At 42.1% G+C, this 288,358-nt stretch overlaps 7 protein-coding genes across 12 annotated transcripts; 2 read left to right on the plus strand and 5 right to left on the minus strand.

The window, feature by feature from the left end:
* Positions 1-20,865: 20,865 nt before the first annotated feature.
* On the minus strand, positions 20,866-95,208 carry RTF2 (replication termination factor 2). The gene is made up of 9 exons (XM_083357440.1): positions 95,088-95,208; positions 93,841-93,935; positions 93,644-93,737; positions 92,714-92,853; positions 87,119-87,197; positions 26,991-27,104; positions 24,926-24,980; positions 23,472-23,558; positions 20,866-21,791 (listed from the first exon to the last, which is right to left on the minus strand). The coding sequence occupies exons 1-9, from the start codon at positions 95,154-95,156 to the stop codon at positions 21,607-21,609; spliced, it is 918 nt and encodes a 305-aa protein (XP_083213566.1). The 5' UTR covers positions 95,157-95,208; the 3' UTR covers positions 20,866-21,606.
* Positions 31,888-49,698, plus strand: LOC310638061 (beta-1,3-galactosyl-O-glycosyl-glycoprotein beta-1,6-N-acetylglucosaminyltransferase 7-like). 5 transcript variants are annotated; one of them, XM_083358774.1, is made up of 9 exons: positions 31,888-32,222; positions 32,596-32,709; positions 32,835-32,973; positions 33,076-33,196; positions 41,538-41,702; positions 42,308-42,441; positions 43,354-44,405; positions 48,003-48,098; positions 48,693-49,698. In XM_083358774.1, exons 7-9 carry the CDS (start codon positions 43,436-43,438, stop codon positions 48,887-48,889), a joined length of 1,263 nt encoding a protein of 420 aa, XP_083214900.1. In that variant the 5' UTR covers positions 31,888-32,222; positions 32,596-32,709; positions 32,835-32,973; positions 33,076-33,196; positions 41,538-41,702; positions 42,308-42,441; positions 43,354-43,435; the 3' UTR covers positions 48,890-49,698. The 5 variants fall into 5 exon arrangements, with proteins under 5 accessions (XP_083214900.1, XP_083214901.1, XP_083214904.1 ...); XM_083358775.1 differs by lacking the exons at positions 31,888-32,222; positions 33,076-33,196 and having other exon boundaries at positions 32,532-32,709; positions 32,835-32,969; XM_083358778.1 differs by lacking the exons at positions 31,888-32,222; positions 32,596-32,709; positions 33,076-33,196 and having other exon boundaries at positions 32,958-32,973.
* Positions 95,209-98,560: 3,352 nt separating the features above from the next.
* On the minus strand, positions 98,561-136,315 carry CASS4 (Cas scaffold protein family member 4). The gene is made up of 6 exons (XM_083357453.1): positions 136,074-136,315; positions 112,571-112,996; positions 108,732-108,836; positions 104,629-104,778; positions 102,084-103,400; positions 98,561-99,610 (listed from the first exon to the last, which is right to left on the minus strand). Exons 1-6 carry the CDS (start codon positions 136,083-136,085, stop codon positions 99,197-99,199), a joined length of 2,424 nt encoding a protein of 807 aa, XP_083213579.1. The 5' UTR covers positions 136,086-136,315; the 3' UTR covers positions 98,561-99,196.
* A 9,835-nt stretch (positions 136,316-146,150) lies between these two features.
* On the minus strand, positions 146,151-159,420 carry CSTF1 (cleavage stimulation factor subunit 1). Of its 2 annotated transcripts, none has more exons than XM_083357429.1 (6): positions 158,927-159,420; positions 153,720-153,915; positions 152,339-152,616; positions 151,021-151,218; positions 149,792-150,182; positions 146,151-146,835 (listed from the first exon to the last, which is right to left on the minus strand). In XM_083357429.1, exons 1-6 carry the CDS (start codon positions 159,116-159,118, stop codon positions 146,576-146,578), a joined length of 1,515 nt encoding a protein of 504 aa, XP_083213555.1. In that variant the 5' UTR covers positions 159,119-159,420; the 3' UTR covers positions 146,151-146,575. The 2 variants fall into 2 exon arrangements, with proteins under 2 accessions (XP_083213555.1, XP_083213556.1); XM_083357430.1 differs by lacking the exon at positions 158,927-159,420 and adding an exon at positions 154,254-154,266.
* A 4,377-nt stretch (positions 159,421-163,797) lies between these two features.
* AURKA (aurora kinase A) lies at positions 163,798-174,913 on the plus strand. Its single transcript, XM_083358434.1, has 9 exons — positions 163,798-163,802; positions 165,222-165,274; positions 165,942-166,197; positions 168,591-168,696; positions 169,264-169,455; positions 170,237-170,375; positions 172,047-172,195; positions 173,575-173,749; positions 174,100-174,913. Exons 2-9 carry the CDS (start codon positions 165,224-165,226, stop codon positions 174,283-174,285), a joined length of 1,254 nt encoding a protein of 417 aa, XP_083214560.1. The 5' UTR covers positions 163,798-163,802; positions 165,222-165,223; the 3' UTR covers positions 174,286-174,913.
* Positions 174,914-174,962: 49 nt separating this feature from the next.
* FAM210B (family with sequence similarity 210 member B) lies at positions 174,963-188,461 on the minus strand. The gene is made up of 3 exons (XM_083358435.1): positions 187,976-188,461; positions 179,183-179,355; positions 174,963-177,321 (listed from the first exon to the last, which is right to left on the minus strand). The coding sequence occupies exons 1-3, from the start codon at positions 188,423-188,425 to the stop codon at positions 177,105-177,107; spliced, it is 840 nt and encodes a 279-aa protein (XP_083214561.1). The 5' UTR covers positions 188,426-188,461; the 3' UTR covers positions 174,963-177,104.
* Positions 188,462-254,178: 65,717 nt separating this feature from the next.
* MC3R (melanocortin 3 receptor) lies at positions 254,179-255,192 on the minus strand (the record flags this gene model as incomplete). Its single annotated transcript, XM_083357971.1, has 1 exon — positions 254,179-255,192. The coding sequence occupies exon 1, from the start codon at positions 255,157-255,159 to the stop codon at positions 254,179-254,181; it is 981 nt and encodes a 326-aa protein (XP_083214097.1). The 5' UTR covers positions 255,160-255,192.
* Between the last annotated feature and the right edge of the window lie 33,166 nt (positions 255,193-288,358).

Raw genomic sequence — 288,358 nt, forward strand, 5'->3', positions numbered from 1 at the left:
TGTGCGGGGGAGCCTTTACCTTTACCTTTACCTTTTTAAGCAACCTTGGCTCTTTTATGACTCGTGGACTTCAACTCCCAGAATTCCTGAGCCAGCATGGGAGTTGATGTCCACAAGTCATAAAAGAGCCAAGGTTGCCTACCCCTGGTATATAATGATAATTTCTGATAATTCCTGGCCACTTTTTTTTAATGACATATCTAATAAAACAGGTCAACTATAATAATCTATTCAAAATCTACTATAAATGTAACTGATGGTTGGGAATTCTGCTAATTCTTGATTTATCTGGAAAGAACCACTATGCTGGTGCACAGAAATATCATTAGGAAAAGACTGGGCGGGGGGAAAATCTCCATCCTAATGTATTGAAAGGTAAATTGGGTTGAAAAGTAACAGTAATTCAGACCTGGTAACATTATCCTCACATCAAAAGTCTTTTCCATATTTAACAAACAAATGCTACTGATTGTATTTTTTCTGAATGCGACAGTTAATATTATGAGATGCTCTAATCCTCTTATACAACTAGATCAGGCAGATTAATAACTGAAGATAAAATCATCTTTAATCTACATGCCAGTATCACTGTCGATATTTTTAAATCAACATTTAGCAAAGAAATTGAATGACAACTTGAATATGTCATTCACCTTTGTATAGAGTAAATATCCAAACAAGGAGTAATTTGCTCGTTGTTGTTTTTTTAAAAAAATATTTATTCTTTCTAGAAGATATAAATGTTCAGCTACTGAGGAAGATTTATCTATAGTATGCCAAATGGGACAGAACCCTTAATGATTTATAAAAAGGGGAGAGACAGTCTTTCTTTTACTTTTTCCCCCCACTTTCTGGATTGAAACAGTTGTTCATCAGAAAAGTAATAGTACTTACAAAAAGTATTACACTTGAGGCATTCCAAAGGATCTTTGAAGAAGTGGGAAAGAAAGTTACAGCTACAATGACAGCATTGATAACTGCTTATGGGAATGCATAATTTAAAAGAGATCTGAAAGAAGAAATTTAAAAATGGATGATAAATAACTTGAAGTATCTTCAGGACAACTAAGAGGGGAGGCGAAACAAAATCAAAGTGGAAATTTTGAAAAATGAAATAGAAAATAATAGAGAGGAAATACAAACAATATGATGGATTACTGTTGGGTTTTCAAAAGAAAGAATTCCATTTGCAACTAAGACTACAAATTGGGGAAAATAGTAAGTTGAAAGCTGTTTAAACTTCTTTAAAAATGGGATGGGTGGACTTTTCATTGAAAATGTATAGAAATGAGTTAATGATTTTTGGATTTATTACATGAAAATGTTTGGACAAGGGAAGACGTGATCTGTATAATGCAATTTCAAAGAGGGAGAAATACTAAGTCTGCAATTGCTATAAAAAGATTGGAAATCATTTCTTTTTTCTTTTTTACTGTACATTATACTTTTCTATTTTCTGCATCTTCTTACTTTTTTCTTTTTTTTCTTTTTTGTCTTAATCTTATTTTATCTTACCTTTTTTACTATTGTTAAAATCTTTAATAAAATTATTTTTAGAAAAAGGAAAAATCTCTCCCTAGCTCAAAATAAAATAAAAAAGAGAAGAAGCATATTCCAATTTGTAAGATTCTAGTCCTGTAGATGTTACAATAAAAGCAGTCCTGACCTCTGTATATGGCACTGGTTACTTGGTCTGGTCTACCAGACGACAGTTCTGGAAGCATGACATGATTTTGCCAAAATTTCGATTATTGACAGACTCATCCTATGTCCTGTGAGGACACTCTGAAAGTACTTGGGATGTTCAGTTTGGAGAAAAAACTCTGTCAATGTACATGTCTCCTTCTCTGTGAACAATAGATAAATATAACTACACACTGAAGTAGGACACAACTGGGTCCAAACAATTCAATGAACTTTGGAAGTGAGAGGATCATTGAACTCAGAATCCTGCTTGTTCTACCCACTCTATTCTACCATAGGACAAAACATGTAATTGTAGTACGCACAAATCATTGTCTAGCATATTGTATGAAACCAGGCATAGATTAAATCTCTGTATTTCCAGCCTCATCTTTATCATTTGTACAGTTGACTCACATCACCTGCTGTCAAGTCAACTTTGATCTTGGCTGCTGGAAGCAAATGTTGCCATTCTCGATCAGACTTGCCATTGATGCACTACTCATCCCATAAGACTTTGTATTCTTATCATAAATTGTCATTAAACACTGTTGTGATGTGCTGGAAATGTCCCCTGGGGGCAGAATTTAAAGGTATTATATATCAGAGCGAGTATGGAGCCAATCACCGTCAGCAGGGAACATCCACCATAATTTGTAAATAAATTCAAGCTCCTAAAAAGTTCTCTAAATGAATACTTGATGTTCTGTAATGTCTGCACAAAACTGATGATGATGAAAAAAAGTATAAATCATCTAATCCTATCCAATCTCTTCTGTTGTAGAATCCTGAGGGAGCATCTTACTTTGTGATTAGATGTCTCTTAGCTAGTTTAGCTACTTAATGAAACATAGCAGCTCCCTTCTCACATATTACAAGTAGTCCTCAACTTATTACCACAACTAAGCTCAAAATTTCTGCTGCTGTTAGCTGAGTTTTGCCCCATTTTATGACTTTTCTTACCACAGTGTAAAGTGAATCACTGAATTTGTTAAATTAGTAACCTGGTTGTTAAGTGAATCTGGCTTCCCCATTGCCTTTCTTGTCAGAAGGTCACAAAAGGTGATCATGTGACTTCAGGACATTGCAACTGTCATAAATGTGAGTCAGTTGCCAAGCATCTGAATTTTGATCACTCAGTCATGGGGATGTTGCAACAGTCGTAAGTGTAAGAATTGGACATAAGTCACTTTTTTAGTGCCATTGTAGTTTTGAATGGTCACTAAATGAACTGTTGTAAGTCAAGGACTATTGGTAGTTACATCTGGGCAGAGGATTTAAACATTACAAGGAGACCCAGGGACAAGCCTACATTCCATCACGGAATGCATTAGGTTAAGTCCATGCAAGGCACAATCAATTGGGTTCACACAATACTTGGACTAAAAAGATATAAAGCATGTTATTATGGTTTAACGTAATATATGAAGCAAATTAAAGAATTGTTTCTTGGGAAATAAACCAGTAGGAATTACTATATGTTCCTGAACTTGCCTTGAACTCCTGGAAGGAAAGTGGGTATAAATATAACACAAGGAAGGAAGGAAAACGGGTGGGGGGAATCACCACTGCTAGTTAGCATGGTCAATGATTTGGGATTTATGAAATCTACACATCTGGAGAATTATAATTTATCTCTGAAATTTAGACGCAAAAGATAAGCAAGAAAGCCCCTGCAAAGAGGGAAGGATAATGGACCCAGATTGTTGGGGGCAATTAAGCTGACTTTGTAATAATGCCGCTTGGGGTGTGTGTGAAAGCCCTAATAAGCAGGCATATACATAGAATGAAGGCTACTGCTAAGCTTGTAAGCCGCCCTGAGTCTTCGGAGAAGGGCGGGATATAAATGGAATTAAAATAAAAGAATAAATAAAATAATGGCTGCCCATATTTCATTGCACCATGATGCTTATTGTCCTTGACCAAGCTGGTAATGGAGTCCACAATATCTGAACAACCAAATGTTTGACCTCCTGTCTAATGGCATCTATTATCTGATGTTCAAGAAGAAAACATGGTGTTAGGCAGGTGTTGGCCAGACCCTAAATTGTGTCCTCACCTCAAAATGACTTTTGGAAATGTTGCTTTTGAAAAAGCAACAGAGATATTTGCTGTTAAAAAGACTTAGAAAATACAGTATTTATTATTCTTTCAAAAGGTCTATGGAGATTCTCAGTCATCCAGGTCAGGGTTGTCCCAAAGGTGCCTTTTCAAAAGGCAACTGGATTTTCTTCGTTTTTCCTTAAAGGCATTTGGCTTCTCATTCAAGAAGTGTCTTCAGTTCTGGAGGAAGCTTCTTGGATGAGAAGCAAAAGGTCTTCAAGGAAAAACAAAGAAAGTCCAGTTGCCTTTTGAAAAAAGCACCTTTGGGACTCTTTCAGAATATTCTAGAAAGGCAAGTGAATAGATGAGGCTGGAGAGTGAGTTTTCTATCGCTATTTTATCAACTTACTTTTTTTACTGTGTTGGAGGAAAGTCTCTTTTTCTATAACTAACATAGAAATACAGTAACAAGCATTCATATAGGTCAAGTCATAGTTAGCTTAATCATAATTTGTTGAATGAACCACAAGTAGCTAGGATCACAGAAGATGTTAAGTAAAAAGGAACCAAACTATAAAATGGGTTAATATGATGTGTGAATTAGGTCCTTGTTTCTTTGATAGTTACAGAAAAATGTCTTTGAGTCACTGTGGTTGGTTATGATGGACATTTTAATACAATGTCATTTGAGGAAGTTGACCAAGGTTAAGAGGCATGGTGTGTAATCTACATTGAGGGTCTTTTTAAAAAGCAAAAATCAATAAAATTCTCACAAATGCAGGGTGGTAAGTTTGTCCTAAGTTTGAAAATGGCCAGGTTGTGTATGTAGGTGTTGTGCGTGTGTGTACATGTGCTGCCCTTATTGTATAATCTCTCTAACATTCAGCAACATTCCTGAGTTTCCATACTTCTCTTAAATCACATGGGGAAAAAACACAGAGGGAATTCCTCTCATGAAGCATTTCCACTAGTGGTGTCCCTGTTCATTCCTTGAGAAATATCTGGAGAAGTTCTCTTTTCCTTGGAGAAATTTGAGAAGAGTTCTTCCCCCAACATCGCCACCCGCAAATTCAGAGAAGAATTTGAAGGCATATTGCTAAGCACATTGATTTGTGCTTAGATTGTAAGCCGCCCTGACTCTTCGGAGAAGGGCGGGATATAAACGGGATTAAAATAAATAAAAAAAATAAAATTTGTGTTTAACAGTAACATGTATTCAGTGTTTTTTTTGTAAAAGAAAAAGGTGCCAGAACTCACACATGTCATACAACCCGCCTTGCCTACCCTACAAGGCTCCATCCAAAAAAGGTGCCAGAACTCCGTTCTGAGCATTCTATGAGAAAAAAAGCCCTGCATGTATTAATAATTAAGATATGCACGTAAGAGAGCCCCGGGTAGCTTTAGACACAAACATAGGCATGGAAGAAATTGGAATGCTTCCTTGGGTATCTTCCCAGTATTTTATCCTGAGGAAAAATTAGTTTCACTGCCCCCCTCCCCCACTACTTTTGCTTATGTTTCTTGAAAAGAAGATAGGTAATTACTTTATGCTGATCTCTGAATGGAAAAGCCAATATGAGTGTGAAGTATGATTATCCCATTTTTCCTCAATTTGGTGGCGCCCTTAATGAACATTTAATGAAACTGTGACATTTGAAATTGTCTGAAGCATCCCAGGATGAGCAAGATAACACGGGCAGAGCCAGTTCTGGGATGATTCTCTGTGGTCTTTAATTAGAGCTGGTGTGTGTGTGTGTTTAATTCATTTAATTTGTACTCTCTGTTTAAATAACTCCTTGGCAATAGTTGAAAAGGATCACACTTTTTTTTTAATTTGAAGATTTAGGCAGAACTCAGTGAACACTTGACTCCATCAGACAAGAGTCATGACACAATTTTGCAAGGCACCAGAAGACCAGGTTCAAAAAGGGCAAGGGAAGGGTTGAGGAATTCAGGTCAGAAGAGCTGCTAAGAATAGCCTTCCAGAGCTGGGATGGCACCACCCAGAGTGATCTGCCCTCTGTAAAGCCTCAGATTATAAGTCTGGCATCCATGTTTTAAAGACAGAAAAAGGAGAAGGTTGAGAGAAGGCTATAACCCTTTTCCCTGCACGAGATGCAGATAAGGATGGGGGAAACCAAGGGTTGATTCAGGCATGATGTCCATCAAGGGCGTCAACTTGTGGCATGAGTTTGGGAGATTCAGAAGAGTGACCCCCATGCAAGGTTGGGAAGATGGTTAAATGCCATATCTAACAATGGAAAGGAAAAAGACACAAGAGCCTGGCATACCCAGCAGAAGACTTCTCAGAAACTTTGGCTCCTGGTTGTCTCGGGGCAAAAAGCTACCTAAACATTTCAGATAATTGCTGGGATGTGGTTTTCTTCTAAACCTAATCCATGGTTTGCTTAATTATGGTTTGTTGAATGAGCCACAATGGGCAGAATTCTTACCTTGGGCCAAGACCTAATCTTGGTTTGCAATCAACAGTAGTTGGCTACGTATATTTTATTTATTGAATTTATATGTCACCCATCTCATTGTCAAATGACTCTGGCTGGTTTACAATGTCATAAAAGAATAATATAAAACAGAATGTTAAAAGAACCAAAAGACATTAAGCATAAATTTAATCTTTTTTAAACTTGGTTTTCAACTTTTGTATTTTTGGCTTTTAATTACCCTGTAAACCGCTCTGAGTCCTCCGGGAAAGGGCGGTATATAAATGTAATAAAATAAATAAATTAATTAATTAAAATTAAGACATCAGAATGTGCCATGCCAATTCAAACTAAACCAAACCACTTTATGACTTAGTGCAGTGATTCTCAACCTTAGCTAGTTTAAGAAGTCTGGATTTTAACTCTCAGAATTCTGCAGCCACCATGGCTGGCTGTGTAATTCTGGGAGTTCAAGCCCAGACCTCTTAAAGTGGCTAAAGTTGAGAAACACTGACTTAGTGCATGGACCTGGCTATCATCAGAACTCCTTGCCATGAAGGAAACTAAGTGATGGTACAGCAAAGAATTTCTCCTCTCGGCAATGTTGGATTTTGAGATGAAGCAGAACCTAGCGCAATAAGGTAGCCTTATTCTACCTTCAGCATGCTAATTTATTCCTCATTTTCCAGTGGCCTTGGTTCTCAGTAGCCTCCTCCAGACTTTTTGAATCAGTTCCATGACTCACTGGATGCCTACAGTATACCGCACATGGAATATTATGCTAGTATTCTCAAAATATTACACTTGGAGTCTACATCAAGGAATAAAATAAAGCTTTGAGTAATTCCTGCAACCCCAAAGCCAAACTGTAAGCTCTTCCTGCAGCTTAAGAAGTCTTTTCTAACCTAAGGCCACTCTGGCTAGGAACATGGGCACTCCAAGCAATGAAAATCTGAAGGTTGCTAGGTTGGGAAAGATGTCTGTATCCCGGGGCACCTATGGGGGCAGGGAGCGTACAAAATTTGCAAGATGGCAGAGATGGTTTTTCAAGTGACACAATGGTTGCAAACTGATCAAGGAGAGAAGCAACCTGGAATTAAGGAGAAGCTTCCTGACAGTGAGGACAATCAACCAGTGGAACAGCTTATCCCCAGAAATAGTGGGTGCTCCATCACTGGAGATTTTTAAGAGGAGACTGGACATTCACCTGTCTGAGACGGTATATATAGGCTTTCCTGCTTGAGCAGGGGGCTGGACTAGATGACCTCCAAGGTCCCTTCCAGCTGTATTCTATTCTAACTTTGATCCCAAGGTCAAATGCCTACCATCTTGTAGATTTTTGCCTCATCCCCACTCTGGGATGCCTCTGCTCTTTACACTCAATTCTGATGGAGGTTCAGGGTTTACAGTCCAAACTCCAACTCCTTATTTGCACCCTTTTGCTTCTTGCAGTATCTGGGAGCAACACCTGTAGAAGGTTGGTTCTAGTGACTTGAGAACCAACTTAAGAATTATCCTGCAGTTGGATTGGGGAAAAATGCATTAGGTCTTTGTAAAGCAAGGTTGTTCTATTCTATCACTGCTTCTTTAACAGTTTTTTAATGGAAGAAATCAGTCAGGGAAGGATTTCACAACATGGTGATCATCATTATCACTTGCTAATGTCTGCATGTTCAAGAGCTTCTTTCAAAGGATTTGGATCAAAGTTGGCATCTCTAGTTATACAAGAAGCAATTTGGAAAAAAGAAAGAGTTTTTCAGCTCAGAAACCATCCAGCCTTTTAAGACAATAGGCAGCTGTGGTGAACTTTATTTTTCAACTGTCTGAAGTTTCTCAAATTACAATTACTAAAACTATTAATTTTGGAAACAGTGGCATATGAAAGCATTCAGAATATAATAATTTATAATATAATATTGTGGGAAAATTTGTCCCACCTCCCCTGCAGGACATGAAATACTTATTCCCTTGCAACTATTCACTCTGTAGGACAGCATGATTCCTAGAAAATCAGGCTAAGAGCATAGCTGGATTCAGCATCCTGCTTTCAACAAAGAGGGATCAGCTACTGTTGCAGAAAAGTTGAGAAACAGAGCGTGGAGACAACTCTCTTTTGCTATTCCATTCCTTTTGCCTTTGATATTTAAAGAGACAACTGAGATTCATAAAAATGTAGCCCATTAGCTTCTGCAAAATTCTAGTCAACCATCCTTGTTCTCTCCACTCTGTCCTCATATTTATAGTTTGCTGTTCCTCATCTCATAAGAATCAGTCAGCCTTCCCTCTGTAACCAACTGAGCATCTTTAACCCTAACTGTGTTGCCTCTGGGGTCATCTAGTTTAGCCCATCACAACAGTTTTCTTTATCTAGCTCTGTGCAAGCTTGTTAGGTGGCCTTGTCCTCTTGCATGAGGATGGTGACATTCCTGCAACAGGAGAATTGGCATTCACACTGGGGTGTCAAACATAGGGAATAAATCTGCAATGTATGAATTTTATTGTGGGGTTGGAATAATTATTAATTTTTGATTTTGGTCATTGGAAGATGCTTCTCGATGATTATACCTAAACTTCTTTTTAAATCATCTGAATCAGTTCCAATATCTAATCTGTTCCAAAATACAGTATCTGAAAGTACAATGCCTAAAATCACCATCTTTTTCAAATTACGGTAAGTAAACTTGTTTTAAAGCAGGGGTGTCAAATTGCAGGCCCATGGGCCGGTTGCATCATACAGAGGCCGTGCCCACCCCAGCTCTGGCAATGCAAAAAAAGTCACGATACGTCGTGACACATCAGATAATAATAATAATAATAATAATAATAATAATAATAATAATAATAATAATAATAATAATAATAAAGTTGGAAGGGATTTTGGAGGTCATCTAGTCCAACCCCCTGCTCAACCCTATACCATTTCAGGCAAATGGCTGTCCAGTCTCTTCTTAAAAACTTCCAGTGTTGGAGCATTCACCACTTCTGGAGGCAGGTTGTTCCACTGGTTAATTGTTCTAACTGTCAGGTAGTTTCTCCTTAGTTCTAGGTTGCTTCTCTCCTTGACTAGTTTCCATCCATTGCTTCTTGTCCTGCTTTCAGGTGCTTTGGAGAATAGCTTGACTCCCTCTTCTTTGTGGCAGCACCTGAGATATTGGAACACTGCAATCATGTCACCCCTCACCCTTCTCTTCGTTAAACTAGATATACCCAATTCCAGCAACCGTTCCCAATATGTTTTAGCCTCCAGTCCCCCAATCATCTTTGTTGCTCTTCTCTGTACTCTTTCTAGAGTCTCGACATATTTTTTACATCGTGGTGACCAAAACTGGATGCAATATTCCAGGTGTGGCTTTACCAAGACATTGTAAAGTGGTATTAATACTTCACTTGATCTTGATTCTATCCCTCTGTTACTGCAGCCTAGCACTGTGTTGGCTTTTTTGGCAGCTGCGGCACACTGCTGGCTCATATTGAAGTGATTGTCTACTAGGACTCCGAGATCCCTCTCACAGTTACTACTGCTACTACTATGATGCAGCGAGTTTGACACCTGTGTTTTAAAGCCTGAATACCTTCTTTGGATTTGAAGTCAATGATGATAAAATAAGGAAAGGAAACTTAGTCAGTGGAACAGCTTGCCTCCTGAAGTTCTGGGTGCTCAATAGGTGAAGGTTTTCAAGAAAACATTGGACAATCATTTGTCTGAGATGGAATAAGTGCTCTTGCCTTGGGCAGCGGAATGAACAAGAAGACCACAGGGTCCTTTGCAACCCTATGATTCTGTGGTGAGGGAGGTCTTCAATTTCTGCCACTCTGCAAAGTTGGGAAGGGTTGAGTCCCACCTCCTCTTTCAATCAAGTCTACTCACGTGTTTGCTGTGAGGGCAAGGGAGAGAAAGGAAGAGATAAAGAAAGCTCACACCATAACTTCTCTCTTTCCATCTAAAATGAGGAGTATACATCTACTTATATAAAAAAACATAATTGACCTATAAATATACCACTGTCTATGTAGAAGTCACAGGAAAAGGATTTCACCTGCTTATTATCAATGTGTATACTCGGATCACATTTGCCAGAAATCTCCACCAGGCTAATTACAAATTCTGGATACTAACCCAAAACTATCAGACTGTGAGATATTAATTCTCACATTAGGGTAGTACTTTGGGCAAAAGCTTAGGGTCACAGTAAGTGTAAGAGGTGGGCTACCAAGTACAGGAGCACTGAGTTTAGGAATACCCAAAATCACAGAATGGGAATTAAATAACATATTTAAATCCAGAGCGGGCCCTTCCCTTCTAAGATCATTAAATCCTTATTTCCTGCTTTCTACTGTCACTTTACTCCAGACAGCTCCAGTCTGGAATCCAGAATCTATTGAGTTATTTTATTAATTTTAATTTTCACTCCACTCATGTCACTTCGGAGACTTTTATTTTGACTGATCTCTCCTCACAAAACCCACTTTCAAAAAAAGGCTGTGCTGATATTGCCATCCTATGGGCAAAGCTAATAACTGCAACTCAGCTGTGCTAAAGAGATGCCTACTTTGAAATAAGGAATTCCTGTTTGATTTCCTTGGCTGCTGTCTAGCTTAAAAAGCTAAACTGAATTTGGGGGAAAGGTGTTAGCAGAGTTTGAAATGTGTGCACACGTGTTTTTTCCAAGCCATAAATCAGCATTTGGAGATAGCCCCTCTCCCTCCCCAAGAAACTTTGTACATTCTCGCTTTCAAGCAGTAATTTTGGATGAAAAACATCACTAATTCTGGGAATTGAAGTCCATGAGTCATAAAAGAGCCACGGTTGCCTACCCCTGAATTAGGTGTTGGAGGTGGTGAGTTCATACCAGATCTTGGAAGGAGGGTGGACTTAGTAGATATAGCTGGAGCCTGTTAGGATGTGGTTCCAGAAATGGCAGTATTGCAAACTGAAACCCCCCCTCAAATTTCTTTCTGCCCTGACAGGGGGCTGCAATCCATAGTTTGAGACCCCCTGAGCCAAGCTGGAAGTATTACTAAAAAGAGCATTGAAAGTTAATTTGGAGATAGGCATAGCAAACTTACCAGTTTGAGAATTTTTTTTTGTTTAAAAGAACATTATCAGAAGTGAAGAAGGAGCTTATTAGAATATTCTGTCATTTGTTCAATGTATTTTTTCTACTGCCAATGAAAGAAAATTGTCCCTGGAATTCATTTCAGATGAAATCTTTCGCAACAAAGACTCATGGAAACTGATCAGATTTCAGTTGGCCATGGCAATCTGCCTCAATGATTACAATGGCACTTCTCTAAAGGTAAAGGTTCCCTCGCACATGCGTGCTAGTCGTTTCCAACTCTAGGGGCCGGTGGTCATCTCTGTTTCAAAGCCAAAGAGCCAGCGCTTGTCCGAGGACGTCTCTGTGGTCATGTGGCTGGCCTGACTAGATGCCAAAGGCGCACGGAACGCTGTTACCTTCTCACCGGAGTGGTCCCTATTTTTCTACTTGCATTTTTATGTGCTTTTGAACTGCTAGGTTGGCAGAAGCTGGGACCAGTAACAGGCGCTCACTCTGTTACACGGCACTCGGGATTCGACCTGCCAAACTGCCAACCTTCTGATTGACAAGCTCAGCATCCTAACCCACTGAGCCACCGCGGCACTTCTCTAGAGTGACTTAAAATGAATAATGTCCTAAGCCATTTTTCGAAAAAAGACAACTTTGAAATCAACTGTTAAAAGAATGGCATTACTGAATAATATGAACAGCTCTACAAGTCATACAGATGTTAACTGGATTAAACTATCTTTTGCATATATGGTTCGACAAAATTGCAAGTAAGAGGAACACTACATGTAATCTTACAATGGTTTCCACAGCAACAATGATATCATTAATGCATTGGATTAACCAGTGTGAATTGGTTTGATTTATTGCACTGTGAAGTGCAGCAATTGTGGTTTGCAATCTATATGTAGCACTACATCCGAATAGCATCCATTTTGTTTCTTTAAACAAAATGCGGTTAATATAAGTCAGCTTTAGTATGATGTATGCATCCAAACAAATATCATGAAGTTCATAAACACAAATATTAATGAGGAAAACTGGATCACAAGTTGGGTAAAAATTTCAGGCCTTTGTTGTTGTTTTTTCCTTCTGTGTCACTATTGTCTTTATTAGTAGCACAAAATTAATAAATAAATATTAAATAATTTTGAAAATCTTTTAACACTCACGTGACCCTGTTACTCATGATTTCCCTAAATAGAATACTTTTTTTTACTCTAAATAGGGTGGCGCAGTGGCTGAGCAGTTGAGACACTGGGCTTGTTGGCTGGAAAGCCAGCAGCCCAGGTTCGAGACCTGAGCACCAAGTGATGGGGTGAGCTCCTGTACTCACCCCAGCTCCTGCCAACCTAGCAGTTTGAAAGCATGCAAATACGAGTAGATAAATAGGTACCACTTTGGTGGGTAGGGAACAATGCTATGTGATGTCATGTTGGCCATATGATCATGGAAATGTCTTCAGACAGGACTGGCTCAATAGTGTTTAACTCCAATTTCACACATTTCTTGCAAAACAGAATGACCAGTAAGCAGTTATATAACAAACTCAATAAATTCATAAGATAACTATACTTTATAGAATCATCCCAATTTGGGGCATCTTGTACAATATACTGACCCCTAACTACGTGAGCTAAATTTGCACAATGAGCCAGGCTAAACTGTGGGTGGCTCATTGTTGTGGCTCAGTTTGTCATGCAAGTAAGTAATTATATACAAGTAAGAAAAAGCTGTCAGTATTAGTGAAACTTGCAAGTCAGCAAAAAAAAAAATTCTCGGGTTGGCTTGCCTGCCCTCCCCATCCAACTCTGTGAATGAGCTTGAAGTTTGTTTACACCCACATCATTCTGTCCAAGAGCTCATAACAGAAAAGTGCTTATAAGATTTAAACCTGTGAAAGAATATTAAAAGATAATTATCCCTTTTCTCCCAATTAAACTGAGCTGAGCTGAGCCTCCTAGGATGAAAATGTGACACTGGGAATGGGAGTTAAGCTCCAGCAGGTGTCTGCTCTGTTTCAAGCTTTTTTAAAAAGCACAAGAACATTTGCTCCTGAGACAGTCCAGGCGCACAGCTTTTGCTTAAGGCAAAAATCATATTTCTCACTCCAACTTTCCATACAAAATAATTGCTAACAAGCAAAATCTGCAGTCACAGCACAACTATTCTACATCACTCAGCTATCAAGTTTGATTTCCAGTGGAACCCAGGCTTTCCATTCCCAGTGTGTGTGTGTGTGTGTGTTTAATTCTTAGTTTTAAAGAAGGTGTTACGTCTGCAGTGCAAACCATCTGGGAATTCTTGTTTTTTAAAAAAAGCTGAAACAGCAGTTGTCAACAACCAAACAATGTCCCAAAGGTGTTTTTTTTTCCCAAAAGGCAACTGGACTTTCTTGATTTTATCCTTGAAAAATTTTCACTTCTCATCCAAGAAGCTTCTTCAGTTCTAAACTTCTTGGATGAGAAGCAAAACATTTTCAAGGATAAAATCAAAAAAGTCCAGTTGCCTTTTGGAAAAGCACCTTTGGGACCACCAGGACTGGATGACTGAGAAACTCCATAGCCAGGCAAACATAATACAGCTGAATGATTTTAGACTGGAAGATATTATGTTAAGAGATGTCTCCTTTTTTGTAAATATACAAGTGACCTGAAACAACCTTTCTGTCTTTCTAATGAGTTTCCTCTTATTATTTCTTTCTTTTTTAAAATTTTACTTATTTATCAAATGTAGAAACCGCTGATCTCCCTCACAGAGGGACTCAAACTGCGACAAAGACAATTCCCTTCTCCAATTTTTCCCCATAATAATACTAATAATTGCTGTGTGAGATAGGTTGGATGGAAAGAAAATGATCCACACTCACACAATGAGGTTCCATGGCTGAAACATGGGATTCAACTTGGTTCTCCCATGGCCAAGTTCAATAGTTTAACCACCCACTCCATTGGCCCTCTTGTTCATTTCGCTAAATGGAGTTTTGGACTGATGCCCCTAAATCCTGCTCTGATGAATCATTGGCTGGAATTCTGGAAAAACTCCCAGAGGCCAACGTGAGAAATCTATGTGTATACTCCAACCCAATTCAGTGTGTTTAGTCCAAGGGTCTTCAAACCTGGGCCTTTTATGACTTGTGGACTTCAACTCCCAGAATTCCTCAGCCAGCATGCCTGGCTGAGGAATTCTGGGATTTGAAGTCCACAAGTCATAAAAGGGCCAAGTTTGAAGACCCCTGATTTAGTCTTTGACGTTCTTTGAGCTCTGCTTTTTCCCCAGTATCGTTTGGCAATGCATCAAACTTCCTTGGCTTTCTAAATGATTGGAGCTTACAATTTTGGAAAAGAAATGAGTAGGATCAAATGTCTATGGAGATTCTCGGTCATCCGGATCATGGTTGTCCCAAAGGTGTTTTTTCAAAAGGCAACTGGACTTGTTTTTCCTTGAAGATGTTTCACTTCTCATCCAAGCAGCTCCTTTAATTCTGACTGAAACTGAGTCAGAACTGATGAAGTTTCTTGAATGAGCAGCAAAAATAACTCCAGTTGCCTTTTGAAAAAAGCACCTTTGGGTTTGGATCAAGAAAAAAATATATCTCAATTTTTATCTTTAGCATTTCATTCATAGTTGCATTTATAAGGTTACTAAAATTGAAAGTAGCTGTCTTGCTATAATGCATTTAGGATCTTCTCCTTTATATTAAAATTCAGTTTTGGGTAATACATTTTTATTAATTTAAATTTAATTTTGGGAGACATTGGGTGGATGAACCCAAAGATTTTAGGGTCTACATGCAGCTCTTGGACTCCAGGTAGGATTTCTCTATTGTACATCGTTGTTGCTTTGTTCTGTTTGTGAATTCTGCCCACGCTATTAACTAGCTTTTGGCTCCTCTTTTGTTTTCTTACTAACTTGGATTTATAGAATACAAGCAGCCCCCTTTTAAATTGGTACCTGTCACTGAGCTGACTATGTGGATGAGTATGTTACAGTTCTTCCATCCCAAATTATGCTGACAGGAACTGGCGCCTAAACACTGAAAAATTAAGCCACACCACTTATGAAAGAACTAATGTTGATCCTATAATCCAGCTAGGTACGTGACAATGAAAGGAGAAAAACATTCATCTTGCTACATTGGAGATGCATTTGACCTTGTGGGAATCTCCACCACTCATAGAAACCAGTGAGTTGTACACCCATAAAATTGTCTTAGGCCCCATCTACACATCGTCTAACATTCATTTGAATTTGACTCAGTACCAGTTCTTCAGGGGCACATCTGTATGATCTTTGTTTTTATTCCCAGACAGAGCTGAGGACAGTTAACATAGGGCATTCCTGAACTGCTGTGGAAGGAGTGCTTTCCATCTTTTCCTGACACCACCGCTGCATGATTTGTGTTGCATTGATGGTGACAGAAGTGTGATGAACTAACTGGAATCTATCCAGCTTCTATTGGCTGCTTCTCCTTTCCAGTAGCTGCTAACCTCTTTTCATGACTATTTTGTTCTTCCAGACTGATAGAAGGAACAGCAGGACCACCAATGTCACTGGGGAAAAAAAAGAAGTGGTAGATGGGGACAACGTTGACTTGCCCATGAGATTGAGAGGCAGGTTGTTTAGACAGGTATAATTTTCTTAGCAGTCTTGGTTGCCATAGTCAGGGGTAGCTTAATTTAGATTTCTGAGATGAGTAGGTGATTGGATCTGGTTCTTTAAATGGTTCTTTTTAGTTCTATGATTCAGTGAACACACCACTTTCTTATTTATATAGATGTGTGGGGGTTGTCTCCCTGTTTGTCAGGATCTAAGAATCAAGATCTTAAAAGAGAGAATCTATTCTGGAAACTTTCACTCAGAGGCCCACAAGTCTTGGTTCCTGCTCCCTTATGGAATATTCTTGGCAGTAGTCTTCTTAGTGCCTATTTTATTTTTGGATCTAGGTAAGTTATTTTTATATTCTCGAGCTTTTAGACCAAAGCAGAAGAGAACATATGTATAAACACTTCTACTTCTGTTATATTTTTAGACTTCTTATGATTCATGCTATAAGCTTGATTACTTTCAGTTGGGTGCAGGTTTTGTTGTTCTAAAATTGGGACTTTCACGAGTTTTTACAATTTTGTTATACATCACATTAAGCATAGGAGAAAAACAAACTAGTATGAAATCTGATAAACTAATATAACCCATCAAGGTTGAAAGAATTTTAAAAATGCATGTTAATTTTTAAATAATATCTAGACTAAATTTAGGAAAAGAGGACCCTCAAAAAGTTTATCCAACTCTTTTTTTGAGAAGCAGGTCTCAAAAGCTACCAACTCACTTGATACCAAACAGATCAATTTAGTGAGATTGGCTTGTGTGGCCAGCTATGTTAAACTCTTTTTCTCTTATTCCCCCCAACTGGAAGACTGTGAATTCTAGTCTTGCCTTACCAGGAGTAGGCAACCTTGGATCTTTTATGACTTGTGGACTTGCAACTCCCAGAATTCCTGAGCCAGCCATGCTGAGGGGAAAGGGAGAGGTTTCCAAGCTGAGCCATGCTGGCTCAGGAATTCTGGGAGCTGAAGTCCACGAGTCATAAAAAAGCCAAGGTTGCCTACCCCTGCCTTAGACACAAAGCAAGCTAGATGACCTTGGACCAATCACTCTCTCTCAGTCCTAGGAAGCAGGCAAACCACTTTGGAAAACAAGGAAGCCTGAACAAACTACTTGGATAAGCAGTGAAACATTTCAAACCAAAAAAGAGAAAAAGTCCGGTTGCCATGATTCAACTTCCAGACGCTTTGGAAAATCTTGTCAAAAAACTGCAGGGGTTAATTCAGGCAGTCCACCAGGAACCAATGTTGACTGAAAGGCGCACACGCACACACACACACACACACACACACACACAAAAGGAGGCAGAAACAACTACTGAGGTTTTGCATTGTAACATAAGTATGCTGCATTTTTGTAAGCAGCCTAATATTTCTGACCGAGTATTTAGCATTTTCCAGGTGATAACTGAGCGCTTTTACTGTCCAGTCTTGGAAACCACAATGGAATACTTTTTAAATAGCTCTTAATATAGACTTTTTAGCTTTTCTGGACATCTACTTCTGTGGTTGGGCAAGAGATTATAAGCAAAACTCATCCTTCGTTCCACTCAGTTGTCTTAAAATGTATTTATTATGGATTAACCTAACTCTGAAATTAATACTGCTTAGCAACGCATAGCACGACTTTGTAACAAGGCTTACAGTGAAGTTTTGTTGTTAGGAAACAGACTATTTCTGGCTAAGCTGCGATTTCTATCAGCACTCACTATCGAGATGGGGATGTTGAAAATTATGATGCAACAATAGCTGAACATTTCTATGAACCAGAAGGTAGATAAGCCAGCTATAAACAGACATTTACATTATTTCTCAAAGATTAACCTCCTCTTTGGAGAAAAGCTAAGGAGATACTGTCAAAACATAGATCTACCCTGTGAATCGGACTGTCACATTTTTGCCTTCTATAACGAGAAATTAGCTACTCTGCTTCACAATCAAAAAGAAAAAAAAGGAAGAGAAGAACAAGAGGAAAAGGTCAAGCGCTCATTTATAAATAGAAAAGAGCAGGACGAGAAAGCCTCACAATGTTTTGATCTGGGAGAAAATTCTCAAGGATGTAAAATTGTTTTTTTTTTATGGGTTAATAATTTAGAAAAAGAAAAATATTATGCAAATGATATGACAAATCGAGTGTGACAAAGATGACTAATTAAGTCTATAAAGTGGCAAAAATTATTGCAGCCACTGAAGCTGGTACTTACATAGTAGGAATGTTGCCCAAATAGTAAACACAATTGTCTGATTTTGAACTCAGTTTTATTAATATTAGGGCAGGGGTGTCAAACTCAATTTCATTGAGGGCCGCATCAGCATTGTGGTTGCCCTCAGGGGGCCGGGTGGGTATGGCCAGGGTGGGCGTGGCCTACTGGGTGGGCGTGGCTAGAATGCGTATGGCCTACTGGGTGGGCATGGCCAGCTCTACATTGTTCGCATCAAGGGTGCCTATGGGGGCCTGGGCAGGAGTGGGACAGATCTGAGGGTCTCTGGCAGAAGGAGGGTCTCTGGGTCAGGGCAAAGGCAGTGGGGGCCGTTCCCTCACTTGTTTCCAGGATGGCTTCGCGGGCCACATGAAACCACTTCGCGGGCCAGATCTGGGCCCCGGGCCTTGTGTTTGACATGTCTGTATTAGGGGAAGAAACAAAAAAGCACCTTAAGGGTAATGTCATTATTAGTAACACCTCAAATGTCTATGGAATTTGTCAGTCATCCAGGTCATGGTTGTCCCAAAGGTGCTTTTCAAAAGGCAACTGGACTTCCTTGGATGGAAAGTGTAACATTTTCAAGGAAAAATCCCCCAAGAAAGTCCAGTTGCCTTTTTTTTAAAAAAAAAACACCTTTGAGATAACATCTCAAATGTCTTATAGCTTGTGCATGCTTTTAAGAATCCCAGAACTTGTGACATTTTCCCCGAGTTTTTAACTATACAAAGAATCATTGCTAGGCAGTCAAAATTCCCACTTGTATTAGTCCTGCAAAATTTTTCAAAAGCTCCTTCTGGAAACCAACACAAGGTGGCAGTACTGTTTTCATTTATATTTGTGCTGTCCCTTCTTCAAATGTATAGGAGGAGTACAGCTCTCATCATCCCCAGCTAGCATGGTCATGTTAGTTGGAAGGCATTATGGAAACAGCACACAATGGCCTGCTTTGTCTTTTTGGCAAGAAGAGGCGATGAGTTAATTCATCTGGAAACACACTAATGAGGAATAACTGAAGAAGTACTGCCAAATTAAATAGGATCAGTTTTAGAACAACTCAATTTCAACTGCCCTTCGGTCCTGACAAAAAAATTGAGCAGTGCTAATCCAAGATCAAGATGACCCGGTTATGCTAGAAATCCATAGCTGGATATCTATTACAACTATAACATTAATATTAAAATATTGAAAATAGTTGTCAGGGAGAGGATAAACAAAGGACTGGAATTTTATGCACACTCTCTCACTCTTCCTCTGTATCACAATAATTTATCATTAACAATACTTTTCAAATGGATTGTGTTACTTTTAATATTCATATATTTCTTTACAAGTTTTGTTGTTGCTGTTGTTTTGCATTTTGACTTTTTCTTTCTGATTCACATGAATGTTCTTTCGTATATTCAGTCAGCTACTTATATTGGAAAAGAGGAAAATAACACTCTTTTGATGTTTAGGAGTTTCAACTGCTTTGTCAAACTGATCCCTGGCCTATCCTTTCCAAAAGAAATATGTTTTGCCACTGGTCAGTCTGTTCTATAGATGTCTCTCTCTGATCCTGCTTGACCAATGAGTCCTCAGCTGCGGATACCTCCTGGATTCACAAAGACAGCCCCCCAATAGTGCAAATGCAACTCTAGCAATGTCTTAACAACCAATCAACATCTCCTCCTCCATTGCTGAACAGCACTGTCCTTAGTAGTTTGTCTTAAAAAGGAGATGCTGATTCGGCAGATATCTAGATGTATATGTGACTCTTCCAGGAGCTGGCAAATAGGCAGGGGAGAACTGCTATCTTTTAATCTGGAGATCACTTCATAATTAGAGGATCTCATCATGTTATTGTGGCCCATAGCGAAGCAGAAGTTCTCAAGTTGTCTAGAAGACATCTTGAAAGTTTATACGTTCACTTGTACATTCTTGGTTGGTTCTAATAAAGGCCTTAAAGATCAGTGGTGTGTGTTTACTTCTCACAGAATTACATTGGGTGTTCCAATTTCTAAAATGGAGGGGAAGAGGATGGGACAGTACTCTAAAGGAGAGGTGGGGAACGATGGCCCTTTTATGACTTATGGACGTCAACTCCCAGAATTCCTGAGCAGCATAGCTGGCTCAAGAATTCTGGGAGTTGAAGCCCACAAGTCATAAAAGGGTCATCATTCCCCACCCATGCCCTAGAGCAGGGGTCGGCAACCTCGGCTCTTTTATGACTCGTGCACTTCAACTCCCAGAATTCCTGAGCCAGCATAGCTGGCTCAGGAATTCTGGGAGTTGAAGTCCACGAGTCATAAAAGAGCCGAGGTTGCCGACCCCTGCCCTAGAGACTCTAAGTTCTGGACAATACTCCCTATTGCAGCATTGATGAAATATTGTATCTACTCTACATTGTCTTGGATTTGAACTCCCAATTCCACCTAAAGGACTGTCTTTTCTAGTAGCATTTTGAAGATCTACACGGGAGGTTTCTTTGTGTGCTCACTTGTCAAAGCAATTAGACAAGTGGTGAAAGCAGGGCTTTTTCATTAAGGCCTTGAGGATTCTGGGAAAAATATTTGGAGGAATGTAACAGTAAAATATCTTCATCAGAATGTCTCATCTCTATTCAAGATTGCTTCAATTCTTATCAAGAACTCTGCGTTCAATGAGAGGATATTCTGTCTCATATTTTTCATCTAACGTCCAATAAAGTATGGTCCTACTCTTTGCAGATTCTAGCTTGCAGAAGAGTTCAGAGGTCACAATTTATGTATTCTCCTTCTGCTTGCCATTCTTTTGATCCAAAATCTAAAAAAAAAGTTATGCTGAGCTACATAAATCTGAATCACATACTAGATTGCAGGACAAATTATTCAATTACTGTGTTTTATTTGAATATACAAGGTGTCAGAATGTTACAAACACTGTTTGCTCTTTTTAGAAACTGCAGAATTACGGTTATAATTTAATAATTAACAATATCAGATAGATCAAAAAGAGCTATTATCAAGAAAGATGAACAAGTTAGAATAAAGAAGGTAAATGTGTGATTGTGGCTTATCACCCCACAAAAATTCTTGGACATGTCGTTCTTGCATCTGCTTTAGGACTAAGACCTATTAAGTTAATCTCACATCTGGACCCTAGGATGGGGAAATGTCTCAAGTGACATCTGTAAGAAATCTAGAGAAGAATTAGGGTGATGTAATGCTGGCTTCTATCTTTCCATTCACAATTTTGAAACCTCCCACTAAGGTAAATTGATAGAAAATATTTACAAGATACCAAGTGTGCCTATGCACTCAGGTGCAGCCTAATTGTTCAGATTAAGCAGGACCTAGTTGAAATAAGCACAGTTACCCTCTTTGAAAAGAACATCAAACAGTCATTCTTATGGTGAGCATTTATTCAAAGTAGCTACCCTTTAAAAACTTAAAGCCACGTTCAGCTACCTTTTTTATTATGTCCTGTTCAAAACTATGCTGGCTTGTTTTTGAAGCTGTTTTCTTATTAAAAAGCGCTATTTCCAGTAACAAAAGCTTCTCCTATAAGCAGAAAGCAACAGGTGGCAAAAAAGCAGGACACGCTCAAAATCATACAATTTTCTGTTTCAGAAATAGTATGCGGTGTGTGTAATCCAATTGGAAGACTCTTCCTTAGAGCGTTTGGCCGAGCTGTGAGAAGTAAAAATAGACTTGTAGGCTTCTGATTTCTCACTGGCTACTGAGGGCCTCTTCACAGGCTCTGATGCACCTTGGATGCTTTTTCCAGAGAAAGATGGCGCTTTTTCACTGACTGCCATAGAACAGAGGACAAAGAAAATAGGGAACGTGAATTCTCCATGGATAAAGTAGTATGTATACACAAATAAACAACATATATCCTACTAAATAGTCATACCCCAAATTTTAGGTTAGTTGAAAGTATTAGTTTTCCAAAAAAAAAAAAAACTTTTGTATTTCGATATTGTTTTAAGGACAGAATAGCTTTTTATCCAAAAAGTTTGATAATCATGTAAAGATACATGATCATCATCATCATCTTTATAATTATCTAAATGTAGATAACATATACTTTTCACATAAATACTTACAACCCAAGTGTTTGGTCCTCTGAGGTATGACAAGGAATCTTTTACAACACAGCAGCTCAATTAATCTGCCAAGAACCAAGTTCAAGCAAGCTGCCCAGAAAGTGGAGTTATATACTCCACTTTCAATTTTTACTTAAGGTGGAAGCCTGGTTGGTTTGCGTATGTTTAAAACTCAACCCATAACACCTGATTAAGAACATTAGGGAAAGTACTCTCAGTAAGAAAGGAACTTAATTCTGTAAACTCTGATCTTTCAATTTATGAAAGTGAAGGAAGATGCTTGGTTGCAAGAGCTTCACCTGTAATACTATTGAATGGAGTACCGGCAGTCCTCGAGTTACGACTACAATTGAACCCAAAATTTATGTCACTATGTGAAACATTGGTTAAGTGAGTGTTGCCCCTATTTTACAACCTTGCTTGCCACAGTTGTTAAGTGATTCACTGCAGTTGTTAAGTTAGTAACAAGATTGTTAAATGAATCTGACTTGCCCATTGTCAGAAAGTCACAAAAACTGATCACATAGACCCTGGGACATTGCAACTATCATAAATATGAACCAATGGACAAGCATCTGAATTTTGATCATGTGACCATGGGCCTGCTGCAATGGTCGTGTGAAAAATGGTCAACGCAATGAGGAGGGCACGGTTTCGTCGTGATGCATCTGGCCCGCAAGCCGGCAGTTTGACGTTCCTGATATAGGGTTTCCTACTTCAGTAGAGGGTTGGACTAGAAGACCTCCAAGGTCCCTTCCAACTCTGTTATTCTGTTAGATTCAAGTTACTTTTTTCAGCTCCACTGTTACTTTGAAGGGTCACTAAATGAACTGTTGTAAGTCGAGGACTACCTGCATTTATATATTAGGTTTGGAAATGAAAAAGAGCAACAAAGATGATTGGGGGACTGGAGGCTAAAACATATAAGGAACGGTTGCTGGAATTGGGTATGTCTAGTTTAACGAAGAGAAGGGTGAGGGGTGACATGATAGCAGTGTTCCAATATCTCAGGGGCTGCCACAAAGAAGAGGGAGCCAAGCTATTCTCCAAAGCACCTGAAAGCAGGACAAGAAGCAATGGATGGAAACTAATCAAGGAGAGAAGCAACCTAGAACTAAGGAGAAACTTCCTGACAGTTAGAACAATTAACCAGTGGAACAACCTGCCTCCGGAAGCTGTGAATGCTCCAACACTGAAAGTTTTTAAAGAAGAGACTGGGCAGCCATTTGTCTGAAATGGTATAGGGTTTCCTGCTTGAGCAGGGGGTTGGACTAGATGACCTCCAAGGTCCTTTCCAACTTTACTATTATGATGATTTTTTTATTGAAAAGTTTTAAAATACATTTTTAGAACATATACCCCATCTCTTATGTTACACCAACCTGAACTCTTGCAGAAGGTAATGCTTCTCTTTTCTCCAGTTTGTGTAGCATCCTTTGCAGCATTTACTTGAGATGGACTCAGTGAATCTGTATAATAATAATAATAATAATAAAGGTAAAATGGTGCAAAATGGGTCAGTTTTATTACTGAAACTTTAAATTTCAATTAGATTACTTTGTGACTGACACAGGAAGACAAGTCTTCATCAGGCTAATCTTGAGAAGGAATAACTGGCTGAATTTTAAAAGAAAAAGGAAGGGGCAAAGGAGGAGGCGTGTCAATGTTTGCCTACTTGTTTTTGCAGAATGAGGACATTTGTGTTAGGTTCCAATGGCACAAACCTGGCAGCTACTTTTTTCCAATCTCATAACTAGAGATTCAACTATCACATTTTAACAAGTACAGTATGCTTCCTGTAGCCCTAATAAACCTGAATAGATGGGAAACTAAACATTAAGAAAACCAAGATCATGGCATCCGGCCCTCTCAATTCCTGGAAAATAGATGGGGAAAAAATGGAAGTAGGGACAGATTTTATTTTCCTGGGCTCCAAGATCACTGCAGATGGGGACTGCAGCCAAGAAATTAAAAGACGCTTGCTCCTGGGGAGGAAAGCCATGGGAAACCTAGACAGCACACTAAAAAGCAGAGACGTCACCCTGCCAACAAAAGTGCGTATAGTCAAGGCTATGGTCTTCCCAGTTGCAATGTATGGCTGTGAAAGTTGGACCATAAGAAAGGCTGAGTGCCAAAGAATTGAAGCCTTTGAACTATGGTGCTGGAGAAGACTCCTGCGAGTCCCTTGGACTGCAAGGCGATCAAACCGGTCAGTCCTAGAGGAGATCAACCCTGACTGCTCTTTAGAAGGCCAGATCCTGAAGCTGAAACTCAAATACTTTGGCCACCTAATGAGAAGGAAGGACTCACTGGAGAAGAGCCTAATGCTGGGAAAGGTTGAGTGCAATAGAAGAAGGGGACGACAGAGAATGAGGTGGCTGGATGGAGTCACTGAAGCAGTAGGCGTGAGCCTAAATGGACTCCAGAAGATGGTAGAGGACAGGAAGGCCTGGAGGAACGTTGTCCATAGGGTCGCGATGGGTCGGACACGACTTTGCAACTAACAACAACAACAACAAGATGGGAAAGCTAAAGGCATAAATATTTGTGCAACTTGATAATCTTTGTGGTAATCTTGGTTAAATGTGTTCGACATAGCTATGTGTAAACAACCTTTTGGTTAATTTATGATTCAATGTACTCTGAAGTTAAAAAAAAGTAGTTAATTTAATAAGATTCTGCAGACTCCCTCAATATATGCTCTAGTTTCTATACAACAAAAGAGCTCACAATCGTTGCAAATAATAACAAAAAATATACGTTTTATTTATTTTGATTTATAACATCTTCAATCTCTTTTCCACATTAATAACTGAACCCAATATAAACAATTTACCTTCAGCGGCTTCTGATTTCACAATGGCCTCTGCTACCTTAGGTTTCTTGGATTTCTGAAACAAAAGAAACAAAACAGAAGCGATTTAAGAAGCTCAAAGACTAGCAAAATCCAAAGATTCCTATGATAACTAGGAATACACTTGGCTTAGAGGTGCTTTATGCATTCATTCATCCTTGCTTTTGACTTAGAAAACTACACAATCTACTCAGCTAAAGGCTAGTCTACATATTTCTAAGTCCATTTTTTACTTTACATTTCTTGTAAGGCAAATATATAAGTAGGTATTGGAAAAAAATTATGAGAGAAACATGTCTGACCTAAGAGAAAATCTGTATCCAGATGTATTGCCGATATGCATTCTGGCTCTGCAAGTATTCCAGTAAGGCATTTATAGGTCTAATGAGCAAACCCAGCATGAAAGATATGCAGTCTATTTCACTTTTTGGGCCAAAGAAGGGCAGTTGCTACATTTGAGTTTGAAAATAAAGAGAACTGTCTCTTATAAGTTGTTGGGAGTTTTCAGAAAAGAAGAAAACTACTCAACAAAACCATACTATAGTACATTACTATAGTAATATACCAACAGTATACACAGAAATATGTCAAGCAAATTTAGTTTTGAGAGAAAGATAACCCCATATGCTTGTATCATCTGTCGTCCACTGGGTGGCATGTTACCTTTTCATTCTAGAGAAAGAGTTAACAGCAGATGGCTTTTGATTAAAACCCTTTTCTCACCCCTTAGTAGGTCAATAATTGACCTTAAAAGGTATTGATTGAGGTCAGTGTGATTGCTAAGCACCTTACAGCACCTTGAACCCTTAATAAGATTCTAAACAATTTTGTATTTTGAAATAACACGAAACAATTATTTGTCGGAGTGGGTCAGCTGTAAAATCTTAAGACTAGCCTCACCAGTCTCTTCAAAAATTCAAGATGTATATTTCTTTAAGTTCTGACATTCATATTTTTCTGTTTCCTCCCTTTGATGCAGTCTTCAAAAATGAATAGGAAAAATGAGATATAATACCTATCTAACGACCTACAAGTCGTTAGATAGGTATTGTGCTGAAGTATTTTTTTTAAAAAAATGAAGATGCAAGAGTGAAAAGACCAGTAAAAGAAAGAGAATCAGTATTATATTGAATAAACAATGCCTCCATCAACACTTTTAGGCTTCAAAACCAGGATATTACATACAGATATACATAATCCATATATGGCTAGGATGTTGTGTTTGGTTGCATAATCCAAGACTTTATAAATTATTACAAGACAAGAGATTAATTCAACATTCTTCCACATTTACTATTGTAAATCACAGCAAAACTTGCCCTTCTTTAGACTGGACTGAAAACAACAAAATGGCCTCATAGGGTAAAGTTGGCGTAGGGGACCTTCTGAAAATAATGGAGCTGACTACAGACATGGCTTTAACTCCACCCATATATATATATATATATATATATATATATATATATATATATATATATATATATATATATATATATATATATATATATATATATATATATATATATATATTTCTTTTTCTCCCCACTTTTCATATACCATTTGAACTTATTGCTCATTTTGGGAGAAATCCGGAAGCTGGCAATATACAGCTTACTAAAGGTTCTGTCTCTAAATAGAGGTCAGATTTTTTTTTATGATAATCAACAGCTGCTACATTCTTTATGGACCAAGTTTTGGAGAAAAAGTAGTCAAGGATCTAACAGGCTGTGAACCTGTACTGGCTGAAAGCCAGTGAACCATATTGAGTGTCTTGAACACAGCCCAATGTTTTCAGCATGTATAATTGCTTATTCAACAGCTATTGAAAAGATATTTATATTACAATCTAGTATTCTATTATGAACTCCACTGGGACACAGCAGTGTTATTGGGCAGCAACAATTATTGGAATGACATTTATTATTGTAAAAACTGAATTGTTCCTGGTAACCCCTATTGCTTGAGATCCCAGAACTTTCATGCCAACTTTGTTGTTATTTTATCGCTGTATCTATGCATAACCTCAGAAAATATATTTAGACCTTACCTTCACTAATTTACTTTTCAGCCTTCGCTCCTCCATTCTTTTCTTTAGCACCTCTACGTCCTCTTTACTGCCATTAAGAACAATTACATCGTCATCTTGAAAAGGGATCCCACACTTTAATAAGAAAAAAAATGTTTGTTTAAAAACACTATTTATGATATGGTACAATTCCAAACAGTAGCCCTTGAAAGTAAAAGATATATTATTCATATTGCAAATATTTTACTAATAAAAAGAAACCCTAAACTAAACTAGATTCATCTTTGTTGCTCTTTTCTGTACCCTTTCTAGAGTCTCAACATCTTTTTTACATTGGTCACCACGATGTAAAAAAGATGTTGAGACTCTAGAAAGGGTACAGAGAAGAGCAACAAAGATGATTGGGGGACTGGAGGCTAAAACATATAGGGAACGGTTGCTGGAATTGGGTATGTGTAGTTTAATGAAGAGAAGGGTGAGGGGTGACATGATAGCAGTGTTCCAATATCTCAGGGGCTGCCACAAAGAAGAGGGAGCCAAGCTATTCTCCAAAGCACCTGAAAGCAGGACAAGAAGCAATGGATGGAAACTAGTCAAGGAGAGAAGCAACCTAGAACTAAGGAGAAACTTCCTGACAGTTGGAACAATTAACCAGTGGAACAACCTGCCTCCAGAAGTGGTGAATGCTCCAACACTGGAAGTTTTTAACAAGAGACTGGACAGCCATTTGCCTGAAATGGTATAGGGTTTCCTGCCTGAGCAGGGGATTGGACTAGATGACCTCCAAGGTTCCTTCCAACTTCTTCTTCATTATTATTATTATTATTATTATTATTATTATTATTATTATCATCATCATCATCATCATCATCATCATCATCATCATCATCATTATTATCATTATTATTATTATATTAATGTAGCTTGTACCACAGAACCATAATTAGGTATTTGCTTTCTCTGCCATATACCTTTTTATTCATCTTCATTCATTAAATAAGGATATCAACCATAGACACCTTCAAGTTTCTAGGTTCTATACTATCTCAAGACTTAAAATGGACACCTAACACCAAAAACAACATCAAAAAAGCACAATAACGAGTGTTCTTTCTGCGCCAACTCAAGAGAGCTCAAACTGCCCAAGTAGCTGCTAAAACAGTTCTACAGAGGAATTATTGAGTCTGTCATCTGCACCTCTATAATTGTCTGGTTTGGAATGGCAACCAAGCAAGACAGACACAGACTTCAATGGATAATAGAACTGCAGAAAAAACAATTGCTAGCAACTTGCCTTCCACTGAGGACCTGTATGCTGCAAGAGCCAGAAAGAGCGCTATGAAAATATCTACAGACCCCTCACATCCTGGACATAAACTGTTACAACTTCTACCCTCAAAATGACGCTATAGGGCAGGGGTGTCAAACTGCCGGCCTGCGAGCCGGATATGTCAGCCACGCCCACCCCATTGCCGGCAATGGCGAAAAAGCTCCAATACGTTGGGCGACATTACGTGACGTCGCGAGTTTGACATATCTGCTATAGGGCATTGCATGCCAAAACAACTAGATCCAAGGACAGTTTTTTCCCCCCACACCATCACTCTGCTTAACAACTAATTCCCATAACACTGTCAAATCTATCTAATAAGGCTGTATTACTATTATTCTTCTCATCTTTTCTATTACCTATTTCCTTATCTTCTTATGACTATAATTTTGTTTCTTGTATCTTATGATTTGTATTGTTTTATTTAGTATCCTAGTATGATTTATGTTGATTGCTTATTTAGTATCCTATGACTATCACTAAGTGTTCTATTGATTTATGATGAATGTATTTTTATGACTATAATCATGATTTATGATCATGCATACTTATATGTACGCTGAGAGCTTATGCACTGGAGACAAATTCCTTGTGTGTCCAATCACACTTGGCCAATAAAGAATTCTATTCTATTCTACTATTCTATTCTATTCTATTCTATTCTATTCTATTCTATTCTATTCTATTCTATTCTATTCTATTCTATTCTATTCTATTCTATTCTATTCTATTCTATTCTATTCTATTCTATTCTATTCATCTAATTCTATTCTATTATTTCTATTTCTAATTCCAATTCCAATTCCAATTAATTCTAATTCTAATTCTAATTCTAATTCTAATTCTAATTAATTCTATAAATACTTGTAGGGTTGGACTGATATTCACCCCCCCACCATCTTTATTAAAATTCTACACATAAAATATATATAGCAAACATAATTCACCAAAAAAAGTCACTGGGGAAAGCTGGATCCGCTTAACAACCATGTGATTCATTTCATAATCATGGTGATTTGCTTAATGACCATAACAAAAATGTAGTAAAATTAGGCACAACTCATTTAATGACTGCTTCACTTGATGACAGAACTTCTGGTTCCACTTGTGATCATAAGTCGAAGACTACCCGTAGCATATAAGTGGAACCTAATGAGATGTGTCAATCACAGCCAACATATTTTGTAGATCTAACAAGACTTAAAAACAGTCTGCAGTTTTACATTTTCTGGGTCTCGGCATCCCTCCTACCAAAAAAACACATGAAACTACCTTATAGCAGATCAATATCAAAAAAAGGATTAAAGCATTAACAACATTATTTGGAGGTGAGTGAATTGCATTCCAAGGAGAAATGAGGAAAAAAGGCAGATATCTGAACAGTGAGGAAATTGGCTAAGGAATCGGCATTACCAAATTCATCAACATTGTGTACAGCGAATTCTTGATTGGCAAGTTGCAATCTATAAGTCCTGTTCTGGACAGAGTTTCTCCCCATTCTCTCAAACTATCATGTTGCTGGGAAATTGAGAAATAATAAAGGTGGGGAGCGATAAGAATAGGAGTGCCTGAAACTGTTGGGCATCTATCTTATTACATCCGCGAAGCTTTTTTTTTTTTTGCTAAAACTCAGGAACGTCCTTCAATTTCTCTAATTGCTGAGAGAATCCCATTGTTTGTTTTGTACAGGATCTCCTCTAATAAATTCTTTGCCTCCTTACCAAAGCTGTGCAAAAGTAAGCTTTTTTTAAGGACACTCAGTTGCAGTCATGTGTGAACTATTGATCAAAACAAATTGGAAAGGTTTAAAGAGGAAAGTGAAGGTCTGTAAGTGGAATCCATTAAATGGCCAGCTATATTTATACAACACCTGAATTTTCCCTCTTCTTTTTTAAAATGGCGGGGCCTAGTATTGAAAATAACCTTCTATGTGTAAGCAAATAATACACAAATTTGGGATGACTACCAAGAGGATTACGTTGTCCACAAGCATCAGATACAAATACTCTTCAACATCTTCATAAATGATCTAGATGAGGACATAGAAAGGGAACTCATCAAATTTACAGGATGACACCAAGCTGGCAGGAATAGCTAACCCTTTAGATGATAGACTCAATATTTAGGAGGACCTGAATGTTGGACCCTATCCCACAAAAATTAATTCAGTGGTTGAAAAAAGTAAGGTTCTACACATAAGCAAGAAAAACCAAATGCACAGATATGGAATGGCTCAATAGGTGTCCAAGTAGACTACCACTTAAGTATAAGCCAGCAGTGTGCCACTGCTGCCAAAACAGCTAATGCATCAACAGAGGGATAGTTTCATGATCACATGAAGTGTTAGTATACTGCACAGGTGAGACCAGACTTGGAATATGACATCAAAGTCTGGTCACCATGATACAAAAAAGATGTAATCACCCTAGAAAGAATGCAGAAAACTGACAACGGGTCTGGAGGCTCAACCATATGATGAACGAATGAAGGCAAATATACCAGCCCCAGGATAATGCTGCAGGATCCAATCTGGGTTGGTCACCAGGACCAGAGGTTTAGTCTTCTGAGCTTTCAGACTTGTGCTGGAGCCCATCCTCAGGGAACTTCTCTCTACCAGAATGTGTGTTAGTATTAATTAAATAGCACATTCAGAGCTGTTGATTGTGCCCTTCCCTTACTTGATTTATTGTAGCCTCAAGGTTTTTTTTTTTGTTATAGCAGTCCACTTTGCTATACAATTGTGGTTGTGGTCTATGCGCAGCAAACTTTTACAGTGGATTTAAATTTTTTTATAAGCAGAGTGCTGGAGATACTTTGAAGGACAAAAGTGGTGATGAGTATCTGGTATAATCTTCATTTGAACACAAATGAATCTTCATTTGAAACAAACAAACTGCTTCCATTACCATAACTTCATCAGCTCTAATAGAACTGTCCAATTTTAAAAGTCAAGTCTTGGGGGGAAAAAACCTGGTCTTCTTTTTTGATGAAATATATAGTAGTAAGAATACAAAAGAGATAATGAAATGAGGTACATGCAAACAGCAGCTATGGCTTCGGTCAACAAGAAAACAGAACTCACTTAGTGTCAGACTTGCCTCAGCTTGAGCTCCTAAGAAAGAGCGATCCTCAACTCCATGTATAGTTTACTAGAGGTCAAATGAAATGCAGTAATACAAAGCCAAAACTGAAATTCGTGTCCCAAAATCCCCAAGGGTAACATTCACCCCCTCCTAGGTGCTACCCATCGCTTGCCCCCATTGTCCAATCAAATTCAAAGCTGTTTTTGGAACGGTTACTAGATTTAATATGCAGCCGTGTGCTCTTCACAGCCGTTTGACCTTGAAGCTCTTCTTGCAAAGAGGCAGTTTCATTTCCTTTGAAGCCTCCTCCCTCCCATCTAGTCCCCCTTGAGTTCATGGCAGATGATACTGAATGGTTGCAAAGTGCAAGCGGGAGGTGGAAGCTGACCCTTAGGTTCAATATCTAAATTATATTTGGAATGTTAAAAAAAAAAGTAAGAATCAAAAGGCTTTAACAAAAGATAACCCCATTGAGAAGATAAAAAAAAACCAATTGCTCCTAGATTATTTGCTATTTTCATCTGTTTTATTTCTGCTAGAAACTGATTTCTATTTCATTCATGGTCAACGTTTTGGAAATACTTGAATGCCTGCTGCAGCTGAAAGACTGACCACCAGTGTTCTTCTGTGGAGGAAAAAGGCAATGATGGGGGGAGATCAAATAACTCATCTTTCCGAGCTTACTTTTGCAATATCCTCACTTCTGATTTTCTGAGCAGCGAGTATTTGTTCCAGTATAACGTGGTCTGATGCAACAGGAAGCCAGTGTAAGAGAACTTTGAAGCGCGGCAAGCTTATTTCCTTTTATTGTTAATGAGAGAGAAGTGGAACGGTCCTAGGGTGAGTGTTTCTCGGTGAGATTTCCTAATCAAATTATCTCTATGGTTTTTTTTTATTTTGGAGTAAGCATGCTGCTTCATTTGTTTTATCACAGAGCAATAGAGTTGGGAGGGAGGACAGAGCTCATGCAGAATCCACTTTTATTTGATCTCCGTAAGACGTATTTTTCTGGCCCTGGATGTGGGATATAGTACCCACAGTAGAGTCACAGAACAGGAAGTAGATATACCCCAGATCATTTTAGAGTTGGGAGTTTAGAATAGAGTTTAGAATAGACAAAAACCTGGGGGAAACGTGGATGTAGATGGGTCTTAAGAAATATTTTCTCCCACAAGAATGTATTCAGATTCAGTACACTTGCATATAATTTCAGTTACACAATTTGTTCCGCTTGAGGATTTTGGTGACACGAGGTGCTGAGAACAGAGAAGGATACAGAGACTGAGTTCTTTATACAGATCTGCAGAGCAAAGATAATGGGAATTAGGTAAGCTTGCCAAGTGCTGTGGATTCGCGATTGGAAGTTTATAGGAACAGTTGCATGTTTTTTGGTAGAGGCTGCCAATAGTTACGTATCCTTCGTACATCTTTTTTTTTTTTTACTACTTTCAGGCTCCTAGGCAGAGTATCTTAAAAAGCAGGGAGAACAACAGAAGAGACACCTCTTCAGAATGTGCTTGAAAGCTTTGCCAAATATATCCAACTGGTCATTTTGAAGATCCAGGATTAGATGACCAACCGACCTGAGTAGGTAGGGTTCAAAAATGTCATGTTCAGGACTGAGCTGTAAAGTCATGGTATGTCAAAATGAGAGAGGAAGTGTTCTATTTTTTTTCAACTCTTTCTTTTTCAGATTCTGATTATTTAAAACAGGGGTCTTCAAACTTGGCCCTTTTATGCCTTGTGGACTTCAACTCCCAGAATTCCTCAGCCAGGCACGTCGAAAAAAGGTGCTGGAACTCTGTTCTGTTCTGGTGAGTTCTATGACAAAAAGAGCAATGCCTATAGGTCCTAAATATTATACTATTACAACTGCCAGCGCAAATCACCAGAATGTCAATTAAATGATTTTGCTTTAAAAAGTTTGGGAATCCAGGAGGAGCATATTATCAAAAGTGTACTTCAGAAATTCTACTCAGGTATGTTAATTTATTTTTTCTGGAATGGAAAAAAAATTAACAGCAACTTTATGAATCAGGGTTTTTTTTCCCCTTTTTAATGTTTTAAAGACAGAATTAGAGCTTTAGGATTGTTGGTTCTTCTGGAATAGAACTAAAATAGGTTGTAATAATGCTACACAAATCAAGCTCAGTCTCTTATTACTCTGCCTACAAGAAATGAAACTAAAACAGAATGATTTTAGGTAAGAATTGGCCAAAACCTCATTTGTGCTTTACATAATGGGGGGGGGCACAATGGGAAAATTTACTTTTCTATTTCCTATCGTGAAATATACTGAGTCGACAAAGGTTCATCGTGTTTGCAAGCTGCAAATAATTCCATAGAAAATGCTGCCAAAGTGTCCTTAAATGGAACCTCATCTGTAGTTTGCTGCAATGCAAGTAGTTCTTGACTTACAACTTGTTTTTGAACAATTAAGAGTCGTAGTGGCTCAGTGGTTAGAATGCAGTATTGGAGGCTAATTCTGCTGACTGCCAGCAGTTCGATCCTGACCGGCTCAAGGTTGACTCAGCCTTCCATCCTTCCAAGGATGGTAAAATGAGGACCCAGATTGTTGGGGGCCACATGTTGTCTTGCAAACTGCTTAGAGAAGGCTGTAAAGCACCATGAAGGGGTACATAAGTCTAAATGTCTATCTATTCAAAGGCACAACAGCTTTGGAAAAGCACTTCCGGCTGCCTTAAAATGCCATACTGCCCCCTGCCCTGTGGTGACATGATCACAATCTGGGAGCTTGGCTTCATGGGTTGCCAAGTGCCCCGCAGTTCTGTGATTGTCATTTGCAATCAGCTCTGCTGGCTTCTTCAGAAAGTTAATGGGGAACCTGGCAGGGAAGGTTGCAAGCTGTTGCTGCCTGCCAAAAGGACTCTCTCTCAGCTCTGGCACCTGGCTGAAAGAGAAAAGGGAAACTGAAGTGCTTCCGTGGGGTGTAGAAATGGAGCAGTTTCCTTCCACACACGGAGGGGAGCCAAACTCCTCCAGTGGAGTGCAGAAACAGAGCTCTGATCTCAAAGATACGAGCTCCGATCCTGCAGCCCACCAAAGCAGTTCCCTTCCAGCATTGAGAGGAATTATGCTCGGCAGGCAGCTCTTTAACAACTTGGGAGACTGTTTACCAATGGCAATTGGGACGGCCAGGATTGCAGTTGTTGAGCAAAGCAGTCATGTGGGCATCTCACTTAACAACCACTTCGCTCAATGAGTAAGATTCTGGCCCCAATTGTGGTGATAAGTCGAGGACTACCTGTAAGAAGCAGAATCAGGCAAGAAAGAAGTGATTTGCTGTGTCCAGGACTTCCATTTAGGAATCACCAGAATACGTTCCGGAGTAAATCCGTGGTCAGGGGCAGGATTGGGAACCTGGTTGTCCAGGTTTCAAAATGGGTCTTATCTTTGCCATCAAAGAAAAGTCCAAGAAAAGAGATTTTGGAACTCAAATGTTACCTAATGTGACAGCAAGATGCAGTAGCAATCCAAGAACATCATTCATTGATTTTTCTAAAAAAAAACACAACCAAAAACCAAAAAAACCACACACCACCTTTTTATGCATTGAAACCCAGAGGTTGCCCCTGTCAACAGGCTTGCAAGGAACCGAAATAGGCACAATTTCTTCTTAGCACTGCCAGCGTAAGGCTAGCGGTAAAGCTAGCGCTGGCGGAGCTAAAAAGAAATTGTAGTGGTTTATGCCATCTGGAGAGGAAAGGATTGCAACAAAAGCAAACATGACAGGATTTCTTCTTCTTGTTTATGCCATGTTGACCAGGGAGGAAGTAGCCTTCTCTCACCTGACTTCCTGAGCTCATCAAAAGGTAAGCAAGCTAATGGTGACGAGGAGGTTGGGGTGGGGAGGAGGCCCATAGGGCTTTGGGGAAACCAAGGGGCAGGGGCAGAGCATGGGATATCCTAGCCTAGAGGGTGAGGAAGGCCTCCTGGGAATCCCTGTGCCTGCGCTAGGCCTCCCTTGGCTTCTCCCATCTCTGTGTCACCCCATGCTCTACCTAACGACCCTCTACCTACCTAATGAAACGTACTGGGGAAAGCAGGGACAGGGATGTTGTTTATTTAGGCACTTCATTTAATGTTGTCCTCAATGTCTGACATGAATGGGCAGGCTCCATTACTGTTGTAAGTCGGGGACTTACCTGTGTTATCCGCACACATTGTCTATCCTGAATGATAATTACGGGGAGTCCTTGGTTACAACGAAAATTGGGGCCAGAATTGCCATCCCTAAGTGACACAGGGGTAAAGTATATTACATAACTGTGCCACTGCCAGTTAGCGATGGCAATTCTGGCACTCCAGGCTGCCACTGGTAAACCTCATGGGACTGCAACATCTGTCTTCCTGCCAGCTTCCCCATTGACTTTGCTTGTGGGAAGCTGGCAGGGAATCGTGATCAAGTATCTATGGCTTGCTGTAAGCCAGGTGCTAAGAGCCTGGATTGCCATCATGTGACTGTTGGGCTGCTGCAATGGCCAGAATTCCGAGGACTGGTTAGAACTCACTCACTGCCATTGTGTTCTGTACCAGCCTGCTACTGGCCCTGCAGAAAAGGCAACCCCTTTATAAACGGCAAGAGGCTGGAATGACGTCTGCCAAATTTATTACTACAAAAAACAAACAAGACACGTACCAAGATACAGGAGCTTTGAAACACTATCTGAGCGGTTGCTTTCAGCAAACCAGCCCTCCCCAAACATTCCCTTTATAAAGAGTTCAGGGCTTGGCCTCTCTCTGCCTCCTTCCGAGAAGCCCCACAGCCTTCCTCTGTTTACTCCTACTTGACTGCCTCCTGCGTCCGGCGTGAGTTCCAGCACCTTTTCCTTTTACAAATAAGGCACTGGCTAGGAACCAGGGCAGTTTGCAAAATAGAGGTATAAAGGAATAACATGGGCAAATCAGGAAATGTTTGTAATTATTCTCTTATATGAATCTTTCAGCAGCTAAAAAGTTAGAAGAGAAAAGAAGAATGCAAAATTATTTTTCCCACAATGTCTCTTATTTGCTGCTAAAAGCCTTAAAGGCTGAAATAAGCCTATTTATAATCAACAGCACAGTAATATCTACACATCTTGTTTACCAAAGCCAGTTCACTTCCTTACAAGGTCATCCGAATGACAGTGAAAAAAAGTCAGGTTTTATTTGAATTGTTTGAATTGTTATTTTTGTTAAACGCCTAAACAAGGGACATAAGTGGTTAAGGAAATCCGCCACAAAATACCCACATTTCATGTTAACAATTAACTCCTTTCATGTGACTGAAACCACTTAAAAATGAACAAGCTTAAAGACTGAACTTGCCTGAAGGGCAATGGATCCTAAGAACATTTCCCCTCATTTCTTAAGTTTAGCTTTAAACCATCTGTCTTTCCAATACTGGGTGAGTGTACAATTTCTGAATTTTTAAGAATGAATTGTTTTAAAATTTGAACCAGCTGTAACATTACTAGAAATTTTTTGGTACAGTCATTTACTTTGGCAATAAGTCCCACTGAACTCAGAGGAACTTACCACTGATATATTGCATCCAAAACTGGTATATATTCAGATTCAATCATTCCCCACTTAATTGTAATCCAAAACATTTTGCTGAGTATAAGTGTTTTAAAAGTGTTCCTGGTTAGAAAAAATACATTTTAAATTAAACAGAAGAAATACGGTATGTTTAATGAAATTTTAAGGATTTTTACTGTCTACAATCTACATCCATGAGAAGAACTGTTGGTTTGTAAATTCCTTCCCTTTTAAGCTCTTTTAAATAAGGAACACCCCTAAGTTGATAGATCAAACGCTTTAAATAAACATTTACAATAATTTATATTGAGAGTGATTAAAAGTGTGTGGATCCTTCCTAACAACTAAATGGTTAACCTTCCTAAAGGTCCTGGTACCTAATTTCACTTTTAATTTTAATGAAAGAGGGATATTTTAAATATTAAGCAAAAGTATACTATATAATAATAATAATAATAATAATAATAATAATAATAATAATAATAATAATAATAATGATATTGGTGGTCATCACTTCTGTTGAAGAACTTGGCAATTCTTATATATGTTTTATATCAAATAATTTTCTTTATGCCAATTATTTCTTTTAAAAAATGAAAACACTTTCATTTGCTCTAGAATTCATTAATTCAGATCACCAATTTTAGAACAGTGAAAGTATTGTTGCTTATGATACCCCAACCAAATTCTGTTTGGAAAATTGTTCACTGTTAATCCCAATTTGGACTTTATGCTGAATGATAAATTGTCCCATATTATTTAGAGAACACACAAAGAAGCTCATTGACTCTGAACTGGGCCATCTGTTTGTATGTTCTAAAATATGTGTGATCAAGATTAAATCTCAGTCTACATATTTGATACAAAGTATTATGCATGTATAATGGTAATAATCCAAAACTGATTATGTACCTTATAAGGAAGCTATAAATATATAGTTATGATTTTTCCCCATTAAGTTATTATCAATACATGGACTTTGTCTGTACTGCACTATCAGATTTTTTTTAATTTAATCCAGTGCTGTTTGTCCTGATTAGCAAAAGCTTTCGAAAGTCGTCCTGAAAAATTATGTAACAGTACTGCTTATATGAAACCCTAAAAAGCTGTGAATGCAGTCTGCGATTTTTCGGCATAAATCCATGCTTCACCACTAAATTTTTGAGTTTTTTTTAAACAAAAATATTTATTTCTATCCCGCCTTTATTATTTTTACAAATCACTCAAGGCAGTGAACATATCTAACATATCTTCCATCTCATATTTTCCCCACAACAACCACCCTGTTAAGGTGGGTTGGACTGAGAGACAGTGACTGGCCCAAAGTCACCCAGCTGGCTTTCATGGCCAAGGTGGGACTTTTTCCCCTTTGTAACCATGAATGCAATCACTGAGAGTTCTGAGAGTTAACAGCATAAATAAAAGTTTGCTTCTGTGAGAAATCCCATCCCTTTCAATACTGTCAGCTTTTCGGCTGTGCCTCTTTAGTGCAAAGCACCATGCCAGACAACTTGTGCGAATGAAGCTTTTAAAAATGCTCAGTTCTTCATCCATTATCGGTATATCAATTTATCCATATGAATTGATGCAGGAAACATATCTCATTCTGGCATATTTTGAACATGCCCTAGTTGACATCCTATGTTCTCCTGGGCTTAACTCAACCATCATCGCAGTCCAGGCCACGTTGGCTGTGAATGATGAATATTTAGGCCCATCACAGCTGGAAGACACTAGCTACTCACACATATTTATATGTTCTAGCATATCTTTTGGCAAAAAGTAGGCCTTTTTGTTTTTAAAACATATGTATATGGTGGCCTATATTCTACTGGGCAGTAAAGAGGTTATGAAACTAATAGCAAGTAAGGAAATTCCAGGTTTGACAACTAGCAACAGACAAAACTGATTGGGCTTTCATCAGATCCGAAAAAAGACCCAGCCAAGAGCTCTTCCATTACAGACAAAGAAGAAAATAACAAACGTAGCAACGTTGTCATTCCATATATTGCAGGAATATCTGAAAAGCTCAGAAGGATTTTCAACCAAAACAACATACATGTATACTTTAAACCCAAGAATACATTAAGGCAGAAAGAAGCTTGTCTACCCCAAGGATAAAACACCCAAATTTAGCAATGTGATATATATGTAATACAATGCAGTGAGACATGTGCAGATCTATACATTGGTGAAACAAAACAACCACTTCACAAGAACATGGCACAACATAGGAGATCTAACCCATCAGGACATCTGCTTTGAAAGACAAAGGTCACTTTTTTGAAGATAGCAAAGTCCACATTTTGGACAGAGAGGATTTGAAAGAGGACTAAGAGAATCCATCTATGTTAGAATTGAACTCTCCTCCCTCAGCAGAAGGAGAGGAATAAGACACACCTATCCAGTCTACAAAGAGGGACGCGGTGGCTCAGTGGGTTAGGACGCTGAGCTTGTCGATCAGAAGGTCGGCAGTTTGGCGGTTTGAATCCCGAGTGCCGCGTAACAGAGTGAGCACCTGTTACTCGTCCCAGCTTCTGCCAACCTAGCAGTTCGAAAGCACGTAAAAATGCAAGTAGAAAAATAGGGACCACTACGGTGGGAAGGTAACAGCATTCCGTGCGCCTTTGGCGTCTAGTCATGCCGGCCACATGACCACGGAGACGTCCTCGGACAAGCGCTGGCTCTTCGGCTTTGAAACGGAGATGAGCACCGGCCCCTAGAGTCGGAAACGACTAGCACGCATGTGCAGAGGAACCTTTACCTTTACCTTTATCTTATCCAGTCTACAACAGGCCCTTGTAGCAGATCAAGGAGATTGCACAACCAACTGCAACCTGATTCAGGTGACCTTGAGGGAATAGATAAACCCCCAAGTGGCCTCAATAGCTCAGAGAGAGAGAGCGCGCTAACAACCAGATGACTCCAAAGAAATGCAATCCTTCCATCCACCCCACCATCCTATCACAACCTATCCTTCCATTCCCCCACCATCCAGGATCAACTCTCAGTACCTATCCTTCCATTCCCTCATCTTGGATGAAAAGCGAAATGTTTTCTTCTTCTTCCTCAAGGAAAAAACAACAACAATCCAATTGCCTTTTGGGGGGAAAAAAAGCACCTTTGAGACTATGACCTGGATGACTGAGAATCTCCATCGATATCGATTGGGCAGTTAAGACTGCTGAACTATTGTTATGACAAAAGATACCTAAAAACACAGCTCCATGCTATTGCAGTTTATTATAATTGAACCCCCACTCTTATATTATGGGATACACAAGATGTCCTACGTAGGTATCAAGTTTTCCAATCATTTTCCTCCTTCTGTTTGAATATTGTATAAAAAGGCGAAGGTGACAGGCAGCGAGCGTACTTCTCTATTGCTGCAGTAACAAACAAGTTGGGTTGGATTTCTCTTGCCCTGCGTGTTACTTGGGGGCCCTCATGATGGATCCTTATACTTATACTGGTTTTATGCCAACACATAAAACTTCCAAGAATACAATAATATTCATTTTATTTATTACATTTGTTTGCCGTCTATGTGACCAAGAGGTGGATTCTGCCTTAACATAACATTGTCTTAAGAACTAGGAAAACCTTCTGCAATTTACTTTGGGGGCTATTATTAGTGGACTACTTATAAAGGTGTTTGTGTTTTCATTTCCACTTCTGAAATGGTGAGGAATGTCCAGTATTATTGACTGGCAAAACTCCAGGATGTAATCTTGTCCCACCAAAGTGCGTCTTTAAATGCATTCATTGTTGTCTCTCTCTAAAGTTCCTGCTTTATTTTTCATTTTTAGCTTATGCTGTGCAGGGGAAAAAAAACCTGTTCCCTTTACGGTATCCAACTGATGAAAGGTTGCTAGTCATACAGGGAATTTACAAAGGCATGAGGGGAGGGGAAAGAAAAAAAGATAAGACATGAATTCACACTTCTGAGTTCCACAGATTCCTTAATGGTGAAAGTGCTGAGTACAAACTCAAGAGGCTCCAGGTAGCTTGCAGGATATTCGCTCAGGAGACGCGACAGATCTTAACAATTCAAACTCTATCCCTTTACTTTTTAAAAGGAATGATTTTAAATTGGTTTGAAGCACGCCATTTGCTGCCCTTTCATGCTCTTGTCTCCCCGGTGACATGAAACAACATCGATTGCAGATCTCCTCTTTCTTTTTTTGTTTTAAGTTATTCACTGTCACACAGCCATTTCCGACCGGAGCCAGTAATGCCCCCTCACACACACACACACACTTCCCAGCTCCTAACATTCATTACAGTGTAAGCAATGTCCATTATATTAATCTATTCTTGGCTGTGTTAGTCATTTTGCAGCAGGCAGCATTTCAACAGCGTGATTCTGTTTTCCTCAGAAATGTTTGCATTCACCTTCCAAACGCTGCTTCCTCCCACCTTTTTTTCTCTCCACATCACAGAAAAGGTTGGTATGAGAGCAGAATGTTTGTTGATTCAATGGATACTTACAGCTCGTCTTATTAAGAAGATGCTATGTTGATGTTTACATACTAAGCTTAACTCCTATGAGCCTCCAGGCAAGTACTAGTCTACGGGGAACTGATTTTCCTGATGTTTTTCTTCAACCTGCAGAAGCAGCAACGCCAAAGAGCACTGTGGCTGGGGGGGTGGTGGTGGAAAAAGATCAGGCTGAACAGGAAAATGAATGCATTCTTCATCTAGCCCTCCGCACACAGCGTCGGCACAGCAAACTTGGGAACAGAAGATTTTTCTGACTCGAAAGCCCAGGTCTTAGCGGTAAGGACAATGAACCACATTTTGTATATTATTGTTTTTGTTTTTATATATATATATATAACTGTACGTTTTAAATGGGAGCATGTTGTTCTTAATATGCAGGTTCTCAATTGAGATTTATGGGTGTGTGGGTGAGCATGACCAAAAATCATTAGAGAGGTAGATTATTAAGAGGTTTTTGCTACCATATGTCATATCGTAAGATTAAAAAAAATCATTTGAGTTAAGAAGCTGTGCATGCATATATAACTGTACGTTTTAAATGGGAGCATGTTGTTCTTAATATGCAGGTTAAAAAAAACGTGATTTCAACTCAATTGAGATTTATGGGTGTGTGGGTGAGCATGACCAAAAATCATTAGAGAGGTAGATTATTAAGAGGTTTTTGCTACCATATGTCATATCGTAAGATTAAAAAAAATCATTTGAGTTAAGAAGCTGTGCATGCACATAAAGATATAGACATCATAGGCGAGCATAATCGCTGCCGAACAGGGTTGGTTGAGTGTTTGTTGTGGCAGGAAAAATCAATACAAGATAATTGTTGGTTTGAATCTCAGTATTTCAACAAGCTCTTCCTTTTTCTGCATCTTTTTTCCCCCTAGGGTTGCCTATACTTAGCATCTAAGTATTCAAGGATGAAGTCCTTATTCCTGAGCTGTAAAGAAACATACTACTATACTGAGGCACTTCTAATATTTCAACAAAGCCACACTTGTGGAAAAACATACTCAGAAAGGTAAAAATATGCAACAGTATTTTTTTTGTTCTAAAACTGCTCTGAAAGCCTCTTTAAACAGCAGTGCAAGACGATACAGTGTTGCTAAGGTCACAATTTCTTCCAAGCAGAATAAATATGAACTGCATTCAAGACAGCTTACTTTCTATTTTATACGATGCGTTTGAAAACTAATTCAGGCAATTCAAGCAAAAATAAACAGCTCATGGCTTGGATTTCATTATAACGATGATGGTAAAACTTCGGTCTTTTCTGAAGTTCCCTCATAAAATCAACAGTAAAAAACAGACTAGATCCAATTCTGGTTATGCTTCAAATGTATTTTTGAAATCCACAACAAGGTTTCTATCTAATCCAAAAGATTATCAGCTAGCTGTATGAAAGAACAGTTTATCTCTATTCATGTCAGTGAAAGAGAGATTCCATAATCAAAACCACAAGAGGTAAAAGCAGATTAATTGTTAAAGCAGAGTTAAGCCAGTCTTCAAGAACACCTGCATTTGTAATATGAAACCTTAATAGCAATGAAGTATTTTTTTTCCTTTCAAATTAATAATAATAATAAGTTGGAAGGGACCTTGGAGGTCATCTAGTCCAACCCCCTGCTCAGGCAGGAAACCCTATACCATTTCAGGCAAATAGCTGTTCAGTCTCTTCATAAAAAATTCCAGCGTTGGAGCATTCACAGCTTCTGGAGGCAGGTTGTTCTACTGATTAATTGTTCTAACCATCAGATAATTTCTCCTTAGTTCTAGGTTGCTTCTCTCCTTGACTTGTTTCCATCCATTGCTTCTTGTCCTGCTTTCAGGTGCTTTGGAGAATAGCTTGACTCCCTCTGAACGAAGCATCGACTAAGCTTCATTTAAATTAAATAATTAAAAATCCTCTTTCCCCCCCCCTAACCTTTCCTAGGTAGAACAGTTTCAGAGAACTGTGGCCAGAAGCAAAATCCGGAGAACATTTGGAGCTCCAGAAAACATCTGGAAAGCCAAAGATGAACCTACTTGAGAGAGCAAAATCAGGGTTTCTAGTCTGCATTGTGGTTTGCATTTTCGTCTTTGGTGTTTTCTATCTACGGAATACAATCTTCAAGGAAGACAAGGAAAAAGTCATTTCAAAAGAGTGTGGTTTTTATCCAGATGAACTTTGCTCAGCCCTTTTTGACGGGAAAGGAATTGCTTTTCAAATTGGCCGGCAGTGCCAAGAGGCTTTAGGGGGAAAAGAAATGTCTACTTGCATACAAACACCGTGTAACTGCTCTACACTGCAAAAGAAGCTCCACTTCATTACAAGGCCATTGTCAGAAGAAGAAAGGAACTTTTCCTTGGCGTACATCGTCACCATTCACAAGGAGCTGGATATGTTTATAAAACTACTCAGAGCCATTTACATGCCTCAGAATGTTTACTGTATACATATTGATGAGAAATCATCAGACGGTTTTAAGCAAGCTGTCCAAAACTTGGTCAACTGCTTTGAAAACATTTTTATTGCTTCAAAGACAGAAAAAGTTGTCTATGCAGGATTTTCCAGATTGCAAGCAGATATCAACTGCATGAAGGACCTGATTCATTTAAATCATCAATGGAATTATGTTATTAATCTATGTGGTCAGGATTATCCCATCAAAACTAACAAGGAACTTATACACTACATTAAAAGTAAATGGAATGGTAAAAATATAACTCCGGGAATTGTTCAGCCACCTCATATGAAACACAGAACTAATTTCAGTTACCAAGAATTTGTACGTTCAGGAAAATCATATGTCTATCCAACTAATAATGTGAAAAGTGAACCACCCCACAATTTGACCATATATTTTGGGACTGCATACTATGTACTCACAAGAAAATTTGTAGAGTTCACCCTGACTGATGAACGTGCAAAAGATTTGCTTGAATGGTCAAGAGACACCTACAGTCCAGATGAGCATTACTGGGTCACCCTGAACCACATTCCAGGTAAGCAGAATTATAGAATTTATCTTGTCTACTGTACATTATTCACAAATATTGCATACTAGACAACCCTTGGGTCCTCCCTTCAGAAATATTTCTTTACCAGATTTGCAATGCCTTCAACTTCTAAGGTACTTGCCCTCACTGCAAAACTGGTTACATTCAGACATGCATCTGTTACGAAAATACCCCATGTTGAACTATATAGCACAATTAACATCAGCAGAGAAAATGTTTTATGCCATTTTTGTATTTATTATCTCATAGAGGTTTTAATAGTAATGGGAGTTTCCCGATACTCTCATGTAACACCTCTTCTCCGCGAGCTGCATTGGCTTCCAGTTCCCCTCCGGGTGAGATTCAAGGTGCTGGTGATGACCTATAAAGCCCTAAATGGCATGGGTCCAGATTATCTCAGGGAGCACCTGCTGCCAGCATCAGCTTCCCATCGTCCTGTGCACTCCCACAGGGAGGGCCTCCTTAGGGTTCCGCCAGTTAGGGAATGCCGGCGGGTGATTCCAAGGGGGAGGGCATTCTCTGTGGGCGTGCCTGCCCTATGGAATGAACTGCCGGTGGAACTTCGGACTGCCCCGGACCTTCGCTCGTTTCGCCGGGACCTGAAAACTTGGTTATTTGATCTTTCTGGCCTGGACTGAGGGGGGTTTAATTTAATTTTAAATTTTAAATTGTTTTAATTGTGGGCTAGTCTTAATTTAATTCTATTTTAATTGTATTTATTTGTATTGTTTTAATTCACCCTGTAAACTGCCCTGAGTCCTTCGGGAATAGGGTGGTATATAAAATCAAATAAATAAATAAATAAATAATACTTTTTATGGCGTAAAATGTTTTATAAAATTTTCCAAATTTCAACTCCAGAGGAGTTATGAATCCCAGATTTTGGAAACATTCTATAAGGTACTTTAATTCAAAAATGTTGCCCTATGATGCATTGTTTTGCCCAGTTAAAGATTACAGGAATGAGAGGTTTTAATAATATATTGATAGATATAAACTAAGGAGAATCTATTGGAAACCATTAACCAAATTCCAAAACCTCTTTTCAGTCTGCCTTTCAGATTTATTAGGTAACAAATTCATAATACACCGTGAATTGGAGGGCTTTTCCTTAACTTGGGGGAGGAGGGGATAAAGAAAAGCAACAATAAAACAAAGCAAAATAAAAAAGTGATATTTCACATTGTTTCAATCCCAATACTTTAAATGATATAATTTAAAAAATCAGAAGGGACCAACAAACTTACTTTATTTATTTAGGTATCTATATTTAATACAATTTGTATGGCTACCCATCTTACTGTGGCTATTGTAGATGACTCACAATAAACTAAAATATAACTAAAATGACATTAACGCACCAGAAATGATCCTGTAAGAACAGCAGAGATAAAAAGCCAATAAAGTTTATAATCACATGGGCTCCACCTTATTGCCTGACTGCTAGGCCTAGGGAAGTTTTTCAGTCCTTGAAGGTGAAATACAACCCATTTTGTTATTGATATACTAGCTATCAATTATGCTGTTATATGTTCCAGACTTTTCTTGACAAATATTACATTCCCACCAACAATGAGTTTCGCCCACATTTAGTGGTTTGAGAAACATGCGATCTGTCACCCAAATATCATGTTGACATATCTAAAAGTTGAAGACTGGGACTGGACAGGTTCTGACCAGTTGCGACTCAGAAGCATACAGTAAGCAGTACAATTTCTTTTAGAATGGGAGAACCTGTTCCAGGTGTAGTTCTGTAGCCTGAGTTTAGGGAAAGTGGGTGGGAGATCCTCCCATATCTGTAGTTTCTCAAATTCTCAATGATTTGCTTACTACCCTGACTAAAGAAACCACACAGGTAGCAGTATACTCATCTGCATTGCATCTAGAGCAGGGATGTCAAACTGGCGGGCCTGTGGACCGGATGCGTCACGCCCACCCCAGCTCCGCAAAGGAAAAAAAACATCATGATATGTCATGTGATATGATTGAGTTTGACACCCATGATCTAAAATGTCTTCTTTTTTATTCCAAAAGAACAGCCCCTAGAAAGTACGGTAATTAATTCTTACAATGTAAGGCATTAGCTCTGCCCTGAAGCAGTTTCCCCAAGGGCAGGTATCATCAAATCCTTCTATTTGATGTATTTGTAATGAGAATTTGTATTCTTGTTCTTATCCTTGGTGGAGCAGTGGACTAATGCCTCCTTAAGTAACACCAGCTGCCTGCAATTAGTGCAGGTTCGCATCCCACCAGGCTCAAGGTTGACTCAGCCTTCCATCCTTCCGAGGTAGGTAAAATGAGGACCCAGATTGTTGGGGGCAATTAAGCTGACTTTGTAATAATGCCGCTTGGGGTGTGTATGAAAGCCCTAACAAGCAGGCATATACATAGAATGAAGGCTACTGCTAAGCTTGTAAGCCGCCCTGAGTCTTCGGAGAAGGGCGGGATATAAATGGAATAAAAATAAAAATAAAAAATAAATTTTAAAAAGGAAATGAACTTTTCTTCCAAATAAAAGGCTGTTTTGATTGATGTGCTAAGGATTGTACTCCAAAATGTAGAGGAGACCAGAGCAATTCACATTTCACTGATATCGATAAGAAAAATGCAATTTTGTAGTAACTTTTGATGGGGTTCTGGGAACTTCACCCAAAATTTTCTAGAGGCTTCAAACTCTGCACTTAAAAAAATAGCACTCTCATATTTGCATATTTCATAAAAAGCTTTCTTTTTATGTTGCAACTGTATCCTTTGGTAACCACAACAAAAACTTTATGGGACCCTAAAGACTAGCACATTTATTACTGCCAAAACTTTCATGGCCCGTAGTCTGCCTAAAGATAGCATCTTCATAAGTGGCCTTATTTGCTTCACTGAAGTGAATCAGAATTAATTGTATTTATTAATGGTTTTAAGCCGCCCACTTACAAGATTCACAAAAGAATGAAATAACTAATGGATATTGCCTTAAGATGCAGTATAGTCATATATTTAAAAACAAGAAAAGGCAGATAGGGACGTGGTGGCTCAGTGGGTTAGGACGCTGAGCTTGTCGATCAGATGGTCGGCAGTTTGGCGGGTTGAATCCTGAGTGCCGCGTAACAGTGAGCACCTGTTACTCGTCCCAGCTTCTGCCAACCTAGCAGTTCGAAAGCACATAAAAAATGCAAGTAGAAAAATAGGGACCACTACGGTGGGAAGGTAACAGCGTTCCATGCGCCTTTGGCGTCTAGTCATAACGGCCACATGACCACGGAGACGTCCTCGGACAAGCGCTGGCTCTTCGGGTTTGAAACAAAGATAAGCACCGGCCCCTAGAGTCGGAAACGACTAGCACGCAAGTGCGGGGGAACCTTTACCTTTACCTTTTTAAAGGCAGATATGGCCAAGATGGTGGACATGCAGCAAAGGCTGTAAAGAGCTCCTCCAAAAGTAAAGGCAGATATAATCCGTTACAAGGGGAACTCACTACTAGTCACCTGGGAACAGCAATACTAGAAGAGAGATTCATGCATCCAAAGCATAAATCTGTTTTTGAAAATGTAAAACATGTATAACAAAGCTTTCCAATTGTTTGTATAGATGCTCCTGGTGCTACTCTAAACACAACTTGGCAAGGAAATATACGAGCAATCAAGTGGAAAAATCAAGAAGGACAAGCCCACAATGGCTGCAAAGGTAATTACTGAACATGACACAATCCTAGTTCACGAACAACTGAAAGGTTATCTGCCAGGTGCTCAAATACGCAGCAATGTTCTGGTCATTCTGATGGGAATGGAGGCATAAAGCTCACAAAATCCCACTGAAGCAACGCTAAGAAAACTACTGTGGATGACTCAATAAGCCTCAGTACAGAATAATCCTAAATGTGAATTTAATTACAATGTGAAGCACAAAGAATTTGCACCTAACATACATATCCAACACATATAATTGGCTGAGCTTTATCCAACTAGTAAAATTTTGTGGCTCCTTTCTTTTTTTTAAAAAAAAGCAGCTTTATTCTTCCTAACTTCTTTCAAAAGAAACCAATATATGGATTTGTCCTTCTTATTCCCCCATTTCATGTGTATCCATGTCTTACATAGACATATCTGCGATCAAAACCAAATTAGGGTAAAAAGTAACTAAACTTTTTTTAGATTATTACGTTAAAGGGCCATTTCTTTGTCTTCCCCTTTCCCTAATATCGATCTACAGCATATTTAATTTGCTGAATGGTATCCAGCCTGGGATTGTCAATTCACAGTAAAAATTTCTCTCTTGTAGGGCATTATGTCAGAGACATTTGCATCTATGGACTTGGAGACTTAGAGTGGATTATTAACTCTCCTCATTTATTTGCCAACAAATTTGAGCCAGCAACATACCCACTTGTCATGGAGTGTCTAGAAAGGTATTACAGAACAAAGTTGCTCCAGGAAGCTGAAGTTCCTTTGGAAATACACTGGCATTTGGAAGAATAGATTGCTCTGCACATCTGGACTAACCATAATCACCATGGTGGGCAAAGCAGAACCAAAAACATGATACATTTCAAAATGTATGTTCCAAAGACGGATACTACATCGTAAGTATTTAGCATCTTGGACCTGAGGACAGAAAAGAAGATTCTGAACATGAAGATTCAATATGCACAGTTCTAGTGTCTTTACAAATATTAATTTCGGTGGGCCTGGTTTTTTTCCTTTTTGTCTTACACAACTGCTGTGAAACACATAATTGGTGTATATTGTCTTAGATACTTAGACAATGGTTTCTAGTCGTTGTTTAGCAACTGCTGGCAGTCATGAAGATGATGTAAAAGTAACTCTTACGACCAATCCTTGCATTTACAAGTGCTTGACAGCCTGCTAGCACTTATGATTGGCCGCAGATTGCAAGTTTGTAAAGCAAAGAAAAACTGCAGTAAAATCATAAGCACAATAGAAATTTACTTCATGACTGCTTTACTTAACCGAGTTGTGGTCAGTAAACCAGGACAAAAGAATACCTGTACTCTCTTTCACATAAATCTCTTTCTAATAGAACGCTTGCTTTTTCAAATGAACTATTTAAAAATAGCATCCTGACTTAAGTCTCTGAAGTTAAATGCACCTAAATGAATCATGGCTAACTTGTCCTGTTTTGTCCAATAAGTCTGTTTTAAGCATATCTAAATCCATATCTAAATATAATTCATACATTATTTATCTTTTTTTAACATCATTTTTCCACATGCAACTTTTATGTAAAATTTAACTAATAAATTACTGAATAAAAAGTCATAGAATTAATCAAATTCTTCTATCATTTGGTAGTACTGTTCCTTCCATTCAGTCCAACCTTATAAAGCTATATGTAAAACCAAGTAAAAAACTCTCTCTCCCTTTCTCTATACACACACACACACACACACACACACACACACGTATTTTATTTTTTTGGGCTTGCTAACAAAGAATAAAGGGAGACCGATATGATCACTTCAAACTTATTTGTTCTCATCAGGCAGCCATACCCTTCTGAGATTCGAACCTGGGCCGACTGCGTCTTTAGCAGTTGTTTTAACCCCTAGGCCACGCTCTCTCTCTCTCTCTCTCTCTCTGTCTCTCTCTCTCTCTCTCTCTCTCTCTCTCTCTCTCTGCTAGCTAAGAAGCAAGGAAGATATGTGTTAAATGTTTGTTAAGCATTCAGAATACACTTGCTTAGTCCAGACACGGGACAAATCTTATTTCCTGTTTCAGCCTAGCCCAAGGCCATCAACAGGCAGTAGCCACAGCAGTGGCAGCTCATATTTGTGTAATATTTTTTTTTTGGCTTTCTAACAAAGAATAAAGGGAGACCGATATGATCATTTCAAACTTATTTGTTCTCATCAGTCAGCCATACCCTCCTGAGATTCGAACCTGGGCCGACTGCATCTTAAGCAGTTGTTTTAACCCCTAGGCCACAGGCTCTCTTGTGTATTCTGACTGCTTAACAAACATTTAATGCATATCTTCCTTGCTTCTCAGCTAACACAGAGAGAGAGAGATAGCCTTGGGCTAGGCTGAAACAGGAAATAAGATTTGTCCCATGTCTGGACTAAGCAAGTGTATTCTGAATGCTTAACAAACATTTAAAAACATAGATAGATAGATAGATAGATAGATAGATAGATAGATAGATAGATAGATAGATAGATAAAGATAAATTAGGAAGACAAAAATAAAAGTATATATGGCACTCAACTAAGTCTTTATACATCAACAGTTCAAGATTTCATTTGAATCTATATCTCCTGAACTGAAAGCTTATCCGCAGAACAGTATTAATGAAAATATACTGTATATTATTAATTTACTGGACACATGACCAAAGTTTGGCTGCTTGGCAGCTTGCCAGAATTTATGACTGGCGGCAAAGATGCTACGATTCCTCCCATCTGCCATTCCTCCCCCCCACATCCCCCAATGCCCTTAAATGTCAGGGAAGTTTTCCACAGTGCAGCACAAAGCAGCCAGGTTGCCCAGGACTGAACACTCAGGAAACTGCACCATGGGGCATAAAGCAGCTGCCCCATATGAAGCTCCAAATGCCCAGGAGACTTCAAGGGTGCAAAACAGTCACTCATGCCCACCCAGCCGCTTTCACTGCCCTGCACTCCTAAAGTTGAGTCAGGTCACCTGGTGATCTGCTTCATGCCCACAATGACCAAAATTCCAGGCTCAGCTGTATCCAGAAGTGTGATAGCTACTAGCTTTACCAACAAAAAAACAACATACCACCAGCTCAAGGTTGACTCAGCCTTCCAGTCTTCCGAAGTCGGTAAATTGAGGACCCTGATTGTTCGGGGCAATATGCAAATAATGCACTGCATTGTAAACTAGCCAGAGGAGTGCTGTAAAGTGCCATGGGCCGGTATATAAAGGTAAATCCTATTGCTATACAACTATTTTGATCCAAGTGGTGGTGGTGGTGGGGAGCTGCAGTCTGAAAAAAAATACTCCATATCATGGTTTATATTTGATTCTATGTCAGTACTTTTTACAAATTTAACTTGGATTTTTTAGAAGAGACCCTACTGAATGCCCGTCGGCCAAATAAAACTTACAAAAAAATAATTTAATGAAGGTGTGGCATCTCCCCTGCGAATTACACTTCTAAAGAAAAATTCTTTGCAGATTTCTTAAGCAGATGAGCTGAATCTTTAACGTTCTCCGTCTCTGATTTGTTTAACAAAGATCCAGCCATTTAGATGTACACAGGTTTAGCTAAGTAAGGTGCCACTGGACTGGTGTGTATCTTAACAATGAAGGGCAAAGTATTTCTCTTTCCCCAAGAACACAGAAAGTGTATGTAACTGCTCCAATGTGATTTGGTTACACCAGTAAAATGGGCTCTTGTACCTAAAAAAAGCAATAAATGGGATAGTCAGAGAACAATTTGATTTGCACTTTAAAAACACTGTACTTAGCCAACTGGACTTTCATTAATTTCCAAGCACAATGAAAAGACATAAAGCTCTAATTAATCAAAAGTGCGCAGATAGGACACCTGAAAGTCTACCTCCTCCCATTTGTACTTACTGCAATTTCTGAAATGACAGTTTATTTTAATTCTAGAAAAGCTGGGTTGGGTTCATCTCCACTGAGTTCTTAAAGGGAGGGGGGGGAAATCAATAGTTTCACAATGATTGTAATGGCTTCAGATGGATTTGACCCATATATACACAATGATCTCATTATTCACTTTCAAAATATGGAAAGCACAGGAAAAAAAGGATTAAGAAATGTTTTGCAATGGAAATTAAAGGCACTGACTGGAGAAAGAAAGAAAATCTAACTAATAGTATAACCCAACACTATCCTCCATAGCAATAGCAATGACATATATACCACTTCACAGTGCTTTACAGCCTTCTCTAAGCGATTTTACAGAGTCAGCATATTGCCCCCAACAATCTGGGTCCTCATTTTACCGACCTCGGAAGGCTGGAAAGCTGAGTCAACCTTTGGCAGATCAGGATCAAACTCCTGGCAGCGGGCAGAATTAACCTGCAATACTGCATTCTAATCACCAACACAGCTCCATAACTTTTTTATGTTTGCAAAACCGTTCCATCTTCTATTCTGTCCACACACTACTTCATACATTGCCTTTAAACTTTGAACTGAAGATCTCATTAGCTTCTTACAGTCATGCCTTTCTCAGTTTTCTGTTTTTCCCAAGGGAAAGAATAGAATGAGCCAGCATGATGAAATGGTCTAAGGACTATGACTTTGGGGGGGGGAGGAGAGAGGAGGAGAACCAGGCTCTGGTCTTCTTCTGCTACAGATGCTCACTGGACTAGTTTGCTTACTCCAAACTACCTCAAAGATGTATGGTAAGCAAAAACAAAAAGAACGCTGTGGAACTTCCTTGTGCTTCTGAAGAAAACGAGAGTAAATCCAAGTAGGAAGGAGTATTAGGTATGTGTGTCGCCTTGGGCTGCTATATAACTATATAAATAAATAATAAAACACTTATTTTTATCAATCAACCCTCGTTCATTCTCTCTGCATGAGTAAACACATCAGTACATTTATTTTACATTGGCCATTGATTTTACTAATTCTTGCTTTGCCATGCAACCAATCCCTATTTAACTCATCTTAATTGTTTTTTTTTTTGCCATAGCCAAATCTGTTACACAGGCAAAGAGGCATGACTATATAGAGATTCTCAATCATCCAGGTCACTGTTATCCCAAAGGTGCTTTCCCCTCCACCCCCACCAAAAAAAGGCGATTGAACTTTGAACTGACTTAGAACTGAAGCAGCAAAATGTTTTCAAAGAAAAACACCAGGAATTCCAGTTGCCTTTTTTTTTGGGGGGGGGGAAGCACTTTTGGGACAGGCATGCTCTTGTAAATCAGTTGTTTTCAATTCTTTCCTTTCAATATTCTTTCTTTGCAAATTTCAGCCTAGTTATGTAGACCAAACTATGATGAGCTCTACCATTGAGGATGGTGATTTCAGTTTACACTAGTCCCCAACCTGCAACCGCTCATTTAGCGACCTAAGTTACAACAGCACTGAAAAAGGTGATTTCAATCAGTCCTCACAATTACGACCATCGCAGCATCCCCATGGTCAGGCATTTGGTAACTGGCATGTATTCATGATGGCTACAGTGTCCCGGGGGTCGCATGGCTGTCATTTGCTACCTTCCCAGCAGGCTTAGTCTAACAAGCAAAGTCCAGGGGGGAAGCCAAAATGACGGCAGTGATTTGCCTAACAACCATGGCAAAAAAGGTCATAAAATCAGGCCCAGCTGACTTAACCACTTTACTTAGGAATGGAAATTACGGCCCCCAAGTGTGATCGTAAGTCAAGGACTGCCTGTGTGGATGAATCAAGTCTTGGAAGTAGCAGAAAATAAGCCACTGATGATAATGATGATGATTAGACTGTAGGGCGCCGTTACAGGAGCCAGGAGACCACAATGCGTTTGCAGAGTAGTAGTTTGACTTGCCAAGGTACCAGCCCTGTTATAGGAAACTCATGCGCACTTCCCAAGGTGGGCCACAGAAGGGCAAGCTGGCATTGTACATTGGTGGGGTCCTTCCTGCAGCGTCACCCAAGGCCCCCTTCCCTTCCTGGAGCTTCCTCGCAAGCGGGCAGCGCCACTGGGGAAGTTCAGAGCCGTCGTCAAGAATCCGACTGCCTGCACAGAGCACCAGCTTGTCTCTCCATTGAAGTGGTACCTGTTGTATTGACTGGCACAAAACATGCCTTCGAACTGTAAGGTGGGCTGAAGCTGAGGGGAGGGATGGGAGCTCACTCCGCTACACAGAGCTACGGCTCAAACTGCCAGAGCTGAGACCATCTCCCTCGTCATTAAGCCACTGAGCCAACGTGCCTCTTCACATTGCCCATCCCAGATGTAGACCAACCCTTAATCAAAGCAATACAGACATTAAAGCAGTATCAGCCAGATTAAGAAGGGAAAAATGTGGCCTCTTTTTGCATCCAGGCTGAAATGGATAGCGAGGCATTCAGCTGAATCTAATTGTTCTTTCCTTCCTTTATTTATGTTGAAGGAAGGGTATTATTTTGCAATTCAATAGAAGCTCCTTCTTGCCAAGTATAGAAGAATCGTTCTTCATACTTTCCACACTGTGTTACCGGTAACGAAGCTTACCCTACTTTTATAGCTGGGCACAGCATTGTATCTTTTCAATAGGGTTCATTCACAGCTTGAAAATATCTCATTACAAGAAAGGTGGGGAAGTGCCTTGCCTAGAGTACAGTAAAACAGTTCATCAGCAGTGAAAAGTTGATGCAACCTTCCATTGCCATGATCTCTGGCTTAGTCAAAAGGCCATGAATCATTAAACATTTTCCCACAGCTATGAGTATTTTCTTTAGAAGTTGTGCTTATTTTAAATAATCTCTAACCTTATTATTGGTCATTTGTTCCATTATTTATGTGAGAAACTAAGCCCAAATAAACGACAGTCAGATGTTTCAAAAGGAAAATAGCTACGGTTTTTTAAGCATAAATCATATACTTCCACGCATCCTGGAACTGTAGACATATATTTAGAAGGATTTTCTTCATGAAAAACAATGGATGGCAATGATTTATCCACTGGGTTTATGTTACAAAAACTGGATGAAAGCTGATATTGCAGTGGAGAACTCTTCTGAAGCGTAACAGTAACTTTGAAGTAATGTTCGTATTAATATACCATAAAATGTCAGCAATGCTTTTGATATCACCATGCTTTTCAAGAAAATACCACATGATGCAGGTTTTCTTGAGGTAGATCGTGAAAAAGAATAGATGATGTTTAGTTTTCAAGACCAAGAATTTAGAATAAAGGAAATAAAAGAAACAGAAACATTAGAGGAATAGGGAAATATTAATCAGGATGAGGGGCACTGTTTATTTTCTTCCTCCAAAGCAAATGGTCATGCTTTTAAATTAGCAGTTTGTAATGGTAAAGTGTATTTTAAAAATCATTAGTACTTTTCATTATGCCTACCAACGTCTCTGGGTAAAGTTCAACAATTAGAGATGTTGTTTAGTTACTTTCAAGCTAACAATGTGTTTCCAGGATAAACCCTGATTACCAATTCTCCTCCCAAATTGCCTAATTTGGAGTTCAGCAGCTATATTTATCCTTAATGTACTAGGGGAGAGGAATGGTAGATGATGCAATTAACCCTCAGGATATTTCATATACAATAACAGTTTACTACTATTTTCCCAAATCAAAGTAAGTTCATTGCATAGAGTTCAACCACTATAAGGTAAAGGTAAAGGTAAAGGTTCCCCCGCACATGCGTGTTAGTCATTTCCAACTCTAGGGGAAGATGCTCATCTCTGTTTCAAAGCCAAAGAGGACGTCTCTGCATGACTAGACGCCAAAGGCGCACGGAACGCTGTTACCTTCCCACCGTAGTGGTCCCTATTTTTCTACTTGCATTTTTACGTGCTTTCGAACTGCTAGATTGGCAGAAGCTGGGACGAGTAACAGGCACTCACTCTGTTACGCGGCACTCGGAATACAACCCACCAAACTGCCGACCTTCTGATCGACAAGCTCAGCGTCCTAACCCACTGAGCCACCGCATCCCTTTTTTTTCCAACCACTATATTTGTCCTTAATATACTAAGGGAGAGGAATGGCCAGATGATAGAATTAACCCTCAGGATATATTGCACACAATAACACAGTTTTCTACGATTTTCTCAAATCAAAGTAAGTTGATTTTGGTTAAAAAAATTGTGACAGTTTTCCTCAATGCATAACTCTTAGCTTGCTTTATTTATTTATCAAATTTATATTGTTCCTTTGATAGAAATGAATTTGCAGCAATTAATTATTCATATGTGGTATGTCAACATTACTATTATCTACTAATAGTTTGGGTTTACAAAGGGCACATCGCCCACAATGGACTGACGTTTAATAGAAATTTACCTCCAAAATATACATAGAGCATTGTGTTGCCTAGCAGGCATTTGTTTCTGATTACTGTATATACTTGAGTATAAGCCGACTCCCCCAATTTTACCCCCAAACACTGGAAAAAGTTATTGACTCGAGTATAAGCCGAGGCTGGGAAATGCAGCAGCTGGAGGCTGGATCCCCCGAAAGACGTCTCTGCTGAGATGAGAGAACGGGGTGGCAAGCCGCCGAGAGAATGGGGCGGTGGAGTGTTCCGCCGAGAGAATGGGGCGGCTTGCTGTTCTCTCGGTGCAGCACGGCAGAGGCTGGATCTCGCGAAAGAGGTCTCCGCTGAGCGAGAGAATGAGGCGTCTCAGCGCCCATTTTCTCGGCGAAGACTTCTTTTGGGGGATGCAGCTTCTGCCGCCCCTTTCTCTCAGCTGCCCAGTGGAACAGCTTGCCACCAGAAATCAAGAGTGCTCCATCACTGGAGGTTTTTAAGAAGAGACTGGACATTCACCTGTCTGAGATGGTATCGGTCAGTGGTGGCGAAACTTTTAGAGACCGAGTGCCCAAACCGCAAGCCAAAACCCACTTGTTTATCACAAAGTGCCAAGGCAGCATCGGCATTCTGGTGCCCTCGGGGGAGGGGACAGGGAGGCGCCAATGAGTGCCGCCTCTGGCACAAAAAAAGGGGGAGCAAAAAATGGGCCACTGTACAGCAAGGCACAAAAACGCCAACCGCCGCGCCGCAGGGTGCAGATACAAGGCACCGCACCACGTGAGAACGGGGCTGGGCTAGTGAGTATCACGCAGGCACTAGCCCCGCCCCCTTTGCAGCATGTGCCTGCTCGTGGCCCCGTGCGCGCATGCACGCATGTAAAATGCTTCCCCCTCCCTTTTCTTCCAGTCCACCAACCGACAAGGACCTGCTGCTGGCAGCGGTGGTGGCGCACGTGCCAACAGAGAGGGCTCTGAGTGCCACCTCTGGCAGGCGTGCCATAGGTTCACCACCACTGGTATAGGTCCTCCTGCTTGAGCAAGGGGCTGGACTAGAAGACCTCCAAGGTCCCTTCCAGCTCTATTCTATTCTATTCTATTCTATTCTATTCTATTCTATTCTATTCTATTCACTTTCTATATTTCTATTCTATTCTATTCTATTCCATTCACTTTCTATATTTCTATTCTATTCTATTCTATTCTATTCTATTCACTTTCTATATTTCTATTCTATTCTATTCTATTCTATTCTATTCTATTCTATTCTATTCCATTCACTTTCTATATTTCTATTCTATTCTATTCCATTCACTTTCTATATTTCTATTCTATTCTATTCTATTCTATTCTATTCTATTCTATTCTATTCTATTCTATTCACTTTCTATATTTCTATTCTATTCTATTCTATTCACTTTCTATATTTCTATTCTATTCTATTCTATTCCATTCACTTTCTATATTTCTATTCTATTCTATTCTATTCTATTCTATTCTATTCTATTCACTTTCTATATTTCTATTCTATTCTATTCTATTCTATTCTATTCGATTCGATTCGATTATTACCATTCTCTATTCTATTCTATTCTATTCTATTCTATTCTATTCTATTCTATTCTATTCACTTTCTATATTTCTATTCTATTCTATTCTATTCTATTCTATTCTATTCTATTCTATTCTATTCTATTCTATTCTATTCTTATTACCATTCTCCATTCTATTCTATTCTATTCTATTCACTTTCTATATTTCTATTCTATTCTATTCTATTCTATTCCATTCACTTTCTATATTTCTATTCTATTCTATTCTATTCTATTCTATTCTATTCTATTCTATTCTATTCTATTCTATTCTATTCTATTCTATTCACTTTCTATATTTCTATTCTATTCTATTCTATTCTATTCTATTCTATTCTATTCTATTCTATTCTATTCTGTTCTGTTCTGTTCTACATTCTGTTCCAATCCATTCCATATTTTCTATTCCATTCTGTTCCACTGTCAGAGCCCATCGGAGGCAACCCAGTCAGCCCAAACAGGAGTTACACTAAGGCTACGCAGCCTCTCCTCTCAACCTGAACCCCTCCTTACCTTTCCTTTTATCTGCATCCTATTTTTAACTGCCGGCTCTGCCCTGCCCTATTTTGTCCTTGAGCACTCGTGAGCTCATCAAGAACAGAAGGTAACCGTGGGGGGAAAGGCAGGGCAAGATCTGCAAGATCCCCATTTGCATTTGACTTTGCCATCCCATCTGGTTCGAGATAACACACGAGAGAGAGAGAGAGAGAGAGAGAGAGAGAGAGAGAGAGAGAGAGAGAGAGAGAGAGAGAGAGAGAGAGGGGATGAGGATGAACGAATTTTGCAGCGCGTTTGCTTTCAGCTTTCAACGAAGAAGGGAATGTTCTCCACTTCTCGCCTCAACTTTTTCTTTCCTCAGGAACCAGAGGCAAGGGCTTTCTGTTTGTTTGTTTGTTTTACCACGAGTTGACAGTTGGGCAGAAACCAGAGGGGGGGAAAAAAGAGTTTCGGGCTTCGTGGGAACCGAGGAAGCAAAACAAGATGCAAAGTCTAAAATCTATAGGCTCATAAACCACCCCGGTTTCTTGAAACAAACCGGGATTTCTCTACCCCAACCTTGAAACCATGGATCGAGTGAATCTCTTTACCGAAGAATGTGTGTGTGTGTGGAGGGAGGGAGGGAGGGAGGGAGGGAGGGAGGGAGGGAGAGAGAGAGAGAGAGAGAGAGAGAGAGAGAGAGAGAGAGAGAGAGAGAGAGAGAGGATGAACGAATTTTGCAGCGCGTTTGCTTTCAGCTTTCAACGAAGAAGGGAATGTTCTCCACTTCTCGCCTCAACTTTTTCTTTCCTCAGGAACCAGAGGCAAGGGCTTTCTGTTTGTTTGTTTGTTTGACCACGAGTTGACAGTTGGGCAGAAACCAGAGGGGGGGGAAAGAGTTTCGGGCTTCGTGGGAACCGAGGAAGCAAAACAAGATGCAAAGTCTAAAATCTATAGGCTCATAAACCACCCCGGTTTCTTGAAACAAACCGGGATTTCTCTACCCCAACCTTGAAACCATGGATCGAGTGAATCTCTTTACCGAAGAATGTGTGTGTGTGGAGGAAGGGAGGGAGGGAGGGAGGGAGGGAGGGAGGGAGGGAGGGAGGGAGAGAGAGAGAGAGAGAGAGAGAGAGAGAGAGAGAGAGAGAGACGCACACCTCAGCAAAAAAGAAAGAAAGAAAAAGAAGTAGTAGAAGAGGCAGAGAGCCCCTGTGGGTAGGAGTGAGGATGGGGAGAAACAGCAAGAAGACCGGGTGGGTTGGGGTGGGTTAATCACTAAACCTTCCAGTGTTTAACCAAAGCAGCTTTTGCATTTGTCAAGCTCTGCTAGCAGGGCACTGGACGGGCCTTGCGGAGCTGCTGAAGGTGAACGGGAGAAGGTGAGTCTTCACTGAGAAAATCTCAGCGCCCATTTTCTCGGCGAAGACTTGTTTCGGGGGATGCAGCTTCTGCCGCCCCTTTCTCTCAGCTGCCCAGTTGAGAGAAGGGGGTGACAGAGGCTGGATCCCCTGAAACAAGTCTCCGCTGAGACGAGAGAACAAGGCGTTGGAGCGCTCCGCGAAGTATGGGGCGGGGAAGCTTGCCGCCCATTCTCTCAGCGACGAAGACTTCTTTCGGGGGATCCAGCCTCTGTCGCCCCCTTCTCTCAGCTGCCCAGCTGAGAGAAGGGGGTGACAGAGGCTGGATCCCCCGAAACAAGTCTCCGCTGAGACGAGAGAACAAGGCGTTTCTCTCTCCCCCCCGCTTTTGCCGCTTTTGTGTGTGCGTGTGTGTGTGTGTGTGTGGCCCATCTGCAAAGCTGCCGAGGAAGGAGAAGCGGGATACTGGTTGGGTGGGGGAGCGGCAAAAGCGGGGGGGGCAGAGAGAAACGGCTCCGCCTTTGGTTCCCCCTCCTAAAGCACAGGGGCGCTAGAGAAAGTTTGGAGTTGGGTAAGGAAGCGCAAAATTCAGGAAGGAAAGCGGGGCGGCGGGCGAACGGGAGACCTGCCGACGTTTGGGGAGGTGCGCGCCGGGGAAAAGGCCGGGAGAGGAGGGGGTCCGGGCTGGGGGGGAGGGATGGGGTGGGGGAGAAGGAGGCTTCCCGGGCTGGGGGGGGAAAGCAGAAGCGAGGGATCACGACTCCTCCCGCTTGGCTGCTGCCGCCGCCTCCTCCTCCTCCTCCGTCTCTGCCGGTGCTAAGAAGGCTGCCGGTGCTGCGGCCGCCTCCGCCGCCGCCACTGCCTCCTCCACCCAACCAGTATCCCGCTTCTCCTTCCTCGGCAGCTTTGCAGATGGGACACACACACACACACACACACAAAAGCAGAGAGTTCCCCTTCACCCTTGTACAGGAATGAAAGGCCCCCCGAAGGAAGCCCAGCCTCTTCACCGCACCGATCCGCTGAGGAGGAAAAAAGCTTATTTCTATTGCCACGTGCAAACTAAATTAAAACAACTTGGGAAGCTCGCCCGTGGGCTGCATTTAGAAGGATTTGGGGGCTTTTGTGATTTGCTTCGCCTACAAGTGCCTTAACCACGACTAGCCCATGGCTCCAATTCAACAAAAAACGCTCTCTCGGTGCCTTCCAGATGCGCGAAGGTCACCCTGACTACAACCAACCTGGGATTTGGAAAGGCTTCCCAGGTTATTGGGACAGACTGGCTTGAATACTTGGGGTAACATTTTTCAGGAGGAGGATCCTTATGTCCACCCCGATAGGGCATCTTCCCCTCACAAATCTTCCCTTCCCTTCCCTTCCAAGCGGGAGCCCCGCAGCAAATGACCAGCGTTTGGACAGCGTGTGAATGGGCGAGCGTCGCCGTCCCCAAACAACGCAATTCCTTGCAGCGATGCGGACAAGAGGGAAAGGAAGCCCAGCGGCCAGACTACGCTACCGCCCTGCCTCCCCAAGGGCTCACGCGCGTCCTAATGGCTTGCGCGCGGCCTCTCGCGAGGTTGCTGCCCCTCGTGAGCCCGCTGGCTGACGCTGGCTCAGTCTCTCTCTCTCTCTTCCTCCCTCCCTCCCTCGGTCTCCCCCTCCCCCTTTTCCAGCTCAGCCCCACGTCACCAGGAGACCAAAACGGGGACATCATGGCAGAGCGGAGGAGACACAGGAAGCGGATCCAGGTACCGGGCTGGCTTATCTCCTCCCTCTTTTCGCAACCGCTCTGCAGGATGAGTTTCCCTTTTCTTTCTGGCTCACCCCCCCTCCCCCGCCCGGTCACCCTTCCCTCCCTCCTCCCCCTCCTCCGAGGCCGCCGCCAGTCAGCATCTCTCCTACCGTTTTTGCGGCTTTTCCGTCGCCCCTGCTGCCGCTCCCCCTTCCCCACGGAGCCGGCCGCATCCAGCGCCTTCTTCCTCTGGAGGGAAGCACCGAAGCCTCGGCCGCGCGCAAGTCCTCTTTTTTTTTGTTCACTGGAGTATAAGCCAAAGTGGATTTTTTCAGCCCAAAAAGTGGGCTGAAAAATTCGGCTTATACTCAAGTATATACGGTAAATAGAGACCAGTCGTGTTTACAGAACATATTGCTGACATAAATAGAATATTTAGAACATTACTGTTTGTATTCTCCGCACAAGGAAGATTGCACAGAAATTCTACTTTCAAAGCAAAGCAGATTTAGGTCTTCTTGTCCTCAGTAAACCCAGCTGGACAGACTACAATTTTGCCTTTGCTAAGCAAGCACCCAGTTCATATGAAGAAGTAAAATTCAGAACAAAGATTGTGTAATATTTGAAAACTGCACACTATTCTGCACGGGAGTCTAGAGGTGAAAATATTTGCTGCTTATAATAAAAGGTAAAGGTTCCCCCGCACATGCGTGCTAGTCGTTTCCAACTCTAGGGGCCGGTGCTCATCTCCGTTTCAAAGCCGAAGAGCCAGCCCTTGTCCGAGGACGTCTCCGTGATCATGTGGCCGGCATGACTAGACGCCAAAGGCGCACGGAATGCTGTTACCTTCCCACCATAGTGGTCCCTATTTTTCTACTTGCATTTTTACGTGCTTTCGAATGGCTAGGTTGGCAGAAGCTGGGACGAGTAACAGGCGCTAACTCTGTTACGGGGCACTCGGGATTTGACCCGCCAAACTGCCGACCATCTGATCGACAAGCTCAGCATCCTAACCCACTGAGCCACCGCATCCCTGCTACTTATAATACACAATTATCAACCTGTCATTCTATCATTAAAAGTGCCATGCCACAGTCACCATGCCTGAAATTTTTCACATGTCAACACTCCTCATTTACAGTGTGATAAAGATTCTTTTTTGTTCTATTGGGAGGGTTGTGGAATACCATCTCAAATACTTTTTGATAAAATGTTTTATATATAACACAGAATGAACAGAGGCAGTACACAAGAAGAGGAAGTAAGGAACAGACTCTATAATTATGGAGAGATATTATTTGTAAATGTTTATGAGCAGACAGCTCATTTATTTACTAAAGGCATTTCTATATTCCTTTCCCTAAGTTATAAGATGAGACCGGACAGTCATTTGCCTGAAAAGGTATAGGCTCTCCTGTTTGAGAAGGGGGTTGAAATTAAACAACCTCCAAGGTCCCTTCTGTTATTCTATTAAGGAAATTCAATGCAAACAGCCACAAAATTAATACTCCACAATTCATTAGAACCTCTCTGAACCAGGCAGTTTGACAATGAGATAAACAGTTTACTAGATATTTTAATCTAGATTATTTTTTAAAGGTTAATAATAAGGTTAATAATAAAACTGAAAGCTGGCACAGTTGCTTCAGAAGGTATATTAAAAAATGCAGTTGCTCAGCAACCTGGCTGTTGCATTTTGCATCCAAAGCGTGAACGGAAAGACGGCTCCAAACACCGCATGAAACACTCAACATAAATATCGTAAAATGAAAAGTATAAAAGTATAAAAACAAGATAGCGTCAAATATAAACTTAAAGGCCTCTGAAATAATACAGTGCTTAATATTTTCTGGAAAGCCAGCAAAAAAAAAAGGGTGGGGGGAGGAATGTGATCTCTGCCAGGAGTTTGGTCCAAAACATCGGCTCTCTCATATAAAAGCTGCACCTTCTCACTTCAGGGCCCCCAAACCTCTTGCAATGTGGGACAATTAGTTGTCTCCTCCTCGGCTGTTCTAATAGGTCAGGAGTCCTCAATCTTGGCAACTTTAAGACTTGGGGACTTCAACTCACAGAATTGAGCTGGCTGAGGAATTCTGGGAGTTGAAGTCCCCAAGTCTTAAAGTTACCAAGGTTGAGGACCCCTGTAATGGGTCAGGCTGATGCTGACTGACGGGAGCAGGCGGTCCCGAAGATATCCAGGCACCCCACCATAAAGAAATCTATAAGTCAAAACAAGCATCTTCTATTTGTAGAGAATTAATTATCTACTTGTTTATTAAACAGATTTGTATAGCTGCCCAACTCATACGTGGGTGATTCCATGGGGCTTACAAAATTTTTAAAAGCCCACCATGTAATAAAACCCGTTTAAAAAAAAAAGCACACACCCATGGCAGCAACAACGCAATCAAATCAACCACTTGATCAGCTCCACCTCCATTCGTGGTCCCCGGCCTCCTGACAAAACCGCATTTTTAGGGCCTTTGGGAAAAGGAACAGGCTGAGAGCCAGCCATAATTCAGAGGGAATGAGGTTCCATAAAGAAGGGGCCACCACCAAGAAGCCCCCCCTTTTTAATGATCCCACTAGATGGCTATCCCTGACTGATGGCACCTGTAGCATATCCTGCCTTCGCAACCTGGTGGGCTGAGTAAATGAAACAGGGGAGAGGCAGTCCTTTAAATAACCTGACTTGTACCCAGCAGCAGATTGGCAGCCAGCGCGGCTCCCACAGAAGAGGTGACACACGCACAAGTCTAAGCTTGCACAAAACTGTTCTGGCTGCTGCATTCTGAACTAACTGAAGCTGAGAAATCATGAGGAATCAGTGAAAGAATCGTGGAGAAGATAAGCAGAGGAAGTTAGCAGAAATGTGATTTAAGCCTGGGACAGAAAGAACATTTTAGGAACTGTCTCTGCCTTAACTCAGTTCGGTATTTATTTTTATGTATTTATTTTAATTCCATTTATATCCCGCCCTTCTCCGAAGACTCAGGGCGGCTTACAAGCTTAGCAGTAGCCTTCATTCTATGTATATGCCTGCTTGTTAGGGCTTTCACACACACACCCAAGCGGCATTATTACAAAGTCAGCTTATTGCCCCAAACAATCTGGGCCCTCATTTTACCTACCTCGGAAGGATGGAAGGCTGAGTCAACCTTGAGCCTGGTGGGATGCGAACCTGCACTAATTGCAGGCAGCTGGTGTTACTTAAGGAGGCATCAGCCCACTGCTCCACCAAGGTATAACGGGGAAGAGGGAAGATGCTATCACGTTTTCAAGATTCTGTTACAACAGCACCAAAAAAACCCCCCTCCCTTTTAACAACCGACCGTGTAATGCCTTAGTTTGGAATAGAGGAAGGATGACTGGATGGAGCTGAATGTTTACTAGCCCTGACGCCCTTCCTGACAACACAGAACTGCAGGAAATCTTGTAAAGTCTGTTTCTTGCATAGAGAAGCCAATGGGTAGCCAGTGGAAGGCCTGAAAAATCAGTGTTGTATGTTCACTGCAGCAGGAGCCAGGAAACACACAGGCTGTGTGGTGGCAGAATTTAATCATAACTTATTAGCCTTCATCTAACTCAGACATGTCAAACACAAGGCCCGGGGGCCGGATCAGGCCTGCAAAGTGGTTTCTTGTGGCCAGCGAAGCCACCCTGGAAACAGTGAGGGAACGGCCCCCGCTGTCTTGGCCCCGGGCCCAGGCTGGCCAGGAGCTAGTGTACAATTTCATGGTGGTCATCTATGCTGAAATACATTGAGGCTTAGCTCCACAAGGCCATCTGGAAACAGCAAGGGACTGGTCTCTGCCACGTCGGCACTGCCCCCTGGGTACACCCTGGGGAGGTATCACCCTTTGTGCGGAATGAAGAAATGCACCGTCTGGAAGTGGCCAGCACATGGCCCTGCCTAGTTTGGGCAGGCTAGGGGCTGGGCAGCGTTGCGCTTCTCTTCAGATTCGTGCCACCCGGCTCAGCCTCTCGGCACTGTGAGGACAGCGCCCCACTGCCTGCCAAAACCAGGCAGACTGGGGGCTGGGCAGCATTGCCCAGATAACATCAACTCTCACGCTGCTCATGGCATCTCCTTCCCCAGAGCTCACCAAGCCGGATATGTGAAGTAGGCAAGCGCCATGTGCTGGCCACTTCCAGGTGATGGTGCATTTCTTCATTCCTCACAAAGGATGACACTTCCCCAGCTGCGTTTCTTGCCTGTTTTATTCCCTCCCTCATCTCAAATTATTTTCCCACCACTCTGTTCTAAGGAAGGAAGGAAGGAAGGAGAGGGAGGGTCTGAGGGAAGTCCTGCCTTAGTCCTGCCCTAATGCCCTTTCACCATCCCCTTGCCCCTTGCCTATCCTGGGAGGGTCTCCCATCCTATTGCTAAGGAAGCTTTGGATACAAAGCCAGGTCTCCTCACATGGAGAGGGAGTGAGCCTCCTTCTTGACTTTGCCCTCGTACCCATCATGAGCAACCTCGCTAAGGAGAACAAGCACAGCAGCACCAGCCTCGAAGAGGAGGTAAGTGCCTTGGTGGAGGCAGTGGGCTAATGCCTCCTTAAGTAACACCAGCTGCCTGCAATTAGTGCAGGTTCGCATCCCACCAGGCTCAAGGTTGACTCAGCCTTCCATCCTTCCGAGGTAGGTAAAATGAGGACCCAGATTGTTGGGGGCAATAAGCTGACTTTGTAATAATGCCGCTTGGGGTGTGTGTGTGTGAAAGCCCTAATAAGCAGGCATATACATAGAATGAAGGCTATTGCTAAGCACATTGTGTTTTAGATTGTAAGCCGCCCTGAGTCTTCGGAGAAGGGCAGGATATAAATGGGATTTTTTAAAAAAAAGTGCAGCTGGGTGCCCCCTTGGGGAAGTGGGGCTGGGCTTGGTGCCGTGGGCGCTTGAGGGCTGGGCTGGGAATCTGTGCCACCATCCAGCCCTCTGCCCCACGCATAGCCTGAGAGGAATAATGAGGCTCCTCCAGTGGACCATGCCTTGGCACTTGTCCCGGTCCCACTTCCTTTTGCCAGAGACCCTCAGATCTGTCCCACTCCTGCCCAGGCCCCCATAGGCACCCTTGACGCGAACGATGTAGAGCTGGCCATGCCCACCCAGTAGGCCACATGCATTCCAGCCACACCCACCCAGTAGGCCACGCCCACCCGGCCCCCGAGGGCAACCGCAATGCTGATGCAGCCCTCAATGAAATTGAGTTTGACACCCCTGATCTAACTAATCATTGCACCCAGTTAATACAGTAGTTCAGTGCATGGGCACTGCATGGATAGCTTCAAACGATTCAGATTTTATGGCAAATTAGAGTTGGATGCCCTCAGCATAATGAAGACCAACCCCAGCTGCTTCACACAAACATTAAAGAGCATTAAATAGCACATTGTGGCAGGATGAAGAGACACAATAATCTGAAATTATCTTTGTAATTAGGAGTCAAATCAAAGTGGGGCAGCACCTCCAACCTCCACCTCATGGAGACAACTCAGAGGGATTGTGTAGTTGATGGTACCAAAGGTCCTAAAATATCTCGCAGGATCAACAAAATTGCAATTTGTTGTTTTTTGGGTTTCTTTGGTGGGATAACAGCCATGAAGCAATCAAGACTGATTTATTTCCCCAAATCACCAGTCTGGAAAAATCAAAAGTCCTGATTGAAGCCTCAGTTGGTATCAATTAAGCAACATTTGCACGGTTAAGCGGGGGGGGGCACATGGAACAATGATATGATTCAGATTCACAGATATGATGATAAAAAAAAATACAATGGGGATCCAAGGCAAACAACACAAGCTGAGTGAAACAACTTAATATGAATGTGTCAGAACAGTGCTAAACTGAGTGAACACAATGATCTTCCTCCACATCCTCATCAGTGTAGACAGAGGTGATAAATGTTATGTTATGTTAATTATGTTATGTTAATTTAATTTATATACCGCCCTTCTCCCTGGGGACTCAGGGCGGTTCACAGGGCATATAAATAAAAATACAATACTATACAAAAGTTAAAACAAAGATTAAATCAGTGCCCAATTAAAAAAACAATAATACAATCTAAAATGACAATTTAAAACCCAGCTCCCCCATCAGGCCAGACCGGCCAATTCAAACAAATGGGTCTTCAGACCACGACGGAAAGTTCGGAGGTCCGATGCCGTCCGGAGCTCCACCGGCAGTTGGTTCCACAAAGCCGGGGCACCCACAGAGAAGGCTCTCCCCCTGGGGGCCGCCAGTCGGCATTCCCTGACCGGAGGCACCCTGAGGAGGCCCTCTCTGTGGGAACGCACAGGGCGGAGGGGAGTTGAAGCCGGCAGCAGGTGGTCCCCGAGGTACCCCGGACCCATGCCATGTAGGGACTTAAAGATCATAACCAAGACCTTGAACCTCACCCGGAAGACAACTGGTAACCAATGCAGCTCGCGGAGCAAAGGTGTAACATGGGAGTACCGGGAAACTCCCAAGACAACTCTCGCGGCCGCATTCTGTACCAGTTGGAGCCTCCGAGTGGTCTTCAAGGGAAGCCCCATGTAGAGAGCATTACAGTAGTCAAGGCGAGAGGTCACGAGCGCATGAGTGACCGTGCACAGGGCATCCCGGTCCAGATAGGGCCGCAACTGGCGCACCAGGCGAACCTGGGCAAAAGCCCCCCTAGTCACGGCCACTACATGATCTTCTAGGGTAAGCCGTGAATCTAGGAGGACTCCCAAGTTGCGAGCCCTATCCACGGGGGGTAAAAGCTCACCACCCATACAAAGAGATGGAACATTTTGAATGTCCCGGGATGCCGGAATGCACAGCCACTCAGTCTTGTCAGGGTTGAGCTGAAGTCTGTTCCTCCCCATCCAGACCCGAACCGCCTCCAGGCAACGGGACATCACAGCGAGGGCATCACTGGGGTGGTTTGGGGTCGAAAAGAAAAGTTGGGTATCATCGGCATATTGATGATACCCAACTCCAAAACCACGAATGATCTCACCCAGCGGTTTCATGTAGATGTTGAACAGGAGAGGCGAGAGAACCGACCCCTGAGGAACTCCACAAACGAGAGACCTAGGGGCCGATCTCTGCCCCCCTGCCAACACCGACTGCGAACGTCCCAGGAGATAGGAGGAGAACCACCGAAGAACCGTGCCTCCCACTCCCAATCCCCTGAGACGCCGCAGCAAGATACCATGGTCGATGGTATCGAAAGCCGCCGAGAGGTCTAATAGGACTAGGACAGAGGAATATCCCCTGTCCCGAGCCCTCCAGAGATCATTCACCAGAGCGACCAATGCCGTCTCCGTGCTGTACCCGGGCCTGAAACCCGATTGGTACGGGTCCAGATAATCCGCTTCATCCAGGACCAGAGGGAGCTGATGCGCCACCACACTCTCAACAACCTTCGCAAGAAAGCGAAGGTTGGAGACTGGACGAAAGTTGTTCAATATAGCTGGGTCCAAGGCAGGCTTCTTGAGGAGAGGTCTCACCACCGCCTCCTTCAAGACGGTGGGGAAATAACCCTCACTCAAAGAAGCAGATATAACCGCCTGGAGCCAGCCTCGTGTCCTCTCCCTAGCTGCATAAACCAGCCAGGAAGGGCACGGATCCAACAAACATGTGGAGGAGCTCAGCCTCCCCATAATCCTGTCCACTTCATCAGGGGTCACAGAATCAAACTCTTCCCAGATAACATTGACAAGACCGTCCGTGTCCTGATCGCCTGACTCTGCCCAGCTGGAGTCCAAACCGGTCCGAATCCGAGCGATTTTATCCGACAGATGTTGACTAAATTCCTCAGCACGACCCTGCAAGGGATCCTCCCTCACCTCCTGATTAAGGAGCGAGCGAGTCACCCTAAACAGGGCGGCCGGGCGATTATCTGCGGACGCAATGAGGGTAGAGAAGTAATTACACCTCGCCACCCTCATCGCTGCGAGATAAGACCTAATATAGGTTCTTAACTGCAACCGGTCGGGTTCGGATCGGCTCGACCTCCAACAGCTCTCTAGGCCCCGTTTCCGACGCTTCATCTCCCGGAGCTCCGCGGAGAACCATGGAGCTCGCTGGGATCTGCGCCGGGTCAGGGGCCGCAAGGGTACCACCCGGTCAAGTGCCTCAGTGGCTGCCCTTTCCCAGGTTTCCACTAAGGCATCCGCCGAGCTGTGAGCAATGGAGGCAGGTGGGGACCCCAGCGCCGCTTGGAATCTATCAGGATCCATTAAGCGTCTGGGGCGGTACCATCTAATTGGTTCCGTATCCCCACGGCGGGGGGTGGCAAAACGGAAGACCATCCGCAGGAGATGATGATCGGTCCATGACAGGGGCATAATAAATGGAGAGCCCCCACCAAGATCATCCAACCACCGTCTAGATAAAAAAATCAGGTCAAGAGTGTGGCCTCCCTCATGAGTTGGTTCAGAAATTACTTGCGTCAGGTCCATGGCCGTCATGGAAGCCATGAACTCCCGAGCTAGCTCAGATGAGCCTCCCAGGGATGGTAGATTGAAGTCTCCCAAAACTATAAGTTTGGGAAACTCAACCACCAACCCTGAGAGGATATCAAGCAGCTCGGGCAGGGCTGCCGCTGTACGACTAGGCGAAATGTACGTCAGCAGCAAACCCAACTGCGCCCCCGAACCAAATCTCACAAAGAGAGACTCACACCCGACTATCTGAGAAACGGTGGTCTCCCGCGGACATAAGGTCTCCCTAATAATAACCGCCACTCCCCCACCCCTACCTTGAGCTCTTGGCCGGTGCAGCACCCGGAAGCCTGGTGGGCAGAGGTCAACCAAAGGGACCCCACCCTCTGGGCCCAACCAAGTCTCCGTGATGCAAGCCAGGTCCGCCTGCTCACCCTCAACTAAATCCCTAACGAGGGGAGCTTTATTAACCACGGACCTGGCATTCAGGTACACCAGCCGGAGCTCAGGAGGCTGCACATCCTCGCTCCCGGAACCTCGGGGAAGAAGCAGAGGGTCGGAGCGCCTCACCGCTTGCAAATAGCGGGGACGGCCCTCCCGGTAACGATACGGCCCCCTGTCTATCCGCCTGCTGCCTTTCCCCGTCGTGGGAATTGATAATCCCACGACCCGCTCATGAGCCCCGGCGACAACGCCACCCCGTTCTCCCCCCGTGCCATCAGACCCAAGGCTGGTCTGAACCATGGTAGATCGGCCACCCCCCATAGCCAAACCACCGCTATCTCCCACCCCGCTCCCTAACCTTATAAAAAATTTGGATAAAAAAATAATCAGAGGCTTTCTAGAATTACATGGATAGCCCCTGCCCCTGCCCAGCCATCTCTCAGAGACCCAAAACTCGGGCCCGTCATCAAGGTCATCAACATTTAAGGAGGCAGGTCGCACCCAGGAGAGGGGGGCACCCCTGAGGGCGTACAAACGCGTACTCGTATATTGCCGCATAAGTATAAAAAGTCCAAACAGTCCAGGATAGGCATCCCTTAGTTGTCCATGGGAGGATTGAACATGACAGAAGCCTGGATCCACCCAACTTCACTGCCACTCAGTTGGGTGGCCCCCAAGACAGGCCGCAGCCCGTTCTCTCACAACGGGTAGAGGCTCCGTTCCTGGGGGTGGACCAGATATCCTCTGGGTAGGCAAACCCATAGAGCTCCCACCTCTATGTGGTTGCAGATGGAAAAGTCCAGCCACTCTCCCACCGTGGCCGATACCCAGGTATAAATAAAGCAAGAGCACTTGATCCTCTAATATTCCAAGCACCGGAGTTTTTAAATGCAGCTTTCAAGTAGGGTTAGTAAGTAAAGTCAATGTCTAACTACATTCTAAAGTGAAATAAAATTAAATTTAACCCTGAGACTAAAGAGATTGGAGATACAGCCTATAAATACTGGTAGTCCTCAACTTATAATCACCATTGGGCCCAAAATTTCTGTGGTTAAGTGAGACATTTATTAAGTGAATTCTGCCCCACTTTACAACCTTTCTTGTCACACCTATTAAGTGAATCACTGCAGTTGCTACATTAGTAACATGATTAAGCGAATCGGGCTTCCCCATTGACTTTGCATGTTAGAAGGTTGCAAAAGGCGATCACATGACCCTGGGACACTGCAATGGTCATAAATATGAGTCAGATGCCAAGCATCTGAATTTTGATCATGTGACTACAGGAATTGCCACAACAGTCCTAAGTATGAAAAACAGTGTCAGTGTCATTGTAACTATGAACGGTCACTAAACAAACTGTGGTAAGTCGAGGACTACTTGTATTATGTATCACAGAGGTCCCCAACCTTTTGGGCACCAGGGACCGGTTCTGTGAACAGAGGTTTTTCCATGGACCGTAGGGGAATGGTTTTGCGTGCTGCCTGTATCTTGCGGATGGGGCTTTCCTTGTTTGTGAAACCCGGTTGCTGGCATGCCATGGCCTGGTACTCGTCCACGGACCGGGGGTTGGAGACTCCTGGTCTATCAGACCCCAGAAATGAAGTATATCTAAAATGTGTGCAATTCATTTCAGTGTGGCTTTTTCCCCCCCTTAACAAGTTCAGATTGGGCTGAGTAAATGTCCATAACGATTTCAAAGAGAGAGCACACTTAGGGAAGACTGCTAATTGCTAATAAAAAACAAACATTAACTGCCAGAAACATAGCAACCAACTCCTGTAGGACACATTGGTCTTACAAATATGCCAGAAGTCTTACTTTTGTAGATAAATAGTGGTTTGTTTTCATCTCAACAGAGAGGGGGGAAAAACCCTGAAGAAATTACAGGTATTTGATATTTATTTATTTATTTATTTTATTGCATTTATATACCGCCCTTTCCCTGAGGACTCAGGGCGGTTTACAGGGAATTAAAAATCAAACATACAAAAGTTAAAAACCAAGTTAAAAAATATTAAATCAACCCTGTACTCTTAAAAACCCCAGTTAAAAATTTTCTCCTCAGCCTGGGCCCGAGAGCTCAAAGAGCCAGGTCTTCAGGCCCCGGCGGAATGATCGGAGGTCGGGGGCAGTCCTCAGCTCCACCGGCAGCTGGTTCCAGAGGGCAGGCGCTCCCACTGAGAAGGCACTATCCCTGGGTGTCACCCGCCGGCAATCTCTCACCGGCGGAACCCTGAGCAGACCCTCCCTGTGGGAGTGCACTGGGCGAAGGGCGTTTGATGCCGGCAGCAGGTGTTCCCTCAAATAGCCCAGACCCAGGCCATGTAGGGCTTTATAGGTAATAACCAGCACCTTGAATTTCACCCGGAGGGCAACCGGAAGCCAATGCAGCTCGCGGAGTAGAGGTGTTACATGGGAGTATCGGGAGACCCCCATTACAACTCGCGCGGCCGCATTCTGCACCAGTTGAAGCCTCCGAGTGGTCTTCAAGGGCAGCCCCATGTAGAGAGCGTTACAGTAGTCCAAACGGGAGGTCACAAGCGCATGAGTAACTGTGCGTAGGGCATCTCGGTCCAGATAGGGACGCAACTGGCGCACCAGGCGAACCTGGGCAAAAGCCCCCACTGGTCAGGGCTCCTATGTGGTCTTCAAAATTGAGCCGTGAGTCCAGGAGGACGCCCAGGTTGCGAGCCCTATCAACGGGGGGTAACACCTCACCCCCCATCATTAGAGATGGAATAACTTGGTTAACCCGAGATGCCGATATGCACAGCCACTCAGTCTTGGCGGGATTGAGACAAAGCCTGTTTCTCCCCATCCAGACCTGAACCGCCTCCAGGCACCGGGACATCACGGAGAGGGCATCACTGGGTTGGTTCGGGGTGGAAAGAAAAAGTTGCGTATCATCAGCGTACTGGTGATACCCGACCCCAAAACCACGAATGATCTCGCCCAGCGGCTTCATATAGATGTTGAACAGGAGAGGCGAGAGGACCGAACCCTGAGGAACTCCACAAATGAGAGACCTCGGGGCGGATCTCTGCCCTCCTGTCAACACCGACTGTGAGCGGCCCTGGAGGTAGGAGGAGAACCACCGTAGAACGGTGCCTCCCACTCCCAACCCCCTGAGACGCCGCAGCAGGATACCATGGTCGATGGTATCGAAAGCCGCTGAGAGATCTAATAGGACCAGGACAGAGGAGCAACCCCTGTCCCTAGCCCTCCAGAGATCATTCACCAGCGCGACCAATGCCGTCTCCGTGCTGTGTCCGGGCCTGAAGCCCGATTGGTACGGGTCCAGATAATCAGTTTCCTCCAGGACCAGAGGGAGCTGATGCGCCACCACACTCTCAACAACCTTCGCCAGAAAGCGAAGGTTGGAGACTGGACGATAGTTGTTTAAAGCAGCCGGGTCCAAAGCAGGCTTCTTGAGAAGGGGTCTCACCACCGCCTCTTTCAAGGCGGCAGGGAAGACACCCTCCTTCAAAGAAGCAGTTATTACTGCATGGAACCAGCCTCGTGTTCCCTCCCGAGCCGCATAAGCTAGCCAGGAGGGGCACGGATCCAACAAACAGGTGGTGGTGCTCAGCCTCCCCATGATCCTGTCCACATCATCAGGGGAAACAGGATTGAACTCAGTCCAGATAACGTGCTCAAGACCGCCTGATTCCTCCACATCAGACTCTGCCCAGTCAGAGTCCAGGCCGGTCCGGATCCGAGCGATTTTGTCTGCCAGATGATGACTAAACTCCTCGGCTCGTCCCTGTAAGGGATCCTCTCTCACCTCCTGGTTAAGGAGGGAGCGAGTCACCCTAAACAGGGTGGCCGGGCGATTATCTGCGGACGCGACAAGGGCGGCAAAGTAGTTAGACTTCGCCGTCCTTATCGCCGCAAGATAAGACCTTATAAAGGTTCTTAACTGCAATCGGTCGGATTCGGATCGGCTGGATCTCCAACCGCTCTCTAGACCTCGTCTCCGACGCTTCATCTCCCGGAGCTCCACAGAGAACCATGGGGCCCAACGGGATCTGCGCCGGGTCAGAGGTCGCATGGGTACAACGCAGTCGAGTGCCCTGGTGGCAGCCGTTTCCCAGGCCTCCACCAGAGCATCGACTGGGCTGTGGGTAAGGGTGATAGGTATAGGCCCAAGCGCCCTCTGGAACCGATCCGGGTCCATTAGGCGCCTGGGGCGGAACCACCTGGTCGGTTCCGCCGCCCAGCGGCGGGGGGTGCATTACGGAAAACCAGCCTCAGGAGGTGATGATCTGACCATGACAGAGGGGTGATGGACGGAGAACCCCCTCCCAGATCATCCAACCACTGTCCAGACAGGAACACCAGGTCGAGAGTATGATCCCCCTCATGAGTTGGGCCCTCAATAACCTGGGTCAGGCCCATGGCTGTCATGGAAGCCATGAACTCCCGAGCTAACTCCGACGACCCTCCCAGTGATGGCAGGTTGAAGTCACCCAGGACTATAAGCCTGGGGAACTCCACCGCCAACCCTGAGAGGGTGTCGAGCAGCTCAGGCAGGGCTGTTGCCACACAGCTGGGCGCCAGGTATGTAAGCAACAAGCCCAACTGAACCCGAGGACCACATCTCAAGAGGAGGGATTCACTCCCGGCCATCTGGACAATGGTGGCCTCCCGGGGACACAAAGTCTCCCGAATAACCACTGCCACCCCACCACCCCTGCCCTGAGCCCGTGGCTGGTGCAGCACCCGGAAACCTGGCGGGCATAATTCGGTGAGAGGCACCCCTCCCTCCGAACCCAACCAAGTTTCCGTGATGCACGCTAGATCCGCACATTCCTCCTCGATCAGATCATGGATGAGGGGAGCTTTGTTAACTATGGATCTAGCGTTAAAATAGACCAACCTGAGCTCAGGGGCCTGATCACCCTCATCCCCGGGTAAGAGGGCGCTAACCGGAGGGTTGGAGCGCGCCACCGCTCGGAGATATATTAATGTGTTCATTTGACACCTTTGTCAGCATTCCTCTGAACCAAAGAAATCCTGTTTTTTGCAAGGCCAAGCAGGAAATACTCCCTCCACACTGAATCATAGAATCATAGGCCTAGAAGGGACCTTGGTGCCAGCATCATGCTATGGGGGTGTTTTTCAGCAGCAGGAACTGGGAGTTTGGTCAGGGTTGAGGGAAAGCTGAATGGAGCAAAGTACAGGGATATCCACAATGAAAACCTCTTCCACAGCGCTCAGGACCTCAGACTGGGCCCAAGGTTCGTTTTCTAACATGACAACGATCCCAAGCACACAGCCAAGACAACACAGGAGTGGCTTAGGGACAACTCTGTGAATGGCCCAGAGTGGCCCAGCCAGCACCCTGACTTGAAGCCTATTGTACATCTCTGGAGGGATCTGAAACTTGGCTGCCTGCCAACGGTCGCTATCCAACTTGAGTGAGCGAGCTTGAGAGGATTTGCAAGGAAGAATGGAGGAAAATCCCCCAATCCAGGTGTGCGAAACTTGTTGCGTCATACCCCAAAAGACTCAAGGCTGCAACTGATGCCAAAGTGCTTCAACAAAGTGCTGAGGGAAGGGTCTGAATACTTTTGCTAATGTGATATTTCAGTTTTTCTTTCTTTTTAATAAATTTATTTATTTATTAAATTTTTATACCGCCCTTCTCCCGAAGGACTCAGGGCGGTGTACAGGGCAATAAATATTAAAAAACAAAGTACAAAAGTTAAAAAACAATTAAATAATTTATGCCTGATATATACAATAGTTAAAACCATATTAAAAACCCAACCCCAAACCCATCAGACCAGGCCGGACTGCTCAAATAAATAGATTTTTAGATCCCACCGGAAAGAGCGAAGTTCGGGGACCATCCGTTGCTCAACCGGCAAGCGGTTCCACAGGTCTGGCGCGCCCACAGAGAACGCCTTCCCCCTGGGGGCCACCAGTCGACATTCTCTGATCGGAGGCACCCTGAGGAGGCCCACTCTGTGGGAGCGCATTGGACGGAGGAAGGTTGACGCCGGCAGCAGGTGTTGCCATAGGTAATCCGGACCCATGCCATGTAGGGCTTTGTAGGTCATTACCAGCACCTTGAATCTCACCCGGAGGGCAACTGGCAGCCAATGCAGCTCGCGGAGCAAAGGTGTAACATGGGAGTATCGGGAGACTCCTAGCACAACTCGCGCGGCTGCATTCTGCACCAGTTGGAGCCGAGTGGTCTTCAAAGGCAGCCCCATGTAGAGAGCATTACAGTAGTCCAAACGAGAGGTCACGAGCGCATGAGTGACTGTATGCAAGGCATCCCAGTTCAGATAGGGCCGCAACTGGCGCACCAGGCGAACCTGGGCAAAGGCCCCCCTAGTCACAGCTCCTATATGATCTTATAAAGACAGCTGTGAATCTAGGAGGACCCCCAAGTTGCACGCCCTATCTACGGGGGGCAATAACTTACCCCCCATAGCAAGAGATGGAGTAATCTGAATTTCCCGGGATGCCGGCACGAACAGCCACTCAGTCTTGTCAGGGTTGAGCTGAAGCCTGTTCCTCCCCATCCAGACCCGGACCGCCTCCAGGCAACGGGACATCACGTCGAGGGCATCACTGGGGTGGTTTGGGGTCAAAATGAAAAGCTGGGTATCATCAGCATACTGATGATACCCAACTCCAAAACCACGAATGATCTCACCCAGAGGCTTCATATAGATGTTGAACAGGAGAGGCGAGAGGACCGATCCCTGAGGAACTCCACAAATGAGAGGCCTCAAGGTCGACCTCTGCCCCCCTGCCAACACCAACTGCGAACGTCCCAGAAGGTAGGAGAACCACTAAAAAACTGTGCCTCCCACTCCCAACCCCCTGAGACGCCGCAGCAGGATACCATGGTCGATGGTATCGAAAGCCGCTGAGAGGTCTAATAGGACTAGGACAGAGGAACAACCCCTGTCCCGAGCCAGAGATCTGGTACGGGTCCAGATAATCAGCTTCCTCCAAGAACAAAGGGTGCTGATGCGCCACCACGCTCTCAACAACCTTCGCAAGAAAGCGAAGGTTGGAGACCGGACGAAAGTTGTTTAATATTGCTGGGTCCAAGGCAGGCTTCTTGAGGAGGGGTCTCACCACCGCCTCCTTCAAGGCGGCGGGAAAACTACCCTCACTCAAAGAAGCAGTTATCACTGCCTGGAGCCAGCCTCGTGTCCCATCCCGGGCCGCATAAACCAGCCAGGAGGGAGACGGGTCCAATAAACACGTAGTGGAGCTCAGCTTCCCCATGATCCTGTCCACGTCTTCAGGAGTCACAGGGTCGAACCCCTCCCAGATAACATCGACAAGACTGCCCGTGTCCTCATTGTCAGACTCTGCCCAGTCGGAGTCCAAACCGGTTCGAATCCGAGCAATTTTGTCCGACAGATATCGGCTAAACTCCTCGGCGCGACCCTGCAAGGGCTCCTCCCTCGCCTCCTGATTAAGGAGGGAGCGGGTTACCCTGAACAGGGCGGCCGGGCGATTATCTGCGGACGCGATGAGGGTGGCAAAGTGGTTACAGACATTTGCAAAATTCTGTTTTCATTTTGTTGTTATGGGGTACTGAGTGTAGGTTAATGAGAAAAAAAGAGTGAATTTCAGCAGGCTGCAGCACAACAAAATTGGCAAAAGTGAAGTGGGGGGGTCTGAATATTTTCTGAAGGCACTGTATATATTAAAGCACACAGTGAATGTCCTATACAGTACGGCTTCAGAAATGTATATTTCCCCAGGCTCAACTGATCACATCCCAGTACACTGCAGAATGTACAAACCTTTATCATCGTTATCTCTTTTTCTTTGGCTTCTTTGCTTATCAACTTTTAGCTTTGAGATGCTAGATTCAAAGAAACAGGGAGATAGGGAAACATTTGCTTGCTTTACCTTATCTCGTCCTCCCTCACTCTCATCCAATATGCAAGCCTACATTACAGGGCTGTGGGGAAAAATGATACAGTCACAGTGCCTTCAAGTGAACCAATATTTATTTACACACTGCTGCTGTGGTAGACAGGCAGGATCTCAATCAAGGGAAAACCTTTACTTTAGAGAGTTAGGAATGAATGAACTCATATTTGTTCACAATAACACAACTGGCTTGTTGGCATCCATCCTTCCAAGGTGGGTAAAATGAGGACCCAGATTGTTGGGGGCCATATGCTGACTCTGTAAGCCGCTTAGAGAGGGCTGTAAAGCACTATGAAGCGGTATATAAGTCTAAGTGCTGTTGCTATCTCCTAATGACTAACTTCTAAACAACTTAAGATCTGCTTTAAGAGATTTTATATGTATTTTTCTGACCATAAGGCTACATAAAAAAATTAATATCTAGGGGTGTTTTTTTCCTGAATGTCAAGCTAGTGCACACAATTCTCATTTTAACCTTAAAACACTTTAAAATGAGAACATCAATTCTGCCTTTTAAGGCTGCTTTTACTGCCCATTCCTTCAGTCTGTTCTAAAACAGGTTTTTATGTGAAAAGTATCATTTGAAATGAATAAACTGAGCTCCCACACTGTGAGGATGTTTTGGAAAAAAATGATCATGCTGCCTTTCAGGTACCAAACATTGCTGCAAGATTTTATAAAATGAGAGCATACATGAAAATATAAACAAACACTAGGAAGTTTACAGCAGAAGACAAGCACATCTTGTATATATCTTGGATTTCAGAAATGTTTGGACATTTTTCCCACGCTTACTGAAAACACATATATCTAAAAGAAGACAAGACAAGACTCCCAAAATAAGTTAGACTGTATTCTGCTTAAAGGAATCCAGAAAGATGAATTAGCTAATCGTTCTTCTGCCTATTGAGGACATACCTAATTTTCAGAGGGACACCTAAACCCTGGATGAGCTGGTACAAGAAGTAAAAGAAGGTTCCTATAGAAACAGGGTTTGGGGGGGTGTTTTTTTGGGGGGGGGTTAGAAGAGAAGCTGCCAAGTCGTTAAGATTTTCCAGAACTATAAGAAATTTCCTTAATTCCCAACAGACTCTGTTGCCAAGTAGGAAGAAGCTGAAGGGACGATGCCTGGGAAAGATCAAGAATAGGATATGAGGGGTTGGGGAAATGAAATCCACAGTGAATGGACACCTGACAGAGCAGTGGTGGTGATGGAGGCAATTTATTAATACTGGTAAGGGCTGCTAATTAATACATCAATACTCTCAGGGATGCTTGGACGTCATGTGGTAGCCTTTAACACATGGTCCTTGACTTACAGCGCTCTCTGAGCAGTTTGCAACATCAGCGTATTGCCTCCAACAATCTGGGTCCTCATTTTACTGACTGTTCTGAACCAGCCCTCTTCTCGCACCCCTAATCAAAAGAAGAGTCTGGAAAGCGTCCAAGACCAAAAGGCTTCTGCCAAGTTTTAATTACACTGTTACAAGAATACAAGAGCTTGACTTCTCAAACGGAAAAGTTGCTTTCAGCAACCAGCCCCTCCCCAAACACTTCTTTTATAGAGAGCTCAGGGCGTGGTCTCCCTGTGCCTCCTCCCGAGGAGTCCCATAGCCTTTCTTTGTTTGTCCCTGCTCGTCTGCCTCCTGCGTCGGGCGTCCTTGAACAGGGCCAGCTGTGGGTCATCATCCTCCGCACTCTCGGGCTCACACAGCTGAGAAGAGGTTCCCGGCTGAGGACTCTGCAAAGTCTCCAAATCATCATCAGCCGGTTCGTTTCCCTCCTCCCCCACATCTGAGTCCTCCGATACATCGGACCCGGCTGTCGGACCCACAGGCTGGCCCTGAGTCACAACACTATCCCGCACCGCAGGGCCCTTCCCCCGGGTCTGCCGATCCGGATGCGGTCGGGATGGGAACTGTTCGTGAAACGCAGTCACCAACGCAGGGGCATGAACGGCGGTCGCGTCTTCCCATGTGAAGTCCTCCGGCCCGTACCCTTTCCACTCGATCAGGTACTGGAAGCGACCTTTCAGCCAACGGGAATCCCTGATGCTGGCGACCTCGTACTCGGGGGTGCTGTCGCCATCACGAGGTCCTGATGGGGGAGGTTCCGCTTGGCGAAGTGGACAAGCCGGTTGTTCGGGGACCAACAAGGACCGATGGAAGACGGGGTGCACGCGCAGGGAACGTGGCAGAGTTAAACGATAGGCGACCGGGTTGATGACGGCCTCGACTGGGAACGGTCCAAGGTAACGGTGGTCCAGCTTCCTCGCCGGCCGAGTGGATGGTAGGTTCCTGGTGGACAGCCAGACCCGATCCCCCACCGATAATGGAGGCGTATCCCTTCTCGACCGATCGGCGAACCTCTTGTAGTCGGCCTTGGCCTTCTCCAGCTGCCGTCGCACCAACCGATGGATCGCCTGTAACTCCGCCATGAATTCGTTCGCTGCCGGCTCCGGTGAGTCCACGGGAGAAAGGGGGAAAAACCGAGGGTGATAACCCACATTGGCCAAGAACGGTGTCATCTGCGTGGAGGTGTGCTGCGAGTTGTTAAAGGCAAACTCGGCTATGGCCAAATAGTCCACCCAATTGTCCTGCTGCAGGTTAACGTAGCAGCGCAGATACTGCTCCAAAATGCCGATGACCTTCTCGGTACCCCCGTCGGTCTGAGGATGATGCGCGGACGAGAGGCAAACCTTAATGTCCAACGCCCGCATCAACTCCTGCCAGAAGCGGGCTGTAAACTGGGCCCCCCTATCGGAGACGACTCTATCGGGAAGGCCGTGCAGCCGGAACACCTGTTGGATGAACATGCGACTAGTGGCGCGAGCTGACGGTAAGCCGCGACAGGGGATGAAGTGCGCCATCTTGGTCAACATGTCCACCACCACAAACACTGTCGTGAAGCCGGAGGATGGGGGTAGATCCGTCAGAAAGTCCATGGACACAGCCCCCCAGGGTCTCTTGGGCGTTGGCAAAGGCTGCAGTAAACCAGGCGGGGCCCCTGTCGCTGACTTGGCCTGCCTGCATGGGACGCAGGAGGTGACATAAGACTGGACATCGTGTCGGACTCGGGGCCACCAGAATGTACGGGAGACCAGGTTCAGAGTCTTGAACAGGCCAAAATGCCCCGCAGCCGGGTTATCATGACATTGGCTGAGGACGAGTCCCCTGAGTGGCCCTCCTGGAACATAGAGCCGGTCACGATAATACAGGAGTCCATCCGTGACCGACCAAGGCGAATCTGGCCCCACCTCTTCCTTCCGCTGAGCCACCCACGCCTCCTGCTGCTGCGCCTCCCGGATCCGAGCCCGTATATCCACCGGCTCCCGCACCGCAGCAAAAGACTCGACGGGGATCACGGTCCTGGGCGGAAGCTTGTCTTCCACTCGGGTGTACTCGGGCTTCCTGGACAGAGCATCCGCTCTCTGGTTGTGCCCGCTTGGTATGTACCGCACCCGGAAGTCAAACCTCGCAAAGAAGAGGGACCACCGGATCTGGCGTTGGTTCAAATTCCGAGCGGTCTGCAGGCTTTCCAGATTCTTGTGGTCCGTCCGGACCTCGATTTGATGCCGCGCCCCCTCCAGATGATGCCTCCAAGCCTCGAACGCCGCCTTGATGGCCAGCAGCTCCTTCTCCCAGATGGTATAGTTGCGCTCCGAGGGATTCAATTTCCGTGAGTGATACGCGCAAGGGAAAAGGGTACCGTTGGGCGTCGCTGCCTGGAGTAACACGGCCCCAATGGCAATGTCGGAGGCGTCCGCCTCCACGACAAACGGCCGTTGCGGGTCAGGATGCTTCAAGATGGGCTCCTTCATGAAGGCGTCCTTCAAAGCTTGGAACGCCTGTTGTTCGGGGGCGTTCCACTGGAACCGAGTCTTCTTCTGCAGGAGCCGGGTGAGGGGGGCTGTCAAGGCAGCAAAGCCAGGGATGAATGTCCGATAGTAGTTGGCAAATCCAAGAAGTCGCTGAATATCCTTCACGCGACGCGGGGGTTGCCAACTCTGCAACGACTCAACTTTACTCGGTTCCATGGCGATGCCCTCAGGAGAAATGCGGTGACCCAAGAAATCAATGGTCACCTGGTAGAACTGGCACTTCTCCAACTTGGCAAACAGCCGATGTTTCCGGAGGCGCTGCAGGACCTGACGGAGATGCTGATGATGCGCTTCACGCGACGGGGAGTAAATCAGGATGTCGTCCAGGTAAATCACAACAAACTGGTCCAACAGATCCCGAAAGATGTCATTCATAAAATGCTGAAACACCGCGGGGGCGTTGGTCAGGCCAAACGGCATCACCGTGTACTCGAAATGTCCATAGCGAGTACCAAACGCCGTCTTCCACTCATCACCCGGCCGAACCCTGACGAGGTTGTAAGCTCCACGCACTGCAAACTTGGGAAGGTGACCAAGTTCTGAGACCAATAGATCTGTGGATCATGCGCCCGGAGCCACGCCAGTCCCAAGACCACGGGGAAGTGCAGATCCGAAGTGACGTAGAACTGAATGGCCTCCACATGGGTACTGATGGCCATACACACGGGTTGCGTGGCGGCCGTGATAGGCCCGGACAGGAGCACTCGACCATCGATGGTCTCCACAAGCATGGGCGGATCCACTGGACACTGGGGAACAGCCCATTTGGCCACAAAGGCCGAATCCATAAAGTTAGTGGTAGCCCCAGAGTCAATTAAGGCATGGACCGGAATCCCCTCTGGCTTGCCAGGAAGGATCAGTCGTGCCTCCAAAATCAAATGCCGTGGAGGTTCACAGGCACCGTCGGAACAACGTCGCTCGGTGTGGATGTTGTGGGTCGCCGATCTTTCACACCGTCTAGATCGGGCTCGGGCCGTTTCCCGATAGCAAAGCAGGGGACTTTCTCGGGGCAGGCTTGGTCACTGACGCCCGCTGACGCTTCTTCGGGCAAGAAGCAGCCAAATGTCCAGGGTCCCCACAGTAAAAACACAACCCCTCCGATCGTCGTCTGTCCATTTCCGTCACCGATAGACGGGACCTGGCGGCACCCAGCTCCATTGGCTCCTCCCTCTGGACTGGGGGCTCACGCACAACAGGGGCGGCAGGGGTCTGTGGGGTGGCACGGCGACTCTTACGCTGCTGCAGCCGGGCATCGATCCGCAGACAAAGATGGATCAGCCCATTCAGGTCTGAGGGAATGTCCACGCGGGCCAGCTCATCCAACATCTCCTCTGACAAGCCATCCTGAAAGGCATCCACGAGCGCAGCCTCATTCCAGGCGGAATCCTGGCTAAGCAGCCGGAAATCGCTGATATAGGCCTGTAGAGGGCGCTGACCCTGCCTCAAAGCTTTCAGGCGTCGGGTGGCCGTCTGCGCCTTAATCGGGTCCTCGTACATGAGGCGCATATGGTCACAAAACCCCCCAAAGTTATCCAACAAAGGGCTAGGCTGTGCCAACAGAGGCGTGCCCCAACGAGCTGCATCTCCCGACAGAAGGCTCAATACGAATCCCACCTTATCTCGGTCAGTGGGGAAATCAGCTGCTCTCACGCTGATATAAAGCTGGCATTGTCCCAGGAAGGCAGGAAACAGTTCTGGTTTACCAGCAAATTTATCCGGCATAGCTATCTGACATTTCCTCCTGGGTGGGGGGGCAGCATGTACCTGAGCCTGCAGTTGTGCCACCTGAGTGGCCAGCAAGGTGAGTTGCTGGTTGAGCTGGGCATTCTCGGCAAGAAGCTGCTCCATCGTAGTATTAAGGGGTGGGTGGCTGAAAGCAAACTGTTCTGAACCAGCCCTCTTCTCGCACCCCTAATCAAAAGAAGAGTCTGGAAAGCGTCCAAGACCAAAAGGCTTCTGCCAAGTTTTAATTACACTGTTACAAGAATACAAGAGCTTGACTTCTCAAACGGAAAAGTTGCTTTCAGCAACCAGCCCCTCCCCAAACACTTCTTTTATAGAGAGCTCAGGGCGTGGTCTCCCTGTGCCTCCTCCCGAGGAGTCCCATAGCCTTTCTTTGTTTGTCCCTGCTTGTCTGCCTCCTGCGTCGGGCGTCCTTGAACAGGGCCAGCTGTGGGTCATCATCCTCCGCACTCTCGGGCTCACACAGCTGAGAAGAGGTTCCCGGCTGAGGACTCTGCAAAGTCTCCAAATCATCATCAGCCGGTTCGTTTCCCTCCTCCCCCACATCTGAGTCCTCCGATACATCGGACCCGGCTGTCGGACCCACAGGCTGGCCCTGAGTCACAACACTGACCTCGGAAGGATGGAAGGTTGAGTCACCCTCCAGCCCCATCAGGATCAAACTCCAAGTTAGGCTGCAATACTGCGTTCTAACCACTGTGCCTCCAGGGCCCTTGATGGTTGCTTCTGTATTAGATTTCATGAATTCTTATGCAAGATGCTTTCGTTAAGCTGCTTTGAAAGCCACTAGGGCTATAAAATAGATATCAACTTTTTAATTTTAAAAAAGTTTTAATTTTAAAAAATCTACTACCCCAATAAGGTTTATCTATCACAATATTCTTCTCTGAAAAGAGGTTTTGACTGGAGTCCGCAATCAGCTGATTAAGCAATGAAAGGTAATACAAGCTGTAAAAATTCAGAAATGCTACGCACTAAAAAACTAGAGTTGTACCAATATCCAGATGTTTCAAATCTGGTCACTGCCCAGCAACCGTAATCTAAAGCAGAAACCACACACACTATATTTAATCATTATTTCCTACCCCACAGGAGATGCAATCAAAGCAATTTAAGCCTTTTCCCTTCCAAATGGGAAAGCAACAAGCTTGTGTGCAGACCATCCCTTCTGCACACACCCTAGCAGACATCCAAGGCAAGTGATTAAAGAGAAGGTTCTTTCAATGGTTCAAGGGAGTTTATTATTAGGGCAACAAGATAAATTAGGGGGAATGGGGAAAGAAGAGAGAGAGAAAAATAGCTGCCTTTACTCCATGTGCACAATATATTTACTCTGCATTTGCAATAATCAACGTATAGTACAAGAATGATTTGCATCCAAATGCTACAGTGAGGGTGGAAAAAATATAATCTAGGGCTATGCATGCCATATAGCTTGACAGCATCCCTTTGATGGCCCCAAGAGTTCCTTCTCCAGAATGTGTGACACTGACATTTTCAGTCTTCTTCTGTTTTTCAGTTAGGGAGGAAAAAGTGTGCCAAATGCTATGGAAATACTTAACATCAGCATTTGATCCCTAAAAACCCCCAACAAAACAAAACAAAATCACTTTTGAAATACCAAGTTGGTATTATGTTATGTCACATAAAGTGTCACGGTTACAGGAGTTCTATACCCTTTTTTGCCACAGGGTTAGTTGTTCCTATTAAGTATTGCATCTAGCCATCCATCCGTCACTGTCTCCCTTCCCATTTTTCCCAGAAAAAATAATTGTCCAAAGGCTCTTGAAGACATGTCCATCAGCATGCCCACCAAAGCACTTCATTGCTATGAAAAAGCTGCCACTCATCTATTAGAACAAATCTCAGCAATCGCAGATCTCAGTAATTTTATACACATATACTGTGTACACATATTTATTTTTAGTGATTCTTTCACAAACTTTGAGTCTGGATATTGATGTCTGTTAAGCCAGTCTCTTTCAGGTCTAATTTTCATTTAAAATATAGGCATTGATCAGAATTTGAAAAGAAAGTCAGACTTCTTCCAACATGCCAAATAATAATTACAATTTAATGATACAAACACTCATAACCTCTATTTCCAATAATTTTTTAAAGATGATAATACAGTAATTAATTCAACAATGTCTGTAACTGATTTCTTTCAATCACCTAACAATCAAGTAACCTCAATGAAGAGTTCAATTGCAAGGATGTTTAAATTTGTTTTGTGAATCACCAGAAATAAAGATGAGAACCTCTACGGCTAAAGCAATCATCTGTAAATAAAATCAGTGCAATAAACGAAACCTAAACTATCAATAAATCATCTTCTATTGACCTCTGTGTTTCAAACTCTAAAGCTCTGCATTTACAGCAGCAGTAAAAACAAAACAAATTTAAAAACCACGCTGTTCCATGCTCTGTTCATTCTGAATGTGGACAATCACAGAATTTATGTTACCCTGAATATCTATGAACTATGAAAAGTCAAGGCTGTCCATATTGCAAGGTTATTGAGTGGGTTTCTTCAGACAAATTAAGTCACAAATGTCACTGTTTGATACAGGCACTTCAGCTGCTGAAAACATTTCTAAGAAGTGTGCTTGGGAAATGGAGATTATGGAATACAGCATTGACTTTATTGTCAGGTGCAAGCAAACAGATCCATATATGCAGAGTTCAAGCTAATACTTCAACATATTCTGACTATTACACAGAAATCTCCCCAGACTGCTTTCTTTCTTTTGGGAACAGAAAGATAAGACTCTATGGAGAAAGTATCTAGATTTGGGTGGGAATACTGAGACCCTCAGAATAAACAACAGAGTAATTTTGTCAACAAAGTTCCTTAAAAAGTAGGACCACATAAGTGAAACTGAAAAAACAGGAAAACAAAATCCGAGTTCTAAAGACAGATTTCAATTTGGCTAAAAGTAAAAAGCTTTGCGCTTGAATGAATTTTACTGGGCTGCCAAGACTCCCACTGAATAAATAACTAATGTCCTTTTTTTCAATAACCACATGCATCCAAAATCAAAACAAGGCAGCGAGGATAAGTATTTCCTTAACTCACAACTGCAATCTAGTTAGCCAATATTAAAGCTTTGTTACACAGGATTTAAGATAAAGGAACACAGGACAAAAAGTAGAGTAAGAGTGAGAGTGAGAGAGAGAGTGAGAAAGAGAGAACAATTGGGGGTCAGGACAAGGAGGTAACATACCTTGTGACAAGTTTCAGTTTTAATTTCTTTGAGTGCGCGTTCGGAAAACACACATCCACAGTTACGTAGGAAGCAAAAGCTGAGAAAACCAAAGGGAAAGATTAAGTAGATTGAACACATAGGTCTTAGTCCAGCTAAAGCAGCAGCTTCCAATCTTTCTATACCCTGCACCCCTAGAAAGCTTCTGATATATTCTCGCACCCCTTACAAATGTTCAAAATAAAGGCAATGAATTATGCATATACACGATAATTTTGAAAACTCCCTGGAATATTGTCTCGCACTCCCGGTGGGAATCCCTGAGCTAAAGCAACTCTGACTAGAACAGCAATTCTATACAGGTAGTCCTCAACTTATGACCAAAATTGAGCCCAAAATTTCTGTTGCTAAGTAAGACATTTGTTAAGTGAGTTTGGCCCCATTTTACAATCTTGCTTGCACAGTTGTTAAGTGAATCACTACAGCTGTTAAGTTGGTAACAGGGTTGTTAAGTGAATCTGGCTTCCCCATTGTCTTGGTCAGAAAAGGTGATCACATGACCGCAGGACACTGCAACCATCCTAAGTATGAGTCAGTTGCCAAAACATCTGAATTCTGATCACGTGACTCTGGGGATGCTGCAAATCGTTGTAAATGAGAAAATGGTCATAAGTCACTTCTTTCATCCCATTGTAACTTTGAATGGTCATTAAATGAATTGTTGTAAGTCGACGACTACCTGTATGTTTTAAGCTAGTAACAAGACCTACAGAATTCATGTATACTTATTTCTATGAAAACATGTAAGGGATCACACTGTAGATTTATTTTATTTATTTATTTTATTATATTTATATACCGCCCTTTCCCGAAGGACTCAGGGCGGTTTACAGGGTGATTAAAACAAAAAATACAAAAGTTAAAAACAGATTTAAAAAATTATATCCGTCCCTGAACAAATAAAACCCTAGTAAAAATTAAAATTAAAATTAAAATTCTCAGCCTGGGCCAGAGAGCTCGAAGAGCCAGGTCTTCAGGTCCCGGCGAAACGAACAGAGGTCGGGGGCGGTCCTAAGCTCCACTGAAAGCTGGTTCCAAAGGACAGGCGCACCCACTGAGAAGGCCCTATCCCTGGGTGTTGTCCGCCGGCAGTCTCTTACTGGCGGTAGCCTGAGAAGATCCTCCCTGTGGGAGCGCACTGGACAAAGGAAGCTTGATGCCGGCAGCAGGTGTTCCCTCAGATAACCCGGACCCAAGCCATTTAGGGCTTTATAGGTCATCACCAGCACCTTGAATCTCACCCGGAGGGCAACCAGGAGCAAATGCAGCTCGCGGAGTAGAGGTGTTACATGGGAGTATCGGGAAACCCCCATCACAACTCGCGCAGCCGCATTCTGCACCAGCTGAAGCCTCCGAGTGGTCCTCAAAGGCAGCCCCATGTAGAGAGTGTTGCAGTAGTCTAAACGGGAGGTCACGAGCGCATGAGTGACTGTGTGTAGGGCATCTCGGTCCAGATAGGGTCGCAACTGGCGCACCAGGCGAACCTGGGCAAAAGCCCCCCTGGTCACGGCTAATATATGGTCTTCAAAATTGAGTCGTGAATCCAGGAGGACGCCCAAGTTGTGAGCCCTATCAACGGGGGGTAACACCTCACCCCCCATCGTTAGAGGTGGACTAGTCTGGTTAGCCCGAGATGCCGATATGCACAGCCACTCAGTCTTGGCAGGATTGAGACGAAGCCTGTTTCTCCCCATCCAGACCTGGACCGCCTCCAGGCAACGGGACATCACGGCGAGGGCATCGCTGGGTTGGTTCAGGGTGGAAAGAAAAAGTTGGGTATCATCAGCATACTGATGATACCCCACCCCAAAACCACGAATGATCTCACCCAGCGGCTTCATATAGATGTTGAACAGGAGGGGCGAGAGAACCGACCCCTGAGAAACTCCACAAACGAGAGGCCTCGGAGCGGATCTCTGCCCTCCCGTCAACACCGACTGCGAACGGCCCAGGAGATAGGAGGAGAACCACTGTAAAACGGTGCCTCCCACTCCCAACCCCATGAGACGCCGCAGTAGGATACCATGGTCGATGGTATCAAAAGCCGCTGAGAGATCTAATAGGACCAGGACAGAGGAACAACCCCTGTCCCGAGCCTGCCAGAGATCATTCACCAGCGCGACCAATACTGTCTCCGTGCTGTATCCGGGCCTGAAACCCGATTGGTACGGGTCCAGATAATCAGTTTCCTCCAGGAACAGTGGAAGCTGATGCGCCACCACACTCTCAACAACCTTCGCCAAAAAGCGAAGGTTGGAGATTGGACGATAGTTATTTAAAACAGCCGGGTCCAGGGCAGGCTTTTTGAGGAGGGGTCTCACCACTGCCTCCTTCAAGGCGGCAGGAAAGACACCCTCCTTCAAAGAAGCAGTTATTACTGCCTGGAACCAGCCTCGTGTCTCCTCCCGGGCTGCATAAACCAGCCAGGAGGGACACGGATCCAACAAACAGGTGGTGGTGCTCAGCCTCCCCATGATCCTGTCCACATCATCAGGGGAAACAGGATTGAACTCAGTCCAGATAACATGCTCAAGACCGTCCGATTCCTCCACGTCAGACTCTGCCCAGTCAGAGTCCAGACCGGCCCGGATCTGAGCGATTTTGTCCACCAGATGATGACTAAACTTCTCGGCTCGTCCCTGCAAGGGATCCTCCCTCACCTCCTGGTTAAGGAGGGAGCGAGTCACCCTAAACAGGGCGGCCGGGCGATTATCTGCGGACGTGATGACGGCAGCGAAGTAATTAGACTTCGCCGTCCTCATCGCCGCAATATAAGACCTTATAAAGGTTCTTAACTGCATTCGGTCAGATTCGGATCGGCTGGACCTCCAACCGCTCTCTAGACCCCGTCTCCGATGCTTCATCTCCCGGAGCTCCGCAGAGAACTACGGAGCCCAACGGGATCTGCGCTGAGTCAGAGGTCGCAAGGGTAAAACACAGTCAAGTGCCCCAGCAGCCACCCTTTCCCAGGCATCCACCAAGGCATCGACTGGGCTGTGGGTGAGGGCGATAGGTATAGACCCAAGCGCCCTCTGGAACCGTTCAGGGTCCATTAGGTGCCTGGGGCGGAACCACCTGGTCGGTTCCGCAGCCCAGCGGTGGGGGGTGGCATAACGGAAGACCAGCCGCAAAAGATAGTGATCGGACCATGACAGGGGAACAATGGTTGGTGAACCCCCTCCCAGATCATCCAACCACTGTCCAGACAGGAACACCAGGTCGAGAGTGTGACCCCCCACATGAGTCGGGCCCTGAATCACTTGGATCAGGCCCATGGCCGTCATGGAAGCCATGAACTCCCGAGCTAACTCAGACGACCCTCCCAGTGAAGGCAAATTGAAGTCCCCCAGAACTATAAGCCTGGGGAACTCCACCGCCAACCCTGAGAGGGTGTCGAGCAGCTCGGGCAGGGCTGTTGCCACACAGCTGGGCGCCAGGTATGTGAGCAACCAGCCCAACTGAGCCTGAGGGCCACATCTCAAGAGGAGGGACTCACTCCCAGCCATCTGGACAATGGTGGTCTCCCGCGGGCATAAAGTCTCCCGAACAATGTGACACAGGCTAATTTTTAATCAAAGGTATTTTCAAAGGTTTCCTAGTTTCAAAGGTATCCTAGTTGCAATGTTGTATACTCCTTGTCAGGAATTAAATCTTGTTGCAAGGCCAAATTTTCTAAGCAAATCTCTGACTAGCAACAATCGGCAGATGGAGAAGGGAAGTCATATCCTATTGCAGCAAAATTTTCCCCAGAGCTTACTGAACAGACAAAACAAGGGAATATTACTCCCACACTCCATTTTAATATGGTGCAGGCATAATATAAATAAAGCTCATATTCTTACAAGATGAAGTTTCTGGGAAATCAAATATGAACACTATTTTTAAAAATATTTTCAACAAGCTTAATCAACTACTTGCTTTTGAAAAGTATGGCTTTTGGTGCATGCTCAACTCAAAAACTTTTACTTTCTATTTGCATTCAGAAAAAAATATTTTATGCTTTTGGCAAAACCGCCAGTTGATCTTTCTGTACTTCCCAGAATACCTGTGTAGTTAACATAGGTTAATATGTGGTAATATGAATATTTTAAGGGAAAAAAACATTGCAAGAGTACAATATTTGCTGTTGCATTTCAGTACACCAATAAACACCAGTGCCTCTTTACTTCCATCGACATGGATGTTTTTTAGATTTAACATTTTCTTTGCCAATTGTTAAAATATTGGGTTACAGATAGATCCAGACATTTCAGACCTAAGCCTGTAAGTCATTCTTGGATGAGATTCACAAACATTCATCAATAAATTTGATTTCTCCAATAATGTCAAGGTAATGATTTTGAAAATTAATGATTTGTATTTGCAAAAAAGCACTACTGAATACATTGATAACTGTACAGCAACAAGTTCTAAGGCTGCTGTAAACAACCTACTGTAAATACTAAAGATTGCGCAATCATATGTTTGGCTTACAGTGAAGGGAAAAGGGGGGGGGGGGGTTTAACAAGGATATGAATAAGGGAGAGCCAAGCATGACAGCATTTTCCAGGACCTAACAGTAAAACCAGTGAGAATGGTGCTTACTGCCGCATATGTTTATTTCTGAAAAAGTGTATTCAAAAGTAATTGGGAATCTGGCAGTTTCTTATGTTTGTGAGAACAGAAACATGCAGGAAGGGGGGGGGAATGTAAGATCACCTTCAGTGTGTATTTTCTGTCTTATTTGAAGTTTCTAATTTGTATCTACATTACTCTTCATTTTAACACACAATTGTATAATTAGATAATCAATTTCATAATTTATACTACTGATAATAAATTATCTGCATTTGCCTTGAAGCCATTTGGTGTTATATTACAGGCTTTTTAAAACTACGCTCCATGGAGTTCATAAGAGACTAAAGACAAAAGATGAAAAGAAGAAGAAGAGTTCACTCAAGTACAACCAATTTCCAAGTTTATTAGTTTTGCTCCTTCTCTAGCAGTTCCAGAATTTCTTTAATTTTTTAATTAAAAAAATAAGCCAATCAAACCCGTCAAGTGAACAATTGGCTATTTAGTGCAATCAGTGTGTTTTTTGTTGTGTACATTAGAGAAATTTCTACCTGACAGAATTAGAACTTTCAATCATTGTTTAAAAATATCATGATGGATGTTTTCTGAATTGGAACAGAGATGGAGAGGGAATTGTGTCAAATCTTACCACAGATTTGTACATAAGTAATGTCATATTAACATTTTTATACTTAATTTTTTCTGAACGATATTTGACATAGAATATTGTTTTTCACAGGGATATTATCTTCACTGAGCTATTTATTAGTACCTCATCAAACACTTGGAGTCATACATAGTCATATTTTTTGCATTTGTATGTATTACTTCTATTAAACAGTTTTTATAACATTGGGATTTCAATTACACTTTACATCCTCTATTTTTATAGTTTGGAAAGATCATGGAACAGAAAAAGCAATCTTTTTATGAAAAAGGCCACATTTAAAAAAAGGCAGCAAAGCATATTATTTATAACCTAATTAAAATGAACACACTTACCGATGCCTTCCATTCATTTCCAATCCAACTACAGGGCAAATAAAACGTGCACTTTGGATGTCATCATATTTATCCCCTTTTGTATTACCCTTGTCACCAGTCCAAGCTGGATTGTCTGAGAGATTCAATTCTATGACATTCTGCAACAAATGAACAATACTTTATGTAACTTGTTTTGACACTATGATAAAGGAAGTATCACCTAAATTGGAAGACAACAGTAGAGTATGAAAAATACAAATATTCTAGAAGAAAATATATAGGGTATAGATGCAAGCAGGCAGTTTCTGGCAAGTCAGTGAGATCACACTTAATAGAAAGCATTCTATGTTCCTGATGATGTACTATGGCTTCAGCATTGCTAGGAGTGATTCTAACATATAGCACAGCTTTTAGGATCGCCTCCATTTTCTTTCAGCAAGTTAAGAAAGGGATAATAGAACTGTTTCTGACTTCAGGCCAAGTCTGAAGCATAAGACAATGTCTTTGGGAAACAGGCAGTTTCTGGTGATAAAAGCATTTTTCTTGAATTAGGTTAAACCACATCAATGGACCTTTATAAGTTTAAAAGGGTCTGATTCTGGAAAAAAGCATGAGGGAAGGAGAAAAAGCAATCTTTACAAGAAGAATTATGACTGTGTTTAGGCATAAGAAGCAAAAAGAAGGCAGCGTAGATAACAAGCAAGTAGCCTGACAGTATATATTTACGTCACAGAAGCAAAAAAGAAACATGCTGGTATTTGTTTTTGGAAGAAAATGCATCTCACATATCCCCTTTTATATAAAAAAACATACTGCATAAATAAGATGCTTCAGAGTTTCATTAATACCAAGGAAGTTTATGTCAAGAAAATACAGAGAAATTTTGTGGCACTCTGCTTAACTTGTATACTATAATCATTAACATGTATTTTAAACACATTAACATACCTTAATACTCTTGATATGGGATGCAGCTTCCACAAGGACTTTATCAGAAGATTTATCCAGCAAAAATTCAATGACTGCATCTTTGTTATAAAGTCTATAGCAAAAAAATATATTATGAAAAATAGGTTAACTTTCTAATTCAAACTTATTCAAAACATGTGACTTTGTCTGAAAAAGAATTTAAAGTGTAATATTACCTGCCAAGTTCACAAGCTACTATAGGTCGGCTTAACTTTTCTTGACTTAGAGTGCAATAGTACCATTGGGCTACTAATTCTGCATTTTTGTCAACCTGAGGAATATAACAAATTATATACAATTTTAGAAAAAGAAATATTATTGTTAAATTCAAAATCTTTGTACTTACATGTAATTTTTTTTGCCCCATTTGGATTTGCAAAGTTGTCCCATACACGGAAAAATTACAGTTGGTCAACTAAGCTACATATATACTTCTTTATTGAAAGTCTATGTAACACAGAATAGATATTACTGTGTGCCTTGATCTATGTAGATTTTCCAAGACTTTCCAAGACTTTCCAAGATTTTCCAAGTCCAAGACTATACTGGCTTTTTAGTTGCTGCTTCACATCATACCAGTTACTTTCAGAATGCTACATTTCTACTTTATAAGCGTAAAATGATTTTTTATTTTATTATCAAATATTTATATCTCCCTACTCTTTGTGACCCTGGCAGCACCCAGATAAAAACATGGACAGCATTAATACTGTAGTGGACTCCAGAAGATGGTAGAGGACAGGAAGGCCTGGAGGAATGTTGTCCATAGGGTCGCGATGGGTCGGACACAACTTCGCAGCTAACAACAACAAAAAAACAAAACAAAAAAAGTGGCACAAACCAAGCAACAACCAACAAACCCATTCTACCCAGAAAGGGGCTTCAATCACCCTCACAAAAAATGAAGTAACCACAGAAATAAGCAAATGCCCACAGCATAATGTATTTCTGCGTTTCTTTCATCATGCTTATTGGAGTTAAAACGTAAGTCTGGCTGCCGACACAGCGACAAGTACATGCTCATCTGGATATTTGTAATGTCGAAGAACAAGTTATAATCTCACATTTTGAGTTGGTGAAAAGCCTTACCCCAATTCAACACTTACTCTGACATGGCCTTTTTCTATCTTGTGGCCAACCTCCTCGAACATTTGAAACTATGTGGACCGTACCCCACCCACACCTCCTCATTAAAAAGAAAAGCTTGCCGTTTCAATCAAACCGATTCCTAGCTCCCTCTCTATTCCTGGAATTACTTTTCCCATAAGCAAGTTAACGTTATGAAACTCGATGAAACTCCTGTCTGCTATACTTGCAAAAAGGACCCAAACTCAAGTAGTGGATCTATCTAGGCCACCATTTTTCTACTCCGGGACGGAACACACCACCCGCCGGAGCTTCTCCTTTCTCACTCCGGCCTCACCTTCTCCACCTTAGGAGGGCCCTTCACCAGCTCGTGCCGCTTCGGGATTGTTCCTCCATCGCAACCCATTTCGCCTTCAACTCGCTTTCTGTAAGTTCCGGGTTGCCAAGCAGAAAGACGCTTCCGGTCAGATGACCCGAGCTTTCCGGCGCAGAACGGCGGGCAAGGCGTGATGACGTTTGCAGTTACGTTACTCGGGTAACCTAGTAACGAAGCGGCTTCCCAAGGCGGAAGTTTCTCCTTAGGCCTGTATTCGCCCTATACAGTGAGACACAAATTAGACAACCACACGTTACTCTAGGGCAGGGGTCTTCAAACTTGGCCCTTTTACGACTTGTGGACTTCACCTCCCAGAATTCCTCAGCCAGGGTACCTGGCTGAGGAATTCTGGGAGTTGAAGTCCACAAGCTGTAAAAGGGCCAAGTTTGAAGACCCCTGGCTCTAGGGCAGTGTTTCTCAATCTTGGCAACTGGAAGATGTGTGGACTTCAGCTTCAAGCGTGGCTGAGGAGTTCTGGGAGTCGAAGTCCAGACATCTTCCACTCGCCAAGGTGGAGAAACGCTGCCCTATTTGCCCTGTGCTCGTTCAAGCCGGTAGGTTTGAATTCAGGAGTCAGAATTTCGTGCGAATTCACTAACCTGGGTTTTATGGTTGAGGCAGTATGGGGATGATGATGTAAAACTAAGATTCTGATCCCAGCCACAGTTAACTGGGCAGATTTAACAGAATAACAGAGCTGGAAGGGACCTTAAAGGTCTTCTAGTCCAACCTGCTCAAGCAGGAGACCCTATACCAGGGGTAGGCAACCTCGGCTCTTTTATGACTCATGGACTTCAACTCCCAGAATTCCTGAGCCAGCTGTGCTGGCTCAGGAATTCTGGGAGTTGAAGTCCATGAGTCATAAAAGAGCCGAGGTTGCCTACCCTTGCCCTATACCATTCTGGACAAATGGATGTCCAATTTCTTATTAAAAATCTCTAGTTTTGGAGCACCCATAACCAGAAGCCATCCCACTGATTAATTGTTCTAACTGTCATGAAATTTCTCCTTATTTCTAGGTTAGTTTTCTCCTTCATTAGCTTCTTCTTGTTCTGTCTTCAGGTAAGCACCATGGGACTTTCAGTGGAGGAATAATAGGAAGGATCTGGTGGTAAGGTGTGATTGTACACACTTTTGATTGGTGGTGAATTTAAACTTTATGTACATTTCTATGATCTGTAAAGTTGAACTTAACAAATAACAAAATATTTGATTTCTGGAGCTCAGCATTTGGAGTTCTTGGTGCTGAGTTTGATTGTTTCCTTGAAGACATTTTATTCCCCAACTAAGTTACATCATCAGTGCCAATGAATGTGGGGTTTGTCCCTGTTTATAAATAGTTTGCCCTGCCAATGTTGGTGAGAGTGTAGTTTTCTTCTTGGTAGTTCCTTGATTAGGATATTAGGTGATTCTTTGGTTGTTCGTGTAGTGTTGATCCCTGCTTATTTGAATATGGGAATGTGTTCTTTCTGATTCCTTCCTAGGTTTTTTTCATTTATTTACTCTTTCGAATGATGTGTAAATGTGGCTTATCTCTATGTGTCTATTGAGACTAATTTGTCTGCGGGCCAAGCTTCCCTGAATTCCCTAGCATTTTGATTGGGTTTGATCTAAGATTAATAATAGTTTGATTGAAACGCTGGCTCATTCTGTCCATTTATTGTGAGATGAAAGAGTTTTCATCATGAAAAGAAACAACCAAGCTCAGAGAGCCCCAAGAACTTCACAGTTCAACTATCAGATACATATATTTTTTTTAAATTGGCACTCAATATTTGATTTCCAGTGTTAAATATCATTCAGTCTAATGAGCTTGAAAAGATTTGTATTCACTGTAATGAATAGATTCCTTTAACACCAGCATGTGATACTTTTTGACAAAGCTTTAAAAAAAGTCAGGCTGTTTTAATTAATAGCAGAGAGAACTGAAAATCTTTAATAAGTTTTCTATTGAAGGTGGAAGGGTCAGTGTCTCCAATACTCTGTGTTTATATTTACACAATGTGTTTAATCAGGTCAGGTAGTGACTTTATGGACACAGCCATATAACATAGTAAATTCAGTTAGTGTTAACCTTGCTAACATTTCTTGTATGTTAGTGTGTTCATCATAGGCCATTTTGTGTGTGGTTCTGAGTATTATGTAAAGCCAAAAAATGGGTTAATTCAGTAAGCTGATAAAACAGTTCTATTCTTCCTGAACGTTTGGTAAAATTTTGTCTTTGGCACTAAAAAGAACAATATTATTGGTGTATGAACATGCTGGGGGAGGACTGAACATCATTTTATGAACTTCTGCTTACTCCTCATCACCATAAGAGCACACTCAGCTTTTCTCAAGGGCTAATTTATTGTTCATTCTTGCTGTTCATGGGACTTGAACTTGAATAATGGTCTTCAAATCCATAATTCAAAGTTATCTACCTTCTCCTGCTGTCTTAAAAGCAAGAGACAAATGGAACTTATTTGTTGTCAATCTCCCAGTCACTTAAATTGTGAGATAGGCAGTATATAAATTTGATAAATAAATAAACTGAAGTGGTTGCTTACACTTCAGTGCACAATGTATTCACAGTAAAATAAGACCTGGTTTATTGGCAAGGTAATATCATTTTTGTAGAAGTTACAAGAATTGAAATAGCTAATATCTGGAAGATATACAAGTACTGTGGACCCTTGTTATGTGGAGTTGATTTTGTCTAGCTCACAGATTGCAATGTACCCCAAGACATACCCTTGCACAAATGAAATAGAAAATTGTGCACACATTTCCAAGCCTTTTTTTTCTATTTTTAGGACTGTGATTGGGTAATGTATATTTGTCCTCTGTCTACTTCACCTGTAAATTTGCACTCATTTTTAAGGTATATTTGACCACCCACAACTGTGAGAATATACTATCTAATTCCTGAAATGTAGGATGCCATTCACATATAGTATATAATGAGAAAAAGCATAAATGCATGATTCTGATTCTTGGCTAAGCAATCCTACATGCACAAGGAAGGATTAATTGCACCTAATAGCTTTTTAATATATAATTAGGCAGTTCTTCGGAGGTTGTAAGTTTCTGCAAGATTCCCTTTTGTTTGTTGTCTTTGTTTTCCTTTTGATCTCTCATTGCATGACCACACAGAATAATGTCTTTTCTCATATTTGTGAACACTGCTCCTGTTTGAACTGTAAGTAAAATGCATGTTTGTTGATATGAAGATGATGCAATTCTTTAAAAGGGGCAATTGGCTCAAGGAAATGAGAAAGAAGAGAAATTAAGATAAATAACAGAGCTGAGACCAATTAGTAATCACAAGACTATTGAATACTTTCTATTCTTTACCATGCTTTTTGCTGCATAAATAATTCATACTACACTGTTACACGTGAAATCATGGTTAATCACAGTAGCATTTGCTCCATCTTAAGGAGTATGTCCCACCAAGTGGATGGTTGCAAGAATGGCTAATAGCTTGACCACTATTGCAACAATTCATAACAAATCCTCTGAACAACCCTAATCTTGTCATATCAATTGACTGTCAGGTTTTTATTAAATGTATATATTGGCACCACATCTCTATGGGGTAGAATGCTACAGTACTGTTACCTTCAAGCAGACAAACACACATGCTTTGTAATAATAAAAGGCCTATCATATCTAAAAAAATCGACACAGTTTTTGCGAACACGCTTAGAGTCTTAATGAAACATTATGCCTCAACAGAATGTACAGTTTAAAGAGTAATGGAGTTGCATAAACTGAACCTTGACCTCAAGCTACCTATGTTCAAGTGATGTCTGTATGCATGTTGAGGATGAATGTCAAGCTGATACAAATAAAAGCTTCTGGTCAAAAGATCTCTATATCAGGATTCTTGACAATGAGGAAGAATTTAATGATGTTTAACAGTTGAGAGAAGACACTCTTGCAGGCCTCTCACCCAACATTGTCTGGAACTGTATTAAGAGACACAGAGAGGGAAGTTGGCATACATCTCCACCTCCACGTGGATATACTTTATCCTGTTCAAGCATTACATCTACAATTGTCTTTTGAACTGTTCCAGTAGTCCTTCATTCCATCGTATCTCGAAATTGCTGCGTGAATTGAGATAATTCATCAGCTTGATCCTGAAGTTCTTTAACTGCCTCAGGACTTGGATATTTCATTGCAGCATTTTTGGTTGCAATTGCCAGACTTTTCAATAAGCCACAAAATGTGCTGCTACCACGCAAGACATCATTACGGTTGGCCTTTTCAAGGGCTTCCTGACACAAGGTATCCACCAACTTTTGGCCTACCATAATGATCAGCTTGCTCTTGGCTATGAAGATTTCTGGGGTCTGATTATCACTAAGAGTTTTGTGGAAAACACCAATGGCTTTCTGAACAGCTCCAAAATACAGCCTGGAGAGGTTGGAGAGTATCATTCTATTATCTGGATCTTGTTTACTCAGAGTCCTTTCTTTCATGGTAGGTGGAGAACTCTAGGGACAGAATGAAAAAAAAAGAAAAACATTGAGAATTCTTACTATAAACGTTCTGTAGCTTGTCCTGGAAATCCTTTCAACGGTTGCGCTGGTTGCAGGAAGATGCTTTACTCTAGTATAAGTGCTTCAAGGTGGGAAAGGCTGTTTAAAATGCTTATTCTCATCAGAATTATAAAGTATGTGGGAAATACTGCAAATAATAAGGTGGAAAGTTGCCTTAGCAAGCAAGCTATTTGTCCAACTAGCTCTGTATTGGCAGCAGCTCTCCAAAATGTCAAAGAACTGTCCCTTGCTTGTTAAGCTTTTATTAAATCTCTGTTGATTGCACATGGAAGCTTCTGCGTGCATAATGTGTGGTTTAACATTAAAATCACTTCCACAGTCTTTCCTAAACCATTTGAAGCACATCTGATTGATTTCCTGCAGACCTCAGAATGCTGAGATTAGATAAGAACACAAAGCGGTGCAGATCTCACAGGAACACAAATTTCCCTCATCTCCTTGCCACCCCAAAAGAAAATGACGCCACCTGATAACTGTTCAAAGACATATTTCTATCACTTGTTATGCATGCTGAGCTAATGTTTGCAAAACTAAAAATAAAGCTCTAACTATCCGTAATGGAATGAGGCTCACTAGCTCCCCTGCTGTGCTTCCTGTAATTGCAAAATCCCATGGTGACCTTAATAGCAGTTTTAAATATAATTTGGTTACATTCGTAGTGATCCGTTCCCAGCTTGATAAGGATTCAAGAGATGGCTAGGGAAGACGCTTGTGTGTTCTTCAGTTGTCTGGGAAATGGGCCAGCAGCCCACTGATACAGGGAGGGTGTGAATGAAAGAAACTGAAGAAGACTCTGCACTAGCAAGGTGAAAGAGAAAATTTAAGTTCTAATATTAAAATAATCCAATTGTTGGAATTTCTGTAATGGTATCCCTTTTTCAATAAATGTCAGTAAAAATTGTTTATGGATTCAGTTCAGTATGATGATTTTGGCTCTTCTAAAGCATTTCCTGACTTAAGACCACGCAAGTCCACCAACAGCATAAACCATTCACATACTATTGCAGCTGAGGAAGCACTGGGTAAAATTCAACTGTAAAGCTCAGCTATGCAGTAAATTTTCCTGAAAAATTTATTGGTCTTCCAGGCTATTGGCGTGGCCATGTTTTAGCGGAGTACTTCCACAGTCTCAGAAGGGCTGCAGACAGATAAGCAATCTGTAATTGTCCTAGGCCAGGGGTCTTCAAACATGGCCCTTTTATGACTTGTGGACTTCAACTCCCAGAATTCCTCAGCTAGGCACACTGGCTGAGGAATTCTGGGAGTTGAAGTCAACAAGTCATAAAAGGGCCAAGTTTGAAGACCCCTGGCCTAGGCACTCAAACCAGTTCCCATTACTACCCATTGTGTTAGTCCAGTGATGGCGAACCTTTTAGAGACTGAGTGCCCAAACTGCAACCCAAAACCCACTTATTTATCGCCGGATGCCAGGTGGGCATGGCCCACTGAGTAGGTGTGGCTGAGGTGGTCATGGCAGATTGGATGGGTGTGGCCAAGGTGGGTGTGGTCACCTCCATGTTGCTGGTGGGGAGGGATGCCTGTGGGGGGTGGGCAGGGATGGAGGGGGTCTCTGGCAGGTGGTGTGGTAGGCAGGAGGCTCCTCCTGTGGGGTGAGGTGAGGCAGGACAGGGGTGCCACTGCCATGGGGCAAGGCAAGGGCTGGGGTGGCTGCTGCCTGACACCATCAGCCCCTACACAGAAAGGCCAGCAAGCGCACAGGGGCCAATGGTGTCCATCAGCAGCCACAGCCTGCTGGCTCCTCGACCGGCACACTCTGGGGCTCCGCAGCCCGCCACCAGCAGTTCAAAGAAGCTGCCTCTGAGCTGGATGGCAGGCCAACAGCTGAGGAGGTGATGCAGTGGGTCATACCCACGAAAAGGAGAGCATGCGAGGCCAGGAGGGACGGGGGGAGGAGGAAAACCAGCCATGCCGGGATGCATCCGGCCACATGGGGCCTCGGTGAGTTAGCGGGCTGCTTGAAGAGGGACAGTTGCCATCTCCGGGGCATGGCGAAGGTGCCCACAGAGAGGGCTCTGAGTGCCACCTCTGGCACGCTTGCCATAGGTTCGCCACCACTGTGTTAGTCCACCCCTAGCCATTGCAGGTGTGTGGATTCAGCCACATTTTTTTTGTGCCTTCAAGTTAATGCTGATTCCTGTCAAATGCCTGGACAAGTCCTTGCAGTTTTCTGGGCAAGGTTTTTCTCCTTTTTATCTCCTTCGTGGGGCTCAGAGAAAGTGACTGGCCCAAGGTCACCCACTTGACTTTGTGCCCAAGGCACAAAATAGAACTCATGGTCTCCCAGTTTCCAACCTAGTGCCTCAACCACTACACCAAACTGGCTCTCAACCACATATTAATAACTTTAAAATATTGTCATTTGTACAGTAATTCTAACCACACCAACCTGTGGATGAGTAGAGCAGTCTTCAGGGACAGAAAGACTTGTCTCTGTTGAAGACAGATTATTTTGTTTTGCTTTGTCCAAACTATTTATTAGAACAGAATTATTTTCTCCTTGCTTCTCATGACTGAAGTTCTTCATTTTAAGCTCTACCCCAGCTTTAGAATCTTTGCTGTTTTTATCTTTGCAGCTCTTTTTGAAAAGTAGCTTCCCATTAGCTATAATAATAGATGAGAATCTCTTAATGTCTTCAGGAAGGGTCCGAGCCACCATAACAAACTGATCCAGATCATCTGGGTTACTCTGAGGTTTCTTAATAGCTAGAATCTCAAGTGACCACTTGCTTTTGTTTAAGGCGTCTCTGGTTTGTACCAGAATCTGAAAGGAATCGGAGAGAATATTCAGCTGTTTTTTAATTCTTGCCTGAAGCTTACTATCTGATCCCAAAGCTGCAATTCTTTCAATCGTTTGAGCAAATTTCAAAAACTCTCCCAAAGAGACTTTTATGTGATCAATTGCTCGGTGGATTTCCTCAATGTTTCCTTCTAAATATTCTTGGTATCGCCACTTACTGCTCACAAAGATCATTAGACTTGCAACTGAACTGGATACACTATGCTGCAGTTTAGTCAGGGTGTCTATAGCCAACTCAAGCTCCATAGCTGTGTCTTTGACAAGTTCTTCCGAAAACGTTGATGAAAAGGACTCGGTAGAAGAACTTGACAACGTGGATAGGGTGCTGGTCCTACTATTTTCACTGGAAACAGACAATCTATCTTGGTCCACATTGCATTCTGTGGATGATGGCAAAGGAATAATGTATGGGTTATCTCCTGAATTGTGATTATTTTCCTTCTGTTGTGCCAAAGCAATAGGCGTTCCTTTTGGAATATCATAATGAGTCAATTTCTGGCTCTCCTTTCCAGTCCTGGTAGACAAAACATTGGAAGGAACATCATAGTTGCTAGCTGGACGCTGCACAAACGTATCGCAGGTGGATGGTACATCATAAAGAGGAAGTTCTGGGCAAGTTAATTTCCTATGTATAGGTGGAATATTATATGATTTTAGATCTACTGATTTCCCTCTATTTATTGGAGATAATTTTTGTGCATCAGAATCAAACCTGCTTGGTGGTGTATCATAAAGTGCATGTCTCCGTGGGGAATGATTCTGAGAAATTTGTATTAATTTTGCTTTGTCTGGTGCCACAGGTACATCATAGATCCATTCTGATTTCCAAAGATTTGGTAAAGTTTTGTAATGCTTTTCTGTAGAATTAGCAATGGGTTTAGTTGATGGTGTTGGGATGACGTAAACCTGGAGAGGAGAACAAAGCATGATAGATTACTACTACTCCTTCATTTCTGTTCTCTTCTTTAATATTTGTATTCATATGTATAGAACAAAAAAAGTTTACACAAATAATAAACCAATACATAAGAAATGTAAAAATACCACAAGTAATCATACACTGGAGCAATTAGTAGTAGTAATCTCCCTCTTTGCTCCTTGTGTAAAGGATCTGCCTATATCAACCTCCACTTGACAACTGAGAGCAACACTTTATGGGCTAGATGATGTGAACTCAGAGGCAACCTCTTGACTACCAAAATTTCTGTAACCTACCCCCTGTGATTCCACTTGAAGTATGGTCAGGATTTTGATCCCTTCAAGATCCATGCTGTTTATTGAGAACTAATAGGCATTTCTTGCTGTTCCTGGTCAACAGCTGAGGATAGAGAAGTGCCAACCAATATTGCTAAGCTATTGGCAAGTAAATGACTCCTCCTCTTGATCTCTCAGTTTTGCACCTAAACATATCCATCTTAAAAAAGTAGTCATGGTGGATTGTTTCTACATAGTATGACACCATTACTCCATTGCCTTCAGATTGCTCTATTCTGGCATGATGGCTTTTTGTTACTCCAGCATTAGAGGATCAGATTGCTTGTTCAAGTATCCCCTTAGACAAGATCACCAACCTCAATGGAATGTAAGTTCTTCACTCTTGCAGGAAACAAACGTTCCTTGTTGAAGATTCGGTAGGGAGGAAAATTGTAGAATTTGTTGTGAGTTTATATGATCAGTGCGGACTTTAGTTAATCAGATTTGCATCACTTCCTGGTAAAAAGAAGCCCAAGGTCCAGAGAAAGTCCATATGCTATAATGTGTTTGCTTGTCTTTTAAGATGAGAGGAGACTTCAAGTTTTATTTTGAGAAAAACAGGGGTTTTTTTGTCCTGTGTGTTATTGGTGTTACACTTCATTTCTTCTCTGAAATAGTCATTGATTAATGGGCACTAGGAAGCATTTGGATTTCACAGGCCTGATATAAATCCAAGCTTACACCCCAGCCTTTTGCAGTTTATATTTTAATTGCTTGCTCCTACTCCAAATCCTGCCCCCTCTGAATTTCAAAAGGTACACTTTGTATGTAGATCTGAGTTCCCCATAGACCCCACAATCTGCCTCTTGAACAATTAACAGAGCTTCACATAACTGTATGATTCAGAACAACATATTTATTTAAGTATGATCAAACTTACATCTTCCACTGCAGAGTCTTGCCATGGGCAAAATCTTGGCTTTTCAGGATTTGATGGGATATCATAAAGTTGCTGCACCTTTTCTGGGCACCATTCTATGAAAGGAACTGTTCTGGAGTCCTTTCTAGAAAATGGTGGAGTGGCAAGGCCCTAATGAAAGAGTTCAACATAAAAAAAACCCGGTTACCACTAGCCATTCATTTATATGTTTCCTTCAGCTGATAAACAATTATACAGAGTTTCTTTGATTTGGTTCTCATTTGCATATTTAGATGAACGCTGGGCCAAAGGAATGAGAGCATGGATATCTACAGCACCTACAACAGTTTCCTCCAGCCAGACCTCTTCTTGATGGGTGAGTTTGCACATCTGTCAGATCCAACCAGAGTTTAAAGCATCAAGTGAGGAAAGATAATAATAATAATAATAATAATAATAATAATAATAATAATAATAATAATAATAATAATAATAACAATAACAAGAAGAAGAAGAAGAAGAAGAAGAAGAAGAAGAAGAAGAAGAAGAAGGAGGAGGAGGAGGAGGAGGAGGAGGAGGAGGAGGAGGAGGAGGAGGAGGAGGAGGAGGAAGGGACCTTGGAGGTCATCTAGTCCAACCCCCTGCTCAGGCAGGAAACCCTATACCATTTCAGGCAAATGACTGTCCAGTCTCCTCTTAAAAACTTCCAGTGTTGGAACATTCACCACTTCTGGAGGCAGGTTGTTCCACTGGTTAATTGTTCTAACTGTCAGGAAGTTTCTCCTTAGTTCTAGGTTGCTTCTCTCCTTGACTGGTTTCCATCCGTTGCTTCTTGTCCTGCTTTCAGGCGCTTTGGAGAATAGCTTGACTCCCTCTTCTTTGTGGCAGCCCCTGAGATATTGGAACACTGCTGTCATGTCACCCCTCACCCTTCTCTTTGTTAAACTACACATAACCAATTCCAGCAATCGTTCCCTATATGTTTTAGCCTCCAGTCCCCCAATCATCTTTGTTGCCCTTCTCTGTACCCTTTCTAGAGTCTCAACATCTTTTTTACATCGTGGTGACCAAAACTGGATGCAGTATTCCAGGTGTGGCCTTACCAAGGCATTGTAAAGTGGTATTAGTACTTCACGTGATCTTGATTCTATCCCTCTGTTAATGCAGCCTAGCACTGTGTTGGCTTTTTTGGCAGCTGCAGCACACTGCTGGCTCATATTGAAGTGATTGTCTACTAGGACTCCGAGATCCCTCTCACAGTCACTACTATTGAGCAAGGTACCACCTATACTATACCTATGCATTTGATTTTTCCTGCCTAAGTGTAGAACCTTAGTTTTTTCACCACTGAATTTCACTTTGTTAGATAGCGCCCAGTGTTCGAGTCTGTCCAAATCCTCCTGTATTTTAAGCCTATCTTCTGGAGTATTGGCTATTCCTGCCAGCTTGGTGTCGTCTGCAAATTTGATGAGTTCCCCATCTATCCCCTCATCCAAATCATTGATGAAGATGTTGAAGAGCACTGGGCCCAGAACAGAGCCCTGGGGCACCCCACTACACACTCCCTTCCATGTAAATGCAGTTCCATTGAGGACCACACACTGAGTATGGCCTGTATGTGGGACTTTTCCAAGCAACCTAACTTGGAACAGGATTTAGCAATCGAAGTATGAAGGTGAAGTTCACTAGGCAGTAACATATGGTAGGACAATTGGGGAGGTCAGAACTAAGGCAGGGGCCAACAATTGTAGCATTATTTTATTTCCATTTCAATTAAGTATATTGCTTTGGATCACTATGAAAAATGTCACTGAATACATTCAGAGTGGAAAGGCTGGTATAGAGGGTCTAACCAGAGGCTACTACCCTAGGTATCACTTAAGCCTGGAGCTGGCTCATTAGGGACTGCTAAACTGAGGCTTAGAAGGTTAAAGGAAGATTTAGCCTAGTGTTTCCTTAAAATTTGGAATCAGCAATAAACAAAAGTGTGAAATATTAGCCTGCAAGATTGGCAGGAGGTGAATTGACTCAATACTCTCGTTATACTGTATTTCACATTCCATGGTAGATGGATGGTGGGTTTCATTGTTTAGTGAACAACTCTGGAGTTGTGTGAAAAGCATCTTTGGGGACCATCTTTGTTCTAACATCAAGCAAAATCCAGCTCTTAGTACAGTATATTTCAGCAAACTAACATGTTTAATATTTAGGAGATTAAACATTTGCGCATTCCTGACTTAAAGAATGTGCATTAAAGACTCTGAATTCAGATATGCATGTCCAGTTGTGAACCGGCACATTTCAAGTTCTTCAATGTTCACCCTTATGGAACTAAACATAAATGTACTAACCTAGAAAAGTACTCTGATGAAAGCTAAATAGAGATCTAAGCACATCTTAAGGAAAGAGCCCTGAGGCTTGCATGGCTCCTTAGTATATGACCGTCTTCTCTAATTTTGTCCCTTCTAGATATATGAGCTCCATCTCCACAATACAGGCTGGAGAAGGCTACATAAAATAAAAGGGGCTCTGTCACAATGCACTGAACAGATATGGGCACCAGATGGCAGAGTATCTTAAAACAAAACAAAACAAAACAAAACATGAACTTTGGAGATTTAGATCCGAACAGATTTTGCAAGCAAAGCACAGCTCTAAGAAGCTTATCCAAAATTAGGGCAAATGTGACATGAATATGTTAACAACACTAAAGATGTCACAGGTTGTTATGAATAAAGTATCCATGATCAAAACATATGAAGAAAGCTTGCAGGATTTGAGTATGGCCAATCTAGAGAAAAGAAGACCTAGGGGGGACATGATAGCAGTGCTCCAGTATTTGAGAGGCTGCCACAAAGAAGAGGGGGTCAAGTTATTTTATAACACACCAGAAGGCAAGACAAGAAACTAGATGGAAACTAATCAAGGAGAGAAGCAACCTGGAACCAAGGAGAAACTTCCTAACAATGAACCAGTGGAATAGCTTTGCCTTCAGAAGTTCTAAGTGCTTCATCGCTGGAGGTTTTTAAGAAAAGACTGGACAGCCACCTATCTGAAATGGTATAGGGCAGGGGTAGGCAACCTTGGGTCTTTTATGACTCGTGGACTTCAGCTCCCAGAATTCCTGAGCCAGCCACACTGAGGGGAAAGGGAGAGGTTTCCAAGCTGAGCCATGCTGGCTCAGGAATTCTGGGAGTTGAAGTCCACAAATCATAAAAGAGCCAAGGTTGCCTACCCCTGGCGTAGGCCGCTTTATGACTCGTGGACTTCAACTCCCAGAATTCCTGAGCCAGCCACGCTGAGGGGAAAGGGAGAGGTTTCCAAGCTGAGCCATGCTGGCTCAGGAATTCTGGGAGTTGAAGTCTACGAGTCATAAAAGAGCCAAGGTTGCCTACCCCTGGTATAGGGTTTCCTGCTTGAGCTATTCTGATTGATTGATTGATTGATTGATCAGGCTACTTCTCCAAAATATGTACCAGCTATTGGGGAAGAGGCAGGATTCTTCATTTTGTAAATTGCATAAAGGCAGCGGTTTGTTAAATCCTGTAGTGTCATTTCCTTGTACTTGCTATGGAACAGTGCTACATATGCTTACACAATTTAGAAAGGTCATATTCCAGTAGAAATAATGTTGAGGTAGCCACCTAGAGACAATCCAGCAAACAATCACCCAGTAAGGTTTGATTTCATGATTCTAATCTAAGAGTTCCAGCACTATTGAGCAAAAATAGTTCAGCCTAAAGAGGTAAGCAAGGAACAGGCTCACACACCTTGGTGAATAGTGTAAGGCAGCCTTTTTGAGTGGCAGAGGTCGTGCTAGGGCCAAAGTGAAAGCCTGAGGCCTCTCCTTCATTGTGTGTTTGTGTGTGTGTGTGTGTGAGAGAGAGAGAAAGAGAGAGAGAGGCCAGCTAGCAGAGTCAAATAAGGAACTTTCTGAATTTTTCACATGCTGAGTCCAAAAAAGATGGCTGTCCAGATATAGAATAAATATAAATCGAAATCTACCCAATTTTTCAGATTTCCTCCATTTTTTTTCCTGATAAGTGACTTTAATACAACCTTGCCAATCAAGTAACGATGGCAATTATTTTCAACCATCAGCTTGCTATGTTCACCATGCTCACCTGAGTCAACAGAGATCCAGAATGCTGGGATGTTGGAATGTCATAGACGTCATTTCTTTTTTCCGGGGCTGATGCCCAAGTAGCTCTCGGAAGAGTGAAGAGGTGCTTGGGAGAAGGAGAAAATGAAGAGATAAAAATGACATTGATATTACCTGTGAACCTTTTATGAGCTGCTTTTCTTTCAAGTGATGCTGCATCAGTATTTGTTAACCATTTAATGAAAAAGTGCTTCTCCTACAGATAGTTATTAACCTTGAAAAGTATGTATTGTTTGCTCATGAAACTGCTGTTTTCCCCTCAACTAAGCCATTAATAGCTGGTGGATGAAACTAAGGACACACAAAAGAAGCAAAACGTCTAGTGTGTAAATTAGAGAATTCAATCTGTTGAAAAGGTACCAAGACTTTATGCTGCTTCATTTTGTCTAAGTGTTTTGCTGATCTGTCAGGGAAAGTGGATAAACTTGAGATTTATTTTTTTACAATTAGGTTTGTTATTGATTGCTAAAGTTTGCTAGCTGTTTAGAATAAAAACATAAAATCAATTTAAACTTTAAATGTTAAACTTCAAATGATCAACAATTAAAGTCTCTATAAAAATATGTCTTAGAGTATTTTAAAAGGATGACTGATTGATAGATTTTATCTACTTTTGACCACAATTGAGCCCAGAATTTCTGTTCCTAAGTGGGACAGTTATTAAGTGAGTTTTGCCCCATTTTACCACAGTTCTTGCCATTAAATGAATCACTGCAGCTGTTAAGTTAGTAACACGGATGTTAAGTGTATGCGGCTTCCTTATTGACTTTGCTTATCAGAAGGTCACAAAAGGGGATCACATGACCCCAGGGCGCTGCAACCATCATAAACACGAGTCATGAAAAAGACACAATTACCAACTGAGTAAAAGTAAAGGTTTTCAACTCTAAGGTGTGCTGCTCATCTCTATTTCTTCTCTGAGGGAGCCAGCATTGTCCAAAGACTTTTCCATGGTCATATGGCCAATGGAAATATATGCCAAGGCACATAGAACACTGTTACCTTCCCACCGAAGTGGTACCTATTTATCTATTTGCATTTGCAAGCTTTCAAACTGCTAGATGGGCAGAAGCTGGGGCATGTATCAGAGGTAGATACCCATTAAAAATGAATGTTTAGTCACTCTACCAACCTTTTTTTAAATTACAAAGAAGAGGAAAGGAAGGACAAATACAAATTTCTTGTTTTTAAGTATCCTCTTCCTTCTTCCCTATTCCAAATTAAAATTGAATGTGGGGAAATATTGCAGATCTGAAACTTATCGTGGATATAACATAAGCTTGAGGATAACATCTTCTATGAATGTCTATATAATTCAGTAATGCAGGGAAACCACAATAATCAGCTAAAAAAACCTATCACGATGAAGATGGCAGGGACAGGGATAAGAGAAAAGTATCAAGAAAGTAAAGGCTGGAGTGTGTATCAATGATATAAAAGTTGCAACACCGAGGAACGAACCTTTGTCAAGACTAGCCTATAATTTATTTCATGAACGAACAGAGGCTCAAACCAAGATCTCCTTGAACCTACTCTAGTATTCTAACTATTGTACCATTTTGGTATTAAATACTAGGGACTCTTTAAAGCTAGATTTTGAATAATTCTCAGATACGCCAGCCTCTTAAAATTTTGACTGGGCTAAGAAATCTGATTTAAATAAATGCAAAGATTACAATACACACCAGCACTTGCACTTCAGATATGAAGAAGATTTCGAACATCGAAGAAGGGACAGAAGAATAGATTAGATGTACACAAGTCAATTTTACAGGTATTTAGTAGTTCAATTATAAAGATGTGAATGGTTTTGGGGGGGGTTGGGGGGAAGCACTGTGTTTTGAATTATTTGCTGCTTAGGAAATTTCAAAGAAGAAACACTAAGGATTGAGGCATATGCCAAATGTCATATTAGACTATAAAAGAGATGGCTAGCAGTCTGACTGGTTGTCAGCAGCAGCTGATCCTCCTACAGCTGACTCTGTGTGATTCTAGTCTATTGCTCTATTTCTATCCCTGCACTAGCTGGGCATTTCACCATATGTGTTGTTTAAGCCTAAGCATTGTGGTGAAAGATTGCTACAGGACATTTGTTTTCTGTGGAAACAGCTGCAGTCATAAGTCAGATGTAGTCAGAGAAAACTTTACATTCACATGATTAACATTTGAAAGCTTGGTGGGTTTTTTTATATATAACTAAAGAACTGGTAAAGCTAGTTATAATTACCATACTTTACCAGCCTTATCAAGTGCTTAAGAACATGGACTTATCAGATCAACACCAAAAATGCCACCTGGCCTGCCGTTCTACTTCCAATAATGATTCAAGTAAAGAATTCTTGAAAGCCAAGCTGATGACATGGTCACTCAAGGGTGCCTGATGGTGAGATGGCGAGATTAAAATAAAATAATAAAAATAAAAATTGTCAGGGCAATTTTTTTCTGCCCTTGGTTGTAGCTTTCCTGGTGTTTTTAAGTAATTTTTCGTTGCAATTCTCATATCATTATATTGCCCAAAACCAGCAAAAAAGTATATGGAGTTTATGGAAATTATATTCAAAAACATCTGGAAGAAATTAGGCTACATAATTCCTGTGCTTTTTTCCCCTCCCCAAATATTTAGAGGAGAGGGTACTTCAATTTCTAAGTGTAGATATTAAATATTAGGCTCCCTTAAATTGATTTGAATTTCATAAAGATACTATCTGATATGTGAAGTACTTCCTTTGTTTTTGTAAATTATTGCAAGAATTATTATTGTAAACCCTCTCCCTCTAGTTTGAGCCTGCCCCAGTTGGGAGGAGGCCTCAAACAGAGGATTAATCAGGACTCATTACATAAGCACAAGAAGTCACCCCTCCCCCTCCCCCCCATGTGTTTGAGATTTATCTGGTCTTTCCCGGGTGAAAGCTATAGTCTGGGAAGATTCCCATATGATAGTGTGTCACCCTTACTGACTAGGAATTTGGAAAGATGTAATCCAAGCATCCAAACAAAATTTGAAGCATTCCATGTCTTCAAGGGTGTCCCAAACTTGTTGACTATAATTTTTACTGAATGGCACACCAAATGTTACTGATATAACACAGAAACAGATTGCATTCTATTTAACTAATTATTTTTTTATATTTCAATGTATATTAAATTTATATTAATAATTATGTGTTTATTATTATCCATTCTATCTAATTTTATTCGCTCAACATTTTATTAACTTCTACAATTGATTCAATTATCACTATCTTTTGTAAAAAAAAACACCAACCAACCAACCAACCACCATTTCAGTGTAAAGTTGCTGAAAACTAAAAATCAATGATCCGCTGGAAATTATGAAGTGATCTATCCCAGTGGTGGGATTCAAATATGTGAACAACCGGTTCTCTGTGTGGATGCCGCTTCCAGAATTCCATTCTGGGCCTGGGCAACGGTTTTGCCAGAGTGGTGCAAACTGGCTGAATCCCACCATTGGATCTATCAGTGGATTTCAGTGGATATACAATTTCTCTGTATAAGTAGATTGTTTATATATCTAACAGCCTTCTTCAAATCGGTGTCCTCTGAATATGTGGGATCATAAGTCGTTAATCTTCCAAACTACATGGGCAATGGGAGTTAAAATTCAATAGTTTTAAATCCAAGCAGAGAGACATAAATCTCTGTGTCTTTGTATATGCCTACAAACAAACAAACAAAAACAACAACAGCTGGGGATATGATGGAAAAGGAAGATTTAATCCATTTCTTCCTAAATTTATTACAGTATCCATTTACCATTTGACAAGCAGCATGCACCTTTACCTGATTGGATGAAGTCTCAGTCTTTTCACTGAGCAGCTTGGCAGCCAAAGCGGGTCCTTGGCACCCTTCTTGTGTTGGCAACAATGAAGTAGAAGATGAAGATGAAGGTGGAGTAATCCAACCATCCATTTTTTCATAGACTGATAATGGTGCAGAAGTTCCATGTACTGAAGGAACCTGGTAGGTAGTCCAACAATTGGTTGGCAGTCCTTGAAAATCTTGCTCAGCGGAAGGAACCTGTGACGAAGTAAGAAGCTGGAGGCGATTGGCTGGTGCCAAGCCCTGCTTCCCATGAAGTGAACATTTCCACCAACCTTCACTCCCAAGGAGATTCTGTTCAAGAACAGTAAGGATGTCTCCTCTGCGAAAGGCCAGCTCATCTGGACACTCAGCTTTGTTGTCATATAAAGCCTTGGCCAAGGTATTCTGAAGACAAACAAATTAAAAGTAAGGGAAGCCCGCTGCTTCTCATAATTACTAAATGTATATTTAAGTTGCCATAAAGGTTTCAATGAGACAAGAGTTCGATTCTATATTGTTCTGGGAGGCCTCTGTGCCCCATTTCTTTAATCAACTAGCTTACATAAGTTATATAAATTCAAAGCTGCTAATTATCATTCTCACTCAATTGCAGATATAAGACTGACGGAGATGCTCTCACAAGTAAATGATCTTCTGTTACAAAAAATACCTGGGGCTTTCTGTTTTACACGTACAGTAATGTCAATATTGTAAAGTGTTTAAATAAATCTATAGCACACACTGGGCCTGCACAACATATGTGTTGTGTGTGATCTATTAGATTTGGCCTGATCCACAAAGGTTTTTCTTATCATCAATTGTGTTTTCTACTCCTATTTTTAAGAAGTAACTTCAAAGTATATGAAGATGAGAATATAATCACACATAAAAATGAATAGGCAATATCTGCAGAAATCCTTAGTTTTACATTGTCCCATTCATAAATATTCAAATCTAACTTCATAAGAGATGCTCTAAACCAGGGGTAGGCAACCTCGGCTCTTTTATGACTCATGGACTTCAACTCCCAGAATTCTTGAGCCAGCCATGCTGGCTCAGGAATTCTGGGAGTTGAAGTCCATGAGTCATAAAAGAGCCGAGGTTGCCTACCCCTGCTCTAAACCCACATGTTTTCAAAGCCTTTGGGACTTCCCAGATCTTGTTGCACGCACAATGCCAGTTTTTAGAAGCAGTTCTTCTGCCTCAGCATTCTCTAGTTGCCTGTATAAATGAGGAAGTATTCCTTGGTTGGTTTCTACGTTGCCTATAAATGTCTTGTCTTTCTTTTATGCAGGACCTTTTGAGAAGACCATGCCAATTCAAAATAGAAGTTACTATGGCAATAGAAGAACCACAGGAAATTGAGATGCTACTATCTAACATATCTGAAACCAATGTGAAAACCCCCAAAATTGATAAAGATCAGACTTCCATAAAGAAAAAAAACCTTACATTTTTAGAAATAGATTTTTGTTAGAGATAAAATTCATCAACCATATACAGAATGTGAGAAATGAGTAATGGGAAATTATTATCTTGGAATGTGAACTTCAACACATAACCTTTATTAAGTACTAAACTTAGTATTAAAATATACCAATGTGTGAACAAGTCAACCTTCGTATCTTTTCCACAAGGCTATCAAGTCTTATCAGTATGTAGGAGTTTTTCATGCCTATGTGGGAAGACAATTCTAAGAAATTAATCAGGTGTGCAAGGTCACAGCTGTTTCATCAAGTTACACGTTGCCCTTTTTTTTACTAGAAATGTATTTATTCCTTGATTTAGAGAAGAACCTGTATTTGTCACTAGTTTTCAATGTAATGAAAGAAATTTTGCTTCTGAAATTCTACTATAGGAGAAGAGAATGTTGAAAAAATTCTTGGAATTGGTAGTGTTGGTGTACTTACTTAGTTATCCCAGTTACTCTTGGTTACCCCAGTTATCAAAGAGCCCTCGTTTTCACTGAAAAGTTCTCTCTTGGTTTTCACCGGCTTTTTCCACTTTCATTAAATTCTAACAGAAGAGATCAGGACGTTATTCCTCCTATTTTTTCCCAAAAGAAAAGTGTGGACATCTACAAAGGCTTTAGAACAACAGAAAATATGGAACAGAACAAAATGATATGCATAGCAGGTGCAAAGCACCCCACTTCTGAAGTTTGGTGTGTAACAACTGAGTTAGATGTAATTGTTCCTTGGGTTCTTCATAGAAGAGACTTTATTCTTATGTCTCGCATCTGGTTGTCATGGAGAAAATCTATGTGGTCATTAGGAGTCAACAGTGACTTGATGGCACTTAAGTCAATTTCATGTCTGGTTTTGGAAGGAATGCTTATGCATATCCCTTCTTTGCTTTTCAGATAGGGAGGATAGCTCCAGGCTTCCTAACTGGGTGATTGAGAACTTCAGCAATGGAAAGATTACAGAGGACCAGCCATCCAAATTTGTTTTCTATTGGAGACATCTTGCAATCTTGACAAGCTATTATAGGGTAGAACAGGGGTAGGTTGGCTCAGGAATTCTGGGAGTTGAAGTCTACAAGTCATAAAAGAGCCAAGATTGCCTACCCCTGGGCTAGAATGTCACCCTTAAGAAACAGTTGGAGAAATGTTCTTCCCCTGGAGAAATTTAAAGAAAGCTGTAAAGATGTAAAGAAAGATGTAAAAAAGATGTTGAGACTCTAGAAAGAATAAAGAGAAGAGCAACAAAGATGATTGGGGGACTGGAGGCTAAAACATATAGGGAATGGTTGCTGGAATTGGGTATGTGTAGTTTAATGAAGAGAAGGGTGAGGTGTGACACGATAGCAGTGTTCCAATATCTCAGGGGCTGCCACAAAGAAGAGGGAGCCAAGCTATTCTCCAAAGCACCTGAAAGCAGGACAAGAAGCAACGGATGGAAACTAGTCAAGGAGAGAAGCAACCTAGAACTAAGGAGAAACTTCCTGACAGTTAGAACAACTAACCAGTGGAACAACCTGCCTCCAGAAGTGGTGAATGCTCCAACACTGGAAGTTTTTAAGAAGAGACTGGACAGCCATTTGTCTGAAATGGTATAGGGTTTCCTGCCTTAGCAGGGGGTTGGGCTAGATGACCTCCAAGGTCCCTTCCAACATTATTATTATTATAAAGCTTCCAATCAACTTTTTCTCTCCACAAATTTGGGAGAGAATTTCAACTCTGCTACCTACAGATTCTCTTTACTCCATGCTGTCCAAATGACGAGGCTGCCAGAGAAAAGCAGGTGCTGATGAATCCCTTAAGCCAGCCAGCTGCTCTCAGGTTTTGCTAGGATTAAAATAAGATTTAATTATCAGACTGACTGGCTTCCAACAATGATAAAGAGAGGAAGATGGTCATCTTGCTCTTGGCTTCAAGCTGCAAAATGACTTGGTCCACCTTAATTTATGAGCTATTTTTATTTCCAATTGGCAATGAAATCTACAATAACATAGTGGAAGATGTTGATACAAGCAATAAAGTCAAGGCTTTTTAATTTGGGTTCTACTGTGGCAGATCATGGCTGAAGGAATTACTGTTGACCTCTTTGGGAGCCACATGTGGAATGGAAAGAGTGCATTCTGCAGTTCTACTCAATAACTACTCAATGATACCTTGAACCAATCTGATCAGCTCTGCATAACTGTAAACCTAGGACTGACTTCTCAACCTGAACTGATTAAAAATGTGAAAGAAACTTCTAGGACTGACAAGTTTAGCCATTACATCCATATCATCATGGACTTTGAAGATTGAGGAAGGAAAGTCAAGAATTGGGGAACTCAATCATTCACCCATCCTTCTAGTTTATGGAAAAAAAGAGTTGGTGGAAAGCAGAATTTATGAAAAGATTTGAGTTCTTGCACCACTATCAGCTTTTTATAAAGCTTGGTAGTAGAAAGACTGGAAAGAAAATGTCTAGCACAAGGATCTTGATTTTGAGTAGTAGGACTTCAAATTGAATGACATGGGAATTGGAGATGAAGATCCTAAAATGACCACTTTGAATAAAAATTTGATTGTTGTAGGACGGTGGTATCAAACTCGCCGCATCACGTGACGTGTCGCAACGTATCATGACATTTTTCCCCTTGCCAGAGCTTGTGTGGGTACGTCTTCCACATGACACATCTGGCCCGTGGGCTGGCAGTTTGACACCTTTGTTGTAGGAGGAAGAGAGAGTGTTCCTAAGTGGGGGCCTATAAGTTACTTAATAAAAAATCAGGAAGCTAATTGACTCATAAAGGTCATGGCCTTGCTGTCCGTACACTAATGCACAGCATAAGGGAAATAAAAATATGCACTTTAATGTTCAACAAAGAATGCAAATATGCCTTTATAGATATAAGAGAGACTTGATGGATATTGTAACTGAAAAATATAATTTAATAAAAAGAACAGAAAAAATAGAAGGAGAGTAACGGCACTATATGTTAAAATATCTGTATCAAATGTGGTGTTACTGTTAGCAGAATCCATTAAATCAGCCCAAGGTTTTTTGGGTTTTCAGTAACTCTGAAGAAAAGGATGAACTTATTTTTTTTTCTTTTTAAGTAGATTAGCAAGGCCAGATGTACATTCATCCAACTAATCCTGACCTGAGGCTGCTGGTGCCTTGCCATTCTGGTAATTTTTTTCCAAGACATGCAATTGGGTTTGAAGAGAATGTTCACAAGAATGGCAGAAACATGCCTTAAGCCCTGAAAACTTCCTATTATTATTATTATTATTATTATTATTATTATTATTATTATTATTATTATTATTATTATTGTTGTTGTTGTTGTTGTTGTTGTTGTTGTTGTCCCTCCTATACCATTTCAAACAAATGGTTGTCCAATCTCTTCTTAAAAATGTCCAGTGTTGGAGCATTTACAACTTCTGGAGGCAGGTTGTTCCATTGATTAATTGTTCTAACTGTCAGGAAATTTCTCCTTAGTTGTAGGTTGCTTCTCTCTTTGGTTAGTTTCTATCCATTGCTTCTTTTCCTGCCTTCAGGTGCTTTGAACAATAGCTTGATTCCCTCTTCTTTGTGGCGACCCCTGAGATATTGGAACACTACTATCATGTCCTTCTCTTCATTAAACTAGACATACCCAATTCCAGAAACCGTTCTTTATATGTTTTAGCTTCCAGTCCCCTAATCATCTTTGTTGCTCCTCTCTGTACTCTTTCTAGAGTCTCGACATCTTTTTTACATCATGGTGACCAAAACTGAATGCAATATTCCAAGTGTGGCCTTACCAAGGCATTATAAAGTGGTATTAGTACTTCACGTGATCTTGATTCTATTCCTCTGTTAATGCAGCCTAGCATTGTGTTGGCTTTTTTGGCAGCTGCAGCACACTGCTGGCTCATATTTAAGTGATTGTCCACTGGGTCTCCGAGATCCCTCTCACAGTTACTATTATTGAGCAAGGTACCACCTATACTGTGTCTGTGCATTTGGGGTTTTTTGCCTAATGTAGAACCTTACTTTTTTCACCATTGAATTTCATTTTGTTAGATAGTGCCCAATGTTCAAGTCTGTCAAGATCCTTCTGTATCTTAAGCCTACCTGCTGGAGTGTTGGCTATTCCTGCCAGCTTGGTGTCGTCTGCAAATTTGATGAGTTCCCCATCTATCCCCTCATCCAAATCATTGATGAAGATGTTGAAGAGCACTGGGCCTAGAACAGAGCCCTATGTCACCCCACCACACACTTCCTATATCTGCCAGTTTCTAAAACACAGGTGTGCATTATTGAAAAACAACCTGCTTTGGAGTTTCCTGCAGTTTTCACTGTGTAGTACCTCTGATAACAGCTCTTTGTGACTAACCTCACAGGGTGTCTTGCATTTTGACAGTCTCATCTGGTGATATGACTGAGCAAAAACTTCACCTTTATTTCCAGTCTACTTGATTCTTTTCCCATAAAGGAAATTGCTGCATGTAATTTGCCTGACTACCTACAAAGGATTTTCCAACCTGTGAGTATTCCACCAGGATTAGAATTTCATGCCCTCTTGGGCTGTTTACGCTGTAGATATCTGTGGCACAGGGTTAGGAGAGTTGACAATAGCATTAATCCTAGAAGCAGTTCAAAGGGGTACAAGAGGACTTCAGGGGTGATCCAAACACTGGACACTTCCATTTCCCCAAGGAAGAATTAACAATATGAAAAGCATGATATGACTTCTCAGAAGTTTGTTGAGGACAACTGGTCAGAGAAGGTGATATTGCTAGAACTCATTGTTACTGTCCCAAAACCTAAGATAATAAACATATTAAAAGACTGAATATTGATGCAGAGAAGGAGAAATTTGGAGGCAATGCTGCCCTGTGACGCTACAATCAACCAGTTCATCACACCACAATTAAAGTATTGGATATGTCATTCCCATCCACCAAATTGATTCCTTCATGGTGCAGAATCAAGGAGTGAACACTTGGTATCCTAGCTGCTATCTCTATTCTGTAAGTTCTCAATTTAAAACCAAAAGCAGGACGAGAATTTCCATTACTAAACAAAGTGGTTGTTAAGTGGGCGATAGTCAATCTTACAACCTTTTTTTTGCCATGGTGGTTAAGCGAATCACTGCAATTGTAAAATGACTTCTGTGTTTGTTAAATGAAATTGGTTTCCCCCATTGACTTTGCTCATTGGAAACCAGCTGGGAAGCTCACAAATGATGATCACACAAACCAAGGACACTGCATGCCATTTGTCAAATGCCCAAATTATGATTATGTGACTATGGGAATGCTGCAAGAGATATTTGGGTGAGGATTGGTTGTCACTTCGAACAGTAAACTAAATGAGTGGCTGTAGAAAACCAGACATATCACTGGAAGCTAAAATCGATTTACTTTGGCCAAATACGTCTGAATTACTTTGGCCATGTTATACATGCAAATTCATTAGAGAAGGCCATGATGCTAGGAATGGACAAAGAAGAAGATGCAAACAAAAGAACACACTGGCTTGATAACATCAAGTCTGATGCAAAGTTGAACATAAAACGATTGAAAGAAGCTGTGTGCTTGACAGACTAGCATGGAGAGCACTTGCCTAGAAAATCACCAAGAGTCAGACCTGACTAAATGGTTAAAAACAACAAACAACAACAAATCAAGGACTACCTTACTGTTATACAGTATGCATAAAAGTGTTCAGGCTGTAGTAACCAAAGGCCATTCCATCTGGGACTGTCCATGCTAACAATCCGCAGCACGGTTTCCATGGCTGTGGAAAGCTCTACGCTTTTTGATATTGAGAGAATGTAAATAATGCAGATTCTTGCCCATAGTTCATGTCTTAGAAGATAATGTTTGTAGCTCAGGGTTGAACTGTGCACTGTGCACTTATGGTGTTATCTAATTTGGTAATTAAACGTCTGCAAGAAAATCACCAACTTCAGAGAGCACCAAGGACCTAAGAGTTCATCTCTTCTCTGTTCCCCTTCCCCTTTGCTCACTTTTGACCTCCTTTTGCCAATTAACAATTTTTATCTTTGTTGGTATTTCATATACTGTATAAACATAAAATTATATTTTTGCTAGCTCTGCTGATGGCATGTCTGCTTGCTCTGATCTGTGTGCTGTTTATAAACTAAACTGGAAATTACTCCCATGTGCTCTTCTGACATCGCAGAATAAGAAGGCCTGGTTAAGATTCTTAGTGGTTTGCAACCATTCCTAACTGTTTCCTTTACTGCTTCCTGGGGCAGTGAGGTGGGTGAAAGCTTGCTATAGATATAGGAACTGCTGATTATGGCATCATATTTATGCCAGTATCACCATCCAAAATAGGACAGTGCGGGTATGTTAGGGCTGAAGTCCAGGACTTTCTAAGAAAAATGTCAGAGAGCTTTCTAGTAAACCGATGTTTAAGTAAGAGTACAGCATCGTGCAAGTTCTGTTGAGTTGTAGTTTGCATCAAAAGCATATGGGTTATATTTTTACCATCACATTTGCTGAAGAGGAACAGCTGCTCTAGAGAATTAAGAGAAGACGTGCATTTGCCAGCTCAGATTGTATCAGTGTCCTGCTGTTGATAACATCCATTTTGCCTGCTGAGATGGCTTGGAAACAATGAGCTCCTTCTTCTCCCTGCTTTATCATCCCCTCCCTTTGCCTGTCTTAACAGCTGCTAGAGATGGACAACAGGCTTGTTTGCCTCATGGAATAATTATTTTAAACAAATCGAGGTGTTCTAACAAATATGTCAGCCTGCCCTTCTATTTTTTCCAATCCCCCCCCCACAAAAAAGCCTTGATCTAACCAAATATCGCAATTGCTTTCCAACTAACCCTCCACGCATATTGCACTGAGGAAATGACAAGTTAAAATTTTAATGCAAGAATTAATTTTTTACAAGGGTCAGCTGTTGTGTGATGATATGACATTATCTGGTTATTTGGATGGGTAATGGGAATGTCTGCCAGTGAAAACCAAGCTTAGAGAACCTTCTGCAACTCTGCATGCCAGCCCTGGGCTACCTACAGATAGTCCTTGACTTACAGCAATTCATTTAGTGACTGTTCAAAGTTACAACAACACTGGAAAAAGTCACTTACAACAGGTCTTTATATTTATGAGCATTGCAGCATATTTATGAGCAATCACACAATCAAAATTTGGACACCTGTAAACTGGCGTGTTTTTTTGCAAAGGTTGCAGAGTCCTAGGGTCATGTGATCAGTATTTGCAACCATCCCAGCTCACTGCTGACAGGTCAGTGGGGGAAGCTGGATTTGCTTAATGACCACGATTCATTTAACAACTGTAGTCATTCATTTTAACAACCATGGCAAAAAGGTTGTAAAATTGGGCATGACTCACTTAACTACCTTACCTAGCAAAGGAAATTCTAGTCTCAAACTTGATAAGTCGAGGACCACCTGTATATTTTTTATTTTTTATTTATTTTTAATCCCATTTATATCCTGCCCTTCTCCGAAGACTCAGGGCGGCTTACAATCTAAAGCACAAATCAATGTGCTTAGCAATAGCCTTCATTCTATGTATATGCCTGTTTATTAGGGCTTTCGCCCCCCCCCCCAAGCGGCATTATTACAAAGTCAGCTTAATTGCCCCCAACAATCTGGGTCCCCATTTTACCCACCTCGGAAGGATGGAAGGCTGAGTCAACCTTGAGCCTGGTGGGACTCGAACCTGCACTAATTGCAGGCAGCTGGTGTTACTTAAGGAGGCATTAGCCCACTGCTCCACCAAGGCTCTATGCTCTACTATTGTCACTTTCCAATTCAAAACACACAAAGAGTAGAGAAGTTCCTAGTCAATACCCTAGGTTGATTCTTTTATGAGTCAAGTATATATGTAGTGAGGTGACAGTATGAGCTACCTACCCCAAGGGTGCTTTTTTCAAGAGGCAACTGGACTTCCTTGTTTTTCTTTGAAGGGTTTCGCTTCTCATGCAAGAAGCTTCTTCAGCTCTGACTGGATGGTAGAGAATGGAAGGATTTAATCCCCACCATCCAGTCAGAAAGTCCAGTTGCCTCATGAAAAGGCACCTTTGGGACAACCATGACCTGGATGACTGAGAATCCCCATAGACAAGAACTGCCTGCGTTTTATTCAGATCTAGTTCTGATAGCCCAACTCACTTTCCAAGGTTTTTCATTTCCTTCCTACTGAGAGCAGTTTCACCCACTTCTTTTTATTCCTAATTCTGCAATCTTTCTCTACTATTTTATTTCCTCCCAATCCTATGCATACTCTTACAACGAACATAAAACCTAACTGTCTGAATCTAATCTCCAGTGGGATCAATATGAAGGTCTTCCAAAGCTACCTTGCCTGGTGCAGGATCCACTAAGCCAGGGGTAGGCAACCTTGGCTCTTTTATGACTCATGGACTTCAACTCCCAGAATTCCCGAGTCAGCATAGCTGACTCAGGAATTCTGGGAGTTGAAGTCCATGAGTCATAAAAGAGCTGAGGTTGCCTACCACTGCACTAAGCAGAATCAGCCATTCTTCTTGACTTCCTTCCCTCCTTAGGTATAATGGCAATTAAGGAAATCATCACCACAAACTCCCATTATCTAATCACTCCAGAAGTAATGGAAAAAATTATTAAGTTGTTTGCAGAAACCTAATTATATCTGAGGGATCCTACAAAATGAGCTAAATACTGAAACCTTTTTTGACCCCAGGGGTACCTGAAGAGTGTGATTAAAATAAAGTTAAGATGGTGGCCACAAGGATGCAATCAAAGCTTTCTCTGTTTTTTTCTGTGTATCTCTATATGTACATGCAATACCCCTGTGGACAACCCTGCTTTACCAAAGGCTTGGCAAGTTGACTATGCCTTTACTTCTCATTATTGCTTTTTCACCATTGCTTTTAACTCTTCCTTTAAAATGCTGCCATTTTTACTACCGCCATATCAGGAGTTTAAAATATTTTTATTAATGGTGTCTTGGTTGACTGTCCCATTCCATTCCTCTTTATAATCTTATATCTGTCATAATAGCTAAAGTAAGGCCATGTATGCTTCAAAAATGATTTGGGGAAAAATGCTTTTCATATGAATCTAGGGTCTCTCTGCCAGAAAAGCTGTTTTGTTTTTCTCAAATTTCTGCAGCAAACTGCTTTAAACAGTCAATGATGCAACTCTTAAAAAGCACCCATATCTTTTTTTTTTCCTAGTTGGCGTAGAAATGTGAAAGAAGAGCAGTTCTTTTTCTTTGAGCCGCAGTAAAGAAATATTGCATGTTTGCTCATCTCCAAAGCTATTCTTCCAAATCATTCTTTAACCATGTACAATTCCAATGTAAAAGTCTACACTGAACCACTGTCCAGAGTAAAGCAACTGTGTATCAACAGTGGCTGTTTAATTCTGGATTCCAAATTTAGCATCCTAATCTCACTGACACCAGTGGTTGAAGCCTGCTACTAAAAAATCCAATTTGAAAAGGGAACAAATGGAAACCTTAATCTCATTACATGGAAAAGTTGCAGTGGGACTCTTTTGCTGAAAATATGGAAAAATAATGTACTTGTGATTTATATGTTCAATTATTAGATAGTTTATAGAAAGAAGGAAGTTATACCTTAGAGAGGATAATATTTGTCTGAACTGCTGTAAAGAAGATTGGAAGTCATTTCTTGACATTTTGTCTTTCATTTCTTTTTCTCTTTTTCCTATATCTCTCCCAAAAGTGCTTTTCCAAAAGGCAACTGGACTTTTCTTTATTTAATTTTTTTCCATGAAGCTGTTTTTCTGAAGAAACTTCTTGGAAGGAAAGCGTAACATTTTCAAGGAAAAAACAAAGAAAGTTCAGTTGTCTTTTGAAAAAGCACCTTTAGGACATTTATTATTTAGCGTATGGCTGGTCACACACAGAATTAAAAGCACTTCATATTTACAAGTTAGAACAGTTAAAACAATTTTTTTTAAAAAAGAAGCAATTATAAACCCTAAGAGGAAAACAGAAATAACATTTCAGAGTTTAATGTCGAGTTTGGAGATCCAGTCAGTAGCTGCCGTTGTTACGCAGAGGAAGTCCTTAAAATCTCCTGGGTATCTTCTATTAGTGCATTCCCTCACTATATGTTGGATAGTCTGTCGGGGAGCCCCACAATCACATTGTGCTGAAGGTGTCTTTCCCCATTTATACAGAGAATCAGCACACCCCATGAGTCGTTCTAATTCTATTGTATGTCATCCATATGTGTCGGGGTAGATTAAATCCTGGAGGTATACTATTAGGATTAATATGCTCAGAAATATCTTGGGAGGTATAGCTACTCCATGCTTCCATCCACTTTTGTATAGTGCTCTGATGTTCGGCCAGCAGCTTAAGCGCTGTGAGGAGTGGTGGATTTCTTGACTTTAATCGACATCTTAAGAGATCAGAGGTATAGGCATGAATGGGTAGAGAGGAGTTTAGCAGGATCTTACTATACTCCCATATGAGAGCTTCTTGTCGTTGTAAGTGCGGGGGAAGTATGTGGCTAAGAACTGGTAGCCAGTGAATAGGTGTAGTTTTTATGCACCCAGTAATTAATCTCATCATATGGTTGAGTTGAACATCAACAAGTTTTGTATGTGGGATGTTTATCCATACAGGTGCGCAATATTCCGCTACAGAGTAGCAAAGCCCAAGAGCTGTGCATTGAAGAGTTGGAGTTGAAGCTCCCCAAGTTGTTCCGCATAGTTTTTGCAGAATGTTGTTTCTGCTGTTAACCTTGGCAGCCAAATTCTGAATATGTTTTTTTAAAAGACAGAGTCCTGTCTAGGGTGACCCCCAGGTATTTTGGTGTAGCCTCATATGGGAGCAATTTATTATTTAGGTATATATTGAGTTCTCTTTTTGCTAATTTACAAAGTTACTCGCGTCCGTGGCAAACCTTAAGCCACACGTGCCTCCTGGGTGGTGCTAAATGAGTAACAGACGGACTGGTAGCCAGACATCTGCGAGGATCTCCTGGCTTCACACACAACTCCACAGTCCTCTTAAGGACTAAAAAATAGCAGAAATAACAGAAATAACAAATACCTTTAGGACAACTGTGACCTGGGTGACTGAAAATCTCCATAGACATTCTATATCTCTCCTTTCTCTTTCATTTCTCATTCTTTTCTCACCATTTTTTCGTTTACTTTCCTGTATTTTCTTTTTTCATCTAAATGTTTTTAATTCTGTAAAAAAATCTTTAATAGAAATTAACTAAAAGAAAAATAAAAAAAAATTAATAGAGAGCAGTGTTCCAGCATTTCTGGTAGAGTTTTGAAAAACCGTATTCAGTTATACTCACTGGAGTATATAAAACAATTTGGAGAAACAGATGGCAAAAAGCAATGGGCATTTTATGAAAGGTTTTACCTAGGACAGACTTAAGACCTTGCCCTGGATACGCTCTCAAATAGAAGTTAATAGCATCAGTGATCTCTGTACGGCCAAATCATTATGCTGCCTAAAAAGATATTCAAGTTGGCTTTTCCTCCCCCCCCCGCACCTTTCCATACAACAAAAGAAAAGGAAACACTATGACAATTATACAGACCCCACCACCACGCCAAAGGTAATTGCAGCCTGGAGATAGGACACACTGAATGCTTCCATCTTTACTACCTTCTCATTTTGCCAGAAATTGCTTGCCTCCATCTCTTGTGACAACCAGTTCATTTTACCTGACCGATCTGGGATGAGCCATCTATTTCTGCCATGGTACAATCAATTTTTTCCCCATGCTCAGACTTCCTATCCAACCCTAGCATATTATCTTATGAAAACATAACTTCCTCCCCATTGCCAGAGGGTTCAGTTTTTAAAATCTACAAAAAAACCAGACCCGTCGCTTAGTCCTACATAGTAAAAAAAAAAACTAGACTTCCGAAGCTGTAAATCCACTAGCTTAATGTGGCTGAATTCCATTCTACCGGTCATGAATCCTGAATGTTGATGCTTTTACTACCTACAGGGATTCAACAACTGTAAGCATGAAAGACAGAAGAGTTGCATTCTGAGCTGTCTTTCCCATTGACTGACTGGAGAATTCTGGGAGTTGAAGTCCACATGGCTTCAAGTTGCCAAGGTCGAGTAACACTGCTTCAGACATTGGCATAATATTACCTTCCCCAGTTCTCTCTCAGGCCAATTGCATTTGGGCTTATAGCTATTTAAATGCTACCTGAAGCATTTAGATTCAACAGAAATATAGTGTCCTTGCAGCTTATTTTCTTTTTGGTGAATGACCCAACATGCATGCATACAAACTGAACTCAAAATACAGATACATGTCACTAAACATTTTATTGTTGCTGTGGAATCCAGCATGAGATTTTTTTCTTGCCTGAGGATTTAGATAGAAAGTTATTTCTTGGATGACTTTTTCTGGCATTTTACTATTGGTCGGCTTTTCTACCGTTCTCTCAAACCCGTAGAAATCATGTTCATTCAATGAGCATTCAAGAGTCAGCACAAAATCAAGGCTAGCCTGCAGAATTTGCTGCCGCAAAAGTGGTTGGGAGACCCATCAACTAATATCACTTTGAATGAAATTAAATTGTATGAAACAAAGAGTCAAATGAAGGAAACCTCATAGCACAGGCTGAAAAAATGTTAACTACTGCTCTTGTGGTCCCCTTGACAAATGATTATTAAGATTCCTCCTCTAATCATCCTGGGAAAGGAGCCAAACTGACTCTAAAAGAAATTATTTTAATGAAATATTCCACCGGGATAAAAGCAGCAGGTTGTAATGACCTACTGGAGCATTAAGACAGATGTCTATTGGATTCTTTCATCAGAAATAATTAAGTATTAATGCTCTTTTTCTAAAACCCTCATAAAGTGATACAAGGAATTTTTTCCCTTCCCTTCCCTTCCCTTCCCTGAAGTATCAATTAAACTAAGGGGTGGATTGATAGAGTCATGTTCAGAAATAGCCAGGGCAGGAAGGTACAGGTGCAACTGACTGCTTGAAAAGTTTGAAAGGTGACTGACACATTCATCCTGAGCATCCACTCACACCCATCCAAGCCTACTTTATCACACTGGGGATGACTAATGGTGACCATGGTTTTTCTCACTGGCTGATAATGCTAGTTGGGAAGAGAAGCAAAACCAGAAGGAACCACCAACGGCTGTCCTTAAATTACCCCGCAACAAAGCTGTAAGGGTAGAGCAAGCCTTATTACCAGAGATGTCTACAGACTACAAAGTCAAGGTTGTGGTTGTGAGAGTGCAACTGGAACCCCACCCATTTTTAATGTATTGATGGCACTGTTGCGGCCATCAATGACTGTTTTGATTACATCCTGAGGACATCCCTGCTCATTCTGGGATAGATTAGAACTTGGCAGTTGGAGAGCTCCAAATTACACAGGTTCTTTTTTTTCCCTATTAAATGAAGGCAAGCAGAAATGCCCACCAACGTGGCTAGGAGAAAAAAGTCCAAAACTGATGTCCAGAGGTCATGATATATAGAAAATGTATAAATGTCTATGGAGATTCTCAGTCATCCAGGTCATAGTTATCCCAAAGGTGCTTTTTCACGAGGCAACTGAACTTTCTTGTTTTTGTTTGAAGACGTTTCGCTTCTCATCCAAGTAGCTTCTTCAGCTCCGATGGGATGGTGGGGAATGAAAAAGATTTATACAGACAGCTGTTCATTTGCATTCTTTTAGCGAGTCGCTAATGCTACTTGGACGCTTATTTGTGTCTTCAGGGTCACCTGAGTAGTGCAAATGGGTGTGGAGCTTTCTTGGAACTGTTGAAAGGACTGTGTTGTAGACTGGCGATAGATATGTCAAAACTGAACGGCCCTCTCTCAACAGAGGGGGAGAGATCCGACATCATCTATCTCCAGTCTACAACACAGTCCTTTCAGCAGTTCCAAGAAGGCTCCACATTCATTTGCACTACTCAGGTGATCCTGAAGATACAGATAAGCCTCCAGGTAGCTGTTGTGATTCAGGGTCAGCCTGTGGGTTCGGCAGTTGGGTCGGACGATTCAGAGGAGGAGAAGGGGGGTGTTGGAGAGGTTGCTGAGGGTGTTGGAGAGCTTGCTGATGAGAGCCCTCAGCCAGGCCCCTCCCACCTGGTCACGACGCAGACCCAGCTGTGTGAGCCTGACAGCGTGGATGAAGATGACCCACAGCTGGCCCTGTTCAAGGACGCCCGACGCAGGAGGCAGTCAATCAGGAGTAAACAGAGGAAGGCAATGGGGCACCTCGGAAGGAGGCAGAGAGAAGCCACGCCCTGAACTGTTTAAAAGGGGCATGCGTGGGAGGGCTGGTTTGCTGAAGGCAACTTTTTGAATAGCTCCTGTTTCATGGTTCGTGTTTGCTCTCTTTGCTCTCTTTGCTGTTTTATGTTAATAAATTTGGCAGGCTTAGTTCCAGCCTCTTGCCTTTTTGTAAAGGGGTTGTCCCTGCCTTTTCTGCAGGGCCGGTAGCAGGCTGGTACAGAACAGTAGCATTAGTGACTCGCTAAAAGAATGCAAATGACCAGCTGTCTGCAGGAGCATAAATCCTTCCATTCCCCACTATCTAGTCAGAGTTGAAGAAGCTTCTTGGATGAGAAGCAAAATGTCTTCAAAAAAAGACAAGAAAGTCCAGTTGCCTCGTGAAAAAGCATCTTTGAGAAAATGTATACCGGCCCATGCTTTTGTGCTGTGGTTAACAGGAGCACAGAGGGTTTTCACCACATTATCAGAGAACCGTTTTGAGCTGTACAGCAATCACACCTGTAAAGGAAATGGCAATATTGTTGCATCCTGGAAAGGAAGACTTGGTTTCACAACCTACCTTGAGCACAAGCACCTTCCGCATTGTCATTCTATTAATAAGAATGGGCAAGTTAGGACTTTTTTCTTCCTTCCTCTCCCCAACCCCATTTCCTATTTTGCTTGGTAAAATGACTCATAACAGGGTGACCAGAAAGAAGGAAGGCAAGAACAAGAAATAAATTCATCTTTTGGAATACAGATCTTCTGCAGCAGACTGACTCAGCTGTGAAACAATTAGATGCAGCTTCAGCAATGTCATCTGTTAGGCAAAAGTTATTTAAAACCCACTTTTCTTTTCTGGTCTCAGCAGCTAAGCAGGGTTAGGTCTGTTAATGCATGGATGGGGACTAATTTCTGGGCTGTACAGTAGACCGGAAAGTCAAAGAAAAATTCCAGAGGAAGATCACTCCCTACTGCTGTCAAGAAAATTTTATGGATGTGTTTACTACTTACTGAGAGTTAAGCCAAACTTGAGGATGTTTTGACTTTCTTTATTCACATGCTATATATCTGCTGATATCTTCCTTCCTTCCTTCCTTCCTTCCTTCCTTCCTTCCTTCCTTCCTTCCTTCCTTCCTTCCTTCCTTCCTCCCCCCCAAAAAAATGGAAATTGATTTTGTAAAATTATATGTTGGAACTTTAACTTCATCAACTTTTAATTATTTAAAGGTCCAATCAAATGGCTTTTTAAATATTTCAAAGTATATAAAATATAACTGAACCCAGATAGAATACCCTAACTTTACAAGTATATTTAATATAATGAACAGAGTTCTTATAAAATATTTATTTATTAATATAGTTTATTAGTAAGTACAATAAATTCCAAAATCAAGCAGGAAATTATGAACTTATTTTGCCTGTTATCATTCATTTTACCTACTATAAGTAATATAAAATCAGAAATAAGGCAGAATTGGGACAAAATTTAATGCGTCTAAATCCTTTGGCTAGAATTGTTACACCTAATCCCAAATGTTTGAAATTTGTGTTTTCCAAAACATTTTGAGTAGTCTAGGTTCAATGCTCAAGGAAAGCCACTATGAATGAATGTGCCTTTTCAGACTGAGAAGCTTCGGAATAAACCAAAAGCATGTCACAAAAATCAGTCATGGTGGCATCTTCTAGCAGTTCTGGTAATAACTGAGAACATTATTAACATTAATAACAAGAACATTAAAGCAAGATTCCTACTAATATGTATCATATAGCATGCCTTAGTGTCATTCAGCCATTGCTGAGCCAAAATAACAATTATGAGAATAGATTTTCTATCACCTGAAGAATTACTGGATGAAGCTGCAACAGTTATTGGAGAGAAATGGCCATCGATGAGAAATTAATTTAGATCATAGATATTTTATATCTATTTAAAATACTGTCTTTGGTAAAGAGAAAACAGGATCAGGAAACATGAAGGATAGATTTTGGAACATAACTAACAAAAATGGAGCTCAAAGTGTAAAGAAAACTATTCCTGATGATTCCATAATATATCTGGCCAATAAATATGGAATGTCCTTCAATACTTCAGATCGTTACAGAGGCAGTTTCTGAATTCAGAGCAATCATACACTTACATGATTTTTTTACATGATTTTTCAGTATGCCCTGACTGTTTTCTAGCATCTCCCACTTGTTTCAATCATTTGGATCAAGATGTGTTTATTGTATCTGTGTTGAGTTTCATATATCTTGCTAAAATTAAAATGGAGTCTCTTTGGGTTTGACTTCTTAGCATGTGGTCTATGATAATTCCTGCAGTTTACAAACCATGTTTCTGTCTATGGAGATTCTCAATCATCCAAGTCATGGTTGTCCCAAAGGTACTTTTCAAAAGGCAACTGGACTGCCAAGAATGAAACTTTGTCAGCTATGAGCCTCTTCATTTGCCATTAGAGTTAGCTTTAGAAGTGTTTAGATAGAGAAATGAAGCCTTTTTGATTCTGCTGAAGACCATGGGAGCCTGAACCATTTCCAAGGACACTGCAGCAGGTGTGGAAAAGAAGCAGACAGTTCCTAACAAAGTGAAATTGTTTACAGGGACTAGGTGAGGAAGGGGGGGATTGGGCAAAGAGACTATTGTTTCATTCTATGATCTGATGTCCTGGAACCTTAGAGTGAATTTTGCTTCACCAGTACCATGTTTTGTATTCAATAAACAGTAAGATTTTCAAAAATGTAATGAACCTGGTTATTTATTTGGATCCTCAAGCTGGATGTTAACACGAACTTTCTTGGTTTTATTCCCCTTGAAAATGTTTTGCTTCTCATCCAAAAAGCTTCTTCAGTTCAGGACTGAATAAGCTTCATGGATGAGAAGCAAAACATGTCCAAAGGGGCGGGGGGAGGGGGGGGAAGAGAGTCTAGTTGCCTTTTGAAAAGCACCATTGGGAAAACCATGTTTCTGTTTATTTAATAGATAATCATCAAGAAAATTATGTCTAGGTTTCTAGTGGGAACTATTACATACTTCAAGACATGTTTCAGACCTCTGACAGGTGGGGTGTGTGTGGGTGTTAGACATAGGATTTAGACTCTGTTAATCTTGCTGCTATCCCTCTAAAACTGGCAGAAATAATACTATTATCAACTGTGAGCATGTAAACACATCTCCAGTGCTTGCTGAGGCCAAACTATGTCATCCGGATAATAGCATCCTGAATTGTAGCAATTTGATTGAAATATTATCAAAGTCAGACCAGCAGTGGCTCTCCAGTTTTATGAGTCAAAGAAAAGGCAAAGAACGCCAGGAGAGATGGATGGAAAAGGCAGGTGATTACTGAAATGCTTTTCCATAGAAATCCTTCATTAGCAATAACTTTTATCTGTAGCATCCACAGGGTTTTTCCTTCTTCTCATATCCAGTCCATAAGTAAAACAAACTTACATCTTCTTTAGATGTACTGGTCATTGCACTTTCCCCACATTCATAATTGGACACAAAAGTCTGCTTGACAGCTGCAATGCCTGCACTCGCCATCAATCAGCTGGTCGGATTCTGCACACTGCCTCTGTCTCCATGTGTTCCAACCACCAGCTGGTGAGAGCTGGTGATCCCTACTTCAGCCTCTGTGTATGTGAGTGCGTGCATGGGTGTGTGTGCTTGCTTGCCCTGGCTGTCAGCTTCTTCAGGAGAATGGATCAGAAGCTGAAAACTCTTCAATGAAATACAGAAGGGATTCAGGAAGACTACAGTTCAGAAAGCCATTAATGGTGAGGAGGTCTCGGGGGCTGTGCTAGATGGAATGGGGATCCTGCACAAGTCACCCAAGAAGAAAAGTACAAATAAGAAAAGCATTGATGAATGTTTGAAAAAAAGAGATTTCTCTGGGCTAGAAATCTGCCTCTCTGAGCTTTTGAGTGCTCAGAGGTTTTTTTTCAAAAGAACATTCTTTTGAAAGAGTTCTTACTGCAGCACATGGCATATGAAATAATTCAAGTGGTAAGCAAACTCACAACACAAGGTGTTAGTTTAAACAGGTGTGCTGCAAACATGGACAGTGTCTTTTTAATTTAAAAGGACCTTTCTAAAAAAGAGAGGATGGGAAAGCATACAGAAATTCAACCATGAGTGTGAACTGGCATGACGTTAAGAATGTAGAGAGGGGTTTTCGTTTAATCTGAAAGTCTTCTAATATTCCAAATATTTCTTTAATGGTTATGATTGCGGAAAGTTTGACAAACCTGGTAGAGTTCGTTAAGGTATATCCCCCATTAGTACCTACTCCAATGACTCGACTGATTTGAAACAGGAGAAAGAGAGTTAGGAGGGAGATTGGCAGTAGGGACAGCAAACTTCGTAACAAAATAATTTCTGCTGATTAAGAATGGATGAATAACACTACAATTCATTCTTAATGAAAGGCCATTAATCTAACTGCACCCAATAAAAACAATATCTTAAATGCTTATTATGGCCTGAGTTTCCTGGAAGGACCAGGGGTCACATGAGAGCAGTGTTCCAGTGTCTAAGGGGCTGCCCCAAAGAAAATGGGGTCAAGCTATTCCCTAAAGTACCTGAAGGCAGGATAAGAAGCAATAGATGGAATCTAGTCAAGGAGAGAAGCAACCTAGAACTAAGGAGAAATCGGCTAACTATTAGAACACTTAATCAGTGAGACAACTTGTCTCTGAAAATTGTGGGCACTCCAGCACTGGAGGTTTTTAAGATGAGATTGAACAACCATTTGTCTGAAATGGTGGCGTAGGGTCTTTTGCTTGAGCATGAGGTTGGACTAGAAGACCTTCAAGGTCCCTTCCAACTTTGTTATTCTGTTATTCTGATTAATGCTTAAAGATGCCTGCTGTACTTTGTACCTGCGTTTCTTACATGTTCAGCTCCACAACTTCTCATACACTTTTAAAAGCATTAAACAACAGACCTGTTTTTTTCAAATAACTGAAGTTAAAAGACTATAAATAATGTTGCCCTGAAGCCTGCAAGATATAGGATTAGGCATCTTCCAATAGAGCTAAGACTTTTTCCTGGTTGACCAATTCAGAATCAGAATTTAACTTCCTTAATTTTTTTCTGAAATAATATTTGAAATGTTGTTAAAAGTATAAGTCTTCATTCAGCAAAAAGGAGATTAGAGGTAGGTTTCCATGCTACTGTATAATTAATTCAATGTTTACTGGGTTACTGTTAAAATGGCTGAATGCATCTTTTGCCAAAAGAATTGGACTAAAATGGGCTGACTTGAGGAAACTATGTGGGTTAGTATTAGAATAGCAATGCCAATTAGATATTTTGCTGAAATGCAACTTTATCTTGCCATCAAGCTCTTACTTTGAAAGACAGGTTGGGCTTTCTACAAAAAAAAATTGACTGAAGAATATTCTGTGCCCGTTTATTTTAGCTTTAGTGAGGGATCTAATCTCCTCTAGTCATGGAAAAGAAAAGTATTGCTGTTAATTGAATGTAAAGCTTTGAAACAAAATAAATCTCTCTTTCAATACTGGAATTCAGATTCATGCCATAGAATCAATTAGGGGCCATGCATATCCAACCAGGGACTCTTTGTTCCTTATGGGAAAGGCTGCTGATTTGTTTGAATTATATAAAACACATGAGACTATATTTGCCTAGGAATAAATCATTGTTTGCTGAATTAAATATGTCTGCATGCATAAATCACATCACAGAGGACATATATCTGTGGTTAAAACCAGTAGTGAGATTCAGCCAGTTTGCAGCAGTTTGGCAGAACCGGTAGCTAATTTTTTGTTGCCCAGGCCCAGAATGGACTTCCGGAAGTGGCAACCACACAGAGAACCCGGTTGTTCACACATTTGAATCCCACCACGGGTTAAAACTACCTCCGAGTGCTCTGGAGGCAACATTAATGTAAATAAAATGAGTAACAGTCTCTAGAACTGATATGCATATTAAGATGAATTTCAATGTTATTAGGTATTTTAGGCAGGCAAATTGTTGAAAAAATGTTCATGGCAAGTGAAGATCCCTTGACATTTTTTTTCCCACACTGTGCTGTTTAATCTATCAGATTTTCAACTTTATGACTGGAATTTTAGCATCCATTTTTTTTGTGGAATGAGAATCTTTGTGAATATCATTTCTTTTGAACTTATTTACAGAACCAGGGTCTGATCTCTTTTAAAGCCTTGACAACTCCTGGGTCAACTTATAGGGATTTCGTTTTCAGTCTTGAAAGCTGCTAGATATATTTGGACATTGATAGGCCTGTAGATGAATTCTGAACTAAGCTCAAATGAGAAATTGTAGTTGTAAATTAACCCCAATTTGGAGATGGTGGGGAAAATGTTTATTGGAAGTTCTGGGTCAGCAAAACCAGTCATACCTTGAATTAACTTATTTATAATGTCCAGTTTAAGGCTTTTGAGAGGATATGTTCTGATTAAGAATCATCTGCAGAACAGTATATACAATGAAAGTATGTACTGATCAAGCAATATGTCTTGGATCCTTTTGGCATGTTCAAAGACACCCACATTTAAGAGAGGCTATGTTTGAAGTAAAACCAACAATACAACTTTACACCAATGTTTTAAAGCAAAACAAAACAGGATGGAGGCTAATATTGGTAATACAAAATGTGAAGTGAGGTACTGGAATATCCAATTTTGAAAAAGCTACTGGTCTAAATTTTAAGGAATGTAAGATGTACAACTTATGATTTAGGAATAAAGTTAATTCAACAAAAAAATCTTTTTCTGTATTTATTGGATTCATCAAAGATCGCTGTCAAGGCTGCAAATTATGGGATGCAAGACTTTATGAAGAACTCTCATCCCTCCCAGGCATGGGATTCAGTAAGAATTACTCCGTGAAAATTGGGAAAAAATATTACTCCTGAGATTAACAAGTAGATTGAAGAGAGGTGTTCCTATCAATTTTGGAAATGCTTTTATATTGCGAAAATGAGACGATAAAGCAATGTTTCTCTATCATCTCATCTAATAATATGGTATAAGAAACAAACTAGTTTTATAGTCATGTTATACAGAACCTTTTCCTCCCTTCACTTTCAGTTCACTTCAACTGCTATTAGGTATTTCTTCACTGATGGCATAATCACGGTGTGTATTATTTATCCCTATGATGTAATTGTTATAGTTCATCAGCGAAAAATGCCAGCTGGGACTGGTGCATGCTGCATAGATTCTATTTTATTTTTGCAAGAGGGCAAACAAAATGAGATGGCAACCTTCTCCTGCCTCACTTCCTGATATATAAGCTTATTGCCTTTACCCTGACTTCCAGAGGAAAGGTAGAGAACAATGGAAAACATTCATACTTCAACAATATTCACATCCGCTAATAAGAGCATGCATTTAAGACAACTGCATTTCCTACAAATGGGAACCCCTTTTTTCTTATGCTACTTACTCAGAAGTAAAACAATCCAAACAGATCAGACCTCCAGGTATGTTACACGTGGAAGAATTGTTCTAGTAGTATACATTTTGAGGCGGTTGATTGCACTTCTATGACTATCAATGGATATTTTCGAGAAGGCTTATAGATTCAGTCAAGCAAAGCAAAAGGTGAAAAGTATAAAATTGCCATAACAAAAACGCTAAAGAATTAAAAAATGCAACCTAAAAGGATTTTCTTTTTAACCAGTGCTCTTTATATAAAAATAAATGCATGCACACACAAACGCACACTACTGATCGTCTCTAATAAATAAATAAAATACATTTATTTTACTAAAGCACAGCTAGAGCTGCCAGAAATGCCCAGTACTCACGTTGACCCTCATCTTGTTTGTATCACTTTGCACCACTATCTCCCATCACTTCAAAGTCCATACTAAAACCGGCTTTTCGTTTCTGCTGCAAGGCAATGGAGCCCGGCACACCATTTAAAAGTCTGTTGGTGAGCCTCAGCTGTCTAATTCTGCTCTCCTTTTGCAGCAGCGAGAAGTCATCTTTTTGGAGTGAAATGAACAGCCTTCCTTGGGGTGGGTGGAGGGAGGGAGGGAGGATTGTGGGATGTGTGCGGTGTGTCCAAATCACATCACCCACTGAAATTCTCCCCCAGGATTGCAACGGGCTTGCAGTTTTCTTTCATGCAGATGGAGGTCTCCCCGGGAGGTGCTTGGTGTCTCCAAGGTAAAAGGCAAAGGACACCAGCTCCCACTCTTAAGAATCCACAAATGGGGATTCTGAAAGCAATGCAGAAAGGCTGAATACGGCTAAGGGATCTGGTCTTTGAGCCGTACTTCACAGCAGCCTTCTAACACTGCAGCCAAAGTTGCCGGGTTTTCTGGTTTTCTGATGGGTGTTTGTTACTTCCCATTTTTTCAGCACTGCTGCCTCAGGAGTTCCCTTTTAAATTCCAAGTAGAGGCTGAATAATAACATCTTTAAGCAGGGCAGGGAGGAAGGGCGGAGAGAGAATATATATTAGAAGGAACAAAGCCATGCCAGAGCCATTAAAAAAAATAATACTTTCACTGAGGCCTGCCTATTCAAATGGGCCATCTGTCCTAGGCTGGCATCTGCAATGTAAATCACTTTAAACAACAACAACAACAAAAAAACCCTCAGCCCCATAGTGTGGGTTGGAGGGACTTACATATATCTTTAAAATAGCTGGAGAAGCCCTTTCAAGATACCATCACTTTCAAAAGCGGGACTAAGGGAGAAAACTTTCTCCTATGTAGGTTCCAAGCTATGGATATGAGGATGATGATGATGATATCATCCATTCAATCATATCTGACTCTTGGTGGTTTTATGGGCCAGATCTCTCCACAACTTCCAATCTTCTTTGAAGCTATGGAATGAACCTTCAAAGATGTGCATTTGGGGCTCCCTTCTCCTGGTAGTTGGGAAAAATTTCAAAACCACACCACTTTCTCTTTTATTAATTGGTTTAATATTTTCTTGATACCGATTTTACATTTCAAACCATTGGTATGGTTCCTTAACTAGAATAGTATGACTCTGTTTGGCATATAACCTCTTTGATTTCTTGACTTAAGGGACCCAAAACCTACAACTGTTTGGTCTTGGTAGAGTTGAGCCATGGCCTATTCTTCCCCATCTAGTCCTCTGTAGCTTCCAGACATTCGACAGAACTATGACAGCCTCACTTGATCACAAGAACTAGAGAGATATAATTGAGTATCATCAGCATGCCTTACCTCAGCAGCTTCATGTAGATGTTTTTTTTTTAAAAAAAAAGCTGGGAGAAGGTAAAGAAGAGGTCTATGGTTGGACAGCTTCCCCCCACCAAAACTGACTGGAACTGGTCAGAGGAAGGAGGAAAACCACCACACTATGTCTCCCTCTCCCAAACTCATGAGTTCACTTTCTGGACTCACTCAGTCCACAAAAATACCATGGTTGATGGAATGGAAGGCCACCAAGAAGTTAAGAAGATCCACAATGGATGCACTTCCCCATCTTGAATTTGTCTGCTCTAGCACAAAACGAATGAGGAATCATCCCTTCTTATGGTTTCTGGCATTTTGCCTGTTGTGCAACTTTCCAGGGAGAAACATGCATGAGGACCAAATTAGCAGGATCAATTTTCAGTGGGAATGGTCCTCTTTCCTTTGGAAGAAAGGCAGAGTGTGGACAAAGTTGAAATGTTCTGGCTCTCGCACATGGACAAGAGAAGGCTTTAGGAATAGTAGAAAAAATGTTGTTGAAGCCTTTCATGCTGGATCCTTTGGACTGGGTTAGGTTTATAGGTGAATGTTTCCCATTCCAGGAACAAAATGTTCCCAGAAGAGGGAATAGCTGACTACAGGATAGTTACAGGTCACACTTGTGTCTTCTAGAGTAGTGCTTTAGAACAGGGGTCCCCAACTCCCAGGCTGTGCCCCATAAGCCATTCAGAACCAGGCCATGGAAGTGGCGGACAAGTGTGTGTGCACATACCTGCATCCCTACTTGTGTGAGCATTGGTCAAGAGCGTGCCCTCTGCTCACACAAATGGAGCTGCGCGCATGCATGCGCTTGCCCGCCACTTGGGTGGAACCATTCCCTCTCCCATTCACATTTTCAAAGAACCTGATTCCCATTACAAAAGAACACCCACCCACACAGAGAGAGACACTTTTACCAAGAAAAAACAAGATCTGAACTGAGAATAAAGTGTTTGCAATGTTTAATTCCTATCCTTTCAAGAAGGTCAAGAAATGTGATTCTGGATTTTGTGTCTTACAAATCTACTCTAGAGGACTATTGTGATGATGAGGTATATACGTATGCTGTATGTAGCATGTTTATATGTGGGTTATGTATGTTTACACTTTTGAGAGCAAGCAACAGAATTTCATTTTTAATGTGTGCCAATGTGCCCATGGTGAAAAATGATAATAAAGTTATCTTATCTTATCTAATAAGGCTTCCTCATCACAAATCAGCCTTCCAGTTTGAAAAATATTGTAACAACTTACATGCCTCAACATCTCAGAAGAGCCTTTTTCTAGAGCTAGATTCAAACAACTAGACAAGGGAGGTTTCATGGAGTCCCAATTGAAGGAAGATTGTCCATCTGTGGAGCACCAGCCATCAAAGACCCTGGACACATTCTTGTTGACTGCAAATGGTGCTCTGCAGAAAGGCCCCTTATTTAGACTCTTAATTTAAAAACTAAAAAATATTGGGAGGTATCTGGAAGAAATTATCCTGATTATTTAAAAACTAAAAAATATTGGGAGGTATCTGGGAGAAATTGTCCTGCTTGTTGCAGGGAACAAACCTGCCCATCATCAATAAGACTGCACTCTTCATTGCAAAGTGTTTTTGCTTTTCAAAGCATTTTTTTTTGCATTTTAAAGGCCATCTCAAACAGGACAGAATACCTTGATCAGACTGGAGTTTAACCATCGGGATGACAATCTGTTATGAAGTTTTGCTTTACCTATTTGCATTTTTGTATCATCATCATGCATGCATCCTTTGGTCAAGTGGAATCATAAAATGTGATTTTTGAGAGTGCTACCTCTAGCGATGGCTCAGGGGTTTAAAAAGCGGAGCTTTTCAGCTGGTAAACTAACAGCCCGAGTTTGAGATTCGGGTGCTGCACAATGGGGTAAGCTGCCTTTCTTTGTCCCAACTCCTGCCTACCTAGCAGTTTGAAAGCGTGCAAATGTGAGTAGATTAATAGGTCCCAGTTTGGTAGGAAGATAACAGCATTCTCTGTGCCTTTGGCATATAGCCATGCTGGCCACATGACCACAGATAATGTCTTTGGACAATGCCAGCTCCTTCAGCTAAGAAACGGAGATGAGCACCATGCCCTAGAGTCAGACATGACTGGACAGGGAAACCTCTACCTCCAGTTTAAGACTTGATGAAGCCAACTGTTCTCCAAAAACATCTAAGTCAACATACAGTAGGACAACCTCCACAATAAAAAATTACCATCAGCTTAGAAGCATCTATGTCATCCATTTAGAAACATCCATACCAAGCAAAACAAAACAAAACTATCAGCCTTTTCCTAACCATTCAAAAGTACAGATAGTTCTATCCTGTGCCCAGTACAGGTCCGAATTTTATCATTATTATATTCTTATTTCTCCATTGGTTCTTCAATAATATTTAGATTTCTCCAAAATAGCCTTATAGTGTTAATAGTGCAAGCCTGTAAATAAGCGTAGGAATGCTATAGAAGAATTTTAGTCTCTGTGAGCTTATTCACAAACTACTCTAATTATGTCCAACAAAACTGATTGAAAGTTTAAGTTCCCTTAAGCTGCTGTCATAGAGACACACTTCTCTGGAATTAAGTCCCTCTGATCTCTATTATCTTTTGAATATCTGTACAAGACTGGAACACACATCTCTTAACTCATGTTTCAAAGATTCCTGCTGTGAAAATCCCTCTGAATTTACCTTTGCAAGTGTGCCGAATCCAATATTTCTATCCATAGTTGTAAGAGATACCACTTCCTGAATCATCATCATTCATCAAAGCGGGACAGCTGAGTTTTGCAAGAAGGCTGAGGTCAGAAGTGTTTTGAAAAAAAGGATCTGAAATCATATCCTTCTACAGGCATCCCAGTCAGGGGAATTTGTATCTCTTTCAGCTAAGCTGAACACCATCAGTGCAAAACGATCAGAACAGAGGTGGAGTCCAATTTTAAAATGAGTTGAGCTCTCATGGCTGATTGCAGCTTTATTTCAAATAACCACACACAGGAAAAAAAACCTTTTTTGCTTTGCTTCATCTTCCTGTAGTTCCTATTTTAGACAACAAGTAGGAAGAACTATAAGGCTTGCTAACTGTAAACATATTGCAAGAGGCAACATGTTTGCTTTCCTACTGGGAATAATGCTTTTAAGAATCACCTGGATGAAATGTCTTTGATATTTCAGATCCAGCTCTGAAACTATCCAAAGCTGGATTAAGACTTGAAAGATTGAGTTTAAGATTTCACGCTTTAGATTTAAAGAGGGCTGTTGGAAGCAGGAGATTAGGATGTGTGTACAATGTAACACCATCCTCATGATTATGTCTACTCAGAGGGAAATCCTAGTGCAATTCAGTAGAATTGATTTTCTAGGAAACAAGGCGTCTCTCTTACCAAACTTGTTTTTATTTCAAAAATGCCTGGGGCACACTGCGAAACAAAACTTTCACGGAGTGCCTAAAACAAAGTAAAAAATTAAAAACATAAGATATAAACAATAACAAATAAAAGAAAGCTTTTTTCCCCCAAAAAACTTGCATGTAAAATATTAACATATATAAAGACCCAAAATGGTGAAAAGAACTTTTGTTCTGGAAAGACAATAAAGTCAGTGCCAGATATACCTTGCTTCAGATGTGGGGATAACCATTCAGGAAACCTCAGCAGTGGAAGCTATTTGGAGCATGTCTCCCAGATCTTTAGGAAATAAATAAATGAATAAATAAATAAATAAATAATAATAATAATAATAATAATAATAATAATAATAATAATAATAATAATAATAATTTGGAAAGGACCTTGGAGGTCATCTAGTCCAACCCCCTGCTCAGGCAGGAAACCCTATACCATTTCAGGAAAATGGCTGTCCAGTCTCTTCTTAAAAACTTCCAGTGTTGGAGCATTCACCACTTCTGGAGGCAGGTTGTTCCACTGGTTAATTGTTCTAACTGTCAGGAAGTTTCTCCTTAGTTCTAGGTTGCTTCTCTCCTGGACTAGTTTCCATCCGTTGCTTCTTGTCCTTGGCAGCTGCAGCACACTGCTGGCTCATATTGAAGTGATTGTGTACTAGGACTCCGAGATCCCTCTCACAGTTACTACTTTTGAGTAAAAATTTACAGTATTGAAAGAGACATTCCTTCATATTCTTTAGACCAAACTTTTTCACTTGTCAATTTGAAGACGTGTGGACTTCAACTTCCCCATGCTGGGTGGGGAATTCAGAGATGAAGTCAGACTTGACCGAGTTGAACATTGGGCCCTATCTAACAAAATGAAAATCGATGGTGAAAAAAGTAAGGTTCTACATTTAGGCAAAAAAAACCAAATGCATAGTTAAAGTACAGGAGATACCTGGCTCAATAGTAGTAACTAGAAAAATAGTAGTAAATAGAGGGATTTTGGAGTCCTAGCAGACAATCACTTCAATCTGAGCCAGCAGTATGCTGCAGCTGACAAAAAAGCCAACACAGTGCTAGGCTGCATTAACAGAGGGATAGAATCAAGATCACGTGAAGTACTAATACCACTTTACAATGCCTTGGTAAGGCCACACCTAGAATACTGCATCCAGTTTTGGTCACCACGATGTAAAAAAGATGTCGAGACTCTAGAAAGGGAACAGAGAAGAGCAACAAAGTTGATTGGGGGACTGGAGGGTAAAACATATAGGGAACGGTTGCTGGAATTGGGTATGTGTAGTTTAATGAAGAGAAGGGTGACAGCAGTGTTCCAATATCTCAGGGGCTGCCACAAAGAAGAGGGAGCCAAGCTATTCTCCAAAGCACCTGAAAGCAGGACAAGAAGCAACGGATGGAAACTAGTCAAGGAGAGAAGCAACCTAGAACTAAGGAGAAACTTCCTGACAGTTAGAAGAATTAACCAGTGGATCAACCTGCCTCCAGAGGTGGTGAATGCTCCAACACTGGAAATTTTTAAGAAGAGACTGGACAGCCATTTGTCCGAAATGGTATAAGGTTTCCTGCCTGAGCAGAGGGTTGGACTAGAAGACCTCCAAGGTCTCTTCCAACTCTGTTATTCTATTATTCTACTAAGTCCACAGGTTTTAAAAGTTTCCAAGTTTGAAAAAACTAAGCTTTAGATATTAAGCCTGAAGCTGTAAAACTGTAAAGGCAAAAAGTTCACCAAAGACCTAGTTCCAGTTAAAGAGCCTGTGGGTGGTATAATGCTTAAGGAGTTGGGCAAGGATGAGGGAGGTACAGAATGACAACTTATCTGGTCTGATAAACCATCTACTAATATCTCCTTTGGGTGTTTTTTTTTCCTGAACTGTGCTTCAATTCTGTGACATAGGAACTCAGCCGAATTACAACAGTCCACTTGCATGCCGTTTTCTCAATAAACATTGTAGTAAATTCACTAATCTCATCCGAACCTGCGAAGGGAGGGCAGCATGTGGCAATTGTTTCTGCATTACCCCCCCCACCCCAGACTACAAAGTCATCCTCTACCACCAAGCCAGTCTTACTGAGACAAGGCCAAGAGTGGATGATCAATCAAGAAGAGCTTCAAGCCAATTCCCACAGGCTCCATCAAATCTTTCCCCTTCTGGCCAGTTCCTCTTCAAATATTCTGTAAAGCTCACAGTTGTCCCGGGGCAGCTGATCCCTCTTCTCTCCTACACTTGGGCTTGAACGGTGGAAATGGAGGGTGTGATTGTGGATCACATTTGTTTAATTATTAATCGCATTGTTAACTTTCCCCACCCCTTTATCTCAATCTATGGTTTATTTTTCCTTAGGCTTCCCCCCCCCCTTCCTCTGCCTCCACATCTGCTGGGTACATGCTGAAAATAAGAATAAGCAGGTAAAATGAAAGCAAATCAGCTGCAGATGGTCCCCTCGTCATCTTTAATTTATACCCGACAGGGGCACTTAGAGCTGTCACCTAGAACTGTTCCTGGAACAAAGGGGGTTTAGAAATGGCTTCGGGGCCATGCATTTGTCTCTTCTGCTTCGCTTACTTTCTTGGTATTAAATGATTAAGCATTATTTCCTGGTGGTTACTCACTCTTAGGTGCCTAATCAGATTTTTGGGGACAGCCAGTTCCAGGCCCTGTGGCCCTTGAATAAAAGGTAAAAGGTAAAGGTAAAGGTTCCCCCGCACAGGTGTGCTAGTCATTTCCGACTCTAGGGGCCGGTGCTCATCTCCGTTTCAAAGCCGAAGAGCCAGCGCTTGTCCGAGGACGTCTCCGTGGTCATGTGGCCGGCATGACTAGACGCCAAAGGCGCACGGAACGCTGTTACCTTCCCACCGTAGTAGATGTCCCTAAATGGGCCTCAGTTTGGACACTATTGCCATTGCTCGGTCCCTTGCTTCAACTATGTCCAATTTAGAATGCTCTCCAGTGGGGGGAAAAAAGCATCTACAGGATTATTGCTTCTTCTTGTTGCAGTGTTTGTACATTAGCTTAATCCTGGTTTACTCAACATTTTTCCTGGTTTTCAGGAAATGATGAAATACAGGTAGTCCTTGACTTACAATCACAATTGAGTCCAACATTTCTGTCGTTAAATGAGTTTTGCCCCATTTTATGACCTTTCTTGCCACAGCTGTTAAGAGAATCACTGCAGTTTAGTAGCATGCTTGCTAAGTGAATCTGGGTTTCACATGACCGTAGGACACAGCAACGGTCGTAACTACAAACCAGTTGCCAAGCATCTGATGACATGATCATGGGGGATGCTGCAAAGGTGGTAACCATGAAAAATGGTCACAAGTCACATTTTTCAGTGCTGTTGCATCTTTGAATGGTCATTAAATGAACTGTTGTAAGTCGAGGACAACCTGCGTTTGAATAGCCCACTAAGCTAAAATATGGCTGGCTTGTGGTTCAAATTCATGTGAACAGAACCATCTGAAGGTAGACAACCTCCAACTCCCATTAGAACAAGACAGCAATCATTAATTGAACAGACTTCAACTCAACCCCGACAAGACTGAGTGGCTTTGCATACCTTCATCCCGGGTCTATTCGGATATTCCATCTCTTTCTATGGGGGGTGAACTATTCCCCCCCCCCCGTAGATAGGGCTCGCAACTTGGGAGTCCTCCTAGACTCACGGCTCACCTTGGAAGATCACATAGTGGCTGTGACTAGGGGGGATTTCGCCCAGGTTCGCCTGGTGCGCCAGTTGTGGCCTTATCTAAGCCGGGATGATTTATGCACGGTCACTCACGCGCTCGTGACCTCTCGTCTAGACTACTGCAACGCTCTCTACATGGGGCTTCCCTTGAGGACCACCCGGAGGCTCCAACTGGTATAGAATGCAGCCACGAGAGTTGTGTTGGGAGTCTCCCGATACTCCCATGTTACACCTCTGCTCCGTGAGCTGCATTGGTTGCCAGTTGTCTTCCGGGTGAGATTCAAGGTACTAGTAATGGTGTTTAAAGCCCTACATGGCAGGGGTCCGGAGTACCTTAGGGAACACCTGCTGCTGGCATCAACTTCCCTCCACCCTGTGCGTTCCCACAGAGAGGGCCTCCTCAGGGTGCCACCGGTCAGAGAATGTAGATTGGTGGCCCCCAGGGGGAGATCTTTCTCTGTGGGCGCCCCGGAGCTATGAAACCAGTTACCGGTTGAGCTCCAGACGGCGCCCGATCTTCGCTCCTTTCGCCGCGATCTAAAAACATACTTGTTCGAACAAGCCGGCCTGGCCTGATGGGGGATTGGTGGGGTTTTTATTGTATTTTATTGGGGTTTTACTATGTATTAATTGTTTTTTTTAGTGGGCATGTATTTAATCATTTTTTGACTTTTGTAATTCTGTGTTTTTTATTCTTGCCCTGTTCACCGCCCTGATTCCTTCGGGAGAAGGGCGGTATAGAAATATTAATAAATTAAATTAAATTAATGTGACAGTTCTAATCCCAAGTGTGAGAACTGTAACCCCAAGTATCCGTAGATCTGACAGTCCCTTCCTCTTTTTGAATTGTTTACACAACATTCAGCAGGCTTACTTCCTGTTAGAAATAAGTCTATTTTAATGCTTCTCAGGAATAAAATTACTTTTGTCAAGACCGTTTTAAAAGCAAGGCTTTGGGAAGTCGAGAGGAGTATTGGTGCAGCATCACTGCTCATTTTCAAATTTTCTATTTTGTACTAAGCCAACTATATAATTTAGCACCTTGTGAACTTAGCCATTGTGGTTTATAAAATGTTTATTGTTCAACTGTATTATTTGCAGCTTACTCAACTATGTCCTAAGGTACTCTTGAGCAAAATTTCATCCCATACAAACATTATTTCTCAGTTGACACAAGGAAAATTCCTTGACTCTAAATGTTCCTATGTGAAAATTCAGTCTGGAAAATAAACTATATTGGCTGAGTATTTAAGAGTATGTCTGAACAGCTGATCTGTAAATGGGGATGAGGATGAACTTACTTTAATACATTTTTAATAATCTGTATTATTTTTCCTAGCATATTATCCATTTCAAGTCGTACAACAGATTAAATTCCAATTTGCAGTTTGTCTGTTATGTATAGCTTAGTGATGAAATTTCACCTTCAAACCAAACTTAGTTCAGAGAAGGCACGTGATTAACCAAAACTTCTTAATGTATTTTGTAGTCATAACATGTGTTCCTTATTTGGGATTATGATGCAGAAACAGGAAATGGTTAATACTAAGAAAACAAAGACACACTGCTGTAAAAATCAGTTTTAATAAGAGAACTGTAGGCTAGCAGAGGTTAAATCATCTAAAGAAATAACAAAACATTAAAGTACAGTACAAAATTACAAGTCAGAACTAGGCAATTATTGTATATCCAAGGAAATCAAGAATATGAAATGTTTTGTTAAAAACATAAAATCAAAAGACCAATTTTAAGTAGTAAAAATGGGCAAACTTGTACACTTAAGAAAAAAGTTAAACCTTATGGGTTTTTTTAAAAAAAAATATATATAAAAAAAATATAAGACCCTAACTTTAAAAATACCCTTAAGGTATTGGGCTTGTTTCTTTCTTACAGGTGATTCATTTTCAAACTTAAATAAATCATAATAAAAACACTTATTTGTAAAAAGAAAATGGAATAAAATTGGCGCAAATGTTTCAGAACTGCTGTTTTAATCTGTGGTTGATCTTCGGTACCAAAATCGAGCTCTATAGTCATCACTGCAAGTCATAAACCCAGGATTTGTAGGCGAATGGACAATGCAGCGAACAATGCTGTTATGCCCCAAGGAAAGGAGGTTTCTTCGTTCTGCTGTTCGTGAATCCCAGCAGCAAAGGCTAATGGTTCTTTCATCTGGAAGGAGGACATAGTCTTCAGTGTGATTAAAAACAGCCTGTGTCCTATGAACCTGGCGTCCACTCAGGCCAGCTCCTGTAGGTTTAACAGCATATTGTATATAATTAATTATATGGCATTCACTCACATATTCCATCCTTTGCTGGGTAGATTCAATATTTTTAAGTATTAAAGCCCAACAATAAGAATGTCAAATCTCCTATCATGGGCAACATATTCATTAGTAAGGTCAGTAAGAATATTCACAGAAAAGAAAATCCTCAGCATTTCCCAAAGTCCAGACTAGTTCACATTGTTTAGTGTAGTGTATTTACTCCTCCAAATTCACAGGACTTGAAAATAGGACTTTATTTCTCATATGACCATCTCTGACTCCAGAAGCTTAAGAGAATCAGGCCTGGATGGTATCTGATTGGAAGACTTTACTAAATACTAAAGTCAGTGGTGGGATTCAGCCAGTTCGCACCACTTCGGCAGAACCAGTAGCTAATTTTGTTGTTGCCCAGGTCCAGAACAGACTTCCAGAAGCGGAATCCACGCAGAGAACCGGTTGTTCACATATTTGAATCCCACCACTGACTAAAGTTGTAGGCCAGACTGGGAGACTGACATAATAATCAAGAAAGCAATGGTAAGCAACTTATCTATTGCTGCCATGAAAACTACCTTGACATATCAAATGAAGTTATCAGCAGTCAAGCTCAACTTACCTTTCAAACTTTCTCCTGAGTGTAAAAGGATGTGAATTTCCTCTACTATAATCATTTATCACAAACAATGAAGAACTGCTATAATTTCAAGCCAGCTATTATTTCAAGAGTAGAATGAAGCTCGGCCATTGAAGGTATAGCTTAACTCCCCAAAGATTAATATAAGGGTGTAAGAAAGATAACATATTGACTTAGTTTTTTTTAATAATAGCCAGAATCTGGGTTTTCTTTTTACTAATTAAGGAAATTGGTATTGTTAAGGAAAGACTATATGCTATCTTTCATCTATATCTGATTTTTAAAAAAGAAAAGAAAAAGAAAAAAAATAGATTGCTATGGTTATTTGTAAAATAAAACACCTGTGAAATCCATGAATATATATAATATGAGATGGGAAAGAGAGAGAGCAGTATATATTCCCCAAACGTACAATACTAATGCCTACAAATACTTTTTAAGGATTGGGGGGACAGTGGTTTCCACTCAATTCATGCCAATGTGTACTGTGGTGGCCTTAGACCCAGTTTAGCCCTAGTGAGAGTGGATTTAGAATGGGGTTTTGTTATGCATAGTTTTGTTATGCATCTTGTGTTAGGCAGCTGGTTTTTCTGCATCAGTTGTAATTACAGCATGTGTGGTAATGAAAGTTCTCCAAGTTTATTTGTTAAAGAAGTACAATACACACAGCAATTCAGCACGTTAAGTTTTGGCTGCACCCTGCTGGCTTGATATATTATAAACTGAAACATGAAACAGGATCATTTTAGAAGATGGATCTGTTTAAATGTTTTGTGATTACTCTTTTAGGAGTTTTACACTGTTTAAAAATATTTCACACTGAAGGTGAAGGGGGAAACAAAACACGGAGAGAAATGCCAAGTTTACATTTTGTGCTGCATTTGATGACAGACTCTATGAAGAAGCAACCTCATTTTAATACCAAGTATTACTTGAAACACATGTGTTAATGCAGGACCCTGCTCAGGAATTTCTCTTAAAAACATCTCTTATCTACAGAAATAGCAATTCAGAAGTACAAAGTATGCTCCTAGCAGGTAGCAAATTATACTCTGATTTTTCCTAATCTCCTAATTAAGTTATGATTTACTTAATTATTGTACATATACATATATGTACATATATCCGGGTGAGATTCAAGGTGCTGGTGATGACCTATAAAGCTCTAAATGGCTTGGGTCTGGATTATTTGAGGGAACACCTGCTGCCGGCATCAACTTCCCATTGTCTTGTGCGCTCCAGCAGGGAGGGCCTTCTTAGGGTACCACCGGTGAAGGACTGCTGACGGGTGACTCCCAGAGAGAGGGCCTTCTCTGTGGGTGCGCCTGCCCTTTGGAACCAACTTCCTATGGAACTTAGGACTGCCCCCGACCTCCGTTCGTTCCGCCGGGACCTTAAAACTTGGCTCTTTGAGCTGTCTGGCCTAGACTGAGGGGTTTTTAATTGGGTTTTAAAGTTTTAATTTTTGGGCTTAAATTTAATTACTTGTTTTAAATTTATTTTAACTTTTGTATTGTATGGTTTTAATTGCCCTGTAAACCGCCCTGAGTCCTACGGGAATAGGGCAGTATAGAAGTCAAAATTTCAAGGTTGACTCAGCCTTCCATCCTTCTGAGGTAGGTAAAATGAGGACCCAGATTGTTGGGGGCAATAAGCTGACTTTGTAATAATGCCGCTTGGGGCCCCTCGAAAGCCCTAATAAGCAGGCATATACATAGAATGAAGGCTATTGCTAAGCACATTGATTTGTGCTTCTTAGATTGTAAGCCGCCCTGAGTCTTCAGAGAAGGGCGGGATATAAATGGAATAAATACACACACACACACACACACACACACACACACACACACACACACACCAGTACTAATTCACACAATTATAGAACAGGAAAACTGTATGAAGTCAGTTATAAAATACTTTTTAGACTTTAGGTCATTCAGTTACTTAGGATAAACAAAGAAAATACATACTTTCTTCTGAGGTAAAACAAAGTGTTCCAGATTCACAGAGTAATTTACACCAGGAGTGTCAGATGCATCACGCACAGGCAACACTCACCCCGGCTCCGCAAAGGCAAAAACCGTCGCGATATGTCACATGATGTGATCAAATTTGATACCCGTGACTTACACTTATCAGGCAAGTGAAAAACTGTGATTACCTAACAGGTTTTGTATTGTGCATTGCTGAAATCCATGTATGCCCATGAATACACGTAGCTTAACGCAACTACCTACAGGATTCACTACAAAAGCCAAAGCAGAGAAAGTCAGATTATATTGTTCAGATTAGTTTTCACCCACCTGTATATTTGACTAGTGTCCTTCCTGTGGATATCTCCCACAGTTTAGCCACAGAATCCTTTCCACTTGAGAGTATGTACTTGGAGTTCTTAGAGAAAATGGCAGAACAGACTTCAGCGCCATCATGTGCCTTCTCAAAAGTGGTGATACAACGATTTGAAACTCCATCCCACAATTTGATGCATCCATCTTTGCTGCCTGTTACATACATGTTAGCACTTGCATTGTAATTAACTGAGCATATAGCATCTGTATGTTGATCTTGAGGATTGCAAGATACAAAGCACTGGAAAGTATTAACATCATAGAGCCGTAGGGTAGGATGCTGTGTCCCAACAAGTATGAAATCCCCAGAAGGATGGAAAGATATAGAGCGCAGCATTTCTGCTTCCTGTTTAATTGGAAATCAAACAATTAGCATTAGAGTGTACTATCCTGTAACTGTAACGTATCTAGATATCAACCACTATTTGGTTGTTTTTTTTAAATCCCATTTATATCCCGCCCTTCTCCGAAGACTCAGGGTGGCTTACAATCTAAGAAGCACAAATCAACGTGCTTAGCAATAGCCTTCATTCTATGTATATGCCTGCTTATTAGGGCTTTCGCCCCCCCCCCCCAGCGGCATTTTTACAAAGTCAGCTTATTGCCCCCAACAATCTGGGTCCTCATTTTATATCAAATATAAAATGAATTCATATCCAGAGGACATTGCTATCTGAACAAGTCAGGCAAAATATAAGACAGAGTGTGAACAAGTACAAGTATACATTTGATAAGAGATTTGGGGGGGGGGGAAGGAGGGAGAGAAACTTATTTTTCTTCCCTAAAAATGCACGACTATTATTTTTTTAAAAAAATGTAAGATTTTAAATAAAAGGGTATGATTATAGAAAACACACATTTTCCCACCAGGCAGCTTGGGATGATAATGATGAGCTTTCAATAGAAAAAAAAAGTTTGAGAGAAAAACATTTAATACAGTCTTTGCCAACTGTCTCATTGTTTTGTACTCATTCATTTTCAATGTTCCAAGTATTTAAAATAAACGACAGAGAAAAAGAACTTACTATGCTTGACCCATAATTTAAGAACTGAAAAACTGTCTGAAAAGCTACATCAAGTATGATTTAAATCCTTCTACCTAAAAGTTATATTCAGTAACACCAGCAAGACAAATCTTTTCTTCTGATGATATTTCTTAGAAATGTGTGATAAGAGAACCTGACCTGAATATATTTGAAAGCTCTCTTGGCAGATGGTTTTGAATAGTCAAATAATTTCAGAGTGTAGTCTCTTGATCCAGATGCAAGGATTTGTTCATTTGGATGAAAAGCTAAACAGGTGACCTCATCTACATGATCGTAAAGAGTCCTAATAACTGGATGGTTCTCCATGTTCTGCTGAGCTGTTTCATTCATCATAACCTGTAAAAATTAAAAGTACAGCATTTAAATATATATAAAATAAAAATACATGTAAATACACAGCTAATTTCCTTTGCAGAGTTTAAAGAACAAACAACACAGTGGATCACCACCTTTTCACAACTGTTAATTCTTTTTCAGACAGACCCTATTATTTAAAGTAAGCTAATACAAACCCGTTGAGAGAAAAAAAATTGAAATATACAAACTCTCACATGGCAGATTGTGGCCATGCAAGCATTTTTCAAAATCTTGGCAGCCCACTTGGCTTATATGGTAAATAGTATAAAATATGATTATTTTGCATGTTCAGAAATGTGCTTTGTCTAGAACGTTTTTCAATAGTACACATAGATTTTTTTTCCTAAAGAAATTATTTTGGGCAAAATTTTCTGCTATTCCCAGAGCATAAGCCATAATATTTATCAAATTAATCACGGCTCATCCATTCTTTTTTGAAAGTGTTATTGAAGCATTTTACTATTGCCTTCTTCCAGAGTACCTTTCAATTTTCCAGTCAAGCCAACATTCCTGGAATTTCCAGATCTAAATACCATGAAGGCCAATCCTGCTTCGATTCTGAAATCAGCCAAGAAACCATTAGATGCTACCATTTGTATAAGTTCAGAGCATATTTTTAACTAATTTGAAAACCAGTTTTGTAGATAAAAAAATCTCCAAAAAAATTTGTACAAAGAATTTTCTGTGAAGAACAAAATTGGATGGCAGTAAGGTAAAATGAACATGAGAATGGATAGGGAAAAATAAGAAATAAAGCTCTGTTTAGACATTACAAAAAGGATTTAAATTCAGAAAATGAACAACAAACGGGAGCTTAATCCTTCCCACATCCCCAGCAAAAGTGAATATCCAAAGACCATCCACAACCACATCTGCAATTATTTGTACTTCCTGCTATAGTTTTTCTATAAACTTATAGACCTTCATTGAAATCTAAGGAAAATATATGTATTTTTAAATTTTTAAATAACTAGAGCCTGAATTCTGAAGGTTGCCGAACAGTCTTTCCATGTAGCATTCAGTATCTCTTTATGAGAACAGCTGATGATCTAAAAAGAGCTGAAGCAACAATATGGACTCATATTACTTCAATATTTACCTCAATGGGCATAGCACTTTTTGCTAACATTCTTTCGGTATCAAGTATTTTTATTGATGCATCAGCTGATCCTGTAGCAATTAACTGTCCATCTCTGCTATATGTAGCTACACGACATGGTCCTTTGTGAGATGTGACATAACATGTCTCATATTCAGATGCTTCTGGGGACATAGTCTGTACATCTGCATCAAACTCCAAGTCAATTCCTGTTCCAGGAGCTACTGTATCAGAGCGTCCAATTGCATACTGAACTGCACTATCATCATTTTCCATTCCTGGAAGAGAGAATTTTATTTTTAAATATAAACCAAAGTTGATTCAATAATGTACCACGTGGCTGTACAAGAAGCAAATGCAATTTTAGACTGCATCAAAATAACTGTAATTACAAATTACAGGAAGCTTATAAAATGTATAGTAAGTGTAAAGTTAATGCATAGAATTTTAATATCTATAGATAAGCTGAACAGAGAATGCTTATCAAATAAAAATGATTATTTCTTCTAGCACTGATTTGATTCAAACATAAAACTAAGTACTGTATTGCTTTAGAATATATGAGCACAACTTGCTTTGTGTGCTCTTTCCTTCCCACAATTCAATTACTTCCTTCTCTTTATTGTGTAAATCATAGTACATCATTCATTTCCATGCAAATCAAAATTTTAAACCAACAAAAAAAAGTCTGGGAATCTGCAAAACAGTAGGAAAAAGGAAGGTAAAGGAGGGACCTTTATAGTGATACCAATGTATAGTCTGACATTACAGCTAGACTGGCAACCATTTAAAGTCAGAAGGCTAGAAATACTTCAGAAAAAGTTCTAAAAGTCAATTAGAATGACATCATTACTGGACAATGGGCTGGAATATTGCTCAACATTGTTTTAGAAGACAGAACCAAAGTCTGGTGGCCTGAGTGACAGTCTCTTGCTTAAATTAATAGTGGGTTTTATGATTCCTAGCTGCTATGGGTTTTCACTTTTTGCATTGCTTTTGGTTTATCTATTTTATTGTAAGCTGTCCAGAATCACATGAGATGGTTGGTTCAATCGATCAATCAATCAATGAATCAATCAAATAAGCAAGCTAGTGGTGCAGAGATTTAGATTCATGTGAATTCAAAGTGTATATGTAGAACCATTGGGAAGTATCTTAAGTAGCTGCATCTTTTTCTGGACTTTTATAGTTGTCACCTACAGCCGAATTACATTTTGCCCTTTGATTCCGAATCTCTACACAGCTATATTTAATTAATGGTATGTGGGAGAGGTCATATTAAAATAATGGTTTTAGTGTGGAAAGAACTATAATCAAGTTTAGTATCACATAAAATATTACTGTAACACCTTATTTTTTGTTTACTGATGTTTCAACTTACCTAGTTTAATAAGATGCAACAGTTGTTCAGAGGGTGCACAGACAGACTGTGGCTTTACTTCATTTATCAGACCATTAGCAATATTGATATATCCATCATATAACAGCTGACTAATAATAAGCCTGTAAAGTTGTTGCCGGTCTTTAAGGCTTACTTTTGGCCTATACATTGTGAACAAGGGTTGCCTTCCAGGTATCTAAAACAAAAATAATATTGTTTTCATGTATGACAATTTTTTTTTAAAAAAAATGTACTTTTCTGTTTTTCAGAAAAAAATCCCCAAACAGAATGATAAAATACTGGTGACAAATGAACTAGGTGACAAAAAAACCCATAATATCAGAAAAAATATTTTTATATGAACAAGTCCCAGTATAAAATATATGGGTAGTAGATAGTGACAGAATATTAGGAAGGAGTAAGAAAGACTGATTTTTCTAACCATAGAGAAGGCAAGACTGAAACCACAGAGAAACTACTCCCACCTTTTACCCCACATTTCCCCAGATGATTTAAGCAGGGAATTTCACCTACTGTAGGAAATGTAGTAGGCCTTTAGACAACCTTAAAGGTAAAGGTTCCCCCGCACATGTGTGCAAGTCGTTTCCGACTCTAGGGGCCGGTGCTCATCTCCGTTTCAAAGCCGAAGAGCCAGCGCTTGTCCGAGGACGTCTCCGTGGTCATGTGGCCGGCATGACTAGACGCCAAAGGCGCACGGAACGCTGTTACCTTCCCACCGTAGTGGTCCCTATTTTTCTACTTGCATTTTTACGTGCTTTCGAACTGCTAGGTTGTCAGAAGCTGGGATGAGTAACAGGCGCTCACTCTGTTACGCGGCACTCGGGATTCGACCCGCCAAACTGCCGACCTTCTGACCGACAAGCTCAGCGTCCTAACCCACTGAGCCACCTGCAAGCTATTTGCACTCAAGTCTAATAATAAACTGCTATTTGGTGTGCTGTGCTATTGCCTGAATAGAAAGGCTGCAGAGTTTTCATGAACTGTACAGGTAGTTCTTGACTTACGATCACAAATGAGCCCCAAATTTCTGTTGTTAAGTGAGGCATTTGTTAAGTGAGTTTCACACCATTTTAAGACCTTTCTTGCCATAGTCGTGTTGGAAGAAAAATCTTCATCATGGTTCCATCCAAGCCGGGGATAAACAACAGAGACTGCTTTAGGAAGAAGGTTAGAGTTTATTACAGAGGAAAGCCAGACAGAAAGATGGATCCAGCAGAAAAGGAGGGCTGACCACATGTAAGGGGTAGGTTTTTATACCCTCTGGATCCTTTTGTTTAGAGTTGCTTCCTGTTCCTGTTTGAGGCTATTTCCTGTGTCATGAACTTTTGGCCTGCGTCTGAGTGTGCCCTTCTGGCATTCTGATGGTGATGGGTTAATCCTATTATGTCCAAAGGTCATGTCCTGCTTCTCTGGGGCTGGGGTATGTAGATTTTAGGTGTCTTTGTCTTCTTAATGTTCTAGCCCTGTGGTGGCGAATCTATGACACGTGTTCCACAGGTGGCACGCAGAGCCCTCTCTGTGGGCACTGTTCTGAACCAGCCTGCTACCGGCCTTGCAATAAGGCAAACCCCTGTTCAAACAGTAGAGACTGGAGAGCGTCTGAGGCTGAAAAGCGTCTGCCAAGATTTATTACTCAAACAACAGAACAAGAAACAAAAACACTGGAACTTGAATCCTCAAACGGAAGGGTTGCTTTCAGCAACCAGCCCTTCCCCAAACACTCCTTTTATTTAGAGTTCAGGGCGTGGTCTCCCTGTGCCTCCTCCCGAGGAGTCCCACAGCCTTTCTCTGCTTGGTCCTGCTCGACTGCCTCCTGCGTCGGGCGTCCTTGAACAGGGCCAGCTGTGGGTCATCATCCTCCGCACTATCGGGCTCACGCAGCTGAGAAGAGGGCCCCGGCTGGGGGCTCTGCGAAGCCTCCAAGCCGTCATCAGCTAGTTCGTCTTCCACACCCTCCTCCTCCCCCTCATCTGAGTCATCCGAGACATCTGAGCCGGCTGCCGGACCCACAGGCTGGCCCTGAGTCACAACAGGCACGTATGCCGTCGCCCCAGTCCTAGGCCTTCAGCTGGGTTTTATAAAACCTTTTTGCTTTAGGCCTCCACTGCCGTGTAAAAAAAAAGGTTCAATCAATCAATCAATTTCAACTTTTCATGGAAAAAAAAAAATCTCGCAAAGTTGGAATTGATTGAACTTTTTAGTCCCACCCAGTCTGCCATTACCACCGCAGCCACACCCACCCAATGGGCCACGCCCACCCAATTGGCCACACCCAACCCAATGGGCCACGCCCACCTGGCACCTGATGATACATAAGTGGGTTTTGGGTTGCAGTTTGGGCACTCGGTCTCTAAAAGGTTCGCCATCACTGTTCTAGCTACAACCTTCCTGAAGGTTTACATTTCCATTTCTGCTTAGGGCACGGGTCGGCAACCCGCGGCTCCGGAGCCGCATGCGGCTCTTTAAGCCATCTGCTGCGGCTCCCTGTCCTGCTCTGCCATTCTGGAAAAAAAGTGGGAGTAAAAAAGTCCCATTGAGAGAATGGGGTGGCAGAGGTTTGGGGAGCTGCGTGAGCAGCTCTCCAAACCTCCACCACCCCGTTTGGAGAGCTGTTGCCTTGTCAAACATGGACGAAGGCATCAGCTCTCCAAACGGGCGGCGGTGGTTTGGAGAGCTGCGCGCGCAGCTCTCCAAACCTCCACCGCCCTGTTTGCAAAACTGTTGCCTTCGTCCATGTTTGACGAAGGCATCAGCTCTCCAAACGGGGCGGTGGAGGTTTGGAGAGCGGCGGGTTGGAGAGCTGCACGCGCAGCTCTCCAAACCTCCACTGCCCTGTTTGGAGAGCTGCTGCCTTCGTCCATGTTTGACAAGGCAGCAGCTCTCCAAACAGGCGGCGACGGTTTGGAGAGCTGTGTGCGCAGCTCCACCGCCACCTCTGCAAGCCTCCACCGAGAGAATGGGGCGGTGGAGCACTCCGCCGAGAAAATGGGGCGGTGGAGGCTTGCCGCCCATTCTCTCGGCAGAGACTTCTTTAGGGAGATCCAGCTTCTGCCGCGCCGCACCGAGAGAACAGCGCTCCACTGAGAGAATGGGGCGGTGGAGGCTTGCCGCCCATTCTCTCGGCGGTGACTTCTTTTGGGGGATCCAGCCTCTGCCGCGCCGAGAACAGCAAGCCGCCCCATTCTCTCGGCGGAGCGCTCCACCGCCCCATTCTCGGCAGCTTGCCACCCCAAAAGAAGTCTCCACCAAGACGAGAGAACGGGGCGGCAAGCCGCCAAGAGAATAGGGCGGTGGAGCGCTCCGCCGAGAGAATGGGGCGGCTTGCTGTTCTCTCGGTGCGTTGCGGCAGAAGCTGGATCCCCCGAAAGAAGTCTCTGCTGAGAGAATGGGCGGCAAGCTTCCACCGCTCCATTCTCTCGTTTTGGCAGAGACTTCTTTCGGGGGATCCAGCCTCTGTCGCCCACTTCTCTCAGCTGGGCTCTGCCGAGACGAGACAATGGGATGGCAAGCCGCCGAGAGAATGGGGCGGTGGAGTGCTCCGCCGAGAGAATGGGGCGGTGGAGTGCTCCGCTGAGAGAATGGGGCGGTGGAGGCTTGCCGCCCATTCTCTTGGCGGAGACTTGCAGAGCTGCTACCTTCGGCTGCTTTTCTTTCAGGGCATCCAGCTGTTGAGAGAAGGGGGTGGCAGAGACTGGATCCCCCGAAAGAAAAGTAGCCGAAAGCAAGCTGAAACAGAGAGGGGACTGCAAGAAGGGCGAGATCAGCGCAGGCTGAGAAACGCTGATCTCGTGTTCCTGGCAATCTCCCTCAATTTCCACTTGTGAAGTTCGGGGCTTTCCTTACAGAGTTGCCAGAGCTCCCGGGAGGACGCATACAACCGCTGATCAGCCTCTTGTTTTGCGCATGCGTGCACATGCGCACTATTTTTTGCGGCTCCCAGTTTTTTGTTTTGTGAAGGAACCGGTTCTGAGTGGCTCTTTCACTGTTTCAGCTTGCCGACCCCTGGCTTAGGGGAAGGAGACCTGGGACTATTAAGAAATCTGGGCATGCTTTCCTGGTTCTTCAATATTTTTTTAGGAAACATTTTTCTGTCCTTTTTAATATTTCCTTCTCTGGGGAGCTGACTTCCCACAGTTGTTAAGCAAATCGCCAGTTGATAAGTTAGTAACATGGTTAAGTGAACCTGGCTTCCCCATTCATTTTGCTTGTTAAAAGGTTGTAAAAGGTGTTCACATGACCTTAGGACACAGCAACCCTCATAGGTCTGAGTCAGTTGCCAAGCCTCTGAATTTTGATCACATGATCACGGGGAATGTTACAAGGGTCGCAAGGGTGGGAAAACGGTCGCCAATCGCTTTTTTCCCAGTTGTAACTTTGAACGGGTCACTAAACGAACTGTTCGCAAGTCGCGGACTACCTATATACCTTAGGTCTCCTTCAACCAACTGTACAGCAATTAAATCCTGGCCTAGATAAGTAATACACAGCAAAGGGTGGATGCAGTTCCCTTTAGGAGGGATTGGAGATCTTTAAATCAAAACCTTTTTCCATGTTTCAGGGTGCCACCGGTCAGAGAATGTCGGCTGGTGACCCCCAGGGGGAGAGCATTCTCGGTGGGTGCGCCAATCCTTTGGAACCGCTTACCAGCTGAAATCCGGATGGCCCCCGACCTTCGCTCCTTCCGGCGCGATCTAAAAACTTATCTATTCCAACAAGCCGGCCTGGCCTGATGGATTTGGGTTTTAATTTTTTCCCCCCACTATATTACTTTATTGTATTCTTCTTTATTGCTCTGTACACCGCCCTGAGTCCTCCGGGAGAAGGGCGGTATATAAAACAAACAAATAAATAAATAAATAAATGTTTGTCATTGTAGGCCAGGGGTTTTCAAACCTGGCCCTCTTATGACTTGTGGACTTCAACTCCCAGAATTCCTCAGCCAGCCTGGCTGGCTGAGGAATTCTGGGAGTTGAAGTCCACAAGTCATAAGAGGGCCAAGGTTTGAAGGGCCAAGGTCTTAGAATCTCCCCACGATTGGAGTAACCAACTACACGTCGCCAAGGCCTTTATCCCTACGGGGATAGGTCGAGAAGCTTGTCCGTCGCAGGAAAGGCACCGCCTTCTCCCGCCTTCCATGTGGGAGAAGCGACTGGCCGAGGCGGGAAACCACCGGACCCGACACTTACGAGCCCGTCCTTCGTCCGCGATCGATCTCCGCTCAGGAGGGCTGCTGGGGGCCCGACGGCGTCAAGGGGCGACTGGCCGGGCAGGTGAAGCGGAGCGGGCGGCGGCGGTTGTGGCGGCGGCGGCGGCGGCAGCAGCAGTCTGGCCCGTGGACCGCTCCGTCGAACAGGCTGCTGCATCGAGCCTCCACACATCGATTGAAGCCGCGGCTGGCGAGAAGGGAAAGCTAATCAATCCAACGAAGGAGCGAGCCAGAGATTGCCCTGCGTAAAATGCGCAAGGTCGGATTCTTGAAATCAAAGAGCCCGGATGAACTTGGATTTTTCTGACCGTAGCTGAAACCGAGCCCGGGAATCCCAAGAAGGAGAAAGGAGCAAAGGGGACGAGGGCTTCCGAGTAGCCTGTCAAAACTGATACCCTCCGCTTTGCTTTTTTTTTTTTAAAAAAAAAAGGGCAACTTTTTAGTTTAACTCAGGGGTAGGCAACCTCGGCTCTTTTATGACTCATGGACTTCAACTCCCAGAATTCCTGAGCCAGCCAAGCTGGCTCAGGAATTCTGGGAGTTGAAGTCCATGAGTCATAAAAGAGCCGAGGTTGCCTTCAAACCCCTGGTTTAACTTCAGGGACTGTAATTTAATCATAGTTTTAACGGATTTTAATTTGTATGTTATGCATTTTAATTTTCCCTGTAAACCGCCCTGAGTCCGACGGGAATAGGGCGGTATATAAATTTAAATAATAAAATAAATAAATAAATAAATAAACTGGGCCCGTGATGAGAGCCGTTGGAACTGGCAGAAACTTGATGTTCCGCATCGCTCCCTCCCACCTGGAGAACCCACAAATCTTGCCACCAAAAAAAAAAAAAAAAAAAACAAAGCAATGCCCTTAATAAAATGTTGAGGAGCAGTATCCAAAAGACGAAAAAAAAAAAAGTTGGATCCACGATTTTTACCTGGATTCAGTTCAGGGCACACGTCTGCACAACCAGTCAGCCATGTTTTTAATATTTTATCATTGGGGCTTTAATTTAATTTTTTTAACATTTGTATTATTGTCCTAGAGGAGATCAACCCTGACTGTTGTTTAGAAGGCCAGATCCTGAAGCTAAAACTCAAATACTTTGGTCACCTAATGAAAAGGAAGGACTCACTGGAGAAGAGCCTAATGCTGGGAAAGATTGAGGGCAAGAGAAGAAGGGGACGACGGAGAATGAGGTGGCTGGATGGAGTCACTGAAGCAATAGGCGTGAGCTTAAATGGACTCCAGAAGATGGTAGAGGACAGGAAGGCCTGGAGGAACGTTGTCCATGGGGTCGCGATGGGTCCGACACGACTTCGCAGCTAACAACAACAATTATTGTCTTTTATTGTTGTTAGCCGCCCTGAGTCCTTCAGGAGATAGGGCGGCATATAAGTCCCAAAAATAAACAAACAAACAAATAAATAAATAAATTACAAACACAAGTTCAAAACTTTTGGCACCACGGGTCCAAATTGTCAGGGTTTGAGGTGGGCTTCATGTAAAAAATCAAATCAAATCATGGTACTGTTCATGGACAACCTGATCCCTACCAAAGGGTTATATCAAATAATTATTTCCTTTTCAATTCGATATTTAATTCAGGATACAAGCCTGAAATCTGTCACATTACAGGTAACCCTCGACTTACGACCACAGCTGAGTCCAAAATTTATGTTGCCAGCTGAGATAGTTCTTGAGTGAATTTTGCCGCATTTCACAATCTTACTTGTTACAATTGTCATGTCAGTCACTGAGGTTGCTAAATTAAAAATATGGTTAAGTGAATCTGACTTCCCCATTGACTTCGCTTGTCAGAAAGTCGCAAAAGGGATCACATGACCCCAGGACATGGCAACCATCAAATATTAGTCAGCTGCCATGTGTCTGAATTTTGATCATGTGACCATAGGGGTGCTATAATGTTCGTGTGAAAAACGGTCATGTCACTTTTTTCAGTGCCCTTGTAACTTCAAAGGGTCACTAAATGAACTGTTGTAAGTTGAGGACTACTTGTTCAGTAATAAAATATGACATGCATTGTTCTGTATTTTGCTACGTGAGTTTTGTATCCCTCAAACCAGATTCATGTTACTTGAACTGGGCAGCTATATGAATGAAACAAATATTGTAAAGAGCAGCTATATGAATGAAATAAATATTGTAAAGGTCTTTTGGAGGTTTTATTTCCAGCCAAGGTGCTGGCAATTCTCTGTCCAATACATCTGATAGACACCAGCTTTGGGCTTACTGTACTTTATGAAATACTATGATTCTGTGTAATATTTATAATGTGGAATGAAACTTAAAGGCTGAGGAATAGATTCCCTCCTCTTAAATGTACTAATTTAAGAAAGTTCCAGATTCCTAGAAATTCTTACTCAGCAGAAGAATCCAATCAGTTTAATTTGAATTTGAGAGAAAAATGAAAACTTAAGTCTAGCTGTGAATCTCCAGTTCTCTACCTATTTAAATGTAGATAAATTCAAGCAGGTCAATCCAGTTTTACAACCTTAGAAAATTTGAGCAATGTGAATGGGTCAGGCTTAATGTTCGGGACATTGCCTCTGTTAAACAGCACACCTTTCAATATAATTTGCTGAGAAAAAAAAAGACCATATTATAAATAAAGGTAAAGGTAAAGGTTCCCCCGCACATGCGTGCTAGTCGTTTCCGACTCTAGGGGCCGGTGCTCATCTCCGTTTCATAGCCGAAGAGCCAGCGCTTGTCCGAGGACGTCTCCGTGGTCATGTGGCCAGCATGACTAGACGCCAAAGGCGCACGGAACGCTGTTACCTTCCCACCGTAGTGGTCCCTATTTTTCTACTTGCATTTTTACGTGCTTTCGAACTGCTAGGTGGCTTAAAGGTTTTCAGGGGTAGCTGTAGAATAACAATAGTGTAGACTATTATCAGCCTTTGGTTTGACCATTGCTCTTCCCTTTTTTATGCATCATTCCTGAGGTACAGTTAGCCCTCACCCTATTGGTTTTCTGAAAAGCCCTAAAAAGACGGTTTGTCAGCAGACCTGGGGAATACAAATTGAGATGGAGTGGATCAAGTGGCTGATTTGATTGTATTGTTGCTGCCATGAGGGTGGGATGGGGTTTTTTTAATGGGCATTTATTATATAGTGGATTTTTAAAAAAATGTGTAGGCTTCCTAGAGCTGCCTATGTGTAAATTGGGCGGCTATATAATTTTTTTTATAAATCAATCTAGCAGGTTTTTTCTTATTCAATCTTCAGTATCTTCAATATTTATGGTATTTACACATCAGCATGCCCAATTACACTAATCCAAAAGAACAACGCTACTTACATCGGCTTCAAGAAATGGTAATCGCATTGGCCGCAGTTCACCAGTGGGCGAGTCCATGCCAGTCATGCCCCATGGAAGCTGCCGCCTGTCGCATGGCGGAGTGATACGACGACTTGACATTCTTTCTGAGAGAATAATATATCATATAATAGTCACACTTTGGAAATCTGTTCCTTACAGTCCTCATAAACAGCACATCAATCTACACTTTCAGCATGTTGCCTTTACAGAGGACTGGAGAATTATTATTTTTTTTAAAGTTCATGGGTACTTCTTTTAAAAATTGTTTGTTTTAGAGAACAGTGAAGAACTGCTAACTTGACATGACAAAACAATGCCAGTAGTCACTGTACCGGAGGTACTTATTTTGAAAAATCCAACAAAGTTCAATTTCTCCCCTTCTCTTCTTGCTTTTGGAGGGAAAGTTCCTCGGCCGCAAAATGACTCTTGCTTGACTCAGAAATTATACAATCCCATTGTAGGTTAGTGTTCAAAGAAAGAGGGGGAAAAAATCTTCATGCAGACCCTTCTTATTCCTTAACTTGTAAAACTCATTAGGATTATAAAATGCAGGAAAATCACAAGCATCCTTTTAAAAAAATCAGTGTGTTATAAAATGCCACACTGAACTCTTATGCCTTTACTCTTGCTGCACCTTGTGGAGATCACACATTGTCCATAAAAGCACAACGGTCCCTGACAATTGCAAAACTGGTGACAAATTCCAAAAGAGACCTCCAGCAACAATCATGCCTGATCTAATTCATCCATGGCTTGTTTGGCTCTTCTTGTGCTCAAAGGCAGACCAATTTTATTAAGTAGTAAGAAATAAGGCGAAGCTACTGTTGTTCTGCCTATAATTAAAGGTCTGCACCCGATTAATGATGTCGATCCATCATAGCATGCAACCTGTCCTAATCATGCCTTGTGTCAATGGCTGAAATGTAACCCGCAGCAGCTTTCAAGGGGGTCCAACTCATGTAAAGGAATTGCCTCATTCAGACTGGGCGGCAGAGGCTTTCGTCTAAAACTGTGTCCGAGAGTGGGAAGGTAAGCAAGCCTCTCCTCCTTCTATCCCGGCCTGACGGACGCGCCACCGTTAGAAGCCGGTTGCCGTTGCTTGAGAAACTGCGCAATTTGCGTTGAGGAGAAGCGAGGCCAAACGCCCCCGGCGGCGCGATGACAAACCTCATGCGCCTATTTCATTAGCTTAGCGTAGTGTACGCCTCTAACGTGCAAATGCCCGATACGTTTACGCTCCGCCTTTCTAAGCAGCTAAAGCGGTTGGGCGAGCCTTGCTCGGAAGGGGAAATCTGTGCTTGAAACACTCAGCTGAAACGGTTAGGAAGTGCGGGTGTGGTCGACGGAGTTAGCCAATGACCGGTCGAGAGTCTGGGAGTCGAGGGGAGAGACTCGCCAATCAGAAGGCGCAGGCGGTTTAAAGGGCGTTGAAGGAGGCGGGCGGGCGTTTGAATTCAAACGGCGCTGGAGTCTGTCAGGTGGAGCGTGTACTGTGTAGTGGAGTGTGGAGCGTGGAGGTGAGGTGGCCTTTGAGAAGGGCGGCTGGTGGATGGTGGGGCTGTCGGGAGTTAAGTGCTGGTGGAGATAAGCTTTTGCCTAAGCACCGGCGCCCACCCGTTTGGTGGTTTCCATGAGCGTTATCATAGAATAGGTGTCGTGGCCGGGGAGGATGGGAGTTGTATTCGAACCGGTATAGTGACTAGTATTTTGGAGCATCGTGGGACTGATTAATAACTGGTTTCGATATTAAACCAAGGTGAAAGGTATGGCGAGGACTAGATGATGTTCTAAAACAGCCCTATAAATGGCTTGCCAGTGATTTTGTTTAAAAAGTTGCTTCCGTTGGAATAAGTCTCTTTTCAATTCCTTTAAAATGCTACCCAAGACTTGGTTTTCTTTTTTTTTTTTTGCCTGCCCTTTGGTCTTACCTGCTGTCTAGCCTGCTTTTAACCTTAAAGGTAGGGGCTCCGACCATTATTTAAACTTTCTTGGCAGACTCTCATTTGCCAGGAAGAAAACTAGTAATATTCCTTATTGCATTAGGTCAGGGGTAGGCAACCTCGGCTCTTTTATGACTCATGGACTTCAATTCCCAGAATTCCTGAGCCAGCATAGCTGGCTCAGGAATTCTGGGAGTTGAAGTCCATGAGTCATAAAAGAGCCGAGGTTGCCTACCCCTGCATTAGGTACTATAGTTATCGAGACACCTTCGTTTCTGAGCAAATGGGCATACTTCCACCAGAATCTGGATTGCAGTTATCCACCATGTTAATTTTCTAAGAATGCCTCTGAAGTCTTTGTGGACTCTAGAGGCATTCTGGGGGCAAAATGGGGTTTTATTTTGCAGCAAAATTCCTTTTAAAAAATGCTGAGTTCCAACTGAGAGATAATTAGTTAATTGGCACCATGTTGTGGTTGCATGATTTAAAATATCTGTGAGAACAAACGTGGGTCCTGAAAAGTATGTTTAATGAAAATTATGAAACCATTCAGACAAACCAACATGAGCTTAGGCTTGTGTTTTTCAAAACTTTGGAAATTTTATGTCTCCATCTATTCTTGTTCCAGATGAAAACCTAAAAATTAACCTTAAGTCAGGTATATACATTACCATGGATAAGCATCTGCCTTTGTAACTTCAGAGAGAGCACAGTTATAAAGCCTTTTTAGCCATTCAATTTGTTATTGAAATGCTTTTATAACTAAAACTGCATTTCTTTGCCTGTGTGATGTATATTGTACTGTGCATTACATAGATAAATTAATGTGTTACTTGCATACATGCAGTATGATGACTTAATTTTTCCAAGGATTACTAATATGAATAGGTTGAAGATATTGAAGTGATAGTCTTAAATAGCATAATGGAAAGCGAGTGACAAAAAGTTTTTATGTTATACATGATGAATGTCTGGATTTTTTGTTCTTCAATACAGTAATGGACAAAACGAGCAAAGAAAACCAAAATGGACACCTACATAACAGCAAGGTAAAGTGATCCCTTGTGTGTATTAGGTGGTGTAATTCTTGCCTTTTTAGATCTCACCATTGCACTGCCCCTCACAGTCAAGTTTGGATTATTGTCAATGGGCTTGTATTTACAATCCATTGCAGTATCCTATGGTTGTGTGATAGCCATTGGTTAAGTTGGATTTGCACTTACAGCCATGTTATTCACTTACTGACCATGTCATTTGCTTAATTACCACAGAAGCTGGACTTACGTCCTTCATAAAAATGGTTGTAAAATCTGATCTGGTCACATGGTCTGACCCAAATAATTTATGACCGAAATTCTGGTCATAATTGTAGCTGTAAGTTGAAGACTACTTGTAGTAAACTTTTGCAATTTAAACCTGGGGTCTTCCAACCCCTAGCCGTGGACCAGCATTGGGATACAGGTAGCACACAAAACCATGCCCCCCTCTGGTCTGCAGAAAAAAACTCTATGGAACCAGTCCCTGGTGTCCAAAAGGCTGGAGGCCACTGATTTAAACTATGAACTTCCAAATACTATAGAGCACCAGGGTGCCCTATAGTGGTCTTATGCCGAAAAAACCTGAATCTTAAGAATTTTTGCAACTTCTGTTTTTCTTTAGGTGCCTGAAACAGTATTCAGAGTTGGTTTTTATTTTTTATTTTTTTAAAAAAATCAGGTAGATGGTCCAAAGAGAATTCCTATGTCCCAAAATTGGGCAGGGAGGACTAGAACTCAATCGCAGCATATTCTGACTGCTTCAAATGTGCCCCAGAGAGTACCTATTCAATCCCAGGCACAGAAACCTGCTGTTACCCATCCAAAATGTTCCAACCACCTAAGTCAGCAGCGACCAACATCTGCAGTTCCACCAACATCCAGGAATTTAGGTCCAAAGAAAGCTGGTATAATCTCTCAGCAGCCTTCTGCATCTGGTAAGTACTACTATTTCAGTTATTTCTAACTTTATAATAGTACTACTACTAGAAATCTATTGATGATTATGATACAAGTAGTTCTTGAGTTAAGACCACTAGTTCAGTGACTGTTAATAGCTGAATGAAGGGACTTGGAATTGGTCACTGAAATTATTGACATTGCAATGCCCTCATGGTCACGTGATCATTATCTATGCATTTGGTGACATATTTCAACTTGCAAATGGTTCCCAAGCACTCCACAATCATGGGATCTCTTTTGCAACCTTTCCTGCTGGCTTCCTTAGAAATCCAATGGGGAAACCAGCATGGAAGGTCACAACTCACTGGAATAAGTCTCGCTGGAATAAATGCTGTTCCCCAGCAATTCTGCACTTGTGCCATATTGTCCATTCACATCGTTCCTGAGCTACATAGTGCCTTAACACTCCTTGCATCCTTGTTCACTTCCCCATACTCTTTACCACCTGACAGCAGGCACTTGCCTGCCAGTCATCCTGGGACATTTAACTTCCTGCTGGCTTTCCCAGTGACTGTTTCAAGGAAGCCAGCAGGAAGTTGCCTCACCTAAAGCCTGTGGCATTCATTTAATGACAGCAACTGGGTCTTCAAGGAATTGTTTTACTAAGCAATGAGATTATGCTTTGCGACTATATCACTTTGCAATGGAAATTGTCCTAAATCAAGGACTATCTATAATAATGAGCAAAAAAAGCTTTAAAATAGTATTGGAAAATATAGTGAATTGCCATATATTTTCAACCTAAAATCTTCTACAGAAACGTGATTGGTTAGTAAGTATTGGTACAGGTAGTCCTCAACTGTCTAAGGTACAGACTAGAAAGTGTTTAGGGACCTTTCAAAGTTACAACATTGCTGAAAAATACCTGGTCCTCATACTTAAAACTGTTGCAGTGTCCTTGCAGTCATGTAATCAAAATTTGGTCACTTGTAAGCAGCACGTATTTACAATGGTCTCAGCATCCAAGGGTCATTTAATCAACATTTGCAATCTTCCCAGCTGGCTTCCAACAAGCAAAGTCAATGGAGAAAGCTGAATTTGCTTGATGACGATATGATTCACTTAACAAACACAATATTTAAATAAATGCTTAACCATGAAGTTAAGTAGTCTTAGCTGCTTTCTCTTTATTAAACATTTGTGAGGAAGAAATATGAACATAGTAAATAGTGCTTTCTCGATAATGTATCTACTCATTGCAATATTCATTTCTAAATGTGGATATTTGTATTTGCAAAATCATTAGTTAAAAGATTGTTAAAACTGCATGAATCATGCAGGTCAAATCAATGTAAGAAGATCTTTGCATGTGAGATAAATGGAAGGTTAGAGATTATTTTTGGGATTACTTAGGGGAATCAATATTCCTCCAGTTGGTGCTGAAAAACTTCCAGAGTATCACAAAATTTTGGCTAGGAGCATGTTTGAAATTGGCATTTTCTCACTTAGAGGCAGAAAATGTTACATAAAACGTCATTCATAACAGACATAAATACTGAAAGGAGAAAAACTTATCCAAAAAAGTAAGAAAGCTCAAGTACGTTCATATGTAATACAATCCTGCCCTTTCTTCCTCATCCAATGATAGTCCTTGGACACACACACACATGCGCGCGCGCACACACACACACTCACACACACACACAGAAACACAGACACACGCACAGAGAGAGATTGCCTTTACTTGATTTAATGCACGGGATACTATGTTCTAAATATAGAGTACTTTCTTCATACTGTATATCTAGAGCAGATAGAATATCTTAGATATGACTGGCTGGCTAGCAAGAAACACTTAATTCTAAGTAATGGTGTGTCTACTCTGAGCTATTTTGATTATGGTGCTACATAATTTCTAAAGATAAGTAGAATACTGTACAGATAAAATTGCAAGGCAAGAGTGTTAATTTAGTGTTCATCTTTACATAAAGGTGTGTGTGTATGTATAGCGAATCCTCATTTAACAACTACCTCAGTTACCATTTGCAAATATAGTGGTGAAAAAACAATAGTAAAAGGTAGTAAAAAAATTTCTGACCAAAATGCACACTTATGACCAAATTTCTGTGCCTAACAAGGCATGCCAGAGTTTAATGCTGGGTTGGTGCACAAGAGAACTTTATTTGAACGAGATAGCAACAACCAGCGATTTTCAGTATCTTCTCGGTCACAAGATTTGCTTAGCAACTATGTTCGTAGAATGGATTATTGTGGCTAAACACAGATATCATACATCTTTAATTTTTGCACCATCTATAAAGTATACACTCCTCCAAACCTGCCACAGAGGGGAACAATTTTAAACAAACTGCTCAATTTTTTAACTTCAGAGCTTGCTTTTAGAAAATTTAACTTTTCCTATGCACAGAAAAAAAGGCTGAAACTAAAGAGGTGTCAGCTGCAACAACTGAGGCCAAAGGAGCTTCAGGCTCAAAATGTGAGAGCAAAGAAGGATCAAAAAGTGAAACTAAAAGGTAAGATTTTATTTTGTTTCTCTGGGTGGTTATATACAAAGGTATGTACGCTTCTTATTGAGAGATTCAGATGGATCCAAGCCTGTTAGCTTTATGTAAAGGACTGAAGGCTTAGCTGTTTTCCCAGTTATGAGTCAGCTGGTTAGATACTCTTGTTAATGTGTAAGTATATTTTTTTCTTGTGAGGGGTTATTATTCTTGGGATTTTATGTTGTAGGTTTTTTGTGTTATTTTTCAAGTCAGAACATTTGCACACCTATAAACATTTATGTAAATGCAGTCTTTACTGAGAATGGTCTTCAAAGAAAGCATTTTCTTCTACATTCCTCAGGAAACTAAAGTGCTTTTGCCTATCCCACTGTGCCTCAAACCTATCTCCACAAAGGTTTGTGGTTGGGTTGGGTTGGGAAGGGGGGTGGGGGTGGGGAGGGGTTGTTTTGTTAAAGATAAAATGTATTGAAAAACTTAAAGTTTGTTCTTTTTAAGGATATCCTATACAAACTGCTAAGTTTAAGGAGAGAACAAAATGTTCTTATTTTGTGTTCTAATGCTTTTTTTAAAAAATAGAAAACAGTGGTTCCTTGATGACTTTGAAATCGGCCGTCCTTTGGGAAAAGGAAAATTTGGAAATGTGTACCTGGCTCGGGAGAAACAAAGCAAATTCATTTTGGCACTGAAGGTCTTATTTAAATCGCAGTTGGAAAAAGCAGGTGTAGAACATCAGCTGCGGCGAGAAGTAGAAATACAGTCTCATCTTTGGTAAGGTTGAATAAAAATACAGATGGGTAGCCTGGAGGCCATATACAGTAAACCAGGCTTACATTGCCAAAATAGGATAGTAAAAGAGTAAACATTGAGTAGTACAATTATTGTTCAGAATTAAAGGTAAAAGTGAGAGGTGGAGACCTCTGGGAAGGGGTCCCACCATTTTCTCTTAACACAGAGATGGCTTTGGAGAGAGGTCTTTGATCCATTTATCAGGTTTTGAGGGTAGGAATGAAAGGAGGCCAACTGCTCTCATTCTTAAACCATCTCAAATCCTGTAAATCAGTGGTCCCCAACCTGTCTGGCTTTGCAGACTGGCGGGGGTGGGTGGGTGGGTGGGAGTGGGCGTGGTTCTGTGTGAGTAGCAGGCATGCATGCAGCTCCATTTATGCGAGTGGTAGGCACTTGCACATGCAGGAAAGTGCCTGCTGCTTGCACAAATGGAGCTGCATGCACGTATTTACCTGCTACTTGCACAGCCTAGTTCAGAATGGGTTGTGGGCCCAGTACCAGGTTGCGGACCCCGGCTTTAAATTACCCTTAAAAGTGACCATTTTTGGCCAATGAGAAAGTGATGAGAATAGTTTTCCAGATGTTTCTGTTCTTGTCAAAACTTTTTCAAATAACTGAAAAAACTTGAACCAACTTTTTCTGGTAACATTGAAGAGTTTGCTTGGCTTCAGCCTCTCATGTTGTTTATTGCTTGTATATAACGAGGGAATTACATGTTTAGCTTAATAGCAACTCTTTAAAAATCCATATGCCTGTTTTGTAGGCATCCCAATGTTCTCAGGCTTTATGGTTATTTCCATGATGCAACAAGAGTATACTTAATGCTGGAACATGCACCTCGTGGAGAAGTGTACAAAGAACTTCAGAAGCTTAAAAAGTTTGATGAGCAACGAACGGCTACGGTACGTTTTGCAAATGGCAATGCATGCTTTTTCTCCCTTTGGAAATGGATGCTCTACTCTAGCGATTTGAATCTATACTGAATAGCTTTGGTTTAGAGAAAGGTTTAAAAGATAGTCATTTTGAAATTTTCATGTAGGTAGAAAAGTTCATAGCTTCTACCACTGAAACAGGAGGCCAAGTGGGAGATCTTCACTGAAGCTTTTTTAGCAGATGAAGGCAAATATACGTGTCTCAGGATAATATTGCAGGATTCATTTGGAGTTGGTCCACGGACCAGAGAATTATTCTTCGAAGTTTTCAGACTTGTGCTGGAGCCCATCCTCGGGGAATGTTTGCCTGTTTTGTTTAAAACTTCTGAAATTAACAGAGAAAACAACATTTAAAAAGCTCAGCTTTCACAGAAGAGAATGGAGGTTCAAAATAAAATGGCTATTCATTGTATCTAAATTATGGTGAATCCATAACCCAAGTGTTTTGGCTTAGACGTCGACTGCCAATGGCTGTTAATTCAGGATTTTTGTGCCATAGTATATTATGTATTTTTTTTCTTACTTAAAATGATATCTGAGAAACTTTACAGGCTCATTCTTGAGCTGATTTAATTTGCCCTCTGCATTTCCAATGTAAAGCCTCATTATTTTCATGTAACGATGGGAGTACTATGATTTTGTTGCAAATTTTTCCATTGGTCATCTGATTTGTATATATGCAAAGGGAGTACTGTTTTTCTTGTCCTTTATGGCAGGAGTCAAATCTCCGGTTGGTGGACCAGTACTGGGCCAGTTGCATGCCAGCAACTGGTCCACACAAACAAGCAAAGCCCCATCCGCGGAATGCAGGCAGCACACAAAACCAGGCACCCTCAGGTCCGTGGAAAAACCTCTCCACGGAACCGGTCCCTGGTGCCCAAATGATTGGGGATCTCTGCTTTATTTATTTATTTTAATTTTATTTTAATTCCATTTATATCCCGCCCTTCTCGGCATGGTTAGGGATTTTTTTCTTAATGAAAGATCTTTGCCAGGGTTTCTAAAAATGTATTTGTTTTTAAAATGCTCTTTAGGCTTTGGAACACTGAAAATGGAAATACAGCTTTGGAGATTTGCAGTTTTTGGAAAGTCTCTTAAATAGCAAAAGAAAAAAGAAAGAAACAACTGGTCTACAAAGAACTTGAGTTAATGGGTGGTTCCCATCCATCATGTGAAAGTAGCAATGAATGGGGGAGTGGAATAATGCCAACTTGAGAAATACTATTGACCCATTTTCAGTAGTTTAAGGGAGATCAAATATTACGTTTTCAGACGATTCCAGAAGTACATGCCTCTTATATATATGTGCCCTGTTCACCGCCCTGAGTCCTTCGGGAGAAGGGCGGTATACAAATATAATAAACTTTAAACTTTATCATTGATAAAACATGAAATTATGGTGATGCTTCAGGTATTTAACTACTAAAAGATCCATAACGGTTAAGGAAAACTTCACATTTCATAGTAGAGACTTGTTATTTAGCCCAATAATGTAGTAATTTTCCTGTTCTTTTTGACAATTTTTTTTATCACTGTGCCTATAGTAATATAAGATGAATAAATGCTCATTGGCCATATCTGCTTAAATTACATTATTTGAAATTATTAAGCCTTATTTGCAAATGTTGGTTTCTTCTACAGTATATGACTGAACTCGCAGATGCATTATTATATTGTCATTCAAAAAGAGTAATTCATAGGGACATCAAACCTGAAAATCTTTTGCTGGGTTCAAATGGAGAGCTCAAGATTGCTGACTTTGGATGGTCTGTGCACGCCCCATCTTCTAGGTAGGAGACTTTTTAATACTCAAGTTTGAGTGTAGAATTGGCTTAGAATTATTTGAATATACAATGTACTTTTATAGAAGTAGTAAAATTTACAAAAATAGCTAAATTCTTTCTGATTGTTTCAGTTGAGAAGGATATAACTTAATTTGAAAAGATGTTTAAAGTAGTAGGGTTCGTACTGTAATGCTGGCAGCCGTGTTTTACAGGTGAATACCAAAGTAAATTGGCAAGAGTCACTTTGGTGTAATGGTTAAGGCATCATGCTAGAAACCACGAAATCAAGTTTGAGTGCTACCTTAAGCATGAAAATGCAGCAGTGTGACTTTGAGTCACTTTTACTCTCAGCCCAAACTCACAAGGTGGTTGTTGTGGGAATAATAGGAGGAATAAATATGAACATTCACTGCCTTGGGTTATTTATAAAAATAATAAAGGGGTTAAAAAAAAACCTTCATTCCTATGCCATTCTGTTCCTTTCCCAACTGAAACTATTTAGGGGCTTTAGAATTTCAGAGTTGTTACTGTGTGGAGCATCTTAGAATGTACATTTTTGAAACCATTTAATGCTTAAATATATAAGAAAGCGGACCACTTTAACCCAGAATTCAAACCAAAATATCATACCAACTATCCTAGCTAGTTATGAATGATAAATCAATAGCAGGTTAGTTATGAATGCAATAAATGAAAAAAATATTCATAATGTCCTAGAATCCAAGAAAGTAGGTGGGAAATGAGGGCCAGTAAAAAAGAACTAAGGGTAATGATATGTAGAAGTGTGAGCAATGGAGGACTTATTGTTCTTCAAAACAACTTTGGATTTGAGTTTAAGATAGGAATGTTTCTTGTGACATCCAAAAATGTCAAGTACTTTGGGATAGAGATGGCAGAAAGATTTACGGTTAGGTGGCTCAGTGGGTTAGGATGCTGAGCTTGTCGATCTGAAGATCGGCAGTTTGGCGGGTCGAATCCCGAGTACTGCGTAGCAGAGTGAACGCCTGTTACTCGTCCCAGCTTCTGCCAACCTAGCAGTTCGAAAGCACGTAAAAATGCAAGTAGAAAAATAGGGACCACTACGGTGGGAAGGTAACAGCGTTCCGTGCGCCTTTGGCGTCTAGTCATGCTGGCCACATGACCACGGAGACGTCCTCAGACAAGCGCTGGCTCTTTGGCTTTGAAACGGAAATGAGCACCGGTCCCTAGAGTCGGAAACAACTAGCATGCATGTGCGGGGGAACCTTTACCTTTACCTTTAACATTCATAAACAAAATGTCTTAAAACATGGTAGTAATAAGCAGAGTAGCTTATGAGTATTAGTAGTATCTGTCGTGTTTTTTTAAATAACATGGTTTGTTGACAGCTCTATACTTTATCCTAGGAGGTCAACAATATGTGGCACCCTTGATTACCTGTCACCTGAAATGATTGAAGGGAGGACTCATGATGAAACGGTGGACCTGTGGAGTCTTGGTGTCTTATGTTATGAATTTTTAGTAGGAAAGCCTCCTTTTGAAGCAGAAACATATCAGGAAACATATAGAGCCATTTCAAGGGTGAGTTGAATTTATCTGGCTTCATGTACCCTATATTATTTTTGTTTTCTTACAATCCATGGCTCACTCTATGAGTAACCTTTCAGATTTTGAGGTGTCTAAAACTGCTTTAACAATTCCCTGATGTTATTCAGGGATTAGAATTTTGTACTTAACTAACATATTAGTACCTTTTTGTCAGCTGGCAAATTCAGGTTCAATTCCTGCACTAGTTCCCAGTAACGATTATTTGGATGGTGCCTTACATTGATATGCTACTGCCAAACTAAATGTTATTTTCCACCTGGACTCTACAATGGGAAGAACTGAATGCAGTGCTTTGTGTGTGACTAATTTTCTTTGGTTTAAAGGTGGAGTACAGATTTCCTCCTTTTGTAACAGAGGGAGCACGGGATCTGATTTCAAAGCTCTTGAAGCATGACCCAAAGCACAGATTACCACTGGAAGATGTACTTAAACATCCATGGGTTACATCAAACTCTACTAAGTCTCCCAAGTCTAACACTGAGGAAACCAATGTTGCTAATAAAACTTAAGTCATAGCATAATAAGCATTGCTGACTGCATTTCCAAAGTAGCAGGGATGGCAGCAAGTGTAATACATCTGATGTAAGAAGCATAGAATTTGTTTCAAAAAGAAGTCAGTTTTCTGCACATTGAACTGTTGTATGAACACTATGAAGTCTGAGCTGCAGTTTGAACAGGCATGCTGCAATGCTTGTAGTTCCATTCAAAGCAATTTGTGAATATCTGGAACATACTTGAACTCTGCATGTGATTCAAAGCTTCTGGGGCACATCTTGTTCAGGATTTTCTCAGTTCCTATATTGTTGATCCTCCTTGCTGCTTGATAGCCACATGAAGTTGTTGGAACAGTGCAATAACACCCTAAGGTTAACCTGTGCAGCCATGTGACATGGGTAATGTCTGCTTCTGTAAATAAGAGCTAATTGTGCTGTTATTGTCCTGTCTTCAGTTAGGAAATACTTTGAAGACTAAAGACTTTATAAATCATAATCCAGTGCTTTAAGACAGCTTGTTCTTGGATACCTAACTGCTTATTCAGTGGGGGTCAGAGATATCCTCCTTCCTAGGATAACCTTGACAGTGAGCAATTGTACATTTTAAATTCTTACAAGAAAAAAATGCATAGACTATTTTTAATTTTTAAATGTATTTGTTGAAGCATTAGTAAAACTTTATTACAAAAACATGGTTCTGCAGCACTTTTATTTGCATCTAGTGGTACTTAAATTTTAGAATTTACATTTATCCAAACATATAACACATTTCACTTCAAACTACCTGTAAAGTTCAGGTAAACTGAATGTTTTATCCTGAAAATACAAGTCCTTGTACTTTTCAGTCACTTGGCATGTAGTGATTCCGGGCAATTCTCAAAGTTACTCTGGGATTTTGATGAAAATTGGCACCAGGATTGCCGAATCTAACTAATGCAGTGACAAAGTGTAATTTTGTGTGACAGCATCATTTTGTGATGGCAATCCCACCACACCCTGTTGATGTAACCCCAGGACTGGGTTATTAAGCAGGGAGATGTGGGGATGTATAATTTTTGTAGCCTCAGGAAACTTCTTCTGACTAATAGTTACAAATCAAAGAGCAGCCATTTTGCAGTAGGAAATATATAAATACTATAAATAGGCACAATATCATTAAAAACATTCCACATCAAAGCACACCAAACTCAAAAATGGTGAACTGTAGTTTCTAACTGCCATATTTTCAAATTGCCCTATTATGTATGCTAATACTATTGCCCACTGTCATTATATTACTCAACCATTTCAGTGTTTGGAAATCCCCCCCCCCCCCCCGGCAGGAAATGTCTGATACAAGTACTCTGACTTATAGTGGGTCACTTACTATTTGAAGTCACTACAGACCCTGAAAAAGGGACTTACGGCTCAGATTCAAAATTCTGATACGCTCTCCCCTTGCAGCGACATAACCTCATATTTGGCACTCAGAAACTGGCCCATATTTATTGCTGTTTGCAGCATCTTGCAGCTATGTAAGTGATTTACAATGTTTTTGCTGAAAACCAGAATTTCCAGTTTCCAGAAAAAAACCCCAGAACAATGGGGTCATTTAACAACTGTAGATTTGCTTAATGACTGTAAAAAAAAAAGTGGAAAAATCAGGTTCAGTCATGTTATGACATGCTTTAGAACTATCATGACTTACAACCAAAATCGTGGGCTCAAAGTCAAGGACTACCAGTAGTTCGTGTCAACCAAAAAGCAGTTTCTACAATGTTATCTTGTAATACAAGAAATATAATTCCTTAGAATCAAGTATTGTACTTATTCATGTACATATTTGCATTTCTATTCATTTAAAATTCCTTTAACTTTTATTTACAACATCACTGCACATGAAACAAAATTTAGTGGTGTAACACATAATTGGCATCCTAAACTGAATTAGCTTATTTAAAAGATGAATTTGCAGAGAATGTGGAAGACTTAGAATCAGAACTGAAAAGACCATTTAGTCTACAGCAGGAGTCCCCAACCTATGGTCCGCGGCCAGGTACCGGTCTGCAGGAATAGCTGACAAGCCCCACCGCACTCACGGTAGCACCGCCACGCGGGCACTAGCAATCCCATTCGCACATGTTTGGGGACGCTAGCACCACTGCCAGGCTTACAAGGGTGCTAGCGGCCCATTTGTGCATGCATGCGGGTGTTAGTGCACATGCCGTGAGTGTGTAGCCTGTTTGCGCATGCTAGTGCTGCCATCGTGCATGCGCCTGTGCGCACATTTCCCTGCTGCTCCCTTTCCTTCTGGGCCGCCAAGCCAGAATGTTTGAGGACCTCTAGTCTACAGAGTTTATAGTTGTATTCAGTTCAAGAATACAAAATCTGCCTGAAAGCATGCAGAAAAAGGAAATCGGAAATTAGCTTCATTGTCAAATTGCTGTCCGGAAGGGTTTCAACTTGAACCTGCCTTGTAATTTATGCCTATTCTTCAACCTCCTCCACTGTAAAGACAATCCTGAACAGGCCCATTGTTTAAAAAGCCTTCCTGCTCCATACAGACAGCGCTGGGTTAAAGGATCTAGTGGTGTGATCTGACATGTTTATCAGCGTATCCGATTAATAATTCTTCAGGGCCTCGGTAAGCAAACAAATGTATCAGCAACATAGACAGTAGTCCTTTTGAAGTAGCTACTGATTTCTGACAAAGCACATTCCCACCCTTTTGAAGAAAAGAGACTTTGCGGGGGGGGGGGGGGAAGGGGTCCGAAACAGCAAGCCAAAGTGCATTAGCTATCAAATATTTCTAGGAAGAAACAAGAGAACATCCTTTTTAATTCCAGGGAATAATTTCATGGGTTTGGATCTGGAGGCTTGAAAAATCCTATCTTCCGAAAATAGCGAACAAGAAAGGGCACTGAGACTACAGTGATGCTGATCCGGACAGGAGCAAACAGTTTATGAATAGCGTAGGCCAATACAAAAGTGCTTGTTCCAGCAGCTAGCTTGGATCGCACAAGGGCTTCATCAAATCCCAGCTTGAAGAGAACAGTGGTCATGTCCACTCCGCTAAAAGGGAGAAGAGGCGGGAGAAACAGACAACACGTTAACAGCACGAAAGTGAATGATTTGGGTTTTTTTTTAAAAAAAAATAATAATAATCATACAGGTGCTCCTCGTTACAATAATTTGTTTAGTGATTGAAGTTTACAATGAAACTTGAAAAAAGGGACTTAGAAGGGATACTTGCACTTACGACTGCAACCCATAGTCCTGTAATCAAAATTCGGGTACTTGGCAACCAGACGTGTATTTATAAAGGTTGCAGCATTCCGGGATGATATGATCACCATTTATGACCTTCCTGCCTGGCTTCGACCAGCAAAGGGAACGGAGGAAGCCAGATTCACTTAATGACTTTTTGATTCACTTAACAACTGCAGTAATTCGCCTAATAACCGTGGCAAAAAAAGATCATAAAATCAGACATGACTCATTGTAAAACTACTTTGCTTAGCAATAAAAAATCCAGTCCCAGCTGTGGCTGTAAGTTGAGGACTACCTGTAAAGGAAATCTTGGCTGTCTTCCTGATCAGAATTGAAAGGGACCTTGGAGGTCTTTTAGTCCAGGCCCCTGCTCAAGTAGGAGATCCTATACCATTTCAGACAAGTGATTGTCCAGTTTCAAAATCCTCCATTGATGAAACACTATACAAGTATCCAGTGTATTCCTCGGGCCTGGAGAAGCCTATTCCATGGTTCAGAAGACTAGAGATGAGTCAGTGAGCCTCTCCTCTATTTTCATGCACCTATAAACTTGAGGAAATAAGCCTGTTCTGCCTCTGACTGAACTGTGGAATGTGGTGTCCTGGTTTGTTAAATAACCTGAATGAAAAGAAAACTGCTATAGGGTTGTGCCAAGCTTCAAAGAGCTGAGCTAGTCACTCAAACTAGCTAGAAGTGTTTTCTCAATCTCAGCAATTGGGGCATTCTGGGAGTTGTAGTCCACACATCTTAAAATTTCTGAGATTGGAAACTGCTCTAGAGCAGGGGTGTCAAACTCAATTTCATTGAGGGCCGCATCAGCATAGCGGTTGCCCTTAAGGGGCCAGGTGGGTATGGCTAGGGTGGGCGTGGCCTACTGGGTGGGCGTGGCCAGCTCTACATCGTTTGCATCAAGGGTGCCTGGGCAGGAGTGGGACAGATCTGAGGGTCTCTGGCAGAAGGAGGGTCTCTGGGCCAGGGCCAAGGCAGTGGGGGCCGTTCCCTCACTGTTTCCAGGATGGCTTTGGGGGCCGCATGAAACCACTTCACGGGCCGGATCTGGCCCCTGGGCCTTGTGTTTGACATGTCTGCTCTAGAGCCTCCTGTGAATCACCTACCACAGCAAGGCAAGGGCTGCAGAGCTAAGTATTGTGTTTGCACTCCTAATTATTATTACTCATTTGAATTTATTAGCTACCCAACCCCAATGTCTCTGCCCAAGGCAGAAGTTGGGTGATTCTGGGTGGACAAAACTGGCTTGAGTTAAAAGTCCTCCAAATTGGGTGGTTCTGGCTTGTGCTATAGGCACTACAAAGGCTGTCCAATCCGCTAGTAGTTAGGGATGGAAGAGAAAACTGAGGAGTCTCAATACCTGAAGTAATTTGGAGCTGCCCAAATTCCAGCAGGCCTAAGTTCAATATTTAAAGGAATTGGGAAACACAGGTTCAAGTCCATCCACAACCATGGAAACTCACTAGATGTTTTGGCATGGCCTAACTCTACCAGATGGTATGGAGAAAAATCAGTTTGTGTGGCACCCTAATATCCTGAAGATAAATTCAGCTTAACAGTTTTTAAATGAAAAAAGACCTCTCATTTTCTTTTTGTAAATGTGGGAAGATCAAACTTCCAGTACACCAATAACAGCAACAATAATAATGCTTACCTTGACACAACCAGATAAAACATTCCCAGAGATATCAAAGAAATCCCAATATGAAATGTTACTCCAACAGCTCCGTATTCCTTAAAAATTTTCTTCAACTGATGTGATTTATTTGGTTTCTTCCCATTTTCCTGACTGGGATCTGTGAGATTTTCTGAGGATGTACCTGGAGTCTGAATAGTGGAGGTAAGTAAGAGAGAGAGAAGACTTGATTGTTATTACTATACAAATAAGCCATTTTATTTCTAGAGTAACACTTTTGTTTTAGAGTAACGCTTTTAGTTTAGAACATACTTATTCCTTCATTTGGGTCCTTAATTTATGGAGCAGTTTATTCAAATGTATTACAAACCCCTGATAGGTAACAGTTGCACCTTCACTCTGTCTAGACTATACAGCATTCCTGTTTGTCATATACCAGCTGTTAAAACTGAGCTGACATAAATGGTCATTAATTATCAGCACCTATCGCCAAATATCAACCAGTATTACAAGTGGTCCTCATTTATGGTGACTGCCTTGTTTAGCAACTGTTTGCAGCTACAATGATTATGAAAAGTAACTTGACCACCAGTCCTTGCACTTATAACATTTGCAGGTCTATAAAGTAAAAGAAAACTGAAATAAGATCATAAGCACACTTAGCAAGCAATTTGGTTATTGACCAAGTTGCCATTCCCCATTATGGTCACTAAATGAGATCTACGTGTATTTGGAATTAGTGGCTGAAAGCATGAGTAGCCATGGTTAGAGGGTGGGGATATACTTCTATTATGTTTTCTCCTTGTTAAGGATGCTGTTTTCTCTTGAGGTTTTTCCTTCATTTTTGTGTACAACCTATTTCAGAGCTAACTCTTCAAAATGATGGGGAAATTCCACCAATTGGGGGGCAATGACCTTCAGAAAGATTGCTATGAAAGGATACAAAGAGAGATTTAAGGTCATAGAAAGCAAAACTTTGCCTACTCCAACTGAGATCTTTAAAGAGTTGTTGGTGTTCCTCACGTCAAACTCATTGATCACCAGTTTAACTCATTGCTGTGTTGACTGGAAGTTAATTTGTTTTATTCCATTTTTATAGTTCTTTAACTCATCTGTAAGAACTGTACAGGTAGTCCTCGACTTATGACCACAATTAAGCCCAAATTTTATTTTGCTAAGCAAGACATTTGTTAAGTGAGTTTTGCCCCATTTAATGACTTTAATTGCCACAGTTGTTAAGTGAATCACTGCAATCACAGTTAAAATTAGAAACCCAGTTGTTAAGTGAATCTGGTTTCCCACTTGACTTTGCTTGTCAGGTTGCAAAAGTTGATCACATGACCCTGGGACACTGTAACATTCGTAAATATGAGTCAGTTGCCAAGCATCTGAATTTTGATTGCATGACCATGTGGATGCTGCAACGGTTGTACGTGTGAAAAACAGTCCTAAGTCACTTTTTCCAGTGCTGTTGTAACTTTGAACAGTCACTGAATGAACTGTTGTAAGTTGAGGACTACCTCTACATATGTATATTGTTATGTACCTTTGCAAACGTATTTCCTCTGTACATGTAAAGCACAAAAAAGGGGAATATTAGTATGCATGGTTCCAATCTTCTTTCCTGATTATTCAAAAGCTGATTGCAAGTAGACAGCTATGAACCTGAGTCTAGGTCTAGATCAAAACAATGTTTTTTCCCCCCAAGATTTTGTAAATGCTGGGAGAAGAAAGGAACTTCTATACCGCTGCAGGCAATGTGCACAGTAATGCACCTATCTGCTTGTCAGTGCTTAGCCTTAGAGGATGCTGATGTAAAATATCTGGGAACAAAGCTTTGGCTTTCCTGCTCCTGCTGTGTAATGCAGTATCTCTATGTTCGCCACAAAACATGGCAGATTGCAGAAAGGAAATGGTTGGCAATTGCTTGCCGACAACACTTTTTGCTAGGCCGGCAGCAGAAATAAAACCTTTCATGGATTTCACAACAGCTCACTGGGGTCAGAGAGACAGCAAAGATAGCATTTATCCTAGCTTTTTAATGAAAAGTTTGCAAATCACCCAAGCTGCTGTTTTTACATTAACAAGAAGTTACAAATTTTAATAAATTTCCCAAAGGTCATGCCTACATTGCAAAATCAACTAAATTATCTCAATAGAAAATTGTGTGTGTGTGTGTGTGTTTTAAGAAAACAGAGAGGCATTAAGAGCAAACCTGGTGTTTACTGTCCCCCATCCAACAGTTATTCCATAGACTTTAACTTTTTAAAAAGCCTGGGAGAGATATTTAAGCCATTATTATGGATTGTAAAGAAATACGTTTTAAGAAATATTTTAAATGTGTTTCACAGCAGGTTTGAAAACTTGTTTTGCATTACTTATCTTAATACAGTATTTTTAATTATTTTTAAAATCCTCTGATATTCATATGTTATAGAACGTGATGTTCAAGGCATAGAGCTTTTAAAATAATAATTTATTTTTTTTTAAAAAAATGGTTGCACAGTAATATATACCTAGGCCTTTCTTGTCTTTCATCACAACTAAAGATTTCTCAGCCATAACAGTCAAGCATCAGGCTGGCTGGAAACATGAAAATGAAAATCTCACACATATGGAGGGCAGCGATTTGGAAAAAGCTGTTAGACCTGCCTGACTGGCACAACTTACAATCCATAAAATAAGTTGGCTAAGCAGAAGAAGTGATAGGCATAACTCTCTTTTAATGATGCGTAAAGACAGGTCTCCCTCCCTCTGTGCTATGTAAGGGGCTGCAGATACTGATAATCTAAGACCATCACAAAGCCTTGGTGTACAGAAAGTAATTGAATGTGGACTTTTGAGATTTCCTTCACAAGAAAGTTCACTGTTGTGCTGCAGGAAATGATTAACAATTAAATTAGTATGTTTCTAATTAAGATCAGCACAGGATCACTGATTCATTTGCCACTTCATAATAGATTGTTAAGTGTAACTTTAGTGCATTTTATTTTGTTTATTTTTATCTCACCTTTATTACTTTATTAGTAACTCAAGGCAGTGAACATACCTAATACTTCTTCCTTCTCTGATTTTCCCAGAACAACCACCCTGTGAGATGGGTTGGACTGAGAGACAGTGACTGGCCCAGTCATGCCTGTTCTACATTCAGTAGAATTAAAAATAGTATGAGACGGAAGGAGCAAGGAAGGCTTAACTACCAACGTCTCAGCAGATGATTTTTCTCCAATCATTACCCCTACAATAAACCTCAATCATGTACTGAAATCAAGATGTTATTAACTAATTTAATTATTACTGTCAAGTTGATATTGACTCATAGTACCCTGTAGATCAGGGGTGTCAAACTGCCGGCCTGCGGACCAGACGCATCACGACAAAACCTCGCCCACCCCATTGCCAGCAATGGGGAAAAAGCTCCGATACGTCGTGCAACGTCATGTGACATCGCGAGTTTGACATGCCTGCGGTAGATAATTGGCCTGAACTATGTTCAGTCTTCAGTTAGGTGGCTAATGGTTGCTAAAGAGGAATCCATAACATTGCTTCTTTTCCTCCTTTATCCTTTCTTCAGCCTGATCAAATGTATCTGATATTTTCCCCATGATATAACTACAATATGAAAGTTGTGATTTTAAGCTACTAATGAAAATTTAGGTTTGATGTCCTCCAATAATGATTTGTTCATCAGGCAGTATATGGTACCCAGAGTACCAATATTGCAATTCAACAGTATCCATTTTCTTCCTGTCATATTTCTTTATTGTCAAACTTTCACATGCATTGAGTGCTTATTTTCCATTAAGTTGTTATAAACATTTAGCAGCTACATAGGTAGATTTTCTCCATGTCCCAAACCTAGCTTTTCAGGGCTTCCAATGATGCATCTCTTGCCACTGTGAGTTAATCCATTTTCTGCTCATCACCATCTTCTCTTTCCTTCCATTCACTTCACTATTATAAAAAAAGGTCTGAACAAGTCAGAACTTTGTATGCAAAAAGATGTCTCTGAACATTTAAGATCCTAAGTCCTCCATTTGATTTGTTACCTACTTGTAGTTTTATTATTGATTATTGATCCAAGCAAATTGAAGTAAGATGTGTCAGAAAGTTCAGCCTGTCTAGTGGCACCCTTTCCTAATAGGCTTTTGGTAGAAAGCCTTTGGGAAAAGGGAGAGTGCTAGCATTGTTCTAAATTTATTTATTATTTACTGGGTTTATAATCCACTTTTCATTCAGCTGAAGGCAGTATACAGTATGCAGAGTTGCTTCCTCCATTTCCCCCCCACTACCTTGTGAGGTAGGTTGAGTGGAGAAGGAGATTGTCCCAAAGTCACCCAGTGAACTTCTGTAGTTGAGACCACCATAGTTGGCATAGGATATCATTTACCCAAAAGCAACCTATCTTCTAGGGCACGGGTGTCAAACCCGTCACGACTTTGTTCACATTGCCGGAGCTGGGGTGGGCACGGCCTCCACAAGACGCAACCGGCCTGTGGGCCGGCAGTTTGACACCCCTGTTCTAGGGGCCCACTGAAACCTTTGCAGGCATTTCTGCAAATAAATGAGGGTTCGGACTAGTGCTTTTCAACAGGCCAGCTTCCTTTTTATGAATTAGGTAGGCCAAGGAACCTGATGGTTCCATATAGGGATATATAGGAGCATGTATTCCTGACATAATGTACAGGTTGTGCTTTTCAGAGAGAAGGCCAGAAATTTTGCTGTCCAAATATCTAAGAAACTCTTCTTCAGATGTTTAAAATTTGCAACAATCACAGAAAGCAAAACTGAGAAGAAAGTCATTTTGGTCTAGTTGTTAAGGCCCCGATATAGGAAATTAGGCATGAATGCCAGTTGAGCAGAAAACACCCACACATCCACCCACCCACCCACACAAGAGCAAACACTTGAAGTATCAAGAATACATTTTCTTCAGAAGCTCCCCTCAAAACAGGGACAGTAGCGAAAAGGGGGAAGAGCAACGGTAGAGTTAGTCTCCTTGAATCTTCTCAAGGTCTTAGATGACTCCAACTTTCTGCATTATATCAGGCAATGGAAAGAGAATTGTCCAGCTGGAGCCATGCTTACTAGTTTGGGGTGAATGTTTTTTTTAATAACATATTCTATATTGTAACAACTTTGCAGAAGCATTTTTTGTTTACTGTTTGCTTCCAGATTAGATTCCGAGGGTTCTCCAGACAAGGCCACCCTTTAAGTATTCGAAGGTCCTTGTTTCTAAGCCAGTCCCTTCCCTAACACAAGCCCAGAAGAGGAAAGGTCAGAACAAGGCAAAGAGCCTGTGATGTTGCTAGCCACAAAGCTAAGTCTGTGCTTTGGGGAAAAAGCTGTAATTCAGTGGCAGAGAATATCTAGGCTTTCTAGAGCAGGAATGGCGAATCTATATGATGACAAACCAGTGCTTATCAATACCCAACAATTATTCTCGAAAGCGGGCCTCATTCATGCCCAATTTTCAGAGGCTGTGGAGGTCGTGTGAGAATGGATGTGGTCTCCTATGGATCTTCTGGAAACTGCACAAGAATGGGGCATGCTTCCACCTGGTTTTTGGAGGCTGCAGAGGCCATAGGAGAGCATTCTCTGAAGTCTGTGCAACCCAGAGCAGTCTCAAGGAGGTGGCTCAGTGGTTAGAATGCAGTATTGCAGGCTAATTCAGCTCACTGCCAGGAGCTCAATCCTTAGCAGTTCAAGGTTGACTCAGCATTCCATCCTTCTGAGGCCCGTAAAATGAGGACCCAGATTGTGGTGGGCAATTAGGCTGACTCTGTAAAATGCTTAGAGAGGGCTGTAAAGCACTATGAAGCAGTAAGTGCTATTGCTCAAGTAGACCGCTGGGCCTGTCAACAGAGACATTAACTGAAGGTAAGCAACGTGTGGCAGAACCTTGGGGAGTGCTGGACTGCAGGGCAAACACACCACTCCAAAAGACCCACATATCTTGGGGAATGGTGTGAGGAGCCTTTTTGAGGAGCTGCGGCGGTACTAGAGCTGATGTTGAGTGCTGGGCCTCTACTTTGGGCCCAGCCTCGGAGCTGTTGCCAAGTGCTGCTGCTCAGCGTGGCTTAGATGTGTGTGTAGAGAATTGTTTCTCTTTTCTTCAGGTTGTTTGTGTGTGTGTGTCATGCTAGCAGAATCAAGTTAGGCACTTTTTGAATTTTTGATACGTCAAGCCAAAAGGTTTGCCACCACTGTCACAGAGCCAGAACTTAAGGTAGCTTGTACAGCAATCCCTCCCCAAACTTAGCCAGTGACTAGACTCAGTGAGCATCAGTGAAGACTCACTTTGAACTGAATCTCTTCCATCCTAGGGCTGAGCTACTACAGTGTACTATACTGCTTCTCTGTTAGGATACACCAGGGGTAGGCAGCCTTGGCTCTTTGATGACTCGTGAACTTCAACTCCCAGAAGAGTTGAAGTCCACGAGACATCAAAGAGCCAAGGCTGCCTACCCCTGGGATACACCAAGGTCTCAGGTTCAAGAGATGGTTTCTACAGTTGAAAGGATAAGAAAATGTTGCTGAGGGTAATCTTGGCCTCATGATCCTGCAAAAAGAAAGTGGCTCAGTGAAGCGAGTTCCTTTCTATCACTTCACATAACAGCCAACATTTCTTAACAGAGAAGTTAAACAGCTGAAAAACTCCCTCATGTAAAATAGCTCTCTCACCAACTTTATTAAAGTAATCCCTGGATCTCCTCCAGGAGGTAAATACCAGCCCTGCCTCTTCTATTGCTCCTTCTTTTGCACAAAGGGATTTTAATTAATAAAATTGAATCTGACTTTATACACTAAAATAGTAAATTATAATTAAAGCCCAGGAATTAATCCAGTCTTCTAATACTGATTTATTGATTTTTTACGCTGTCAAATCTACTTAGATTTCAGCATTAGCTGAAAAAGCCAAAAGCCTACCTGAATGAAAACATTTTCCCCCAAGTTTTGATGTTGCTTTCTTGTAGATTGCTTTCTTGTATCTATTGTAAGCCACCTTGCATATCATTTGAACAGAAAAGCCAGTGCTTTAAAAAAATAATAATCAGAGGTTGCATCTCAAAATATTTCTTAACCTGGATTTTGAATTACTCCACCATCTGTGTTTACACAATCCAATGAATCATAAATTCAGTGGGTTGATTTGTACGTACAGCATGTCTCCAAAAATGCAAATCAAAGTTGCCACTAAGCTAGTTTATCGTGTTGTGCAAATTATGGATTTTTATTTGATTGCTTAAACATGTTGGATGTAAAATAAGACAGAAGGCATTTGTTCTTTCTGGAACATTGTAAAATGACTGCAAAAAATAAGCAAACAAACACAAAAGTCTTATAGTGCAACAGAGCGGAAGCCCAGTTTTGACAACCTTGCCCAACACTGATAAATGTGGGTTATAAACCTAAATAGATAAAATGATGAAATTGTAGTTCTACCTCTTTCTGGCAGGCATCAGATAATAGAAAACTGATGTAAACTGGGTTCAAGACAGATAAGTGACATGTCCTCTGCCAACTGTCCCTCCCCCCAGTCTCACCCTTTTATCTTTAGCATGCACACAACAAAACAAACCTCTCCCAAAGGATTGTTGAGCACACTAGGGTGATACAGCAGACTTCTCAACTTCAGACCTACTAAACATTATTAAAGAGAAGGGAGTTAAGTGTTAAATCACCTTTTACTTGTGTCAAAATCTACTAACATAAAAAAGTTGTTTAGAAACCTGTTCTTCAATGCTTTCTGAATGTGCTCAGAAAAATCTTCCTTTTTTACCTTCTGGGCAATTTTCCATCGAAGGTACATAAGTTATGTGTGCTCTTGTTTCGCTAATACAAATAGTCCTTGATGTATGACCACAATTGAGCCCAAAACTTCTGTTGCTAAGCAAGAATTGTTAAATGAATTTTCCCCCATTTTATGACCTTTCTTGCCACAATTGTTAAGTGAATCACTGTGGCTGTTAAATTAGTAATTTTGGTCCTTAAGCGGATCTTTCCCCCCCCCCATTGACTTTGCTTGTCAGGTGGTTGCAAATGGTAATCACATGACCGCAAGACACCATCATAAAATATGAACCAGTTGTCAACATCTGAATTTGGATCACATGACTACGAGGATGCTGCAAGAGTGGTGTGGAAAAAACTGTCACAAGTCACTTTTTTTCCAGAGCGGTTGTAACTTTGAACGGTCACTAAATGAACTGTCGTCAGTCAAGGACTACCTGGAGTCCCTTTTACTGTGATCTGAAGTCACAAAACGCGCCAACCAATTGTTGACCCTTCCACGTTAAGCCAGCCCAAGTCCCTAAGGATCAGCGACACCCCGATCCCTAAACTACTTAAGGCCACCTACGCACCACTCTCTAGTCCAGGTGTCTTCAAACTTGGCCCTTTTATGACTTGTGGACTTCAACTCCCAGAATTCCTCAGCCAGGCACGCTGGCTGAGGAATTCTGGGAGTTGAAGTCCACAAGTCATAAAAGGGCCAAGTTTGAAGACCCCTGCTCTAGTGTAAAACAGCGTTTCCCAACCTTAGGAACTTGAAGATGCGTGGACTTCAACTCCCAGAATTCCCCAGCCAGCTGGCTGGGGAATTCTGGGAGTTGAAGTCCACGCATCTTCAAGTTCCTAAGGTTGGGAAACACTGGTCTAAAAAGGGGCCGCTTCGCTCGTACCGGGCGAAGGCAGCACCGTAAGTCACCCTGAAATCCAGCCCTAACGCACTACCGGGACCCCTTTAGGCCAATCCAAGCCGCAAAAGCGCGCATTCCCACGCACACGCGCGGCCCGCCGTTCACCTACTTTGGGAGGTGCGAGGTTGCTGCGGGCTCCGCCGCCAGGAGAGTCGCTCTTCGTTGCGCGCCAGGCTCTCTGGGGGAGCAGCTGGCGGGGCTTCGTCGCCGGCGTTTCCAGCTGATGGCACCGCGCCTCAGTTCCGAGGCGGAAGGAATCGCCACCAGCCACGGCCGGGAGCCCAAAGCGAACGGGGCGCAGCACCAGTCCCGATTCCCGCAAGAGGCGGCGCAGAAGCCGGAGGCCGCTTAGCTGGTGCCCTCGGCCGGGAAGCTGAGTCTCGACTGCCCAGCTGAGCTGGATCTGGCCCGGCAGGAGCCCCGGCGCAGCGCCGCCGGCCCGAACAGCCCCCGATGGGAAGCTGCCGCCAGTGCCAGCAGCAAAGCGCCCGCCGATCGCCTGGAAAGCAACCCTGGGCAAAAACGGAGGAAGAGCGCAAGGCTGGCCTAGCCACCTCATGGCAGCCGGAGGTGCTGACCCGGCGCAGCCCTCCCAGCCCGCCCGGAGCGTCTGAAGCCAGGAAGGCGGCACCCCGGCCCCGAGAGAGAAGGGAAAGAGCCACCCACGGCCCTCCTCCTCCTCCTCCTTAAAGGGCCAGCGCTTCCAGGCCTGACTTGGCGTTCAAAACAATCCACCAAGGAGACGCCGGCCCGGGCGAGTTTTCTTGCTTTCTTCTCCGCTGCTTGCCCGCTGCGTTTGCACCTCGGGCTCTTTACCTGAAAGGGGTTTGATATTTTCCCCCCAAAGGTGTGCTTATTCAGGAGGCAACTGGCCGTTCTTGTTTTTTCTTCAAAGAAAAAAAACAAGACCGTCCAGTTGCCTCCTGAAAAAGCACACCTTTGGGACAACCGTGACCCGGATGACTTGAGAATCTCCATAGACATTTTGCCCGATTTTTGCCTTGGCGAACTGGGTGAACGCAGCTAATGGTTGAGGCTTTTGCGTTTTGGTCTCCCAGCCGAGCCTCCTTCTCCATTTATTACAGGAGTCGAATGGCAGGTGGCTATTAAGCAAATCCTGGATAATCATAATAAGTGGAGAAACGTGTTCCTCCCCCCCCCCCCTTCGAAAGGGCTCTTCTTGGATTGTTGTGTCCCAGTTCAAGAGAGAGAGCCTTGTGTATTTGGGGACCCTGAGAAAGTCCAGGGTCAACACAATCCCGGAGCAATTGACAAGGCTCCGGTTTTCTACTAATTGCATCTCTATTCCTTCCTTCCCTCCTACCAGGCCCTCACTCCAACTATCCTGTGGCTATGCTTTTAATTTCTGGTCACGTTGGGATTGTTTGGGAGCAATATGGGAAATTAAAATGGTAACTAAATTTGAAGGCCAGCAGCCAAAGAAAGTTTCCTGGCCAGGTGCAAATAATACAATCACGAAGCTTTCCCCCTCCTAGCCCTAAATATTAAAAACATAAATAATTAACTGTAGATTGGATTGTATTACTATGTATGTGGGCAGTCCTAACTCTAGGGCAATCTGTGGTGGAGTGTAGGCCTTTCCTGGACTCGAGTGTGGCTGACCTTAATCTTTCCAAATTCCCTGCCTTCAGATTTTTATTGTGACACAAGGAAAGATTAAGTGCATTAATAACAAACTAGTTTAACTAATCAACTTTGGTTTGGGAGATGACTCTCAATGTTTTTTGTTTCAGCCTTTTCTATTTTGCCATTCTACTCAAAGGCTGAAAATGGTCGATACAGATAGTCCTTGACTTACAACAGTTCATTTATTGGTTTTAACTTGGGCATTGATTTAATTGTTTTTTAATGTTTGTATTGTTGTTTATATTTATGCCCTGTGAACCGCCCTGAGTCCCCTTGGGAGAAGGGCGGTATATAAATCTCAATAAATTAAATTAAATTAAATTAGTGACCGTTCAAAGTTAGGATGACACTGAAAAAAAACCGATCATTTTTCACACTTAGGACCATTGCAGTATCTCCACGGTCACGCGATCCAAATTTGGATGCTTGGAAACTGACTAATGTTTATGATGATTGCAGATCCCTTTTTGCGACCTTCTGACAAGCAAAGTCAATGGGGGAGCCAGATTCACTTAACAACCAGGTTAATAGTTTAAGAACTGCAATGATTCACTTAACAACTGTGCCAAGAAAAGTTGTAAAATGGGCCAAATTCACTTAACAAATGTTTCACTTAGCAATGGAAGTTTTGGGCTCACTTGCGGTCATAAGTCGAGGACTACCTGTATTATGATCCAGCCCAAGGATATCTGAATATCTGATGTATACATCACAGAATTGCTGGGAGTCAGGCAGCGGATACATTTAATTTATAATATAATTTCTGAATCACTCCTACCAGAGGCAATAAAGGCAGAGGATGCAACAAGATATATATGAACTATAAAATGTAAAATAATAAATATTTGTGCCTTTGAATTATAATCAACTTCTGGCCACTGCCTGCACTAGTCCCTGCTAGTTTTCTTGGCAAGATTTTTTGGAAGTGGTTTGCCCTTCTCTCCTTTTTAGGGCTGAAAGAGAGAGAGAGACTGGCTCAAAGGCAGCCAGCTTTGTGCTTAAGGCAGGATTAGAACTCATGGTCTTCCAGTTTCTAGTGTGATGCCCTAACCACCATACCATTTTGGCTTTTTATGTACTATGTATTTAGATAATACCAAAACATACACAAAATTATACACATAGATAAATGTTTATCTATGTGGATATATCTGTGTATGCGTTTGTACACATATAAAGAGAAAGAAAATGTCACTCAGGGACACTGCAACCAACATAAATACTTGTTGGTTGCCAAGTGCCTGAAATTTTATCATGTGACATCAGGGACACTAGGACAGTTGTAAGGGTGAGGATGGATCATAAGTCACTTTTTCACCATTATTACTATGAATGGTTGCTAAATGAATATTCACAAGTTGATTACCTGTACCATGTTTTGGAACAAGGAGAGGGAGATGACATCAATAAAGTTTCTGTTCTTCATCATAAAGCTAACCCTAAGTGTTGGAGCTTCAAGGAGCTCCACTACCTTGCTTAACAACAGCAGTTCCATTTCCAATTGAGGGTGTAAGTTGAGAACTGCCTGTATGCTTATTCAATGCTTATGCATTGTCTTTGTTCTTTAAGGATGCCTGAAGAACATGGGCTTCTTAAAATCCATGGAAATCTTTCTGTATCTATGTGGTGGTATCATGAACCTCTTCCTATAATTCTGTTTAGGTTATGTGTGTGTGTGTGTATACTGCACTATCATTTGGTCTCTGATTACTTACTCTTTCTTAGAGACATCTTGTATACCAGGCATCTTTACTAAGAAAGTTCTGTTAATCTACAAGGCTTCCCTACTGCTTCAGGTTATAACAGATTTACAGAGATCAGGACAGTCATTTGTCCATCCAATATGGAGAAACATATGACATCTGTATGCATTTGGTACATTAAGAGTATAAATGCATCCCAGAACAGAGATTTCCTGAAGAGGGGCTTCAAGGAAGCTTTATATTCATTAAGTGGTAAGTTGAGAGCACTGAATGAAGGCTTTGTGCTTTGGGTATAATTCTAGCTTTCAAAATCCAGATTCTTTATAAAGGACATGGACGAGTTCCAAATATGGTTTCCCTTGCTTGCATCCTCTACATTTTTTTGTTAAAAGACTTCTCATTAATGCAGATCCCCCAAATTAATGTGACTCATTAGTAAACATGATTTCCCAGTAATCATGCCCCAGTTTTCAAATTTAGAGCATTATGTACTAGATGGCATTTCAAATCCATTGGTTAAAATGTTAAAATTGGGGTAGAACTGTAACACATTTACAGCAGACTCACACATTATGTTAACATAAAGCAGAGGGTTATGTTTCATTTTAAAACAATGTGTGGTGTGGAACCAGTTACTGTAGTCCTTAAAATGATTTACGAGTTACTAGGAGATATAAATGGGACACGGTGGCTCAGTGGGTTAGGACGCTGAGCTTGTCGATCAGAAGGTCGGCAGTTTGGCGGGTCGTATCCCGAGTGCCGCGTAACAGAGTGAGCGCCTGTTACTCATCCCAGCTTCTGCCAACCAAACAGTTCAAAAGCACATAAAAATCAAGTAGAAAAATAGGGACCACTACGGTGGGAAGGTAACAGCGTTCCGTGTGCCTTTGGCGTCTAGTCATGCCGGCCACATGACCACGGAGATGTCCTCGGACAAGCGCTGGCTCTTCGGCTTTGAAATGGAGATGAGCACCGGCCCCTAGAGTTGGAAACGACTAGGACGCATTTGCGGGGGAACGTTTAACTTTTACCTTAGGAGATATAAACTTGCCAAAGAAGGATGAAGAAAAAACAGGCTCAAGTACAATAACATTGAGGATAAAAAATACAAGCTTTGATAATGAAATTTGTCCTAAGACTAATACAACTATTTTTGAAAAATAGCGGCCAATGATATAAATACCTTGCCTGTCACAGACAAATTACAGGTAGTCTTCAACTTAACAACCAGTTGCATAATAGACCCCAAAAAAGGCTATTTGTGATCTGGATTTGAATTCCCAATGACTGGTACTCCCTATGTTTTCTGTGAGCAGGCATATTAAGGTTCCTAATGAATTCATTTTCTGACAAAAACCCACAAAACCAAAGTTTTATGTCATAACAGTTTTTTAAATAGCACTTCACAGAAGCTTGGTCTCGCACCTCTTTAACAGCTGAAATACTTGCACAACAAGATGTTCAGGTTACTTCTACCAGATACTGGGGTGTGTGTGTGTAAACCCACACCTCAGAGACCAGTATCTTACTCTTCAACGAGGTAGCTAAAACCATTCACATTTAATTTCTGTTTAGCTTTTTATGTGGCTTTCTTGTGTCCAGAGATTTTTTTAGACTTGTAAAGCATTTAATGGGCTTAATGCAACCATTCCCAGAAGGAAACATGAAATTTAAAGTTCAGAGTTAGCGTTAAATGTTGTAGCTGACTGGTGAATATTTATTAAGACAACCTTCCTCTGCTTCCCAGAGGTGAAATCATAATAACCCAGTTATTCCCATATGTCTGGAAATTGGAGAGTGAAATCCATAATCTGTAGGGCATGCCCTAATCAGTTGTGGGGAAAGCTGCATGCAGCAGTTGCCATGGCATCTTTGCCGGCTCCATTATCCAGATTCACCTTTAGTATTAATGGGCAACAATGATTTCACAGAGCTTTCTCTTAACTGTATGGATTATTATTAACCCTTTGAGACAGACTAGTCTTGGATGCCAAATTACTAAATACTAAAACACCTTTTATTATAGGATTACAGAAGCAGAATCCTGCAAATTCAAATGAGCTTTCCCCAGAGAGAACCAAGACAAAGCAGCTGCCAATATATATATATATCCAAATGGGAAGTGGTATGTTATTGACAATTGTATACAGTCAATATCAATGCGCCAGATATTATAACTCAGATCAGCTTTAGAGGATAAAAAATCTACACTGTGCCAAGGGATAATGTCAAGGATCATTTGCCCGTTGACAACACGTCTTGGCTTTGATTTATGAATGTTTGGTTGTTGCGACCTTGGTGTCCCCCTGCCTCTTGCCCAGCATGCAATCGTGTTTCGTGTAATGAGAAGGGACTCTTCTATTGCGTATCCTCTGTTGGGGAAAAAAATAGATGTTGAAAATGGAACAGCAGAGAAAATAGAATGGATGAAAGAAGACAACTGGAAATGCTTCATGTGTTATAAAATCAATATTAGAAAGTGGTGGGCACAGAGTTAAAAATACGTTGGAAAGGAAACTGGGGCCCTTCCAAACTGGGTTTGAAAGACACAGGCAGTCACTTGAAGTCGAGGAGAACTTTATTTCTGGGAATATAATTCAAGCATGATCACAGCTGATTGGAGATAGCCGCCCTTAAACCTTTTCCAAGTCCTCTTTCTAAAGGTACTCCTTGCCTTTATCTTATTCTACTGCATCAAAGGGAGTTGGGAGTTGGAAGCCAACACCTCTTCTTTCTCCCCACCCCTTTTCCTACACTCTTCCCTTCCCTTTCCCCTCCCTCCCTATTTTCTTTTGTATTTTATATTATACATGAAAAGGAACTCCTTGCCTTTGTTCCATAAAAGCATGCTGTTATGTACATAGGGGGTGTCACACAGTGTTGTGATTCAGGGTCAGCCTGTGGGTTCGGCAGTTGGGTCGGATGGCTCAGAGGAGGAGGAGGGGGGTGTTGAAGAGCTTGCTGATGAGAGCCCTCAGCCAGGCCCCTCCCACCTGGTCACGACGGAGACCCAGCTGTGTGAGCCTGACAGCGTGGATGAAGATGACCCACAGCTGGCCCTGTTCAAGGACGCCCGACGCAGGAGGCAGTCAATCAGGAGTAAACAGAGGAAGGCAATGGGGCACCTCGGAAGGAGGCAAAGAGAAGCCACACCCTGAACTGTTTAAAAGGGGAATGCGTGGGAGGGCTGGTTTGCTGAAGGCAACCGCTTGAAAAGCTCCTGTTTCTTGGTTCGTGTCTTGTTTGTTTTTGTATCAATAAATTTGGCAGGCTTAATTCCAGCCTCTTGCCTTCTTGTAAAAGGGGTTGTCCCTGCCTTTTCTGCAGGGCCGGTAGCAGGCTGGTACAGAACACACAGAGATAAGCCACTGACACCACCAGGTGGCAGGGTGCTCTGTCAGGATTGGCAGGGCATCCTTTGGCGGGAAATCCGGACATTGGGATTGGTTCGAAGTATACCTGGCTAGGTATATAAAAGGGGCAGTTGCCCTTTGTTAGAGCAAGTCTGTGTTGTAGCAATAAAGAGTACTATGCTGAACCCTGTTGTCCTGAGTCGTCCATCTTGGCCATGTGGTCCAGAATTCACAATCTAACACATGCCTTTCTAAAAACAAACAAACAAGCAAAAAACCACATTTATGGAAGCCAGTTATTGGAGCAGTACCTTTACAGTTCCGGTTTCTTGCTGAGCTAAAGTTTAGCGTTTGTTGATTTGGTTTTGGGGAAAAGCCCTTTCTCTTCTTGCAGTCTCCTCATGAGGAGCAGCTGTCTGGAGCACTTCTGTAATCTCAGATGTATGGGGAAGAATTATTGAAGAGGCGGTCTACTCGTTCCACTGTGGTCCTTGGCTCTGCTTTTCACAAAGCTGTCTTCGGGCTGTCATTTCTTCCCTGGAAGTTGTAAAAGCATTGTTCCTTTTCAAGGGCATTTTACTCCGTGTCTGTTTCTTCTCTGCCAGAGCTGTGGAACAGCCGAGGGTCTACATGGCCTGAAGCACACCAGGCTTTGAAAAGTTCAGGATAGAAAAGAGGTCTCAGCCGTCTTCTATATTTTAAAAAAAATAAACCATGAAATTTATCTGGTCTCAGTTTCCTTCACAATAAGGAGAAACATGACTGTTGATAGTAATTATTTTTACATTTGTAGCAACATGAATAAATTAGGACATGTCATTTTTCATTCTTGGTTTTTTTTTAAGATGATGCATATTTTCCTTTTAATTGATGTGCCAACCAACACCCTAAGCTACACTCTATCAAGAATGTTCTGGTGATTCTGCTAGTCACACACTGGTAAAAATTACTAGTTTTGTTTCTGATGTTTTCTCAGAAACATGTCACGTTCAGTACAGTTTCTCCAAGGAACAAATCCAGGACTGCTATCTAGTTGAGAAGAAATGAATATATTAAAGGAATCAAAGCAGAGGACAGGTGGCTGCAGAAAAGTATAAAACCCAGCAGACAGTGTATCTAATTATATTTTCAACTAGCATTTCAGCAAAGAAGCCTGGATGAAAAATTGATGGGGGCTTCTGGTCACCTTCAAAGCCTTCAGGCTAGCAATATAAATAATTGAGAAATCACCAGAAGATGAACCAAAAATTTGTTTCAAGGTGCATCTGAGCTGACCCCCACAGTGCAATTAAAAATAGTTGCCAGAACTCTTGAAATGAGACCACAATTTCTAGGGTTCCCATTAGCAAGACTATGTGAAGGGGGTGGGTCAAAAGAGTCAAGAGGGGACATATGAACATGTGACAGAAGCCCCACCTCATTTTATGTGTGTGGTGGATATGACACACTTAAAAGAAAGGGTGGCGCTTTTTGATATCCTCTGTGGGGTAAGACAAGAAGTTGCAATTTCAACATATGTAGAAGAATCCAGAATGGGGAACACCATAATGGGTAGTCCTCACTTTAGAACCACAATTGACATCAAAATTTCCAGTTACCAATTTTGATCACATGGCCGTGTGAATGCTGTGACAATTGTAAGGGCAAGGATTGCTTTTAACACAGGTTTTTTTCAGTGCCATTGTAACTTTGAATGTTGGCTAAATGAATGGTAAGTCAAGGACTACCTGTATCAAAAATGCAGTTATTGATGACTAGGGATCCTTCTGGTTCTCGCTCATCCAAAAAGGCAAATACAGGTTGGAATATGCTTTTAATTGCTTTCAGTTTAGAAATGTGAAAACTGGGTGAAGGAACAAAACAAAACAATTGGCAGAAGAAGAGGTGCACAACAATGCTTCAGTGGAACTGTTTATTTTATATATTGTTATGTATGCAGGCACCTGCATAGCAACAGCCACCAGGGGGCGTTGGCCTGAACGGTTTTGGCAGGAAACCCAGTTTCGGCGGGAAACCTAGGGCCAACCCCATTGGCTGTTCGCTTACCTGGCTAGGTATTTAAGGAGGCCAGGTAACCCTCATTCCCCAGTTCGCTACCCCCCTCCAATAAAGAACTGAACTCACACACCAGCTGGCGTCTCTTCCTTGCGTCGGACCCACTACACAATATATATTTTCTTAGTTGGGGAGAAGAACACCAACCTTCCCCCAGTCCCCACCTCTCATTTTCAGAAATCTACTAATGCCAGATATTAACAAAATAACTTATGTCATTCTGATTTGTTGGTCTTAGTGTCTTCTGTTCCTAATATTCTTTTTAGTTCAAATTCTTTGTCTATGCCCCCCTTAAAAAAATCATTCTACTAGTCTCGCGAGAACTCTACAGTTACTTTCATTTCCTGATTTGCTTTGTGCTGGTTGATGATGACCATAATAAAGATTGACGATGATAATTAAAGTAACTAAACCTTTCCTTGTCTTTCAAAAATTTAGAAATATCACATCTCTGGGTTCTCATTGCTTGATTGTCTTTTTTTTTTAAATACAAACTGAGGCAGAAAGCTAATCAGGCTGGAGGAATTCTGGTGAGTCTCACGCCAAGCGCACCTGGGCTATAGATGCAAAAATAGGACTATCTAATTGCTTTTCATTATTGTTCTTTCAAAATTGAAATGTTGTTGCTGTATTCATCCCTGCTAGTAATTACCTGACTCCATATTTGTGTTAACAGAAATGCAAAGTAATAATCATACTGCCTCTGTGTAATTGACGCTAGGGTTGACAGACTTAATTCACACATGCATATATTTGTCCAATTCTTTCTAAGAGCATGAATATGAAAACAACAACAACAACAATAAAGTAAAATAATTGGCTGATCTCTGGAATTGTCGGCCTAGGACAGGGGTCTTCAAACTCAGCCCTTTTATGACTCATGGACTTCAACTTCCAGAATTCCTCAGCCAGGAATTCTGGGAGTTGAAGTGCATGAGTCATAAAAGGGCCAAGTATGAAGGCCCCTGGCCTAGGAGGAAGTAAATGGTAGTCTTCACAGCTTTGGTGCCTTGCAGAGGTTGAGTGAAAGGATGTGGTTCCCATTGTAGCCAACAGGTGGCAGGACAGCCTCTGATTTAGGCAAATAGTTGACTGCTGGAGAAATTAGTACAGGACTTATGGTTGCTATTCAGTTCTGCAAACTGTGCAAACACATTAGAGGATCTTTTTTTAAAAATGTCTTTAAGAAATTGCATTTGTGTTACAAATATATGCCAAAAGATGTTCAGTCAGTGAAAGGCAATTTTAGTACTAAAAATCAAAGACCACAGTGAAAAATGGGTCTAAAATTAAATATAGACTAAACTAATGGTAACAGGTTGATCAATCAGCCTTAAAACTTACAAAGAAGGTATCAAAATAGTGGATGTCTTCTGCCTTTTAGGGTCAACCATCAGTAAAGAAACAAGCAGTCAGGAAATATACCGTAGACCAGCATTGGAAAAGATACTTAAAAGCTGTGATGTGTCTAACTTACAAGATAAGAATTGTGCAAGCCATGGTATTCCCTGTGACGCTCTGTGGAAGTGGAAGTTGGACTTTGAAGAAGCAAAATGGGAAGAGTATTGACGCATTTGAACTTGGGTATTAATGTTAATCTATGTGGTCACTTGCAGTTGAAAATAACTTGATAGTAATCAATCAATCAGCCAATCAATGGCAATCAACACTTCCTGTTCCACTCAGGATTACACCCCTAAAGGCTTTTATTATGCCAAGCCTTATGCGGACTTTGGGGAGCTTGTGATTAGATTCCAATATCATTGAAACTCAAATACTTGGCCACCTAACGAGAAGGAAGGACTCACTGGAGAAGAGCCTAATGCTGGGAAAGATTGAGGGCAAGAGAAGAAGGGGACAACAGAGAATGAGGTGGCTGGATGGAGTCACTGAAGCAGTAGGCGTGAGCTTAAATGGACTCCAGAAGATGGTAGAGGACAGGAAGGCCTGGAGGAACATTGTCCATGGGGTCACAATGGGTCGGACATAACTTCGCAACTAACAACAACAACAAGTCTGGGGAAATAGCTTACAGTAGATATTAGGTTCCATTCTTGTGACACGTTTAGAGTAGCATGTCAAACTTATTCTGCGATTGCCTCAAATAATAATAATAAAAAACTTTCCCGAAGATTTTTAGAGAAGCACCTCTTCAAATTTTCATGTTTACAAGTTTGGTTGTTCAATTTTTATCTACTCCAAATAAGAATAAATGTCCACAGACTGGTTCCAGGATGCTTCAGTCAAGCAGGGGGAGTAGGAAAGCTGTGTGTGATGGAGAATTGTACAAATTAGCAGTGAATGAGTGGCAGCCAAATGCTATTTTTAAAGGGCAATAATAGAACACTTTCCACAAAACTTCCATTCTTATTCCCATATTTCATCTAAGTTCCCCAAGTATGCCAAAAAGAAGTGACATCACCAGAGGTTAGTCTCATGTGAACATCTGGCTGTCTGGGAGCTAAGTGCAGCCTCTAACATATCAGAAGTTACTCAGTCTTGTTATAATGTTGGCAACTGGTAACAAGAAACAATAAAACTGGGAATCTGGAAAAAATTCAAGTATCATGAGAAAGAAAACATTCAGAAATCGGGAAGAATGATTTTGGTATGGTAATGTTTAAGTCTGATGTTCTTGTTCAAGTTTCAGACCCGTATTTTGGATCTTTATGTAACTTACATATCTGAGTAATGGTTTATATTTGCAATAACCGCAGGATAGGAGCTCTAGGAAGAAAAAAACAACCCTAACTTATCTCAGTTCTCCTCATCCTTCCATTTCAGTGCTGAGTCTATACACACATAATGAGTAAATGCAGCCTTCAGTATTCAGAGACACAGCTTCTTATTTACAGCTGTATATGTCCTTCACCTTGGGGACTCTCAGTTCAAAACTCTAGAAGAACAGAATGTATACAATTATCCCAAGGTGAAAAGATGGCTGGAAGGGCCCGTGAGGGTGAATTTCCTTTTTCTTTTAAAGAAGCCACACTTTAAATTAAAAAAAAAAATAGGATCCTGAATTTTTATTTGGTCCACGCTTTAATATACAATACAATGGGGCATTGGAAGAAGAAATTGTTTGTTGTATAGTAAGAGGAAGTGATAAGATAATAAAACTGTTTATACTTGTAATGGGCAAATCATTTTGAATATATTTATTTCCTTTATTCTTTTTCTTCCCCTGTTTAGGTTCCTGTTTTTAGTTTGTATTAGTTTTCATGTTTGTAACTGTAATTTTTAATAAAACTACTGTTGAAGGAAAAATCTTCATCAGGGTCCAGTCCAAGCCAGGGATGAGCAACATGGCGACTGCTTTAGAAAGAAGGTTGCAGTTTATTGAAGAGGAGAGCCAGACAGAAAGATGTCTTTGGAAGAAAAGAGAGAGCACATGTAGGGAGTGGGTTTTTATACCCTCTGGGGTTCTTGTGGTTGTTTCCTGTTCCTGTTTGAGGCTTTGTATTTCCTGTGTCATGTATTTTGACCTGAATTTAAGATCCTTTGAGGAAATATATTTTCCTGCCCTTTTCATATTTCCTTCTCTGGAGGTGGTGTGTGTGTGTGGCTGACTTCTCACAATACTATTAAAACAAGACTCTCAAATTCTTGTGAGTTTTTGCAATCTGAGAGAATACTGGCTGTTAAAAAAACTAAACACACTTATATTACTTTTTAAGAAAAGTTCGGATTTCATAGATACTGTTATGTATGCAGGCACCTGCATAGCAACAGCCACCAGGGGTCGTTGGCCTAAACGGTTTTTGGCGGGAAACCCAGTTTCGGTGGGAAACCTAGGGCCAACCCCATTGGCTGTCCGCTTACCTGGCTAGGTATTTAAGGAGGCCAGGTAACCCTCATTCCCCAGTGGGCCATCCCCTCCAATAAAGAGCTGAACTCACACTCTGGCTGGCGTCTCTTCCTTGCGTCGGACCCACTACACAATAGTGGCGACGAAGGTGGGATTGCTGCTGACCAAGAGCTGAAACGCTCTGCGAGCTGAAGGGAAAGGCATTTTCCTTCCCTCTCCCCCCACGACCGTTCAGGCCAATGCCCCATGGTGGCTGTGGCTATGCAGGTGCCTGCATACATAACAGATACCATCTAGGGACAGGTCATCCCTGCCCCTTTGCCCCCCCCAAATACTGTATTGCTAAAGTGAAAGTCTTTGAAAAGTTTTGATGAGCAACTGATTTTTTTTAAAAAAAAATCTCATCCAAAAAATGAAAGATGAAGCAGAAATACATAATAAATGAGGATGGAAGCCTACCCAAGAATCATAAAATAAAATGAAATAACGTTAGCAATCCAAATGTTAGAGTCAACAGTCAGCTGGAATGGATAATAAAATGGTGATTCACTAACACACCATCAATTCTTTTGAAATGGTAGAGAGGAACAAAACTGAGGAAGAATGCTATAAAAAATTAATAATGCGCTGTCTCAGTTTTGAAGAGAAACTTGATGAAAATCCCAAAATCACAAGAGGAGACTTTTAGAGTGACTACATTTCAGGTCCCATTAATTAAACCTTGTCATCTTGGGGGACTGAGGAAGTCTGCCTTCTCTGTCACAGCCTTTGCTGTCTGGAACACTAGTTCCCTGGAATCAAATTTATTTATTTGTTAAATTTATTTGTTAAATTTCTACATTGCCCATCTCACCTAAATGGTTCTGGGTGGTTCACAACAAACATAATAAAACCATATAAACACATGTATAAAAGGCACACATTAAAAACAGAGTAAAGAATAAGTTAAAAATTACAAGTAAGAATAAAAAGCAAAATTAGAAATTCCTAAGCTAAAAAGTTAACAAGGCAGCAGGAGTGCCCTCAAGCCACCAAGGGCTGCATCACACTCTTAGACCCCCCCTCCCCCAGGTCTTAACATTTCTCTGGAAAACCAGTAGAGTTAACGTTGCCTCATCAGCAATGGATGGAAACTAGTCAAGGAGAGAACCAACCTAGAACTAAGGAGAAACTTCCTGACAGAACAACTAACCAGTGGAACAACCTGCCTCCAGAAGTGGTGAATGCTCCAACACTGGAAGTTTTTAAGAAGAGACTGGACAGCCATTTTTCTGAAATGGTATAGGGTTTCCTACCTGAGCAGGGGGTTGGACTAGATGACCTCCAAGGTCCCTTCCAAATAAATAATAATAATAATAATAATAATAATAATAATAATAATAATAATAATAATAATAATAAATTAATTAATTATCTCTTCTCTAAGGGTAGTATGTCCCAATGGGCAGGGTAAACAGCAGAGCAGGCCTTCCTCCTGGATACTGCCAATCAAAACACCTTGGCCAATGGAATGCACAGCATTCCCTCCCTGTTTGACCAGGTGGGATGGGTAGAAGTAATTGGGGCAAGATGGTTCTTCAGGTATCCTAGTCCCATGCCCTGGAGGGCTGTATAGATATAACAACTTTTTTTTAAAAAAAGGCAAAAAATCCAAAGGACAAGAATCTAAATCACTGGGAATAAGATTTATAATGTTTTGCTTTATTTTTTTAAAGATCCAAAACAAAACAAACAAACAAAAAACTCTTGGGTCTTAAAGAACACTTCTGTATACATGATTCAGCGAAATGAATGTAATGACATTTTGGCAATTATTTAAATCCAGACCTTTTCAAGACCTTTGCAAGAAGGTTAAGGCAGCTCTAGGGTATGTCTAGCTGTTAAAAGTCCTTAGCCATAATAAAAATAAAATCTGACAATACATAAAAGGCTGACTGGAGCATAAATGTTTTAAATTAAAAAAATCTGCCAGAATAAAAAAAGGAAAGTAAATAAAACAGTAGTCTGGTAATGCAATAGGAAAAATGGAGATTTATTGAAAAACAAAATGTAGCATATTATAAATGTGATTGCCTTTTGAATTTGAAGCCCTTGTTTCATTCGTTTAGTTTTGGATAGTCTTTTTTTCAATTTATGAAAGAGAATTTGCATCTGAAAATTCGTTCAAAGGAGAAGAACATTTTGCTGAATGTGGAGGAGTTTTAGGGTGTGGGAGGAAGTATAATGGGCAAGCAGCCATAGACATAGATGTACATTTATTGGGCTGCTTTCTTTACAAGCATTTTTGCTGGCTTCCCATTAAATCCAGTAACATTACTGTCACCACAAAAAGGAAAGTCCTCCCCTGGAGAAGCCATTCAAGAATTTCTTGGAGAATATCCTTCTCAGAAAAATTGAAGAAACCATCCATCCAATCAGTGGCGTAGCGTGGGAGATGCAGGGGGGGCCGGCCGCACCGGGTGCAACATCTGGGGGGGGCGCGCTCGCACTGAGCTGCTCAGGGAGCCCCAAGGGCTGCACAGAGTTGGCTTGGCTCCGCTCTCGAGCTGCTCTTTCTTGCAAAGCGAAATGAGTCCGGCAGGTGAGATGGGCGGCCACATAAACTGAATAAAATAAATAGAAGCGGCCAACTCTCCGCCCAGGCTCAGGCCAACCGCAAGCGCCCCGCAGGCGCCCTGGCAGGTTTGGCCGAGCGAAGACGGACCCGCTGGCCGGCCGGCCTAGCTTCGTGCGCATGCGTGGCTTTATTTAGCGGGGCTCACGTGCGAGCTTGAATGCAGCGGCTCTTGCAGGTCGGAGCCCCGCCCAGCCGCCCTCGAGAGGGACCCGGAAGCATCCCGCATGCGCGCGACTCTTCTTGGAAAGTCTACGCCACTGCGGGGCGCGTCTTTTCAGCAGTGCCGTGACGTCACCACCCGCCCGCCCCTCTATTTCCGCTTCCAGTTGCCTTGCCCCGGGTGCTGACAACCCACGCTACGCCACTGCATCCAATTCACTTGTTCTTAAAATTTGTAGAGAACATTAAAAAGGCAATTTGTGGTCTGCTCTGGAAGGCCTTGCTTCTCTCCAAGCTTGGTTGTCTGCTTGCAGATGTTTCATTGTCTGACTAGGTAACATCATCAGTGCTAGGCTTACTTAACAAGTACTTGTTTACCTACTAATTTACTTACTCAGTGCTATACTTATGTTTTCCCATCATGCTCCTACTTTATAAAACAGTATATAAATGTACTATATTTATAATATAAAGTAGTATATAAATAAGTAAAGGTAAAGGTTCCCCTGCACATGCGTGCTAGTCGTTTCCAACTCTAGGGGCTGGTGCTCATCTCTGTTTCAAAGCCGAAGAGCCAGCGCTTGTCCGAGGACATCTCTGTGGTCATGTGGCCGGCATGACTAGACACCAAAGGTGCACGGAAGGCTGTTACCTTCCCACTGTAGTGGTCCCTATTTTTCTACTTGCATTTTTACGTGCTTTCGAACTGCTAGGTTGGCAGAAGCTGGGACGAGTAACAGGCGCTCACTCTGTTACGCGGCACTTGGGATTCGACCCGCCAAACTGCCGACCTTCTGATCGAGAGGCTCAGTGTCCTAACCCACTGAGCCACCGCGTTCCTCTTAGTATATAAATATAAACACTATTAAGTCATAGTATATAAATATATAGACCTGCAAAGCCTTGGTAAGGCCATACCTAGAATACTACATCCAGTTTTGGTCATCACACTATAAAAAAGATGTAGAAACCTTGGAAAGAGCGCAGAGGAGAGCAACAAAGATGTTCTAATATTGGCAAATATCTGTAGCTCGGGTGTAGGATGTGGATGAAGGTTCATTCTCTGAGTTTGAGGGTTGGTTTCCAAATGTCTCTTCCAACTCTATTATTCTGTTTATTCCACAGTGAGTGCAATAAGTAAGCTAGGCTGAGCCATTGTAGTAGAGCTGCAGAGCCCACTCATCTGTTAGCATTCCCATGCCGTATAGTTAGCTTGTCAGATCTATGATATTCAGCTTCCTGCTGCTTAACCACCATTAAGATGAAGGGATGAACTTTTGAGCCTAAGAAATTGTCAGTTTGCAGCTGAAATGTCTTGGGAATTTGCTGGGACTGCAAATGCCAAAGGAGAATGATTGGCTCCAGTACTGTGGAATATTCAATCACAAGACCGCTGCTGTCATATGTCTCTGGCTCCATGCTCTCCCCATCCTACTTATTTGATTTTTTTTTAATTTTTAAATTTTACAGGTTTAATGGCTTTTGTTTTACCAATACATAAAATAGAAAGAAAAATAAAAATAGTAAAATTAAGGGATTAAAGAGAGGGAGAAAGAAAATATCAGGTACAAGGGAGGAAAGAAAAAAAAGCGTTGACTTCCAACTCCTTTTGGCACAGTATAAGATAACAACATCACAGGCTCAACTTTTTTACTTTTACACATTAGTATGTAACTAGCCATTTCTATAACAACAAATCTATCTAATCGGCAAAACCAAATTAAAGTTTCATTTTTTTTATCACAAGCACAAAATCCAGAACTGCTATCCAAATAAAAACCATAATTAAACGTATTCTCCTCTTTGAATAAGACATCAGTTTAACCATTTCTGCTTTATCTTCCTTGCTGTGGAAATAATATATATTTCTATTTGCACTTAATAATCTTTATAAACCATCACTATTCATATTAACAGAATTCACTGTATTCTTTCAGATTCTTTAACCTTAAAGGGATTTTTTTTAATCCAACTTAAAACACTAAACTTTCTTTAAAAACATTTCTAAAATCAAAACTTTCTAATACATTTTTAAAGTTCCTCTTATTATGCATAAAGTTCACTATTAAATTTAGATCAAGTTGCCTTTATACAATATTTTTTTCTTCTTATATACATCCTTTTTAAAATGCTAAACTTTTCTTTAAACCAGTACATCTTCTTCTTTAACTTTCTCTTAACACAGATACTCTCAAATATACTTTCAATAATATTTTACAAACTTTAGGAATTACCTAAGCATTATATATAAAGGAAAATTATATTTTCAAACTTTAGATTAAGACTTTCTTTCAATTACAAATATCAAACAAATAAAAATCCAACCTAATTCCAATTTACTCATTACGTTGTAGTCACTCCTTCTAGCTTGTCTTCATGAAATAAAATCTCCCCCCCCCCCGCCCCCTGGAATATTTGTCAAGTAGTTATAAGCTTCTCTTTTTCTCAGAGATTTCTCAATCTTGTTAATGTCCATGAGGAAAAAGTCCCAAATGTCTCCTTTTAAAAATTGCAGATTTTCTTGGAGTTCTTCTTTCAATTTTGTTGGGACGTTTATATTTAAACCATCATAATAAGAATTGGTGTCATGTTTATTTTCCAAAATTGCAATTGACTCCTCTGAATTGTCAGCTACTTGTGAAATTGCCTTGGGGGTTTGGTAACTTTCTACACATATTTGCATCTCTGAAGTGGTTTGATAGGTTTTTTAAACATCCTTGGATGTTGCTTATCTATGCTGATCTATGAACTGATGGATTTTATGGCTTTCAAATACATCTGTAATAATTTGCTCCTCTGTCTTCTTAACTTTCCCTTTAGTCAAAGAGTAGTGCTTTTTTGTAAGCCACTTAAGAATTGCTGGCCAATCAGGGATCATGAAGATTGGAAAGTTTTAGCCACCCACAGCAAAAGAGACCAAGCTACAAATTACTGAAAATAATACTGTAAACTAGAACCACAACTTTCTGGTCTTATATTTCTCCATCATTTTTTTAAAAAAAACCCCAGATAGACCACAATTCCTTATTTTGCCTTGCCTTAGCAGCCTTATTCCTTGTTCTTTAACAAGAAGAAATCCTCAAAATGGCACAAATCTTCAAAAAGGAGTAACAGGCTGTGGCTAAAGAAAGCCTTGTTTTTAACTTAATAAAGATTAATAGTCTTTAAAAATGATTAAAAAATGAAAGGCACAACTTACTGTCCATTTGAAAAATAAATTCCAAAATGATTGATCTATGCTAGGCAGGTGAATTCTTCAACAATGAACTAATTCCAGTCCACCTCCTCCCCTCACAGCTTTCAGCATGCGGGCTGCTTCAAAGCACAGATGCTGAAGCTACTTGCAGTCCTTTGCTGTATTATGGGATCCTGAGGGCTAATTCTAGGACTTTCTCTAACCCAGGAGAGTCATATAAACTAAGGGAAGTGTTGTGGCCCCGACCCCCATGCCTGTCCTAACCGAGGAAGAGGACTCTGAGGATGATGGGGAGGAACTGGCAAGGCCTCCTTCTCTGGGGCCCTCCTCTGTGGCAAGGCCTCCGTCTCCATCTGAAGGCTGAGAGGAGCAGCCTGGGAGTAGCCAGGCTGGGAGCCAGGCTGGGACGGAGCTCGAGCAGCTGCAGCAAATACAGTCTAGTGAAGATGACTCATGGCTAGACCCTTGTGAAAGACGCAGGGCCAAGTGTTTGCAGCAACGTAGGATGAGTAGGAGGGCCAGGGAGTAGCTGAGTCATTGAGCCACACCCCATAAGGTACAAAAGGGGGTGTGGCTGCTCTCAGAACTTTGTGATGAACAATTTAATTCAACACTGCTTCTGGTCACGTCTGTCGGATTTCTCTACCTGTGTGAACCTGGTCTGGATTTTGTGACTATGCTTCTTCATCTCTGATTTTGGTTTGTTTGCCTGGATTTTCTTGGACTTACTTGTTGGCAGTTATCTCATGTCAGCAAACATTTGAGATAACTAGCTTATTTTTGGCTGACTGTGGGTAGCTTGCTGCCAAGACTTTATCAGACAGCAATTATATTGTGGTATAAAGACTTAACCCTTTTGATTAGTACCTGCTTGTCTGTTTTTTTGTACCTTGAGGGAGGGGGAACAGAACAGGAATGCCAGTTCCATCTGTTGGTAGTTGAAAAAGCAACAGCCCAGGGAAAAAACCCTTCAGGGATCCCTCCCTGGGCATGTAATCAGTTGGCCATCTTTTCATCTCCTCATCTGAAAATGTTCTCCAGCAGGGCTGGAACAGCAGTATAAGTAGTCCTTGACTTACAACCATTCATTTAATGGCTAAAGTTACAACAGTGCTGAAAAAAGGTAATTTATAACCATTTTTCACATTTGCAACTATTTTAGTATCACCATGGTCACAGGATCCCTCCCTGGGCATGTAGTCAGTTGATCATCTTTTCATTTCCTCATCTGAAAATGTTCTCCAGCAGGGCTGGAACAGCAGTATAAGTAGTCCTTGACTTACAACCATTCATTTAAGGGCTAAAGTTACAGCAGCGCTCAAAAAAAGTAATTTATAACCATTTTTCACACTTAAAACCATTTTAGTATCGCCTTGGTCATATGATCAAAATTCAGATGCAAATGAAGGTAAATATAAGCCTCCCAGGATAATGTTTCAGAATCCAATCTGAGTCCATCACTGGGACCAAAGGTTTATTCCTACAAGTTTTGGGGCTCTCGCTGGAGCCCATTGCCAAGGAACTTCCGTCTCTCTCCAGAATACATGCACTGGTCTGTTCTATGTGTTGCCTGGTTGTATGTGTGCAAAGAATCCAGAGAAACAAATGTTTGGGGAAATATTAAAAAGGCAAAATATATTTCCCCAAAGGAATAATGGAGAAGATCTTAAAAAAAAGAGACAGAAACCAGCCCCCAGAAATCAGCCCAGTCCCCTAGGCAGAAGCCAGCTTTTAGAAATGCCAATTCAATAATCCTTTCAGAAAGGTTGGAGCCTTCCAGCTAGAAACTGAAGAAATTAGGAAGACAAAGACCCCTAAAATCTACATGCCCCACCCAAACTCTAAGACAGGACATAACAGGATTAATCCACCAATACCAAAAGGGCACACCACAGACTCAGGTCAAAGTATATGACACATAAAAACAAAGCCTCAAACAGGAACAAGAAATAACTTCAAAAGCCCCAGAAGGTATTAAAACCCACCACTCTCCTCCATGTGGTCAGTTGTTTTTTCAGAGCCATCTTTCTGTCTGGCTCTCCTCTTCAATAAACTACAACCTTCTTTCTAAAGCAGTCTCCATTTTGATTATTCCCGGCTTGGACTGGACCCTGATGAAGATTTTTCTTTCAACATATGTAGCTTTTAGTTGTTAATTAGGAAGTGGATGTCTTAACTATTAAGTCATTGATTGCTGTTTCCTTGTGCTGCTCTGCCCTCCTCCTCAGCTCCTAAGGACCTGATAAGCTGATGGTACATCAGCACTCTTATTGACTGACAAGGAGCCCATTTCCCAGGCTTCTATCATTTTAATCACACAAATGATTGAAGTCTGGAAAACAGTCCCCTTATCAGTCAACAAGAGTACTAATTTACCATCAGCTTATCAGGTACTTGGGAGTCCAGGGAAACAACAATCAATGACTTAATAGCCAGCCATCAACATCCTAATTAAGAGCTAACAGCTACCCGCTAGCAGGCACCATATAAATACAATATGTAGAATAGCCCAGTGCATATATTTTTGTAAGCTTGGAAGAATAAACTTTGGTCCCAATGACTGATTCAGACTGTATCCTGCAAAATTTAGATGCTTGGCAACTGGCATGTGTTTATGACATTTGCATTGTCCTGGAGTCCTGTGATCATCTTTTGCGAACTTCTGACAAGGAAAGTCAATGTTAAGCCAACTTAACAACTACGTTACTACTTCATTGTTAAGTGCAATGAATCACTTAACAACTGTGGCAAGAATGGCCATAAAGTGGGGCAAAACTCAACAACTTACTTAGCAATGGAAATTTTGGGCTCAATTATGGTCGTAAACTGAGGACTACCTGTATTGTTTAGATGCCTGTGTCTTGTACTACTGTCGTTGCATGATGAAGCTGCAGCAGAGAAAAGGCATTGATCTAATGGGACTTAAAGACAAGATTATTAATTGGATTTTGAAATGGGCTTTTAGCTGTGCAGATCATAGAATGAAGGCTACTGCTAAGCTTGTAAGCCGCCCTGAGTCTTCGGAGAAGGGCGGGATATAAATGGGATTAAAATAAAAATAAAAAATAAAATAAAAATATGAAGATTATTGCTATTTTCAAACATTATAGGTGAAGTACTGATTATATTCACAAGGATGCTTATGGAAGATGCAGCAAGAAACCTCATATCTTTTAAAATTATTTCTAGGAGAGAACAAATGCTCTTGTGCCTCCAGGCTGCCCTCAGTATATGAACATTATGATTCCTTGCACTCTTCTTTTTATGATTTTCCCCATAAAATAATATACAGATTTTCACTTGGGACAAAATATGATAGTTAGGTTGCTAGCCTAGCCTTGATATGATTATACCATACCTATATGAAAAAATGGAACTTGGTCGAATGGATGACATCACCCACAGATGCTGAAACATCTGTTATAGTTCCAGATGTACTCATAGTTTTGAAAATTATGGATGCTCTTTTCTCTTAAAAGTTCATTGACCTCATGAGGTATCTTGATTTCCTGATCTGTGGTGGCACAGTAGTTAGAATGCGGTATTCCAGTTTAGAGGTTTGATTCTCACTGGCTCAAAGTTGACTCAGCCTTCCATCCTTCTGAGGTGAGTAAAATGAGGATCCAGACTGTTGGGAGCTATATGCTGACTCTGTAAACCGCTTAGGGCTGTAAAGCAATGTGAAGCGGTATATAAGTCTAAATGGTATTGCTATCTCAAGCAAGATCTTACTGCATTTAATATAACAACATCCAAACATTAGAGTCCTATGAGGTTCAGCTGATTTTATTTGGGGGAAGTGCATATGTGAGATTGCTCAGAGGTGGTTAGATCCAGAAATGCTTGTTGATGGGCAGTTTCCACACAGATGTGATTGGATTGTAGTTCCCAACACCCTTCATCACTGATTATGTTGGGAAAGGTGAGGGCAATGTCTGCCAAGGTCAGGGAAAAATAACTTTAAACTCCATTGACTCATTGACAAGGCATGGATGTTCATCATTCTTCCTGCCCAGTTGCCCAGCACTCCCAGCCTAATTACATTACACTGGTAGTAAAAAAAAAGAGATACAAAAAGTGACCGTTATTATTACCATAAATAGGGCTTGCATTTTATACCTGGCAGTTGCTGGAATTCTTCTTCAATGTCTTTTTAGTTCCTCCAATAAATCTACTCAATCTCTGCTTATATGGTTTTTAATCAAGAAAAGGCTGATTGTGAGGACTAATGGGAGTTTGGATATCCCTTCCCTGAAGTCATAAATGGCTTAATGCCTGGCTATCTGTGGAATTATCCATGTGTAGAATCATCCATCCTGCCCAATGGTATAAACACAAATCTATAGAAGAACATTTTTTAAAGGCATCCTTGAGTACAAATGCCTACTTACCAGGCATGTGAGAAAGGGTCTTTTCTGGCTTCATTTTCAATTTGTGAATGTTTACCCTTTGGCAGTGCTTTTTTTGTAAAAGAAAAAGGTGCCGGAACTCACACATGTCATACAACCCGCCTTGCCTACCCTATAAGGTGCCATCCAAAAAAGATGCTTAGCTCCACAAGGCCGTCTGGAAACAGCAAGGGACCATCTCCTGCCACTTCAGTCCCGCCCCCCTGGGCATGTCCTGGGGAGGTGTCACCCTTTGTGAGGAATGAAGAAATGCACCATCGCTTAGAAGTGGCCAGCAAATGGCACTCACCTAGTTCATATATGTGGCTTGATGGGCTCTGAGGGTGGGGTTTCGGCAGGCAGTGGGGCGCTCTCCTCACAGTGCCGAGAGGCTGAGCTGGACAGTGTGAATTTGAAAAGAAGTGTGATGCTGCCCATCCCCCAGCCTGCCCAGTTTCGGCAGGTAGCAGGGTGTTTCTCACAGCACCGAGAGGCTTAGCTGGGCAGTGCTAATCCAAAAAGAAGTACGGTGATGCCCAGTCCCCAGCCTACCTGGTTTTGGCAGGCAGCAGGGCCCTCTCCTCATAGTGCCAAGAGGCTGAGCTGGGTGGCGCGAATCCAAAAACAAGCATGATGCCGCCCAGCTCCCAGCCTGCCCAGTTTCAGCAGGCAGCGGGGCGGTCTCCTCACAGTGCCAAGAGCTGAGCCGGGTGGCATGAATCTGATGAGAAGTGCAATGCTGCCTAGCCCCCAGCCCACCCAGTTTCAGCAGGCAGCAAGGTGCAAAGCTGGCGGACTTCGTGCTGCCTGGCTCAGCCTCTTGGTGCTGTGAGGAGAGTGCCCTGCTACCTGCCAAAACCGGGCAGGCTGGGCCTGGGCAGCATTGTGCAGGTAACATTGACTCTCACGCTGCTCATGGCGTCCACTCCCCCAGAGCCCACCAAGCCAGATATGTGAAGTAGGTGAGGGCCATGTGCTGGCCATTTCCAGGTGATGGTGCATTTCTTCATTCCTCACGAAGGATGACACTTCCCCAGCTCCGTTTCTTGCCTGTTTTTCTCCCTCCCTCATCTCAAATAATTTCCCAGCACTCTGTTCGAAGGAAGGAAGGAAGGAAGGAAGGAAGGAAGGAAGGAAGGAAGGAAGGAAGGAAGGAGAGGGAGGGTCTGAGGGAAGTCCTGCCTTAGTCCTGCCCTGCTGCCCTTTCACCATCCCCTTGCTCCCTCCTCCTGGCCTATCCTGGGGGTCTCCCATCCTATTGCTAAGGAAGCTTTGTATACAAAGCCTGATCTCCTCACATGGAGAGGGAGTGGGCCTCTCTCTAACTTTGCCCTCATACCCATCATGAGCAACCTGGCTAAGGAGAGCAAGCACAGCAGCAGCAGCCTTGAGGAGAAGCTAAGTGCAGCTGGGTGCCCCCTTGGGGAAGTGGGGCTGGGCTTGGTGCTGCGGGTGCTCAAGGGCCGAGCTAGGCATTTGATCTCTGCTGCCTAGGGCTCCGGGCAGCCCACGCCACCATACGTTCCCCCCCATGGCCTAAGAAGAACAGTGAGGCTCATCCAGTGTGCCTGGCTTGGCAGTTGCCCTGGTCCCACCCACTTCTGCCAGAGACGCTCAGATCTCTCCCACTCCTGCCCAGGCCCCCACAGGCACCCTTGACACCCAGTAGGCGGCACCCACTCTAGCCACGCCCACCCAATGGGCAGGTTCCCACCCTGGCTACAGTCACCTGGCCCCCTGAGGGCAACTGCAATGCTGATGCAGCCTTCAATGAAATTGAGTTTGACACCCCTGAGATACATAACCTTTATTGTTATTTTTTTTCTCTGGGCACAATGGCACATATTAAAAATGAAATTTAGTTGCTTGCTCTCAAAGTGTACACATAGATAACACACGTTTAAACATACTATATACAACATATGTATAGACCTACACCCTTACATATAAGTAAGATATAAATATTAATCACTTGAATCAACCATCTTGAATACAAAATGGAAGAAGGAAGCTTGAGAGTTCACAAGGTTAATGCTGTATGGAATGAAACTATGGCTGAATCTGGATGTTCTGCTTCAGATACCACAAAGCCTCCTCCCAGAAGGTTACAAGGAAAACAGGTCATGAAGAGGATGTGTAATGTCCCAGATAATATTACAGACCCTTCTCAAGCAGTGCTTATACACTATGTCCTGGATGGAAGGGAGGGAACTACCAACGATCGTTTTGGCCATCCTCACCACTCTTTGCACCACCTTCCTGTCTGAAGCAGTGATGCTTCTAAACCAGTCTGTGATGCCGTATGACAGGATGCTCTTGATCGTCCCTCTGTAGAAAGTGGTCAGAACAGGGGAAGGAAGATGAGCTTTTCTCATGCGACGCAGAAAATGCAGGCGTTGCTGTGCCTGCTTCACCAGTTTCTCACTGTTGAGTGACCAAGCCAGCCTACTTGTTACCTGCACATCCAGGAATTTGATGCTGGTAACCATCTCCACAGGTGAATCATTAATGCACAGAGAATGATCTCTTTGGTTTTTCCAGTGTTTAAAACTAGGCTGTTTTCCTTACACTAGTTCACCAAACCCTCCGCCTCCTAGTCATTAAATTGAACACCACAGTTGTTAAGCAAACACAGCAATTGTTAAGGAAACCCATTGTATCAAAATCACAGTTGAAAATCACGATTGCATGACCACAGGATTGTACAAATGGCCATAAATCATGTGACCACTGGGGAGGACTTTGAAAGGTCACCAAGCAACCGATCCTAGGTAGAAGATGACCCATAGAACATGTTTGGAAGGCACCGTGTTATCTGTTCCTATGCTGCAAAATTTGCTGGTCTAGATGGAGTCCTACCTATCCATCCATTCTGCTGCCCATTTAATGGGATGTTAAGTGAGCAAGAAAAACAGAACTGCTCTATTCTGAATGCACCAGTCTATTTTAAATTAGGCAACCTTATCTTCGCGTACTGTACTAATACACCAGTGACTAATGTACCAAGAAAATGCCTTGATGTCTCCGCATGAAGGAGAATTATTCATAATGTAAGTCAACAATATGATGTGATCTAGAGCCAAGCTCAGCTTTGAATTTAGAAATGGTCAGAATGTACCAAAGAAGGAGAATATTAGTAGCTCAGGGTTGAAACGAGGGGTCCTTGGTGCCCTCTGAGCTTGCTTGTTTACTTGCAGACGAATCATCACCCAAACTAGGTAACATCATCAGTGCTAGTATGTGATGATGTTACCTAGTTAGGGCAAGAAAACAATCTCATAGAGCACCAAGGACCCTTCATGTCAGAAAGTGGATGAGAGCTCCTATAAGAGCCTTGGTGGAGCAATGGGCTAATGCCTCCTTAAGTAACACCAGCTGCCTGCAATTATTGCAGGTTCGCATTCCACCAGGCTCAAGGTTGACTCAGCCTTCCATCCTTCCGAGGTAGGTAAAATGAGGACCCAGATTGTTGGGGGCAATAAGCTGACTTTGTAATAATGCCACTTGGGGGGGGGGGCGAAAGCCCTAATAAGCAGGCATATACATAGAATGAAGACTATTGCTAAGCACATTTGATTTGTGCTTAGATTGTAAGCCACCCTGAGTCTTCGGAGAAGGGTGGGATATAAATGGGATTAAAAAAAAAGATATAATATAACGTGTAAAGATACATTACATATTGTGTGTGCTGTTGGAAGATCTGAAAGACCACATTAGGGACAGATCATCATGGAGAAAAATATATGTGGATGTTATGAGTCAACAACAATGTGATGAGAAATCAATCAATAAAAAATCAAATCAACACTACAAATAATGTCTGAAAAATTGTAACTGAGCTGACAGCTTAAAAACAGCAACCCAGGGAAGTGTAAGATAAGGTAAGGAGGATCCACTGTCTATAGAAGCTGAAAGTTGTACCACTTTCCCCCCTCCCTTCCAGTGACAACAAGACAACCATTCAATCTCCTGTTGCCATAGATACCATTCTGAAAGGGTCCTGAGAGAGGAGTATTAGAAACAATAATGAGGAACAGGGTAAGATCATGGGTGACAGTAAGTTGTTGTCAGGGGAAAATCAACCTAGGACTAAGGGGAAATTTCATGACAGTTAGAACAATTAATCAGTGGAACAACTTGCCTCCAGAAGTTGTGGGTGCTCCAACACTGGAGGTTTTTAAGAAGAGTTTGGACAGCCATTTGTCTGGAATGGTATAGGCATGGATGTCAAACTCACCAAGTCATGTGACATGTCACAATGTATCACGACTCTTTTTGCATTGCCGGCAATGGAGTGGGCACGGCTTCAGTATGATGAAACTGGCCTGCAGGCCGGCAGTTTGACACCCCTGGTATAGAGTTTCTTGCTTGAGGAGGGGGTTGGACTAGAAGACCTCCAAAGTCCTTTCCAACTCTGTTATTCTGATCATTCCCTTAGCTTGCCCAATTATCTAAACATAGCATACAATCCCTTTGGATACTAGTCTGGCTCCTTCAGTAAAATATTTATATGGATTCATAGCGCATAGCTTTTACATCATCACTACTCTGTTCAGCTTAGTTCTCTCTTTCTAGTTTTATTTTTGCAGCAAACCAGAATAATAATTACTTGATTAGAGACAATAGTAAGTTTGAGCAATCAATGAACACTGCCACTAATTCTCAAAGCAGAGATGTGTGCGTGGACACCTGTGAGCAACATTTGACTTGTTTGTAATCAAGGTCATTTATTTTAACTGCAATGAATAGATTGTATTACTTTGTTAAATGAAGCCTTGTATTCCAAAGACATGACCCTTCTTTGATTTTTATACAAGGCAAGATCCTTAATGGTCCTGTTTAAAGTCATATTTAAATGACTTGAACATGCGTGTGAGCAATATGTTGTTCAAACAGTCACAACCATGATAAGGCTGCTATGAAACACTTTTTAACCTACAAGCAAAGTTTTCTTTGTACTGGGTGAGAAGTCTTCAGAAACTGTTGCTTTCCCTTTGTCTAGGACAGGAGTGTCAAACTGCCAGCCTGCGGGCCGGACATGTCATCCGGAAGCCATGCCCAACCCATTGCCAGCAATGGCAAAACAGTCCCGATACATCTCGTGACATCATGTGACATTGCGAGTTTGACATGTCTGGTCTAGGACATTGACAATCATGTGCCATAAATTTGGAAAATAAATTTGTACCTTGGGGATTGGCTGTGCAACCGTTCAATCAGTGGTTGGATTCAAATACGTGAACAACCAGTTCTCTGTGTGGATGATGCTGCTTCCAGAAGTCCATTCTGGGCCTGGGCAGCAAAAAAATAGTTACTGGTTCTGCCGAAGTGGTGTAAACTGGCTGAATCCCACCACTGCATTCAACCATTCTGTGCAAACATGGCCCACAGTTTTAGGCCAGAAGGTCCCATTTTCAATTCTGAGAAAGTTTCAAGGTCCCAACACTAAATAGACCAGCAATGTACTAAAGTGGGCTAAATGGCCTTTCATTTGAGGTGAGCCAGGACCTCTGGTGGTGACTGAAGCCAGGGCATTCACAGTATTGGTGGCAGTACTGGCAAAAGAGGCTTTAGATCAGGGGATGGGGAATTCTGGGAGTTGAAGTCCACAAGTCTTAAAGTTGCCAGGGTTAGTCACCTCTGCTGAAGAGTGATGAGTAGTCTCGGTACATGAAGACTGGAGGTGTTCCATTCAGGGTGTAAGTAGAGGAATCTTGAGTTTGTTTAGATCAGGGGTGTCAAACTCAATTTCATTGAGGGCCGCATCAGCATTGCAGTTGCCCTCAGGGGGCTGGGTGGGTGTGGCCTGGGTGGGTGTGGCCTACTGGGTGGGTGTGGCTAGAGTGCGTATGGCCTACTGGGTGGGCGTGGCCAGCTCTACATCGTTCGCATCAAGGGTGCCTATGGGGGCCTGGGCAGGAGTGGGACAGATCTGAGGGTCTCTGGCAGGAGGAGGGTCTCTGGGCCAGGGCCAAGGCAGTGGGGGCCGTTCCCTCACTGTTTCCAGGATGGCTTCGCAGGCCACATGAAACCACTTCGCGGGCCGGATCCGGCCCCCAGGCCTTGTGTTTGACATGTCTGGTTTACATTATGGGAGACATGGGCAGAAAAAGCAGGGTTCTCTTGGGTGACCAAGAGGGAAGTGCTCGTTTATTTATTTGATTTCTGTAGCTGCCCAGCTCAACTCAAAGTGACTTGGTTGAGGAAAGTTGGACCACAAATACAAGTCGAACAGCTATTTTCTATGTTACCTGTAAGAAATTTCTATCTTCACTGAGCTGGGATACTGAGCCAGTACATGAATTTACCAAATAAATAAATAATCAGTTTTGAGGAGGGAACAATCCTAAATGAAAAGACAAGCACTATTTAGCTGGAAAGGTTGGTTTTCCCTGTATGCGTGGGAAGAACAAGAACAATCCGTCAAGTCTTTGTCAACCCTTTGCAATCCAGAGAGGTATTTCTGAAGTTGGCTTAAGAAACAGATGGGAATAGCTTGGAAGACAAAGAGTGCAGTGCTGGATTGCTTTGCAACAAGTAAACTTGAATGCTTCACTGAACAAATAACAAAACAAGGCTTGTTTGGATAAAGTTTCTTGCAAGTTTTGCTTCTTTCCTATACAAACAGTATGGGTTTTTATGTCTTTGTACTGTAGTGTAAAGTGACACTCCAGATGTTAGCTGAGGAAAGCAGAACTGTTTTGGGACCAGGGAACAAAGGGGAGGATACAGAGAACCTTCAACTTAGAACCATTCATTCAGCTATCATTTGAAGTTATAATGGCACTGAATGGTGGTTATGACCAGTCCCTTCCCAGCTGGTGCCTTATGTAAACCTTTGCTTTATAACTGCATCACTTAGCCATGGAAGTTCAGGTCCAATTGCCATTGTGAGTTGAGGACTACCTGCATTTTTTTTTTCCTGCCCAAGATGGCGACGGTCGCAACTTAGGCTTCGGGCGCTCTTTGAGGGCTCTAAAGGATTTAGCTCGGGGAAGCCCACGGTATGTTGAGGCAATTCTGGGGGTGGGGGGTTTAAAAACAGCTGCTGGGCGCTGTTTTTCGGCGGCGCTAATCCCCCCCCTTCGAACTAGCGGCGCTTGATATCTGCCGCCTGTCGACCTACCAGCCCCATGATGGCGCCGAGTGCTGCTTTGCCGTGATATCCGGGACGTCTGCCTTGCTCTTTCCACCTGCTGCTGGCCGAGGCGACTTTGGGAGTCGGGAGCTTTAAAACAGCTACTGGGCGCTGCTCCCTGTGGCGCTGAGCCTCCCCCCTCCGAAATAGCGGCTTTGACTTTAACGAGCGGTGCTGAGAACTGTCTGTTGACGTGCTGAGCTCCATTATGCCGCTGAGTGCTGCCACGTCGTGAAGCTCGGGACTTCTGCCTTGCTCCATCTGCTCGCGGGCCGAAGCAGTTTTGGGGATTGGGGATTGTTTGGAACAGCTGCTGGGCGCTGCTTTTCGTGACGCTGAGCCCCCCCCCAACCAGTGATCTGCTGATTTGAATGAGCAGCGCTGAGATTTTCCTGCCGACCTGCTGAGCTCCGTTACGGCGCCTAGTACTATCACAGCGCCGGGAAGCCCGGGACGCCTTGCCTGTCTTCCCTCCGTGCCTGTCTTCCCTTCTCTGCCTGCTCGCCGTGGATACCCTCTGTTGTCGGAGGGGCAGCGGCGATGATCCCACCGGACGGAGACTCTTTTATTACCACCTGCTGGCTGGCACCGTTTTTTGCGGTGCGGAGCCTTCTCCTCCTCCCGGATGGTGGTTGCAGACTGTGGGCCTGGTCATCGGCCTCGACGGACATGCTAGCAGATTCCTTGATGCAACATTGCTGCTGGGACCACCTTTTTCCGCCATTGGAAGATGGTTTGGATTGGCGGACAGGCTCTGGGGAGAGAATGTATCTGCTCTCCTCCCTCAGACTGACGGCGTTGGTTGGCAATGTGAGGATCAACAGAGGCCGGGCCTGCCTGTCCTTTACTTTCTTTACGGACAGGCAGGCATTATGGCCGGCTCCGTACCTGATGGGAATTAAGATCTCCCTATTGATAGCCCAATGTGGACGGGACCGAACCGTGGTGGGAGGACGGTTTTGGACTGGTCAGTGACCATCTCACTGGTGTGAGAGACCAGTTGGGGTGGCCCTGGCTCAGGATCCCCTTTTCTCTCTCTGCTCCAGTTAGACGCCTCAGCCGGAGTGAGAGGTCGGCTGAGGTTGTCCTTTGGTTTTCCATCTCAGGTGAGAGCTGAGATGGCCTCGCAGATTGAGAGATATGCCCACTGGACTTCTTCTTTCTCCATCTATGTTCCATCAACGAGCGATCCTTTAGATATATTTGTAACATCGGCCCCAAGAGACTATTCGGGCGCAATATGGTCTATCGTTATTCCGAAGCGGATTTGTATGCCCTTAGGGCGGTTTCTGCCTCATGGGCGCAACCTGTCGCCTGTTTCCATACTCCCCTTAATGACGGGTCCAAGCTTTGTGACTCCGAGAGGTGGTTGGGCTTAGATAGGGGCCTCGAGTTAAGACATGCTAAGAGGCCCCTGATAAGATTTTTAGCCGGTTATTTTAAGAGGTTAGGGAGGGGGAGGGATGGGGGGGTAGGGAGGAAATTTGTAACCGGCACTCAGTCTGGACCTGTTAGAGGTCCCGACGGGACGGGGTCGGGAGAGGTGGCGGCTGGCGCTGGGAGTGTGGGGGTGGGGCATCGAATTCCCACGGCGATAGGGTATGGCAGCAGGTGTTTGCGCGGAGGGCCATATCAACATCTGGGATCGCACCCCCGCTATCTCCGAGCGGTGGCGCGCTCCGACCCTCCGGTTAGCACCCTCTTACCCGGGGATGAGGGTGATCAGGCCCCTGAGCTCAGGTTGGTCTACTTTAACGCTAGATCCGTAGTTAACAAAGCTCCCCTCATCCGTGATCTGATCGAGGAGGAACGTGCGGATCTAGCGTGCATCACGGAAACTTGGCTGGGCTCGGAGGGAGGGGTGCCTCTCACCGAGTTATGCCCGCCGGGTTTCCGGGTGCTGCACCAGCCACGGGCTCAGGGCAGGGGTGGTGGGGTGGCAGTGGTTATTCGGGAGACTTTGTGCCCCCGGGAGGCCACCATTGTCCAGATGGCCGGGAGTGAATCCCTTCTCTTGAGATGTGGTCCTCGGGTTCAGTTGGGCTTGTTGCTCACATACCTGGCGCCCAGCTGTGTGGCAACAGCCCTGCCTGAGCTGCTCGACACCCTCTCAGGGTTGGCGGTGGAGTTCCCCAGGCTTATAGTCCTGGGTGACTTCAACCTGCCATCACTGGGGGGGTCGTCGGAGTCAGCTCGGGAGTTCATGGCTTCCATGACAGCCATGGGCCTGACCCAGGTTATTGAGGGCCCTACTCACGAGGGGGATCATACTCTCGACCTGGTGTTCCTGTCTGGACAGTGGTTGGATGATCTGGGAGGGGGTTCTCCGTCCATCACCCCTCTGTCATGGTCAGATCATCACCTCCTGAGGCTGGTTTTCCGTCATGCCATCCCCCGCCGCTGGGCGGCGGAACCGACCAGGTGGTTCCGCCCCAGGCGCCTAATGGACCCGGACCGGTTCCAGAGGGCGCTTGGGCCGATACCTATCACCCTTACCCACAGCCCAGTCGATGCTCTGGTGGAGGCCTGGGAAACGGCTGCCACCAGGGCACTCGACTGCGTTGTACCCATGCGACCTCTGACTCGGCGCAGATCCCGTTGGGCCCCATGGTTCTCTGTGGAGCTCCGGGAGATGAAGCATCGGAGACGAGGTCTAGAGAGCGGTTGGAGATCCAGCCGGTCTGAATCCGACCGATTGCAGTTAAGAACCTTTATAAGGTCTTATCTTGCGGCGATAAGGACGGCAAAGTCTAACTACTTTGCCGCCCTTGTCGCGTCCGCAGATAATCGCCCGGCCGCCCTGTTTAGGGTGACTCGCTCCCTCCTTAACCAGGAGGTGAGAGAGGATCCCTTGCAGGGACGAGCCGAGGAGTTTAGTCACCATCTGGCGGACAAAATCGCTCTGATCCGGACCGGCTTGGACTCTGACTGGGCAGAGTCCGACGTGGAGGAATCAGGCAGTCTTGAGCATGTTATCTGGACTGAGTTCGACCCTGTTTCCCCTGATGATGTGGACAGGATCATGGGGAGACTGAGCTCCACCACCTGTTTGTTGGATCCGTGCCCCTCCTGGCTAGCTTATGCGGCTCGGGAGGGAACACGAGGCTGGTTCCATGCAGTAATAACTGCTTCTTTGAAGGAGGGTGTCTTCCCTGCCACCTTGAAGGAGGCGGTGGTGAGGCCCCTTCTCAAGAAGCCTGCTTTGGACCCGGCTGTTTTAAACAACTATCGTCCAGTCTCCAACCTTCGCTTTCTGGCGAAGGTTGTTGAGAGTGTGGTGGCGCATCAGCTCCCTCTGTTCCTGGAGGAGACTGATTATCTGGACCCGTACCAATCGGGCTTCAGGCCCGGATACAGCACGGAGACGGCATTGGTCGCGCTGGTGAATGATCTCTGGAGGGCTAGGGACAGGGGTTGCTCCTCTGTCCTGGTCCTATTAGATCTCTCAGCGGCTTTTGATACCATCGACCATGGTATCCTGCTGCGGCGTCTCAGGGGGTTGGGAGTGGGAGGCACCATTTTATGGTGGTTCTCCTCCTACCTCCGGGGCCGCTCGCAGTCGGTGTTGACAGGAGGGCAGAGATCCGCCCCGAGGTCTCTCATTTGTGGAGTTCCTCAGGGGTCGGTTCTCTCACCTCTCCTGTTCAACATCTACATGAAGCCGCTGGGCGAGATCATTCGTGGTTTTGGGGTGGGGTATCACCAGTATGCTGATGATACCCAACTTTTTCTTTCCACCCCGAACCAACCCAGTGATGCCCTCTCCGTGATGTCCCGGTGCCTGGAGGCGGTTCAGGTCTGGATGGGGAGAAACAGGCTTCGTCTCAATCCCGCCAAGACCGAGTGGCTGTGCGTATCGGCGTCCCGGGTTAACCATGTTATTCCACCTCTAATGATGGGGGGTGAGGTGTTACCCCCCGTTGATAGGGCTCGCAACCTGGGCGTCCTCCTGGATGCACGGCTCAATTTTGAAGATCACATAGGAGCCGTGACCAGGGGGGCTTTTGCACAGGTTCGCCTGGTGCGCCAGTTGCGTCCCTATCTGGACCGGGACGCCCTACGCACAGTCACTCATGCGCTTGTGACCTCCCATTTGGACTACTGTAACGCTCTCTACATGGGGCTGCCCTTGAAGACCACTCGGAGGCTTCAACTGGTGCAGAATGCGGCCGCGCGAGTTGTAATGGGGGTTTCCCGATACTCCCATGTAACACCTCTACTCCGCGAGCTGCATTGGCTTCCGGTTGCCCTCCGGGTGAAATTCAAGGTGCTGGTTATCACCTATAAAGCCCTACATGGCCTGGGTCCGGGATATTTGAGGGAACACTTGCTGCCGGCATCAAACGCCCTTCGCCCAGTGCGCTCCCACAGGGAGGGTCTGCTCAGGGTTCCGCCGGTGAGAGATTGCCGGCGGGTGACACCCAGGGATAGGGCCTTCTCAGTGGGAGCGCCTGCCCTCTGGAACCAGCTGCCGGTGGAGCTGAGGACTGCCCCCGACCTCCGATCATTCCGCCGGGGCCTGAAGACCTGGCTTTTTCAGCTCTCGGGCCCAGACTGAGGAAGAATTTTTAATTTGGGGTTTTTTAACTGACTACAGGGTTAATTTAATACTTTTTAATTTGTTCTTAATTTTTGTATTTTGGATTTTTAATTCCCTGTAAACCGCCCTGAGTCCTCAGGGAATAGGGCGGTATATAAATATAACTAAATAAATAAAATAAATAAATTACAGAATTTCATTTGAGGAAGTTGTAAAGGTTCTGTCAACTTTTGTAGGAAGAACTTTTTGTGCAGGTGGAAAGACAACATTCTTGACAAGTTGTGTGCATTCATCTGCACTATTGTCACATTTTGTCCTGGCAATTAAATCAGTTACTTATGGAGGATGATCATAGTAGCACAAATAATATAACATAGTCACAATGGGACAATGCTAATTTGAATGTTTTCTTCTATTCTTGCATTATTCTTTGCTTTGTTATATTACTTCTTCCTGTTTGTAAGGTTTATTTATGACTTTCATTTCTACAGGGCCACAGTCAAAACAGCTCTTGATGGCTTACGTAGGAGAACTTCAAATCAAAACACTCATGGTACAAAGATAAAAGCAAAAAGAATACAATAGTACAGAAACAAAACTGTACAAAATGCAATAGAAATAAAGATAAACAAGGGTAGAGATGATGACTTTAAATTAAAGTATTCCAGAACAGCTTACTCTTTAAAAGCATCAAAAGTTTATAAAACATCAATAGAAAAGCAGGGCCACCTTGTTTTGATCCCCTAAAACAGGGGTCTTCAAACTTGACCCTTTTATGACTTGTGGACTTCAACTCCCAGAATTCCTCAGCCAGGCATGCCTGGCTGAGGAATTCTGGGAGTTGAAGTCCACAAGTCATAAAAGGGCCAAGTTTGAAGACCCCTGCCCTAAAACCTCCTTAAAAATATAGGATTAGCAACACTTTCTCCCTGATTGAGCTATCAATCAGGCCAATACTGATCTGAGCACTCAGTCCTGTAGTTATTCAGGTGCTGATCCATAAAATACTTTATACATCAAAACAACATCTTAATTAGAATTGGAAACCAGTGAGCAACCAATGCTGCGTCCACAAAATTGGTGTAGTATGCTTCCAAGGCCAGGAACCTGGAAGTACAAAGGTTGCTGCATTTCAGAACAACTATAGTTTTGGAATGTTCCTTAAGGGCAATTCCAAGTAGAGCACATTACAATAATCTGTATCAGGTTTCAAGAATTAAGAACAATATATGGAGTTACTTCTGAGTAGTTTCCTTTATTGGTCTTCACCCATAGACAGAATCTTGCCAGACTAAAGCAACTGTCTGCATAACTATGGATACAGAGCCATTTTAACCTCCTTCCTGCTGACCAACCTTTCCAAGCTCTGCTACATCTTTGCACTCTGGAAAGCAGCCCTTCCCTTCCTGGGAATCAAGACTTCATTCTGCCACAATCTACCTGGGTGATGATAAGGGCATGAATTAAAGTTGCCAAGTTCTCCTGCCCCAGGTAAGACCACATTTGGCACACCAGCTGAAACTGAGTACAGCTTTCTGGCACCAGCTTCTAACTGCTTATCTCACAGGAGCTTTCAATCCTAATCCTCATCAAGGAGGCCCTTTGTCCGCGGGAGGCCACTGCCCTGCAGATAGGCGGATGTGAGTCCCTCCTCCTGAGGTGGGGCCCTGGAGGTCAGTTGGGCCTGTTTGCTCATGTACCTTTCTCCCAGCTGCGTGGCAACGGTCCTGCCCGGGCTGCTCAATGCTCTCTTGGGGTTGGTGGTTGAGTTTCCCAGACTTATGGTTCTGGGGGATTTCAACCTGCCTTCCCTGGGGGAGATGTCAGGAGTGGCCCAAGAGTTCATGGCTTCCATGATGGCCATGGACCTGACCCAGATTATTCAGGGTCCGACCCACAAGGGAGGAAACACACCCGACCTTATTTTTATCTCCGGGCAGTGGCTTAATGGTCTGGGTGGGATTTCTCCATCTATTCAACCCCTTTCATGGACAGATCATTATCTCCTGTGGCTGGGCCTCTGTCATGCCACCCCGCTGCTGGGAGGCGGAACTGACTGGGCAGTATCTGACGAGGGGAAAACGACGGGTCTGGCTGATATTATTTGGGAGGAGTTTGACCCTGTGACTCCGGATGAAGTGGACAGGATCATGGGTAGATTGAGTGCCGCCACGTGTTTGTTGGACCCGTGTTTCTCCTGGCTGGTTTATGCGGCTCGGGAGGTCATACGAGGCTGGTTCCAGGCAGTGATTAATGCTTCTCTGAGTGAGGGGTGCTTCCCTGCCACCTTGAAGGAGGCGGTGGTGAGGCCCCTCCTCAAGAAACCTGCCCTGGACCCAGCCGTTTTGAATAACTTTCATCCTGTCTCCAACCTTCATTTTCTTGCAAAGGTTGTTGAGAGTGTGGTGGTATGGCAACTCCTGTTGGTCCTGGAGGAAACTGAGTATCTGGATCAATACCAATCGGGTTTCAGGCCCGGGTACAGCACGGAGACGGCATTGGTTGCCCTGGTGGATGATCTCTGGTGGGCTTGGGATAGGGGTTATTCTTCTGTCCTAGTCCTATTAGACCTCTCAGCGGCTTTTGATACCATTGACCTGCTGCGACGTCTCTGGGGGTTGGGAGTGGGAGGCACCGTTTTACGGTGGTTTTCCTCCTACCTCTTGGGCCTTTTGCAGATGGTGTTGGCAGGAGGACAGAGGTCAACCCCAAGGCCCCTTGATTGTGGGGTGCCCCAGGGGTCAGTCCTCTCTCCCCTCCTGTTCAACATCTTTATGAAGCCACTGGGTGAGATCCTCCATGGCTTCGGGGTGAGGTATCATCAATATGCTGATGATACCCAGCTTTTCATCTCCACCCCGAACCAACCCAGTGATGCCCTCGATGTGATGTCCCAGTGCTTGGAAGCGGTATGAATCTGGATGGGGAAGAACAGGCTCCAGCTCAACCCGGCCATGACCGGGTGGCTTTACATATCGGCATCTCGTGTAGTCCAAGATCTTCCATCTTTGGTTATGGGGGGAGAGGTGTTGCCTCCCATTGATAGGGCGCGCAACTTAAGTGTCCTCCTGGATGCATGACTCAGTTTAGAAGACCATGTTGGAGTCGTGGCCAGGGGGGCATTTGCACAGGTTTACCTGATGCACCAGTTGCGACCCTATCTGGACCGAGATGCTTTATGTATGGTTACTCATGTGCTTGTCACCTCCCATGTAGATTACTGCAATGCTCTCTACATGGGGCTGCCCTTGAAGACCACCCAGAGGCTTCAGCTGGTGCAGAATGCAGCCGCGCGGGTTGTGATGGGAGCATCCCGATACTCCCATATTACACCCCTCCTGAGCGAGCTGCATTGGTTACCGGTTGCCCTCTGGGTGAGATTCAAGGTGCTGGTCCTTACCTATAAAGCCCTACATGGCTTAGGCCCGGGATATTTACAGGACCGTCTGCTGCCAGGAACATTTTCCCATCGCCCTGTGCACTCGCACAGAGAGGGCCCCCTCAGGGTGCTGTCGGCCAGACAATGTTAGCTGGTGACCCCCAGGGGGAGGGCCTTCTCTGTTGGGGCACCTGCTTGGTGGAATCAACTCCCCCGGGAGCTCCGGATGGCCCCAGACCTTCGGTCCTTTTGCCGTGACCTTAAGACATATCTTTTCCAACAGGCCGACCTGGACTGATGATAATGGGGTTTTTAATTATGATTTTAAATGTTTTTATTGGTTTTAGTGGGACTTTGACACAATTTAATTCTTTTTTTTAATATTTGTATTTATTTGTATTTTATTGTTGTTAGCTGCCCTGAGTCCTTCGGGAGATAGGGCGGCATACAAGTCTCAAAATAAATAAATAAATAAATAAATAAATAAATAAATAAATAAATAAATAAATAAATGAATGAATGAATGAATGAATGAATGAATGAATGAATGAATGAATGAATTGTGGACTTCCAGAATTCCTCAGCCAGGCACGCTGTCATAAAAGGGCCAAGTTTGAAGACCCTGCTCTAGCCTGTTCCAAAATACTCCAAACTGTATTTCTATTCAAACTGATTATGACTGCTTTACTAAAACAAACTCATCTATTTATTTATTCATGTATTCTTGTTTTACTTGCCCATTAGGGAAACCAGACTTTACAATAAAACCTTTTTAAAAAAATATAAATCTCTGTTGTCTATGCTCAGACTCGCATACAATTAAACTGATCAGCATTTTGTCAGTTTTACAAAAACATGTAAAGAAAAAATGCCTCTTGGGTTTCTGCTTGCAACAATTTCTTTCCTCCCAATAGACACTGAATTAGAATGTGACACATATCTAAGCTAGAGGAAAGTGAGGGACGCAGGTCTCCTGTTATTTCCTTTCATTTCAAAACCTTCTGAGTTGATTTGCTCCCCACCCCAGCTTCACAACTCAGCACAAAAACAAGATGTACTGTAAACTTTAGAACTCACTCAAGGATTGCATTCAAATCCTTGAGTGCCCCTAAGGCTTTAAAGAGTGTACGAATAGATTAAAATGCAACATGTGTTAGCATTTTCTCACTCAACATGATCGCCTTTTACCATATTTGGTAGAGTTCCCAAAACCTAAATGTTATCATCATAATAAAAGTTGCTTTCTGAGCTTGGTTAGTTTCTTCAGCATTTCATCACCCAACTATGGAACATCTTCAGTGTTAGAAGGGAGTGGGGTTTGCTCTCATTTTATATATAGGGACTTGCCCTGTCTGTATTGGGGAAGTGTTGTTTTCTTCTTGGTAGTTCCTTGATTAGGCTTTTTATTATTCTTAGATTGCTTGTCTAAATTCATGGTTCCTTAATTGGGGTATTGTTTGCTGCTTGATTGTTGGTCTGGTATTAATCCTGGTTTTAATCCCTGTTTATTTACTAGTGAGAATGTATTTTGGTCTTTTTGTTTCCTTTTCAGCTTTTTGATTGTCTCTTTTGAATGGTATGCAAATGTTGCTTACCTCTGTGTGTGTGTTGATGGTTGATTTGTCTAAATGCAAAGCTCCTGTTAGGCATATGGTGTTAGCCTACAATGTTGGGTTGAAAATATATTAACCATAATGCTATGTCTTTAAGATGTTAATTGGCCAATGGGTGTGTAAGTGTTCTCATGGCCATAAGAGGAAGCTAGGAACATAGCTTGTCTCTCTCTCTGAATTCACTGATATCTACTGTTACTGTTTTTGCTCTGCTGTTGGTTTACTACTGTTGTAACCTGAACTGTGTATTGACCTCTGGACCGGTAAGAAGACTTTGTAGTTTTGGATTACTCTTTGGACTGTTGCTATTGTTTATGACCTGGACTGTCTATGTTTTGACTGTGCATTTTTGTTCTTACACCACCTCAAAAGTAAACTACTTTTTGTTTTTATAACTCAGTGTATTCCTGTGTGTGATTTTTACTACTCTCAGTACCATTCCTTGTCTGTGCAACTCTTTGGTAGCACAAGGAGACCTCTGCACAACAAATTCCTTAACACTGGTTATGGGCCCAGGCCTGTACTGAGAGTTAGTTCACACAGTATTCCTAGCTGAGTTTGTGTTAGCTATTTGGTGTAAAATGGCACAGGAACTATTGTCAGGCATCTCCTGGATAACCCGGTTGGATGGGACAAACTATGTTTCCTGGTCCACGAAATGCTGCTTGTTTTTGCACAAGGAAGGACTATGGTCTGTTGTAAATAACCCACCAGATACTACTGCTTGGGATCCAGATGATGAAGAGGATGCAAAGAAGTTAGACAACTTTAAACAAAGCAATGAGAAAGCTCTTTGCATTATTGGACTAACACTGAATGACCAGCAGCTTGTCCATGTTCGTGGTGAGGAGTCTGCTGCTAGGTGTTGGGGCGTTTTGCGAAGGCTTTATGTTCGAGACAGTGTGGGTGCACATATACACCTTACACGTAAGCTGTTTAGGGCTTGTTTGCAGAAGAATGGAGATATGCTGACCCATTTAAATTACATGAAGGCAACTTTTCAAGAGCTTCATGAAAAGGAGCTGATTTTTTCAGAGTTGCATCAGGTCTACATTATTCTGTCATCTTTGGATGAGAGTTATGATGGGTATGTTTCTTCTTTGGAAGTCCTGACCAGAGAGGAACTGACATTGACTAACATTACTGGGAGACTGCTGGAAGAGTCCAGAAGGAGGCGTGACAGAGACCAGCTGAGAGAGACACAGCCACGAGAGGAGCAGCAATTTACCACTGCTTACAACGTCAAGAAATGTTATTCTTGTGGGGCTAGAGGGCATATAGCCAAATTCTGTAGAAAGGGTAGAAAACAGAATGTGAATAGCAGTGGGAAGGCTAAGAAGGGCATTGGTTTGGCTGTTTCTGGTAAACCAACATCCAGAAATAATGAATTGTGGGTTGTTGATAGTGGGGCTTCACAATGCATTACTAAAGAGAAAAAGAGGTTTATTAATATGAAAAACAGCAACCAATATGTTTCACTAGCCAACGGTTGGAAGATGAAGGCCTCTGGTGAAGGTAATTCCTATTGTCCATGCATTGATGAACAGTTACCTATGTTTTATATATACCTAAACTAAGATTCAACCTGTTATCTGTAAGGGAATTGGTTAAAGTTGGGTTTGTGGTAACATTCCGAGGGGAGCAATGCACTATTGAGAGGAATGGAACCTGTGTAACTGCTAATTTGAAAAATGGTTTATTCGTTCTCACAAGTAACCAGGTTAGTATAGTTAAAGCTAACTCAATATGTGAGAACAAGAAGCCACATGATGAGTTTATACATTTATTGCATAGGCGGTTAGGGCATGTGAACTTTAACTCACTACGTAAAACAGTTGAATTAGTAGACGGAATTAAACTGAAGCCATGTAGTAAGTATTTGAATTGCAATGCCTGTAATCAGGAAAAGAGTAAGGCAACTCCTGCAAACAGGATAAACGGTTTCAAAACAACTGTACCTTTGGAAGTTGTGTTTGCTGAGTTAATTGGACCCATGAAACCAAGTTTAGGAGGGTCATGTTATATTTTAAGTATACTTGACCATTACTCTTGTTATGGATTTTGTTATCTGCTTAAGTCAAAGGCAGACACTTTCCAACAATTTGCAAACTGGCTGAAGTTTGTGGAGAGAAAAACAAAGAGAAAGGTTCAGTGCATAATTACTGATAATGGTACTGAATTTACAAATAAGCGTTTTGTTGATATGTTACAATCAGCTGGCATTGAGCATAAACGTTCAGCCCCTTATAGGCCTCAACATAATGCATTTGTTGAGAGACGTGGGCAAACGTTACAAGCCATGATGAGAACCATGTTAAGAGATTCTGGCTTAACAGATAGACCGTGGGGGGAGGCAGCAAAATGTGCAAACCATGTTCTGAATATAGTTGTTAATACTTCTACAGGTAAAATACCATATACTATATGGCATGGTAGAAGACCAAACCTTGATTATCTGCACACGTTTGGCACCCCAGCTTGGGTACACATTCCTGCACAACTCAGGAGTAAAGGCCAACATAGGGCTAGGCAATTATACTTTGTAGGATATGAAGCTAACCATAGATCCTATCGTTTCTGGGAACGAGGCACAACTAATGTATATAACAGTGCGTGTGCAAAATTCCTTGAGCACGTTGGTTGGGATAGGTTAGAGCAAGAAACTGTTAATACTGATCCTCTAGTGTTTGAGGACTCCTCTGATAACGTAACTAGTAATGATAATATATCTCCTGTAAATATAGAAGAGGAGATAGGGGAGATAAAAGATGAATCAGAGGAAGAAAAGGAGTCAGAAATTCAAAGCCCTGTAATTCCTTGGCGTTCAACGCGTATCAGACATCCACCTGATCGCTATGAAGCAAGTGTAATATGTCAAGTTAGTTCAGAGCCTTCTAACTATGATGAGATCAGGATGTATTCTGAAAAGGAACAGGCATCATGGAAAGCTGCAATGAACAGGGAGTTGAAGTCTTTGCAGGATCTTAAGGTTTATGTGAAAGCAAAACTGCCACCTGGTGAGCAAGCTATAGGTTGTAAATGGATATATAAGATAAAGAAGGGTATAGATGGAACTATAACCCATAAGGCACGTTTGGTTGCACAAGGTTTTGCCCAAACTACTGAGGATTATGACGAAGTGTTTGCACCCAGTCTGAGGGCAACTACTTTAAGAGCAGCTTTATTATGGGCGGCTAAAAACCAATATATGGTTACCCATGTAGATGTTGAAACTGCATATTTACAAGCTCCATTGCAACATACTATTTATTTAAGAATACCACCAGGATTGACCAATGATAGAGACCATGATTGTTGGGTGATTCTTTGATTGGATGGAAGTCTATTAGACAAAAACACATAAGCTTATCTACAATGGAGGCTGAATTTTCATGTTTATCAGTGTTATGTACAGAACTGCTAGTGTACAAACAATTATTGTTAGATATGGGTTTAAATGTAAATGATCCATTCATTGTGTATGAGGACAATCAAGCTGCGATAAAGATGGCTAATAATGCTGCAGTAAGAACAAGATCTAAACATACTGATCTTCGTTATTTAAATGTCAGACAATGTGTCAAAGATAAATTAATACAGCTAGAGTATTGTTCATCTGATGTAAATATTGCAGACCATTTTACGAAGGTACAAAGTGCTGTGAAACACAATGCTAATTGTGAAAGAATGTGCATAAGATTGTAAGAGTTATATATTATTCTACCCAAAGGGGAGAATGTTAGGCATATGGTGTTAGCCTACAATGTTGGGTTGAAAATATATTAACCATAATGCTATGTCTTTAAGATGTTAATTGGCCAATGGGTGTGTAAGTGTTCTCATGGCCATAAGAGGAAGCTAGGAACATAGCTTGTCTCTCTCTCTGAATTCACTGATATCTACTGTTACTGTTTTTGCTCTGCTGTTGGTTTACTACTGTTGTAACCTGAACTGTGTATTGACCTCTGGACCGGTAAGAAGACTTTGTAGTTTTGGATTACTCTTTGGACTGTTGCTATTGTTTATGACCTGGACTGTCTATGTTTTGACTGTGCATTTTTGTTCTTACACCACCTCAAAAGTAAACTACTTTTTGTTTTTATAACTCAGTGTATTCCTGTGTGTGATTTTTACTACTCTCAGTACCATTCCTTGTCTGTGCAACTCTTTGGTAGCACAAGGAGACCTCTGCACAACAAATTCCTTAACAGCTCCCTAGTATTTTTGTTCTTAGCTTGGACTAGGCTGCTCACAGTTTCCCATTTGAAACTATGATTGAGTCTATGTGTTATGAGATTAAGGAGTTTACATCATGTCTACTGACTGCTAGTTTGTTTGTTTTTTTAATCCCATTTATATCCCGTCCTTCTCCGAAGACTCAGGGCGGCTTACAATCTAAGCACAAATCAAATGTGCTTAGCAATAGCCTTCATTCTATGTATATGCCTGCTTATTAGGGCTTTCACCGCCCCCCCAGGCAGCATTATTACAAAGTCAGCTTATTGCCCCCAATAATCTGGGTCCTCATTTTACCTACCTCGGAAGGATGGAAGGCTGAGTCAACCTTGAGCCTGGTGGGATGCGAACCTACAATAATTGCAGGCAGCTGGTGTTACTTAAGGAGGCATTAGCCCACTGCTCCACCAAGGCTCTAGTTGGTTTCATTGTTGTGCTCTGCTAGTTTAGAATAAATTTATAAAAATTATCACTCTGAAAAATCAGAAAAGCCCATCTTGCTGGCAGCAGAGCAGTAAATTTCCATCTCCTGCTTGCAAATGCTCAGAGATATCTGGTTCACCACTATCAGAAACAAAATTCTGGGCTAAGGTGGCCTTTGGCTTGACACAACAGCAGATGTATTCATATATTCTTAACACAGTCTGAGAGGTTGATGCATGGCTTTCCACTTAGAGACTTATGGAATCATCTTTCTTCTCTTGTTTCTGCCCAGTCAGAAATGTCTGGCCAAGTCAGTTTGCTGCAGATCCCATCTTTAAAACCCATACAATAATGTCATTTTATTGGTGGCTGAATCAGGAAGGAACTGACAGCAATCAAAGGTAATTATTTTGCACTGTAGCACATATAGTGCAGGGTTATGTTGATAATGCATGAAACTGTTTATGAAACCAAGCACAAGAACAGAAAATGGCATATAAATAACCCCCTTTCTTTCCACTCAGCCCAGGATTATCCAGCATAATGTCTGCTGGTAAATTTCCAATTAGTCTTGTTGACCAAAAGCCATTTTGAGATGAGTTTAAAGTGCTAAATTGCAGTTGATTGTCCACTTACGAATGCAGGCAGATTCGTGGGGGTTTTTTTTGAGGGGGCGGGGGAAATGAAGCTTCTTACTATGCATTCAAGGAGACACACAGAAAAACAAGATAATTTTTTTTAAAAAGCTAAATAAAGAAACCAGCAGCAAAACATTGTAGAGTATCTTTACTATGTTCATTTATTCTCCTCCACATGGCTTTCTCAATCAATTCCTTTCTACCAGCTGCACCTCCTCCTCCTCCTCCACCTTTTTGACCATGAGAGTTAATTAAATTAATTAAAATAAATAAAAAAAGAATTAATTCCACAGCAAAGTGGAAGCAAAAGTGAGTTGATCAACCAAAACAAAACTTTTATTTAAGATAATTGTTTGTATTTTTATAGATTGAGATATCTTTCCTCATATATCTTCTGCCTCCTTTGTTTTCTGCAATTTATCAAGGTTCTTCTCCATAAGTCAGATCTTCCAGAAAAGTTACAGTGGATCCTGTCCAGAAGTGATTACATATTTCAGGGAACTTCATTCCCTTTGCTAGCCCCCATCCCAGCTGTCAACTGGCATTCCTTTTTTAAAATTCCGTTCAATTGTATCTGAATCCCATGGACTACCTGAATAAATCCCTGCAGTTTTCTTGACAAGATTTTCAGAAGTGATTTGCCATTGTTTTTTTCCTATGACTGAGAGAGACTGACTAGTCCAGGGGTGTCAAACTCAATTTCATTGAGGGCTGCATCAGCATTGCGGTTGCCCTCAGGGGCCGGGGTGGGTATGGCCAGGGTGGGCATGGCCTACTGGGTGGGCATGGCCAGCTCTACATCGTTCGCATCAAGGGTGCCTATGGGGGCCTGGGCAGGAGTGGGACAGATCTGAGGGTCTCTGGCAGAAAGAGGGTCTCTGGGCCAGGGCCAAGGCAGTGGGGGCCATTCCCTCACTGTTTCCAGGATGGCTTCCCGGGCCACATGAAACCACTTCGCGGGCCAGATCCAGCCCCTGGGCCTTGTGTTTGACATGTCTGCCTTAGCCATTACAGTAAACTGGCTCTCCAGCATTTCTTCAGAATGAGCATATTCAATCTGCATTAAACTATTCAGTGCTTACAATCTCTCTTGAGATGTGAGGGATAGTGATGATGATGGTATTCTCCTAAACGTATTTTGACTTCTACAAACCTTGGGTTCCCCCCCTCCCCCGAGCCACTAATACCTTTTATAAGAAAGGTTCCAGAAATGAACGATTTTTTTTGTTCCTCCTGAAGTATTGGATGTAATCTTTCCAGCCTCTCTCAAAATTACCACTGAATTTTTAATGTGATGGAACTATGATTATCCCCCATGCTTTTCATAGTAACTTTGTAGTTAACTTCAATTACATTTCCATTTCACTAAGTCAAATCTGGTTTGGCCTTAGCCTACACAGTTTTTTAACCTGCTTCTTTTTGTAGTAGAGCCACTAAGCCTCAGAGCTGGGCAATTTTGGTTTCAGTAATTTCTGTCCTGTTCTTCCTCTGAAACCTTTTCTGGATAGCTAAGACAAAGACTGCTGAGTCAATCTCATTGCCTGGTAAATAGGTGAAAATGTCCATGCAATTTTCTTAGCCACAAAATGGACTTGGTATTATGTCATGGGCTCTGATGAGCAGGAACGAAGACACGCAGTTGAGTACAGAGAAACTCATTCTTTATTTAAGCAGAAACTGTACTGAGGATTTGGAATCACCCTGCCTCAATATACTGTATAGCCAGACACTCTGGTAGCAACCAATCGGATTGAACCCATGCTTGCCACCCAAAGTTGACCAATTGCAGGACCGGAGATGTCCTGTCTGAGTTGCTGGAGAACCGTTAGTTCTCTAGCAATGCACGTGGTGATATTCCAAAAGCCCAGTACATAACACCCCTCCCTCCTAAGATCAGACTATAATACCCTTGACAATAGTCAAGGCTTATTAATCACTCCCAACAACCAAAATACTAAAATAATAATAAACAATAATAAATGTAATGCTTTGTTAATCCAAGGTAGTTAGAATGATATTATGTGACTTTTACAGACGTGCCTTGTAGAGTGGACTACAAAGAGATTAAAGAATAGCTTATCAATGCAGTATAACTATAAAGGGATAAAACAACATCTCAGTGAACATGCTTGACAGAAGTTACAATTTACCCCCAATTTCTGTAGGTAGTGGTACAATGTCACAACATTACACATCACTTTATTTTACAACATAGTCTGTAAGATATGCTGGGGTTTGTGTGGTCTGGAGGAATGCCTTGGAGTTCCAGTCACTTTGTGGTCTACCAGCTTACCCGGTGGTCTGGGTAGACCCATGTCCCCTTGTGCTTTGGTGTCCAGGGGAGTTGAATTGCTCTGGCTGGCCTCTCCAGGTTGGCCCACACCAGAGTCCAACTGTTTAGCAGAGTAGGCACAGTGGTCGCTGAGGTTCGGCTGGTTTGCCTGGTCAGGGGTCCCATGTTGCACTTCTGAGCTGCCATGTTTCTCTTCTGACTCAAGTTCCACTGAGAAAGGAAAACCCTGGTGGTTCTGGTGTGAGCTGGCTTGGGCACCAGCTTAAGGACCTCGGGAGGGACTTGTGTCATAGTCCTCACTTAGTGACCATTTTGGAACCCTTTTCCTAAGTTGGTCAATATGTCTTCTGACCAGTCACCCTCCCTCCAACCCCACTTTATAAGATAGGGGTCCAGATTCTTTGATCACCTGACCAGGTACCCACAAGTTTCTAGGCCTATCGTTCCTGGCCCAAACCCAATCACCTATTTGCAGCCCCCTCAGGGGTTTTGGTTTAGAGGCTTCGGATGCCACTCTGTCTGGATGCAACCTGTCCAGTTTAGTAATTAAGCACCTTCCCCAATGAAGCTCAGCAGGACTTTGACCTGTAGCTGTGCACGGTGTAGTGTGTTGACAGAGCAAGAAATCTGCCAGTCTATGGTGCCAGTCACCTGTGATGATGCGCTTGAGCGCCTCCTTTGTTGTTCTCACCATGCATTTGGCTTGTCCATTTGTAGAGGGGTGAAATGGTGCAGACGTAGCATGTCTGATGAGGTTAGCTCTGAGAAAAGCCTGAAACTCAGCAGCAGTGAATTGAGCCCCATTATCAGAAACCAAAACATCAGGCAACCAATGTGTTGCAAAGAGTTTTCTCAGCACCTGGATGGTCCTAGCAGTAGTCATATTAGGGACTGGAACTACTTCCAGCCATTTTGAGTGGCTATCCACTACTACCATGAAAAGCTGTCCTTGGAAAGGCCCAGAGTAGTCTATATGAACCCTGGACCAGGGGGTATGTGTTTCCTCCCACCTATGAACTGGGGCCTGAGGCATTTCAGGCCTAGACCTCTGGCAGGTATAGCAACCATGGACTTGATCCTCCACAGCCTTAGCCAGGCCAGGCCACCAAAGGTAGCTTCTAGCTAAGGCTCTCATCTGTACAATGCCTGGATGGCCTTCATGTAAGGAATGTAAGACTCTGTCCCTCAATGATGTGGGGATAATGACTCTGTTGCCCCATAATATGCAGCCCTTATGTGCAGACAATTCGTGTCTTCTGACAAAATAACTTTGGAAATCAGGGCCTGGACTTTTTTCCAACCAGCCCGTGTATACCCATGACAGTACTCTGCTCAGAATTTTATCTGTAGCAGTCTCAGCAGCAATATCCCCAGCATGGAGGGGAAACTCAGGCAAATCCTGAATGGACAATATTTTAGCATCAGGCGCTGGATCAGGATCCATTAGTGGCAGTGGTAGTCTGCTGAGGCCATCTGCATGGCCCATTTCCTTCCCAGGTTTGTGAATTAACTTAAATTTGTATGCAGACAAAAATATAGACCATCTCAGCATTCTTGGAGATATTATGTGGGGAGTTTGCTTATCTGTTGTGAATAGGCCCAAAAGGGGTTTGTGGTCAGTGAAGACAGTGAAATCCCTGCTATATAAATAATCATGAAATTTTTTGACTCCAGCCACTATGGCTAAGGCTTCTTTATCAATTTGTGCATAATTTCGCTCAGCAGTAGATAAGGTTCTAGAATAGAATGCAATAGGAACTTGTTTCCCATTCTTCTCTATGTGGCTTAAGACTGCCCCCACCCCATAGGGAGATGCATCACATGCAAGACATACAGGTTTAGACTCAATGTAATGAGTTAGTGGACTTTTCTGAAAGAAGGACCTTGAGATTCTGGAAACTTTCTTTCATGTAAGTCAGTCCACTTCCAAGGGGCTTTTTTTATCAAGTAGCCTGTGGAGGGGCTCAGCTATTGCAGCCTTATGAGGTAGAAATATGTGATAAAGATTCAGGAGGCCCAAAAATGCTTGCAGCTCTGGTTTTGATTTTGGCCTAGGAGCCATTTTGATGGCCTTAACTTTTGAATCAACAGGGCGAATCCCACTAGCATCGATACGGAACCCCAAGAATTCCGTTGAAGAAACCCCAATACTACATTTGTTTTTCTTTAACTTGAGGCCCGCATCGCGAAGCCTTTGTAACACAGCCCTGAGCCTGTTGGCCAATACTTCTGGGGATTCCCCGGCAATGAGAACATCATCAAAATAAGTACAGACACCCTGAATACCTTTAAGTGTGCGTTCCATAATCCCTTGGAAAATACCCGGTGCAACGCTAACTCCAAACTGCAAGCGTTTGACTTTGAATGCCCCTCTATGAGTTACTATTGTTTGAGCTACGGCTGTGGCCTTGTCTACCGGCAGTTGCTGATACGCCTGTGCTAAATCAAGTTTAGCAAAAATGGTTCCCCCTTGCAAAGAGGCTAAAATATGGCTGACTATCGGGACCGGGTATGCATGTTGAGGCTTTATTTAATGTGCATTTGTAGTCTGTGCAAATGCAAACCTCCCCATTGGGCTTTAGTGGGGTGACAATAGGAGTTTCCCACTCCCCCCCATCAATAGGCTGCAATACACCCTACTCTACTAACTTATCGATTTCAGAATCAATTTTGTGTTTTAAGGCAAAAGGAACTTTGCGAGGCTTGACCCTTATCGGTACAACGTTAGGATCTAATTTAAAGGAAATTGGTGGCCCAGTATACGTTCCCAGTTTTGACTCGAAAACATCCGCAAATTCCTCACAAACAGCCTTGAGGTCTGCTGTCTGTGTCCGGTTAATGCCTGTTATTTGAATGCCCAAAGCCTCAAACCAATCAAGCCCTATAAGACTTGTTCTTTGGCCCTCTACTACTATGACATCCAGGTGCCCCAAAAACCCTTTAAATTTCACCAATAAGGTGGCTTCACCCTTAACTTTAACCTGAGCATTCTGAAAATCTGTTAAAATAATATCTGAGGGTCTTAGTTTAGCCCACTGTTTCCTGCATCTGCACACAAGGTTGAATGTGTCATGTGAGATGATTGAGACCGCCGAGCTGGAGTCCAATTCCATTTTGCATGGAATTCTGTGTAGCTTCACTGAGAGCTTAAGTTTAGGCTTAAGGGGACGATGAGCCCCGATGCGACAAACACTTCTCCAGCTCTTGAAGAACCCCACACTGACCGGACTTAGGGCCCCAGTACCTTTCCTAATCGGTTCCTCCAACTGGTGCTTGGGTGGCCTGTCTCTCTGGCAAGCTCTGCACACCACCGCGATGTGACCGGTCCTTCTGCAAGCTCTACACGTGGCCGAACGGAATCTGCAATTTGCGTGGGAGTGGTTACCTCCGCACCCCTTACATCTAGGTAAGAGAACTGCCTTGTAATTGTTGTCTCTTTGCTGATTGCTGCAGTTTTGCGTGCTTGGCTGTCTCTGGAGCTTGTTTATTTCAGGTTCTTCATCTTCTGACGATTCTCTGCCGCATTTGGCGACCTTGTGGTGGATGGAATCTTCTATCTTTGGAGATTTGGTAGGCTGCACTGTTTGTACTGCACCTCCAGCTGTTTCATCAGCCATGACCTTGTCTTGTGCTTCGGTGAATGTGAGATTTGGTATGGCAAACAATCTGCTGCAGGGTTCTGTCTCTCAGGCCACAGATGAGTCGGTCTCTCAGACGCTCCTCTAAATTCGAAAACTTGCAGAGACGTGCAGCCTGCCTTAGGCCCGTGATAAACTCTGATGCTGTCTCACTGGGAAGCTGCACTTGTTGGTCAAATTTAAAAAGCCATGCCATTTTCTGACATTTTTGGCTGAAAATGCCCAGTCAGCTTCTTCTTAAGGTCAGCAAACGATACTGCTTCAATGGGCGTTGGCACGAAGAGGTTTTCCGCTAGATCGAAAGCCGCTGGCCCACACATGCACAGCAACGTTGCAGCTTTTAGGCCTTCCTCTGCAATCTGGTTAGCTCGTAGGTAGTTCTCCACTTGTGAGAGCTAAGACGGCCAATCTTCTGGATGTTTAATGTCGAACTCTCTGAGTTTGCCGACCTTTGGCATCTTTCCTTGATTCCTGCGCTGTTGTTGGATCCTGCTTCTTAGGCTCAGGGAACGCATCCTCTGAGCACGTGGCCACTAGTGTAGCTTTACTAGCCGGCTAGAGGAGGGGGAATATGCCTCTTCCCTCCAGCGAGTAATGCTGTCCCCTCATGACTTCAGTCCTTAGGCGGTGAAGCAGGATCCCACCCTCGTCACCACTATTATGTCGTGGGCTCTGATGAGCAGGAATGAAGACACGCAGTTGAGTACAGAGAAACTCAATCTTTATTTAAGCAGAAACTGTACTGTGGATTTGGAGTCACCCTGCCTCAATATATAGCCAGACCCTCTGGTAGCAACCAATCGGATTGAACCCATGTTTGCCACCCATAGTTGACCAACTGCAGGACTGGAGACGTCCTGTCTGGGTTGCTGGAGAACCGTTAGTTCTCCAGCAACACACGTGGTGATATTCCAAAAGCCCAGTACATAACACTTGGTTTTCTATTATTTTCTTCCAAGATGTTGTTTGTTTTGAAATTCCCAGTTTAGAGTAGACTACACATTCCTAGTCTAGTATACACCATTTTTCAAAGGCAGTAGAAAAAAAAGTAAGTAAATTTCTGTTTTTAAGAGAACAACAGCCACTTTAGCATTCCAGAAAATGTAGGAATAACCCGAGAGCACTACATGAAGAAGAAAGAAGTCCACTAGCTGTGAGGGAAGAAAGTCCATCCATTTTCCCCTCTACAATTCATCCCATGGATTTTTCCCCAGAGAAAGAGCAAGCATCTATAGGCATTACTCTAATGATCTTCATGGATATTTTTACTACAGATATTCTACGCACACATACATTAATGCCTCACATGATCCAGCAGGCTTAACCTGAGATAAACAACTCTGTAAACATTTCTGAAATGTTTATAGACTGGGGCCATATAGACAGTTCCATAGATCAGAACAAATCTGATAGAAGGTTACATGGAAAATCAGATACTGCCATCTTGATTTTGCAAAGTGATAATTTTGCACTAGATGGTATTTTGCAGGAAAAATGCCTACAATTGGGTGAGAATTGAATTCATCAATGACAAAGCAATGATGTGAATGGTCCTTTCATCTGGGTCAGGTTCTGCTGGCTGGAGGCTTTTAAGATCCAGTGTTAACTCTGGATTTCCTAAAGCAGGGGGCTAAGTCATCTAGCTGAGTCCCCTGAGACTAACTCGTGCTATCTAAAACTCTTCTTATAAAAATAAAGTCCCATTTAATAAAGGGGCAAGTTGGGTTGACAGCTGGAGACTCTCATCTGAAAGGTTTGACAACTGCTATGTAAACCAGTACAAATTTTATAGAGGCAAGTAACCATCAAATGGCAGCTGGTACCGAGCAGTTCTAACAAGGACTGCAATTATATTTAAAAAGGATCTGCAATACATGTGAAGTGAGTAAATTTGCAGCTGCCTTGCCTCATTTGCAGAACCCATTAGCAACATTATACCACACATTGTGCGTAAAGTAGATTTCTCTTTGGTTCTGAAATTGCAGTACTGGTTATTTGTCATCATCTGGGAAACAAACGCCATATAAAAGCCAACTAATTGTGGGCAGTGTGATTTTGCTTTTGCTCTCCCACTTCTCATCATACATGTGGCAAGATGTGGCACAATTGTCAATTCTTCTATGAAACCTACAGGCTGAAATTCTACCCTCTTCTAGAATACCACCTTCCACATTTATTTTTTTTACCCACACTACTAAATCAAAAAGTGAAACTTCCATCTAATGGACACTTTGGGAGGAAGGATATCTTCTATTTCCAACTGCCTGTTAAATCAAACAGTATATCACTAATGCAAGTGCAATAATTATTATGGTTTGTCACATAGTCGGGAAGATGTTTAGATTGGATTTGGCATTTTTATCCACCTATGGAGTCCTTACCGAGGAGACAGGATAGACAGATGTTGTTTGATGTTGTTCAAGGTACTGCCACAGGATGTAAGCTGCTCAAAGTAAAGCTGCCCTTTGCAGTTTTATTAATGCTACTGGTATCCATGTAGCACTACAGATGTTTGGTTGCATCCAAGCCCACTATTACTGTTCGTACTATCTTTGCTTTCTTTTGCCTCAGTTTTGCCTCAGTTGTTCTACTTTTATTTGCAGGTCTTTGTATTTTGTGATTTTCTCCAGTTCTTTTTCTTCTATTCTGTTGTCTCCAGATACTGCCATGTCCAGGACCAAATACATGAAACAAAAGTATGGAATATTTTTTTAGCCTATCAGGTTAGGTAGACCAAACACCTGCCAGTCACAACTGTATAGTCCAAAATTACAGCCTGATCAACTTTCTTTAAATAAGATATACTGTATTTGAAATCTTGCTTTGTTCTGGAAGGCAAGTGTTTTCTCATTTTTACATCAGAAAGTTTTTATTTGCCTTTCATTAAAAACACAATTAGCATATGAACTTCCTGACAGAACAATTAACCAGTGGAACAACCTGCCTCCAGAAGTGGTGAATGCTCCAACACTGGAAGTTTTTAAGAAGAGCCTGGCCAGCCACTTGTTTGAAATGGTATAGGGTTTCCTGCCTGAGCAGGGGGTTGGACTAGATGACCTCCAAGGTCCCTTCCAACTTATATTATTATTATTATTATTATTATTATTATTATTATTATTATTATTATTATTATTATTATTATTATTATTATTATTATAAAGAGAGATGGCAGTGAAAGCCTCAATATATAGGTAGCTGTCTGCATCTCTCTCTCTCTCTTTCCCCATCCCTCTCTCTCTCTCTCTCTCTCTCAGTCCTTAAAATCACCTCTAATACATTGAGCCCGTGAAATATTAAATTTGATGCATATAGTTTAAACTAAGTGCTATTTCACTGAGATCATGCCATTAGGCAACAGCTATTGTCTGTAGAATACCTTACAGCATTTGAAGGCATGCTATTCAGTTTGATAGCAAGTGCTAAAATTGGGGAACTGCCATCCAAAAGAGAGGACGAGTGATTGCTGAGTGTCTACTGCCAGGAACAAGAAGCATTTTCCAAGCCACCAATCTGTTCAAATATAGAGTCATTTACACTGGATTACTACAACTGCTGTATGGCAAATTTACAAGATGGTTTTAATGGTTGCACTCAAGAGAGATCACTGGAGGGTGGTTGGGTAAGGGAAACATTTTAAAGCAGTTCCAGCTCTATTCTGATTTTTCACAAGATGTTGCTTTTCCTGCGTATCTTTTTATCTGCTTTGTTGTTTGAATGAAATGCATACCTTTTAATTCTTCTCTTATCCAATGCTTCTTCCATCTGAAAGTTGTTGACAGGTAACCATTAATGGTGGATAGCTTTGGCTTGGTTAATAAAAGGGAGAACTTGGTTAAGTGTGGTGTAACACACCAGGAGATGGTCAAAGACTATAGTGATATATGAATAACTTTGCAAAATAATTGATTTTGGATGGATTATTTTAGAAAGGAGCTTTCCCCATAGAAATAGTCTGTAGCCTTTTAAACATAAAACAGAGACGTCAAGGAGATAAAGCTGTCATTTTCCTATGTTAGAACTACCAAATCTAAGAAACAAATCTCCAGATTATTAATAAATTTCATAAAGGGATAAAAGAAAAGCTAGTTTTTGCTGTTATCTAGTGGTTATCTGGATTTTTGCAATTCAGATATTGTAGCTCAGGGCTTTTCAACCAGTGCTACCGGTACCACCTGTGGTATATTGGCACCTGGCAGGTGGTACGCGACCATCCTAGAAAAGTGGTAGCGGGGGAGGGGAATGGCAGCACCATACAAGCCTGAGCAAGAGATGGCTGGAGCTGCAGGGCTGTCAGGGCTCAGCGGAAGCGGCAAGGTTCAATGCTTCTTCGGGGCTGTCAGGTCTCAGTGGAAGCACCAAGATCAGCACCAGGCTCCAGCTGGAGCTCGGCGCTGATCCTGGCACTTCTGAGCCCAGATGTTGCAGCATCTCCAGGGTCTTGTGATTTACATTCAGATGCTTGGCAACTGATTCATATTTATGATGGTCACAGTGTCCCAGGGTCATGTGAAGTGACCAAAGCCTGCTGCAACCATGCAGCAGACAGGGGGAATAAAAACCAAACACTCCCCCACCCCACAACCACTGCCAATCCTCAACAGAAATGTTCACAACAATGAAAACCTGGGAGAAGAGGAAGAGCGCACTGGGCAGGCAGGCAGGTGTCTTGCTCGGCTGTGGCTTGGGGGGCACTTTTTTCAGTGCCATTGTAACTTTACACAGTCACTAAGCAAACTGTTGTAAGTTGAGGACTACCTGTACTTCATCACTTTTTTTCCTTTTTTTTTTGATCATCAAGTTTTTGACACCTTGCTAGGTGACTGGTGGAACTCGGATGTTGCCATATCCTAAAAGTGGTACAATGGGTGAAAAGGTTGAAAAGTCCTGTTGTAGCCTATGTTATTCAGCACATTTTACAATACCTGACTTGTATTATTACCTTTCTCCCAAAGTGGCTATAAAATTAGAATTCTGATTCCAAATTAGAATGTGATTGAATGCATTGAGAGCATTTATAACAATTACAGTCTAAACCAGGGGTGTCAAACTGCTGGCCTGCAGGCCGGATGCGTCATGCCAAAACCATGCCCACCCCAGCTCTGGCAATGGGGAAAAAGTTGTGATATGTCGCAGCACATCACCTGATGTTGCGAGTTTGACACCCCTGGTCTAAACAGCTAAAAGGATACATGGAAGGGATGTTACAGATTTGAACTTTCTTATGCAGTAATGAAAAGCTCAAGGAAATAGAATCCGTTTCAACCTACAGTACGTAAACTGTTTTAATTACTATTGCTTTAGTGTTATGTTCTCCTACTTGCATACATGTATGTAAATTCATGTTCAATTGTTTTGGCCAACTGATGCACGTAGATCTCCGGGATAATAATAATAATAATAATAATAATAATAATAATAATAATAATAATAATAATAATAATAATAATAATAATAATAATAATAATAATAATTTTATTTATATACCGCCCTTCTCCCGAAGGACTCAGGGCGGTGAACAGGGCAGATATATAAAAAATACAAAAATACAAAAGTTAAAAGAAAATTAAACATATGCCCAGCTAAAAACAATAAATACAGATATTAAAAATGACATAAAAACCCAACCCATCCCCCTTCAGGCCAGGCTGGCTTGTTCAAATAAGAATGTCTTCAGATTGCGACGGAAGGAGCGAAGGTCAGGTGCCATCTGGAGCTCAACCGGCAACCAATTCCATAGCTCCGGGGCGCCCACAGAGAATGCTCTCCCCCTGGGGGCCACCAATCGACATTCTCTGATCGGTGGCACCCTGAGGAGGCCCTCTCTGTGGGAGCGCACAGGGCGGAGGGAAGTTGATGCCGGCAGCAGGTGCTCCCTAAAGTACTCTGGACCCATGCCATGTAGGGCCTTAAACACCATTACCAGTACCTTGAATCTCACCCGGAAGACAACTGGTAACCAATGCAGCTCACGGAGCAGAGGTGTAACATGGGAGTATCGGGAGACTCCCAACACAACTTTCGCGGCTGCATTCTGTACCAGTTGGAGCCTCCGAGTGGTCCTCAAGGGCAGCCCCACAAGGGATGCTCTGTTGATGACAATTGCAAATGTGGATTATGGGATTCCAAGCAAATATCTACCTAGCCTTCCTTTTATCCTTTGCTAGTCTTTTTATCCATCATGTGTCCTTCAAGTTGTCATTTTGTTGACCATTAGGTCCTGGGTCAAACATGGTTTTCTGCATGTCAATAACCTTGCTTTTCTTAGGGTCACCTTTTGGTCTTTCTGTTCCATCTCTTACTTCCGGTTTTTAGTCCCTGTAACATGTTCCTTCCCCCAGAACCTTTTTGGCTTTATGACAAAAGGTACATCACAGTCACACATTTATTATATTAAGAACATTCATAATAGTAAAATTGCTTTGAGGCGGCCTCATTAGTTATTGCGGTTATACAAGGATTATCATTGCTGATTACTGATTATTATTTTTGAGGTTATACAGGGAATATCAGTTACAAATACCAGGTGGTCAACAATGCAACAATTGCCTAAAGGCTATTTCAAAGTTTTAAAACATGATGGTGAAACATCTTTCTGTATCAGTTTTGCTATTTTTCCTTCGATAACCAAGAATTGTAAAGAATAATGTTTGTTTCTTAGCAGGATAAATGCTACCAATACAGCAAACCTCTTCTATCTGCTAGTAAAATATTTATGATCCTAGTAAAATAATATAGCAATGAACCCATTTTCACAAAACCCATTTATACTGAAATGTCAGGCTATATTATTCTGTGAAGTTATGATTTGGTGATGGCTTATCTTAATAAATTTTCCATTGTTTGTTTGAGTCTTATTTTCAACACGTCATATTTCATAATACTAGTCACTAGGAATACAGAACCATTATACTGTAAGAAGATTTTGTTTCCATGTAAATCTAAAAACCATTTGCAATAAGCATTCTCCAGGACCCCATTTAGGAGCCCCCCCCAAATATACAGAAATGGTGACGTTTCTTTATGACAATCTTTGAAAAATGGAACAAATAGAAAGCAAACAAGAAGTCATAAATTATCACGGCTTCAGTATTATTTATTTATTTGTTAAATTTATTTGCCGCCCATCTTGTCATGGGGCTGCTACCCCCTATCCCTGTCCACTTCCTTAGGACCAACAGGAACAAGGCTTTTCTAAATCACTGAGTAAGACCTTTTCCCAGGCATCTCACAAGGACTGTACCATGCTTGGAATCCAACTGGGAATGAATTTGAGTGATTTTATCCAACAGGTGTTCAACAAATTCCTCTGCATGGTATTGAAGATGATTATCTGAGTCCCCCTCGCAGCCCAAGAGGGATCGAGAAATTCAGGACGGGGCCAGCAGGTGTCACTCTGCAGCTGCAATAAGAGTGGAGAAATAACCTTGTTTTGCTGCTCTTGTCACCATGAGGTAGGCCTTAATAGTGGCTCTAAGTCGTGTCTATTCAGAGTCATCCTTTGTTTTTCTCCAGTGGTGCTCTAGGTATCTCTTTGAACAAGCCGGCCTGGCCTGATGGGGGATGTGTTGGGGTTTTTATTGCGGGTTTTTTTATACTGTTATTTATTGTTTTAGCTCGGGCTCCTATTTAATTCTCTTTTAACTTTTGTACTTTGCATTTTATATGTGCCCTGTTCACCGCCCTGAGTCCTTCGGGAGAAGGGCGGTATAAAAATATAATAAACTCAAACTCAAACTCTTAATCCTTTTCAGTGTTTGCTGCTACTCCTTGAAGCGATCCTGCCCAGAGCCTCAGCCACCTGTGATTCCAGGCTATTACCAGGACTTCTGGGACATCCCCCAGTTTCCTCTGGAATCCATTTGGGATCATCAGTCTTTGGGGGGTGGACCGATTGAATGGGTCCATCATCCCTGTGGAAGGGGAGACATAAGAGATTCTCAGTGCCACTGGGGTGTGATCTGACTATGACCGGGAAGATAATGTTAAATTCCCCACCAGATCATGTTGACATTGCTCCAACAAGAATATCATACGGTATCTGGCATTTGACCACTGTCCCAAGTCAGACTCATGATTATCCGTATGCATGCATAGATTGATTTGCTCTGCTACACCCTGGCCAAATGAGGTATGGGAACTATAATTGTGGTGACATAGGAGGCAAACAAATTTAATAAATAATAATAATGATTGTCCTACCAATCACGGCTGGCTAGAGTATTCTGGGAATTGAAGTTCACACAATTGAAAGCATCCAAGGTTGGAAAATGCTGCTTCTTACCCTGACCTATATCCATTCCTGTAGATTTGATCATTTGTACCCACCCCTGTGCAGGGACACGGTGGCTCAGTGGGTTAGGACGCTGAGCTTGTCGATCAGAAGGTTGGCAGTTTGGCGGGTCGAATCCCTAGTGCCGCGTAACAGAGTGAGCACCTGTTACTCATCCCAGCTTCTGCCAACCTAGCAATTCGAAAGCATGTAAAAATGCAAGTAGAAAAATAGGGACCACTATGGTGGGAAGGTAACAGCATTCCGTGCACCTTTGGCATCTAGTCATGCCAGCCACATGACCACGGAGACGTCCTCGGACAAGCTCTGGCTCTTCGGCTTTGAAACGGAGATGAGCACTGGCCCCTAGAGTCAGAAATGACTAGCACGCATGTGCAGGGGAACCTTTACCTTTACCCACCCCTGTCTTTTACCCATGCTTTTGCTGTTGGGGAGATCTGTTCAAATTTGTTGGTATGATCCCTAGAATCAAAAATTAAGATAAAGCCAGAATTTCAATCAGCAGGAAAGTGGCCCATCCCTGAATTGTACAGAAAACATCAGCATTTCAAATTGTAAGATCAGTTTTTTGTGCATTGCAGGAAAGATAACAGTAGGAAACACACATATTCAGCAGCTGAATACTGGTGATAGCATGAGACAACAGAGATCCTTAGCTGATTTTGAAATGTGCCAAGACCCCATGCTGAAGTGTTCTACAATGCTACAAACAACACATCAACAGCAAGAAGTTGCTTGTTGGTGAGAAAAGAAAAAAAATGGTTAAAATGGTTAGAAGAATTCTTTGCAGCTTCTAGCTAATGAAGAGGAAACACAAAATGCATTAAATGAACTGATTCTGAGTTGGGATTGGAGTGCCTGTCCTAGTGTTCAAAATATACTGCTCAAAAAAATAAAGGGAACACAAGATAAGACATCCTACTATTAAATACAGTACATTGTGTTGTTTAAGTGTTCCCTTTATTTTTTTTGAGAAGTATATAAGTTTCATTTAAACAAGCATTAATATTCATGCCATACTCTAAATTTCAACAGGAATGAGGTGAATATTAATTGACTGTTTCTTTTATACCTTTATAATTTATGCACTGGGGGTACCTTGGGTTGAGCAGTGTTTTAACATCCCAATCTTTCTGAATCTACTTTAAATTCACATGAGACTGATATGGGTCTTCTTAGTCTGTTTCCTACAGATACCAAGACATTATAAGAACATTTAAGGGTCTAGGAAACTGTCTACCATAGAGTGAATGATCTTTGACGTCAATATCTGAACCAGCAGCTATTCAATATTTGTTCACCAGCAATTACTTCTATGTCTCTTCCTGCTCTTGACAACCTAACAGAATAACAGAGTTTGAAGGGACCTTGGAGGTCTTCTAGTCCAACCTCCTGCTCAAGCAGGAGACCTATACCGTTTCAGACAAATGACTATCCAATTTCTTCTTACTCATAACATGATGTAAGACATTGTGGGGAAAGCTAGGAGAGATGTGGGAAAAGCTAGGAAAGAAATGGAAGGGACAATGGACATAAATATTGATGTATTAGTGGGCAAATCGGTAGGCAGATTATCCCATAAATAGCAACATAGCTCAGATGACAAAACATCTGGGAAGACATGTTTCAAAGTCTTCAAAGCCTTAATTAACTTGCTATAAAAGAAGGTAGGTAATACCTCTTGCAGTTTTTAGCTACTTAGAGAGAATTCCAGCCACGTTGACCTTATTGCACAACAGTGTTTTGGGATTCAGCATCTTGGACTAACCCAGCCTTATTGGTTTGTCAGTGTTTCAATATGTTGTGCAAAGCTAGGAAACAGGTTAGGTCGATGTTTCTCAACCTTGGCATGTTTATACTGTGAGGATTTCACCTCCCACAATTCCTCAGTCAACACTGGGGAATTGTGGGAGTTGAAGTCCACACAACGAAAAGCTGCCAAGTTTCAGAAAGACTGGGTTAGGTGAGTATCTGGAATATTTTAATGTGTTGTTTGTAACAGAATAGGAATACTGTAGAATAACAGATTAACAGAGTTGGAAGGGACCTTGGAGATCTTCTAATCCAACCCCTGCTCAGGCAGGAGATGGTATACCATTTCAGACAAATGGCTGTCCAATCTCTTTAAAATTTCCAATGTTTGGAGGAAAGTCATTCCACTGATTAATTGTTCTAATTGTCAGGAAATTTCTCCTTACTCCTAGGTTGTGTCTCTCCTAGATTAGTTTCCATCCATTGCTTCTTCTCGTCTTCAATGCTTTGGAGAACAGGGTGACCCTTTCTTCTTCTTCTTCTCCTTCTCCTTCTTTCTCCTCCTCCTCCTCCTCCTTCTTTCTCCTCCTCCTCCTCCTCCTCCTCCTCCTCCTCCTCCTCCTCCTCCTCCTCCTCTTCATTAGTCCTTCTTTTCATTAAACTAGACAGATCCAATTCCTGCAACCATTCTTTGTAGGTTTAACCTCTGGTTCTCTAATAACTTTTGTTGCTCTTCTCAGCACTCTTTCTAGAGTCTCAACATCTTTTTTATATCGTGGCAACCAAAAATAGATGCAGTATTCCAATGTGGTAGAAGATTACTGTCGAAGGATACAAGAATGGTAGTATTGGATGTTCTCTGGATTTATTTATTTGTATTTCATACCTCCCTCAGATGTTTTATGATAATCAGCTTATTTGTATTTTAAATGTTGGGAAAGTTAAATTTTGCTAGAATTAAATCTTGAAGCGTAAACTCTGCTTCTTGCACCTGACATAATCACATTTTTAGCTCTCTTATGTGAACGGGTAGTGATTGCTTGGCAATTGCTTGGCAATCAGCTTGCAATTACAATCTTGATGTCACAATGTCCTGCAGCCATGTGATCACCATTTGCAACCATTGCTGCAAGCTTCTGATGAGCAAAATCAGCGAGGAATCAGGAAAGAAGTTGCAAATGGCAGCCACGCAACACACACTGTGGGATCAGCTTAACAACAGCAAACAGAAGTGGCACCACTAAGCAGGATGGCCACATGATCCCACACTTTACGATGGCAATCACTTAGTGATAGGAATTCCAGTCCCAATTGCCATTGTTAATCAAGGAAGGACTATTATATGCATAGAAATAAGTGATAAATATTGTATCACGTCTAGTAGTTCTTTCTTTCAAGTATCCAGTTCCTCCCCAGGCACTATTTGTGTTATGTATGCAGGTACCTGCATAGCAACAGCCACCAGGGGGCGTTGGCCTGAATGGTTTTTGGCAGGAAACCCAGTTTCGGCGGGAAACCTAGGGCCAACCCCATTGGCTGTCCGCTTACCTGGCTAGGTATTTAAGGAGGCCAGGTAACCCTCATTCCCCAATGGGCCATCTCCTCCAATAAAGAGCTGAACTCACACTCTGGCTGGCGTCTCTTCCTTGCATCGGACCCACTACACAATAATTTTGCTGAGGAGAAACACTATTTAAAGCCCACAAGCCTTATGTGCATGATCCTATTTAATATGTCTGATTGGGCTTTTCTCAGTATCAGTAAAAACAGAAAGATTTTTTTCGACATGGGTGGTTTCAGACCTAGAAGCTTGTCTAGAATCTGAAGAACAGTTCTGGGTGTGTGTGTGCATATGAGTAGTTTTTATTGCATCCTTGACAAAGAAAGAAACCATTAAGCCCCCGTTTTGTCTGTAGTCTGCCCAACAGTCCTCTTCTTCTGCTCAGTTTTCTATGCTTCTATGTTCCTTTTCCTCCCCTCTGATCCCATTAGCTGATATTAAAAAGTGATTTCAATGATTATATTTAATGGATATGTCATTTGGGCCTTGAAGATGTTTTAGAATTTTGCAACAAAACTTTCACCTCCACGACATCTAACATTTCCATTATGCTGCTTTCAAATGGAATAATTGTTGAAAAAAGATTGCAAACAGGTTTTACAAAACCAAAAATAGATATTTTAAGGGCTAATGTGGCTGTAATGGTTCACTCTGGAAGGATTCAATGATTATAGTATTTTCCTCCCTAGGATACAAGAAAGCCTTTTGAGTGGCTAATCCATTTATAAGATCCTAATATCTTATAAAACAGAGAACACTTGTCAGGTAATTTCAGGCCATTTTATTTAAGACATTACTACTTTTTTAAGCAGAACTGTTTCAGAGAACACAAAGTGCAATTAATTCAAAGTTGTGACAAAGGCAAATAGTTAAGAACCTGAAGCGCAACATCACACTAAGTGAACAACAGTAAATTACACCAACAGAAACTTTTAAGTGACATATGGTGCTCAAATACACTTCGCTCTTCTCCTGTGTGGAATTTTCTTGGGTGCTTTTTCCAGCCAAAAGTAAGGATACAGCTATTAAACCTGAAATACCTTGTCATTAGCATGAACACCACACATTTCTATTGTCAACTAAAATAATTCATAAGTCTTCTAGAACATACATATCCTTCAGGGTGATGAACAACAATTAAAACAAATGGAAAATTAAATTCACTTAAATTAATAGTAAAAGTAAGCAGATACAACAGCTGTACTAGTTGTAGAACTAATGCTTTCTAATGCTTTCCTAGATTTTATCACGTTTAATTAATCTGGTCATCACAGAATCACTAATGCTTTCCTAGATTTTACCGCATATAATTATTTTGGTTATCACAGTAATTGCTGACAGGCTTTTTTTCAGAGAACACCAAAAACATAAATAGAAGGGAGATGCTATTTTAGAATTTCATTTAAAGTAACGTTTCTGTAAAAGATCTTCCCTGCAAACTGCATATTCACTGGTGCTCTCTGAGCTCCACTGTTTTCTTAGAGACATTTCATTGCCAAACTAGGTAACATTATCAGTGCACCATGTGTAAGAAAACAAGCAAGCTCAGAGAGTATTAAGGACTGCACAGTCCAAACCTGAAATATAAATATTCTCTTCAAAGGCATATATACAGATTAAAATTAGAGTCCTTTGTAAGTCACGATCTGTACGACTACCAATATTATCCATAATTCACTTATTGAATCAACCAGTTAGATTGATTCAATATGCTAAGCTGTAACAATAAAATAAACCACATGTACGTAGACATAGCATGTTGAATGAAATGGTGAAATGTTTGAAAAGTACTACAATAGTTTTCAAAATTAATGCAAACTATAAAACAAATGTAAGCTATTTCCAGGTGATTGTTCTGGTTTTTCCAAAGATGCTCTTGTTAGATGGTGAGAACTGATGTTAATAATCAAGTGCACAAATCATACAAAGCCATTAAGCTGGATGCTCTTCAGAAGTTTAGATTCAATTCTCCACATTGGCTTGGCTGGTGAGGTCTTACAGGAGTTGAAATCCACAAAAATGGAGATGGCTATCCTTAGGTCCTGGTTTCTTGGACAAGTCTGTTAACTTACTTTATACAAGCTAAGTCATAAAACATAGTTCCCAAAGACAATAACACGGTGGGCCATATCAAAACAAAACTCACTTTATAGGATCTGTGAACTCATTTTACTTATATGTTTCAGAGCCAGAACGCCCCCCCTCTCCCCCCCGGGGGGGAGCTTTTCCCAACCTGGTAATCTCAGATGGACTGGACAACAATTCTCATTCTCAGGCAACACATCTGGAAATAAGTCACAATAAATTTGGTGAGGTTGGTTACATATTACAGAGCAGACAGGCATAATTTTGTCCTGCTCTATTGAGAGACACAGGTTTAGAATGGGAACAGTTTCTCTTCAGTCACCAAAACTGAACCAGGAAATGTTGACACCATATATAGTATTTGATATCAGCCATGACTCTTAGAAGCTTTCTTAGAAGCTCTTTTCTGCAGGTATACTTCAAGATCCTCAGAAGGCTGTCTTTCCATGGGTCAGCCTGGTTTGCAATGGATGAGAGACCACCAGGACTTCCCCAACTATGCAATAAACGGGGAAACACAAAATCACCTCAGAAGGAAGTGATTGCAATCCACCCTCATGTCTTGTCTTGAATGGACTGTAAAGTCCCAAATAGTCCACTTCCATTCACCGAAGTCTTTTTTTTTAAAGAATGCATTTGCTGTTAAATCACAATTCTGAATGTACACAATACAAAACTGGAAGTTACGAAAGAAGTTCTTTTCCATCGTTTCAACTGAAGAGAATCCAGAAAGTAAGGGACTGGAGGAAGCATGAAACACACGCACACACAATGCTCTGCGCTTTCTCCTCCGCAGGCTTCGGGCGGGAGGTATGAAGCACCCGGCCCCATGATCCACAACCCGAACCCCTTCCAGCTGAATGCTGAGCCCGGAGAGAAGGAAGGGCAGTGCTACGTGTGCGTCTCGTCCCTCCCCCCACCAGAACAAAATCCAAAATGCTCTATAAGAAATCTAACTTTGTTCTGAAACTGTTCTGCTGCCAATTTCCTTGCTTCTAACGAAAAAAAATTGCCTAGATAAAGCAGAACGATGTTGGCGATCGGCGCTTGAAATAATAATAATAATAATAATAATAATAATAATAATAATAATAATAATAATAATAATAATAATAATAATAATAAAAACAACGATTAAAGTGCGATCCTAAATAGAAAAAACGCTTGATTTCAGTAAGGCTCCAAGCCAAATGAATAGCAGCGGTCGAAGAGCTTATTCATAGGTAATAACAAGTCTTAACACTCGGAATAGCAGCTTTATAAAATCAAATCAATCATAAATTAATCCATTTGTATAGAGAACGGCAGGTTTTCTGTGTCAGACCCACACTCACCTATTTTTTTTTTTAAGTAATTATGCAGAGTACTCTTTAAGAACAGTTTGCCAAGTCTATGTTGTGTGGTGCATCTGTTGAACATCTTGTGTAACTGAATATTCTAAAAATTATGGACTTCCTTTTAATGCAATGGGAACATGTCTCTGTTCCTTCCCAATATTTCTGAGTCTGATGTTCTTTTTCTTACCATTACGAATAGTAGGAGACATTCTTGTTACTGAAAGACAGCTGAAAAAGAAGGAAAGAAGGAAAGAAGCCATTTTCTTCCAGTTTTCCATCCTTTCCTGGATCACTGCTAGCAACTGGCAATGGGAGAAAGGTATTTAGGATTTTTGCTTTGGGATAAACCATTTCATGTCTTCACCTTCCCCAATATTACACCTTCTGGACATGTCAGACTGCAGCCGTGTTCACTCCAAGCAGTCATCATCTGGAAGGCATGAAGGTGAGCGTAGAGTTGAGTTCAGAGCATGCACTGCCCTGCGCTCATGCTGCAACAGTCACAAGCCATTTCCTTGAAGGTCTTTCTCATCTCAAGACTCCGGAAAGCATATATAAGGGGATCAATGACAGAGTTGCACATGATAAGAACCAGGTAGGTGTTGAAGTGAGAAGTATAGCAAAGGCAGTGTGGGTTGGTGGGGCAAGAAATGATGAGGATAAGATGGAGGAAAAAAGGTGCCCAGCAGGTGATGAAGACACCCAACAGAATAGTAATAGTGACAGCCCCTTTCATGCAGGTGCGTTGGTGGGGGACCCCGTCCACTGGGAGGGCTGCAATGCGTTTGACATGTAAGCGTGCGAACAGGAACATATGAATGTAAAGCAAGGCCATGAAGAAGAGCATGGTAAAGAACATGGTGATGAGGCAAACAATGACCGTTTTGCTCTCGTAATAGGCAATGAACATGATGCCGCAAAAAACGCAGGCGAGCCAGATGACCCCAATGAGTGTCAGAGCCTTCTTCACAGTCATGATACTGTGGTACCGGAGTGCATAGAGAATGGTAATGTACCTGTCAATTGCTATGATCAAAAGGTTGCAGATGGAGGCAATCAAAGAGATGCAGATCATGGAGTCAAAAATGTTGTCCATGTTCTGGACGAAGTGGTCATCGATGGTTAAATAGCCACTGCTCAGGATGGCAATCATGAGGGTTTCCAAGGCATTGGACATACCCATTAGTATGTCTGCCACAGCCAGGCTACAGAGAAAAAAGTACATGGGTGAATGCAGGTTGCCATTCTTGATCACTGCAAGGATGACGAGGACGTTCTCTAGAAGGCTGATGATTCCCAGCATCAAAAACACCTCAGCTTTGATGAAGACTTGCTCACAGAAGTCACCATCCCCTCTGCTGCCAAAAACCGAACTGTTGATTTCTCCAGTGTCATTGAGCAAGGCAGGCTGAAACCTCAGAATCCAGGGTACTGTTGTGTTCATTATGAAGAGCAGAAATTCAAGTTTACATGCATTTATGGGAAAAAAAACCCTTAAAAGATAAAATCCACCAGAAATCCTTCTGTAGTCTTTATTGAATGAGATCAGTTGTAAAAAAAGAAAAAGAAAAAAAGTATAACAATTCCTTATTCAGTGCAGAGTTCTGAATCCACCGATCCAAAGAAGTTAGTTCACTTTGTGCCCAAAGAAGGTGAGAAAACAGGAAATGCAAAATTTGAGGAAACAGCAGATATCTCTTTAAAAAAAGAGATAGAGGTGGCAATGAGTAGTCCCTTTCAAAAGAACCCCCTAGTTGATTTAATGTGATTGGCTTTGTATTCTGCTACTTTGTCTTGAGACCCCCAGTTCAGCCAAGGCAGATCTAGCTCTCATCAATAAGAATAGAGCAGGAATAGGAGACATAGACACAGACTTGCATTGGGTTTTATACTTTCATCAATGGAGAGGAAACACTCCTACTTAATCATCTGTGACTCACTGCGACCAGTAAAAAGCAACTTCAGCCTTGACTGACAGTTACCATCGCAGGCTGCAAAGACCTTATTGTTCTGCAATTCAAAACTACTTAGTGCCCTCTGGAGACCAAAGAGGGAATATGTGTACATTTTTTTTAGCCCTGTAGGAATCTGTTATACAGAGAGAAACTAAACAATTATAGAATATAAAGGAGGACATATGACAAATATATAATTAACAGATAAACATTATACGCTCTTCAGGTGATTGCTGTCAGATCAAAACATGGTGAGGGGTTGCCAAATTTTCAAGATAATATTGCAGCTGCCTTGACTATATAAGCTCATTTGAACAATAACAGTGAGCTTGGTCATTGATATGCTAAACAAAATACATCATTTTGTTTGTATTTGTAGATTGTATTTGCTTTAGCAGCTGTAATTTTTCTAGCACCATTCTCCCCCTCTAACCCTAACCCTCAGACTCTCATGTGCTTTATTTTTATACATGCATTCAGTCAAGGCTATTTGATGCATCTGATCTGCCTTAATCATGCAGTCCCTTGGATACATCACAATTGATGCTGATTTATGTTGACTACTGATTGACTGTGGCAGGCCCTAGATTAAAAAAAAACCCTGATTCTGAAGCCTTTGGGAGAAAAATATCCACATACTGATGTACAGCAGAAATGCTAACTTTGAAAGACATCAGCAAGGCCATTGGTATTTATTTACTTCAGTACCAAAACATTGATACTAACATTGAATATTATTGTAATGAGATTTATTATAGCCACCCACTCCAAAAGACAGATGGTTGGATGGTCTACAACAGGGGTGTCAAACTGCTGGCCCATGGGCCAGACGCGTCATGAAGAAACCGTGCCCACCCCATTGCCGCCAAAGGCGAAAAAGCTCCGATATGTCACGTGACATCGCAAGTTTGGCATGTCTGGTCTACAACATCCAATATATAAATTAAAAAACAGCAAAGCATAATTTAATGAAAGTATAAATTGACAAAAATAGCCATAATAATTAAAAAATGACAGGGTCCATTGACACATACCAACTGGCCAAGGAACCGAAGGTAAATCTAGAATTTAGAAATCTTCTAGATCTTAGAAATCTTAGCAACACGGTTGTTAAGTGAATCTGGCTTCGCCACTGACTGCCCTTGTTAGAAGGTTGCAAAAAGTGATCACATGACCCTGGGACACTGCAACCAAATATGAATCAGTTGCCAAGTGTCTGAATGTTAAGCATATAACCACGGGGATGCTGCAATTGTCATAACAGTGAAAAATAGTTGTCACTTTTTCCGGTGCCATTGTAACTTCAAACAGTCACTAAATGAACTGTTGTAAGATGAAGACTATCTGAACATGGGACGGGTCAATTGTTGCCTTGGAAGCCACGAACTCTTGACCACCCTCATGCAATATTATCAGATGCGGGTTAAAGTCCCCATCAGCCTCAGGGATTCCCTTATCAACAGAATCCAGCAGCTCAAGCAAGGATGGTGCTGCTTAGCAGATAGGGCAAAACAGTGGCAGCACACCCAACTGTTTCCAGAGGTCCAGTCTCAACCAGAGGAACTCAGAGTCACAGACCTGTCTCTAAGTGCCCTCAACCACTTGTGAATGTTAATAGCCACTCTTGCATCCTCCATGGCCTTGTCTACTGTAAAACTCAAACCCCAGGCAGGCATATTTCAGAGAAAGGCCTACTCAAGTCTCAGCTACACATGCTATGGCAGGGGTCTTCAAACTTGACCATTTTATGACTTGTGGACTTCAACACCCAGAATTCCTCAGCCAGGCACGCTGGCTGAAGAATTCTGGGAGTTGAAGTCCACAAGTCATAAAAGGGTCAAGTTTGAAGACTCCTGTGCTAGGGCAATACCCTCATCTACAATCAATCTGTGGATGAGGCCGATTTGTTACACCAGCATCAAAAGCATCCAGAGCCCAGGGCCACCAAGAATCCAGTTAAGTGCTCCTGAGGGTGGATACTGAGGGAAAGAAGTCAAGATAGAGTTCATGGCAGCCGGCATTGAGCAATAGCAAAAGGCAAATATGAAGTGGCAGCTGACACCTAAATAATAAACCCATTCAATTGGATGGTTGTCCGGATGTAGACTGACCAAAATGTGAGAGTGAAGGCAAATGGGATATGGGTTTTTTCCCCCCCTGTTTAAACTTTAAACTTTCCCCCCCCTGTTTAAACTGCGAGGTTCATCATCTTAAATTCAGACTTGTCTTTCTTTCAGATAAATATAGCATTGCTTTATGTTATCTTTCAGTATATACTGCTATCTTCAGTATGAATTATCTTGCATTATAAACCACAAACAAAGAAATAATTGTCCCTATCTCAAGATTTAAACTAAGAGAAGAGAATGGATCAAAGATGAATGTTAGGCGAAGATGAACATCTGTAACTGCTGGATATGCTATAGGGAAGAAATTTGTATGAACTATACAAATTTGTATACTGCATATTTCTTCTTGTAAAACTTGTTAACCTATTATAAATAGAAGATATTTTAAAAAGACAGATGGTAGCATCATTGCTGGGATCAAAGTGCAGCTCTTTAATGAGAGATGCACATAAGAAGGCATGGGGCAGACATTTTAACTTTTTGGATACCCTATGGATTCCCTTAGGCTGAATATCAGAACACAGAGAGGCACCAGAATCTTACTTGCAAATGAGAGTGACTTGGAAACAAAAATCTACTCAAAAGTAACTCAGCATGTCTGAATTGCCCTAGGCTTGATGAACACCATTTGATTTAGTCTTTTAATTCTATGTACCTAGATGGTCTTCTGGCCAAATTAGATTTAATGAACTCGATCTAAGAAAGAGGAATTACAGGCACAACTATATAAAAATCTCTTGAGACTAACTCAAGTCCAAAAGGATATCTTTGTGGCAGTAGTAAGCCATGAACCTTTACAATTTTTTCTTTTATCCTCCATAACCTTGATTTGTGTAGGCTTGCTTTTGACTTTGGGGCTGATTTACTGGTTAGTCTTCTCCCACTGGTCATGAATAATTGTGGGGAAAATTATATCACTATGTTTTGCTGCTCCCAACTAAGCCTTAGGACAGTGATGGCAAACCTTTTAGAGACTGAGTGCCCAAACTGCAACCCAAAATCCACTTATGTATCATCAGGTGCCGGGTGGGTGTGGCCAATTAGCTTCAACCCCCTGCGCAACAAGGATATAATCTTGGTGCAAGAAACATGGAAAGTTGATGATCTCTTGCTCAATGGTTACTACTCGGGCAAAGCAGAATCAACTGCAGTTAGAGAGCCACAGTGTGTGTGAAAAGTGGTTTTGGCATCTTCATCTCTACCTCTTTGAGGTCCCTAAAACAAATTACCATGGTTCTACTTCTCCCTTTGGGTACAGGTTCATTGTTACTTATGTCCCATGCCTGAAGTTAGAACAGTATATTGGTTACCTACTATGGAACCAACGGGGTGGTATGGTACTACATATACTATGGTACTACTGGACTTTAATGCTTGGTTTGAGCCATGATGATTATATAGGTAAAGGTAAAGGTTCCCCCGCACATGTGTGCAAGTCGTTTCCGACTCTAGGGGCCGGTGCTCATCTCCATTTCAAAGCTGAAGAGCCAGCACTTGTCCGAGGACGTCTCCATGGTCGTGTGGCTAGCATGATTGGACGCCAAAGGAGCACAGAACGCTGTTACCTTCCCACCGGAGTGGTCCCTATTTTTCTACTTGCATTTTACATGCTTTTGAACTGCTAGGTTGGCAGAATCTGGGACAAGTAACAGGTGCTCACTCTGTTATGCGGCACTCAGGATTTGACCCACCAAACTGCTGACCTTCTGATCGAGAAGCTCAGCATCCTAACCCACTGAGCCACCGCGTCCCTGATGATTAAATACTCTATGCTAAATTTCACCAGTATGCACCCACTCAGGACTTCAGCTCAGTTTGCAATTCTTTTTCACACCTTTCCAAGCTATGCTGGATTCTGGCAAAAATGAATAGGCTTATCGTAAAGGAGATTGAACCTATGAAAAGGGTGGCATGATGGTTCAATGGTTAAGAAGCTGGGCTTGTCGGCTGGAAAGCTGACAGCCTGGGTTCAAGATCCAAGTGTCATGCACCAGCCTTTGCTTCGCTCCTGTCAACCTAGCAGTTGGAAAGCCTGCAAATGGGAGTAGATAACAGATCTGCACATAACAGATGCCAGCTATCTCACAGAGCTAGAAAGACCCAGCCATCAGAAAGCTTTCTCTTTCACCCAGGCTGGATTGGCATGAGGCAAGACTAGGAGACAGCAGGCATGGTTCAAGGATGTTTATTAGGGAAGGCACCGGCTTAAAAACACCGCCGGGACTCCCGGCTATTTATACACAAACTTGCACAAGCGATAACCAATAACAGTGCGGCTTTCTCCCGCCGCGTGGCTGTGGCCAATGAGGCACGGTGACTGTTGACAGCCGAGAGCTGTCAACGAGCTGCGCCTCTGACCAGCTGGTAGCTTTTGACAGCTTGGTCGCTACTGCGCATGCGCAGCCCCCAGCAACCTGACAGCTGTCATTGAGCTGTGCCTGCGTGGCCGCTTTGACAGCTGTCATAGTCAGCCAGTCACCGCGCCTGCGTGGTAGTAAGCGGTAGCCCGTTTGACAGCTGTCAGCGGGCTGCCGCGTTTTCTCCTCACGAACTTGTGAGAGATGGGAACTTGTTTAATGCACAATTTAACAGTTAATACACAACACAGGTCATGCTCTCCTCTTTTCATTATTGGATGGTAAATATAAAAAAAATGCCATGGGCTAAAATGGGTCCCCAACCTGTGGTCTGTGGCCCACTACCGGGCCATGGGCTGTTGTCCACTGGGCCACGTGAGTGGCTGACCAGTGCATATGAGTGTGTAACCTCACCCCCCCACTCATGCTAACGTCATAGCATCGCATGGGCGCTAGTGATGCCATGAGCACAGGTGGGTGCTAGCATCACCATGAGCACACCACCACACTCACATTATTGTTGTGTTGTGCTGGGGGTATTGTCATTGCAAGTGCACACAATCCCACTCGTGCTAGCATTGCGGCATTGCACCAGTGCTAAAGTCACCCAAGCATCACACAGGTGATTGTGATCCTGTTTGCGTCGCATGCATGCTTGTGGGCCCATTTATGTGTGCACACTCTTGGTCCTGTTTGTGTGTGCACACACTTGTGCATGTAAAGGCATCTCCACCCTCCTCCTGACCCGGGCTGCCAACCCAAAAAGGGTTAGGGTTAGGCTAAAAGACCTGTCCCCTGCGATTCTGGAGATGTGGAAACCATAGAACATGTTCTTCATTGTTCCCTTTAGAGAGACACTCAAATCGGATTTATCCTTCCTCTGATTAGCAGATCTCCTCAGACTTGGTCTAAATCCAAATGAACTGTCTATTATTATGGCACATGTGCCTAAATTTTGTGCAGATGATATAAGACCCTGCAGATGGGCAAAGTTCCTGCTATACGGATGTAGTCCATGTAATTTTCAACAGCATCATTTTTTGTAACTTTAGATATTTCCCATACCGTATATATATATATATATATATATATATATATATATATATATATATATATATATATATATATATACAAAAAAGAGAAGGCCAAAGAACATGAGGCAGACCCAGAAGATGAGTGACAACATCAAAGACACACTACAACAAACATCAATTAACAATAGTTGAGGTTGCCAGAAGAGCAAGAACCAGAATTTTGTATCTTCCTTGACACCCAAAGCAGTAAAAGAGAAAGTAAAGATGACATATTATCACATTTTACTTAAATTTTAGATACCACTGTATCTCATTTTTGTAATTTTAGATGTTATCCCATGTTATATAATTTTAGATACTACCTTTAGATAATCTAGACATCGATTGTTCCTTTTGGACTTTGCTCATGGATTCTAGTTAGGTTGTTTTAGAAATGTATTTTATCTTTGTCTTTTTATTTGCTATCTCTAGATTTACAAGTGCTGAGAGAGTACTTATGGACACATTGCTTGTGCTGATTTAATAAGCTGACTGAAATTGAAATGGATCTTTGATTCCTGAGTAGTCAAACATTTATTTCTCTCCTAAACGGCTAGCTCATTTTTTTCTATCAACACTAATGAGAGAAGCATTGCATTTCATGCCATCTTCTAGTTTTGATTGCTCTTCTAAGGACAGAGAATAGAATGTTTCATTAGATTTACTGAATGTGTAACATACAAAACAAATCAAACAGCACCTTCTAGTGACTATAGATGTACATAAAAGTCAGCTAAACTAGGATAAAGTAAAAAAACAATAAAGAGGAATAATTAAATAAGGAACATGTTTCAAATTAAACATCAGGGATGATATCTGATTGCTTAAAAAAGCAGGCTTAAGAGAAAAAAACCTATAGTGTTAATTGATTTTGAAAAACAACGTGGTTTTGCTGCAAAAATCCATTTATCTTCTGTTTAAAGTTTTCAGTTTTCAATTTCTGTAAAAAATAATTCCACAGGGATTCTCAAAAAAGTGATCAGATGGCACCCTAAGTCTTACGCATCTCTCCAGCGCTGCTGTGAGAAATCAGGGAATAGTCTTGAGTGTTAGCCACTGTGTCACCCGGAACTTTCATTGGAATTTGGCAGTCCTTTCCCTGTATATGTAAAATCACCTAAAATTATGTAGGTGAGAGACATGGTGGCTCAGTGGCTTAATGACAGTGATGATGTCTTTGCTCCAGTGGTTTGAATCCTAGCACTGCATGGTGAGAGGAGCTCCCATCACTCACCACAGCTTCTGCCCACCTAGCAGTTCAAAAGTATGTTCAATGCGAGTAGATAAATAGGTACCACTTCAGTGGGAAGATGAAGCAATGCTTTGTGTGGATGGGTTAGAAACCTGTAGGCACTGAATCTTCCCAGTTGCGATGCCCATTTGTGAGGCAGCTTTACTGGAGGGAGAGGGCTTGGCTGATGCTGCAGGAAAAAGCCAATCATTTTTCTTTCTGGTGTGGAGCTAGCTCACACTCCTGTGGTGCACCTTCAGAAGTGTGTGAACGTGTATCAAACAGAGCTAGTAAATAGGCAGCCAAACTGCTACTCTCCATTAGCAGAGTAGTCTCCTGGCTAATGTAACAATGTCTTGTGCTAAATAAATTAAACTTTATGTAGGTGTAGTATGTGGCTCTTTGGCCAGTGCTTGTAAATGAAAGATCAAAGTAAAAAGTACATTAAGTTTTTATATTTTCAAACAAAATGAGCACAGCAGGCTTGCTATTTCTTCAAAGAAGCCTTTCTTTACAGCATGATTACATCCATCTTTCCTTAGCAATATGCATTGGTGACTTCAGTGCAGTTTGCACCCAAGTTATTTACAAGACTACAGCCTCACATAGACTCATGAAATTAAAAATGCTAATCTGCTTCTGGGAGATTCAAGCATAGACGACCTGTCACACGCCACTTTTAAAGAAGAAAAGACAGACATACTAAATTCGCTCGTCCTTATTGTTCTGCTGATAAGTTACTCACTTTTCCTCTTGCTGTGTTGATTTTTTTTTTGGAAAAGGAAAATCAAGTTATCAGGCCTAGTGCGGAGAAATTGAGGAGTCTTCTCATTATCTGAACACCAAGGTTTTGTTGAATATTGCATTCCACTGTGCGGTCATCTTTCCAATGCATTCTGCTTTCCTATGTCTCAGTGAAATTCAGAGTGAAAACACTTTGAAGAAAATTCCTGTTGCTGGCTCTTTGGATCAGGAAGCATGAGGCCTACAGAATAGAGAAACGTATATCAGAAATTCCACTACCAACACTCATCTCGGTCTCCTCAATGTGAGCTAAACACCACCGCTAAAAGAAATTTGGAAATATTCTGAGTGTGACCTAGAAACCCAGAGCTTTCTACCGCAGTGAAAATCAACTTTCAAGAAACTGGAACACGGATTGTAGAAAAACATGTTAATGCCACATATCTAAAATCTTCCATGTTATTTGGGTTGAGAAGTGTCTTTTCCTTCCTTTTATGTTCTAGAAATAGTTCATCCTGGCTTAGATCAGGCCATTAGTCATCGCTTGTTCGTAGAATTCCTATATTTTTATTTCCTCCCTTCAAATGTTATATGTCTGTCCCCCTTTCTTTGGGAAATAACATAGCTCATGTTTCAACACAGAAATTATTTTGAATGCAAAGATCTGGCTTTCTCCAAAGATCAGAGAGGCCAGTTGAAGTAGCCGAAGGACCACTCGGGACGACAGGTTACTTAACTAGGTTTTATTTTGGAACAAGGCAAAAGACAGAATAACTTGTCCGGCTTTTATAGCCAGCAGCTGTCAGTGTAGTCCAATCAGGATAGTTTCTTTTGGCGCCGCGTCTAGCCGGACCAATCACCGCCGTCTTGTCTCTGACAGTTCTTCTTTCCGCATGGTGAGCCGGCTAGGTGTTTTGACAGGCGCGAGCTGTCAAATGGCTGCGCCTGCGCCCTGGCGGGGAACTTTGACAGCTGTCAAAGTTCCCACGTGTTCCCCTGTCAGTGGTGTTTACCTCATGGAATAAGGGTTCTAACTTGTTGATAACGTTTGTACACATATATATTACACCCCTTACCCTTCCCTTGGATTGTTTCCTCCCCCTTGTTGGTCGTTGGAGCCGGCCCATTCGTAGTCCTTTAAATATGCTGGTGCTCTTCTGTTTCTATTAGAACGTCTTGGGGGTGGTACATTGTCTTGTTCCGGTGGTGGCAAGTTTTCTTGCTCCCCCTCCCCTTGATCTGGTGCAGGTATGATGTCTAAGGGGGGGGGTGGGGTTTGGTTGTCCGGTGGTTGAGGGTCTGGGTGGTGTTGTGGTTGTCTTGGCCTTAGCTGATCTATGTGCCGTCGTAGATTTCCTTCAGTAGGTGTGTGTATTAAGTAGGAAATGGGTCCTGTTTGTTGTAATACAGTCCCTTGGACCCATTTGTTTTTAGATGTGTATGATCGCGTCCAGATCATTTGCCCGGGTTTAAATGTACGGGGTGGGGGGGTGGGTGATCCGGCTCTGCAATGTAAGTGTCGGGATGTAGTCTGTCGAGCCGCATTATTAGTCTCCTTCCCCATCTTAGCTCTGCTGGTGTTTTGCCGGTTGCCGTGCAGGGAGTTGTATGTTGTGACATCAGGAACTGGCTGAGTTGCCGCTGCCAGTTCCCCTTTACGAACTTTTTTAATGCTTCTTTAGTCGAGCGCACCATAATTTCAGCCATTCCGTTCGTCGATGGGTGGAACGGTACAGATGTGACCAGTCTAATACAGTTCTTCATAGCGAACATCTGAAATTCACGAGAGGTGAATTGTGGTCCGTTGTCTGAAACCATAGTGTCTGGGAGGCCGTGGGTGGCGAAGATTTTTCTAAGGGCTTGTATGGTGGCTCCTGAAGTGGTTTTCCTAAGGGGGATTACTTCTAGCCATTTAGAGTAGCTGTCAACTATTATTAGGAAACTCTGTCCTTGGATTGGTCCTGCAAAATCTAGATGTATGCGTGACCATGGGTTTTTTGTCGTTTCCCATCTATGAACTGGGGCTTGGGGTGGTTCGCTTCATGTTGACTGGCAGGTGTAGCACCCTCCCACATATTTTTCTATATCTTTATCTATGCCTGGCCACCATACATAACTTCTGGCTAGAGCTTTCATTTTAACTATGCCTGGATGTCCTTCGTGTAGGGTGTATAGTGTTTGTGCTATGTTCTTGTCTGGTATCACTACTCTGTTTCCCCACAGAAGGCATCCTAAGTGTGATGACATTTCGTTTTTTCTGTTATAGTATGGCTGGAATTGTGGGTGTGGATTTTTGGCTGGCCATCCTGTGGTTGTCCACCTGAGGATTCTGCTCAGTATTTGGTCCTTAGCTGAATTTTTAGCTATGATTTTAGCGGAGAGGGGGCAGTCTGGAAGTTGTGATATTGCCAGAATCAGCCCTGCCGGGGCTGGGTCAGTGTCTCTGCTTTGAATAGGTAGCCTACTGAGGCAGTCTGCGTGTCCCAATTCCTTCCCTTGTTTGTGTATTAGTTTGTATGAATATGCTGATAAAAAGGTGGACCAGCGCAATATTCTTGGTGATAGAATTTGTGGGGTTCTTTTATCCCAGGTGAATATCCCTAGCAGGGGTTTGTGATCCGTGAATATAGTAAAGGGTCTGCCATAGAGATAGTCATGGAACTTTTTTACCCCTGCGACTATTGCTAGTGCTTCTCTATCGATCTGCGCATAGTTTCTTTCAGCTTTTGAAAGGGTGCGTGAATAAAAGGCTATGGATCTTTGGGTGCCATCCTTGTATATATGACTTAACACCACCCCAATTCCATAGGGAGATGCATCGCAAGCGATGCATACTGGTGTGTCTTCTCTAAAGAGTGTGACAGTCGAACTGTTACAGATAATATTTTTTAATGACTGGAAGCTATTTTCATGTGTTTTGGTCCAGGACCAGGCAGTTCCCTTGTCTAGGAGCCTATGGAGAGGCTCGGCTATAGTGGCTTTGCAGGGAAGGAAGGCATGGTAGAAGTTTAATAACCCCAAAAAGGCTTGGAGCTCTTGTTTATTCTTTGGACTGGGAGCTGTTTGAATAGCCTTTAATTTTTCTGTGGTGGGGTGGATGCCCTGGGCGTCTATTTTGTACCCTAGGAACTCTGTGGAAGTGACTCCAATGGAGCACTTTTCTTGTTTTAGTTTGAGACCGGCTTCTCTGAGCCGGCTCAGCACAACTGACAGTCTGTCAGCTAAGTTTGCTTCGTTTTCTCCGGCGATGAGAACATCGTTGAAATAGGGGCAGACCCCGGGTATTCCTTTTAAGGTTTTTTCCATGATACCTTGGAAGATACCCGGGGCTGCCGATATGCCGAATTGAAGTCTTTTCACTTTAAAAGCCCCGCGGTGGGTGACAATTGTCTGAGCTTCCGCGGTGTCATTTGTGACAGGCAGTTGCAAGTACGCCTGCATCAGATCAAGTTTTGCGAAAATGGCGCCGGAGCGGATGGAAGCGAGGACGTCCCTCACCGCTGGCACCGGGTAAGCATGGGGGCTTAGAGCTAGGTTAAGGGTCGCCTTATAGTCTGCACATAATCTAATTTCCCCGTTTGGTTTCATTGGGGTGACTATTGGGGTCTCCCAGCTGCCCCCTTCAGTAGGTTCCAGCACCCCTAATCTTACGAGGCGTTCTAGCTCGTTCTCTATTTTTTCTTTGAGGGTGAATGGAACCCTCCTAGCCCTTATCTTTATGGGTTGGACGGTTGGATTTAATTGTAAGGAGATGGGAGGGCCAGTGTATTTCCCTAGTGTGCCATCAAAGACGTCTGCATACTTGTTGCAGACGGCTTCGAGACTTGAGGCTTGCACTGTGTTTACCCCAGTAATGGCAATGCCCAGGGGGCTGAACCAGTTCAGCCCAATTAGGTTGGTGCGGTTCCCTGGTGTTGTGACTCAGGGCCAGCCTGTGGGTCCAGCAGCCGGCTCAGATGTGTCGGATGACTCAGATGAGGGGGAGGAGGACCGTGTGGAAGACGAACTGGCTGATGATGGCTTGGAGGCTTTGCAGAGCCCCCAGCCGGGGCCCTCTTCTCAGCTGCGTGAGCCCGATAGTGCGGAGGATGATGACCCACAGCTGGCCCTGTTCAAGGACGCCCGACGCAGGAGGCAGTTGAGCAGGACCAAACAGAGAAAGGCTGTGGGACTCCTCGGGAGGAGGCAGAGGGAGACCATGCCCTGAACTCTAAATAAAAGGAGTGTTTGGGGAAGGGCTGGTTGCTGAAAGCAACCCTTCCGTTTGAGGATTCAAGTTCCAGTGTTTTGTTTCTTGTCCTGTTGTTTGAGTAATAAATCTTGGCAGACGCTTTTCAGCCTCAGAGGCTCTCCAGTCTCTACTGTTTGAACAGGGGTTTGCCTTATTGCAAGGCCGGTAGCAGGCTGGTTCAGAACACCTGGAGTCACTAAGACTTCTAGGGGTCCTTTGAATTTTTTGTATTCCACTGCGACCTTAGCCTTCCCTTCTAGTGGAATGTTTTTTTTTTGGAAATCTGCTAGGTGGACCTGGGTTTTTTTAAGGGGAATTTTCCTATTGCTCTGTTGGCAGATCTCCTGATACGTTTTAAACGATATTAAGGAGACTGCTGACCCGGAGTCCACCTCCATGTTTCAGGTGACTCCCTGAATTTTTACCCTGATTCTTACTTTCGGACATAGGCTGTGCACCTTATCTATCATTTCCACTAGGTCCCCTGGTGTTCCTCCCCTGTTGGCCTGGGCGGTTGGCCTACCTGGGGGGTTGGTCTCCAGATCATGCACGTTGTCGCGGGGCCGGCTTCGGCACACTGGCTTGATGTGGCCGGTTTTACCGCAATTGTGGCATTTTGCGTTCCGGAACCGGCAGCTTCCCCTGGCATGGTTGCCTCCGCAGCTGGCGCAGGTAGCCCGTTGATCATGTCGTGGTGGCAGGGGGTTTCTGGCTCTTTGGCGGTCTGATGTGTCATTTTTCCACTGTTGTTTTCGCTCCATCCTGCGTTGTAGGGCCTCACCGTCTGTGAAGTCTACTGACTCGTCGCTGTCGCTGAGGGTTGCGTTCTCGTGGTATATGGTTGCTGGACTTTCGGGTGTTGCGGTGGTCGGTTTTTTCTTGTGGTTATATTCATAGGTCATTATTTCTCGGGTCAGTTCAGCTAGACTCATGTCGGGCTTTGATGTAAGTTTTTTCTGGAGACGCTCGTCCCTTAAGCCTATTACCACCTGGTCCCGGATGCGGTCTTCCAGGTCAGGAAAACTGCAGTTGCGAGCGGCATGCCTGACCCCGGCGATGAAGTCATTTGCAGGCTCGTCCGGTCGCTGCTTCTTCTGGGCGAATTGCACTGGCCAGTACAGCTCCGAGCGAGCTGGCATATAATGTTTGTTGAGCTGGTTGACCAGGTCCGCGTAGGAGACTTCCGTGATGGGTACCGGGCTGAACAGCCTGACGGCAGCATCGTATACCGGGGGGGTCCGCTGATGTACAGGAGGGCGGCGGCCTTAGCTCTGTCGTCAGTAATTTTACTGACGAGGAGGAAACCCTCGACCTGCCCCAGGTGTGACTGCCATCTCTCCGGGTGGTGGGTATCGAATTCTCTCACACGCCCGAAGTTGGCCATGTCGTCTGGTCCTGGGCTCGCTCCGTTCAGAAGTTAAAACTTCCAGTGACAGCTCTTGGCCGGGAACTCTCTTCCTCGGCCGTGACTTCAGCTCCGGAGCGATCCCACCTTCGTTGCCAGTGAAGTAGCCGAAGGACCACTCGGGACGACAGGTTACTTAACTAGGTTTTATTTTGGAACAAGGCAAAAGACAGAATAACTTGTCCGGCTTTTATAGCCGGCAGCTGTCAGTGTAGTCCAATCAGGATCGTTTCTTTTGGCACCGCGTCTAGCCGGACCAATCACCGCCGTCTTGTCTCTGACAGTTCTTCTTTCCGCATGGTGAGCCAGCTAGGTGTTTTGACAGCCGCGAGCTGTCAAATGGCTGCGCCTGCGCCCTGGCGGGGAACTTTGACAGCTGTCAAAGTTCCCACGTGTTCCCCTGTCAGTGGTGTTTACCTCATGGAATAACGGTTCTAACTTGTTGATAACGTTTGTACACATATATATTACACCAGTATGGTCTAGTGCAGGGGTAGGCAACCTTGGCTCTTTTATGACTCGTGGACTTCAACTCCCAGAATTCCTGAGCCAGCCAGGAATTCTGGGAGTTGAAGTCCTCGAGTCATAAAAGAGCCAAGGTTGCCTACTCCTGGTCTAGTGGTTAAGGCACCAGGACAGAAATTGGGAGACTCTGAGTTCTAGTCTTACCTTAGTCATGAAAACCAACTGGAGATAGCTATTCTATTCTATTCTATTCTATTCTATTCTATTCTATTCTATTCTATTCTATTCTGTTCTGTTCTGTTCTGTTCTGTTCTGTTCTATTCTATTCTATTCTATTCTATTCTATTCTATTCTATTCTATTCTATTCTATTCTATTCTATTCTATTCTATTCTATTCTATTCTATTCTATTCTATTCTATTCTATTCTATTCTATTCTATTCTAGAGATAGATATGCTATCCTTTTTCAGACATTCTAAAATTGTATTTCCCTGATCCACTCTTCTTATTTTGAGTGTTAGGCAGTGGTTGGGAACCTGATTCTTTCCCCACAACACCCTCTGATCATGATACAGTCTATTGTGCCCAGGCTGTCTGTAGAAAGAAGATAAAAAATAAAAAAAGTCAAGATCATGTATTTGATCATGTGGGTTGTAGCATCATTTTTACCATAGATATACCCTTACTTAGAGCCCTCAATAACTCCTGTCCCTGAACTGAAAATGGCATTGTAATCACAGAATCATTTCAGAGCAATTCAAAAAGGGTATATAGCTCCATTATTTAATGTTTATCATTTAGCATGGTGTCTTGGGGAAAAAATGGTAGATTTATGCAGTCAGTAGTGAAATCTATGAGTTGGTCTAAGCTTAAACTTGAGAAAGAAGATCCCTGTTAATTACTAATAGATTAAATAAAATAGCACCCTTTTTCTGGTTCAGTTTGCAATTATTATTATTTTGTCACACAGCCAGTCAGATGTTCAGACTGGATAGGCAATTTTCTTTGCTATTGAGTCCTTCCCAAGGATCTGGGATAGGCAGATGTTTGATGGTGTGACAGATATCATTGCAGGTTGTAAGCTGTACCATATTAAGCCACCTTTTGCAATTGATCAATGGTGAATTTGTCAGTGCCAATGGTGTTCAAGTGGTGCTTGAATCTTTTTGGAATTGCATACAAGGCACCTATTATGATTGGAACTACCTTTCTGACTACAAACAATGGCATGTCAAAGTAGCAACAATGGGGCATTGGAAGATCTGCAAGAAATATCATTTGCCTACAAGGAAGAACTGGTGGGACCATAAAATGGAGAAAGTCATAGAAAATGAAGAAGTTAAATAGCTCTGGGACTTTAGAATTCAGATAGATAGGCACCTGCCACACAACAAACTTAACAATTGTTGAGAAGACAAAAAAAAGTCTGGATAGTGGATGTGGCAGTGCCTGGAGAAAGCAGAAGAGAAGAGAAAGAACTGGAGAAGATAACAAAATACAAAGACCTACAAATAGAAATAGAACGACTGTGGCAAAGGCCAGCAAGGGTACTACCAACAGTAATAGGTTATCTTGGGTGCAATCCCAAAACAACTGGAGCACCATTTGAACACTATTGGCATGGACAAATTCACCATCAGTCAATTGCAAAAGGTAAAGGACTCAGTAGGTAGACAAAAATGCCAAACCCAGTCTGAACATCTGACTGATTGTGCGATGATCAATAATAATGATAATGCTGCAAATTGAGCAATTGTGGAGAAAGAAATCAATGGTTGTACCAACAGTAATAGGAGCCCTTGGAGCAATACCCCAAGGGCTGCCTAGATACATGGAAATTTTGAACTTATTAGACCTGAATATCCTGACTTTGCAAAATAACCATCTGAACTGCCTATATACTCAGACATTACCTTAACAGCTTTTAGGTCTTTGGTTAGGACCTGAACTGTTAAGTTCTTACGAGTCTCAGACTGTGAATTGAACATTAAATCTTTAAAAATAATGATAAAAAATGTTATCTTCTCCAGATAAGGGGATAGATAGGGAACTCATCAAATTTGCAGACGACACCAAGCTGGCAGGAATAGCCAACATTCCAGAAGACAGGCTTAAGATACAGGAGGATCTGGACAGACTTGAACACTGGGTGCTATCTAACAAAATGAAATTCAATGGTGAAAAAAGTAAGGTTCTACATTTAGGCAAGAAAAACCAAATCTACAGGTATAGTATAGGGGGTACCTTGATCAATAGTAGTAACTGTGAGAGTGATCTCGGAGTCCTAGTGGACAATCACTTAAATATGAGCCAGCAGTGTGCTGCAGCTGCCAAAAAAGCCAACACAGTGCTAGGCTGCATTAACAGAGGGATAGGGATAGAATCAAGATCACATGAAGTATTAACACCACTTTACAATGCCTTGGTAAGGCCACACTTGGAATACTGCATCCAGTTTTGGTCACCACAATGTAAAAAAGATGTTGAGACTCTAGAAAGAATACAGAGAAGAGCAACAAAGATGATTAGGGGACTGGAGGCTAAAACATACAAGGAACGGTTGCTGGAATTGGGTATGTCTAGTTTAATGAAGAGAAGGACGAAGGGGGACATGATAGCGGTGTTCCAATATCTCAGGGGCTGTCACAAAGAAGAGGGAGTCAAGCTATTCTCCAAAGCACACGAAAGCAGGACAAGAAGCAACGGATGGAAACTAATCAAGGAGAGAAGCAACCTGGAACTAAGGAGAAACTTCTTGACAGTTAGAACAATTAACCAGTGGAGCAACCTGCTTCCAGAAGCTGTGAATGCTCCAACACTCGAAGTCTTTAAGAAGGCACTGGACAGCCATTTGTCTGAAATGGTATGGGGTTTCCTGCCTGAGCAGGGGGCTGGACTAGAAGACCTCCAAGGTCCCTTCCAACTCTAATATTATTATAAAACTCTTATTCATAAAACATGAAACTGAACACTCAAATTGACTGGCACTAATGGTTGACATGGGTTGCTCACAGCATCCTAGGTATCATCATCATCATCATCATCATCATCATCATCATCATCATCATTATTATTATTATTATTATTATTATTATTATTATTATTATTATTATTAAAATCAGATTAAGAGGAGGAGAACCTACACCATTTCAGACAAGAGGCTGTCTAGTCTCTAGTCTCTTCTTAAAGACCTCCAGTGATGGAATGCCTACAATTTCTGAAGGCAAGTTGTTCCACTGGTTAATTGTCCTCACTGTCAGGAAGTTTCTCCTTAATTCCAGGTTGCTTCTCTCTTTGATCAGTTTCCATCCATTGTTTCTTGTCCTGCCCTCTGGTGCTTTGGAGAATAATTTGACGCCCTCTTCTTTGTGGCAGCCTCTCAAATACTGGAATACTGCTATCATGTTACCCCTATTTCTTCTTTTCTTTAGACCAGCCAAACCTAAGTCCTGCAGCTGTTCTTCATATGTTTTAGTCTCCAGGCCTTTGATCATTTTAGTTGCTCTTCTCTGATCTTCCTTGTTGCTAAGTAGTATTTCTTGATTAGGTCTTCTTTGGTCTTTTTCTTCTTCAGCTTCTTTTCTTTCATCTGTTTTAACTTGCTTGCGTATTATCTCAACTTGCTGATCTTATTTTCCAGTCTAATCTTCCATTTTTGTGGTGCACTATTTGGTGTTTTTTTCTTCTTCTTTGTTGATTTTGCATCCCAGGTATTTATTTATAACTGCAGCTGTGCTGTACATTAGTTGATTTGTTTCTTGCAGTGAGTTGGTACTTATACTTGATATTGCAGTATTTGCATCTTTTAATGCTTGTTTTAGGTGTTTCTTTGGAATAAGCTTCAATGCAGGCAGCCTTGTTCTGATGTTTTTGTGCTGCTCTAGATGCTCATGTTATTCTTTGTTTCAATTCTTTTACTTAGTTAGAGGGCTTTGTTCTTCCTAAGGCAGAGACGGTTGGTGCCTGGTTTCAAAATAAAAAGTTTTATATCTCTGCCAGATTCTACTACTGCCAACTCCCCCTGGTTTGCCTCTACACTCTGAGTTACTTCTGGCAAGGCTTTGATATTTTTTTGCCTTGGGTAAACTTTGCAGTTCTTCCAATCCTGCTTCTCTGAATATTTTATTTCGTATTATAAATCAATGTTGATCTGCTAGCCTCTGCTCTGTTATTTCTGATTCTGGATGTTGTTCTTTCTAGAACTGGTACATTCATTTCAAATATACTCTTCTTGTTGGCCTTGATCTGTAATAATGGATCATAACAGATCAGCGAACACCTTGATGCAAAGAAAGTCATCACTAAAAGTCAACATGGGTTTGTCAAAAACAGATCATGCCAGACAAATCTTATTACATTCTTTGACCAAGTGACAAAACTAGTGGACGAGAGGAATGCTGTAGATATAATTTACTTGGACTTCAGTAAGGCATTTGATAAAGTAGATCACAACCTACTACTTGATAAGATAAAAAAATGTGGGTTAGATAGCATCACCACCAGATGGATTCGTAGCTGGCTGACAGGCCGTACTCAGCGTGTGGTCCTCAATGGAACCGCATGTACATGGAAGGAAGTGTGTAGTGGGGTGCCCCAGGGCTCTGTTCTGGGCCCAGTGCTCTTCAATATCTTCATTAATGATTTGGATGAGGGGATAGAAGGGGAACTCATCAAATTTGCAGATGACACCAAGCTGGCAGGAATAGCCAATACTCCAGAAGATAGGCTTAAGATACAGAAGGATCTGGACAGACTCGAACACTGGGCACTATCTAACAAAATGAAATTCAATGGTGAAAAAAGTAAGGTTCTACATTTAGGCAGGAAAAATCAAATGCATAGGTATAGTATAGGTGGTACCTTGCTCAATAGTAGTAACTGTGAGAGGGATCTCGGAGTCTTAGTAGACAATCACTTCAATATGAGGCAGCAGTGTGCTGCAGCTGCCAAAAAAGCCAACACAGTGCTAGGCTGCATTAACAGAGGGATAGAATCAAGATCACGTGAAGTACTAATACCACTTTACAATGCTTTGGTAAGGCCACACCTGGAATACTGCATCCAGTTTTGGTCACCACAATGTAAAAAAGATGTCGAGACTCTAGAAAGGGTACAGAGAAGAGCAACAAAGATGATTAGGGGGCTGGAGGCTAAAACATATAGGGAACGGTTGCTGGAATTGGGTATGTGTAGTTTAATGAAGAGAAGGGTGAGGGGTGACATGATAGCAGTGTTCCAATATCTCAGGGGCTACCACAAAGAAGAGGGAGTCAAGCTATTCTCCAAAGCACCTGAAAGCAGGACAAGAAGCAACGGATGGAAACTAGTCAAGGAGAGAAGCAACCTAGAACTAAGGAGAAACTTCCTGACAGTTAGAACAATTAACCAGTGGAACAACCTGCCTCCAGAGGTGGTGAATGCTCCAACACTGGAGGTTTTTAAGAAGAGACTAGACAGCCATTTGCTTGAAATGGTATAAGGTTTCCTGCCTGAGCAGGGGGTTGGACTAGATGACCTCCAAGGTCCCTTCCAACTTTATTATTATTATTATTATTATTATTATTATTATTATTATTATTATTATTATTATTATTATTATTATTATTATAGATGTTGAGACTCTAGAAAGAGTACAAAGAAGAGCAACAAAGATGATCAGAGGACTGGAGGCTAAAACATATAAGGAATGGTTGCTGGAATTGGGTAATGTTTAGTTTAATGAAGAGAAGGACTAGGGGTGACATGATAGCAGTGTTCCAATATCTCAAGGGTTGCCACAAAGAAGAGGGAGTCAGGCAATTCTCCAAAGTACCTGAAGGAAGGACAAGAAGCAATGGATGGAAATTAATCAAGGAGAGAAGCAACCTAGAGCTAAGGAGAAATTTCCTGACAGTGAGAACCATTAATTAGCAGAACAACCTGCCTCCAGAAGTTGTGAATGCAGCAACACTGGAAGTTTTTAAGAATAGACTGGACAACCATTTGTCTGAAATGGTATAGGATTTCCTGCCTGAGCAGGGGGTTGGACTAGATGACCTCCAAGGTCCCTTCAAACTTTATTATTATTATAAAACTTTTATTCATAAAATATGAAACTCAGTCAACTGAACACTCAAATTGACTGGCACTAATGGTTGAGGGATGCAGTGGCTCAGTGGGTTAGGACACTGAGCTTGTCGATCAGAAGGTCGGCAGTTTGGTGGGTCGAATCCCGAGTTCCGCATAGCAGAGTGAGCGCCTGTTACTTGTCCCAGCTTCTGCGAACCTAGCAGTTTGAAAGCACATAAAAATGCAAGTAGAAAAATAGGGACCACTACGGTGGGAAGGTAACAGCGCTCCGTGCGCCTTTGGCATCTAGTCATGCCGGCCACATGACCACAGAGATGTCCTCGGACAAGCGCTGGCTCTTCGGCTTTGAAACGGAGATCAGCACCGGCCCCTAGAGTTGGAAACGACTAGCACGCATGTGCGGGGGAACCTTTACCTTTACCTTTTAATGGTTGATATGGGTTGCTGCCAGTATCTTAGGTATTATTATTATTATTATTATTATTATTATTATTATTATTATTATTATTATTATTATTATTATTATTATACAAATCAGATTAAGAGGTGTTTCAAGCCCCATGAAGTTGTGAGCTTATTATTTCTTTGTTTTTAATCACTGTATATTTGTGACAGGTAAACACCTTTGCTTGCCCTTGTTGCTTAGCCGAAAATCCTGAGTCCTGTAACCCATTTTTCTCCAGATATCCAGAAACTCCCAACATTTAGTGTGGACCTTTTCAACCTGGGTGACATCCGAGCCAGTATAGCTTCCTGAGATTTAGGTCTGACCATATTTTTTTATGGGAGAGACGCTCTTTGTCTGACTCCTCTGATGAGACCTGTTCAGTATGGTTGAACCTCTGGCAAAATTCTCATTTTCCTCAGAGCACACAAACCCCACAAACATGTCAAGGTAGTGTGTCCCTGAGGTATTATTGTTGTTGTTGTTGTTGTTGTTGTTGTTTTTGGTACCCTCAAGTTCAGTTGGTTGCTAACAACTGCCTGGACAGATTCCTGCAGTTTTCTTGGTAAGATTTCCCTTCCCTCCTTCCTAGATTGAAAAAGAATGACTGGCTCAAAGTCACACAGTTGGCTTCATGGCTAAAATGGGACTAGAACCCACCATCTCCTAGTTTCTAGCTGGTTCCCTTAACCCAGGGCTCTTCAAACTTGGCCCTTTTATGACTTGTGGACTTCAACTCCCAGAATTCCTCAGCCAGCGTGCCTGGCTGAAGAATTTTGGGAGTTGAAGTCCACAAGTCATAAAAGGGCCAAGTTTGAAGAGCCCTGCCTTAACCACTAGATTAAACTGGTTCTCATTTTGCAGTCAGTCACTTTTTGATATGACTTTTAAAAATATAGCAGATGAGATCCACTAGATGTCTCTGTTCACATTCTGTATTCATTCCCATAAACTCTAAACATTTAAGAAGTTTTTAAAGAAAAAAACACCCAACAATGAAATAATTGACTGCATTTTTTCTCTCTTTCCCTTCCTCCCTGACTCCCTCCCTCTTTCTCCCTCTTTCTGCAATACACGCGAGTTGCACTGCAAAGTATTTCTTGTTTTTTTATTTTAAAAAAAATGGGACCCAAATCTGGTTGGTTTTATGAAGGCGATTTTCCTGACATCTATATTTTGAACGTTCACTAAAAGAGGGTGGTTTTTTTTAGAAAATAAAAGCTATGATATTGTATGTTATTATGATAGTTTCCAAAGAGGTAGCAAGTATGCCTGTTTTGCAGCAAAAGTAACACCTTTAACTCTAATCAATTTTTTTATAGTGTATATTGATCAAGCCTATTTCATCACCTGAATGAAGTAAATTCTGTGAGATGGGCTTTATCAGGCAGTTGTAAGATGTAGGGGAAAGGAGAAAGAGGTGCTAAGAATAGGCAGGAAAAACAAAATCATTTTGGTAGGGGTAATAAATAAAATCAAGGTACGTGTCAGTTCTATGCAGCCGAATAAAAGAATTCTGTGTTTCATCAAAGGTAATAACTCCCTGATTACATGAGATTTATAGCTTTGTAAAAGTTTATATTTATGCCATTTTGTAGTTTGGAGAAAAAAAGAATGGAAGGGGGTATGTGTGCTGCAGAAATGCTTTAGAAATAACTAAAAGAAAGAGCCCCAATATTTGACATGGATATTTTAGTATTAAATGGCTTGTTCCTTAATGAAAGATCCCAAGAAATCTTGTTCTCCATTTCAATAGAGATATTGTGCAAACTGTAGATAGATGATAGATAGATAGATGATAGATGATAATAGATAGATAGATGATAGATAGATAGGTAGGTAGGTAGGTAGATAGATAGATGATAGATAGATAGATAGATAGATAGATAGATAGATAGATAGATAGATTTAGATATAGATAGATAGATGATAGATAGAGAGATAGATAGATAGATAGATAGATAGATAGATAGATAGATAGATAGATAGATGCCAGATGATAGATAGATAGATAGATAGATAGATAGATAGATAGATAGATTATATATAGAGAGAGACTTTAAATGGCAAGCCAACTCAAACTCTGGGTAGCATATAAAAAAAAAGCAAAAGCAAAATAAAAATCAAATAATACAAACAATACATATAATTAAAATCAAATAAAACTTCAAATAAATAAAAATGGTGAACATAAATAAACAATAAATGGTGAACAACTAAATCTATAATTCCTAAAAATGGGGATTTTCCTCAGTCTGGTTCAAAAGTCTGATAGAATAGCCAGATCTTAACCCTAACCAACCTCTAGGGTTGGGGCCAGCTCAGGAAAAAAGATCAATGGGAAAATATCACAGCATCACAATTGAGAAGGCATGTGGATCTTCCCTGGGTCTCATAAACTGACGTTATCAACTGATAGAAACAACCCGTGGTTGGCTGACTTGAAAACAAATAACAGAGCAAGGAAAGATAATGATAAAATGCACTTGGGTTGACTTTGGTAGTTAAGTGTAGCTATGTGTAGGCCATACATATTGAAAATGTGATCATAACTAGTCTTACAGGAGTCCAAATTTAGGCAGGAGTCATGAGTATTGCTTGATTTACTTCAAAAAGCCTAAAGGTACCGTCCTTCAGAATATATTCAAGATACTGAGGAAAGAAAACATCGGACAAAAGCTTTGCTTTTTGGGAAACATCAGGGGAACACTACACCTTCTTTCATTTCAGGGTTTGGGTATTCAAGTCAGGTTTCATAATTCTTTCTTCCCAGCCTTAAGATGCCAATACTGTTTCCAGTTTGCAGAAGTTTGAGCTAAATGCACATATTTCATTTTTGGGCATTTCAAAAAGTGTTTGGAAATTGTCTGTTTCAGATAACAATATTGCATCCTACAATCTTCCAGGCAGGAGCCTAGTGCATGATATTTGGACCAAAACAAAGGTCTTCTGCTTTCCTTATTGTTTTTGAAGGACCTAAAGGGCTCTTACTTTCAGATAAGATAGTCTGCCTAAGGAAATTATAGGTTTGGAGGAGTATTTGCATAGATCCTTGACTTACAACCACTAGAATTTCCATTGCTAAGCATTTTACGACCTATTTGAGCAGGAATTGCAATCTTATTGGTAGGCTTATATTGATAAATACATTGAATGGTGAAAAAAGTAAGGTTCTACATTTAGGCAAGAAAAACCAAATGCACAGGTAGCTTGCTCAATAGTAGCAACTGTGAGAGGGATCTCGGAGTCCTAGTGCAGGGCTTTTCAACCTTTTCAGAGATTGTACCACTTTTAGGATATGGCAATATTTGAGTACCACCAGTTGCCTAGCAGGTGGGCATGGCCTGCTCGGTGTCAATCCCTGGACACAGCTGACTCGAGACAGCTGGGTTGGAACAGAACAAGTCGCACCGGCTAACTCAATGTGGGGACAACTCAGTGCCACACAAACTCCTCATCTCCCCAAACTGCTAGCAGCCAAGCGTATGCGCGCGTGCACAAACACACACACTGCATTCCAGGTTTGGGAACTTTTATCCGCAGAGGAAGGCAGTGGTGGGTTTCAAATAATTTAACAACCAGTTCTCTGCCTTGCCTTCCCTTCATCTTGGTCGGGGTGGGCTGCTCGGGGGTTGGCTGGAGTGGATTCAGGAGGTCCCAGTGGGGTGGGGTGGGGAAGGAGCTCCTAGTTGCAGAAATGCTGGAGGTCCCAGCTGGGGGGGGGGGCAGGAGGGTACGGTTGGGGGCGGGCTTTGAATGCTCCAATACTGGAAGTTTTTAAGAAGAGACTGGACAGCCATTTGTCTGAAATGGTATAGGGTTTCCTGCTTGAGCAGGTGGTTGGACTAGAAGACCTCCAAGGTACCTTCAAACTTTATTATGGTTATTGTTGTTGTTATTGTTATGTAGTCCTCAACTTACAATTCATTTAGCAAGTGTTCGAAGTTACAGTGGCACTGATAAAAGTGACTTATGCTCAGTTTGGACACTTACGACTGTTGCAGCACTCCATGGTCATGTGATCAAAATTTGGCTGCTTGGTAACTGCCTCATATTTATGACGGCTGTAATGTCCCAGGGTCATGTGATCAACGTTTGCGACCTTCTGGCAGACAAAGTCAATGGGGAAGCTAGGTTCACTTAACAAACATGTTAGAAACTTAACAACTGCAGGGATTCACTTAACAACTGTGGCAAGAAGGGTTGTAAAATAGGGCAAAATTCGCTTAACAACTCTTTCACCTAGCAACAGAAATTTGGGGCTCAAAGTCGAGGATTACCCGTACGTTGTCTGAAAATGATTACTATATTTGGATTGTACCTTCTCGGATTTCAGAAGAAGCTCATTAATAGAGTGGGCCTTTTCAAAGTAAATAACTTACTTTCTTCCAAATAAAGAGGAGAAGACGATAAACAGGAGAAATCTCGGAAAACAGTGATTCTAACCTTCTGCCCAGGAACTCAACTTTCCGTCTGTGGGAAGTCTGATTTATAGAAAGAAAAGTCACTGAACTTCATCTGCCATTCTAGCTGTACACGCAGCCAGTGGTTTACAATCTGAGAACTAGGCCAAGATTTTTGCAGCTTGGAGTCAGATCCTTCTATTGTAGCAATTGAATACAACAGAGTCAGAGCATGGAAGAAATTTTATTTTCGTTTTTTTCTTCCTGTAAACGTTCCTTTAAGCTGCCTCTTTATCTTGCCCTGGAGATTTATAGCCGCTAAATGTATTGTTTGCCTCTCCTTTGTGTGCTGCTGTTCAATGCTACAAGCTCTGCTTTATTTGCTGTGCTGAGCATGCCGATCCTTCCTTGTGATATTACCTTCCTTGGAAATCCCACATGTCAATTTACTCCTTTCCAGCATCCCAGCAAGTATCCATTAGGCTAGGGCTGACTCGGGCGTTCTTTCAAGCACCGTGTGCGTTTTGCTTTGCTATATGTAAGCTCTTCATCTGGATTTTAGTTAGCTGAGTTTTAATTTTCCTCACTGTGCTGGGAAACAAGATATAGCCAACCAGCCCTCACTTACTGCTCTAGGCTTCTCAATTTTTCCCTCTTCGGCAGTCTCTCTTCACTTGCACTACATAATAGTAGTGGCTAGGCAAAACGAATAAACCACTTTACCAGAGGAGCAGAAAGGAGCAGGAAATAAAAAAGTTAGAAGCTGGCTGAGAAGGTTGCAAATGGCAGTCAGATGACCCCAGGATGCTGCAACCATCCCAAATCCCTGCTAGTTAAGAGGCGCAATGGCTTAATGATGCTGGAGATGGTCTCTGCTCCAGCGGTTCGAGTCCTAGCATTGTTCAAAAGTACGTTCTATGAAAGTAAATAAATAAGTACCACTGGTGAGAGAAGTTGGTGCTCCGTGCAGGCAGTCAGACTCCTGTCAGCTCTGAACCTTTCCAGTTTGATTTTGATTTTATTAGACTTACATACCGCCCTTCCCCCGTAGGACTCAGGGTGGTTCACAAGTTTTTTTAAAAACAATACAACAAATTATAAAAATTAAAAACAATTAAAATGATTACACTAACCTTGAACTAAAAACCCCAATTACAATTAAAATACAATTAAAACCCTGGTTAATACTCTCAGTCCAGGCCAGAAAGCTCGAAGAGCCAGGTCTTCAGGTCCTGGCGGAATGAGCGAAGGTCAGGGGCAGTCCTAAGCTCTACAGACAGCTGGTTCCAAAGGGCCAGTGCACCCACAGAGAAGGCCCTCCCCCTGGGTATTGTCTGCCGGCAATCTTTTAGCGGCAGTACCCTGAGAAGACCCTCCCTGTGGAAGTACACAGGACGAAGGGAGCTTGATGCCGGCAGCAGGTGTTCCCTCAGATATCCCAGACCCAAGCCATTTAGGGCTTTATAGGTCATCACCAGCACCTTGAATCTCACCCGGAGGGCAACTGGAAGCCAATGCAGCTCACGGAGTAGAGGTGTTACATGGGAGTATCGGGAAACTCCCATCACAACCCGCGTGGCTGCATTCTGCACTAGCTGAAGCCTCCGAGTGGTCCTCAAGGGCAGCCCCATGTAGAGAGCATTGCAGTAGTCCAATTGGGAGGCCACGAGCGCATGAGTGACTGCGCAGGGCATCTCGGTCCAGGTAGGGCCACAACTGGTGAACCTGGGCAAAGGCCCCCCTGGTCACAGCTCCTATATGGTCTTCAAAACTGAGCCACGAATTCAGGAGGACGCCCAAGTTGCGAGCTCTATCGACAGGGGGTAACACCTCACCCCCCATCATTAAAGATGGAATGGACTGGTTAGTCCGAGATGCCGGTATGCACAGCCACTCAATCTTGGCAGGATTGAGACGAAGCTTGTTTCTCCCCATCCAGACCTGGACCACCTCCAGGCAACGGGACATCATGGCGAGGGCATCACTGGGTTGGTTTGGGGTGGAGAAAAAAAGTTGGGTGTCATCAGCGTACTGATGATACCCCACCCTGAAACCACGAATGATCTCACCCAGCGGCTTCATATAGATGTTGAACAGGAGGGGAGAGAGAACTGACCCCTGAGGAACTCCACAAATGAGAGGCCTCAGGGCAGACCTCTGCCCTCCTGTCAACACCAATTGCGAGCGGCCCAGGAGATAGGAGGAGAACCACTGCAAGACAGTGCCTCCCACTCCCAACCCCCTGAGACGCCACAGTAGGATACCATGGTCGATGGTATCAAAAGCCGCTGAGAGATCTAATAGAACTAGGACAGAGGAGCAACCCCTGTCCCGAGCCCACCAGAGATCATTCACCAGTGCGACCAATGCCATCTCCATGCTGTACTCGGGCCTGAAACCTGATTGCTACAGGTTGTAGCACCTGTTGACAAGGAACCTCCAGGACCTTAGATGATGCTACAGATGATGCCCTCCTGTAAGTGCACCTTGGGAAGCACGCGAACATGTCCCACAGCAGAACTGGTAAGTTGGCAGCCAAACTACTACCCTGCAAAAGCATTGCAATCTCCCGGCTAATGTAACAAAGCCTACGCTAACCTGCCAATTGCCAAGTACCTCAATTTTGAACATGTGACATTGCTGCAATTGTTGCAAGTACGAGGACCAGTCTAAGTTACTTTTTTCAATGCTGTTGTAACTTTGACCACTAAACAAATGGTTGTTAAGTTGAAGATTACCTGTATTAGGTATTAAAAAGGTAAAGGTTCCCCCGCACATGCATGCTAGTCGTTTCCAACTCTAGGGGCCGGTGCTCATCTCCGTTTCAAAACTGAAGAGCCAGCACTTGTCCGAGGACATCTCCGTGGTCATGTGGCCAGCATGACTAGACACCAGAGGCGCATGGAACGCTGTTACCTTCCCACCGTAGTGGTCCCTATTTTTCTACTTGCATTTTTATGTGCTTTTGAACTGCTAGGTTGGCAGAAGCTGGGACGAGTAACAGGTGCTCACTCTGTTACATGGCACTCGGGATTTGACCCACCAAACGGCTGACATTCTGATCGACAAGCTCAGCATCCTAACCCACTGAGCCACCACGTCCCCATGTATTAGGTATTAGGAATCTATTAATGGTGAGTATTACTGTCTGGTTTGGAAGCATCACTGCTTCAGACAGGAAGGCAGTGCAGAGTGTTGAGGATGGCAGAAAAGATTATTGGCAGTTCCCTCCCTTCCATCGAGGACATAGCATATAAGCAATAATAATAATAATAATAATAATAATAATAATAATAATAATAATAATAATAATAACAACAACAACAACAATAACAATAACAATAATAATAATAATAATAATAATAATAATAATAATAATAATAATAATAATAATAATAAGTTGGAAGGGACCTTGGAGGTCATCTAGTCCAACCCCCTGCTAAGGCAGGAAACCCTATACCATTTCAGACAAATGGCTGTCCAGTCTCTTCTTAAAAACTTCCAGTGTTGGAGCATTCACCACTTCTGGAGGCAGGTTGTTCCACTGGTTAGTTGTTCTAACTGTCAGGAAGTTTCTCCTTAGTTCTAGGTTGCTTCTCTCCTGGACTAGTTTCCATCCTTTTCTTCTTGTCCTGCTTTCAGGTGCCTTGGAGAATAAGCTTGACTCCCTCTTCTTTGTGGCCACCCCTGAGATATTGGAACACTGCTATCATGTCACCCCTTCTCTTCGTTAAACTACACATACCCAATTCCAGCAACCGTTCCCTATATGTTTTAGCCTCCAGTCCCACAATCATCTTTGTTGCTCTTCTCTGTACCCTTTCTAGAGTCTCGACATCTTTTTTACATCGTAGTGACCAAAACTGGATGCAGTATTCCAGGTGTGGCCTTACCAAGGCATTGTAAAGTGGTATTAGTACTTCATGTGATCTTGCTTCTATTCCTCTGTTAATGCAGCCTAGCACTGTGTTGGCTTTTTTGGCAGCTGCAGCACACTGCTGGCTCATATTTAAGTGATTGTCCACTTGGACTCTGAGATCTCTCTCACAGTTACTACTATCGAGCAAGGGACCACCTATACTATACCTATGCATTTGATTTTTCCTGCCTAAATGTAGAACCTTACTTTTTTCACAATTGAACTTCATTTTGTTAGATAGTGCCCAGTGTTCGAGTCTGTCCAGATCCTCCTGTATCTTAAGCCTATCTTCTGGAGTATTGGCTATTCCCTGTTTGAGCAGTGTCTGCAGGATTGTCTGGGATGCTCACATCCTCTTCATGACCTGTTTTCCTTGTTACCTTCTGGGAGAAGGCTCTGTAGTATCCAGAGCATAACATCCAGATTCAGTCATAATTTTGTTCCATGTAGCATCAACTGTGTGAACTCTCAATTTTTCTCTTTCTGCTATGTATTTAAAATGGACAATGATTAATATTTATGTGTGTGTGTGTAACAACAACAACAACAACAACGACAACAATAATAATTAAAGGCGGTCTTACTAGGAACTGCTTCCATCCTGTGATGATATCTGTAATACCACCAAACATCTGACTATCCCAGGTCTTTGGTAAGGACTTGATAGGTAGACAAAAATGCCAAATCCAGTCTGAACATCTGGCTGACTGTGCGATGATCAATAATAATATTAATAATAAAGTTGGAAGGGACCTTGGAGGTCATCTAGTTCTTTTGAGAGCATGCAACAGAATTTCATTTTTAATGTGGGCCAGTGTGCTCATAGTAAAAAATGACAATAAAGGTTATTTTAAATCTAAATCTTAAAATCTATTACACAGAAACACCACTTCTTCTTCTTCTTCTTCTTCTTCTTCTTCTTCTTCTTCTTCTTCTTCTTCTTCTTCTTCTTCTTCTTCTTCTTCATAATAATAATAATAATAATAATAATAATAATAATAATAATAATAATAATAATAATAATAATAATAATAATAATAATAATAATAATATTCACACAGTCAGCCAGATGTTCAGACTGGATTTGGCATTTTTGTCTACATTTTGTCTTACATTAACAGAATCAGGATGCCACCCAAGGAAAGTCTTCAAAAAGGTATCCAAAATTAGAAGGAGGTTGGAATCTCAAATTGGTAGGCTAAGGATGCTGTTAGACAGATAGTCACTGTGTCAACTGTCCACTTGGCATTTTTGAAAAAAGAAACTCCTGAAACATGATTTTACCAAGAGTATAATATTTTACTGAAAATTTACATTGGCATAGAAGTAGTGAAACCAGCTCTGGTTTTCCCACTGAAAACCTTGTTTAATTAAACAATAGATTCTCTCACCCCTACCCACTGGGTGTTCACATTGTCCAATAGTAATGCTTCTTCTTGTTATGGAAAAATTCCACTTCTCCATAGCACCTGCATTATTGACCTTGGAGTTATCAGCACCAAGCTCTAAAAGCCACCTTGGTTGCCTACATACCACCCTTTCCACCTCTGCATACCAAAATCTTGTCAAGCTATGAGCAAGGGAGAAAATGTAGGTGAAAGGGTGAATTAGTCTTGACACACTGATTCAAAGAATATCAGACAAAGATGGAAGAACTATATTGAGATTCTGTACGCTGATTATTTTTGTATCCTACCATTTAATACTTAGCCATTTTGCTATTCCTCAGTCTGCTTAAAACCTATTAATGCTAATGGTGCTTAAACAGCCTAGTTTTTAAGTAGGACTATAATAAAATGAAATTGTGATTACAATGTTTACTTTGGGGAGCAATTTGGCAACAACTGACCATTCTGGGAAATAATAATAATAAAAAAGACAAATAGGTCATGTTCACATTTTCATTTATTTCCAAAGGTAGCAGGTTGTACTGATTCACTGATCTATCACGATGACCTTGAATTATCAGAAAAGAGAGAGAGAGATGATAAGGCAGCAACTACTATGTCTCTGTGAGTGTGGCATTTCTCACAAATGCATACATTCTTTGAAGACTGCAAAGCAATTAATAAATTGTGAACCAAGCAATAGAATATAAAATGTACTCAAAAATGCTTTGTGAGATACTTATATTATTGCCTAACTTTAAGTAATTCATCTAATATTGAAATTCTTCCATTGCCAACCTTTTCCAAAATATGTAAGAGAATCCCCTGTAGAAAGTAGTGGCATTATTGGATCATAGGCTATGTTGCTCAGCTGTATGGAGCTTTATAATGATGTTGGTGCAACCATCCTGAAATTTTTGTAGCCTATACTTATCCGATTATTCTTACTGCAAAGTCCAGCTTATATGTTGCTGAACATTCCGTTTGCTCTTTTTGTGTCTTATTTTCTTGTTCTGCATGTGGATATGACACTACTTTTACAGAACAGCATTTTCACCATCATAATTCACTGCTATATTTCTTGAAAGCACTGTGAAGATGGCTTGCAAATATCCCTCCAAACTTGAAGCACTGAGAACAATACTATGGCAAGACCACTAGACAGCAGCAAAGAGATATTATGAAAATGATAATTCTTTGCTGCCATCTAGTGGTCAGTCAGATTTTTGTAGTTCAAATATGGCAGCCCTCAGCTGGAGCAAACAGCTGGACAAAATAAGACAACAATTTCTGCTTCTTATATGGGAAAATATTATATTTTTCTAGCATATCATTAGTTAATTATGAATAATGGAATACATGATACAATTTTAAAGTTTAAATATTGTTATTAAACTTGAAACTAAACAGGAATATCAGGAATATACAGAAAATCAAGACAGCATAGTATAAATGTCAATTATGTGCTGCAGTAACTTCAATCCATGTTGCTAAGACTCTGTTCTAATTTAGATATTTAGTTATTATGCAAAACTGAAGTTGAAGTGAATTCTGTATAAAGACTGATTGTTAAGATAAGTCTTAATGTCAAACATTCAAGTTTCCTTCTAGGGTTTAGCTATGCATCCAATGAAAGGATCAATCAACCTTCCCAATAAATGTACAGAATATCCCTGCAGCAATTAACACATACAAAACTAGTATATTGAAGGTGTCTTGGATATGTTCACTGCCTTGAGTTATTTGTAGAAATAATAAAGAGGGATACAAACCAACAAACTAACAAATATATTTCTACCTGGCTTAGATCATATGTAGTATGTTTGCATATGTATGTTTTCCCTGGTTATGGCCATAATTTTAAAAACTGGTTTGATGTCTTGGGTTTGATTTCTATTTTGTTTGCTGCCCTAAGTTGCTATGAATCAGGAACCTTATAAATTTAATGATAAACAAAAGACAGTTCTTGTTATGTCACGGGTTCTTTGCTCAGGAAAGAAGACGAGGCAAGTGAGTTCAGGCAAACTCATGGTTTATTGCTTGCAAAATGTGAACTGAGAATTGGGCTGCAACTAGCAGCACTTTATAGCCTAGCTCCTAGGCAGCAGCCAATAGGTTTAAAGCAACCATTGCCACCTAGGGACAGCCAATAGCAGCACTGGAGACCTGGAGTCTGGGTTGCTGGAGAGCTGTTAGCTGCTCCAGCTAACCATGTGGTATTACAAGTGAGCCCAATACATAACACCCCTCCCCTCTTAGATCAGACAACATCATAGCAATAGTTGGCCGTAATACAATTAACAAGGCTAAACATCATAGCAACCTTAAGTAAAAACAATACAAGTTACTAGGGTTAACATTATAGCATCTGAATGAATAAGCTTTCATTGACAGCACACTAGACAGTTAAACATCATAGCATCTGAATGAATAGGCTTTCATTGACAGTACACTAGTCAGTTAATATCATAGCTCCAGTTTTTTCAGTACAGTGACAAGTTACAGTACATACAACATTATAGTTCTTTATTTTACAATGTAATCAGCAAAATAAGAAGGAGGCTTGCGTGCCCTTGTGGAACGCCTCGGAGTTCCAGTTTACCTTGTGCTCTACCAGCTTACCCAGCGGGCCAGGTAGACCATTGTCCTTTGATGCACCTGAGTCAAAGGAATTAGATGCTCTTTGGCTGGCCTCTCCAGCTTGGCCCACCCCAGAGTCAGACTGATCAGCAGAGTAGGCACAGCAGCTGTTGAAGTCTGGTTGGCTTGCTCCTTCAGGGGATCCGTGTTGCATTTCTGGACTCCCCTCTTCTATGCCCAGTTCCTCA

Source organism: Vipera ursinii, assembly GCF_947247035.1.
Source record: "Vipera ursinii genome assembly, chromosome: 3".
NCBI classification, from domain to species: domain Eukaryota; kingdom Metazoa; phylum Chordata; class Lepidosauria; order Squamata; family Viperidae; genus Vipera; species Vipera ursinii.

What these genes read in the sequence shown, in the direction of transcription:
- LOC310638061 (XM_083358774.1), top strand. Translation starts at nt 43,436, where the DNA reads ATGAACCTACTTGAGAGAGCAAAATCAGGGTTTCTAGTCTGCATTGTG. An exon ending in CACCCTGAACCACATTCCAG is followed by an intron (nt 44,406 to 48,002) that starts GTAAGCAGAATT and finishes TTGTTTGTATAG; the next exon opens with ATGCTCCTGGTGCTACTCTA. An exon ending in AGCCCACAATGGCTGCAAAG is followed by an intron (nt 48,099 to 48,692) that starts GTAATTACTGAA and finishes TCTCTCTTGTAG; the next exon opens with GGCATTATGTCAGAGACATT.
- RTF2 (XM_083357440.1), bottom strand. Translation starts at nt 95,156, where the DNA reads ATGGGTTGCGATGGAGGAACAATCCCGAAGCGGCACGAGCTGGTGAAG. An exon ending in AAACTGAAACTTGTCACAAG is followed by an intron (nt 27,105 to 87,118) that starts GTATGTTACCTC and finishes TTCTTATTAAAG; the next exon opens with TGTGGGATCCCTTTTCAAGA. An exon ending in GAAATCAGAAGCCGCTGAAG is followed by an intron (nt 23,559 to 24,925) that starts GTAAATTGTTTA and finishes ATTATTATACAG; the next exon opens with ATTCACTGAGTCCATCTCAA.
- CASS4 (XM_083357453.1), bottom strand. An exon ending in CTGAGACTTCATCCAATCAG is followed by an intron (nt 108,837 to 112,570) that starts GTAAAGGTGCAT and finishes CCTTCTCCCAAG; the next exon opens with CACCTCTTCACTCTTCCGAG. An exon ending in AAGACTCTGCAGTGGAAGAT is followed by an intron (nt 103,401 to 104,628) that starts GTAAGTTTGATC and finishes TCTCCTCTCCAG; the next exon opens with GTTTACGTCATCCCAACACC.
- CSTF1 (XM_083357429.1), bottom strand. Translation starts at nt 159,118, where the DNA reads ATGTGTGGAGGCTCGATGCAGCAGCCTGTTCGACGGAGCGGTCCACGG. An exon ending in CGCGGACGAAGGACGGGCTC is followed by an intron (nt 153,916 to 158,926) that starts GTAAGTGTCGGG and finishes TTTTTGTTTTAG; the next exon opens with ATACCTGGAAGGCAACCCTT. An exon ending in GAGCTTTCAAATATATTCAG is followed by an intron (nt 150,183 to 151,020) that starts GTCAGGTTCTCT and finishes CCAATTAAACAG; the next exon opens with GAAGCAGAAATGCTGCGCTC.
- AURKA (XM_083358434.1), top strand. Translation starts at nt 165,224, where the DNA reads ATGGACAAAACGAGCAAAGAAAACCAAAATGGACACCTACATAACAGC. An exon ending in TCAGCAGCCTTCTGCATCTG is followed by an intron (nt 166,198 to 168,590) that starts GTAAGTACTACT and finishes TCCTATGCACAG; the next exon opens with AAAAAAAGGCTGAAACTAAA. An exon ending in GTGCACGCCCCATCTTCTAG is followed by an intron (nt 172,196 to 173,574) that starts GTAGGAGACTTT and finishes ACTTTATCCTAG; the next exon opens with GAGGTCAACAATATGTGGCA.
- FAM210B (XM_083358435.1), bottom strand. Translation starts at nt 188,425, where the DNA reads ATGAGGTGGCTAGGCCAGCCTTGCGCTCTTCCTCCGTTTTTGCCCAGG. An exon ending in GCAACCTCGCACCTCCCAAA is followed by an intron (nt 179,356 to 187,975) that starts GTAGGTGAACGG and finishes TCCACTATTCAG; the next exon opens with ACTCCAGGTACATCCTCAGA. An exon ending in TTTTATCTGGTTGTGTCAAG is followed by an intron (nt 177,322 to 179,182) that starts GTAAGCATTATT and finishes TCTCCCTTTTAG; the next exon opens with CGGAGTGGACATGACCACTG.